Genomic DNA, 288,358 nt, shown 5'->3' with positions numbered 1-288,358 from the left:
AAAGGATTCAGTTCAGAAGGAAGCGTTGAGTTTACTTGTCATGCATCTTTAGTTGCCTTCAATCTGGAACACTCTCAGTCTTTCCTCGACTTTCGTATCCTTGACACTTTTGAAGATTCCTGGTCAATTATTTTGTAGAATGGCCTTCACTTTGCCTTTGTCTGATGTGTACTCATGATTAGATTCAGGGCAGGTATCTTTGACAGGACTCTCACAGAAGTGATGCTGTGTTCTTCTCATTGCACCCTATCAGGTGGCACATAATTTTAATTTGTCTCATTATTGATTTTTTTTTTATTAGGTAGTGTCTGCCAGTCTTCTCCACTGTAAAGTTGCTTTTTTTCCCTTTGTAATTAGTAAGTATTTTGTGGGGGAGATTCTTTGAAACTATGTAAATATCTTGTTTCTCATCAAACTTTCAATTAATTTATTTACATCAGTATGAATTCAGAGTTTCCTATTTTATTTAACGGGTTATATGGACAACATGGATGGACCTTGAGAGTATTATGCTACCTGAAATAAGTCAGAGAAAGTCAAATACCATATGATCTCACTCATAAATAGAAGATAAAAACAACAACAACAAACACACACACAGATACAGAGATTAGATTGGTGGTTATCAGAGGGGAAGGAGGAAGAGAGGAGGGGGAAAGGGATGATTGGGCACATGTGTATGGTGACGGATGGTAATTAGTCTTTGGGTGGTGGACATGACGTACTCCACACAGAAATTGAAATATAATGATGTACACCTGAAATTTATATAATGTTACAAACCAATGTTACCTCAATAAAAAAATAATAATGGGTTATAATCTGTTTCTATCATTATTTACTTTGACGTTCAAAGTGTCCCAAGTTTGGTCAGTGAGAGCCCCATTCATGCTGGCTTCTGTGTCTTTGTGCATTTTAAATTCTTTTGCAATATTTTATCATAAAACACTTTAAACGTACAGAAAATTTGAGAGTTTTATATACTACATACCCACCATCCATATTTTACATTAACATTTTACTATTCTGTGGCCTCTTGACACACCTCCATCATTCTTTGAGCATTCCCCTACTTTCTGGCACAATAAGATGTTCCAAGCTCATCTTGCCCCAGCCCTGGATACAGCCATTTATCCAAGAGCCCTGGTTCCTTTCAGTGGAGAATGGTATTTAGAAGCACTAGACATGCTCACTGCTATTGGGCTATCACTGCCCAGGCTGTCTCAGTGGATGCAGCTAGGGAATATTTATACGTTCATACATATATACCGTGCATTTATATATGTATACTCACATGTATACATTTACAGCTATATTTCTTTAACAATATATATTGAAAAACCATATGTTCACAGTAATACCTCCAATCCAGCATCACACTGTTCATTGTAGTTTTCTCCCTTCCACATGTGTAACTCCTTTCTCCTACAGAGAGAAACCTGGGTCCTATTATCCTTGAGACATTTACTTATTTGAACACTCTCCCATATTTAAGCAATCACCCACAGCTGCCATCTCTTTCATTGGAGGATGCTGTCCCTACCCAGTAAGGTTCTGAAACCCCGAAATTAGCCGCCACAAGCCCCCCTTCTCTTTCTTTACCCCTGTTCCTAAACCCTGTGCCCATGCCCAGTCTATAAGCCTTCACCACCCTGCTCAGGCTCCAGAATCTCTTGCCAAGCGTCCCTCTAGGCGTCCTCCTTACCCCACTTGATATATATAGACACACACGCTATATATATATTTATATATTTACAAACACAAACATACATATGTGTATATGTATAGGGTACTGTAAAGTACACTGAGAAAGGTACGTAGTATTACAGGTCCTGAAGGAGAGAGCAATGACTATGTTGAGAGGCTCATGAAGGGTTTAAAGAAAGAGATGACATTTAAAATGGGCTTTGAAGGGTACCTAAGAATGGATGAGTAGGGTATACTCTATTAGGTATTGAAAAAATTCTGGAAAATAATTTGGGCTGGTCCAAAGCAGAGAAAGTAATTCATTTTGACTGAGTATGTGGTACAAGGATAACAACATGAGAATTTCAGAGCTGGAAGGGATATTATGTATCAATGAGTCCAACTGCTAGTTTTACAGAAGATTCAAAGACTGCTCCAAACTTTGAGCCTAAGTGACTACAAGAATTAAATTAGAAGGAGTCAGTTTGGAGGCGGAATGATGAGCTTAACTGTAAACATGTCACATTTGAGGTGATCGTAGAGCATTTAAGGAGAAATGTGGGACTACAGCTTAGAAGAGAGGTCAGAACTGGAGATCTAGATTAAGAACTTTTCCACATGGAGCTGACAGCTGACACCGTGAAAGAGAAAAAATAAAAAGAGAAAACAACAAGGACAGAACTCTGAAAAACAGCCAGTTTAGTTTTAATCAAGCGGAAATGTGTCCCACCTTTCAACTACTGTTCTACTTTGTTCAATCTCAAATTGAAATTTTGAGTTGAAATAAAGAGGAAGCTGTATTATAATTAGTGGAAAAAACACAGCTTTGGAATCAGGTGACTTTTGTTCAAATCCCACTTCCACCACTTATAGGCATGACTTAGGGAGAACCACTTCATATCTCTGAGGCTCGGTTTCCTCACTTGTCAAATGAGAATAACATCTTCCTTGCTGAGGTGTGCTGAAGATTCAAAATACAATAGAAATAACTAGCATGTTGTCCATTGTCAAATGATAGCTAGCATTATTAGACACTTATCGTAACTCCCCCCCGTCAACGTACTCCAGCTGGTTAACTCAGTTGGTGTCACTGCTTGGCACAGAAGGCACTCATTAGACATTTGTTGAAGGAATGGAGAATTTTATCTAGTTACTATTTATTTTACACTTATCACTAAAACGCATTACACTGCATCTTCTTGGCTTTCTATAAAGGAAAAATTTCAGCCACCATTACATGAAGTACTGTCAGAAGTAGACCTGTTGGCGCTTAATGATGTATGCAAAAATTATGAAGTAAACCAGTAGTTACCCATTTGACTGGATATGTGATATCCTGCTTTAATTTATTGTTCAAACACATCTGATATGATGATTCCAGGTTCCAACCAGCATACATGTGGGAAACTGAAAATGATAGATTACCTTTAAGATGGCTTCTACCCGTGAGGTTACAAAATTCAATGATGGTAGAACAGTATTACCCAAACAATGGGACTCTAGTATACCCATGGAATTCTAGGGTTCTCCTCTTGATTATACTCCTCAAGATGTTAATAGATGTTCCTTTAAAAAGGAATTCTTAAATAAATTTGAGAATCAGTATTAGTTAATATATTACAGCTATCTTTTAGGGAGTCATTACGTATATTAGTAGGCTGCATTTCGTGCAATGTTCCCCACGCTTATTTGACAATGGTGTATATCTTCTTTTAAAGGAATGCATACTAATAGCTTTTAGCACTGGTGTTCCTGGAGGCAGACAGTGGCAAATGCAGCTCTGGATGTTTGTTATTAGTCATCCACTCCAGTCACATCGGGTTGCTCAGTGTTGATGAAACCATTGAGCAGACCGGCATGTACATGTGGCAAGGTCATGTCACAAAACTCATGGATGGGACACAGCTTCCATTCTGTCGATCTCAATGTGATCTGAAGCCTGAAACGATACTGATACCCACCTCCAACAAAAGATCCGCTGGCCCTCGTGATACAGTTTTCTACAGTTTTGGTCTAGCAAGCATTGTTTGTCAATGTGCTGCTGAACTTGCTGTAATCTGTGACAGCTTTTAGCACTAAATTTCCCACAAGAACTTTTGGGCACAGGTAGAATTTTCCTCAGAAGGCAAACAACCACTATAAATATTCAGCCAAGAAGTGCTTAAAACAGCATAGATCTTGATCCACACAACGAGTAAGTAAGTAAGTAGGTAGGCCGTCTAACCTGGAAGGAAGCAGTTAAACTCAAGGTTGGTGCTTCTCGGCAGGAATACTGAGCCAAGGTAGATCTGCAACTATGTATCTGATAAACACACACACACATGTCTGTATGTACATACATACATTTATTACAAGTATGTACATACATACATTTCCTGTGTACTTTACATAGGAAAGGACTGCAAGTATGTTCACACCCTTCTGATTCTTCATTCTCTGATCAGGTTAAGAAATACAGTGTTTAACGTGCATAAACTTTATGGTTTTGTTCTAAAGTTGCTGTCATATATTTTATGAGCAAGCCACTTAATCTATTTGGGCCTCAATTTCCTCCTCTGGAAATGGGCATGTCATACTAGAGGGTCTCTAAGATCTCCTCCAGTTTTAAAATTCAAATATTCTATGGTTACTCTTAGAACAATGCCTTCAAAGTAAATAGAGTAGCTATTATTTGGAAGAAATAGAAGCCAAAGTCCAGAATAGACAAGTGATTTGTCCTTGTTTAGAACAAGATTCCGGAAGTAACATTTAAAACCAGACCTTCTGAATCCTTGTCTGATATCTTTTTCATGTTATCATAGTACCATGTACATTCAAAACAGTACAAAATATGTTAAACTAACAACACTTTTGAAAGTCTTTCTTTCATAGGCGTGTTGTCATATATTTATTTTAAAATATTATTAATTTAAAAATAAATATGAAAAATTTTTTTCATCAACTTGAAAATACAATTTTTGTTGTTGTTGTTGTTGTAAAGAAGATCAGCCCTGAGCTAACATCCATGCCAATCCTCCTTTTTTTTGCTGAGGAAGACCAGCTCTGAGCTAACATCTATTGCCAATCCTGCTTGTTTTTTTTTTTTTTCTTTTTCCCCTTTTTCTCCCCAAAGCCCCAGTAGATAGTTGTATGTCATAGTTGCACATCCTTCTAGTTGCTGTATGTGGGACACTGCCTCAGCATGGCCAGACAAGTGGTGCGTCGGTGCGCGCCTGGGATCTGAACCCCGGGCCACCAGTAGTGGAGAGCTCACACTTAACCGCTAAGCCACGGGGCTGGCACCCTGAAAATATAATTTTTTAAAGCTCAGGGAAACAAAAACGTAATCCTACTCCTCCACGTGGCAATTATTTTCATTTATTTGGTTTTCTTTCAACTGTTACTCACATGTCTAAGCCAAGTTATACACATGTGGCACATCAAATTTGTATTCATAGTAATTTCATTACCACTAGCGGCATAATATCAGTTCCTGGGTTAACATGGCTAGCACTGCATCACATGGACCTGAGAGGAGGGGGAAAAACTGCTATCTCCTACCTGTAGGTAGGTCTAATTGGCAAAGGGTGAAGAGGACCTAAAATGATTCTGTAGTCTGCGATGATCCCCCTTTTCTCATATATCTGGCTTTAAAATCTCACGGCTAGAATCATTCCTTTGGTTTTCATAGGAAAGAGAAAGAGACTTTAGGAAGTCAATGTTAAGATGCTATAATCTGGAGTGGCAGAGAAAATCCTGGAGATCTCTTCTGGCTTATTCCTTTCATATAGTTTTCACCTTGAAAGACGGGGAGGATGTGACCCTGAAGGAGTAAGCAGGATGGTTTCCGTGGCAAGGGGGAGGATCTGGCAGCAACAAACCAACAGTGACCAGGCAGAGAAGGCTCTGGATGATGGGATCCAGAGCAGACTCCAGGAAGTGGGAAGGAGGTGTCTGTGGAGAATCAATAAAAGTGGGGCTGGGAGGAATTAGAAGAGAGTCCTTGGTCAGCTTGTCAATTTTTCCCTGCCAGAAAGTTCCTGATGGGAACCACACGAAACATCATCATAAGCCAAATTAACCATGAAGTTAATCTATCAAGGTGAAGGAGCAAAATTTAATGACATTAGCAGCTCAGTTCTAAACATGAGCCAAAACCCAAGGAATAGGATAGGTCAAGCCAGAGCTAGGACTGAGGGGGAGGGCTATGTTATTAGATATTACACAAACCCTCAACTTTGGCTGCAAGCTCTTTAGGCAAGTCAACTGTTTACCTATAGACAGGTAACTTAAGAGCATAATTTAGTGCTTTCATTTAGGGATGTTTCATCCTTTACCAGCAGCATGTAGGGCATCCCACCAAAACCTTATTCAACAATTGGAGACATCTAAACGTGAAAATTGATGATGGTTAATCAACCACTTAAAAATCAAATATGTTGGAATAATAATCACTCAAGATAATAAAATAGTAAGATTCAAGCAATTTGTTGTAAAACTCGCAATCTAAGCTTATTTGTCTAGCTCAAGAAATTTGAATTTACCCAGTAAAAGGGCAACTCTACATAGTTGATAAATAGTATTTTTGCTGAATTATCATACATGAGGAAAAACTATATACAATATTATAAAAAATACTTAAGGAAATTCTTAGCAGTTACTGTGTTTATGAATACAGATCTTTTATGACCTCCTTTCGGACACATTTTTCTTGAAGCACATTCTAATAAAAATTAGTTTATATGTCAAACTTCTTGTTTAGCCACATACTTAGAGGAGAGAACCTTATATAGATGTAAATATTTAACTGACCAGTATGAACAATAGCTAGAAATTAAATTAACCATATAATGTGGTTAAGATAATCAGTGGAGGGCCGGCCCCGTGGCTTAGCGGTTAAGTGCGCGTGCTCTGCTACTGGCAGCCCAGTTTGGATCCCGGGCGCGCACCGACGCGCCGCTCCTCCAGCCATGCTGAGGCCGCGTCCCACATACAGCAACTAGAAGGATGTGCAACTATGACATCCAACTATCTACTAGGGCTTTGAGGGGAAAAAAAAAAGGAGGAGAATTGGTAATAGATGTTAGCTCAGAGCTGGTCTTCCTCAGCAAAAAGAGGAGGATTGGCATGGATGTTAGCTCAGGGCTGATCTTCCTCACAAAAAATAAATAAATAAATAAAAAAGATAATCAGTGGAGCTGGAATCATAGATCAAGAAGAAAAAGTAAAATGTTAATAATATGGAATAGAATTATGTACTCTTGAACTCAATTTGCCAACCTACCGGCAGTCACAGACCAGAGCACAAATCTATTTATAGACCACACTTACTCATCTTAATAATATTTTATTGACTTACACATTTTCTCCTTTTGTCTGCTTCTTCTCCCTTACACTCCCTGAGCTGAAAATTAAAAACAAAAATTCTTTTTCCTAAACATTTATGATAAAATATTGTTTTAGAAAAAGCAAAATATAAAATCCGTTATACTAACTGAACTATGTTAAAATATGTGTGTGGTTATGAGCAAAGATTATAAGAGATTAAATAAAAGTGAAATAATTGTATTTAATAACGAGATTATAGGTTTTTAAAAATCTTTTCGTTATTTGTAATTGTTTATATTGCTTTCACACAAAGAAAAAAGAAAAGCATTTTTCAAAGTTTTCTCTTTGCAATTTCCTGGTGCAATTTTTTCCCCCTTTGGAAAGGTAACTGACACATAGTAGGTGCCAACATAAATTTGTTGAATAAATATACAAAGTGGCAACTACAACGGCTGGCATATTTCCTTTAGGGAGAAGCTAAATGATGGCACTGGCTATAGTGAGATAAGGCTGAAAAAAGTCAGTATTTACTTATCCACTTGCCCAGGGACTTCTAATTACCTATCCCTGAGATTGCTATTAGTAGGGTATCCATATAGTTTGTTATCTACCAAGACACTTTTCAGAGTGAAAAGGGGAGCTATTTGTAAATATGCTAGGTTCTTAGGTATGACATCTAAAGCACAAGCAACCAAAGAAAAAAAATAAACTAGACTTCATCAAAGTTAAAACTTTTGTTATTTGAAGGACATTATCAAGAAAATGAAAAGACAACCCATAAAATGGGAGAAAATATCGCAAATCATTTACTGATAAGGGTCTAGTATTCAGAATATATGAAGAACTCTTGTAATCAACAATAAAAAACAAATAACCCAACTAAAAAATGGGCAAAGAACTTGAAGGGACATCTCTCCAAAGAAGATATACAAAAGGGGAATGAGCACATAGAAATATTCTCAACAATGGTCATTAGGGAAATGCAAATCAAAATGACATACCACTTCACAAACACTAGGATGGCTATAATCAAAAAAATGAGGGCCGGCCCCGTGGCTTGGTGGTTAAGTGCACGCGCTCCGATGCTGGTGGCCTGGGTTCGGATCCCGGGCGCGCACTGAGGCACCACTTCTCCGTCCATTCTGAGGCCGAGTCCCACATACAGCAACTAGAAGGATGTGCAGCTATGACATACAACTATCTACTGGGGCTTTGGGGGGAAAAATACATAAATAAAATCTTTAAAAAAAAAATGAAAAATAAAAAGGAAAACAACAAGTGTTGGTGAAGAGGTGGAGAAACTGGAACCCTCATACACTGCTAGTGGGAATGTAAAACGGTGCGCCTGCTTTGGAAAACAATTTGGCAGTTTCTCCAAAAGTTAAACATAGAGTTACCATGAGACCCAGCAATTCCACTCCTAGGTATACGCACAAGAGAACTGAAAACATACTTCCACACATAAACTTTTACTTGAACGTTTATAGCGGCATTATTTATAATAGCCACAAAGTGAAAACAGTGCAAATGTCCATTGACTGAATAAATGGATAAACAAAATGTGGTGTATCCATACAATGAAATATTCTTTAGTCATAAAAAGAAATGAAGTTCTGATACATGCTGCAACATGGATGAACCTTGAAAATATTATGCTAATTGAAGGAAGTCAGACACAAAAGGCCAAATATTGTACGATTCCGTTTATATGAAATGTCCAGAATTGGCAAATCCATAGAGACCAAAAGTAAATTAGTGGTTGCTAGAGGCTGGGTGTAGAGTGGAAACGGAGAGTGACTTTAATGAGTATAAAGCTTCTTTTTAGAATGATGAAAATGTTCTGGAGTAGCTAGTGGTGATATACAACCTTATTACAATATTGCACAAACAACAATTTTGTATAACCCTGTGAATATACTAAAAACTATTGAATTAGACATTTTAAAGTGGTGAATTTTTTGGCACGTGAATTACATATCAATAATAAATAAATACATACATATATAAATAAATAAATAAGCTGAGATAATGGGGTGAACTGGAACTGAATTAGGTCATGTAGATCAGGCACTCAATGTACTTACAATCCTGAAAGGTAAATAGTTGGAGACAGTTGGATTTGTAGAACATGCCTAGATGTTTTTCCCCAGAACAAAATGTTTAAACCTGACATCTAAAACTTTAAAGGAGAGGCTAAACTAAAATTACGTATCACTTCCAGATATCTCCATTTTCCTTCATCTCTTCTAAACAATATTCAGCCATAATAAGTGTTTTGGTTGTATTAACATCCCTTCTACCTCTCAATGTCTTTTGCTTCATCTCTGACAAACAATATTCTGCCAAAAATTGGTATTATAACTCCATTCACATTTCTTCTCTCACCTCCCTGCAATTCTTGTGTACTTCTTTTTTTTTCTCCCTACCCCAAAGCCCCAGTGCATGGTTGTATATCCTAGGCGTAAGTCCTTCTAGTTCTTCTATGTGAGCCGCCGCCACAGCATGGCAACTGACAGATGAGTGGCGTGGTTCCACAACCGGGAAACGAACCCTGGCCTCCGGGAAATGAACCCAGGCTACCGAAGCAGTGAGAGCATTGAACTTTAACCACTAGACCATCAGGGCTGGCTGCTCGTGTACTTCTTAATGCCCTGTCTTTCTCGTTATATGTTTCTCTAGCCACTTCTTCTTTTCTCTGCTGTCTCTTTCCCATACAACTAGCTTGCTGATTCTCCTACTAATCCCATTTTATCTTCTAAAATACCATCCCATTGTTAATAAACTTCCTATACTGTTAACAATGTTTTGATTTCTTTGTCATAATGGAAACCCAACTTCCTCCTGATCACGCAGGTCCTTTTAAGAAAGTGATTCCTATTTCAGGACCAGGAAACGAAGATGACTCCCCTAGCTTTATACTAGGGTTTTCAGACTATGGTTCCCCTTGCTCCTGCTCTGAAGTTCACATCCTCTTGAAACATCACTCTCTCCATCCTCATCTCTGCTTTTTGCTGACCTTCATATCGCACTGTCACAGTGATTAAAGATTTGGGCACAGGGCTATGGGTATTTGTCTCTGTTCTGGTCTTATCATTCTGGGTTATTTTTATTGTCCAGATGGGGTAGTCATCCAACATACGAGCTTTTAAATTCCTTGACACCTTCCATTGTAGCTACACGTTCCCATGGCCTCATCCTAGACCTTGTTATCACTCAAAACGGCTCTACCTCAGAGACCTCACACTGTGACCAGTCTTTAATTTTGCCACATCTCCGACTTTTACTCTCTTTATACTTTCCCCTTCTAGCTTCTTAAAAGCACTAGTTGTCTTCTTCTTTTTTTTTTTGTGAGGAAGATCTGCCCTGAGCTAACATCTGATGCCAATCCTCCTCTTTTTTTTTTTTTTTTTTTGCTGAGGAAGATTGGCCCTGAGCTAACATCCATGCTCATCTTCCTCTACTTTATATGGGATGCTACCACAGCATGGCTTGACAAGCAGTGCATCAGTGCACGCCCAGGATCTGAACCTGTGAACCCTGGGCCGCTGCCGCAGCAGAGTGCATGCACTTAACTACTTGTGCCACTGGGCCAGCCCCAGCACTAGTCTTCTTGATCTCTTCCCTCATCTAGTCTGTTAGGTCCTTACTGATTTTATTCTTTTTTATCCTTTCCTTGTCCAGTTTGGTTTATGAGGTCAGTTGTTTCAATCACTTTCTCACTAGCACTCCCAATTCCTTCCACTCCTTGACCTTAATACACTCCATCTCCTCTGCCAATCCCTGAATGTGGATCAACACAACCATCTGCTTGTTCTGATGTGCTCTTGGACTGCCAAGAAAACTGCGTAACTGTGCTTTCTAATTGTTGCATTATTTATGATTCTTAGCCTCAGCTAGTTGGCTCACTCACCCGTTTCCTAAAGTGGCTCTGTCAAACACTCACTACTGTCCTCCAGCTGCTATTCCACGCCATCTTCCTCTCTCCCAGATGATCAAGTCCTATGTTTTACAGCAAAAGTAGAGGGCACGATGTCTGAACTCCATTAGAAGTCTCCTCTTCATCCTACACTCAGCAATCTTTTCCTCATCTCAGAGGATACCCAAAGTTTTCCAAAAGCATCCCTCTACCTATTCTTTTGATGTGAGATTTTGCTCCATAAGCCTCTCTTCTTCTTTCTTCAATTTCTCTACTTCCTCTAAACACATGCTCAGATTTTTGGCATCTTAAAACAAATTTCCCTTGAGCCAACCCTGACGGCCTAGTGGTTCAAGTTCAGCTCTCTCACGGCTTCCACGTCCTGGCTTTGTTTCCCAGTCGCAGAACCACACCACCCATCTGTCAGTTGCCATGATGTGGTGGTGGTTCACATAGAAGAACTAGGATTACAACCATTCACTGGGGCTTTTGGGAGGGGGACAAAAAAAAAGAGGAAGATTGGCAACAGATGTTAGTTCACGGCGAATCTTTCCCTACAAAAAAAATTCCGTTAATACTGCCCTCCTACAAAGCTACAGCTCTTCCATTTCCTTCACTCCCAATTTCCTGAAAGAGTTGTCTACGCTTACTTTATTTTCTTACGTCCCATTCAATCCTCAAAATATTTGGCTTACGTAAGTCTAAGGAACCTGCATTCAATAATGTTCATAGTGACCTTCTAATTGTCAATGCCAATGGCTTTTTAAAAGTTCTTTCCTATTTGACCTCTCTACTGGATTGGCTGTTGTTCACTACAACATACTTGAATAGAAATTCTCCCTTCTCTTGGATTCCATGACATCATTCTCTTCTAATTCTTCTGCTACCTCTCTTCCCCTCATTTGTCAGCCTCTTGATGGTGTCTCTTAATCTGTCTGTTTCTTAAATATTCAGCTTTCTACTGTTTCTTATTTGACATCTTTTCTACACACTCTTTTAGACAACATCATCCACTTTGGTGACTTTTTCTTAAGTGTATAGTTTAGTAGTTAAGTATACTCACATTGTTGTGAAACAGATCTCCAGAACTTTTTCATCCTGCATGACTGAAACTCTATACCCATTAAACAATAATTCCCCTTTTACCCTTCCCCGCAGCCCCTGACAACCACCATCTTACTTTCTGTTTCTATGACTCTGACTGCTTTAGATACCTCATATAAGTGGAATCATACAGTATTTTTCTTTTGATGACTGGCTTATTTCACTCAGCATAATGTCTTCAAGGTTTTTCCATGTTATAGCATGTAACAGGATTTCCTTTCTTTTTAAGGCTGAATACCATTCCACTATATATATCTGTCATGTTTGTTTATCCATTCATCCCTCGATGGACATTCGGGTTGCTTCCACTTCTTGGCTCTTGTGAATAGTGCTGCTATGAACATGGGTGTGCAAATATCTCTTTGAGACCCTGCTTTCAATTCTTTGGGATATATACCCAGAAGTGGGGCTGCTAGATCACATGGTAGTTCTATTATCAATTTTTGAGGAACCATCATACTGTTAACCTCGGTGACTTTAACTATCACATATGTGCAGCTAACTCCCAAATCTATATTCTCTGGCCCAATCTCTTTGTCTCCTGAAATATATAAAGATATGAACCCACAAAGGAAGGGAACATGTTTTATCTTTGTATCCTCTGTGTTTCCCAGTACTGGGCATACAGTAGATTCTAAATAAACTCTTAATTAAAAGACTATGCCTTTTGAATTCTGAGTGTGTCTAACAAAGAACTCCTAGGAGAGCTAAAGTCCAATATTTTTTCTATTGATTATTGTGTAATTCAGGATGAATCACTGTTGTAAGCTTAACAGTAGGCACCTTGCAATATACTTATCTGTTTGCTTATAATGCCTACCACTGCTTCGCACATACTAGGTAGTAAGTATCTGGTTAATTAAATAATTTCAAATATTAATCAAACAGAGAGTAGCAGTGGCCTGGTGCCGAAATGCTTACATAATTTCTCTTTCTTATTTCTAAATGAAAATATCATGGAAAAAAAGAGGAGAAAATATGGGAATTAATATGTCACTACTATACTGCTACACATGTCTTAGGATAAACACAAACCTGTGGGTTATATACTGAATGAACTTTATTCCGATCATATGACCTCAGTAAATAAGAATGTGCCAATAAAATTTTTGGAAAAGTTTAGCAAGTAGCAAATTTATAACACTACTGAAAAAAAGAAGGTTAAAAAGAAATCTTGTTGTAGGATATGGGCACTCATCATTATTATTTATGAGATCATAGCAAGAAAACTTAATAATATTCTGAAATCATCATGAAACTAAAATTAGGCCCAGATTTATAATGGAAAAAAACACTATCCAATACCAAGGTGACTGAGGGCACAAAATTTAATCATTGCTTAAGACAATCAGACACTTTTCCCTTTCACTAGTAAATATAGCTTTAAAACTTGCAGTAACTTCTGCCAACTCAGAACCCTGAGAAAATAAGTTGCTTTCCCTATAGGAAGGAGAAGAAGAGAAAAAGGATATTGTCAACAATGTAAAAGGAATGCAGAGTGGCAACGGCTCAAAGTGGACCTGGCAGACTGTGAACACTGGAATCACCGGGGAAACACAGAGCTATGAGTCGGCAGAAGTCTGAGCGAAATGCCTGAAGCTCATTCTCTGGTTCAGCATTTAAAAACCAAATGAAAACTCATGAGATGCAAGAAGGATTTAGTTATTTTGATGAGTAATTCACATGCTAGTCGAATGAAAAGAAACAACTGTAGTTCAAATGAATACAAACCTAAACAGTTTTTTTTAGTTCCTCTGATGAAAGCTTAACCAATTTCTTCTAATTTACAAAATTCAGTTTTCAGAGTTCCACAAAATGGTAGAGCTGGACAGGATCTTAGAATTTGTCAAGTACAATTCCTTCCCTTTTATGATGAGTCCCGGAGGGACTGAGTTACCCTAAGGTAGCCCATGGGAAAGCTGAGACTCCAAAAGAAGCCTCTTGACTCTTGGTTCAGATATTAATTACCACTATATGATCAGTTCTCAGATGCTAGTCTGTAGAAGTCACAGGTGGGGAAAAGTGACTGTTAAAATGCAGATTCCCAGGCCTCTTCTCAGAAATTCCGATTCAGTAGATCCAGGGTGAGATACAGGAGTTTGCATTTTTAACAAGTTTTCCTAGTAAATCAGATTAAGTTGGCCCTCAGACCGTACATACTTTGATAAATTTCTGGAAAGCTAGACAAATCATGGGGCCATTTGGAAATAAGTTCTTCTCTTTTCTCAGGTGCAGACTTCCAGGGATAGTTAACTAACCTAACTGGAAGTGTGGAAAAATTATTTCTCCCATCAACCATAATTTGGGACCTTTCTTTAAAGACAGAATGGCACACGGAGTAGAGAGGCTTTCCTATGAAGTAAGTATAGTGAATCCAGGCATATGGGTGAAATGAAGCACACACAACCTGGGCCTCGGAGAGAAGCAGCTACCCAATAGAGGCAAAGTGGGAGGAAAGAAGAGAGAGAAATTAAAAACCCTTGACAAACAAAATAACCTCATTCTTGGAATGGACAGATGGAGAGATAGACATTAAAGCAAATCTAGCAAGATGCTTCGTGTAGAATCTAGGTGGTGGGGATATAGGTGTTAACTACCTTATAATGCTTTCAACTTTTCTGTATGTTTGCACCCACTTCCCCAGTTCTTGAAACCTTAAACTCCAGGACACTGGTGTTTCCATTTACTTCTCTCAGTTTCTCCACCTACTTATCTGTCTGATCTTTCTTTCCTTTGTCAATTTTCCCTCTTCCTTCTGTTTCTCTAAATTTGGTTGGAACTTAAATCCTTCGTTGTTCTCTACATCATCTCTCTCACAGATCTTAATTTTCAAAATTATACCAAAATGTCAATGCTCCCACAACTAGATGAGGTCTCTTCCATCTCCAAATCTCCACAGCACTGTTTTTACTCTTTGGCACCTCTAGTTTCTCCATGTTCCAGTGAACTGTCTTAACACCCCAGTTATGTTGTAATCTTCATGAGGCTAGGAACTGCTTTTTCTTCTTTAGTGAGTCTCTTATACTTACCAGAGTAGGCACTCACTGAATATTGGATGATTAAATCTTGTCTATTTCTAGGGCTTCAACTATCACTTTTATGATTCCTAAATCTATACTCTCTCTGCCCTGAGTAACAAATGTGCTGGACATTTCTACCTGGAGAAACCTTCAGGTGCCTCAAACTCACATACTAAAGTCTGAATTCATCTTCTCCAGTCACCCATACATAAAACTTTAGAGTGATTTTTGATTCCTGCCTTTAGCCCCACAACCAATCAGCTGTCCTCAAGTGTATTTTTCTTTAAAACACCTTCCAATACCTCCAATTGTTTATTTCCACACTCACAGTCACTACCAAGTTATAAGTGAGCCCTAATCCCCTACATCTGCACTACTCAAAAAAAATGTCTTCCTGTCACCAAATTGTCTTCTTTCTATAATCCTTATATGCCAGCTGCCAGGTCTATTCTCCTAAAAATTGTTTTATGTCACTCTTCTCTTTAAAGGCTTTAATGGCACTTTATTACCTATTAGTCCAGACAAACTTTGAAATGCCTCCCCCTACCTCTTGTGCCTGTAGAAATTCTATTCATTCTTCAAGGGATGGCTCAAGTTGCCAAGCCTTTTTTAACACAGGGATTCACCACTCCAGCCACAAGTATTTTCTCCCTCTGTGGCTATTCAATAGCTCATAGATAGCATCGTCCAGATATCACTGATCAAGTATTACTAGTGCATTTCTGTGTCCACCATGTCCCCTACTAGATGGTAATACAAAGCTAACTAAACAATATCTCAAAGTTGGAGCCAATTACTTTCCCAACTTCAATTGTTTTTAACAGTATTAGCTAATGGTTTTCAGATACTGTTACATAGGGTGTGGTGCATTACACACAAATTCTTTCTCATGCAGAAAAAAAGCTGATGCAATAGGTCAAATTTTATTAAGCTTCTTAAGAGAAAAATGCTGGCTAACCCAGTGCAAAGAATTCATTCATATGGAAAAGTCTAATAAAAAGTAGAGTCATATTTATCATGAAGTTGCCTATTTGTGATGCCTCCCACAGAACTGCTTTATTTTGTAATTAAATACAGAAGAGTCTTAACAAGGCTTGTTGCATCAAAATTCATATTTATAAACAAAATAAAGACATTTTTATTTGGTTCACAAAAAGTTTGTTTTACAAAGGACTCAAATACAGGTTTTTTTAAAATGAAATAGCTTTTCTCTTCTGTATTTTAAGAACGCCTTGCTTTTTTTTGGGCATGGAGCTATTACAGTTACACCATATTAGAAAGGTACTATAGCATGAACTTTAAGAAAATATAGTGACCACTCTGAAGTAATAAGGCAATAAAATAGAAACAGCAATGCCCACATTTGTGTTGAGACTCAAAAATCCTTCATTTTGGTTTGTCTCTAACTTTTCTGGTGTTATCTATTGTATTAAAGCAAAAGGTAGCTGATTTAAACTTGCTTCCTGCACATTCCAACCTCTCTTTATTCCTTAATGGCAAAGAAAACTATGTGTGAAGTACTAGTATAACTGAACCAAAATCCAGGGTATTCTGGCCACTGACATATCTCCATATCAATTCAGGTAATATGTGCTGAGAATTATTGAGCATGGACAACATACACAGAGCTATGGAAGCGCTGTGTGAGAGAAAACAATTATACTATATTATGTATGCTCACTACTATATTGTCTCTGCCCAATATTATTTATACTTTTGCAGTCAAGACGGACCAACATAAAAAACTAAAGCCAAAGTACTCAGTCTCATAAGACACATCACAGTGTCAAGAGTGCGACAATCACAGTGCCGAGGAAAGTAGAGGCAGGAGAAATACCGTGAGGTCAGAAGAGATTGACTTGAGCTAGATATTGAATGATGACAGATTTAGAGGAGAGCAGAGGGCAATTTAGGTGTGGGCATGATCTAAGAAAAATATAAACAGAGGTATGCTGGAGAACTTCTATAGGGAAGTAATGGGAGAAAAGGTTAGAAAGTAGACTGGACCCAGATTATAAAACCTTGATACCAGCCTTAGAAGTCTGGGCTTCATTCTGATTAACACTGGTCCTAGAATTCCAGTGTACACAAGAATCACCTGAGGGAGATTGCTGACTAAGAGTTTAACTCCTGAGATTTTAATTCAGTAAGTTTGGGATGGTCCCAGAGAACTGCATTTTGTTAAAACGTTAGGCTCCCCAGGTGAGCCTGGTACAGGTCCACTGGCACACTTGGAGACACTCTGCTCTAGGACAAAAGATTAAGAATCGTTTTCTACTTCTACTAACTCTTGCAAATTTTACCTCAGTTTCCCAAAAGCTCAGAAACATCTAACTGCTAGGCCCAGGGGTCTCTCCTCGGTCTTTGTATTATCCAATTTTTCTTCAGGATTTGGCGCTGACTTTGTCACTGTTTACATGTTGAAAACTATCTTCTGTTACCGGGGCATTTTTCTGGTTCTCTCTGTCTCTCTGATCTGGACAGTGTCCTCTGGCATCTTATATGTTGCCCTTTCTTTATGTTTTCTCAGAATTCTGACTGGTCCTCTACAGTTCTCCCTGCATGATTTCATTTACTCCTGAGGAGTATGGAGAACCTTCACGTCAACCTCAGAAGTTTAGACTTCGTCCTGTAGATAAAAAGAGTTACAGAAATTTCTAAATAGAGGAATATTATAGAGAAAGGAATATTCTAGGAACATTACCTTGGAGATGGTCTGCAAAACAGTATTTGAGATAGAGAAATAAAAGGAAAGGGGAATAATTAGAAGACTATCAAAATAAACAGACATTTAAAGTCATCACCAAGGTGTGGCTTCGGAATGAAAATGTTACTTTTATAGTAGTTCTTCCTTTTCAGCAACTAGTCTTATTTCAATAAATTAATAGGCAAGGCACTTCTAGATATATTAGTTTCATTATCCTGTGGGGTTTTTTTAAAATATAAATTTTACTATAACATAAATCAGGTCCTCTGCAATGTTAATTATAGATAGTAAAAATTTGACCTGTCATTGTTCTTTTATAACACCAATCTAAGTTCTTATTCTCCAAAAAAGTGGCATAGGATTCTGTACTATTTATCCTCATATTTGATAAGCTTAGTTCTTTCATTATGGAGTCAATAAATCATGATTAATACAGATATTATTCATAAATGGCATGCCTTCTTTTGCCTTGAACTAATGAAAGAATGGTAAAAGTGTTTTACTTTATATGAGTATATTCAAGTTGTTAACACCACACTCATTGGTAGTTCGTGTCTTATACACAGTATTTTTCTATAATGGAATCCATGAAGTTTCCAAATGGACAGATAAAATAGTATTTAGAAATGATATTCTAATTGAAACATTCTAGAATCCTAGATAAACAGATGTAGAAGGTACCTAAATTAGGTGCAACCCTACTGCCATGTAATTTAGTAAATAAACCAGTTTATTGGCTGTTCTTTCTCAAATGCTCCACACCAGGAGATGTTAAGCCTTTATCAAGATCAATTTCAACTTTAACAACTCACACTTCAAGAAAAGTTGGGAAGATGGAAATTATTCCTCCCTACCGTGTGATCTTGGGAAAAGTATTTAAGCATTATCTTACTTTCCACAGCACTATCCTCATTATATACTGTGAAGATAAAACACCTATTGATGGTTCTTTGAGCACCTTAGGCCACAAGAGCTACAGAAAGCCAAAGTGTAGTCATTTTCATATCCACCAGTTCTCTTGCAAAACTCTTGTTCTAGTTTCCTTGGAAATGAAACAAAGTTGGCAATCATCTGCTGCTTAATAACCCTTTATGTAGTTGAAATTGCTATTCTCCACAAGTACTCAAACAAATTTTTTTTTAAGGACAAATGCCTGAGCTATAAAACAGTAATCTAGGGCTGTGAGACAGCATTTCACCTAGACACAAAATCAAAACGATTTAAAATAGGTAACACACGGTCTTTCCGAAAGACATATACACCTCCTTGGAGAAGCTTTGAGAGAAGTGGAGTTTGCAAGTTTATGAATAGTTTATTACATTTCAATAAGTGTATTGTGAATCAATAAAGCAAAAGTTAAGGACAATGAGCTCATTACCAAGCCAGTTATTGATTTTCAAGTTCCAAAATAGAATAGCACAGGAAGGATATAGAGAAAACAGGATTTTTTGTGACGATAAAAATTTTAAGTATCTTAGGAACACAGACCTAAAGAAATTATAAGACACAAAGGAATTTTCAGCAGATGTTTATTCAAGTTAATTTCATCTTTTTGGTAATCAGAAATATTTGGTTTTTACCGTTTAAAATATCTTTTAAAATCAAGTCAGAGGAGTTTGCAAAAACTGAATATTACCTCTTATTGATTCATTTACTCTTTCAATTTCTTATATATCTTCCTCTCTTGCCTTTGAAAAGTCTGCCTTATTAGCTTAGTCAGCTTCTGCGTAATAACCATCTTAGTCAGCTACTTAGGTTGGGCTGTCATAAAAAATACCATAGACTGGGTGGCTTAAACAGAAATTTATTTTCTCACAGTTCTGGAGGCTAGAAGTTCAAGATCAAGGTGCCACCATGGTCAGTTTCTGGTGAGAGTTCTCTTCCTGACTTGCAGATGTCCCCTTCTTGCTGTGTCCTCATGTGGTGGGGCAGAGAGAGAGAGAAACCTCTTTTATAAGGCCACTAACTCCCACCCTGAGGGCCCCACTCATGACCTCACCTAACCCTAATTACTTCCCAAAGGCCCCGTCTCCAAATATCATCACATTGGGGGCTAGGACTTCAACATATGAATTTTGGTGCGTGGGTGGTGGTGGGGAGACAATGACACAAACATCCAGTCCACAACACTCACTAGTAGAAAAAGTGACACTGACTCTGAATCATTAAGTAGATAATATGGAAATGAACAAGTCAACTTGTTTTCAAATAATTCCAGTAGAAAGCTTCCCTTTTTCTTCCTTTTATAGCAGTCTAATTCAACAAGGAACTTCCTAAAAAATTTATGTACAGTAACTTCATGAAGCAGTAACTTTTAAAAACCAAAGACAGAAAGTGAGACATACATTGTTTTGGTAAAAAACTAAGAAACAGAATATTAACCCATTGGTATATTAAATAAAAACAACTTTTAATCTCCTATACTTTGTTCTTGTATCAACTAAAGGTTCCTAAAACAATTTAAAACACTTGGATGTCCTTGGAAAGTAATAGTATAATGCACAATAACATTTCTATATTACATTTTCATAGATATTAAAAGAAATAGTAAATTGCATATTCTTTCATTCAAAATATGGAAAACTGAAATAGTAAAACAAAATCGACAAAACTATAATCAGTTTGTGCTCGATTTTACCTAATTTTAATACAAATAGTTATTTTTACTACATACTACATACATCTGAGGGCATAAGAAATATATTTTTCTTGATTGCACACAATTCTCCATTGCAATGTAAATACAGCTCCCTAAGAACATTTCCACAATGACTAAAATGAATAGAAAGCATTTTTCAAATTTTTGAGTGAAATGTAGGGGAATGCAGGATAAATGGTGACTGAGATCCAGAGTTTAGGTGACTTGGCAAGGTCATCCAATTAGCAGGTTGCAGAGTTATGGATGGGACTGAGGATTTTCTTGCCTAAAAATACTGCAGATTAGTGTATTCAAGACAAAGCAGGGTGTGGGGGGGCCGGCCCCGTGTTGTAGCGGTTAAGTGCTCGTGCTCTGCTGCTGGCGGCCCAGGTTCGGATCCTGGGCGTGCACCAACGGACTGCTTGTCAGACCATGCTGTGGCGGTGTCCCATATAAAGTAGAGGAAGATGGGCATGGATGTTAGCCCAGGGCCAACCTTCCTCAGCAAAAAGAGGAGGATTGGCATAGATGTTAGCTCAGGGCTGATCTTCCTCACCAAAAAAAAAAAAAAAAAAAAACATAAAGGGAGAAAAAATCTAATTATAGTCCAGATCATTTTATACCTGAAAACAACTGTAGAAACTAACTTTTAATTTTTCAAAACTCAATTAGGTGTGTGTATGGTCCATTGGTATCCAGCTTTAACACCTGCCTGTTCCCGTAAGTGCCATGTTCCACCACAACCCCGGCTTCAGCACACTTGCTGTTAGCAGCTAATTCTTTTTCACACAAAGTCACAAACTGGGAATACAGTTCCAACCCTTCTTCTTTTCCGGAGTTAGAGTGATACTGCATGTTTTTTCCTTTTACTCTCCCGCCAAGGGTGGCTTGAGGGATGATAAGAATGTTGCCAGGTAGATCCAATACAGAGACGTGCTTGCCATTCTCTGTCTCACTTAATTTCACATTTAACAGTGTATTCACTGGGTGGAGAAGAAAAGGAAAACATCTTAAAAACAAACATGAAGAAAACCAATAATCTTCTAGTCAGCAAATCTCATATTTAAAGATCAGTTTGTCAGCTCATGCTTTTTACTCAACGTCTCTATTTAGTTTTTAAAAACTGCTTCACTAAGCTAAATGATCTAAGCATGAGAAATGGGCAAATTTCACACAGAAAATGGCATGATGTTTTAAATTTGACTTGGCAGTTAAGATCACCTAACAATAAGCTCATCCAGAAAGGACTAAAGAATTAACGATATACTGGAACTTCAAAATTTTCTTGCCTCAGGGGGATACGTGAGAAGATTTTGCCTTCTTGCTTCCTTTTATATTTCATAAGCAAATCCCATTGGAAAAAGACCATGTCAAATCCTCCTCATACCAAATTCTGCTTTATAACAAAGAATATTAAATACAAATCTTAGTGCATTTGTTATTTTAAACTTAGCTGCCTAGAGTTCTAAGCTGAGACAAAGGTTCCACGTTCAACCCCATTATAAACCAGCTGATTTTGCAGTTTCATAATCTCAAAGGCACTATTAACATGGACTAATCATTTTACAAATATAACCCATAAGAGAAGGGTAAAAGTGAAAGCAAGAATCATCAGAAATTCATTATTACTATTGAAAAAGTAAATCAAAAGGTATAGAGTTACTGGCATTATCTTCATACACATACAAGAAAACATGGTATTATTATTTTTATAGCACTTATGAAATTATACTTTTAGCTAATAAGAAGTGTTAAAATCACCATAAATATCTATGTGTAGCTAAAAATCTAAACTTAGAAAACATTTACATCTCAAAATTAGCTATTTTCAAAACAATAAACAAACGAGATGCCTAATATAAATAGCCTTAGGGTCTTCCTACCTCTATAAAGGGTATAAGTAACTCCTGCTTGTAAATAATAGTCCTGAGGACAAATGGTAAAAGAAACTATATAAACCTCACACTCCTGCCCAATAATTAGACTTGAAAAGGTCCGCCTTCTGGTGGGGTAGTCAATGGCTCCAATTAATAGAGGGTTTGCAGTAAAGATTAGTAAGGATTCAGCATGGTTGCCCCACTCTAAAGGGAATTAAACTGGTAAAAATCTGTGAACACCCAAATAAATTCCTTCCTAAGCTCTGCATTAAGCACTATCAGTTTTCACTTAACTAACATCTATTTTAAAATACCTCTAATTTTCTCTTTTACAAATAGGACTTTGCTCTATAACCAGCAGTTCTTAATGACTGCTTCTAAGGAAACTGTAACTCTCCAGAGCACTTCATTCCTATGGAAATCACTATCTAGCTATCCAGGCCTCAGGCTAGGGACAGACTAAGGAGGCAATTTTGGAATAACAGGCCAGAGAGGTAAGTACAATTTATTATACTTTCCCACACCTCCCTCTACTGGCTATCACTGAGAATTCAATTAATGCTGTTGGCATACAAATATCAGTATGTAGAAGTAAATATAATATAAATACAAATGTCAGGAGGTAGAATTAAAATGAGACAATGAATTAGTGGCACGTTGGAAACGGAAAGATCCTAAGATAGGTTGTCAAACAAGTATCTCTAATGATGCATATGGGAAGTTACCCTTAGACAGGTCCCTGGATCTCAGCCCAATTATACTGAAGACGAATTAAGGAAGATTCTGCACATCTCTGTGTTAGCCTTCCTATTTCAGACTTTATGGCTATAACTGGTTGTCATTTTCCCAAGGGGTATCTGATGTGATTGGAAAGATCTGAATCCACGTAGTAAGTATGAGGTGGGCTTTAAGAGAAGCCCATCACACTGGCTTACTTTGCCTCCTGGAGTAAAGTATAAGCTAATGCTATCAATGACAGATGGACTTATTTTGCTTATAATTCATGCCAGCAGAACGTGATTCTTAGAGTCACAGTTCTTTACTAAGAATCATGATGTACAAAGCTTTGTGTTAGACCACCCACCGAAAGAGTTAAGGCGGACCTCCTCAGTGTTTTTAATTCACCACAATCTTAACCACACATTCAAAGTGTACTCAGACAGCCAGATACAGAATTTAATTACGATAAAACAAACTGCAGCTTGGATTTGGTTGGTTCATTTCATCTTATTATGATTAAGATCCATTTAAGAATATATGAAACAACTTTAGGAAGTCAATCTTAAGTCACAATGACAACAATTCTCTTCCTGATTTTGAAGATGTCTACTACAGTCAATAAAGATTTAATTCAAGGCAAAATATTAACTCAGGAAAATGGACAGAATGTCCAACACAAAAGCATTAGGACTTGGCAAATCATCCTCTGTAACAGGAGCCTTTATTTCATTTTCTCCTTAAACCCTTCAGAGATCTCTATTATCCTCCGGATTCAAATTTCAAACTATTACAGTTGCTGGTTTTCTATCCTCACCTATTGTAGTCCCTTCTTAAGTCTAGTTTTCATCTTCTGACAAAGCTTTCAACACGTTTACTGTCTCAGTATAAATTCCCTCTAAGGGCTTTAGCCTTTTGTCTAAGCTGTTCTGTATCGGGCTATTTACCCTTGAGTCCCACTACTTGAAGCTCTTCTAGGTTAACTTCTGCAGGCTTCAAATACCCATTTGTACAGTTTATATTTCTTATTAATCTAACTAATGGGTGCTGTCCTTCACTAATGAAGAGAATACAACCTGTTCCCAACCTTAGGGATAGCTCCATGATTTCAGGTTTTTTCTTTTTTGGACATAATTATTATATCAAATACTCTCTTGAGACAGTATATGATTTGGTATATCAGAACCTATGTAATCATCACAAGGAATGTGCAGTGCTATGGACTATCCAGGATACTGCAAAGCTGCAGGCAGGTAAATCATTGTTCAGAGATGCCTGAACATTTGACTCTGCTTTCTCTGCCCCTGGAGGAGGTGTGCCTGTGATGGCAGTGAACTTGGTTCAAGAATCAGGAGAACCACATACTTATACACATTTCCTGCAAAGAAGTGCATAAATGGTTAATGTAAATTCTTCCATAATGATGTAAGCCTGAGCTGTCCAGATTTGATGGGACCCGCATCTTGCATATACAGTGTCACGTACATGCCCCTGTCGGGGACTCTGGCAGATAACGACACTATATTAAGAAATGCAGCATCTGTTTCTCCCTATGTGACCACCCTGCTTCCAACAAGTCTCTGTATCCTTGGCTGAATCTCAGTGTGTTGTCTGTGTGTGTGTGTACACTCTTCTAAACCAATCTGTAAGCGATGTGAAATGCTGCAGATGTTTTAAAAGAATTCCACCATACTTGCTTCCTTTAAACTTCGGAACAGGCAAATAGCTGAAGCCAACAAGAGTACAGAGTTAAGTCATTTATAATTTACACACCAGTACAACTTAAGATTGTGCTTTTTGCCCTTCTGGTTCATCTATGTATTGCTATTCATTCCCACTCTTAAAAAAGAAACAACATCAAATACATACCCATTTTGGGAAGAAGTTCTTTATCAGCTCCCTTGAAAAAGCACACGTAGATCACTAATCCTCTCTGAACCTATGAGAAATCACCATGGTAAACTCAGATTAGAAAGCAACTTTTATATAGAGAAACAGAGGTAAACGAATAAAATTTCACAACTGCTGTACCTATAGAGGTTAAATGCAAAGGAAGAAAAATAAGTTTTTACAGATTTGATTTCTTAAATCTGTGAGAAAACAAAATCTTTCTCAACATTCAATCACCTCAGTTATCACGTCTCTCAAAAATTAAATTTAAAATACAGCCAAGAGCAGTGAAGTTATACCTTCAAACATTCACTTCTAATCAAATTCTTTAGGACTATGAACTAGCCTCCTCCTCCCTAAGTCAGTCTGACACACTTAGAAATGTTTAGTGTACAGGGCCCCATTTATTCAAAATCAAAAGAATTCACATTATATCAGATTTGGCTGATGTATAAGCAATAGTGTGACTGATATCTTTTGACATCATCACTCTTTATTCCTACTAATCCATTTACCTACAGAGAGTGAAAATAAGGATCTGATTCTATTTCAATAAATTCCAAGAAACTGTCCAATTATCTTTTGTTATCGCTGTTAATGCTTTAAATAAACATAGTGATTAGGCCTTGGAAATTGCATTTAAGATATTAAATTTTACATCACAAGGTTGTCTATCAGGAATGTAAGCTTATTTATTTTATATAATGACTTGGATATTTCTGTATTAGCTCTTGCAGGATAGAGACTATATGGAACAGAGACACTTGATAAATGATTTTGATTTGGCTGCTGAGTGAATCATTTTTTTTTTTTGAGGAAGATTAGCCCTAAGCTAACATCTGTTGCCAATCCTCCTTTTTTTGCTGAGGAAGATTGGCCCTGGGCTAACATCCACACCCATGTTCCTCTACTTTATATGGGATGCCACCACAAGGCTTGACAAGCAGTGCGTCAGTCCGCGCCTGGGATCTGAACCTGCAAACCTCCGGCCACAGAAGCGGAGCGTGCAAACTCAACCGCTATGCCACTGGGCCGGCCCAAATCATTCAATTTTCTATTTTGTCAATTAACCTTTTTGAGTCAAAGAGCTATTATGAAGATTAAATGAGTTAATATTTGTAAAGTGCTTAAAACAGTGCCTGGTTCATAGTAAGAGCTGTATAAGTGTTTATTAAATGAGTATGTAAAAATAAATTTAAGGGCTGAAATACAATTTATTTTGCATTTTAACCCCCAAAGCACTTTACAGACTGTTTTGTACACGATAGGGACTCTGTTTATCTGTTGAGTGCATTTAAGTTCAACTGTATCTTACAGGCTGTATGTGTTATTTAAATAGTCTTCCATGTAAATATAAACGCAGCTCTGCACTCACATCTGATTTACCTGGAAAAGAAGTAATTTTTAAAAAGCGCACTTGTGCTTCCGGAACAAGCAAGGACCTCTAATGCACACCCATAAAGAGGAGCTGGCAGGTTGAAGGATACAGTTATTTGTACCACTATCACAGGACTCTCCACTGGCATCGTTTCAGCAGGACCCAAAATCTCAAGCACACTCATAGTTGGACACTTGCAACGTCAGAATTAAGTATCTAATCATTTGCAGAAATAGTCACCTGTTCTTTCCCCTCACCACACTACCTCATTAAGGTATTCTCCTTTAGTGTATTCCAATAATCTTTAAGTTGTGACCTACAAATTCCCCTCTTCAAGTCAGAATCACTTTCCTTGTAGCTTCTTTTGATATAAAACATTTCAAATATACAGGAAAGTACAGATCATTCTCACTCTAGCTTAAAAACGTTCACCTCCCAGGAAGAAAAATGTTAGCCTATGTCAGCAAAGGTCTAAACGAATGAAACTAAGAACACACAAAGTAACCCTCAAATCTTTCAACAATTAAAAGTTTTTAAAAAATCAGAACTTTTAATAATAGAATAGGTAAGAGGATGCTTGAGAAATTACTATCTAATTACTTGTCAGTTTTTTACACTAATTTAGCCATGTGTGGGAGTGGAAGGGAAAGGCTTTTAAGTTTATAAACACAAACTGATAGTTTTGAAGGCTGCAATAAAATATCTGTGATTTTGCATAAGGAGATGTGGCATGAAGAATATAAAAAGATAAAGCAGCATGGAAGAAATCTAAAGGATTAATATCTTAGGATTTATAGTCCCATGAGGCATCTACGAAAATAGGCAATTCTTTGGATAGGATGGCAAATATAAAAAAAAAAAATTTCAAAATACGGAAGAGAAATCAAGACCTCAAAAAAAGGCCATAACAAATTAAGAAATAAGAAACATGAATTTTTGAGAAAGAAAAGGGGAAGGGAAAATATAGAAATGTTTACGCTTACAAATATTTCCAATTAGCAGAGTAACAGATTTTGATTTAATAACCACCCACATATCACAGTTTATAGGTAGTAGTTAAAATAATGACTAGGATTGTTTTAAAGATTGCTAGATCTGGGACAGAATTCGGCAGATGAGTGAATAAGATGCTCCTAGGTTAAAGTTTCTGGGTACTTCGAAAAGTCTTAATTATGAACTAAGTTTTTCCTTCACTTCAACTTACTCCAAAAATAAGTCAGGAGCCTTAAGGAACATTTTAATCTTTTTGCATGGAGTGTGGGCAGGCCGTCTTAAAAAAGCAAATATGCAAATAGAAGGAAATCATATTGGCGTAAATGTTTTTAATTCTTTGGAGGAAATGTGTTACATACAATGCAACTTCGATATACCATTATAAAAGTAGGGTTTCTAGTCGGAAATAAATCAAATTTTTGAAAGTTTCTTGAAAAAAAGAATTGTTTCATGGGAAATCTCATTTCTGTGCTAAGAACTAGGTGCAGTCAACATAAGAGGATATTCGATGGGATCTGGAGCACAAGTCAAAACAGACCTTGAACGTTTGCAACAAATCTAATCTACAAGCTCGAACCAGACGAGCACTGGCCACTCGCAGCCCGAGCAATGCGAAGGGCGCGGCAAGGCCTTTGCTCTCTTGCAGCAAGAAGCCTGAGACAATCAAGCCTACGGTCCACCGAGCTCAGGTAGCAGACGGGGAGAGGAGGTTCAATTCCCGCGGTCCCAAGCAGGGGACCCGCTCTTCCTCGGGGGCAATGAGTCCGAGGGAGAAGGCGCCGGGGCCGCAGGTGCAGGACTAAGGAGACAGGCGAAGCCAGGCCGGCCCCCGTGGGCAGTGCCGGGAGGACCGACAGGAAGTCCCGCGCCGCCCACAGCACGTGCCGGGCGCCACGCGGCAGGTTCGCAGGGAGCGGCGCGGGGACAAGTCACCGAGACAACGCGGAAGGAACCGCCCCTACGCGCCGGAGGATGACGGGAGCTGCGGGGCCGACGTTACCTCCACCCACTGGGCCGCGGCGTCCCCTTCGGCGGGGCGTACTTGCAGCCGGGCGTGCAGGCACTGCTGCAGAAGCGCCCGAGCCTGAGGCGTCCGGCCGCTCTCGGCCATGGCTGGAGCCCGGGCGCCGCTCCGGCGAGCTCAGGCCGCGCGCCGCGCAGGCTCCGCCCCCGCGCGCAAGGAGGACAGGGCGGGGCGCGGCGGAGGGACGTCCTGACCTCTGGGGGCGGGGCCTCTGCCTAGCTCTCGGATGTCCCGGATGTGTGGTCTTCAAAGGCGGGACCCTAACCCCTCTGCAGAATACAACCAATTCTGTAGAAGGCGTTCAGGGTATGCTTTCGAACGAGTGAAAAAGTCACATTGGATCTCTGCCCTACACGCGTTTTAAAGAAACATTTTTTCAGCTCAGAAGGCTTAGGTTTCCAGACGTTGAAAATTTTTAAATCTGCTTAAGTCCATATTATGCCTATTACGAAGATAGGTAAATAGAATGAATCTAATTGAATCACAAAGCAAGCTGAGACGGAACTAAAAGCTGTAAATCTTTCAAAAATTTCCTTACCCCGGTCAATAAAACAAGCCTGCCTACTCTATCAGGAATGCTATAAATCGTTCTGATCTCGCAGTTGCTTGAAAGGTATTGGTATATACTACGTGATCACACATTTAGAGATCAATCCTTTAGAGAATATCCTCACTAGAAATATCCTTATCCAAGAAAGTGTGTGTTAATAATTTTTTTAACCTGCTACTAATACAAAAATAAAACGACATGTTCTGATGCATGTAATGATATCAAATTCTGTTGTGTGTTTCCTATAAGTACATATTAGAATGTAAATAAAATTAGACAAGGGCTTGATTTTCTTTCCCACATAACGTATTCCTTGAACATGCATCAGATTAGCATTATTTTTCTATAGGCTTGCAGGATTTAGACGAGGAACAATAGTGTTACCCTGATTGCATTACCCAGGTCATTGATTTGGGCTCAGTTGGCACAATATGCCTATACATTCGAGTCTGTTGTTTTAGAAGATGACATCACTGACTGTTGCTATCCATGCAAAGTAGTGTGACTGAAGAACATAATCCATGCATAATCGACGGTCCTTTCTACACAAAATTGAAGCCGGCTGTTTCCTGGTTATCATGTAGGCTGCCTTACGCTCTGCAAAAATGAAAAGCAAAATCTCACATTATCTCTGATAGCTGCATTGCAGGGGTTCCTACATTTGTTGACATTTGCAAAGCACAGACAAGTTGCATGGCTTAATGTCTGCACCTTTATGCCATTATAAATATTGAGTCTCTTTTCCTGTTCACTCTCAGACTTAAGTTTTACAAGACTGGAAGGAACTTGGGCACAGAGGCTCTATGCCTTGGCTGAGAATGAGATAGGACTTTCAAGTCCATTTGTACATCGGTGCAGCAGATAGGGAGGTCTCTTGAAAATAGAATATATGGTTCCCAAAGATCTTTCTAAGGTGAAGGGACTTTAGCAAATTGGGAAACTCCTCCTGTGAGTAGATGGAGTCTAGTTGGTAATGGTTAGCCTCTCAAAAATCACCAATTACTTTAAACCTTCTTATTGAGTGAGGATCTCCTGGACGTTGCTGTTCGTAGTAATAGGTTGTGGCTCGCTTTTTCTTTCCTTCTACCTGCAGAGGGCAGTAGAGAGTAGGCACCAAGGAGAAAATTGCCCTTCTGTACTGTATTTATTTTTTTGAATATCTAGTCTCATTCCACAAAGAATTTAAGAAGGCAACACATACATGCAATACAATAGTAAAATGTGAATAAAAATAAAGCATTAGGAGTAAAGAAAATAGAATTATGTCAGTAAGTCTCAGTGGGGGAAACTGAAAACAGTTAAGACAGTGGTTCTTACTGGAGTGCTAAGATGATGCAGTATGCAGCAAAGTTTTCACAGATATATAATGTTAAGTTTTGTTATAAAACAATTATTTCCATCATATGTAATGCCGAGGTGGAGCATGTTGTACAGATTGCTTCAAGTTAGAGGGAAAAGGCAAAACACAGCATTAAGTTGGCTCCAGGGGAAGATGGTGGTTCACTGGGTAATAAGAGAGCTTTGTCTGGTGAGTATATAAGAAATCACTGTCTAGGCAGGAATAGTTCTCAAACAGCTACACTGTTGAAAAAGGACCATATGGATGGAGGGTTAATTGTGAATGCATTCTAGGCCCTCTGAGAGGGTACAATAATTGATTTAGAGTTGTATTAAATTGTTTAATTCATTCAAGTTGGCTGCCCCAAATTTTAACATTTAAAAGTATTTCACAAACATGAAAAATTTGAAAACTACTTCTAAAAGATCCTTTCCAGTTGACGCTAAGCTTCCTGACTGTAAAGAGGAAAGGAAAGAGAAAGGAACTATAATCTGTTTCACAGTTCTCAAAATAAGCAGAGCTTTTCCCAAAATGTAGCTCTACAATGAGCCTCTTACCTGAGGCTGTGTTAATCAGTAGAAGGGCAATTGGAAGCGGTAGATGGTTCATCCTGGGGAAGGCTGGAAGAAATCTAGCCACCCACTTCACAGCTCAGAGATTTATATTTTTTCAGTGCTTAGGGAGGTGATCAGGTTCTGAGAAACTGGTTCACACTAACTAAAATGCACGTGAGATGGGGGTAGAACCGGAATACTAGTTTATTCATTTATAAGAAGAAATATTGCTGTGACGTGGAGTGGAAATTCTCACATCAGGTATGATCAGCATATTTTCCCCTGGGAAGCGTGGGATACCAGATCATATTCAGAAGTCTCTCTGTTAATTTACTGTGAGCGAGAGTCACTCTCCTACCAGGGCATCTGAAACTGAAGTGTGAAAGACCCGTATGAGTTCTGGCTTCAAGACACTTGCCACATGCGTTGAGACTGTGAGGAAAGAGAAAACAAACAGATGTAAAAAGGAGCCTGAGATAAAAAGTTCAAGGGCAAATGCTCCAAATCACAACCATATATTTTGCTGTGGAGCCTCTTCTTACGTAGGCAGAAACTGAGGCTGCGAGTATTAATCCACTTGAAACCCTTCCATATGGAAGTATAAGGCCTGGGAAAATAATAGTTCCCACCTAAGAGCTGAGTCCATCTTTAACATGAGTAGTACAACCAGGCAGGGGTTGGAATTTAGTTTGGAACCTAATATTGATTGTTCTCTTTGTTCAATTTGCTTTTTTCAATTCTTATTTTATTACTGCACCATTTGCTTGTGTGTTGCCTAGGTAACATAACATAGCAAGTGCTTTTTAACTCTAAGGCAATGATGTATGTCTTTGGCAGTCTGTAGAGTTTCCCCAGGGTAGGCTGATAAATTATCTTGATCTTTGGGTTATTTTTTAGTTCATAATGTTGTGATAACTTAGCAAAGCACTGCATAACATTTTGAATATTTGTATCCTTCTCTTAGCCATTTTGTCAAGTTAGGCCAACCTGTTGTAAGGGCTTTTTATAATTTTTTTAATATTTATTTATTTATTTATTTATTTATTTATTTTTCCCCCAAAGCCCCAGTAGATAGTTGTATGTCATAGCTGCACATCCTTCTAGTTGTTGTATGTGGGACGCGGCCTCAGCATGACCGGAGAAGCCGTGCGTCGGTACTTGCCCGGGATCCGAACCCGGGCTGCCAGTAGCGGAGCGTGTACACTTAACCGCTAAGCCATGGGGCCAGCCCTGGGCTTTTTATAATTTTGACACCTGCATCTTTTGTTTTAAAAAATTGTGAAAGATTTTGAAATGGGCAAAAGAGATTTCTAGATATCCTTTTAATGGAGTGCTGGAGCCTATGGGGATTACCTATTCCTATAGGGCTATATAGAGGTTGTCTTTGACTAGGCTGTTTTACACCTCTGCAGAGATAGAAGTTAGCTTTTTGAACACTGATAGTAAACAAATCACTCCTGTCGGTAAAAATGTAAAATTTAATTATTATTCTGTGGATATTGACCAGTTTGCCAGTTTTGCATCCATTTGTAAATTCATTTCAGCACTCCTTACCTGACTATAAATGTATAGCACCTTGGGCTCTCTCTTTTTTTAAAATAAACTTTAAATTTTGGAATGAAGTGTACAGAAAAGTTGCAAAGAAAGTACAGAAGTTCCCATAATACTCTTACCCAATTTCCCCTATTCCTAACTTCTCAAATTACTATGGTATGTTTGTCACAACTAAGGAACCAGCACAGGTACATTAAATTAAACTCCATACTTGATTCAGATTTCATTAGTTTTTCTCTAAATCCTTTTCCTGGTCCCATCCAGGATGCCACATTACATTTCGTTGTCATGTTTCCTTAGGCTGTGACAGTTTCTCAGACCATCCTTGTTTTCGATGACCTTGACAGTTTTGAGGAGTCCTGGTCAGGTATATTGTAGGAGGCCCCTCTACTGGAATTTGCTGTTTTTTTCATGATTAGACACATGTTGATTGAATATTTGTATGAGAGTTGTGATTTTATTCTCTTTTTAAAATTATCCTCTCATATCTTTCTACCAAGAATGTTGTGGAAATTATTTTTTATATAGTTCTTTGAAATTCGTGGGTAAATGTTATAAACAAATACATTATTATTACTATTATCATTATTTGTGAGGAAGATTGGCCCCGAGCTAACATCTCTTGCCAATCTTCTTCTTTTTGCTGAGGAAGATTGGCCCTGAGCTAATATTTGTGCGTATCTTCCTCTGTTTTGTATGTGGGATGCCACCACAGCATGCCTTGATGAGCAGTGCATAGGTCTGCGCGGGGGATCCGAACCCCCGAACCGTGGGCCTCTGAAGTGGAGTGCGTGAACTTAACCACTATGCCACTGGGCAAGCCCCAACAGATACATTATTTTGAAAAGAAGATATTGAATATTATTTATAGTAAAATAAAAATATATTATCACACTAACTGTATCAGTCAGGGTCCCATCAGCAATCAAATAACACACTCTAAATAGGATAACCTGAGAAAGTTTTGTTTACAAACGGACTATTTACAAAGGTGTGGGTGTAGGGGAACCATAGGGGGTGTAGTAACCAAGGGTATAAAAGCAGCTGAGATGTTATCACCCCCTTGGCCTGAAGGGAGAAAGGGAGGGAGTCTGGAATCCAGAGGAGGAGACTTGTATGGACTTTTTTTTTTTTTTTTTTTTTTGATTTTTATTGATATTTTAATGGTTTCTAACATTGTGAAATTTTGGGTTGTACATTTTTGTTTGTCCATCACCCCATATATGACTCCCTTCACCCCTTGTGCCCACCCCCCACCCCCACTTCCCGGGTAACCACAGTCCAGTTTTCTCTGTCCATGTGTTGGTTTATATTCCACATATGAGTGAGATCATACAGTGTTTGTCTTTCTCTTTCTGGCTTATTTCACTTAACATAATACGCTCCAGGCCCATCCATGTTGTTGCAAATGGGACGATTTTGTCTTTTTTTATGGCTGAGTAGTATTCCATTGTATATATATACCACATTTTCTTAATCCAATCGTTAGTCGAGGGACACTTAGGTTGCTTCCACTTCTTGGCTATGGTGAATAATGCTGCAATGAACATAGGGGTGCATAAGCCTCTTTGGATTGTTGATTTCAGGTGCGTTGGATAGATTCCCAGTAGTGGGATGGCTGGATCATAGGGCATCTCTATTTTTAATTCTTTGAGGAATCTCCATACCGTTTTCCATAGAGGCTGCACCAATTTGCATTCCCACCAGCTGTGTATGAGTGTTCCTGTTTCTCCACATCCTCTCCAATATTTGTTGTTTTTTGTCTTGGTGATTATAGCCATTCTAACGGGCGTGAGGTGGTATCTTAGTGTTGTTTTGATTTGCATTTCCCTGATGATTAGTGATGTTGAGCATCTTTTCATGTGCCTATTGGCCATCTGTATATCTTCCTTGGAGAAGTGTCTGTTCATTTCCTCTGCCCATTTTTTGATCGGGTTGTTTGTTTTTTTGTTGTTCAATTGTGTGAGTTCTTTATATATTATGGAGATCAACCCCTTGTCAGATGTATGTTTTGCAAATATTCTCTCCCAGCTGGTTGGTTGTTTGTTCATCTTGATTCTGATTTCATTTGTCTTGTAAAAGCTCTTTAGTCTGATAAAGTCCCACTTGTTTATTTTTTCTTTAGTTTCCCTAGTCTGGGTAGGCATGTCATCCGAAAAGATTCCTTTAAACCCAATGTCAAATAGTGTGTTGCCTATATTTTCTTCTATGAGTTTTATAGTTTCAGGTCTCACCTTCAGGTCTTTGATCCATTTTGAGTTAATTTTTGTGAATGGCGATAGCACATGGTCCACTTTCATTCTTTTGCATGTGGATGTCCAGTTTTCCCAACACCATTTATTGAAGAGACTTTCCTTTCTCCATTGCATGTCCTTAGCACCTTTGTCGAAAATTAGCTGTCCGTATATGTGTGGTTTTATTTCTGGGCTTTCAATTCTGTTCCATTGATCTGTGTGTCTGTTTTTGTACCAGTACCATGCTGTTTTGATTACTATTGCTTTGTAGTATGTTTTGAAGTCAGGAATTGTGATGCCTCCTGCTTTGTTCTTTTTCTTTAGGATTTCTTTAGCTATTCGGGGTCTTTTGTTGCCCCATATAAATTTTAGTATTCTTTTTTCTATTTCTGTGAAGAATGTCATTGGGATTCTGATTGGGATTGCATTGAATCTGTAGATTGCTTTAGGTAATATAGACATTTTAACTATGTTTATTCTTCCAATCCACGTGCATGGGATATCTTTCCATTTCTTTATGTCATCGTAGATTTCCCTCAATAATGTCTTGTAGTTCTCATTGTATAGGTCCTTCACCTCCTTGGTAAGATTTATTCCTAGGTATTTTATTCTTTTTGATGCAATTGTAAATGGTATTATCTTTTTGAGCTCTCTTTCTGTTAGTTCATTATTAGCATATAGAAATGCAACTGATTTTTGTAGATTGATTTTGTACCCTGCAACTTTGCTGTAGTTGTTGATTGTTCTAACAGTTTTCCAACAGATTCTTTAGGGTTTTCTATATATACAATCATGTCATCTGCAAATAGTGAGAGTTTCACTTCTTCGTTACCTATTTGGATTCCTTTTATTCCTTTTTCTTGCCTAATTGCTCTGGCCAAAACCTCCAGTACTATGTTGAACAGGAGTGGTGAGAGTGGGCAGCCCTGCCTCGTTCCTGTTCTCAGAGGAATGGCTTTCAGTCTTTCCCCGTTGAGTATGATGTTAGCTGTGGGTTTGTCATATATGGCCTTTATTATGTTGAGGTACTTTCCTTCTATTCCCATTTTATTGAGAGTTTTTATCATAAATGGATGTTGTATCTTGTCAAATGCCTTCTCTGCGTCTATTGAGACGATCATGTGGTTTTTATTCTTTGTTTTGTTGATGTGATGTATCACGTTGATTGATTTGCGGATGTTGAACCATCCCTGCGTCTCTGGTATAAATCCCACTTGATCATGGTGTATGATCTTTTTAATATATTGTTGTATTCGGTTTGCCAATATTTTGTTGAGGATTTTTGCATCAATGTTCATCAGCGATATTGGCCTGTAATTTTCTTTCTTTGTATTGTCTTTGTCTGGTTTCGGTATCAGGGTGATGTTGGCCTCATAGAATGATTCAGGAAGTGTTCCATCTTCCTCTATTTTTTGGAATAGTTTGAGGAGGATGGGTATTAAATCTTCTTTGAATGTTTGGTAAAATTCACTGGAGAAGCCATCTGGTCCTGGACTTTTATTTTTTGGGAGGTTTTTGATTACTATTTCAATCTCTTTACTTGTGATTGGTCTATTCAGATTCTCCATTTCTTCTTGGTTCAATTTTGGGAGGTTGTATAAGTCTAAGAATTTATCCATTTCTTCTAGATTGTCCAATTTGTTGGCATATAATTTCTCATAGTATTCTCTTATAATCCTCTGTATTTCCATGGTATCCGTTGTAATTTCTCCTCTTTCATTTCTAATTTTATTTACTTGAACCTTTTCTCTTTTTTTCTTAGTTAGCCTGGCTAAGGGTTTGTCTATTTTGTTTATCTTCTCGAAGAACCAACTCTTTGTTTCATTAATCCTTTCTACTGTTTTTTTGGTCTCAATATCATTTATTTCTGCTCTGATTTTTATTATTTCTCTCCTTCTGCTGGCTTTGGGCTTTGTTTGTTCTTCTTTTTCTAGTTCTGTTAGGTGTAATTTAAGGTTGCCTATTAGGGCTTTTTCTTGTTTGTTAAGGTGGGCTTGTATCGCTATGAGTTTCCCTCTCAGGACCGCTTTTGCTGCGTCCCATATGGTTTGATATGGCATGTTATCATTTTCGTTTGTTTCCAGATAGTTTTTGATTTCTCCTTTAATTTCATCAATGATCCATTGGTTGTTCAGTAGCATGTTGTTTAATCTCCACATTTTTGTCACTTTCCCAGTTTTTTTTTCCTGGTTCATTTCCAGTTTCATAGCCTTATGGTCTGAAAAGGTGCTTGTTATGATTTCAATCTTCTTAAATTTATTGAGGCTTGCTTTGTTTCCCAACATATGGTCTATCCTAGAGAATGTTCCATGCGCGCTTGAGAAGAATGTGTAGTCAGCTGTTTTTGGGTGGAGTGCTCTGTATATGTCTACTAGGTCCATCTCGTCCAGTTTTTCATTTAAGTCTAATATTTCTTTATTAACTTTTTGTCTGGATGATCTATCCATTGCTGTAAGTGGGGTGTTAAGATCCCCTACTATTATTGTGTTGTTGTTGATTTCTCCTTTTAGGTTTGTTAATAGTTGTTTTATGTACATTGGTGCTCCTATGTTGGGTGCATATATATTTATAAGTGATATGTCTTCTTGATGGAGTGTCCCTTTTATCATTATATATTTCCCTTCTTTGTCTTTCTTAACCTGTTTTATCTTGAAGTCTACTTTGTCTGATATGAGTATGGCAACACCTGCTTTCTTTTGTTTGCCATTAGCTTGGAGTATTGTCTTCCATCCTTTCACTCTGAGCCTGTGCTTGTCTTTAGTGCTAAGATGTGTTTCCTGAAGGCAGCATATTGTTGGGTCTTGCTTTTTAATCCATCCTGCCACTCTGTATCTTTTGATTGGAGAGTTCAATCCATTTACATTTAGGGTAATTATTGAAATATGAGGGTTGAATGTTGCTGTTTTGTCACTTATTTTCTGGTTCTTTTGCATTTCCTTTGTTTCTTGTCCCATTTGTTTTGGACTGCCAATTCAGTTTGGTTGTTCTGTCTTATGATTCTTCTAGTTTTCTCTTTGTTTATCATATGTGGTTTTAATTTGATTATTTGTTTAGTGGTTACCTTGAGGTTTGGGCGAAAAATCTTCTGTATGAGATAGTCCATTATCTGATAGCCTCCTATTTCCTTATACTAAGTCAATTCAGTCACTTTCCTCTTCCCCTTCTAAGTTGCTCTTGTTATACCTTATTCTATCTTGTGTTGTGGCTGTGTGTTTACAGTGATGAGGTTAAATTTATTTTTGGTGAATTTCTTCCTTTGATCTTTGAGTTTAGTATTTAAGTGGTTGCTAACCTATTCCGGTAAAGATCTACTATTTCTCTGATTTTGTCTACCTACTTTTCTCCTTACTCCAAGCTTTGTGTTCCCTTTCTCTTCTTGTTTTCAGGCCTGAGGGCCTTCTTGAGTATTTCTTGTAGTGGCGGTCTCGTGGCCATGAACTCCCTTAGCTTTTGTTTATCTGGGAGAGTTACTATTTCTCCATCATATTTGAAGGATATTTTTGCTGGATAGAGTATTCTTGGCTGAAAGTTTTTGTCTTTTAGTATTTTGAATATATCATTCCAGTCTCTTCTAGCCTGAAAAGTTTCTGTTGAGAAATCCGCTGAGAGCCTGATGGGAGTTCCTTTGTACGTTATTTTTTGTTTTTGTCTAGCTGCCCTTAATATTGTTTCTTTGTCGTTGACCCTGGCTAGCCTTACCACTAGGTGTCGTGGTGAAGGCCTTTGTCTGTTAATATATATAGGAGTCCTGTTGGCTTCGCTTACTGGTATTTCCTGCTCCTTCCCCAGATTTGGGAAATTTTCAGCTATTATTTCCTTGAATAGGCTCTCTGTTCCTCTTTCCCTCTCCTCTCCCTCAGGAATACCTATAATTCTTATGTTACATTTTCTAATAGAGTCCGATATTTCTCGGAGTCTTTCTTCATTTCTTTTTAGTCTTAGTTCTCTCTCTTCTTCCATCTGGAGTATATCTGTATTCCTATCCTCTAAAGTACTAATTCTTTCCTCCATATTGTCAGCTCTGTTCTTTAAAGATTCCAGATTCTCCTTTATCTCCTCCATTGTGTTCTTCATCTCCATCAGCCCTGATAGGTTTTTCTTTATGATTTCAATCTCTTTTGTGAAGAAACTCCTAATCTCATTTAATTGTTTGTCTGTGTTGTCTCGTATTTCGTTGAGTGTTTTTATGATAGCTATTTTGAAATCTCTGTCATTTAGTTTATGGATTTCTGTGTCTTCGGGGTTGATTTCTGGGTGCTTGTCATTTTGTTTCTGGTCTGGTGATTTCATATATTTTTGCATTGTGGTTCCTGTGTTGGTTTTGATTTTCCTCATCCTGGAAGTCTCTGGTTGCAATTTCCACCTGCCGCCACTGTCTGGTGGTAAAGGGCTGTGTAGTCTAAGCCCCCTGCGCTCTGCCCCAGTTTTTCTGCTGCGATCCGCAGTTTTGTTTTGTTTTGTTTTGTTTCTTTTCCCCACTGCGATCCACGGGTCCAGTCCAGTTTATTCAGGTCTGCCTCGGACCGCTAGATCTGGTCGAGCTGCAGACTCCGGGTTGCGGGGAGGGGGGAGCTCTCTCTTTTGCCCTCTGGGTCCCTGACGTGGGAGGCTTCTCGTTTGCCCCTCTTTATCCGCTCTCTGGGTTGCTCAGATGTTGATGGTAGCCCTGTGGCTCCTCTGAGCCCTCTGTGCGGGAGTTTCCCACTGGCTGAGAGAGCCCGAAGAGCTACAGTTTCCCGCCGAGGGCCGCCCCTCCCCCCTCTCTGGGAGCCGCGCGGACCGGATCGCTGATCTGATGGGGAGGGAGCGGAGTTCTCCTTACCTCTCCCCACTTCCTCCGGGGGCCCAGCACGTTCCGCTCTCAGATGTGCGGCAGTGTGGATCCCTCCGCTCCAGCTTTTGACTGTCTGGGATTCCGTTGTTGGTCTGTGGCTGTTACTTTTGTTGTATTTTGTGGGGGAAGAATTCACGGGAAAGCTCACTCCGCCATGATGCTGACGTCACTCTCTTGTATGGACTTTTAAGAGAAGGAATCAACCTTCTGCCAAGAAGCACAGCCAACTCCAGGTGACCTGATAGGGAGGGAGCTAGGGAAATAATTACCTGACCTCATTCTCCATCTTCCTTCCATTTCCTGCCAGAGCTCCCCATTGGCAAAAACCAACCAGAAGCCAGGAAGCGCGGGGACTCGTTGATGTCGCAGACTCCAGGGTGGAGAAAGCAGGGTGGAGAATGCTTGAGTGTGGAACTGGAAGGCAAGCGAAATATATCTGGCACACTACTGAAGAGGTTTTGAAGGCCACAATGGGGAATCTTTGTCATCTTATTTTTGGAAGATGACAGCTGAGAAGCAAAGAGATAGCTGCAGTTAACCTTTCTAATGGAAATCCTTAATTTCTTCAAGAACTTAGAAAGGTGAAGTTTGACTTGGTGAGTTATCAGTATAAGATAAATCATGGTCCTTGATACCCACCCCCACTCCGCCCTTTTTTTTCCCAGCCATTGGGGATATGGCAAGACATCAGAGAAGCATGGTTACTGGGATCCTAGCCTTGGTGAAAATGCCCCCTATGCAGCCCAACTTCCATGGCAGGAAGGGATGGAGCCAGTGGGACCTAAGTCCTTAGAGCTCTCCTGAAATCCTTTGGACTGTGGGGGAAGGGACTTGGAATCAGATTCAATTGGATACAGAAAAAATAATGAACCATTTTTATTGTCTTTGAGAGTTGTTACTAAGTAAATTTCATACTGACTCCAGCAGGAAGTTGATAAATAATAGAGATTTCAATAATGAATTGTTCATATACGCCTAAGTCTTCAATTGCATCTGTTTGAGACGGAAAAGAGAGAGGAGTATTGTCAGATGGCAGCCCCCTGATTGCTTGCCTCTTCTGGAAAGTGAAGGGAAAGAAATACTGTAGATCCTCAGCGTGTTTGAGAAGGGACGTTCTCAAGACCTCAAAAATAGAGAAAATTCCAACTCCTGAATTAATTAGTGACTGCATTCATGTATTTATCCAATTGTTTATAAACATTTATTTATCATGCCAGGCACCGAGCTACCTATTGGAAATGTATAAGGAATAGGATGCTGTTCTTATTCTCAGAGAGCTCAGAATTCGGTGAAGAAACAAGGAAAACAACAGAGAGCGTTAGAAAAACTGTTTCTCTTTCCATCACTGTGTTGTTCCCTCCCAGTAGGGGAAGGACAGGACTTGGAAGGGGAGCCACTTCCTGGAAAGACTGAACTAAACTTAATTGGGGTAACTGGCCTTAACTGTTGAGAAGGTAAGCTCTGAGGCCCAAATAATTTGGCATACCAGATTTTCAGAGCCACGCCACATCTAGGCAAATTTTTTCTCAGTTACCAACTGACTCTTCAGAATACCTCTCTGTCTTCTCTCTCTTTTACAGCACTTCCCTATATATGTATCGTGCCGCCTTCAGGGTCTCCAAAATTTGTTCCAGGCTTGACCTCCAACTCTCATGGTTTCCTTCCTCTAGGCCACAATCAAAAGTCTAATATTCTAAGTACTGTGTTGAGCTGCACTCTGCTGGGCGTGAAGCTGATTAAAGTAATTCCCATTAACTTGTGAATGAAATTTAACCTTCTTAAAAGGTAAATTTGCATTTTAATAGCAGTCCCTTAACGCAAATTAATCTCTAATTGGTAGAATGTGTGAGAGTTACTCTTTGTGGGAAGAAGAAGGAGGGGGAATTACTCCTTAATTCTCTAAATTTAAAAGAGTTGGTGCTCTCAGAGCCTCCGGATTCTCACCTCTCAGTCCCTCTTGAGCACAATGCAATTTTGCTTCTCTTCCTGAAGCTAGTCGCTCAGAAAAGCTTTTTAGGTTAAACTGAATGGACATCATCATCTTTTGAATAGCTTTTATATTTGGGGAAATTCTTACATTAGGAGTACCCCTTTCCTTCCCATGTAGAAATCAGAACTCAGCTCCCCAGCCTCCTTTGCAGCTAGGCTGCAGGCTTGCCAATTAGATGCCCTCCTGCAAGGTTAACTTTGAAAGAGAGCAATGTGAAAACAGGCTCTGCGGAGGGCTGCCATTTTCCTGAGTCGGTGTTGGCAGAGCTTCCAGGCACAGGAGGGTTTAAGACCTGAGGCAGAAGTGCCGTGCTGGCGGTAGCAGTTGCAGCAAAAGCAAGTGGCTGGTATTTTGGGCTCAGCGGCAGCAGCAGCAGCAACTGGAACCATTTAGAGAAGACCAGTGACAGATTCCTGATCTGGACGGTTTTGTGGCATGTTTTGGGCACTGTTCCTGGGCGTAGCCTTGAATGTTTCTCCAGCCATCCCAATAGTTCTGTGAGTTACTTGCTATCCTTTAGGAAATCAGTTTTTGGTAAAACCAGCCAGAATGAAATCTGCTGTTTGCGACCAAGAACTCTAATTGATGCAGGAGTCATCCTCAACTTTCCCCTCTCCCTTGACCCCTCAACCAGCAGAATTTGGGACAAAACTCTCTACCATTCTCTATCCTCACTTCCACTTTCCTAGTTCAGACCACATCATCTGTTACCTGAATTACTGCAACACTGTCCAGTATGAGCACTCACCTCCAGTTCTGGCCTCTCCATGGTAGCAGCCAGAGTGATCTTTCTAAAATGCAAACCTAATTCCATCACTCTTGAGCTTAGGACCCTCGGTGGCTCCCTAATGCCCTCAGGGTAAAGTCTGGGATCAAGTCCAAACTCCTGAGCACTGTTCTCTTTCCCTCTGAGACTTTTACACATTCTCTTCCTCTGTAGTGTCCTTCCCCTTCTTTATATGTCAACGCTGTTCTGCAGGACTCATCTGGGAGAACTTGTCTGAGTGGTGAAAGCTGGGTTGGGGGCTTTCGCTTGTTACTTCAAACATGGTACTTATTATTCCCTTGTACTGTAATGACCTTTTTACTTGTTTTTCTTTCCTACCAAACAGAAGAAGTGTTCTATTCTGGTTGTACTTTAGAGTCACCATTGAGAACTTTAAAAAAAATACAGATTCCTTGGCTCTGCCTCTAGAGATTTGGTTTTAACTAGTTTGGGTAAATCCTAGACACTGGTATTTTCGAAAAAAGTGTCCCAGATGATTGTAATGTGGAACCCAATTCAGCTCCACCTACACTAAAGCTCCTTGAGGACAGGGGTCGTGTCTTATTTACTGTCGTATTCTCAGAGCCTACCACAGTGCCAGGTACACAGACGACACTAGGAAACAATTGTTGCCTCTGTTTTCTCAGGAATATGGAATTAGCTTCACGTTGAACACCATCCTATCTTACACCCCAACGCCTCTCACGTCTGTTAGCAGCTGGGTAGCCCATTCTTCTCATTAAAACAAGGAGCCATTTCTTGAGGAAAGAACGTGGGCTGTGTTTGAAACGTATCTAATCGCTCCTGTATTCTGTTCCAGAGCCAGTTTGATACTGATATAATGAAGCAGGTTTATATGGTTGGATGCTAATAGGCACACTGCTAATAGTTCCGCAAAGCAAAGCCACTAATTCTTTGTTTATAAACCTCTTGGCTCCTGAGAATAATGAGGAGGTTGATGAGATCAACACAACTATAAGGAGTAGGTTTCCTAAAATAATTTTATGGGAAGTTAAAAAAAAAATTTGGGGAGAATTTTCTTAAGTTTATACTTTATTTTCTTAAAATTTAAAGTGACTTCTTTTAAAAAAAACCCTCATAATAATATCTTATATTTATATAGTGTTTTCTATTTTAAAAGTAATTTCATACCCTTAATCTCATTTGGAGATGTTCCTATTTTATAAATGAGGAAACTGAGGCCTAGAAAATTTGGATAACCCGCCCCAAATTAAACACGAAGCTAGAGGCAAATCCAGACCACCACCCGGATCTCCTGATTACAAGTTCAATGTCATTTTTTTTCACTTTGTACTGGATCCTGACGTTTTCTATGCACTTCTGTTTGATTTTTGCAGCGAAGAAGGTGACTTCTGATGAAATAGACTAGGGAGATCTGAGCTGGAAGCCCAGTCTCCCTGCCTCCTCGCAGTGACCTCAGGCAGCGAGCGTAGTGGGTTAGAGCATGGGTTCTCGCACCAGACTGCTTGGGCGTATAACATGTGCTCTGCCAACTGCTTACTGTGCGGCCTTGGGCTAGTGTTTCTGTTTCATAGTCTGTAAAGCAGGGATAATAATGTGATCTACTTCATAGAATTGCTGTAGGATTAAGTAAGTTACTATTTGTAAAGCACTTAGAATCACGCCTGGACACAAGGTAAATGTGATGTAAATCTTTATTAAATAAAAATCTGGTTCAATCCTATTATTTTACGTCGAAAGTCATTTTTAAAAATCACGTATTTTGAGTGCCCATATTCAGTTTTCATTAAATATCTTTTATTGGATATCAATTGAGGATAATATTATAGAAAAGAGATAGTGTGATTGACAGGTGTCTTTCTGTCCTTGAGGAGTGAAGAGTCTATAGGGAGATGGAATGAAGTACATAAAGATCCCGGAAAGAGCACTTTGTTATTGTAGCAGGTCTGAGGAGGGAGACACAAGGCTCCCTCTGTAGCTACTAGGTTTCCAAAGCACGATTCTTGTTTCAAAGAATCATATGTTCCATCCAATAACTTTCTTTCTTAGGTTTTGCATCATAACCTTCTGCGGGCTTGTCAGGAGCTGGGAGAGTGTGGGGAGGGGAGAAGCACTAGCCCCTTCTTGTTGCAGCAACACTCAGACGCACAGCCCGGTCCCCAATCCTATTCCTCTATCTCTGGGAAAACTGTTCAGGCTCCAAAAGCTTGAAATAAGGGCTAACAATAAAAGTTTTCATCTACCCAAAGCTTTTGTCCCTCATATTCAAAGGGAGAGAGACCAAGCCCCCCGTTGCCCAGGGAGGCACTGATGCCAAGTCAATTAGCAGGATTTCTAGGGCATCGAACCACTATTACTTTCCCTCTATCAAAAGTTAGTAATGAAGGTTAATTTCCCTTCCTTTCTTTAACCGCTTGTAATTAATATCATCCATTTTGGAGATTTCTGAGTAGGATATATGCCTGTGGCTTGGCATGTTTGTGCAAAGCTAGCTGGAATATTTAAGGATTGAGTCTGTGTTGTGACCTAAACACCTCCATTCTGTATCAATTGAACTAGATAGATAGAACTATCTACTGATTGATATCCATTGACGATAGAACGAAATAACTAACTAAACAAAAGATAATAGGTCAGTGATAACTATGTGGTCCTACATAACTTAGGTGCTGTAATGTATTGCAAAATCTTGATGCAAAACTTGAAAACCGGGGAAGACAAATTAACATTGTTATTGCTATTCTAAAATTAAATATACTATGACATTACCCGGGCAAATTCTTAAACATTTATGATAGTCTTAGTCTCATATTTCTGGGACAGCTTAATCTATAGATATTGAAAAGAGACATTTAAGATATCTTTATATGTAAAACACTAAAATATAAATTTTTTATACTTTACCATGGAGATGACAAGATGAGTGCCTTGTCATCTCCATGTTAAATTTTGTCCATACCAATTAAATAATTTAGGTGCTATCTAAATAAAGAGGGATCTCTGTCCAAATGTCTATTTGCTAGAAGATTTCGTGACAGAAAATTCAGATCAATGGATTCTATTGGTATTTAGAAATTGATATATCTATAGCCTCAAAGATCAAAGGTTAAGAATCACATTTGTACCACTTCACACTGTCTAGGATGGCTAATTGAAAAAAAAAAAGGAAAATAATAAGTGTTTGTTGGTGAGGGTGTGGAGAAATTGGAACTTTTGTACATTGCTGGTGGGAATATAACATGATGCAGCCACTGTGGGAAAGTTTGGCAGTTTCTCAAAAAGTTAAACATAGAATTACCATACGACTTAGCAATTCAAAATAATTGAAAACAAGGTCTCAAACACATACTTGTACACATGTTCATAGTAGCATTATTCACAATAGCCAAAAGGTGGCAACCACCCAACTGACCATCAGCAGAAGAATGGATAAACAAAATGTGATACGTACATACAATGGAATGTTATTTAGCCGTAAAAAGAATGAAGATACACGTTACAACATGGATGAACTTTGAAAACATTATGCTAAGTAAAACTAGCCAGACATGAAAGGAGAAATATTATATGATTCCACTTACATAGAATAGCCAGAATAGCAAATTAATATAGACAGAAAGTAGATTGTAAGTTTTGAGGGGTTATGGGGAGGGGGAAATGAGGAGTTATTGCTTAATGGGTACAGACTTTCTCTTTGAGATGCTAAAAATATTTTTGAAGTAAATAGCGGTGATGGTTGCAAAGCACTGTGAATGTAGCTAATGTCACTAAAATGTACACTTAAAAGTGCTGAAAATAGCAAATTTTGTTATATTTTACTACAACAAAAAAAGAGTAAAAATAATCACAATTGCAACATCACCCACTGCTTGCTTTCTTACAGCCCTTTTAATATTCCTAGCTCTAACTATAGTACAGCCTAGATGTCTCTCTAGTATAGGGTTATTATTACACAAAAGCAGAGGGTATGTATCTGGTAATTGACCACAAGTCCATTGTTTGCTCTTGGATCCAGAATTTAAACGTAGGCTTCTGAATTAAGATTTTGTGTCCTTTCTGTTGAAGAATCCTCTCTGAATGTTGACTCAAACAGGGCAAGAATGGACTTCTTGAAAACCTTTTTGAAGTTCTCTCCAATAAATAGGTAGAGTGTGGGAGAGAAGACAGTATTGAAGAAAGTGGTTATGACTGTAAGTATCAGAGCAAACTGTAAAAGCAGTGATTGGGTCTGGGCGAGAATTAAGCCCTGGTACACATGATAGGGCATCCAACACACAAAGAAAGAGATAATGGCGGTCATCATGACTTTGAAGGGCTTGTTGGATTTAAACAGGCTCCTCTCTTTCATCTTGTTGGCTACTCTTTGGTAACAGAAGGTGATGATGAAGAAAGGCAAAAAGAAGCTCAGCAAGAAGTGGCTGATGAAACAGGCTACGTGAATCCATTTCCCTAATGTTTGCGTCTTCTTGCTTTCCCAGTTAGTAGACACAGCATAGTTATTTTGGCAGATCACTGTTCCTTTATGGTCATCGTATGTCTCTTTGAAAACCACATAGGGCATGCTGAGGGCAGAGGCAGAGATCCAGACTCCCAGGATGATGCTGGAAGCCCAGCGTGGGGTTCGGTGCAACTGTGACCACACTGGGTGAAGAGTGAGAAGGTACCGATCAACACTGATGGCCGAGAGGAAGAAAACAGAGGCGTACATTCCTGTATACAAAATGCCAGCGAAGGCCTTGCACATGGCACTTCCAAAGCTCCAGCGATTGTCTTGAAGGTAGGAGATGGCTAAGAATGGCATAATCAATATTGAAATAAAATATGAGAGAATAAGATGAAAAAATAAGAGAGTATTGACAGTCTTTTTCATCTTGAATTTTAGCACCCATAGGTAGAGACCATTGGTGATGGTACCAACTACAAATGACATGAACAAAGGAAGGGCAACAATCATTTTTGAGGCAGGAGCTGGAAAATGAGTGCTATTTCTTACTGAAATAGAGACACTGAGCAGGTAATCAGTAGAGTTGATCAGATCCATGATTACCTGTGGAGTGAGAAATGGAAAATAACAACAAAAAAGAAGCAAAAGAAAAGGTTACAAGAAATTTTTGCATAATAACAGTCAAAATGACAATATTTAAAAAATGGAAAACATAGCATTTCTACAATAATACCAATCAGATATTCTTTCTAAGGTCCATACTTTTATTTTGTATGAGGAATTAAGATCAGATTAATTCGAGCATCAAAAATGGAAATACTACAGATGAAATGAAATTAATGTGAAAGAGAAATAAAGTTTGGGATATTTTGACTTTGTTAAGTAATTAATCTAGGTAGCTAAAAATCTTCTCTTGAGACATTACCCATAAGTCTTACCCTTCTTGATTAGCACAACTTCTTGAATAAGGCAATATAGGATCAGTTTTACTTGTCTAAGACTTGGTCAGGGCAAATGTTGCTGATGAAATTGAATAACAAAAATAACAACGGCTACAAATTAGTAATCATGGGGAACTATAGTTAAATTTCTCTCATGAGCTATTTATATATAGTAAATGCTATTATCCAGTATTCTAGCACTCAGCACCCAACAGTAAGAACAGATATACATATGGGAGCACTAGGGCACTGTAAGATTGTGAATTGCCTTCAGAATCATCAATGAAAGAGGAAAGTGTATTGTAGAACATAGTAGTAGTTCTTTCTTACTTGGGGGGGAAAAGGGAGAGAAGTCAAGAAGTTGATATTTATCCAATGCTTCTTATCTGTCAGGAGCTTTATATAAAAATCATTTCTTTTTTCCCCTCACAAAGGCAAATGTTTAAACAGAGGAGAAAGTGAGGCTTACAAGGGTTACATTTCTTATCCATCAACATCTCCCACCATGCCTCCGTTGTGGCAGGTGGTGAACCCTACTAGTGTTTTACTTCTTTGAAAATTGGTAATTCACGTGCAGTGTTTTGATAATGCTACATGAATCAGAGATTTGATTATCTAAATTATCACATTTCTTGGATAATGGTTCCTACAGTATTGAAAATACAAACCTGAGAATGTTTTGGAAAATAGCTATTATAATAGAGTCATATCAACAGATTGGTTTTTGATAGATTGGATAAAGCAATGGGAATTACTAATGATATTTTTTCTTCACTAAGCAAAAACATTATAATAATATAGAGAGGAGAAATAAAATAATTGCTATTAAAACCACAACTGCCTTAAGTTAATTCTGCCTTCTAAGGGAGTTGCAAAATTTTTCTCCAAAGTAGAAAAGTGATTCTCTTCTGGGAAATACCTTAGTAATCTGCTTTGGGAATAAAAAGTGAAGTCTAATGACATGGAATGGAGAGGCAATGGCGAATGAGAGTGGGAACCTGAGAAACAGGCTCTGTGAAGGTCCTGGGACGTTGAGAAGAGGGAGGAGAAGTGAGGATGGTCTTCAGAGAGGGGGGCACAGGAAAAACATGGCAGGAGGCTAGGAGGCTTGAAGAGGAGAAAGGTCAATGAGATATTCCAAGAAGCAGAAATGATACAGGATTTAAAATGATAAATGTCTAAATATTGAATTTTAATCCATTTGGTATGCTTTGACATGGTGTAGTGTCCCTTCTCTTCATTAATCACAACTGTCGTGTGTTGGTGGTTGCTCTGGGAAACTGAAGGAAAAGGGCTTGTGTTCCCTGTTTGGGATGGACTGGGATGGACTCCAGTCGAGAACAGTAGCAGGAGGTTAGATGTGAATGAGATGAATATGGTCAAAACTGGCTAGATTTTGGGGCATGAATAGACAAGGAGAAACAAAATCCTATAAAAAATTTCTGATACTGTTTGTTTACAGTCTATGTGTCTATCTGTGTGTGTGTGTATCTGTAAGTGTGTCTGTATATCTGTGGTGTATTTGTGTGTATGTATGTGAGTATATGGTATCTGCGTGTGTCTCTGTGGTGTGTGTTTGTATCCATGGGGTGTGTGTGGAGCTGTGTGTGTGTGTGTGTCTGTGATCTGTGTATCTGTGGTATATTTGTGCGTGGTCTCTGTGTGTATGGTGTGTGGTATCTGCGGTCTGTGTGTATTTATATGTGTAGTGTGTGTTTGTGTGGTATTTGTATGTCTGGAGTGTGTGTGGTGTATGTGTATGTGTATGTGTATGTGTGTGTGCTCTCTTTGTGGCCTCACGTGCATATGAGAAACAGGGTCTGTGAGTTATAGGGAAGACTTTTAAAAAATTGTGTGGCTGAGCTCTAGAAGGGCATCTGAAAATAAAGTGAGACGAGCAAAATCAACAATGGCAGTTGTTCTGAATAGCATATAAAGTTTTTGAGGAACTTTGATTTATTGCACATTACCAGATTTCTTCATCCTTAGACATCTTTGAAAATGGTTTTAAAGTCCTTGAGTATAAATTAGTGTGACAGAGCTTGGGCATCCCACAGAACTGGGTTTCAATCCTGCCTTTAACACTTATCAGCTCTGTGATCTCGGACTCTGAGTCTCTTTCACCTTCTACACCCCAGTGAGTTTTTATGAGGACTAAATGAGATATAATATATGTAAATCACTTTGCTCCCTTCATGGCACATATTAAATGCTCAATAACTTTTTACCTATGATTTTGGTCAACTTTTTATAGCAAGTGCCTCATTTTGCCCTTTTAATACTTCAGGCCACATTTCTTTCTTCCTCAAAGCCTCCCCACTGAATTCTAGAGTACCACCAGGGATTTCTGAAAAAATCTAAATGTTCATCTATTGGGGCAGAAGCTCTCAGATTAAGAGTTATTTTGAGGCCTTGCTATGGTGGTACCTTTGGCACAAGTGGCTTTCAGAAAGCCGCCACCTCTGTTTGGGGATGTGGAGCTACTGTGGGGGAGGGGACCACAAGAACCTTGGGAAGCTGATCTGGAGTAAGCCTAGAGGGTCTATTCAGATGACAGCACTGGAGGCCGGCCCCGTGGCTTAGCGGTTAAGTGCTCGCGCTCCGCTGCTCGCGGCCCGGGTTCGGATCCTGGGCGCGCACCGATGCACCACTTCTCCGGCCATGCTGAGGCCGCGTTCTACATACAGCAACTAGAAGGATGTGCAGCTATGACATACAACTATCTACTGGGGCTTTGGGGGGGAAAAAAAGTAATAAAATAAAAATAAAAAAATAAAATAAAAACAGATGACAGCACTGGATAAGCCTGCTGGCCCAGGGAATCTTACCTTGGAGTTATATCTTCACGCCAGATGATCTTGGGCAGACCAGAGGGACTCTGCATCAACAATCTTCCCCTTAGGGACAGAGGCAAACATCAGTGACCCTTTGCCTTCATTTCATCTGCCTTTCTTCTCGCTGATGTTACTTCTCAACCTTGAGCCTGCTATTTAAATATTCAGTGAGGTCTTCTCGCTCTTTCTCGGTTCCTTTTTCTGTGAAATATATGTTATAGAGGTGGAGGTGGAGAGATTACTTCTTCAAATCATTTCTCCATTTCCAAGGGGAGATTTTTGAAATTCCATAAACGAAGTTATTCTATTTAAGGTTAATAAACTTGTTTCAGGTGTTAAAACACTGATTGAAAATTACCTCCTCAGATTCAGTCATCCCACCAGGCACTCACCCTGCCTCAATTCTAGCATGTTCTTAGCATATGGATGCATGGTGTTGGGTACATAGGGAGGTGGTAAATATCAAGCATGGAAAAAATAGACTCTGGAAATGGGCTACCTAACCTTGCTGGAGGGAAAATGGTTAGAAAGGAAAACTTAAACACTGAGTTTCACAGTAGAACGGAATGTATGATGACAGGCCAAAGATTAATATTATTTAGTTTGGAAAAATGAATACTGACAGGCAGAATGATCTGCATTTGAATGTTGAACAATTGTTGAGAGTGGTCAGAGAGAACACAGAGTTGGTTACCGTGTCCTAGAAGACGATCTCATTATAAGAAAACCCTACAACACAGGTAATACTTTTATAAACTGACTGAGTCTTACATTTTCTGTTTTCCTCTCTCTAATCCGTCTCTGAAATTTTTTAGGATCAGCCTCCGTGCTGACCTCAGTGTCCTGATTTCTTTTCTGCTTGCTTTCCTCTTCATCTTTGCATTGCTGGTGGAGAAAATACATTAAAACCGCTGTGTGGCTTCAGTGGTGGAGCTCAGGAATCAGTCACTCAGTCTGTGTTAGACTTCGCATTTTAAACCTTTCATTGCTACTGTAGCCTTAGTAAAAAATAGGCTTACATTTTAGCTCTTAAATCATTTGGGGCTGTGACCTTCAACCTAAGAACTGATCTTCTCTGCTTCAGGATAAAGATAAGTTTCAAACTTGCTACTGCATTGTATAAGCGATTTCTTGCTGGGTTTTCATACCTTTTGGGTTAATTCACAGATCTGGAAGCAATTTGAGATATTATTTGATTCAAATCCACTAATTTTGAAGATTAGCACACTGAGATGAAGAGAGGTTAAGTGATTCATAATAGATTTTCACCAAGAAAAGAACCAAGGGCTCCTTCCGCTACCCTGTGCTATTTCATTAATACAAAAAGGAACTTGAACCAGATTCTTTCTCCTCTCCCCTCTACTTTATATTTCCAAATTCCATAATTAGTAAAATTCATAAATAACAAATATATTAGGGACTAGTGTTTAATTTTCTCCCCAAACATGCACAGGGGCTAGTACCACCGTTAGAGAGCTTAAAATTTAATTCTTCCATAATTGTCCTCAGAAATATTCTCATGGGTATCTTCTTTTAATAGGTAATTAAACCAATGATATTAACTCTGTTGGGAAATATGCAGACAGTCTTTGAGGAAGTAACTTCTGTGGCTTTGGTGATGTGACTCGGTTTCATTTTTCATATTTCAAATTTAGTCAAGTGGTTTCAAGAAAAGAATTCATGGAAATGGAAAGTGTTTTATGTTGTTTTGATGTAATCGTAGTATGAAATATATAGAAACACAGAAGCAGATGGTGTTGCAGAATCAAAGGCTTGAAAGTCTAGGAACTCAGAGATGCATATAATTTTTAGAGCTGGAGGGGACCAAGGAGTTAATTTCATCTAATTCCTGATTCTATAGGTGAAGAGACTAAGACTCACAGAGATATTTGAGAACTTGTCCTAGATTCCATTATTAGTTAATAAAAGAGTTGGGGCAGAAATAATGTACGCTAAAAATACTGATGCACTACTTGTAGGCACTATATTGATTGTACAAGACAGTATAGGATAGAAAACAAAACTCTGAACGCAAATCCCAACTCTGTTATGTACCACATATGTAACTTCTCTGAGTCTCAGTTTCCTCATTTGTAAATGTAAAAAAAGAAGAAAACACTTCTCACGAGTTATTCTTTTGAGGATTAAATGAGACACTGTAGGTAACCTGGCACATGGTAAGTATTAAATAAGTGATAGCTAATATTAATGTGTAAGTTGTAGCAGAGCACACCAGCAAGCCCAGTGGGCTGGAGCAAATCTCTGAGCAGTGCAACTCAAGAAACATTTATCGAGTATCTAATGCATGGCAGAGGGTGTTCGAGACTGGGGAAAGTAAAGTAAATAATTCCAAATAATTGTCTTTAGTGTTTATAGTTATTAAAGAAGAATGTATCTGAACTGAATAGCTTAGAAATGTTGAGGAGAGCATATCCTAGCATATTTTGCTGGGAGAGCCTAGCAAAAGAGAGCAGTGCTTCGTTTGTCTGGCCTGCTTCTGTACCTCTCAAGATCACTTCTCACCACCCTCCACAGCCCAGCATACATACACGTATTAGCCCAGGGGTTTCCATTCTGACTGAAGTCAGAATCACTTGGAGGTCTTTTTTTTTTTTTTAAATTGATGTTTTAATAGTTTATAACATTGTGAAATTTTGGGTTGTACGTTTTTGTTTGTCCATCACCATATATATGTCTCCCTTCACCCCTTGTGCCCACCCCCTACCCCCGTTGTCCCTGGTAACCACAATACAGTTTTCTCTGTCCATGTGTTGGTTTATATTCCACATATGAGTGAGATCATACAGTGTTTGTCTTTCTCTTTCTGGCTTATTTCACTTAACATAATACGCTCCAGGCCCATCCATGTTGTTGCAAATGGGACGATTTTGTCTTTTTTTATGGCTGAGTAGTATTCCATTGTATATATATACCACATCTTCTTGATCCAATCATCAGTTGAGGGACACTTAGGTTGCTTCCACTTCTTGGCTAGTGAATAATGCTGCAATGAACATAGGGGTGCATAAGCCTCTTTGGATTGTTGATTTCAGGTTCATTGGATAGATTCCCAGTAGTGGGATAGCTGAATCATAGGGTATTTCTATTTTTAATTCTTTGAGGAATCACTTGGAGGTCTTTTTTAAAAAATGCAGACTATTCCTGAGATTTAATTCATTTATCTAATATTCACCAAGTATTTACTGTATTTGAAGCACTGTTCTTGTCACTGGGGATATAGAGTAAATGAGAAGAGCTTTGTTCTCATGGAGCTTATATTCTAGTGGGGAGATATGGGCAATAAACCAGTAAATAAAGAAATAGCAGCTATCACTATAGTGCTATGCAGAGTATTAAAACAAGGAAATGTGATGAGTAGCTAAGTGACTATTCTAGACGGAGTGGTTGGGAACGGCCTTTCAATAGGTGACATTTAATGGGACTGGAATGACATGAAGGAGCCAACTGTGTGGTGATTAAGAGGAAGAACATTACCCTGGACCTAACTCACGTCTTGCTCCATGTCAGTTCCCTCCATATTGGCCCCTTTCCACCTCCTATCTGCTCTTGCTCTCCTAATTGGGTCTCCCCATCTATTGGAAACTTTGTCTCATGACTTTTCAACTTCATTCCACGGTTCATGGATTGCATTCTCCTCCTTGGCAGAGTCCTTGATATGATAGCATTCCTGGAAACAGGAATCCAGCTTTATTTAGGAGTCTCTCTCCTGGGTTTTGCTCCCAGCCTTATTGGTTACTATCCACCACATCAGGCTCCTCTCCATGTCTGGACAACATTCCCAGAACTGCAGGTAGGATGTACTGGAGGAGAGGCAGAAGGTGAGGCTGGGAAGTTTGCCTAGATCTTGGTTATGAAAGGACTTGGATTCAGGTTCAGACTTGGGAGAGAAATGTTTGTGCCTTGGAGCACAGGTGGAGAGACAGTCTTTCTACAGGAGTGAAAGAGTTAAGGTCTTGGATAGATTTGTTTCTCTGCAAATTCAGACCCAAGGTAATCTGCTGAAAGTGAACAGAGGAAGGATATTGGAAAGTGATGAAGATTTAGAACTTCCTATGAAAGTAATAAGAGACAAAAAAATTATTGAGTGTTGCTAAGGTCTGGTTTGAGATTAGGGGCCACTTATTTGTGGGTCTACCCTCCTGGGAAGGGGGAAAATACCTCATTGTGCAAATTTTAAATTCTGAGCAGCTCACTCTGTCACATTTATTTCCAACCTGGCTGTAGAAGCAGAAGCAGATTGTCAAAATGTTCATGGTTGACGGTTTCCAAGCTAATACTACTGGGAGACGAGGCCAGCAGAGTTGAGAGTGCTGATAAGAGAGTAGTAGAAGAGATGTTGCTGGGGGTTTGTGTAGAGTAGCGACCATGCGAAGCCATGATGAGTCTGACAGATGGAGAGAAAGGGAGGGATTGAGGGCCTGGAGATCTGGTGCAGGCAGAGCGTTAGTGTTTGTATGAGTATAGAAGACTGTGGTCAGAGTGTGAGATATTGGAATTTTCAGTTTTCGGGTGTAGCAGTTCTGTGTGGTGGTAAGGTCTTGAGTGTGGCAAAGGAATTCAGATAATAAAGCAGTTGTTGGAATTGGCATCCAGAAACTTGAAACTAAGGTATTGGATGGTCTTTATCCTAAGAGCAGTGGAAATCACTGAAGGGTTTTAGGTAAGAAGGGATTTGGTCACAGTGGTGGTTTAAAAAGACAGCCTTGTTTCCAAGGTGGAGAGCAGATTGGTGAAAGGTGAGAGTGAATTGGGAAGACTAAGTGTCTTAGTTTGGTTCCCCCAGAAACGGACCCTGAGACAAGGATTCTAGGGCAAGTAGTTTATTTGCGAAACGATCCCAGGAAGGGTAAGATGTGGGAAAGAGAGATAGAGAGGGGCAGGAGCAAATAAAGGGTGAAATATTAAACAAGATATAGCTGTGGGTTATTAACGCTTAATCCCACTGAGGAACTCTGGGAGATGGTGTAGAACACATACTGCTGGTTTACCCCACCCAAGGGACAAGGAGCTTGGGTATTTAGACCCCAACTCCTGTCAATTACTGGCTGAGGGATGCTCCCAGGGGGTGTTAATTTCTTGGTACTTCCTTTGCCACACGTATGAGCAGAGTGGGATCCTGTGGCCAGAGAAAGCTTTTGGGGGGAAAAAAGCAGATTCCAGTGGAAGGAAGTTTGGCTGGCAAGGAGTGACATGGTAAAGACAACGAGTTATGGGTGGGCATCAAAGAGGATGTGCTACATTTGTTTAAAAGGCTATTTTATTAGTCCAGGCAACAGACAAATGTATCTTGGACTAGAGTAATGGTGATGAAGATGGAAAGAAGTGAAAGGATTTAAGAGGTGCATATATACTACTTTTGTGCACATTAGTTTCATGCTCGTTTTTTTAACCATATTTGTAAAAATTTTACATTTTTGATCCTCTTTTAAAGTACATTATAAGCCCAAGAGATCCCAAGAAGACAGGAATAAAGTCTGATACTCTTAGTCCTGACTCAGGATAGTAGTTATTTAAAAGTGAAAAGGCAGTGCTGTACAATAGAAATATTATGCAAGCCACATTAAAATTTTTCTAGAAGCCACATTTAAAAAGTAAAAAGAAATAGGTAGAATTCATTTTAATGTATTTCATTTAACCCAATATATTCAAATATTGTCATTTCAATGTGTAACCAATACAAAATTATTGATGAAGTAATTTACATTCCTTTTTGGTGCTAAGTCTTTAAAATTTGATGTGTATTTTACACTTAAAGTACATCTCAGTTTGAACTAGCCACACTTTAAGTGCTCAGTAGTTGCCATATTGGACAGTACAAGTCTAGGGTATGGTTTGTTTAAGAAACGCATTCTTTTACAAGTGTTATAAATAGCTACTACCTAGCAGAAGGAAAATATTTTGCATTTAAGTACTGAATGTTAAAACCAAAATGGAACAGGCAATATTAATATGGTTTCTGACTTTCCTCCACATATATTATTTTGGTATTTCCAGATCAAGTGGGAGACATAATTTTTAAGCTTAGTATAGTTTTCTACAAATGAGAACTAGGCAACTTTCTTAACAAACTTTTTTGACCTTGAAATAACTAGTAAGAGTGGCTTCCTGAAGATAAATATTTCTTATTGTTTGCCAGTTGGACAGGAAGTCCTTTTTAAGATTTTGATATCAAAATCCCCCTTTTTGTGGCTCACTTTATTTTCATGTCTCTTAGGCAGTATCCCAGTGCATTCTCTTCCTTTTTTTATTTCAAAAACACAATTATCAGAAGGTAATATAATACTGGCATTCAGAGTTCCTTGTCTTATGAATCATGTTCCTTTTCTTTCTCCATCTTCATGATGGAAATGAGAAATTTCTATTGCCAGGTAAGTGAAATAACTTAGGATAATATAAAATGGTCCCTGACTGAGACGATGATCTATCAAAGGTCCAGAGATACTCAGAGGAATGGAATTAAATATCTCAGTATACTTAGAAAGCAGCATCCTTTAAAATATTCTTATGAAAGCCATAGTCAAGTGTGGCTCATTTATGTTTTTCTCCCTATTTGTGTACAGAGACAGTAGAAAAACTATGGAATCTCAGGCCTACCGTGGCTTCATCAATGTGAGAAAGGAGTCATCATGGCCCTACCCAATTCAGAGATGAGGAGTTTACTGCTGGCTACCAGAACCTCATTTCCATGAGGCCTTTAAGGCGTGTGGGATAGGTTTCCTTATTTTGTAAATAAAGCATTCCTCTGAGGAGCCTGGGCTGCTGCTTAAAGAGTAACCAAGGAAATAACCTAACGAAGTATAAAAAGGCTTTGGAGCGTCGTCTTCAGTTACACTGAGATTCAAACTCTGGCTTTACTACTTTTTATAAAATATGGCCTCAGTCCTCTTACTTAGATCTCTAAGTTTCAGGTGTCCCCTATTTATCTTAAAGAACTTTTAAAGAAGTGTATAACTCACTAGATTTTTTGCTGTGGTATAGACATCTAAATATGTATGTATATTTCTATAAAAATGGGACCACGCTATGCGTCCTGTTTGGTAACTTTTCCCGCTTAATAATATGTTATAAATGTTTTCCATCTCAATAAAGTAATATGTTAATAAATATACATTTATATCATTATTTTAATAGCTACTTAATTATCCCTTGCAGGTTATTTTGAGGGTTATGTGAGATAAAATATGTGAACATAACTGGCATACAGTAATTTAAAAACAACTGTAGAATATAAATGGTACAGAAATTCAGATGTCATATAATCAGCCTGCTGGTTGACCTTTTCACATCTATCTTTGCCAGCCAGCCACCACCAGGCGGGCAGTCTCCAGCTGCTTACAGCAAGACCTCCACACACAATTGCCTCATACATCAGGACCAGGGAATCCTGTGTCTCAGACATCACTGTAGGCACCGGAACAAAGGTGGTTCAGGAAGCTGCATAGAAGATATAGGTCACAATGACTTTCTTGGATGGTAGATAATAGAATATTGAGGCTCTTTAAAGAAAGAAAATGTATACTATACTGGCTCAGGACCTGGAAGGCCAGGAGATCCCCAGAGGAAAGACAAACTTTTAAAGGATGACTTCTCAAAGCAGAAAGTTAATTTCCATCTCTGTGTAGTTCTTCATTCTAGCGCCCTGGAAGTGTTTGTTCTCTTCCTTATGGAACAAAACTCAGCTAATGACCTCCCACTTCAGTGAGATTATCAGAACATGAGGAACACTCCAGATTCCTATTTGAAAATATGTGTTCCTCCTACTACATTTCTAGTTTTAAAATACCTCCTTTAACATTCCAAGAATTATTTTTGTAAATGATATTGGCTGCAATTCAAAACACTGTGTGTAGCATTTGCTAAGCTAGTTGGTAGTCCCCCTCTGAAGACCGTTTTACAGAAGCACTCTCAGATAGTCTAGGATACAGACAGAGGCTAGGGGCTGAGCTTGCACATTGTGTCCTAAGTCCATGGGGCAGAGTGTAAGAGAGGAACTTGGAGGTCTGTTGTTAGCCTCCTTCCTTTGTACTACACCTCTTGGCAAGGATACTCTGGGCTGCGGGTGCCTGTGAAATCAGATCCTGCTGGGAAGGAGGCTGCATATTTGGCATCTTATGGTGTTGTTCCAATGGTGTCTCTAACTAAGCCAATTTATGTCTCAATTCCTCAACAGAGGTAACTGTAAATATTGAAAGAGAGCATCCGTCATATGGTCAACCAATATTTATTGAAGGCCTGCTATGTGTCAAGTACTGTGCTGGCACTGTAGATAGAAAAGTCAACAAGACAGGAGTGGTGCAGCTATTGTGAAGCTTCTGAATTACTGGAAAAAACAGAAGATATGAGGCAAATAATGACAACAATGTTTAGTGATATAACGGGGAAATTGACCTAGACCAGGAATCAGGGAGATTTCCTTGAGGAAGTGACATTTGAGCTGAGACTTGAAGTTAGGTGGGTAATGAGAGTGGGGGATTGGCCCTTCCAGCAAAAGAGACACCTTGTGAGAAGACCTCAGGGATGACTGAGAACCGAGAGAAGTTCAGTAAGGCTGGAGGGCAGAGAGCCGGGGAAAGGGATGAAGCAGGAACTGTGCCTAGGGCCACATCACCTAGGACTTCTTAGGCCATGTTAATTACACTGCATTTTATTTTATGGTGATGGGAAGCAGGAAGATAACCATATGTATTAGCTTGCTAGGGCGGCCATAACAAAACACCACAGACTTGGTGGCTTAAACAACAGAAATTTATTTTCTCCTAGTTCTAGAGGCTGGAAGTTCAAGATCAAGGTGCCAGCAGGGTTGGTTTCCTCTGAGGCCTCTCTCCTTAGTTTGCAGATGGCTCCTCTCTTGCTGCCTCTTCCTATGGTCTTTTCTGTGTGCAGTATGACCCCAGGGTCTCTTTGTGTATCCAAATTTCCTTTTCTTATAAGGACATCAGTCAGATTGGGTTAGAGCCCACCATAATGGTCTCATTTTAACTTAATTACCTCTTTTTGGCATTTAGGAATTTTTTAAATTGAGGTATAGTTAACATACAACATAATATTAATTTTAGATGTACAACGTAATGATTCAATATTTGTATATATTGATCACCACACAAGTCTAGTTAACATCCTTTAATTACCTCTTTAAAGGTCCTTTCTCAAATGCAGTCACATCCTAAGGTACTGGAGGTTAGGGTTTCGACACATGAATTTTGGGGGCCACAATTCAGCCCATAATACCGTTTGTGTGGCTGTAGTGTGGAGAATGGATTGGAGAGGGACAATAGTGGAGACCCACAGGAGACTATTGTGAAAAATGATAGTGACCTGACCAGGATGTGTGATGTGAAGACAGAGCAAAGGCAATGGGTTTGAGAAGCATTTCGATGGAGGATTGATGGAAACTGAGGGTGAGGGCGAGGGAGGAGTCAAAGGTCACTCCTAAATTTCTGGCTTCTGCATCTGGCTAGTGATGCAGTTTATTTAAATAAAGAACAATGGAGAAAGAGAACAATGGCTTGCGGGGAAGATGATGGGCTCAGTTCTGCTCATGCTGAATTTGAGGTGCCTGTCAGACATTTAGTGGAGATGATGAGTAGATTGTTTGCTGGAGGAGAACTCAGCCTCCATAACAGACTGATTATCATATAGATCCACCTCTCTAATAGACAGGGTTGCTGTCACCTGGCCCGTGTATGTTACTTTCTATGGAAAAAATTGGTAGCCCTTTTCAAAAATGTGGTCTTGACTTCCTTAGAAATTCATTCTCAAAATTTGCTAGACGAGAGAGAGTTCAATAGCTTCTTATAGTTAGCATTGCAAAATATTTCTTTAACAATTTTCCATCGTCAGCTTGACTTGTGACTTAATGTGCCTAAGAAATTGCCTAATATTATTACACTCTTCCTGAGGATAAAACAATTCTTTTCATTTCCTTCCTGCATGCCACGGCATAGTAAAGGATGAAGTCTTCCACTAAAAATGAAGCCTGTAAAACTCCAACGTAGATGGTAGAACAGAGAGCCTTTTCGTAGCAGCGCGGAGTCCCAGGCGGTACAGCGGTGTGCGCACTTGGCGGCCCCTCAGTGGGAGCAAGGATGTTAATGGTGGGTAGGGAGCAGAAAGGCTGTGTAAGGAGGCAGAATGCGCTGTGGCACCAGGGTCACAGTCAATGGTGTCCTTGGAATGAAGGCTGAGTCCCGGGGCAGTTGAGGGCAGGCCGGAGCTAGGTCGGAGGTGGGGAAAGAGCTGAGTCAATCCTGGTAAAAGACGGAGGTTTTCATTGAGTGCCCTGCCCCCACATTACCGCAAGGGCCGAGGAGGAGATGCCACCTTGCTAATAAGTAGCTCTAAGGAATCAGGGTGACTAACCTGCCTGATTTACCTGGGCCTGAAGGGTTCCTGGGATGAGGGACTTCGGTTTTAAAACTAGGAAAGTCCTAGGGAAACTGGGATGAACTGGCTACCCTATAGAGAGATTCTAGTAGACCCAGGGTCTTTGGTCCCTGAGTGGTCTTAGAAGAAAGAACTTTAGCCTAAAGCAAATAAAACTGCATGACTCACCTACCATAACCTTCTTAGTAAAAGGACTGCTACAATTTGCTTTATGTTTTTAATAAATCAAGTAATTTATGTTTTTAATAAGTCAGAGATCATTAAAGTGACCAAATGTTCTAGATTGCCTGGGACAATCCCAGTTTATGTCTGTTGTCCGCATTATTAATAGTGTCTTCTTCCTTCTCAAAAGTGTCCTGATTTGGATGACAAATTATACAGTCACTCTATCTTTAATAAAATGGTCTTTCTAATTCTTAAACAAGAGTACTATTTTGTGAATCGCGGCAAAGCAGGCCAATCTTTATATCATAGTGTTTGACAGTGTTCCTTTTCCGATGATTCACTTTTTACTACTTTTTTTTTTTTATAGATTTTATTTATTTATTTTTTTCCCCCCAAAGCCCCAGTAGATAGTTGTATGTCATAGCTGCACATCTTTCTAGTTGCTGTATGTGGGACACGGCCTCAGCATGGCCGGAGAAGTGGTGCGCGCCTGGGATCCGAACCCAGGCCGCCAGCAGCGGAGCGCGCGCACTTAACCGCTAAGCCACAGGGTCGGCCCACTTTTTACTACTTTTAATAAATAAAATTAAAAAAATTAAAAGTGTTTCTATTCAGAAGTACTTGACCAAAGTTCCATCTCTAAAATCAGAATTTATTACACACACATATATTCCCTCTTTATCTCACTCACATTTGACCATCTCATTATTTTACAAAAGTATCACGGAATTTAAAATTTTATTTCTAATTAAGCAAGTTTTTCATAACATTTTATAAGCAAGAAATTAGAAGTTGAAAGGGAAACATTACATAATAGCAAAGCGCCAATGCAAATTAAGTGGGGGTATAGGGAGAAGGATTATGCTGTTAAGGAAACATTTAAAAAATTAAAATTATCTAGCGATGTACTTATTACTCAAATATATCAGATAATTTGGTATGAAAACCGCATTTTTCTGAATAGGAAATTAATTATACAGAATGTCTAAAAAATTATTAGTATAAAATAGAAATATATATTATTCAGAGGATAAATATAGAGCTTATTTGTGTGTGGTATCTAAAGAAATTGTATCCCAAATTAAACTCTTCTCAGATTATGAGACATAGATTTGAATACATTTCACGTTTATTTACACCAAAATTGAATGTGCAACCCACCTTTCACTCACATTTCAGATCACCCTTGTCTGGGTTTCCATTTCAACGAATATTATTGACCACTAGAGGGAGAAACAAGAAAAGCTTTGAAAATTTTGACAAATCTTAGAGATTAGTTAAATGGCAGTAGTAAAATGTACTAATTGTAGCGAAATTTGGTTTCAAGGAAGGCACTAACAGATACTGTTGGTTATTGGAGATCTGTTGATTCTGTGGGATCCTGTAGAAATAACGTAACAGAAAGATGATGTGACTTCTCCAAAGCATGAGGAACAGCAGGTTCTATGGTTGAGAAACTGAATTATAGTTTTGTTTAACTTGTGCCTTTGCCCAAAGAGTAAGTGCAATAAATGAACGTATCCAATAAGGGTGAATGATGAAAGGATTAACTGCTTCAGACTTCAAAGGTGGGAAAAATGCAGTAAAGAAAAAAATACTATAATAAAACAATTTCCCTATGCTTTGCATTAAGTGAATTTGACAATTAACACTGAAAATTATAGTGAAATATATAGAACATACTTGTTATAATGTAACTGAAAATTCTAACCAGCTGAAGGTGTGTTTATTTTACACTACCTAAAACTTGGATTTATCAAGAGACAATTTCTTGAACTCTATTTCATTAGAAAATGTCTTTGAGTTGTTATCCAAGAAATTATTGACTCCTTTAGTTGTAAGGAAGATGTATAAAATATATTAATTTGACAAATAAATGTTGAACATCTACTCAATGTAAGATACTCAGAAGATTTGTGACTCAATTGGACACGAATTCTTTTCTCAAGAAATTTATAATCTAAAACATATATTCATAAAAATCTGTAAAACAGAGTAGATGTGGGACATGCCGTTAGAGAAGCAGAGTCAGGGCACTAGGGGTGTTGAGAAGGAAAATTTACCTCTAGTTTGATGTGTCTGTGGAGGGTGGTCAGGAGTAGGGATGTGAAGACGGGAGGAATCAGGGAAGGCTTCATGAAAGATGTGGCGTTTGAGCAGGGCCAAAAGATAGCTAGGACTTAGAGATGTGACAATTACAGGAAAAGCATTCTAGGTGCAGGGAAAAGAATGAGCAAAGGCGTGGAGTTAAAGTCCTGTAGGCAAATGCAAAATGTATAAATACACAAACATAAAGCAAAGAAAATGATAGATGATTTAAAAAGACATAAATCTAGTCCAACATGTGAAATATATTTGGTTTACCCTATAACTGTTTGTGATGGTTAGTTTTTTGTGTCAACTTGACTGGGCCATGGGGGTGCCCAGATACTTGGTAAAACATCCTTCTGGGTGTTTCTTTGAGGTTTTGGATGAGATTTTAACCGATTTAACAGTTAAATCAGTAAGCTGAGTAAAGCAGATTGCTCTCTGCAATGTGGGTGGGCCTCCTCCAATCAGTTGAAGGCCTGACTAAAACAACAGGCTGACCTTCCCCTGAGTAAGAGAGAATTCTCCTGCCTGATGGCCTTTGGACTCCAACAGGGACATCAGCTCTGCAGATTTTGGATTTGCCAGCCTCCATAATTGCAATAATTGCATGAGTCAATTCCTTATAATAAAGGTCTTTCTCTCTGTATAAATATATCTTATTGGCTCTGTTTGTCTGGAGAACTCTGACTAATATTCTGTTAATACTGCTTAAAAATAAGCATCTAGGGGCTGGCCCAGTGGTGTAGTGGTTAAGTTAGCATGCTCCACTTTGGCGGCCTGGGGTTCGCTGGTTTGGATCCTGGGCGTGGACCTATACACCGCTCATCAAGTCATGCTGTGGCAGGTGTCCCACATATAAAATAGAGGAAGATGGGCATGGATGTTAGCCCAGGGCCAATCTTCCTCGGCAAAAAGAGGAGGATTGGCTAACGGATGTTAGCTCAGGGCTAATCTTCCTCACCACACACACATGAAAAAAGCATCTAATAATCTAACACATAATATCTATTTGGCACCATTTTGTTATGTTGAACAATGGAAGAAATACTAAATACTAAAATAGCATCAACTTACAGAGAATTCTGATATATCTGAGCGCTACTTCAAAGAATAATAGACATATATACTCATTAAACTGATTTAAAAATATATGTTCTGGGCCCGCCCCATGGCGTAGTGGTTAAGTGTGCATGCTCCGCTGCTGGAGGCCCGGGTTCGGATCCCAGGTGCGCACTGATGCACCGCTTGTCGAGCTGTGCTGTGGCGGTGTCCCACATAAAGTGGAGGAAGATCAGCATGGATGTAAGCTCAGGGCCAGTCTCTCTCAGCAAAAACAGGAGGATTGGCATGGGTGTTAGCTCAGGGCCGATCTTTCTCACACACACACACACACACACTATATATATATATATATATATATATATATATATATATACACATATATATATATGTTCTACTTTATTAATTTATTATTAAAGTAAAGGAAACAATTAAAATTGTAACCTGGAGGAAATAAAAAAAATAAATTATAACTCCAATAGTCTAATACAACCACTGTTGGCATTTTGGTGTATTTTCTTTCAGTAATTTTCTCCTTTGCAATTTTTAATGTACATATAAAATAATATAGTCTTTTTTTTACTTAAAATTGTCATAAACATTTCCCCATAGTGTTTCATAGTCTTAAAAACTACAATTTTTAATGCCTGTACAATACACAGTCTGCAAACACTGTAATTTTCATAATAATTTCCTTACTTTTTGATATTGAGGTTTTTATACAGGTTTTTTTCTCTATTTTTAAGATCATCAATATAAATATATTTGTAATTATAGCTTTTTCATATTTTGAATTATTTCAGAATAAATTCCCAGAAGTGGTAGTATTTATTAGATCAACAGGTATGAATATTTTTATGGTTAGTCTAAATTGCTTTCCACAAATGGAACTTTCCTAACTTATAAGCCCACTGAAATAAAACCCTTCATTTGCCTACTCAATATTCATTCTCATCTTCGTTAAAGACTTTCTTTGGTAGGAACGTGACGTTATAAAAACCTCACTTCCTCAGACTCCCTTACAGCTAGGTATGTCCATATGATTGTGTTCTGATCTATGAAGATTGCTGGGCTGAGCTTCTAGAAACATTTTTGTTTGCTAATTAAAAGGAACCAGCTGGCACACACCTTTCCCCCGTTTCCGTGCCTTTCTTCTTCCTGACTGAAAGTAGAGCAGCCTTCTTGCAACTTTGAGGATGAAAGCTATGAGTTAAAATAGTAGAACAGGAAGCTAGAAGGAGCTTGTGACTTTCTTGAACATCTGCACCAGCTCTAGACTCCCTCCTCTGGAATTCCTGTTACGTGGGTAAATTAACCCATATTTAGTTAAGAAATTGTAGTCATATTCCGTTATGTGAAACTAAAAGGAAATCTAATAGTAATATATGTGCATAATTATTTCTCCACAATAATGGGTATTGTCACTAAAATTGGGGGGGACACTATATTGGTACTCTTGATTGCAAATAACAAAATCTATCTTAAACTAGTTTAAACAACAAAAGGGTATTTACTGGTTCACGTAGTAGGGGGAATACAGAGGTTGAACTAGCTTTGGGCTTTACTAAGTGGCATCAATGATACTATTAGGTCAGATCTCTTTCTCCCTTCCCCTTTTCTCTCTCTCTCTTACACTATCTCCCTATATCTATCTCCTTTCTGTTTTCCTCTACTGATTGTCCTCTTCTCTCCTACTGAAAACGGACTTCTTCCGTGCAACTGGAGAAGCTGCCCAACAAGCAACTCCAGGCTTATGTTGGTCCAATGTCAGTGAGAACTGTGGAAAGAGAGAACGTCCCACTTTTGTTCAAAAATCAGACCTGGGGAAGGACTCCGATTGATCAGGTCTGTGTTGTGTGTTCATCCAAGAGGGGGACAGGACAACTGTGACTGTCAACCCCACCAAGATCACTGGACTAGGGAAGGGGCAATTCTCAAGGAAAAAGTTGGGTGTTGACACCATAACGTGGTAGAAAGGCTAAAACAACCCACCATCAAAAACCGTCTTTTATTAATAAAACATTCTTATTATTATTCTAATTTACCTTTCTTTCAGGCTGAAGATTTTGTCTGTTTGTGAGTTTTATTTCCTTTTTTGAAAATTCCCTCTTTTAAGACGTTGGTCATTCATTGACAAACAACCAGAATAAGTTTATACTTGACAAATCAGACAGTTGAATATTTTGAACATGATGTCAATTTTGTGCTTGTGATCTAATATTCTGTATCTGGAAATGCCATCCTCAAAGGATAGAAAATATATATTCTTTACGATGTCTATGTAGACATATTCTAAGGTCCGAAATATAGTGAGAACAGTGGCAATGGGGCTAGAGATAAATTTCATCTATAGGTGTACTTGCATCATGTAATATATTTAGTAGGGAGAGGTTAAAAAGATAGTTGATTCCTCTTCTGGAAGCTAACTGAATTGATTTTAATATATTACTTTGTGAGAATACTTCTTTATCTATTACACTATCATATTGGTATTATGGATTATTCCCAAAAACTTTGAATTATTCAAAATGAGAGTTAAAAGCACATTGAGGATTTAAGCTTTAGATTAAGGCCTAAAATTAAAGCAAAAAAATTTTGGTTAAATAGCCTAGAGGATCTTTTTGTAAACTATAAATGTTTTATTACTTTTTTATTTACTAAATATTCATTCAGTTGATGTTTACGACAATCGTTTCATATATTGTTATAGTCCACATGGGATCTTATGATTTTGGAGAGCAGAGGCAGTGGCTGCAGGGTCTCTAATTCTTTGCGTCCAGGCTTCAGTGTAAGGCTGGGGCCAAGGGATTGCACGAGACCCAGGGGTGAGAAACTCAGCCATCACTGTGCACAGCTTTGCCAACATCATCTCACCAAACTGAATTTAAATGCCCTTCAAAAGAGGGAAAATTGAAACATCAAGACAAGTGATGTACTGATCGTACCATGTACCCAATATATTCAATCAGCTTGATTCCCCTCTTCCTTCCAGAAAAAGGGCTGGCGATAGAAATGAGTCTTTTCTCTGCCCTCCAGATCTGCTGCTGTATCTGGCTGCTCCAGACCAGCTGCCACCTGCAGTCATGCACCCTGATGGAGTGCTATTCGTGCTGAGACAGAGTTTTTTTTTCTTTTCATCTCTTAGAGTATAAAAGAAATAACAGGTGAAAATACCTGAGACATACTGGTCTGGCCATAAATATTAATTTCATCTGGATTGACACAATAAAGGCTTGTTCAGGGAAGTTTGCAAACTTGCCATTTAGGCAACTGCATTTTATACAGAGCCCAGAGCAAATGACATTTAGCTTCCAATGGATACCTGGGGTCCTAGTTCGGGCTACATGCAGCTTAAAGCATCCCCATAGCCACGCGATTTCATGCTGCTGTACCTCACTGGTGTTTTGTCTCATACGCCTGGACTTCTGTACTTTGTCCTTTGGGAGTTAGCATGAGTATTTTCTCTTGGAAGTGTTGTCTGACCGCTCCCATCCTGACATGAATTAGGTGCCCCTTGTCTGTACGCCCAGAACGTCTTATGTGCCATCATATAACTGAGCTTGAATGTCATTGATTTTCTTACCTGCCTGCCCCACTGTAATTTCAGGGAGGGCTGCAACTATGTTTTATTCATCTTTGAAACACTGTGGCATAGCAAAATACCTGTCTCAGTGGGCACATAGAAACTATTTGTTGAAAGGATGAATGCAGTTGAAGTTTATCTTTGGGGTCCCCTCATCTCCCTACTTGTTTCCCTTCTTCTCTTTTGTGGTGCGCTACCCTGCCTCACCCCATCTCACCATTTTATGTCTTCATCCATCCTCCTCCTGACTTACTGTTGGCTCCTATTGCCAGCTCCCATCTGGGTTGGAAATAAGTTTCCTTATATCATAAATTAGAAACCGCTGGAGAGTGGGAGAAGTGTTGTTCATCCATTCGAAAGTGTTGAATCCTTCAGTAATTAGCAGAGTGCTTTTCACACATTAGTGTTTATTTAGATTTTAAAATGTATTGCTTTTATCTATACATAAAAGTAATACCTATTCATTATAGAGAATTTTTTTAAATACAGAATATAATTAATAATAAAAATCATTTATTCATCACTTATAGCATCTATAAGCACCATCAATATTTTGGTATATTGATACATATAACAATTCTTTTCCATGCATATATACTCTTTTCTTTTTAGCAAAATTGGGATCCTACTGTGTAAACTCTTTTATTCTGCTTTTTCCATTTAACATTATATCATGAGTATTTTATCATGGCATTAAGTGTTCTTTTAAAATGTCACTGATTTAATATTTTTCTTATTTCTGGACATTCAGCTCCAGTTTTCCCTTTTATAAACAAGTCTGTGATGAAAATTCTGCATATAAATCTGTACATTTCCAATTATTTCCTTAAGACAAATTCCTAGAAGAATTATTTGATCACTGTGTCAACATTTTAAGGTCTTTTGATACGTACAGCCAAACCAACTTCCAGAAATGTTATATTACTTTATCATTTATTCACTCACTTCAATATGTATTGAGCCTTTGCTATGTGCTCGATACTGTGTAGGGGCTATGATCGTAATGGGAATAATGAACTCGAGATCTTTGCCCTCAATCTCCTAGGATGAGACAGATAATAAACAAGTAAACAAAAAAAGATAAAAGAATAACATATTGTTAGTGGTGCTCTGAAGGAAGCTGTGATAGAGTAGGATCCACTTTGGTTAGAGTGGTGAGGGAAAGCTTTTCTGAGACGTCTTGTTTAATTTGAAACCTGAAGCATTGAGAAGGCGCCAGCCATGGATGTGGAGGGCAGAGTCTGCTGGGAAGAGGCGAATGGCAGGAAATGAGGCTGAGAGGGTAGATAGGGCCAAAGACTATGGTTCTCTGTTAGGTGATAGGGAGCTGTTAAAACAAACCAGTCGTGCCAATGTGTTTATAGGTATCAGCAGGTCAATGCTTTGTCACTTTTTACTGAATACATGCATTTTAATAGAAGTCTCCTAGAGATCATTTCCTTAACTCAAGAGAATGCCCCCACTGGTGGAATTTTGGGCACCATGGTAGGTGGGCATTTCACTGCCTCTCGGATCACATGCTATATAGGGTTGCATACATTTCCCACGTTAGAGTGTTCTTTCTCAGGTTGTATCCTCTTCCATCAATGCCCAGGAGTCTGCACAGGTATATTGGCCTCATGCAGCAGCTATGCATGGGCCACGGCTCATCTCTCCTCTTCAGTTGAGGTTAATAAAAGTCACCCAGTCATGACTTTCTTGTGTTGATTGTGTATCTCCATGGCAGTGGAATTAGTTAAGATGAGTTTTTATTTATTTATTTATTTTTTGAGGAAGATTGGCCCTGAGCCAATGTCTGTTGCCAATCTTCCTCTTTTTTTGTGCTTGAAGAAGATCGTCCCTGAGCTAACATCTGTGCCAGTCTTCCTCTATTTTGTATGTGGAATGCTGCTATAGCATGGCTTCATGAGCGGTGTGAGTCTGTGCCCGGGATCTGAACCTGCGAACCCTGGGCCGCCGAAGCGGAGCATGTGAACTTAACCACTAGGCCACTGGGCCAACCCCTTTTGAATATTTAACTTAAATATGTTTGCTACGGGCTGGCCCGTGGCTTAGCGGTTAAGTGCACGTGCTCCGCTACTGGCGGCCCGGGTTCGGATCCCGGGCGCGCACCGATGCACTGCTTCTCCGGCCATGCTGAGGCTGCATCCCCCATACAGCAACTAGAAGGATGTGCAGCTATGACATACAACTATCTACCGGGGCTTTGGGGAGAAAAAAGGAGGAGGATTGGCAATAGATGTTAGCTCAGAGCCGGTCTTCCTCAGCAAAAAGAGGAGGATTGGCATGGATGTTAGCTCAGGGCTGATCTTCCTCACACACACAAAAAATATATGTTTGCTACGTTTGTGAGCTCTCTATAGATAATATATATTATATAACATATTATTATATAATATTTATATATTACATATAATTAATATGTTAGATATATACAGACAATAACATATAGAGAGATAATATATGTTGGATAATAAGAATAATCTTTTGCATAGAGAACTAAGAAGAAATGAATTCCCAAAAAGCTTCATAGTTACAGCTGAGATAGATATTGAGATTCAACAACAGGAGCTGCTTCAAGTTCTAAATCCTTGGCTTTGATTAGTTTGTGTTTATATTAGGAGTCAGGCTCAGTGTTCAGCTTTCAGGTTTATTTTTAAGTATTGTGCATTGATGTTTACTGAGCACTTTCAGATTTATACATATTTATAAGTGAAAAGCTTATTTATTTTTTCTTTTTGTGTTTGGACTTTACTTATTTCTTACCCATGAAAAAGAAAATGATCCTTTATTAGAATTCAGACTTTTGCAAGACCATTCCAAAATCAAACAAGATTATAGTGAGGAAAGCATTCTTTCAATTCTTTGCCTCAAAAAGCAGATCTATACAATTCTATTCTGAATATTCACTTAGACAAGATACATTATTATAAGCAATCAAAGCAAAACTGTTTTGCATAAAATCAAATGAAATCAACAAATATTTACTAGGTGTCTACAGTGTACCAGGACCTGAATAGTCACTGTGAGGGCAACGGAGAAGTATAATGTGTACTCCCTACCCTATAGGAGCTTACAGCCTAACGGGAGACAAAACATAAGGTGGGGAGACCTAGGACACTGACACATAGGGAGCACTTATCGTGGCCTAGGAATTGTACTGGGAGCTTTTACATAAGTTATCTCCTGCACAGCTGAGCTCGTTATCATCTGCCAAATTCTTTAGTATTCTCTTTCCCACTCTGCACCCAATCATCCAGCCTTCAGGTCATCCTCAGTCCCCACCACCCTTGCTTACTTCACACATTGAATCGTCACTTAATCCTGTTTCTAGACTCTTCCAATGGCCTCCTGACTGGTTCTGTTCTCTTCCCTTATTACCCATCCTTCTTCTACATAGCAGACAGAGTGAACTCTCAAAAATGCAAATGTGATTAGACTAATGACAACTCTTTTGAGCTGCAAGTAACAGAATCCGTTTAAGAAAACCTAAGCAAAGGGGGTAATTTATTATTATGACTGCAGCAGTGACTCTTGGGCCCCAAAGGCAGGACACAGCTGGGTCAGATGAACAGAATGGACCAAGACTATAATCCTTTCTTCCTATCTCTTGTCTTTGCTCCTCTCTACATATTTGCTTCATTTCTTACTGCATATCAGCTTTTTCTTCTTTCTGGTATACATGCCAGAAAATCACAGCCAGACTGAGCCTGGACTATCTCGGTTTCCATTCTAAATTATGCAGGGAAAGGACTCATTGGACCAGCTTGGGTCAGGCATCACCCTTGGATCATTCACCAATGGCAATCAGAGTTACCTTGTAAGGACAAGGTAACTGTAACCGTGTTGGTGGAAGAGAGGAGGAGCAGTTCTCAGAAAAAGAGTTGCTAGGCAGATAAATTTGCAGGTGTTTTTTGGAGACGCTGAGCATTTGAGTTGACTGGAGCATATAGTTGAGTTAGGGGTAAAAAGAAATAACGTTGCAAAGATGATAGTTTGGGGCCAGATTTTCAAGAATCTTTATGTGAAGCTAAAGAGTTTTTACTTTATCCTATAGACATTGGGGAGCTATTGCAGTTTTTTAAAGGGGGTGGCATGATGAAACAGTATTTAGGATAATTAATCTAGAAGTAGATTAGATGGTTTACAATTGGGAGAAACTGGAGCAGAGCCCACTACGACGATGTTGCTGGAGTCAGATATGATGATAAGGGCACTGGAAGAGTGTGAGTAAAAATATTCAGGAAGACACAGATTACTTGGACATAGTGATGGGTTTTTGTTTTTCAATCTTTGTGAAATTTTTGTGATTATCTTATTGCTATGGAACACAACAAAAAAACAGACCATATGTTTCATAGTTCAAAGGCTGAATCCATGTAGTTCTGACAACTCTATCATGTTTCTGACTGTTTCTTTTTTGTAGGAGATAAAGGCCAGGTTTTTGTTTACCGCTCTCTCTCACCATCTCCACCCCTGCCTACCACATATTGGGAGGATATTATTAGAAGTAGAAATGAGGCTGCAAAACTCTGGAGGCTAGTGAGGCAGACAGGCAAGGAGAGTGACAAAACAATGATGAATTATTTTCAATTCAAGATCGGAGTTCCTGTAACCAGGAAAAAGCTAATATCATTAACTAAGAGTACTGGACAGTGAGTCTTTTTAAAGAAGCTCTGTCGGGGGCCGGCCCCGTGGCTTGGCGGTTGAGTGCGCGCGCTCCCCTGCCGGCGGTCCAGGTTCGGATCCCAGGCGCGCACCGAACATCGCTTCTCCGGCCATGCTGAGGCCGCATCCCACATACAGCAACTAGAAGGATGTGCAACTATGACATACAACTATCTACTGGGGCTTTGGGGGGGGGGAAATGAAGAAGCTCTGTCAAGTTTCCATAGCACTTTCTGTGCAAAGTTTATTTTAGCACTTATCACATTGCATTCTAGTTATCTGTCCATGGGGCCACCTCCACACTGGGCCATCAACTTCTTCAGGGCAGAGACTCTTGCCTGTTAATGTTTATATCCATGGTGTTGGTCTAGTGCTTGACTTAGCTAGATGCCCAACAAATGTTTAGTGTCCCCCATTTGATTACAGGCTTTTGTAGGTAGGGTCTGTGCTTCTTCATATACCCTGTAAAGCACTTGAAAGGAGTAAGTGAACAAAAATTATTAATATATGAACTACCAGCCTTTCCTCTGTCCTAGTTGTTTTGGATTTTTGTGATAGGAATTGGAACCAAAAGGGATGTGGAAGAACGAGAGGGCTAGCATTGGGCGAAAAGTTTTCTGGGGGTTTGTACAAGAATAAGGGATGTGGGAGGACAGTGGATGGGAGAGAGAACAGGGTCTTTTGAGAAGTGTTGATGTGAATTGTGTGTTCTCTTGGTATTTGAACAACACGAGTAAAGGACTTGGCTTGTTTTTGCTCCTTTGTGTTCTTAGATTGTGTTCTCTTGATGGCAACCTTCTGGGAGAGAAGTACATGAGTCACAGCTATATAAGATTTATGTTTATTTAGTAAGGATCTGTGAAAGGAAGAAAAAGAAAAAAGAGAGCTAGAGGGAGAAGACAATGAGGGCTAGAGGAAGGAAGGAATGAAAGGGCACATTAATGTCAGATTTCATAGTGGAGATCCATGATTGTAAACCATATACCTTGGGTTCCATTTTGAAACCAGTACAGTTCATCTGAATTATATATTAGTTTTCTCTGAAATTAGTGAGATTTCTACTCAGACATAAGGGCCTGATTGAGTTTCAGTGAGGATCAAAAGCATTAGAAGAAGCTCATTTGGCATTAAGAAATTCAGCTGATCCTCTATTATAAATGAAATGAACACTGAATAGTAATTCTTGTTAAAGAAAGGAAGCATTTAACATCTTAAAAGTACCACAATTGTTAGTTTTCAAAATGAGTTATTTTATAGTAGAGACCAAAATTCTTTTTTTCCAAGGAAGTTTCGCTCTTAAAATTCAGTATTTTTATATAGGAGCATCATTCATGGAATCAATAAAAATAAAATTTTTTCTCAACGACATATTTAGATATTGAGATTTCTGTAGTATATTATATCAGACTATACCCTGAGGAACTTTAAAATGGAACATCAAAAATATTCAAAGGTCAATAGAAACAAAATGAATTTCAAGAATGAATTAGTTTTTAGGGTCATGTACAACTACTACTGTTATGTAATATAATCCTGAGTGAATAAATTGTAAGTGTTCCTGAGCAAGCTAGAAGCTTATCTTAAAGGTTTCTTGAGGCTTTTTCACATTTTAAAAAGTCAGGCTATTGATGACAGAATCATAGAATTTTAAAATAGAAAGGGACCTTTGGGATGATCTTGTTCAATCTTTTCATTTTATAGATGACTAACATGTGCTATTTAGGTAGCAGCAAACTAAAAAGTCTTCAACAATGGTTCTCTATTGGGATGACAACCACTCTGGCCCAAACCTTCCTTCACCGAATCACTGCAACACACAACTGTAGAAACACGGAAAGAACAAAAGCAACAACATCAAGCCTGAAGGTTCTCTGGTGTCATAACATCCCTTCTGACTGAGCTAACAAAACCTTAAACCAGCAGGGCAGTTGTCTTTTTCAACTGAGCTTGCCTCTATGTTGTAATGGTGGATTTTGGGACACTAGGTGACACCACTTGAGCAGTTGTGGTGGCCAGAAAAGAATTATCCTTATCCTCATGCAGTATGGCCCAAACACTTGTTACTAGGTTGTTTTAGAGGGCTTGCTTTTAGTGGGACCATTGTTGTCAAGTCAACCTGGAATGGCAGGTTCTACAGCAGAACGGGCTGGTGTGCTCCCACTGTTCCATCTATACTCTTCGAGACAGTAAGACACATACTTCTCTTGTGAAACAAAAGTGTGAAGGCAGTTTTATGAGCAAAGTAGCCTTCAAATATCTACTGAGGAGTGATTTTCCCACTCCCCAACCCAATCACTGGAATTAATCAAGCAGTACTACAATTATTGGTTTACATGTCTTTCTAGCTTACTAGAAATAAATTTCTTGAGGGTAGGGATGGCCTTATTCCTCTTTGTATATCAAACACCTAGCACATAGCAGAATATTACATACTTTTTTTTTTAAATTGAATATGTTGCTGTTGTTTTTTTGGTCTTGTAGGGCCTCATCATCTACATCTGGATAAAGATATTTGAAGCAAATCTTGGAACAAGAATAATAACAAGATAACCATTTAAAAAGTACCTTTAAGGTTCAAGGCTTTGTGAAGGACACAAAGTAGAATATGACGTGGACTCTCCTTTGGAGAGGTTCGTAAGCTAGGGAAATATATTAGTGTGCTAGGGCTGCCATAACAAAATACCACTGACTGGGTGGCTTAAACGGCAGAAATTTTATTTTCTCACCTTCTGTATGCTTGAAGTCTAAGATCCAAGTGTTGGCCGGTTTGGTTTCTTCTGAGACCTCTGTTCTTGCCTTGCAGATGGCGGCCTTCTCTCTATTTTCTCACATGCTCTGTCTTCTGTGTGCACATCCCTTGTGTCTCTGCATATCCAAATTTCCTCCTCTTATAAGGACACCAGTTAGATTGGATTAGGGCCCACCCTGACGGCTTCATTTTAATTTAATCACCTCTTTCAAGGCCCTGACTCCAAATAGTCACATTCTGAGGTACTGGAGGTTAGGGCTTCAACATATGAATTTCGGGGAGACAAAATTCAGCCCACAATAGGGAGAAAATAGTAACAAATAGCTTTAATATCCATCAACTCTGGTGAGAGGGATCTGGGAAGGCGTCCTGGAGGAAGGAGGCTCTGACAGGATGTCAGCAGGTGGAATGGAAGTCAGAGTACCTCTGATAATTAGACAGGACAATCTCCTGTTACTGAGTATGGAGTGACTTGGTGAGGGATGAGAAATCTAGGTAGTTAAATTGGTCAATGTTTTCTGACGCGTGGTGTTCTAGCAATCTGATTCTGATTCTCCTTAATAGACTCCATCATCCTTTTAACTTGACTACTTGCTTGAGAGAGTAGAGTACAATGGTGACAGAACAGGTAGAGTTTTCATCTTTAAAATAAACCTAGGGCGGGCCCCGTGGCTTAGCGGTTAAGTGCGCGTGCTCCGCTGCTTGCGGCCCAGGTTCGGATCCAGGGCGCGCACCGACGCACAGCTTCTCTGGCCATGCTGAGGCGGCGTCCCACATGCAGCAACTAGAAGGATGTGCAACTATGACATACAACTATCTACTGGGGCTTTGGGGGAAAAAAATAAATAAATAAAAATTAAAAAAAAATAAATAAAATAAACCTAACTGGCTCACAGATGTGTACCCATTGTTAGCAACAAATCTGGTAAACTGTGTGTTACATATAAATGGCTCAGAATAGCAAACTTTGCAGCAGAGATCTGAGGTGGAAGTTTGAGACTTAAGTGGAGTCTGGAGTAATCAAGACATTCTCTTGAAGTCACTTTACAAAAATCAGTATGAATTTTTGAATATCTTATTTGGAAGCCATTGTCTAACTGGGCAAGATGGGCTTGCATGAACTACACTCACTTACAGTTTTTTAAGACAAAATATCCTCCATGAATATACAGTGCAGTAGTTTATTAGCACCAAGTTTGGAGTTCGACTGTCCTGGTATGAGTCCTGGTTCTGCCAGTTCCTATCCTCTGTTGCTTATTCTTGGGCAAATAGCTTATTGTAAGTGTCAGTTTCCTTTGTTGAAAATAGAGGTTGATGCCTTGCTTATTTTTGTGTTCTCTGGCAAGATACGTAACCATTTGATAACTCACTCATCTGTGGAATAGAAATTGTAGTAGTATCTACTTTATAAAAGTTCCTATGAGGATTAAATAAACGAGTATATGTAAAGCACTTAAAATAACCCCTGGCATGTAGTAGGCATTCAGTAGGTGTTCACCATCATTAGCACAGCACCAGGTTAGCTGTGCTTAATGAACATTTGTTAAGTGAATGAAGGACATTGATCCTGAGTGGTAAGAAATTGATGGTATTCTATAACTAAGCATACATCCAAAATTGTATGGTGAAGGACCACTGGTAGGGAACAGTGGCTTATGCTAATAAAGTGGTCTCAAAGACCTGGAAGTAAGTTTCTGATGACTTCCTAGAATGTCTGTGTGGTGCACCTTTTCCAGTAAGTAACGGTTGCTTTTTGAGGGGGAAAAAAAGTCCCTGGAGAAATCAAATAGCTCCAGAAGGCTGTAAAATTCTTACTTTATTTTTAACTTGGCACAGAATTAGGGGCCCATGCCTTGTTCTGAGCTGAAGAAGGTACAGTGAAGCTTTTATTTCATGTTTCTCTTTTGTCTTTGGTATATAGCAGGGTTTGCTGGTGCCCACCCCACATCTTTTCTCCCTTCTTCCTTGCCAGCAGAGTACTGATTTTGTTCTGGTACCTACTCATCCCCTCTTGACACAGGTAAATCCTGATTAGTTTGTCAATTATGGTAAACCCCTCCACGCTCCCCCCAACTCCCCAAACTCTCATTTAGGTACGAGCATAAGACACAATTCTGGCCAATGAGAAATGAGAGGAAATCTACAATGGGGGCTTCTGGAAAAGATTTCCTTACTCTTAAAAAGAGACACAGGATGAAGCACCCTCTTTTTATGCTGCACATTGCTATGTCAGGATGGAATGTTTGGAATTGTGGCGGCTGTCTTATAAGCTAGCTATCAAAATGCAAACAAATTTTCTCCTTAGAATCAATGAGATTCAATCTATGGCAGAAACTTAAGTCTAGGTGTGAAATGACTTTCTCTATGTCTCATGTGAAGTTCGTGGTTATCTGGTTATTACATTCCAGATTTTTAGTCTTTTGGTCCAGTGCATTCAAATATGTTGAAAATTTTTAGTATTAAAAAAATTATAGTATGGCTCACTTTAAATCTATCACATTTGATTCTAACTTCCAGAAATATCCTCAAGCAGTCCTTTATTTTTTAATAATAGCTTTGTTGAGACATAATTGACATACTATGCAATTCACCAATTTAAACTGTAGAATTCAATGGTTTTTAGTATATTCACAGAGTAATGCATCCATTACCACCATCAATTTTAGAACTTTTCATCACCCCAAAAAGAAACCTCATAACCATTAGCAGTCATTCTCCCTTTCTACCCAACCCCCCAAACTTAGGCAACCACGAATTTACTTTCTGTTTCCATGGATTTACCTATTCTGGGTATTTCATATGAATGAAATCATGTGTGGTCTTTCATGACTAGCTTCTTTCACTTGGCATAATGTTTTCATCCATGTCATAGCATGTATCAGTAAATCATTTCTTTTTATTGCTGAATAACATTACATTGTATGGATAGACCACATTTTATTTTATCCATTTCATCAGTTGATGGACATTTGCATTGTTTCCACTTTTTGGCTATTACGAATAATGCTGCTGTGAACAGTTGTGTACAAGTTTTTGTGTGGACATACATTTTCACTTCTCTTGTATATATACCTAGGAGTGGAATTGCTGGGTCATACAGTAACTCTACATTTAACCTCTTGAGTAACTGCCAGACTGTTTCCCAAAGTGACTGCACCATTTCACATTCCTACCAGCAGTGTATGTGGGTACCGATTTTCCACATCATCGCCAACACTTATTATCTGTCTTTTTGATTATAGTCATCCTAGTGAATGTGAAGTGGTATCTCAAACTGGTTTTAATTTGCATTTTCCTGATGGCTAACTATATTGAACACCTTTCATGTGCTTATTGGCCACTCGTAGATCTTCTTTGGAGAACTGTCTATTCAGATACTTTGCCCACGTTTTTTAAACAATAAACTTTCAGAGTAGTTTATTTAGATTTATAGAAAAAATTAGCAGAAAGTACAGAGTTCCCATATATCCCCTTGCACCTTCACACACAGTTCCCCCCATTATTAACATCTTGCATTAGTGTGGTACATTTGTTACAATTGATGAGCCAATATTGATACATTATTATTATTATTATTATTATTATTATTATTTTTTAAGATTTTATTTATTTATTTTTTCCCCCCAAAGCCCCAGTAGATAGTTGTATGTCATAGCTGCACATCCTTCTAGTTGCTGTATGTGGGACTCGGCCTCAGGATGGACGGAGAAGTGGTGCCTCGGTGAGCGCCCGGGATCCGAACCCGGGCCACCAGCATCGGAGTGCGCGCACTTAACCACCAAGCCACGGGGCCGGCCCTGATACATTATTATTAACTAAAGTCCACAGTTTACATTAGGGTTCATTCTTTGTGTTGTACATTCTATGAGTTTTGAAAAATTTATAATGACATGTATTCACCATATAGTATCATACAGAATAGTTTCACTACCGTAGAAATCCCCTGTGCTCCACCATTCCTCCCTTCTGTCTCCTCTCCCCCAGACCTGTGGCAACCCTTGATTTTTTTACTGTCTCCATAGTTTTGCCTTTTCCAAAATTTCATATGGTTGGAATCATACTGTATATAGCCTTTACAAATAGGCTTCTTTCATTTAGTAATATGCATTTAAGGTTCTTCAGTGTCTTTTCATGGCTTAATAACTCATTTCTTTTTATCGCTGAATATTATTCCATTGGGATACATCCATTGGAATACACTCATTGTATGAATGTACCACAGTTTATTTATCCATTCATCTATTGAAGAACATCTTGGCTCTTCTAAGTTTTGGCAATTATGAATAAAGTGGCTTTAAACATTCATGTGCAGGTTTTTGTGAAGACATATATTTCAGTTCATTAGGATAAATACCAAGGAGTGCAAATGATGGTTTATGGTAAGAGTATGTTTAGTTTTGCAAGAAACTGCCAAGCTGTTTTCCAAAGTGACTGTACCATTTTGCATTCCCATCAGCAATGAATGAGAGTTCCTGTTTCTCCCTTTGCCCAGTTTTACGTTGGGTTATTTGTTTTTTTACTATTGGGTCGTAAGAGTTTTTTATATATTCTAGATATAGCACCTCATCAGGTATATGATTTACAAAATTTCTTCTCATTCTGTGGTTTGTCTTTTTTATTTTCTCGTTGGCGTCCTTTGAGGCATAAAAGTTTGTAACTTTGATGAAGTCCAATTTATCTGTTTTTTCTTTTGTTGCTTGTTCTTTTAGTGTTGTGATTGAAAAGGGTTTGCCTAACCCAAGGTCATGATTTACTCCTGTATTGTCTTTTAAGAGTTTTATAGTTTTAGCTCTTACATTTAGGTCTTTGATCCATTTTAGATTAATTTTTATATATGGTGTGAGTTAGGGGTCCAACTTTATTCTTTTCCATCGGGATATCATGTTGCCCAGCACCATTTGTTGGAAATGCTATTCTTTCTGCCATTGAATTACCTTGGCACTCTTGTTGAAATCAATTTACCATAAATGTGAGGGCTTATTTTTGGACTCTCAATTCTGTTTCATTTATCTGCATTTGTATCCTCATGCCAGTACTACACTGTCTTGATTACTGTAGCTGTGTGGGAAATTTTGAAATTGAGAAGTGTGAGTCTTCCAATTTTGTTCTTCTTTTTCAAGATTGTTTTGGCTATTCTGAGTCCCTTGTATTTCCATATGAATTTTAGAATCAGTTTGTAATTTCTGCAAAGAATCAGCTAGGATTTTGGCAAGAATTGCATTGAATCTGTAGATCAATTTGGGGCGTATTGCCATCTTAATAATAAGTCTTCTGATGTGTGGACATGAAATGTCTTTCCATTTCTTTAATTTCTTTCAACAATGTTTTGTAGTTTTCACAGTATAAGTCTTATACTTCTTTAATTACATTTATTCCTAAATATTTTATTCTTTTTGATGCTATTGAAAATGAAATGGTTTTCTTAATTTCATCTTTGGGTTGTTTATTGCTAGTGTGGAGAAATACAATTGATTTTTGTATCCTGCAATCTTACGAATTGTTTTATTAGCTCTAATAGTTTTCAGTAGACCCATTAGGATTTTCTATATATGAGATCATATCATCTGTAAATAGAGATAGTTTTACTTTTTCCTTTCCAATCTAGATGATTTTTATTTCATTTTCTTGGCTGCTTGTCCTGGCTAGAACCTTCAGGACAGTGTTGAATAGAAGTGGGGAGAGCAGACATCTTTGTCTTGCTTTTGAAAAAGCATTCTGTCTTTCACTATTAAGTATGATATTAGCTGTGGGTTTTTCATAGATACCCTTTATCACGGGTGCCTTGGAAGAAGAGAGACAGCAAGGAAGCAATGGAAAATAGATGTTGGTGGGTCTTGCATTGAAGATCTTGTGCCCTGTCTCTTGGATAAAGCCCCAAGAAGAGGGTAAAACCCATGACTGTTTGAGGCACCCAACAACAGAGCCTGATGATTCCACGCTGTGTACAGGCAGAATTAGGGTTCAAAATAGAAACTGAGTTAAGTTGTAGGAAAATAAACTAAGTTATATTTCTTGCTCACTGAAATTGTGAACTGACTCAGAATCACTATACTATTATTAACCATGAAATAGCTTTTATATAGGGCCTTTTCTCACACATAGCTAGTAATGGGCATACATAGTAATTCCAAGTAAGGAACTCTTTGGATGCCAGTTCTGTTCAATATAAATCAATCCAGTGTTTTAGTGAATAAAATTTTAAAATGCTAAAATATTTTTGGAATTAGCATTGATTTGTTAGGGAGTCTGCTATGGATATAGCAGGGTATTTTTAATTGATTTGGAGTCAGAGAACAATACGCTTATAGAAAAGACAATCTCATTTTACACAGAAATCAATGACATTTTAGCATGCAAAGGCTGTTGGAATGCTGACTAAAGATTTGAATCTTGAAACATTCCCTTTTACACATTCAAAGGAAACATTTATTCATCTGTATAAAATTAAAAATTATGCTTTCTTATTTTGTAGGACTGTTGTGTAATCAGAAGCAGGATTTCATGCAAAATGTGGACATATATTATGATTTTCCTAGCAAGATAATTACTACACTGCATTTTAATTAAAGGAAAAATCCATCTAAGTTCTTGAATTTGGCACTAGAATTCAAAACAAAAAAATACTTGAAATGCTCATTTTTTTCTCCTTTTTCAAATATTTGCTCATTTTAAGAAGCCTCCATTACCATATCCATTTGAACGCTTACTTCATTTTTCCTTCTTGAAAACTTAAAAAAGCATTGATATTGTGTGTTTTTCTTTACTTTAAACCTGTGGATCTTAATCCTAGATGCACATTAGAATCAACTAGGTTGCCTTTAAAAAATAACACCGCCTGAGCCCCAGGCACCCCTGGAAGTGCGGTCTGTGGCTGGTATTCTTTAAAAGCTCTCTAGTGATTTTAATGTATAGCTTGAGTTGAGACTTGCTTTAAATAATCACCAAGACTGGTGAATTTTGTGGTACATAAATTATATCACAATAAAATTGTTTAAAACAATCATTACCAGCAGATTTCTAAAACTTCACCAAAATAAAGTGTCATACCCACGTGAATGTCAGGTGCCAACAGTACCATTTTATCCAGGACTGAGAGACTTCCCCACCTGTGGGACTTTTGGTGCTAACCATGAGAAAATCCTGAGCACACTGAGAGAGTTGGTCACCCTATAATGTGGAAGAGGTGGCCTCCCTGGATGGAGGAGGGCCTTTTCTCCTCCTTAGTCAAGGTTATTTGAGGAGAGACAGAGATAGCGCTAGTTTCTTGCCCTTCTAGGAGACACTTATTGTTGCTACTTTTCTGCCACACACTCACTCATTATCATCTTGTCCTCTGGCTTCAAACCCCACCACCTCATTGAAATTATCCTCTTAGGGATGACCAATGATTTCTTTTTTTTTTTTTTTGTGAGAAAGATCAGCCCTGAGCTAACATCCATGCCAATCCTCCTCTTTTTGCTGAGGAAGACCGGCCCTGAGCTAACATCTATTGCCAATCCTCCTCCTTTTTTTTCCCCTTTTTCTCCCCAAAGCCCCAGTAGATAGTTGTATGTCGTAGTTGCACAGCTTTCTTAGTTGCTGTATGTGGGACGCCACCTCAGCATGGCCGGACAAGCGGTGCGTCGGTGCGAGCCTGGGATCCGAACCCGGGCTGCCAGTAGCGGAGCGCGTGCACTTAACTGCTAAGCCACGGGGCCGGCCCCGACCAATGACTTCTTTGTCTCTAAATGCAATGGCTCAGCAGTGTCTACTGCTGATCCTTTCCTCCATTCTTCCTTGCTTTCTGTGGCATAGTATCAGACTGCTTTCCCTACTTCTCCTCAAACTATTCCCATTTCCTTTGCTGGCTCCATTTCTTCTTGTTTGTCCCCTAGGCATAGATGTTTTTCATGGTTTTGCTTTTGGCTCTCTTGTCTTGCCTATACATGTTCATGATTTCACCTGATTCCTTTCTGCATATATGCCCTGTTGTCAGTAGCTGTTATCATGACCAGGACAGCCATCCCCCCTCAGTATCCGTGGCCTCGTTGGGGTAAGAAGAGAGATGGACCTGGCTTGCAGAGTCTTAGAAAACTTCATTGTCTTCATGATGAGTCCTGGCACTGTAGGGACCAGGGGTGTGATGTGACGTCTAAGACAAATTCACAGGAATTAACTTGGACAAAGGTTCATATTTCCTGCCTTAATCAACTGAAAACCCCAGGAGGAACTCTCAATTGCATCCCTAGCATTTTGCAAAGCGCCTGGCACATAGTAGGTGCTAAAAAATAAAGAGTAACACATCTTCAACATCAACACATTTTCAGTTGCTTCTCAGCCTCTCTTACACTATGTGCCAAAATGAGTAGGGGGGAATGGGAAGAACATGATTATAGATGAAGATGTTTGTCCTGAGTGTTTTCTTGAACTCTGTCAGGGTATTATGACATACAGCATCCACCCATGAGCCCCGGAAAAGATCTTGGATAGTTCTAGATACTTTAGAGATGAAGCTATTGCCATTCTAATTTCCATCAAACCTCAAGATTCCATAAATCATAACAATACTATCTACCTATATCCAAGTTCCAAAAGAACTATATATTATTCTAAGTAAAAAAGAATGCAGGGAAGAGTCTGTAAGGAGCCTGGAAGAAAGGAGGTCAAAGGGGGAAGACTTTGACATCATGTGTCTACCTCTGTCTGGGAAAATCGTGGCCAGATCACCAGGCAGAAGCGTTGCTGTTCCTTGGCAAACGTCTCTCTGTGGGGTTAATGGGGGCGTGAGGCTATCACAGCCATCGACGTGGTTCAGTGAATCCTCCTAGCTCTGATTCTGTGATAAGCAAGGAGTCAGATATTCTAGCTACCTGCATACACTTTCATAGAGGTATTAACTAAACAATGTGAGCCCTACAGTTGAATTGAGAGTCATGTTTCTCACTTTAAAATTAAAATTCTGACTTTACATCGGTCTATTTTTTCAGCATGTTAGTTAAATCCAGTCATCTCTGAATATGCTGACAAAATAGAATTTTTTTTGACCTGCAAAACTAGAGATCATACTGGGGAATGTAGTGGCTACATCAAAGAGCTATCACCCTGTGAACAGTGAGCTGCTCCCTTAGACAACATGTCTGGTTCTTCTGTTTCTAACTCCAAAGTCTCTATTTCATATCTCTAGCTCTAACTTCTCCTGAGTGCCAGTCATCTAGGCATCCCCCTCTGGATATCCCGGGTCCATCTCAAACTCATTTCTAAATGCAAATTAATCATCTCAAACTCCCAGTTCCACATTTCTGCTTTGGATTTCTTGGTAGGCCCTCTAGCCTTCATAGCACTTACTTGTTTTATTCACTGTCTGTCTTCTGCCTCCAGAATATATGCTCCATGAGGATAGGAGCTTTTGTATGTTTTGTTCACTGCCGTATCCCCATTGCCTACAAGAGTGCCTGGCGTGTGGTGAGTATGCAGTGGATATTTGTTGAATGAATCTTTACCCCCAACTTGCTCCTGTTCTGGACTAATGCCCTTACCGGTGTTTATAGCACTATGATTTTCCAGTTTATCCAGACTCAAATCCTTGTAGTCATTTTTTTTTTTTAAAGATTTTATTTATTTATTTTTCCCCCCAAAGCCCCAGTAGATAGTTGTGTGTCATAGCTGCACATCCTTCTAGTTGCTGTATGTGGGATACGGCCTCAGCATGGCCGGAGAAGCAGTGCGTCGGTGCGAGCCCGGGATCCGAACCCGGGTCGCCAGCAGTGGAGCGCGCTCACTTAACCACTAAGCCACGGGGCCGGCCCCTTGTAGTCATTTTTGACTCTTCCCTATCCTCTTCCTGTATCCATTTAGTAAGCAATTCCTTTCAATGTTGCTTCCAAATATCTTTTAGCTTAATGTTATCCTTTCCATTCTCATTGCCGCCGTTACAAGTTAGACACTTGAAAACTCTAACTGGGACTATGAAATAGAATCTCCTAAGTGCCCCGTTCTCTAGATTTTTGTTACTTTAATTAATCCTACATGTCACTGCCAGCTCAATCTTACTTGGAGCTCAGCTGTCATTATGTTGCTCCCTTACTTGAGGTTCAGCACTGTTTAAATACAGACTCCTCCGCCCGGCATTTGGAACTGCCACAATGTGACCCCAATCTGTCGCTTCAGTTGTATCTCCCACGTTTCCTTTACAGATTCCTTATGGTGCAAACAACCTGTGCGACTTGTTCTTTGAAAACTCCTTGAACTTCTCTACCTCTGTACTTTTCTCGCGCAGTTACCTTCTTCAGCAACGTTCGTTACCAGCTGTTTCTCGTGGTATTTGCTTTTGTACAGCTGAATAATTTCCATATACTACAATCTTTTGATTCATCAGTTTTACAAACTGACTTATTGTGGGAGATGAGGATTTAGCTTGTTTACACTATCACACCTCACCTCTGTGCCAGATTACCCTGTTTGCCCCTCCAGTTCCACCACCCACCTGCTCTCTGTCCCAGGAGTCTCATCTGCATGGGCCACGTCCGTGGCGCCCACGCTCTCTGGCTTCTTGCCGGCCTTGGTCAGTGGGAAGCAGACAGGAGGTCTGCGGGAGGGAAGTGGGAGAGGTTAGGTTATTACCCCACTCCCTCCCAGTGTCCCTCAAACAAAGATCATTGTTCTTTCAAAGTGGCCTCCTCACAACCTTCTTCTTTGGGTTTTGGTAACTGTTCCCTCTCTTCATCGCTCGGGCCTAGGGGGTCAAATCCTGTGATTCTCTTACCTGCTGTCTACATCTTTGTAAATAATCCCTTTGTAAAGATACCCTTCTGGTTTATCCTAATTTGAGTGTATCATCTGCTTTCTGTTGGGATCTGACTGACGGATATACTCTCCTTCTATCCTCCCAGTTTAGTTATATCAAAATTTTTGGTGAATTCAAAATTTATTGCTTATAAAAATATGACATTACAAACATCATAGTGCTCCCTGAGTATATTTTGTTTCTGGCACAGCCTTTTATTTTTCTACATGTTGGTTATTATCTTGTTTCCTCATTTCTTAGTGTATGTAATTTTGGCTAATTCTTCCCAGGAATACAGTTGAATGCATCAGAAGCATCATCAATTTTATTTCTTCCTGGAAACCTCACTCCTGGGCCCTACCCTCTTTCATTCAGTGATGTTTAGGAATTGTCTAGGCCTGCTTTCAATGCCTTTGGAATCCTATGACTTTCTCTTTTTTTGGGGCAGGGAAATATTCACCCTGAGCTAACATCTGCTGCCAATCTTCCTCTTTTTTAATCCTCCCCGAAGCCCCAGTGCATGGTTGTATATCCTAGTTGTAAGTCCTTCTAGTTTTTCGATGTGAGCCGCCACCACGGCATGGCAACTGACGGACGGTGGTGTGGTTCCACTGCCGGGAAATGAATTCTGGGCTGCTGAAGCAGTGAGAGTGTCGGACTTTACCCACTAGGCCGTCAGGGCTGGCTCTGACTTTCTCTTTCTTGGTTTACTTCTTTGCTTTGCTGAAGCACATACTCTAGTGGCTTCCTAAGAACTGATACATGGGAAGTGAACTTTTTGAGGCCTTGAATATCTAAAAAAGTCTTTGATAATTTGGTCGGGTACAGAACACTAGGTTGAAAGTGGCTTTTCTCTCAGAATTTTGAAGGCATTCCTTCATTATCTTCTAATTTCTTATATTTCTTTTGAGAAGTGTAGTGTTGTTCTAATTTCCTAACTTTTGAATGTACCTTTAAGAGGTGTTTAGAAGATGTGTCTTTGTGTTGGTCTTTTGATGTTTGCACTGCGGTTGGCCTTCTGGAGGTCAGCGTCTTTCAGTTCTTGTCATTTTCCTTGCGTTATTATTGAAGACACTCTTAGCTGCCTTGTCAACAGACAATCTCCCCATGTTCCTTGCTAACAGAATTCTGATTTTATTCAGGCAGCAATGTGCCCAGTCCCAGAGGACAGATACATCATGATTGTTAAAGCTAGTCATGGTAATCCCATTCCCATTTGTCAGATACAGTACTTGTTTTTCCAGTTTGGTCTGTAACTAATGGAGGCCATGTAATGTTTTTCTGGTCAATGAAGTAAAAGAAGTCTGCTGGGGGGAGGGGAAGAAGCTTTAGGAGATGGTTTTATTTTCCAATAAGAGTCAGATGCATGGGAAGAGCTCTTTGTATTGTCCCTTTTTTCCTTCTTTGGACCTGATTGTGAAAGGGCATGTTGTCACTTAAAAATTGTGATGCCATCTTGCTATTGAGAGAGGACAAACCTAAGGATAAAATGCCAAAATCCTGAGAAATGGCAGTTGATTGAGTCAAAGCACCAAACCTGGAAGAGTCTACCTCCAGACTTCATGTTATATGAGATAATTAAACACTTTTTATTACTTTAGACACTTTTTGCTTGGGTATCTTGTCAGCTGCAGCCAAGTGACTTCTAACTAATGCATAGTTCATTGATAAGTTTTCCCCCTTCATTTTCTCTATTTCCTTTTTGGAACTCCCATTTGTTGGAGCTCCTGAATTAATTTTCATACCTCTTTTCCCCCTCTTTTTTCCTCATCCTTTTCTCCCTGTTCTAATTTTCTGGGAAATTTCCTCAATTTTAGCTTTCAACCATTCTACTGAATTGTTCATTTCAGCTGTCAGATTTTTAATTTCCAAGACCTCTTCTTCTCTGATAGTCCTTAAGAAATACATCTTGTCTTGTTTTCATAGATGTAATATTCTCTTTTAAACCTGAGGCTGTTAATTATCGTTTTGAAAAGTTTTCTTCTGCTACCTGCATTGTCTCTATTTCTTCTGAGTTACTGTTTTCTATTTGTTGTCTTTTAGGTTGGAGCCTGTCCTCAATTATTGGGTGATACAAGTTGTCATTTTTTTTGCAACGGTCCTAAAAAGATGATTGGAAGCTTTATATACGTGGATGGACTTCCTTGTAGGGTGATTAGGCAGCAAGCAAGCGTTTTTGTTGAGACCCCAAAATAGCAGTATCTATAGATATTTTCTTTTAGACTTTTAACTTCTCCAAAGAAGAATCCTTAAAGGGATATACAGATTACTATATTGCTATATACAGATAGCAAGCATTCTAGGAGCAGGGGAGAGGGGTGGTAAAAGTGTTTATGGGCCCCACAATTCACTACCTAGACTTTTGCTTAATCCTTCTCAGTGAGGTGCTGGTAAATATTAGCAACTAGCTCTCTGAAAGAAAAAAAAAGCCCTGATTTGCAGCGCTTGCCAATATCTGTGGTGTAAATATTCCCACCATGTCCAATTTTAAACCACTAACATGATGTCACTGAATGCAGAGTTGGGAAGATACGTACTGTAGTTCGCCATTGTATAGTATTTCTACCATACAGATAGAATAGATTTAAATAACTTCAAGAGCATAGCTAATAGTAAAATGTAGTAAAAAAATAATTAGGAAGTTATGAGCTTTGAGTATATATGTCTGTTTTTGATGCAATTTATTTAGTTGTGAGCTTATCTAATTTAATTTTTTTTTTTAATGGCTGTGTTTAACAATTGAATTGCAAAAACTGCTGAGAATTTAACCATCGGTTCCTGTGAGCTGGTACAAACTAGCTCTGGAACATCGCTGCTGTTTCCGGTGCTAGGCCCGACCCTCACCCTTCACAGTGTCTGGTCTTTCTGACTCTGGAGTCTCTATTGCTGATTTTCTCCTGATAAAATAGTTTTGGTATCCTGCAAGGGGGTGGTAGAGGATAAAGAGGGATGGCCAAATTGCAGGGGTTGCGAGTGAGTAAACCTGGGGATCTTCAGCTTGTTGTACAGGTTTTCAAAAAATCCCTATCTTTTCAGCCCCACACCTAACTCCTGCCCTCCATGGTACCTGATGCCACAGAGTCCTAAGCTCTCTTCAGCTCTGCCAGTAAAATGAGCCTCTCGGCAGGTACTTAAGAGCGGCGGCCTCCTGGTCAGTTGCTGCTGTTCCATCTGCTTCCTGTCTTCCAAGAAGATGTTGATATCACCTGTTGGTTATTGTCTTCTCTCCCATTTTCTTTGTCCTTAAGGGTTCATAACTTTTATATTTCCTTTCCCCATTTCAGTGGGAGCAGATAAATAAGTGTGTTCAGTTGGATTTTTTTTAAGTGGAAAGATAGCTCAATAAGTATTGCATTCACAATTTGCTGAATTGACTTAAGATTCCTGGATGCTTGTAGTAGCAACTAAATTCTGCCAATTAACAGGACCTCACTAACTCCTGATTTATTTAGTGTATTATTGTATTCCAGGCCATTAGATATCCACTTTGATTTTTCCTCTACATTTTTTAAAATAAACTTTTTATTTTAGAATAATTTTAGATTTACAGAAAAGTTGTGAAGATCATACACAGTGTTTTCATATACCCCACATTCAATTTTCCTCATTATAAATATTTTACTTTAGTATGTTACATTTGTCACAATTAATGAATCTATATTGATAGATCATTGTTAATTAAAGTCCGTGCTTTATTCATGTCTCCTAAGTTTTTACCTAATGTCTTTTTTCTGTTCCAGGATCCTATGTAGGATACATTACATTTAATCGTCATGTCTTCTTAGGCTCCTCTTGGCTGTGACAGTTTCTCACTCTGTCCTTGCTTTTGATGACCTTGACAATTTTAAGGATTATTCATTAGATATTTTATAGACTGTCCCTCAGTTAGGATTTCTCTGATGTTGTTCTTGTGATTAGACTGGGGTTGTAGGTTTTGGGGAGGAAGACCCAGAAGTAAAGTGCCATTCTCATCACATCATACCAAGGGTACTGCCATATGGCAACACAATTCTGATGCTAACCATCTGGAGTTAGCACAGGCTCCAGATTAAGGGCATAGTCCCCAAAAAGATTGACTGCACATCAGAGCCAGTGGCAAGTTTGGGGTTTCACTGGCCACCTGCGCTTCTGACCAACTGGCAACAAATTCAAGGGTTCCCACAAGCCCTCAGGTTTGATAATTCACTAGACCAACTCACATAACTCAGGAAAGAGCTATATTACAATTACATCTTTATCATAAAGGATTCAAATTAGGACCAGCGAAGTGAAGAGAAACATAAGGTGTGGTTGGGGCGGGTCTCAAACACAGAGCTTCCATGCCCTCTCCCCATGGAGTCAGGGTGCGTCAACCTCCTAGCACATCAGTGTGTTCACTGAACAGGAACCACCTCTGAACTTTGGTGTCCGAGTATATACTGGGGTTTCATTACATAGGCATGATTGGTTAAATCACTGACTATGTGACTGAACTCCATCTTTAGTGCACCTCCCTTCCGTGGAGGAGGTTGGGCTGGGCTACTATCACCTGGCTCAAAGTCCCAACCCTCTAATCACATGGTTGGTCTCTCTGGGATGGCCAGCCTCCACCCTAAGTTATCTTATTAGCATAAACTTAGGTATGGTCCAAGGCGCTCAGGAATAAAAAAGACACTCTTATTACTTTGGAAATTCGAAGGATTAGAGTCTCCCTCCCAGTAACCAGGGATGAAGGCCAGTCAAATTCTTTATTATACGACAAGTACATACTATCAATATGGCTTATTACGGTTGATGTTGACCTCAATCACCTGGCTGACGTGGGGTGTGTCAGGTTTGTCTACTGTAAAATTTTTCCCACTCCACCCTTTTCATACTATACTTTTTGGAAGAAAGTCACTATGTGCATTTAAGATGTGGGAAGTAATGCTCAACCTCCTTGAGGGGGAAGTATCTACGTTAAATTATCTGGAATTCTTTGAAAAGGGAGATTTATCTCTTTCCCCCCATTTATTTATTTATTCATCATTTTTTTATATTAGTATGGGCTCAGGCATATTTTATATTTTGAGTTATAATCTAATAGTACTTTATTTTATTGCTCAAGTTTTTTTAGTTTTGGCCATTGGGAGCTGTTTCAGTCGGATCCTGTGTCCCTTTGACATACCCCCATCACTGTGTTAGTTTTTTGTTTGTTTGTTTCTTTAAAGTACTTCCTTACTTTCTGGAATTCCAAGCTCATCTTGTATATTTCCTGCCCCAGTCCTAGAGACAGCCATTTCTCCAAGGAGTAGTAGTTCCTTTTATTGAAGAGTGGTGTTACCTACATTCTTTTAAATCATTTTCTTTTCTTCCTGACTCTTTGTTTTAACTTTATTTTTGGAAATAATATTAGTAGTCAGTGCTCATTCCCATTTTGATTTTGGGTGGGATTACCAAGATCTAGGAACTCTAAATCAGAGCCGGCCTATTCTCTTGCACAGGAAATAAAAACAGAACTACAGGTAAAATTGCCATTGCAAGGACCCTGATTGTTTCCTTTTTGATAACACTCAGAATCCCTGAAGGGATGGAATTATCTAATATGAGATAGAGAAGTGCAGCTTAGAGACCTGCAGGATGAAGCTATGGAAAAGAGCGAGGGAAAACATGGTTTAGACTTCATGACTTTTGTCACAACTTTTATTTTGGAAGTTTAAACTGGAATTCTGTCTCTGGAAGGCCTGGGATATCTTTTTTTTTTTTTTCTCATCAACATTTTATTATGAAAAATTCAAACATATAGCAAAGCTGAAAGAATTTTAGAATAAAATAATTTTATATTGAAAACTATACATACCACCTAGATTTTATGATTAACTGTTTACTCTACTTGCTCTATTACATATCTACCCAACTATTCATCCCGCTATCCATCGGTTAATCTGTCTTATTTTTTGGTGCATTTTAAAGTGGTGAGGTTGAGGGCAGGCAGCCCCAAAATGTGCCACTCTGGTGTGCGGATTATTTCAAGCTGAAAACATCGAAGCTCAGAAGGCTCAGGAAGAACATTCGACCTTCCCTCAAAATGTCTAAGAGAATTTAAGAGAGAAGGGCTTGTCCCAGGAAGGAACCATCACCATAGACAACTCTAGTATAATATGAACTAGGTGGGGTAGACAGAGAGGAACCTAGCATGGCCGTTTGATCAAAGTCCTCTCTGGGTCCCATGATCTTGAAATGGCCCAGTAAACATTTGTCTACCAAACATTAACTCTTCTCATTGTCTGTATTTGCCTTCTTTCCCTTTGAAGTCCCGGATCTCTATCTCCTTCTCCTTAATCCGGAAAGACATATATACCTCATTTTGCCTGTCTTTGGAATTTTTCATCCTCATGTGAATTCCTCGTGTGCACGTATTAAACTTCGTTTGATTTTCTCCTATTAACCTGTCTTATGTCATTTTAATTATTCGACCAGCCATAAGAACCAGGGGGGAAGTGGGGGAATTTTCCTCTCCCCCTACAAAAGTAAATTGCAGACATCAGTATACTTCTCCCTAAATACTTCAATGTGTGTATCAATAGCTAGAGTTCAATACAGGTTTTAAAATGTAAAATTTACATGTGATGAAATGTACAAGTCTTAAGTGTATATTTGCTGATTTCTGACATATGGGTGACCCAAACCACTATGACAATATGGAACATTACCATCATTCCAGAAAGTTCCCTCAAGTTCCCTCCTTTCCAAATAATCCCTGCTTTCATCTCCTCTACAGGAATCACTGTTCTAATTTTTTCTCCACCATGGATTAGTCGTGCCTGTCCTAGAATTTCATACAAATGGAATCATACAGTATGTACTATTACGTGTTAGGTTTCTTTCTGTAGCATAATGTGCTTTTTTTGTTGTTATTTATGTTGTTGCACGCTTGTTCCTTTTCATTGCCTTTTATTTAGAAATACACGATTTTAAAATCTATTTTATTGATGTACATCTGGGCTCTTTCCAATTTAGGACTATTGTGAATAAAGCTATTATGTACACTTGCCTTCAAGTCTTTATGGGACATATATTTTCATTTCTCTTGGTTAAATGCCTAGAAGTGGAATTGCTGGGTCTTAGGCTAGGTGTGTATGTAAGTCTTATAATGCCAGACTATTTCCCAAAATGCTTATACCATTTTAAATTTCCACCAATAATGTAAGACAGTTCCAGTCTCCCTACAACTTTGTCAATGTTTGGTTTTGTCATTTCTTTAAACTTTAGCCATTCTAGTGGGTATGTAGTGACTGATAATATCATTGTAATTTTAATTTGCATTTCCCTGTTGACTAATGATGTTGAACACTTTTTTCATGCACTTATTGGCCATTCATGTATCTTCACTTTTATGAAACATCTTTTCAAACCTTTTGTCTATTTTTCACTGGATTGTCTTTTTATCGTGAGTTGTGGTATTTCTTTACATTCCAGATCAGTACTGTCCAATGGAATTTTCTGCATAATCCCATATGTTAATTGTGAGATGTGACTAGTGCAAATGAGGAAGTGTATTTTTAATTGTATTTAATTTTAGTTAATTTAAATTGAAATAGCTACATTGACTAATGGCTACTGTATTGGACAGTGCAGCTCCAGATACCAGTCCTTATCAGATATATATTTTGTGAACACTTTCTCCCAGTCTGTGGTTTGCTATTCATTTTCTTAATGGTATCTTTTGATGAGCAGAAGTTTTAAATTTTGATGGTCTAATTTTTCAATTTTTTTCTTTAATGGTTGTTGTGTTCTTTGACCCATCTAAGAAACTTTTGATTACTCCTAAGTCATGATTTTTAAGTATGGGTTTAAGATCAATCTTGAGGGCCGGTCCCGTGGCTTAGCGGTTAAGTGTGCGCACTCCGCTACTGGCAGGCTGGGTTGGGATCCCGGGCGCGCACTGACGCACCGCTTCTCCGGCCATGCTGGGGCCGCGTCCCACATACAGCAGCTAGAAGGATGTGCAACTATGACATACAACTATCCACTGGGGCTTTGGGGGAAAAATAAATAAGTAAAATTAGAAAAAAAAAAAGATCAATCTTGATGGTGTGGGGTGGGAGTCAGGGTTATTTGAGTACCATTGTTGAAAAGACTTTCCTGATTGGATGCTTTGGCACCTTTCTGAAAAACACAAAACTGTATAAGTGTGGATGTACTTCTGTTTTCTCTGTTCTCTTTCATTGATCTATTTGTTGGGCCTCATGCCATTACTACACTGTTTTGATTACTGTAGTTTTATTGTAAGTCTTAAAGTCAGGAATGTGAATCCTCCTATTTTGTTATTTTTCAAGATTGTTTTGGGTATTTTGGGTCCTTTGAATTTCCATATAAATTTTAGAGTCAACTTGTTAATTGTTGGGATTACGGCTGGGATTTTGTTAAATCTATAGATCTTGGATATGACGAAACGTTTGATATTTTTAATCTGAGATTTTTAGGAATGGTTGTCTATATAGGTTGATATATTTTGATAATTTGTCAAGAAGCAAAGCAGGCTCTGATCAGCCTTCTATGGTCCAGGCCAGAAGAGAGCCTACATTTCTCTCATTTGTATTGTTTGCTCAGAAGGGATTTTGGACAAAAATTTGTTTGGCAGAACCTGAGGTTAGAGTTGCAGACTCTCTGGAGCACGAAAAGTCGAGAATCTAGGTTCCAAAAGACAGAATAGAAACCACTTCCAAGATGAACAGATGAGGTTAAATGTGAAAAATTCCTATATAATTCTTTGATTTATGTCCTATTTAAGAAAGGCAATAAGCCATGTGCTTTTTCTGCTCTGCAGCATCTCTAAACTATTTTACCTCGATTTTTTTCAAAATTATTTTAGGAAAAGTGAAGCTACCCAACTTTGTTCTCTTCAGTTCTTAATTTAATTCAATATGAGCTTGGAAGATAAATCTGCAGATTATTTAGTTTAATTTCTTCACGTTGTATATGAAGAAATAGAATTTAATTACTTGTCCAAGCTCATATAGCTAGTTAATAGCAGAGTTCTGACAATCTTCCAGGCTTTCCACCTTTTCTACTCCACCGGCAAGTCCACTATGCATTGCTGTCATTGGTAGCTAACCAGTTAGTAACTCCCAAGCCCCTACCATGTGCCTGGCACTATGCTGGGCTATGTAGAGATGATATAAATTATAATTATGATATAGTTCTGGTCCTCAAATACCACAGAGTCTTGTGTGAGGGAAGACACAACTAGGAAACAGTAAAAGGCAATATATAATAATGTTCCAGATTGAAGAGAATTTAGGATTAAGTGCTATGGATGCATACAGAAGTAATATTGTGCCTCATTTTAAATAAACTTGGCTGTGTTATGGCAATATTGAACTGACACTGAAACCAGGTTATAGAAGAGAGACCTGAAACAGCCTAGCTTTGCTAACTTAAATGTATAAAATGAAACCAATCAAATTCCCCCTCAAATTCATGCTCTGTTAAATAAAATGTTAGGGAAGGTGAAGATTAATACCTGAAATTATCAGAGAAGGCTTTATGGAAGAAGTAGGGTTTGAGATACAATTTCAAGGAATGATGGGATTACAAAGAGCAAAGGGATTATAAACTATTATAATTGGGACACAAACAATATTTTAATGAAAATTTGAATACCCTTATAAATTAAAATGTGATTTCAATGCAGTTCAAGAGAAGGCCATTAAATATGTTTATAGGTCTCTGAAATAAATTACTTTTAACTAAATCTAATGAAGCCTAAACTTATGTGAGAATCTTAGAGATGGAAATGCCTACTGAATTAAGTAGTTGAGTAGGAATCTAGATTTCTTCCTGCACAGGTGGTGCTATTTTGCCCAGGTGCTTCTCCTATGATAGCTGGTCCAAATGGAATATTGTTTTTTCAACAATATTTCTGTAAATGTAATGAGAGACCTGTATTTCCATTTTGCTTTCAACAATTCCCCCTAAAACAAACAAACATCTGTGACTCCTCATTTCCTTATCTAGAAATGGGACTAATAATAACTTCCCCATCAACATTCTGGTAATTGTGAAACATGAACAGGATAATGTCTGTGCAAATGCTTTAAAAATCTTTCAAATATAAGATTCAGTAAATAATAAGAACTGCAGGGGCCGGCCCCGTGGCTTAGCGATTAAGTGCGCACACTCCACTGCTGGCGGCCCCGGGGTTCGATCCCGGGTGCACACCGACGCACCGCTTCTCCCGCCATGCTGAGGCCGTGTCCCACACACAGCAACTAGAAGGATGTGCAACTATGACATACAACTATCTACTGGGGATTTGGGGGGAAAAAAAAAAGAATTGTACAGATTACAGTTCAATGGAGATTCTATGAAGGTATTTTTAGGGATAAATTCTGCAGAATTCTCTGCAGCATTGACTTGGGTTGTCTCCAAAGATTCTAATAGGCATTATTATATTTTTCCTGGGGTGTAGTTAACTATATGATATGCATGCATTATGATTAACTGAATGCTTCACATGTACTGAATCAACTGGGCTGATTTACAACTATGCAGTTAGCTGTTATTTACAGTCCTTGGAAAATCCTTGTTTGCATTACTTTTTTGTGTGTGTGAGGAAGATCAGCCCTGAGATAACATCCGATGCCAATCCTCCTCTTTTTGCTGAGGAAGACTGGCCCTGGGCTAACATCTCTGCCCATCTTCCTCCACTTTACATGGGACGCCGCCACAGCATGGCTTGACAAGCGGTGCCTTGGTGCGTGCCCGGGATCGGAACCCGGGCTGCCAGCAGCGGAGCGCAAGCACTTAACCGCTGTGCCACGGGGGCGACCCCTCATTACTTTTTATTTATACATTAAGTACAAAAAATTGCATTCTCATTTTTGCATCCAGATTAATTACATTATTGAAGAATGATGATGAACTGCTAATGCAGATAGAGAACGGAGCTGCAACTCTAGTTTCTTACATAACTGAAGAGAAGACTATTTGATCATTGAGAGAAGAGCAGAATAGTAGATCTGTAATACTGTCTAATTTTTCTTCCACTAAGAAGTGAGTTCAATTACTAAGGGTGGGTTCAATTGTTACCAAGACAAACAGAACTTTGTGAAGCAAAGAGAACTTTCAATTCACTGCTTCCACATTCCTATTCTCTAGTATTTAATATTATAATATTACTTTATGGGGTTTGATTAATTAATATTATGCAAATTAATGAATTATTAGTACTCAAATAATAACATTTAATAGCTCTCAACAAAGGTTCAAAATATACAAAGGATTTAATTTCTTAACAAAATATGCATACTTTTTCATATGGCAAAAAAGAATTGCTGTTATATATCAGTTATATCTCAATTAAAAAAAAAGAATTTCCTACAAGAAACAACACCTTGACTATATTCTTATTAAAATCTGGGTTACTATTAGTTATCTATTGCTGCATAACCAATTACCACAAACTTGACAGCTTAAAATGACACACATTTATTATTTCACAGTTTGTGTGGGTCAGGAATCTGGGTACAACTTAGCTAAGTCCTTTACTTCACAGTCTCTCACAATGCTGCAATCAAGGGGTCAGCCAGGGCTGGAGTCTCATCTGAAAGCTCAACTGGGAAAGATCTATTTCCAATCTCACGTGGTTGTTGGTCGAATTTAGTTCCTTGCAGGCTGTTGGACTGAGGGCCTTGGTTCCTCATTGGCTGTCAGCTATTCTTTGCCACATGGCCTTTTCCACAGGCAGTTCATAACACGGCAGCTTGCTTCATCAAAGCCAGTCAAGAGGTCTCCTACAAGGCCAGAAGTTACAATCTTACGTAATGTAACCACAGAAGTGACATCCTATCACTTTTGTTGTATTCTATTGGTTAGAAGCAAGTTACAGGTCCTGCTCACACTCAAGGGGAGGAGATTACCCAAAGGTGTGAATATCAAGAGACAAGGATCATTTTGGGCCATCTTAGAGTCTGTTGGAAAAGAACTGATTAATTTGACATATGACATAAGCTACAAAGAGAGAGAGGCCCACTAAGAAATCATGTTCAATTAATTCTATAATCCAGAAGGAATTGGTGGGAATGGCTTAATAAAATTTCCAGTTGGCTATATAGTATCACAAACTAATAAGTGTAAACTACTAAGCACATTATTTTCTTCTTCCACTATTCTGTTATTTCTCCAGTACTGTCAGCTACGGAAGGAAGTAGGCTTACATCAGACCCTGGAAAAGTGGTAAAGAGTTACACTTCAGAACAGTGTTAGAGAAAAATACAATCTCACATATATATATACATTTCATCAGCAAATGGTGTTGATTTTGTTGTACTGGTAACTGATATCTACTAAAAATGGCATTCTCAACAGCACATTGCCAGCATGTTCCCCCCCAAAAATAGCCTCAGTTAAATAAAATAGTAATTCTTGCACATGATTAGAAATTTGCAAAAGAGATTAAGTGTGGCACTAATGTAACAAGGTTGTTGACTCTGAGTAATTGACGAAACTTCGTCAGGTAATTAAAGGAGCTCTTTGTATTCCTAACCAAGTCAAAACAGCAGCTATTAAATTACTCAGAACAATTATGCCCAAAATGAACATTTTCTATGCAAAAACATTTTTTTTATCTCTTTTGAAGACTAACAAAGACTGCGAAAGCCTAAAATGCAAGAGATTAGTAATTATCACTTCAATAGCTTTTGGATTATTGAGTTATGGTTAGTGGATGGCCTCTAATAGGATTGAGAGTAAGTTCATTAGCCTGAATCATGAGTGGTCAGGAAAATCTTATTTTATTTTTATTTTTAAGCTACAGAAGAAGATGCCCTGGAAAATGGATCCAAATACTGCCTATAAATTTGGTTGGTATGGACTGGAATTCTTCAAGCAGCTTAAGAGCTGTGTGGAAGGCCAAGACAAACTTCCTACTTTTAAGTTTGCTGTTCTACCCTAGAGCAAATTCATATTATAATAACTCTTAATGTTGGCATTTCCACTGTGTTGCTATAAATCAGAATATAGAAGTATTTTGAGAGATTATAGGGATCTGGTAGGAGTTCTTCACTTATATAAATGGACTGAACAAATTTTGTGCCTGCAATATTTATCACATATCATGTATAATATCTATTTATATGGTTAATAAATCCTAAATAGAAAAGGTTAATAAACGAATCTACAAGATTTGGTACCAGAACACAAAGTAGACTAAGATATTATGTAAATAATGTGATTATAGAGGACATCCTCATATTTTGGTAGAAGCAGCATCCTCACATTTTGGTAAAACAGAGAAAAATCTACATTGGGGAAGGCCCGGTGGCGTAGCGGTTAAGTTGGCGTGCTCTGCTTCAGCAGCCCAGGGTTCGCGGGTTCAGATCCCGGGCGCGGACTGATGCACCACTCATTAAGCCATGCTGTGGTGGCATCCCATATAAAGTAGAGGAAGATGGGTAGAGATGTTAGCCCAGGGCCAATCTTCCTCAGCAAAAAGAGGAGGATTGGCATCGGATGTTAGCTCAAGGCTAGTCTTCCTCACACACAAAATACTACATTTTCTCCTTTTCCCTGAAGAAAATAGAACTTCACGTTAGCTGAAGTGAAGTTTTTGTATCTTAATGGGGCTCTGCTTCATCATCGGCCTTGGTATGTTCTCTAAAGTGCAGAGGAAAATTGTCTTCTGAATACAGAATGAGGTAAGGTTTTAGCAAAGTCTTGTAGAAACTTATGTCTTCTAATCTCTAGGATAGAATTGCAGGGCAGGAAGGACTTGGCTGAAAGTACACAGGTTTGGTATATTTAATTAATTTATTTAAATGAAATAAAAAAGCAAAAGCATGGGAATGCTAAGGTCCCATGTGTAGCAAGTATTTGCCTTGGGTGACAAATACTTTTTCTAAATTCTGATTGTGTGGCTTCTATTTCAGGATAGGATCTTCTTTGAAGCTTTAAACATTAGGGACTATATTCAATTATAACATGAGCCCTGTGACCTTTGTCCAAGGATTCAGTTCAGTCTTACAAATCAGAAATTCAAATGTCAAAGAACCCATGATTTATCCAGCTTTCGATATTGGCATTTAGAAACCCATCCTGTCTCATGCTAGAGGTAGGTTTTTAGTCATTTGGAAGCATACTCTCAGAAGCTTATCTAGTCTAAGAACATACACACAATTGCTTTATGTAATTTTTTTTTATAGGAATGGGGAGCTTCTTCGACTGCACTAGTTTTTGTGAGCTAAGGTACTGAAAGGCCAGCAAAGTCTCTGATATGGGAAAATTCCACAAACTTCCTAGACCAGGTTTCCTACAGAGAGCCTGGCTCATTGGGGAGCTATTCACCTAGGCAGAACTACTCTATATTTTAATGTGAAAATTTGTATTAGATGAAGGTAAGAGAGAGTTTCATGCTTAGTCATGAGCAGAGAGATTTGGAAACAAATCACACTGTGGGGCAAAGTAGGGTGAATTAATGAGTTTGTCATTTAGACAAGGCCTTGGATGGGGTGAGATTTTCATATCAATGAGCCCTTTGGAGAGGATGAGAGGTTCAGCTGGGGACAATAACCTTAAATTGAAGGAAATGGCACTAGTTTCTGAGCTTTATTTAGTATATTCAACAGAGACAGGAAACTGTCCCCAACACCCTGTTCTTCCTTAGTGAGTTGAGCAAAGGAGTATGCGCGTGTGTGTGTGAGTGTGTGTGTGTGGCAGTGGTTGATGGAGAAGAAACAATGGACATCTCTACTACTCTCCTGATATCCTAGTCTGCTGAAAGGTAAATCAAATTAATGATTCATTTATTTACAAACATTGGTCTCACTTGTTCCTCCCTTTATGCTCTCTCTCAGAGAATGTCAGTACCATTCATCTAGTTGCCCATGTGAGAGATCTCTACACAACCCATAATCACCAGAATTACCACAGTGAATATGTGTACTATGTGATAGGCATTCTACATGCATTATTTTCAATTCTACCTCACAACAACCCTACAGGTAGGTATTATCTATTTTATAGATAAACAAAGTGAAATTTAGAGATGTTAAGTCAAGCTTTCAACATCTCTCTTGGATTACTGCAAACTCCTGTCTCCCTGCCTCTGATCTTGCCGCTCCCACCCATTTTTTACTGGGTAATCATAGTGGTATTTTTTTTTTTTAATTTTTTAAATATTTATTTAGGGGTGTGTGTGTGTGTGTGTGTGTGTGTGTGAGAGAGAGGAAGATCAGCCCTGAGCTACCATCCATGCCAATCCTCCTCTTTTTGCTGAGGAAGACTGGCCCTGAGCCAACATCTGTGCCCATCTTCCTCCACTTTATATGGGATGCCGCCACAGCATGGCCTGACAAGTGGTGTGTTGGTGCATGCCCGGGATCCGAACTCAGGCCGCCAGCAGTGGAGCTCACGCACTTAACCACTACGCCACGGGGCCAGCCCCATAGTGGTATTTCTAAAATGCAAATCTGATCATGTTGCTTTCCTGCTTAATATTCTTCTATGGTTTCCTCAGGATAAAGTCCAAATTCCTTTACATGACGTATAAAGCCTTTCATGATCCGGGCAACCTTCATCTTTACCAATCTCCATTTCCATCTCCTTCTGTCCTGCACCTCACACTCTATCCTCAAGCCACACAGATTATTTGCACTTCTTAACAATTAATTTCTTACCTCTGCACAACAACCCCATAGCTGTTCTCCTAGCTGACTCCTACATATTACCCACACTCAGGATTCAGTAGATGTTACCCCATCCAGAAGCTGTCCCTGATTGAATCGGGTGTCCCTTCTTTGTCCTTCTGTATCACTCAGTGCTTTTCTCCTACACTTATCACACTGTACTGTAATTGTTTGTTTACTTATTCTGTCTCTCACACTGGATTGGAAAGTCCTTGAGTGGAGGGATTAGGTCTGGTTCAATGTTGAAAACTCTAAGATTAGTGTAGTGCTTGGTGTATAATAGTTACTCAATAAATATGTTAAGTGAATGACTCTTTGATAGTAGTCTGGAAGAACTCACAAAGCTACCTGGAGAAAAACAGATATTCAGCATTTCTTGTTTAGTAAATGGATTATTCTGACAGCTATTCCCCTTATCCCTATTCTTTTGGCTTACAATTTATAAAAATTGAGCAGATAAATATTTAAAAATTGATATGATTAACTGAGAAAACATATCACAAAATAATAAAATAAGAAAGTGATATAAAAGTCAGCTAAAAGTGTCAAACCTAGTTTAAGATAAAGAAAGCTGAATGAAACAATGAGGTTGTGAGATGAGGGAGAAAAAGTGAGGAACTGATTTTTTTAGGGCTTTCTAACTAAATGTACTTTGCTGGTAATATCTCATTTAATCCTTACAATAATTCTTTGAGGTTGATATGTTATGCCTGTATTAAAGATAAGGAAATTAAAGATCAGATTGGAGCAATATAAACTGAATGATTATACAACAAACTCTCTACAGATAAGAAGCAAATAAAAGAAATTAAAATTAACCTTAGAAAATATGGAGAATATTTGAGGGTGAACCATCCTATATCCTAAATGCTCCTTTTGCTGGGTCTGGGTTACTGTATCAGCTTTTCAGCCTTCTCTCCTAAAGCGAGTTCCTTCACTCTCTCAGCTGTTTTGGATTTGGGGTTATTTTCTTCCATCAGGATAAATTCCATCTCCTTCCTCAAGCTTTGTTTCACTTAAGTTCCTTCTTGAGTGAAACTTGCTTCATTAGACCTGCTTTCTGGTTTAGCTAAACTTTTTCCAGTCTGTCAAAGCACTCTGACTTCTCTTTCAGGGAATTGCCAGCAACACAGTAGTAAATACCAACACAAAGCAGACTATTACTGTAGATCATTCGGGGGAAAAGAAGGTAAAATCATCAACAGTGGCAGTGTTTAAGTGACTATATTCTGTGCAGTGAGAAAACCTGGAGTCATTTTCAAGTTCCACTATTTTCCACTTCATTTCAGTCAGGTCAAGTCTCTAAACTTGCCAAGTCTCAGTTTTCTTACTAATAAGAAGAGGATTCTAGTCAGGGTCTCCTACCTACCCACTCCAGGACTTCTGCGAGGACCAAATGAGATAAGGTGTGTGAAAACGCTTCACAAATGTTTGGTAAGACGCTGTAAAATTTTTGCATCTGGCTGGAAACGAGACCACGACCACTTGGGTCCCTGGGCTGAAGAAACTCAAAGGCGGCTAGTTACTAGGGCGAGGAAGCCGAGCGTTGCCATGTGACGTCATCATCCTGCGCCAGCCGCGACGGTTTCCGGGCTGGGCTCAGCGCAGCATTTTGCGCGATGGGGTCTTGGCAGCGTTTGCTGCTTTTTGGTGGCGGGTCGCTTCGGGGTGGTGGCGGAGTCTGTGCCCCGCCTCGGGGAAGCCGCGTGTTGGTTTGTCGGCGCCAGGTCCGTGGTGCTGCGGGGCAGGAGGCGGCGGGCGGGACGGATACTGGGGCAGCAGGGCCGCAGGTGCCCTGGCGTTGCCTCTTGCCAAGGACTCGCCTCAGTCCCTCGTGGACCCCCGCCCACTTGGCGGCTCAGTGGGATCCCAGTTGTCTGCACGTCCCCACTTTCCAGGCAGGCCCCCAGTAGGACCAGGCCGAGGCGTGGCGGAACATAAAATAGATGCTTAGAACATGGATGTGTGACTTGCACATTGCTTTCTCAGTGTTGGTTTATTTAGATAATAGGTTAAAGAGAAGGAAAACACGTGGAGGATTTAACTCCGTAAAGAGGCAGCTTATTTACTTTGCATTTTTAACATCAGTGTATTTTCAGATACATTTCAACTTAATGTCTCTACCATTGTGATCAGTAGCAGTAGGTAAATAGCACTAAAGGCTAATGGAGGTGAGCAGAATTAGACTAGAAAAGAAAGCCCTCTTGATCACAAACTCCGAGTTGTGTTTACTTTTACAGGATGATAATGGAGATGGCTTATTTTAAAACTTTTTTTTTTTTTTAAGTTGTCTGGTGCTGAGAGTGAGACCCTAAAACAAAGAAGAGCACAACTCATGTCCCGAGGACTTCCAAAGCAGAAACCAATAGAAGGTGTTAAACAAGTTATAGTTGTGGCTTCTGGAAAGGGTGGCGTTGGAAAGTCTACTACAGCAGGTATTAAAGGATATTAATTCTGATCTTGATTAGGAACTTATGCCAACTTATGCAAGTGCACAGTATTAAAATTATAATTTTGTTTTTAAAAAAGCTAGTATTTGTGGAGTTTCTAATAGCTGGTTCCTTAGTATCAGGAGTTGCTGGTGATTAGGGGCTTAGTTGGGAGTTATACATACATAGCCGAGTCTTTGACTCTTTAACTGAGGAGAAGGTGTTCAGGTTGCCCATCAGATCTTCAGTTTACTTAACTGTGAAATGGCAATGATGATAACTTTTTTCATAGGATGGTTATGCAAATTAAACAAGCTAACTCAGCCCAGTGTCGCCTATAGCAAGGGCTCAATATTTGGTTGCTGTTATTGTTATTTTTAAAACATCTGGTAACTTTAATAGTAAATTATTTCTGTTCTTTGTTCTTTTCCAGTCTTTATCAGTGTACATATAGCTTTGTAGTTGCAATGAGATTGTTTACTTTATTGTGACCTTTTTTCATTTAACCATAATATAATTTTCAACATTTGTAAAGTCAACATAGATCTAATATTTGAAAATGCTTGAAAGGTTTAGCATTGTTTTAATTATTTAAAATATCATCTGATCTTTATTCCTTTTGTATTCCTATACCGGAGCAGAGAATTTTTTTTGGTGGCTCTTTTTAAATTGATCGTAGATTTCATTGTGACTGAAATGCTGCTTTCAGGAAAGAAAGCATAAAAGACGTGCCACCAGGAATAGAAGAGTTACCATCCAAGACCAATAAGCAGACATTGCCCAAAATTTTCAAAAGAAACCTTTTATTTCTAAAAAAATTATTCCAGTATAACAATGTATAAGGGTAACTTCCCTCCTCCCAATCCTCCTCAACAGAGATCACTTGTATTATTAATTTGGGATCATAAAGCACTCATGTCTTATTGTTGCCTCATATTTAATCTTCAGTCATTTCAATAGGGATGGCTGCTAATTCAGGTCTTATCAACCTGTCTTTTTTTGCAGTTGATTTTTAAAAAATGACTATTCTTATTATATTTCATTTCGTTAATTTTGGCATAGTTCTAGACTGACAAAATCTTTCAAATTTTGATTTTTTTTTATTAACTTAAAGTTGGGGCATATATTCACCTTAAAATTCTTTAGTTCATTGAAATCAATGACATTTTGAAATAAGAAGGGCCTGGTGCAGAGTGCTGTGACTATCACTAAAGGTCTTGTATCTTGACTTAAAGCCATATTCAGTACTTTTTGGGACTAGCAGTTTAATAGTTGTACAACCAGCTATAAATCCAACTATAGAGTGTTATTAGCTCAGTTTTTTTCCCATTTTGACCTGGAGGTAATTGTGGAAGAGTTTTTCAGATGTTTTGAAGAAATGAAGTTTTACCAGGTGTTGTAGTTATGATAGTTATATATAATACTATATTATTATTAAAAAATGATGAGTTAGTGGTTGCTCTTAAGGAATTCATGCTATATCCTATACATTTTTGCTTTATTCCTAAGGGCTTACAATCTATTTGATGTTTTGTTTTTAAAATTTCGAAGCTCTTAGTCTTTACTTCTAGAATCCACCTCCTCTTGCTTTTTTAAAATCCAGAGTACATTTACCTATTTTCAGTGGTGTGAATCCTTTCGCATGCTCCGTGATTACTTGGACTAATTAAAGATGGAAGGTATTCTCATGATGGTTGCCATAAGTTCTTTGAGTTTTGTGCAGTATAATTTGTTGAGTCTGTAGGCTAGCACTCACTTAAAACTTGGATCTGTAGGCTAGTACCTGTTTATTGTTTTTGGTTAGAAGATCACCTATTGCCATGGAATGTGACAGCATTTAAATAGGAAAATATATGAGAAGATATATAGTGTGTGACACATAGTAGGTGCTTCAGTAAATGTCCCTTCCTTTTTTTTTCTTTTTCTTTTTTCTGAGGAAGATTGGCCCTGAGCTAACATCTGTTGCCAATCCTCCTCCTTTTTTTTTTTCTTTTTTCTCCCCAAACCCTGAGTTATATAGTTGTATATCCTAGTTGTAGGTCCTTCTAGTTGCTCTATGTGGGATGCCGCCTCAGCATGGCTTGATGAGTGGTGAGTAGGTCTGCGCCCAGGATCCAAACCAGTGAACCCTGGGCTGCCAAAGTGGAATGCGCGAACTTAACCACTCTGCCACGGGGCCGGCCCCTCCTCGCTTTTTTTCTTTGTTAACATTATACCATCTGTCCCAAACAGTTGGCCTATACTTTTTCATAGCGCCTCTATCTGCATACATAAGCCTTAGAAATAGGTTATTTTCCTTATATTATTTATTCCTGTCCCAAACTATCTCAAAATACTTCCTGTTTGAATATGTATACTAGAGATATTTTGTATTAGAATGATGACATTTGATTAATACAAACATGCTCTCTGTGATTCTATTGTATAAATGCAGGAAGACCCTACCATTAAAATGAATTACTCTCTAAGTTTCTGCCTAAAAGTTGGATTATGTTTAACCTGATGTACCTGAAATTCAGAATTATTTTATAATTTATAAAAATTAATTTATCAAGTGCCATGCCTTAAGCTAAGTACTTTACAGACAGTATTTCATTTAAGTCTCACAACAGTTATGAAATAGGAATTATCCTCATTTTATAGAGGAGGAAGCAGATTTAGGGGAGTAGAATATCCTACTCAAGGTTCCACAGTAGAAGGTGGTGGAACTGGGATTTGAACCAGGTCTGTCTCGAAAGCTTATGCTCTTAACTACTTTAAAGGAAACAACCTTGACATCATTTATAACATTGTTCTGCAAGAAAATGTGGTATGAGGATCTATTTATTTATCAATCTTGGAAATGTGTTACTTTCAGAGCTCTTTTCTCAGGTGTAGTTTGTCCCTATTGCTGGGCTAAAGGTGGTTTTGGGATTACTACTTCCTCCTTTATGTCTTTGTGACTCTCTGGCAGAGGCAGTTTTGGTAAGGAACGTTTTACCACCTTACCCCTTGCCTTGTTCCCTTCCGTCTGCATAGTGGTCCAGTCTTTCATATACGTGGGAATTTGTGACTTAGATATTTGGAATTCCTGCTTTATCAGCATTTATTTTAAAACCACAATAGGATGATATCCATTTTTATTTATTAAAAGGTAGATAATTTTTCTGCAAAATATGTTTTTGAAAATAATTGAACTACAAATACCATTAACATTGTTTTTTATAAACTAGGTGGATTATTTAAACAAAGTTGCAACAGATGATAAATGGATCATTTACAATGTTAATTTTGGGGCAAGCCTCTGTTGCTTACGCTGGAATATTACTTTTTTTTTTGTCATTTTTGCTTTCTGTATTCTCTCCTTGTACTTATTTTTTACAAGTAAGGGAGATACATTAAAAATTTCTGTGCTTTGGTTATTACATTGAAAATATTAAAAGGCCGGGCCGGCCCCGTGGCTTAGCGGTTAAGTGCGCGGCGCTCTGCTGCTGGTGGCCTGGGTTCGGAACCCCGGGCGCGCACCAACACACTGCTTCTCCAGCCATGCTGAGGCGGCGTCCCACATACAGCAACTAGAAGGCTGTGCAACTATGACATACAACTATCTACTGGGGCTTTGCGGGGGGAAAAAAAAAAGAAAATATTAAAAGGCAAAATGAATTTTAGTAGAAGGAAAGTTACTAAATTTAATTTCTTTTTTGTTTCTTACAGTGAACCTGGCCCTTGCACTAGCAGCAAATGATTCGGTAGGTGTTTATTAATAGAAATATTAATTTATTAAAATGTTTTTTAAGGTAATGACAAAGAAAATGCAGATTTTCTGTTTTTCATTTACTGTCAGAAGCTATAAAGTATAGCTCTAGTTATTTGCATGTCTTTAAGGAACTCAAAAATCTGCCATAAGTGCTTATTACATTTAATAATGGTGAAAATGGAGGGGAACCATTGGTCAGGAAATTCAGGCAGCCCCTAGAAGCTAGAAAAGGTAAGGAAGTGGATTTTTTCCAAGAGCCTCCATAAGGTATGTAATCCTGCCAACACCTTGATTTTAGCTCTTTGAAACCCATTTTGGACTTTTTTGGTAATTTTTTATAGTAGAAGTAGGAAAGTAATACATATAGGAAGTCAATTTTCTTTGTTCTTGAATTTCCAAAGATGTCTTTATTTTGCCTTTATATTTGATAGTTTGACTAGATGTAGAATTCCAAGTTCAAAATAATTCCCTCTCTCAATCTTGAAAACAGTAGTCCCTTTTCTTCTAGCATGCTAATGAGATATCTGATGCTAGTCTGATTCATATTGCTTTGTAATAACCTGTGTTTTTTTCCCCTCAAAGCTTTTAGAGTTTTCTTTATGTCTTTTAAGTTTAGAAATGTCACAAATATGCGACTAGTAGTTGCCTTTAAAATTTTTTACCTCTTTGGAAATTGGCCAGGCAGTATCAAGGCTTGAGTCTTTTTCAGCTTAGGGAAAATTTCTTCTTTGATTACTTTTTGTGACGTGTTTGTTCTCTATTCAGAAACCTGTTAGGTAGATTTTGACCTTTTACGCTTGTTAATTTTTCTCTTATATTCTCCATCTCTTTGTCCTTTGCTCTGTGTTTTGGAAGATGTCTTAAACTATTTTCCACGCTGCTATATTGAGTTTTAGTTGCTGTTTAGCCCTTCTGATTTTTTTTAAATCCAGAAATTATATTCTTTCCAGTTTTCCAGAAGTGTTTCTTATTTTCCTATTGCTGTTCTTATCCACTGGAAAAAAAAAAGTTTGTGCCATTTGTTTGCATCTCTCTGAGGGTGCTAATTAGAATTAATCAAAAATATTCCTTTTAATAATCTATTTACTTAGTGTGGTCTGATTCTCAGACTAGCAGAATTAGCATCACCCTGGAACTTGTTAGACATACAAAATCTTGAGCCCCACCCCAGACCTACTGACTCAGAAACCCCGAGGGTGGAGTCCTGCACTCTGTGTTTTTCCCAGCCCTCTAGGTGATTTTGATGCAAGCTACAGTTTGAGAACCATGGATCTAGAGTTTTCTTAAACTCTAATCTGCTAATGGCACTCTTTTTTGTTTTCTAGTGTGATTATGTTTTTTAATTTAGATGTAAACTATTTTTTCTCTTGTTTCAATGGGAATTTGGAAGAAAAGAGAGATAATCATTTATGTTTAGACAGCCTTACTGAAGTAAGAGCCAGTAATATATTTTTTTAAATAATTTTTATTAGGGCACTTAGTTACCCTGGAGAAGGGACACCATCTTCCTTAAAGAAGGGAAGAAACAGGGAAGATTCAACAGATGGGAAGGTAGATAAATTGGTAGGTGTGGGGATCTTTTAATTTGGTTATCATTTCAGCCAAAGCTTTAAGTCTTAAGACCACGTGAAGCAACTATGTAATAAGGAATCAAAGGATGAAAAGAATAGTTAAAAAGGGGTTGATGCCTTCATGTTAAATGTTGCTAGTCTTGATGAGAGGGTGGCTTAGAAATTTCTTTTTTTCTGTTTCTGTTTTTTTTTTCTGTCAGGGAGCAGGGATGAAGGCAGCTTCATCTTTAATGCTTTATATGGATGACAGGGAAATTGGCAACAAGAAAGGAAAAGCAATACAACTTTCCCTGGGCCACTTCTTCAGAAGGCATGTAGTTTCCTTAAGTGTTTTTGAACGTGTTTGTAAAATCTTCCTTAGGACGGGCTTCAGTGTTCTGTGAACCCGATGAAGGTGTTTTTTGTTTTTCTTTTTTGATATTTTTTTAGCCAAGTTAGTATAGAAATTAAGAAGAAGAAAGCCAGGAAACTCGAGCAGCACATTGTGATTCTCAAAGATAGTGTGACATAATACAGTATTTTTATGATTGGCTACTGTCTTGTCCTCTTTAGTTAATTTATGTGTACTTAAGAAAAATCAGTTTTATATAGCTTGTATCCTTGAGTAATAGTGTTTTTTTTTTTTTTTTAAATTTTTTGTTTATTGCAGTAACATTGGTTTATAACATTGTAAAAATTTCAGGTGTACATCATTGTACTTCTATTTCTGCATGGACTACATCATGTTCACCACCAAAATACTAATTACAACCCATCACCACACACATGTGCCGAATTATCCCTTTCACCCTCCTCCCTCCCCCCTTCCCCTCTGGTAACCACCAGTCCACTCTCTGTCCCTATGTGTTTGTTTATTGTTGTTATTATCTACTACTTAATGAAGGAAATCATACGGTATTTGACTTTCTCCCTCTGACTTATTTCACTTTGCATTATACCCTCAGTGTCCATCCATGTTGTCACAAATGGCTGGATTTCATCGTTTCTTATGGCTGAGTAGTATTCCATTGTGTATATATACCACAGCTTCTTTATCCATTCGTCCCTTGATGGGCACTTAGGTTGCTTCCAAGTCTTGGCTATTGTGAATAACGCTGCAATGAACACAGGGTTCATGTATCTTTGCAAATTGGTGTTTTCAAGTTCTTTGGATAAATACCCAGCAGTGGAATAGCTGGATCATATGGTAGTTCTATCCTTGATTTTTTGAGGAATCTCCATACTGTTTTCCATAGTGGCTGCACCAGTTTGCACTCCCACCAGCAGTGTATGAGAGTTCCCTTTTCTCCACATCCTCTCCAACACATATTGTTTCCTGTCTTGTTAATTATAGAGTAATAGTGTTTTTGATTAGAGAGCAGCATGTTTATCTTAAACTGTGATCTGCCAGGGGACTGCCTGCATATAGAAAAGAAGAGCTGTATCTGTTCTGTATGATGTCTATGTATCTGGCATAGTCTTGTACTCTATATTTCCCAACTTAAGATTTTATTAATATTACACTTATTTAGAGTATGTATTTGGTCTTTAGGGGAAACTCAAGGTTCCTCCCAGCCCTTGTGTTTGCCTGAACTGATGCAGATGGCTTAGGTCCAGGGACATTATTGGGACATGGTAGGTACTAGGGTATGTTGCTTTATGGAGTGGAAAACTCTGGGTAGGATGATGTCTTTGGAGCCTCTCTCGTGATTCATTCCCATGGAGTCTTAATTCCGTGGAGCTTGTATTCTAAGAGGAGTCTCTAACCTGCTTCTCCTTAGGCCAACTTTGCTCAAGACCTCGCTAACTCTTTTCTCCTGTCTTTTCTGTGGGTTGGTGCTTGCCCTTTTTCAGCATTGGAGTGGGAAGATCTAATAAGATTAAGTTGTAGGCCTAGGGGAAACAGGTCCAGGAAGTTATTCATTTTACTTTTAATGTTGGCTTTAGTAATCTCTAAACTGGATTGTGTAAACCCCCAGGGGGTATGGAAGATGGTCCATTGGGATGTGGGAGGGAAATTTTTATTTTTCATTTGTATTAATTTTTATCTTACTTTTAAAATTTGTTTTTTGTGTATGCCTTATAATTTATACTATATTAGTATAGTAGCTCTAATATAATTTATAAATAAATATATTAACATATATTGATGATGTATGCTTAAACATTTTTTGCTGATTAGGGTACACCATCAGAAATGTTTGGATGTCACTGGCCTAGGCAAAAGGATTTCTGGGCTGGATCATATGCCCAGTTGAAAAGAAGACTACTTTGTAGATTGAGGTAAAGGCTTTACAGGAATAGGGTGTGGATTTTCCCTGCCTTTTCCTTCTTTTGGCAGCATAGAAGGTAGTATTGCAGAACAGAATTTGGGATCATGTCATGTGTGCTGTGCATCTAAATATTGCATGCAGTGGTGTATTGGAGCTGGCTCATGCTTGTTTGTAAGAACCAATTATTAAATTTTTCAGGAATTTTGCAAACCAGTTGATATCATGTTGTTAGCTTGAGAGATAGGCCATGGTGGGAGTATTTAAACCATGGAAATTGGCAAATACTGAAAATCGGGCTTCCCACCCCACCCTGAGCTGGTTGTTAAACATTTACTGGCCTACCACTGATCGTACATATTGACAGTCATATTTCTTGATTTTTCTTTTTTCTGTATTAACCACCCTCATTATGGATCTCGTTCTTCTACAGTGTAAATTTAATGAACAGTGAGAAGAGCACTGAGACTGGGAGAGGAAAACCTAAAGGCTACCAGGAACCATTGATAAGCCCTGTGAGATTCCTGAGTCAATTCATTTCAGTTCAATGAACATTTATTGAGCACCTCTAATACTCGTTACCAGACACCCTGGGAATATGAAGAAAAATAAACATGCGTTGTGGGAGTTCACAGCCTGCTAAGACTACATTCACAAAACAGTGTTTTGTGTGTATATATATCTGTGTAAGTGTGTATGTATCTCTGTGTGTGTGTGTGTATTTTGATGGTGTATAGCTGAATTAGGTTCAATAATAGTTTCTTTTATGAGTGAGAAAGTGTTAATTAAAGCAACACTTACTAAGGTTTTATTGTGCTTCATAACAGAGTAGACACATTGTGTACTCTTAAAGGTTTTATAATCTAGTGAAGACAAAAAGAAGATAAATGTCTTAAAATGATGAGATATATTCAAGATCAAATATAGTAGTGTACCTGTCCAAGATGACTAGCTTTTATTCCAGAGAAAAGCAGTCTTTTTTTCATGGAGCATTTTCATGAACAAAATTATGTTTGCTTTTCACAGAAACCTGTAATGCAGTAAAGTATTTATCAGTTTTACAGTCTATTGATTCTGCCCTATCCTTGCCACATTTCATCAGCCAGCAAATATCCTTGTTTCTGTCTCTGCAGTATTTTTCTAGTATGTATCTTTCTATTTCCACTATTCCCACTCTAATTAAGGCTCACTTTACTTCTTTTTCGCTCATTGATTCATTTATACCTCAGACAGTTATTGAGTACCTACTTGGTCGCAAGTACTTTGTCAGTTTGGAGGATTCAGAAATGAATGAGATCCACAGTCCCTGCCTTTGAGGAACTCACAGACTAGCAGACCACTGCAGTGACCTCTTACCTGTACAAGCTCAAGTCCATTCAGTACATAATGACAGATTACTCTTACTGAAGCACTATTGGAATCACGTTACTCTCCTGCTCATAGAGTCACTGCTGAGTGCCTTTGCTGGTATTCAAGACCCTCTGTGATCTGGCTCCCATCTATCTTGCTGGATTTATCTTCAGCTCTTCTAAATGGTCCCTGTGCTTTAGCCAATCTGGGTTACTACTGTTGCCAGTTTGGGCTTGGATATACTATATTCTTGATAGCTTACAGCCTTTCTTCTACATTTTTACCAGAATATTCTCTTCACCTTTCTTCAGCTTATATGGCCTGTCTTCCAGGCTGCCATGTATGGCTGTGTTGGTTATATCCTGCAGAAAGGTGCTTGTCGAGGGGTTTGAGTGATGATAGAAATCCAGGCTATCCTCCTCATCATGTGTACCTGCAGGCTGCATTCTAATTCACACAGAGGCACTGTGTGAGCTAGCCTTGCCCTGAGGGACAGCTTATTGAAGTGCTCCCTGAATTCCCCCCAAGTGAGTCCTTTTTCCATCTTGTGAAATCTGATAGCACTGTTTATTTGTATTATTATTGCACTCATGCAGCCATTCTGGTAATTTTTATAACAGCAAACAATATAACTAACATTTATTGAGCGTTTATTCTATATCAAGCACTGGTCCTCATGACATAGTTCTTAACTCATTTACTCTTCATAGCGGCCACATAGGAATAGATACTATTATGATCCTTGTTGTAGATAAGGAAGTGGAAGCACCAGGAGGCTAAGTATTTTGCCCAAGGAAACCCAGGAAGTAAATGGCAGAGCCGAGATTTGAATGGCAACCTAGATCCTGTGCTCTTAACCTATTTGCTGTACTGTTCCTCTCTTAGCTAGATTTTTGTGATTAAGAACTATGCTGTCAGGGCCGGCCCGGTGGCGTAGTGGTTAAGTTCACATGCTCTGCTTCAGTGGCCCAGAGTTTGCAGGTTCAGATCCCAGGTGTGGACCTACGCACTGCTCATCAAGCCATGCTGTGGCGGTGTCCTATATACAAAATAGTGGAAGATGGGCACAGATGTTAGCTCAGGGCCCATCTTCCTCAGCAAAAAGAGGAAGATTGGCAACGGATGTCCAATCTTCCTCAAAACAGAAAAAAAAAAAGAACTGTGTTGTTTTTAGCAGCTAGCAAAATGCTTTATGACTTAGGAAATGCACGGTAAATGTTTGTTGCGTGGATGAATTAAGTGCATAGATAGGTTTCACAGTATGTAAACGCAAAATTTTGTTTTGTTTTGCTTTGTCTTTTGAAGAGTGGTGTGGGATGAGAAGGCTTGTGGCTTAGTGGCCTATACACTGTTCTTTTCCTGCTTCTTAAACGATGGTGTACTCCAGCCTCTACTTGGCCCTCTTCTCATTTTATACTCTTTATCCAATAATCTCATCTTTTCCCACTGCCCCAGTTACTACCTATGTGCTCTTGATTTCAAATGCATCACCAGCCTGGATAACTTGTCTCTCTAGTTGTCTACTGTAGAGGCCCACTTAAGTGCTTTACAAGCATTCAAACTCGCCGTGTGTAAAACCAAACTCTTCTTTCCTATAACTGTCTTTGTCCTATGGGAGTGATGTGGTTCCTTCCCACCTCCAAATCAGTCACCTGTTCCTGCTGCTTCTACTACTTAAAGTTTTCTAGAATATGTTCTCTTGTTTCATTCCTTAATGCCGCTGCCTTATTAAGATCTGTGAGGTGATCCCTTATGTCTGTTTCCTCTGCTATGATGCTTTGAGGAAAGGACTAACACAGTTTCTATATTCTTTTAAAAGGGTTTGTTTTCTTGTTTATCTCTTGTGCTCATCTGTGAACCATTTAAGGGCAATGATTTTGGTCTTGTTCCTGTTTTTTTTTTTTATCCTCAGTGCCTAGTCCAGTGATGGTACATAGTAGGCCCTTGGTAAATGTTGGTAATGGCGGTGGAACATGTTAAGTGAAGAGTGGTTGTGAATATATATATATTTCATATATATGGCAAATTCTAAGTGTTGGATAAGTTGTCTATAGTTTGCTCAATGATAAATTATGCTTTTTTTTCCTGAGCAAATGAAATAATTAAAATCTAAATGGGATAATGTATGGGAAGTGCTTAGCACAATGGCTGATACATAGTAAGTTCTAAATCACTTTTTAGTATTGGTAGCTAAATAAAAGCTCTTTGTAAGTAATATTTCAAAATAAAAGTTGATATGCATTTTACTTACTTGACTATTTTAGCAAAACTTATTTTAAGTTTTTACTTATTTTCTGTTGCTAGAATGAATCATTACTAGAATTTTAATTAGACTCAAAGATGGAAAAGGAAGCAGTATTATCTTCAAAGAGTTTGTATTTCTTTTTTTTTTTCCATTGTTGTTTATCTCAAAATATTTATTTTTTCCCATGATCACATAATGTCTTTACGCTTATTCTTTCCAGACGTGCAGCTCTTTTTCACAAATTATTATGAGTGGTTCTGTAAACATAATTAAGATTATCTTAAGCCTTTGAAGTCTTGTGATCATGTTAGGAAAATTAGGGAGTTTTAGTTCAAGATTTAAGGTTTGGTTTCTGAAAAGTTCAACGATCTTGGAACAGGACATATTGTATCCTACCACTTAAAATACCGTGGTTTTCTTCATTAATAGTTATGTGTATAGCAGTTAACAGTCTAGCTTTTTGGTGTCAGACAGACCTGGGCTTGATTCTGCCTCTTGCAAACTGTCTAACTTTTGCCTGTATCTCCCTTTTAAGGTTGTGAGTATTAAAGGAGATAATGCATATAAAGCACTTAGCAGAGTGTCTGGCACAGAGTAAATGCTAATAAGAGCTATTCTTATTAGCTGTTGTAGTACTCCAAATGCCAGCCTGGACATAGTATTATAATCTGGAATATTAGTTATGATGTGAATTTGGATTAAATGTGGATGAAACTGTGTTTCTCACAATTACGTATGGGAAATCCTGATGCATACTACGTAGTTTAAATTCATGACGTTTGAAGCTCATCTTTTCTTTAATGCTAGTGTTGAAAAGGGATTACACTGTATTAAATTAACCTGTTCTTGATGTTTTTATCATAGCTTGGTAGTATACACAACAGATACATTTCTTATGAAAAAAATATTTTGTTTCAATATTGTGGTTAGCCATTTTGGAGGAAGCATACACTATTAGTGTTTAAAGTATAGTTATTTTAAAGCTAGAGGGGGAACTGGGGCAAGAGATCCAGAAGGAACAATTGCAAATTATTTTTTACTTCTTTTTGTTCTTCCATTCAAAGGTAATTCTTGGTAGGAAGTGTGTTTTATAAGCATATTTGAATTCACAAATTTTGACGTTTACTGAGGACAGACTCAGAAAATATATTTTTAATTAGAGCAAAAATCTTTACTAAAACTAGGAATTTCTTTTAGGATAAGAAATGGAAATATTCATAATAGTTGATGAATTTTCTTTGCAAATATTTGATAATTGTGCTATCTACGCATATACATACATAGGGGATTGTTAGTTTATAATCAATGAAAAGAATGAATAGATTTCTGATGAATTACTTTTTTCTTATTCCTTCATATATAGGTTTGTTCGTTCATTCATTCATCAAACATTTATTAAGGGCCAGTTATCTCCTAGGTGCTCTGCCTGGCCTGGGGATACAGAGTTGAAAAAGCCCTGCCCCTGTTCTCGTCTTAGTTAATTTATAGCCTGAGTGACTGGGAGATTGTCATTTCCAGTTGGATCCAGGATCTCTGTGTGACTTGATGATTGTTGACTTGTCTCCAGTCTCCTCCTCTTCTTCTTTACCACAGACGCTCTTCCAAATCTTTCCCACTCTCAACCCTTCTGTCCTATTCTGGTTTCTTCACTCCTAGTACATGGTCTTGCCTCTTATTCCACATGAAAAATAAACTTTTCATTGGTGACTTATTTACTATTCTCTCCCCCTAACAAGTGTATCTTTCTGTATAGTCATCATGCCCTCCTTCTCCTCCCACCTCAGGGAGAGAGATATCAGACCTGAGACCTCTACTTGGACTCTTTTTTTTTTTATTTTTTTGGTGAGGAAGATTGGCCCTGAGCTAACATCTGTTGCCAGTCCTCTTTTTGCTTGAGGAAGATTGTCCCCAAGCTCATATCTGTGCCAGTCTTCCTCTATTTTGTATGTGGGATGCCTCCGCAGCATGGCTTGAGGAGCAATGTGTAGATCTGCACCTGGGATCCGAACCCATGAACCCTGGGTTGCTGCCGAAGCGGAGGGCGTGCACTTAACCACTATGCCACAGGGCTGGCCCGCTCTATCTGGACTCTTGATCCTTCATTTCCTGCATTTTTGAGGACTTTGATAAATTCCTTTTGGTTATCTTTAGTTTCTCTTTACTAATTCCTTCCCCTTGGTCTATAGATCTACTCATCTTACTCATACACATTGAAAAATATAAATGTGTATTTGTTGGGTGAGTGAATGAAGCAGCAGATCTTTAAGCCCTGGCTCCCCTCAAGCGTCTGCCCTCCCTTGCTTTCCCATCACAGACATACTTGAGAGGGTAGTCTCTACTGGCTGTGTCAGTTATGCAATTCTCATTTATTTCTCAACTTGTGTAATTTGACCTCTTATCACTATGCTATTGAATTTCTTCTCATAGTTACTGACTGTCTGCCAAATATATTTGTTTCCTTTCTCTCCTGATTCTGCTTGACTTCCTGCTGCGTTTGATACTGCTGACCACAGGTGCTGACACCTGAGAGAATCTCCGTTTGTCTGGCTTTCACAGCGTCAGTCTGTCTTGATTCTTCTCTCTTTCTCTGACCATTTCAGTTTCCTCTCTAACTTTTCATATTTTCCATTCCTATACCTTCTTATTCTTCTCTCTCAGACTTATATGTCCTCCCTTTGTCTTCATATGCTGCTTCTTCAGTGTCTCTTTTTAAAATCCAGATGCTTATTTTCAGTAGTTTACTCAACATCTTCCTTGGTGTTCTACAGATATTTCAGATTTAAATGATTGAAATGGAACCACCATAATTTCCTTCCTCTCCAAAACCTCCTGTTTCTGTATTCCTTAGTAATTCACTTATATATTACCATTACCCATTTCAGTTATCTATCAGTGTGTAGCCAGCTACTTAAACTTAGTGATGTAAAGCGACAACCATTTTATTACGCTCACAGATTCTATGGGACAGGAATTTGGACAGAGCACAGCAGGGATTGCTTATCTTTGTTCTGTGGTGTTTGGGGCTTTACCAGGGAAGACTCAAATGGCTAAGGACTGGAATTATCTGGAGGCTCTTCACTCACATGCTTAGTCTGAACTGGGATCATTTGAAGGCTGAGCCCAGCTGGGATTGTTGATGGGAGTCCCTTTACATGGCCTCTCTATGGCACATGGGCTTCCTCACAGCATGGCATCCTCAGTGTAGTTAGACTTCTTACATGGTGGCTCAGGGCTTCAAGGGTTAGTGTCCCAGTGAATAAGGAGGAAGCTGTGTGGCCTTTTGTGACCTAGCTTTGGTAGTCAGACTAAATTCTGGATTGAAGTACTCATGTGCCTTTTCAGATTCAAGGGGAGGAGACATTGACCTCACTTCACGTTGGAAGGGGTATCAAAAAATATGTGGCCATGTTTTAAAACGACCACAGCAGATCTACTGTGTCTGGCTTAGAAAGCTTGATATCGTTCTTGTCTTTCATTTCTCCAATCCCACTCCACTTTTATGTAGCAGTCACTAAGTGCTGGCCTTTTCTTTCTTTTTATTTTTTTGTGAGGAAGATCATCCCTGAGTGGACATCTGTTGCTAATCCTCCTCTTTTTGCCGAGGAAGACTGGCCCTGGGCTAACATCGTGCCCACCTTCCTCTACTTTATATGGGAGGCCGCTGCAGCATGGCTCAATAAGCGCTGCGTATATCTGCACCCGAGATTTGAGCCTGTGAACCCCAGGCCGCCGAAGCGGAGCACGCGAACCCAATCACTACGCCACCGGGCTGGCCCCAGTACTGGCCTTTTTAATTCGAGAAATATCTCCATTTCTCCATTATCATGAACCTAGGTAAGAATTTTATCACCTTTCACTTGAGAGTTTTCTGTAACCTCTTAATTGGTCTCTATAATCTCTCCCACCTTGAATTAAATAGTGATTCCTCATATTGATTGTAAGATAGTTCTTACTGCATACAGGTCTCTGCCCAAATTGCTTAGCTTATTTCTTAAAGTTTGGTTCTACCTGAATTTCCACTGTGCCCTTGACTTTGCTTCAACTGCTCCTTTCCCTTGACTGTCTTCCTTGCCTTCTTCACCCAGTTCCTTTCATCTTTCCGGTCTCATGTTGGCTGTCACTTCCTCTGAAGCCTTCTTAGTGACTTCAAATAATGTCACTTCTTCCTCTGTTGGTTCATATGTTTATCTCCTGCCGTTAGAGTGACCATAGCTTCCACGAGGTCAGGGACTGCGTTTTAAATCATCTGCCACAATTGCCTTGCCCATAGTGACGGACTCAGTAAATGCTTGCTAGTAAATGGTTTGGTGGAATTCTCCGAAGGTTTGAATGAGTTACTGGGCTTTCTAAAATGTCTATAAAATTACCGAGGAGTCATTTTTGCCTTGAGAGTATTGTGCTTAGAGAAGCTTTCAAATAAGAGAGTTTACATTTTGTGCGTCAATGTTTTTATTTCAGTTAAAACATATACAACAAAACCCAAACGTTTATTTGAAATATTATTCTTGTGTTCCAGAAAATTTAGGGAAGTGGGCAAGTATCAGATTTAAAACAAGCTTTGATAAGATTAAAGGCTATGAGAATAAAGTTGAAATCAGAACAGTATTGTTTTCAGTTGTGGCATTTAAAGCTTTAATTTTGGCCTTGAAATATTTCACATTACAGATTTCCTTCCAGCCTGTTTCATTTTGGTCAGGAGCGCATGCTGGTTCGCTTTTGGCAGTTGCACTGTGTGAAAGGGCTGGGGTCAGTGCTGCTGCGCAGAAATGGGTCAATGAGCGTTCAGATGAAAGGGAAAAACTTTTAAAGACTCTTTATTGTCGGTGTAATAAGACAATCATTATGAGCTTGAACTGCTCACCATGTTCTTGCTTCCTCCTTCATCTCTCAAATGCTTTGCCAAATTAACCACATCAACCAATTTTAGAGAAAATGGATTGCTGTTTTAAATAGTTCTTTAGCTGTTATTCTTCAGAAGCTTCTTTGGAAGGTCTCTCTCTTCTCTTGTCTTCCAAAGGGATGTAAGTCTCCTTTGTGCTTCTGTAACAATCTTAAATGGCCACTTAAAGAGAGCAGGCAGCGTGTTCTACTTCAGTGAATGATAAAGTACAACCACCTATTTTCCAGCTGAGCTGGAAGGAAGAATCTATCCTACTGTTGCTTTAAAAGATGATTTTATTACTGTCAGGACAGATAACCAGCTAGGATTTTCTAAGAGCAATAAATGACAAGTTGGTTTACTGCCTGTGGCTCTTAAACAATGTAACATTCTTAAATTAAGGTAGGAAGGTACTCAGGTAGTCTTTGAAGGCAATCTAGATCCCCTGCATGGAGATAGCGTTGCTCTCTGTTTAGATTTTTCCTCAACAGAACAAGACGGTTAAGCTTTCTCCAAACCCTGGAACAGCCTTTGCTCTCAAATTTGTGCTGGAATGTTATCTGGAGTGTGATGGGGCTCTTTGCCAGTCACCATGGAAACTGACCAAGGATCTATCTAGTCCTATCCTTTGGGCTGTTTGGAGCGGCTTAAATAAAAGATGACCAACATATCTAATCTTATTCTCCACATATGTATTTTGTTTAAAAATGATTAAAAATACAGCTTGTTTAAGGGAGAGGAGGGTGTCTGTATCATATTTCTGTTAGGCTGTTTAAAACATTCTATGCAGCTGAAGAGTATTTTGGCCAAGAAACATTAATGAAAATTCTCATTTTGGATGGGCATAATTCCATTGGTTTGTGATTCTGTCTCTTGGCCTCTGTGCTTATATATGCAACGGAATAACAAATACTAAATTTCCATTTACCTGCTTAGTGATTGATGGAGAGGGACTTGTCACAGAAATTAAGGCGTGGGTATTATTTTATGATAGCATTGCCAAGTGAAATGTGATTTAAGTTATGGTGTCAGAGACATAAAAGTTAAAAGCATCTGTGAGCAATTAAGGTAATTAAGTATTCAGATATTATAGACATCTAATAGTACATCTTCTGAATGACCAGTCTGTAGCTAAAGTTAAGGAAGGCTGTATATTTACAGTAATCTTCAGAAGCCTGAACATTGACAGTCTCTCCTGTTTCCTTACTCGGGGCGGGGCTGGTGAACAGAGGAGGAAGATCCGACAGAAACTATCTTGGGACTTACCTGGTGCTGATAGAAGAGTCTTTTTTCTTAATTAGTTAATTTTAAAAATTGAGGTGAAGTTCACATTGATAGAAGAGTTTGTGTTGTGAGCCACACTGATTGCATTGTTCCATTTTCAAGGTCTGACTCTGATTGAAAAGACGAAATGGCAACTTGGATGATTGAGGCTTCCTCTTGGTTCTTTCACAGAACATGATTTCCTTTAATGTCCAGTAAAGTCTATTAGTATAAAATGAAAGTGGAGGGTGTGATACTCAGTGCTTCTACAAATAGAGATATTTTCATTCATTTGTTCAAGTATTTACTGAGTACTTACTGTGTGCTAGGTGGGGCACTTTTTTGGGTCCTGGAGATACAGTGGTAAAAAAGTCCAAGTTTCTGTTTTTAAGGAGTTTACGGTCTAGTGGAAGAGATATAATAAGTAAACATATACTTTTAGGTAGTAATAAGAGTTATGAAAGATAATAAAGCAGTGTAAGGAAATAGTGATGGGAGGTGCTGTTTTGGGTAGGGTTGTCAGGAAGGGGCTCTCTGAAGACATCTGAGCAGATATTAAATGGATTGAGAAACTGGGCCACAGGAAGAGCAAAAGCCCTGAGGTTGACTACCTTGGATTGTATAAGAACAGCAGAAAGGTCATTGTGACTAGAGTGGACCAGGGGAGAGTTAGGCAATAGCATGTTGTACAGAGCCTTATAAGCCATGGTGGAAATTTGGACTTTTTTCTGGGTATGATGTGGTGGATTTTTGATCAGGCCAGTGACATGATCTAATTTACTCCTTAAAAGAATGCGGCTGCATTGTAGAGCATAGACTGTAGGGGAATAAGAATGGAAGCAGGGAGACTTGCTAGTAGCTAATGCAGGAGTTTAGGCGAAAGATGATAGCTTGGACTGTCACCTACCTTAGCAGTGGAGGTAGTGATAAGTACTTAGGTTCCAAAAGTACTTTGAAGATAGAGTCAGGAGGACTTGCTCATGAGTTAGATATAGATGGTGAAGGAAAGAGATAGTTCCTTTGTTTTTTTTTTTTTTTTTTAGTATAGTAAAATAATTTACATAACATGAAATTTAACCATTTTTAAGTGTATAATTCAGTGGCATTAAGTACATTCACACTGTTGTACAACCATCACCACTATCCATCCCAAACTGAAACTCTATATCCGTTAAACAGTAACTCCCCATTTCCCTCTATCCCCAGCCCATGGCAACCACCATTCTACTTTCATTCTCTATGCATTTGGCTATTCTAGGTACCTTGTGTAAGTGGAATCATACAATATTTGTGCTTTTGTGCCTGGCTTATTTCACTTAGTATAACGTTTTCAAGATTCAGCCATGTTGTAGCATGTATCAGAATTTTATTTCTTTTTAGGTTCCTTGGTTTTGGTTTGAGCAACTGTATGAATGGTAATGGTATTTCCTGAGATGGAGAAGACTTCTGAAGGAGAGGTTGGGGGAGTTTAAGATCACATGTTAAGTTTAAAATGCTTAATAGACGCCTGAGTGGATATATTGGTAAGTCCAGAGCTCAGAGGAGAAATTGGGGTTGGAGATTTAAATTTGAGTGTCATCAGTGTATAGGTGGTATTTAAGGCTGTAGAACTAAATAAGATCACCTGGGAAGTAAGGGTAGCTTTGACTAACAGTAGTCTTTTAACCAGCAGTACCTTGTAAGTTTGTGATAAAGGAATACGTATATTCCAAGACTTATCTAAGTTGCTAAACCTATAGAGAGTTTAAAAAATTGACATTGGTTTTAAATATTCTAATTGGTATAGCACATTGGTTTTAAGCAGTTGTCTGCTTGTTATTTTATTAGCCAATTCCCTTACTTTCTTTGGCTTAAAATAGTGGTAAACTTTTTTTAGGAGTTCTCTGAGGAATTAAAAAAAAATTTGTGTCAGGATGAATTGGGTACTGAATAGAATGGTTATTTCCAAAAGCTACATAGCATAGAAATTTTATCTTGGTAGAGACAATTTGAAAATTAATAGATGCCAGTGATAATAGGATAGAGGGGGCTTGTTTATGAACAGAGTATTTTAGTGAGCAAACACCAGCTGTGCATGACTGAGGGTGGCATTCATCCAGGGGAAGGATGTTTTGGGGAAAATTTGTGTACTTTTTTTTTGTCTTTTTTACCGGAGAGGCTTTTTAGTTATACTACTGGTCTCGTTTCTTTTCCAAAGGATTAAGTTTTAAAAGAAGGATCAGACCACTCTGGTGGTGTGAGGTGGGGTGGAGGACATATTTGGAGTAAGAGGGGTGTTTGCAACAATACTGGGGTAGAACTTTCCTTAGACACTGTGGTTCATAGGCATTTGACCAGGTACTTAAAAGACGAATCTTAATATTACTTGTTTTTCTCCATTTAATGAGAATTGCTCAGTTTAATTAGCTCCCAGTTTTGTCTTTACAATGGTTACATTTGTAATATGAATTGTGAATATCAATTCTTTTAAAAGAATTTTCCCCATTGTAAGTAATACGTGTTTTGAGCATCAAATCTTTGCAAGAGTAGTCTGGTAGTAGAAATTGTTTTTATAATGGAGAAAAAAGGGATTTGATTTCATGTTACTTAAGGATATTATAAGTAATCAAAAGAAAAAGGGAAATTTGCAAATCTAGAGTATCTACCAAATGTGATTTTTAAAGGAGGAAATTGAAGTCGGGAAAGAATAGACTTGCTTGGAAACAAGTCCTATAAATGGAACTTGAGTAGCTAACATCTGCCTTTGACAAAATGCCCTGCAAAGCTGCTACTTCTCCTTGTAGCCCTTGAGTTAGGGCTCTGACATTTTCATATTTGCCATGGAAATGATTGTGATAATATAAATGATGTTTTATTTTTATACAGGATTAGATAGAGAAGATGGAACCCAGCTGTTGTTTAAATGCGTGTCTTCTGAAACATTGCAGGAAATATGACATAGGCAGTAGTAAATCAAAGGTGGCAGAGCGGGAATTGCTGAGGCTCCTGGAGCAGGGGTGGGACAGACAACCTCTCCTGTTTCTCTTGGTTTTGACTCTGGCAGAGTTGCACAGGTTAGCTGATTACATCGCATAGCCTGTGGTTTTGTGATTCAGTTTGTGAAACTGGGGAACCCAAGGCATTCGTCTAAAGTGTGTTTGTTAACTATCTGCTATATGTCAGACACTGTGGTAGGAATTTTGGATAGAGTGGTGAATAAGACAATCCAAGTTGTTTATTTACATCTGTGATAAGTGCCACAAAGGAGAAATCTTGTTGTCAGGAGAGCGTATAACAGGATACTGATCCTAATCTGAGGGTTGAGGGAAGACTTCCGCAAGCGAGTAGTCACATCTGCCTTCCTACAACCAGTGTTATTTCTGTCACATTACGTTACTCTGTTTGATTTTTTTTCATGGCAATAATTATTATCACCCCAAATTCTTATTTACTTATCCTCTTCCTCCATGTCTTACCCCACGCCGATTAGAATGAAAACTCCTGGAAAGCAAGGACCTTTGTGCCAGAAAATGCTGAGTGGAAGGGAGCGTGGGGAGGTGGAGGAACCGAAAGAAGGCCAATGAGGTGACAGTGTGAAAGGGAGAGTAGCAGCCCTGGAGACCGTGTCAAGGATTTTAGAATTTATCCTAAGGGCAATGGGAAGCAATTTTAAGCAGGGGATAGACATGATCACATCTGCTTAAAAATTACTTCACTGTTGCATGGAGAATGGAGGGCCTGTTAGAAGTGGGCACAGGAGACCAGTGTAGGCTGTTACAGTGACCTAAGCAGGAGAGCATGGTGATGTCTTGGACTAGGTGATGGCGGTGGAAGTGGAGGAGGAGGTAAAGTTGGTAGGTCTTGATGCTGGGTTGGATATGAGAGAGGAGAGGAAGGAGTTAGGGATGACCTCCATTCCAGGCTTCTTGATTGTACAACTGAGTTGATGTCAGATACATTTTCCCAATGCATTTGAAAAATAATATGCATATTTTCAAGTTTGGTATACAGTAGACTTGCCCCTGATTGTGAAAATTCAGCAAATGTGTTGAATTTTTCCAGTCAACTTTTGGTCAAGATAGAAAAGCACAATACTTTTTAGTCTATACTGTTTTACCTACTAATAAGTAATCTACGTCTTTGCTTAAGGCTTGCTAATTGTTATAATTGACTGGATTCCTAGCAGTTTTCTTTTCTTTTTCTTTTTTTTTGCTGAGGAAGATTCACCCTGAGCTAACGTCTGTGCCAGTCTTCTTCTATTTTGTGTGTGGGTCACTGCCACAGCATGACTGCCTACGAGTAGTATAGGTCCACGCCCCAGAACCGAACCTGGGCTGCTGAAGCAGAGTGTGCCAACCATTAGGTCACAGGGCTAGCCCCATCCTAGCAGTTTTTTTTCATGGTTTTATTGAGATATAATTCTCATACTATACAGTTCATGTATTTGAAGTGTACAATTCGATGTCTCTTAATATATTCACAGAATTGGGCATCCATGACCATCAATTTTAGAGCGTTTTCATTACCCTAGAGAGAAACCTTGCATCCCTTAGCCATCATCCCTCAATCTCCCCATGTACCCCAGCCCTAGGCAACCACAAATTTACTTTTTGTCCCTATCCATCTGCCTATTTTGGACATTTCATATAAACAGAATCATATAATATATGGTCTTTTGTGACTGGCTTCTGTAACTTAGCATAATATTTTCAAGGTTCATCTATGTCATAGCATGTTTCAGTTCTTCATTTCTTTTTATTGCTGAGTAATAGTCTATTGTATGGATAGACCACATTTTATTTATCCGTTTCGTCAGTTGATGGACATTTTGGATTTCGGTTGTTTCTGCTTTTTGGCTATTATGAATAATGCTGCTATGAATATTTGTGTGTGTTTTTATGTGGACATATATTTTCAGTTCTTTTTTTTTTTTAATTTCATTTTCTTATTTTTATTTTTTTGTGAGGAAGATCAGCCCTGAGCTAACATCTGCCAATCCTCCTCTTTTGCTGGGGAAGACTGGCCCTGGGCTAACATCTGGCAGATCTTCCTCCACTTTATATGGGACGCCGCCATAGCATGGCTTGACAACGCGGTGCATCAGTGCGCACCTGGGATCGAAACCCGGGCCGCCAGCAGCGGAGCGTGCGCACTGAACTGCTACACCATGGGGCTGGCCCTTCAGTTCTTTTGAGGATATATCTAGCAGTAGAATTGCTGGGTCATGTGACAACTCTGTTTAACCTGAGGAACTACCAAACTATTTTCCAAAGTGTTGTACTATTTTACATTCCTACCAGCAGTATATGAAGATTCCAATTTTTCCACATCCTTTCCAATATTTAATTTTCTGTCTTGTTGATTGTAGTCACCCTTATGGGTGTGAAGTGGTTTCTCATTGTGGTTTTGAATTGCATTTCCCAGCAGTGTTTCTGTTGGACTAGAATGATAATGAGATGAAAGCTGGGCAGTTTACTGGCTGGCATAGATTTTGTTTTTTTTCGGTGAGGAAGATTGCCCCTGCACTAATATCCATTGAGGAAGATTAGCCCTGAGCTAACCTTTGTGCCCATCTTCCTCATTTCATATGTGGGATGCCACCACAGCATGGCTTGATGAGTCGTGTGTGGGTCTGCGCCCAGGATTCCAACCTGCGAACCCTGGGCTGCCAAGCGGAGTGCACGAACTTAACCACTACACCAGCAGGCTGGCCGTGGCATAGAATTTAAGAAGTTATTTTAATTATAATAAAGTAGAGATGAATTGGCATATATAAGTAAGTATTTTAAGCATTTTCTAAGGCTTTACATTGTCTTTCTGGTTCTCATTTAGCAAATAACAGTTAAAACATTTTATTTTCTCCCTTAAGTTCAAAAAGGTTTTGAGATTCCACAAAAATAATTTTCGCAAATACCCCAAATATTTTTGTCATAGTTTTTCTTTACCTTTAAAATACAATCTTTGGGGCCGGCCCCGTGGCTTAGCGGTTAAGTGCGTGCACTCCGCTACTGGCGGCCGGGGTTCAGATCCCGGGCACGCACCAATGCACTGCTTCTCCAGCCATGCTGAGGCCGTGTCCCACATACAGCAACTAGAAGGATGTGCAACTATGATGTACCACTATCTACTGGGGCTTTGGGGGAAAAAAAAAAGGAGCAGGATTGGCAATAGATGTTAGCTCAGAGCCCGTCTTCCTCAGCAAAAAGAGGAGGATTAGCATGGATGTTAGCTCAGGGCTGATCTTCCTCTCTCTCTCTCACACACACACACACACACACACACACACACACACACACACACACAAAATAAAATAAAATACAATCTTTGTCCCTTTTGGCTCCTAAACAACATAGTTGAGAATGTCTAAGTGATTATGGACAAATTCAATTGAACAATCCAAGGACCCTCTTGTACCAGCCACTGTGTTTACTCACCGGCGCTACCTTCACAAAGCCTCCAGCCTTGTCGGGGAGAGATGCGCATATTCATTTACATGTAAGGAAGAATGTGGCAAGTGCAGCAGTTGGTGGATGTAAACAGAGTATGTTAATACCATTAATTAATTCCAATTTTAAGCAGAGGCAGTAATTTGAAGGCTAGGTAGAATTTTGGCAGGTAGAAAAAGAGCAGAAATGAAGAGAATTCTAAGTTGAAGAAACTGTGTGAGCAAAGTTATGGTAGTGGGAAATTATAAGGTGTTTGGAATGAGAAGGAGTCTGTATGGCTATAGTGGATGGTATATTGGGACAAGGGGACCTGTGGGGAATCCAGCTAAAGATAGACTGGATGCATATGACATATAAAGGAGTTTGGATTTTGTCCTGTCATCAGTGGGATACATTACTAAGTTTTCTACTGATGTACAGTTCATGATAAAATTTGTACTGTTCATAGGTAAGATTTATAGAGGTGTTGAAGAACAAATTAGAGACAGATTGGAGATGAGGGAGGCCATTGCAATAGCCAGAGGAAGAGTTGACTTATCAACTAAAATTGGCTTAAAAATAGGGGTTTATTATTTCACATAACAAGAAATCCAGAAGTTAAAGAGTTGGTTAACAAGCAGCCCAACTATATCAGGGCTCTGGGGAGGCATTTCTGCATTTCTCTTGGCTTAATCCTTGTGGGCACAATCATGAAGAGGAAGAAAAAGGGTGTGCTCTCTTTTGTTTTTTGTTAGGGAAGAAAACTTTCGTCAGGCACTCCCTACCTTCACTGACCAGGACTGGATCTCATGACTGTGACTTGGCTGCAAAGGAGGCTGGGAAAGTGGGGCATCTGACATTTTCCACCTTTATAGTGGGAGCTGAGCTCTGCCTGTGAAAAGAAGGGGTGGAGGTAGGAGTTCTCGGTTGGTAGCAACCAGTAATGTCTGCAGATGCTCACATCCTCTAGCTAGTAGTAAAAAGGCAAAGGAAGAGACAGATTTAACAGAAAGATTAGAAGGGGAGGAGAAATTAAAGATGACTCCAGGTTTTGGTGGTGAATGAAAAGATGACGATGTCATTTACCAAAATGTATTTTGCAATGTAGAATTGAATTGGGTTCTTAATCTGTTAATAACACTTATTTAATCTAAAGCTCCATGTCCAGGACTCTATGATCTCACCTTCTAATCCCTAAACCTAATGGAACATGGAGGAGGCAGTTGGAGGAAGTACGGTGGTGGTTTTTAAGTGCTGCTCCTAGGACCAGTGCCAGCTTGCTGCATAAGAATCACCTGGGGAGCTTGTTAAATAAATCAGAATCTCTGGGAATTTATTATTTTTAGGTCTGGGATTTGACCATCAATTTTGTGAGCAAGCTCCCAGGTGATTCAGATTCAGGTAATTCTGATACACAGCTAGCTCTGAGTATATTTGTTAGGAAAAGCGTGGATGTCGGTTTCAGGCAAACCTGAATTTGAATCCCAACTCTTCACTTATTAGCTGTGTGAACATGGGCAAGGCACTTGACCTCTCAGAGCTCAAGAAATGTATAATAATAATAATAATAATAATAATAGTATTTTACAGAGCTATCTATAGAGATAGATATGTAACAGATGTCTGGCATAATGACTGACACGTAGTAAGGATTCAGTAACTGGCTCTTTTAATGTATGTTTGCCTGTAGTAAGGACTGTGCGTTTGATTTAGCAAAGAAACACAGATTTCTATACAGCTACAAAATGATCCTTAATGTGCACTTATTACTTCTATCTGAATTGATATTGTCTGTTTTCTGTTTTATAAGAGCAAGAATCATGTCTAGTTTAAGCTTTTATATGAGATTAACGTGAAAAATAGCCTCTACTAAATATTAAGTAACGTATTTCACAGAAATTGGTGTTAGGGTTTTTGGTATATTAGCCTATTTTTAAGTTATACACTTATATAGATTACACAAAATAGACACAGCCAAAACTGCAGTTAAGATAATAAACAAAGGCTCAAATGTTCAAACCTAGAAGGTTTTTTCTGGGCCAAAAGGAAATCACCTATTGATTACAATGGACTAGGCAGCAAGACAAAAAATTCATTATGTTCTGCTGCTATTTTTCCTGTTTCAGTGTATAAAGAGGTCTTGTTGGAAGGGAGAAAAGACACTAACACTGAGTATTTATGTTGTGCTAGGAATTTGTAGTTTGTCTCATGGCAGAGAGGCCACGTGTTGTAGTGGTTACCTGTGGACTCTGAAGGCATGTTGCCTGGCTTCCTGTCCTAGTTCCTGCTCTTACAGCTGCCTGACTTTAGGAAAATTACTAACCTTCTGTGCCTTGGTTTCTTCAGTGACTGTTAGTTTACACCTACCTCATAAGGTTGTTGTGAGGAGTAAATAAGCTATCATACTTAAAGTGTTTAGGAAGTGCCTGGCATATAGTATAGTATAACTGTTAGCTATTCTTTAAGTTTGCTCTATAATCTCACAAAAGTCCTGTAAGGTAGGTGTCTTCTAAATGATTATTTTATGGGTAAGAAAACAGGTTTGGTGAGGTTAGTAACTTATCCACAATCATCCTTCTCTTTAGTGATGCAAATCCTAGATTGCTTCCCCATGCATTCTACTATGCCTTTAATATGTTAGTTATCTAAAAAAATCCTAAAAATGGTGATAACTTATGTGATTCGTATGGTATTAAGTAACATTGATTTTCATTTATCAAAACCTTTTTGCCACTTGGCAGTAGAATTAATAGAAATTCTATTGAATTTTGAGAAAGGTATTAATATTTTGAAAAAAGCCTATTATTGATCCTTGCTTTAAAATATTGCATCGAGGGGTAACTGAGATATTTAAAAGTATACCATATGTTGCAGTAGCTATTTAACTGAAATTAATTACATAAATATAACTTACCTGGGTTTAGGTAATGATATTTTTATAATCATTGTGTAAGTAATGATCATAATGGTACCTTGAGGGTTTTTCATAGTGTCGGGGGAAGAGGGAGAATCTCCCTCTGCCCTTTTCCTTAAGGTTCTTATGGCTGGCCAAATAATCAACGAGACAGGTTAGCAGGAGAAAATAATACCAAGTTTAATAACATGTATACATGGGAGAAACTCAGAAATGAGCAACTCATCCCTCTGTCTAAGCTGCTTGCTTAAGTATTGCAGCTAAAGGCGAGGAGCGTGTTGGGGGTGGGTAGTGGCCTGGGACTTCAGAGGGCAGGAGGACAATTCTTTTCGGGGTCATCTATAGATAATGTGGTCAGGGAGAGACAGAGTTTTTGATAAAAGGGGCTTGGTGCCCCTCCCATTGTAACATCTATTTTACATTATCTTTATAGCCATCATGATAGAAGATCTGTTCCAGGAAGGAGCCACCATGTCAAATTTTTTAGGCAGTTAGTGGGGGAGGTCAAATGTCCTTCAGAGAAAACAATCAAGGTAAAGAGATATATTTCAGGGTGGCCAAATTTTGATCTCCCACAATAGTTTTTGAACTTTATTTTTAATTTGTTGTATAGTTATGTATATATTTGAATACGATGCAATTGTTTCTTTCACTCATGGTCTGGGTGCCACCTGTGATTAAGTAGATTATCTAAATCCTGAAGGTTTAGACATTTTATAGAAAATATCAAGTTATGCTTGCTAATGGATAACCACTGATGTGTATTAATAATTGACTTGGAACATGTGTGTCTACCTCTGTGGTATCTTTTATAAGAATAATTCAGTGTACTGAATAAGGAACCTAACGTTAAATATTGAAATGAAAGATAAGGCAGTATTTTTTTTTTTTTTGATTAATTGTGTATCAGAGGGGTGGAAGTGTATTAAACTAGATCCTCAAACCAGTCTTCTATTAGGAATTTTTTTCTTACTTGCTCTTTGTCCTCCTCCATAAGCACATGGACATACGCCCCCAATCACCCAACACAATAAGATAAAAATACTCTTTTATAAGATAATCTTCAGGTAGGGAAAAGCCCCAACCTGCTTTTCCCCTCCATTTTCTGTATGGTTTTAGGTAGAAAGCATTATGCACAACATGCGTTGAGATTTCCAATTAGCAGCAGTAGCAATTTTGTCTGAAACAGCTCTAAAGAAGATATGGGCTAGTTGTTTCCTCCTCAGTACCCTTTGGCCTACCTTTTAAATTTCTTTTGGTAAAGTGCAGCTTGCTGCCAGTAATTCATTCTCTCACTTTGTTTGTGGAAATTACTGGAGTTGATTATGAGTTAGAGAACAGTTACCCTAAATTTACATTTAGTATATTCTTCCTTAGTTTCATTTCTTTTATAACATATTGGTGGCAAAACTATTGCACATCCTTTGAATTTCATGATCTGATTCTGTCCAATAAGAAGTTATCCAGATTTTTCTCACAGAACAATCTATCTTTTTTCCTTAATTATTCTCACTCCTCTTCCCTAACTTGGCTCTTACCAATTCATCTTTCCTCTCTCATTTTTTTCTTTTTTCTTTTTTTTTTAAAAGTGATTTATTCTCCGTTCTTTTTTTTTTTTTTTAAAGATTTTATTTATTTATTTTTTCCCCCCCAAAGCCATAGTAGATAGTTGTATGTCACAGCTGCACATCCTTCTAGTTGCTGTATGTGGGACTTGGCCTCAGCATGGCCGGAGAAGCGGTGCCTCGGTGCGCGCCCGGGATCCGAACCCCCGGCCACCAGCAGCGGAGCGCGCGCACTTAACTGCCAAGCCACGGGGCCGGCCCTCATTTTTTTTCTCAGTAAATTATTTCCCCCCTCACATCTCCTTGAGGAGTAAGGAGGGCCCGTATCCTCAGCAGGGCAGTGTTGGAAGGGTCACTGAGAGGCATAGAGCGGAGGGCATATGAAGGCATGGGTTTTAAAACCAGCTGTTTGGCTCCTGTGATTTTGAGTCTGAGGGTGGGTCGGGTGCTCTGTTCTCATCCGATTCCTGTGATTGCTGCGTGGCTTTTCTTGGGAAGAGCTGCTGTCAGAACTGTAAATGCTCTTCCCTGCACTGCATTTTAGTTAACGGACATTCTGAAGGAATCGAGGCTGGCTTTCAGTGCTTTTGCTGCAGTACTTTATCTGGTTTGGGAAAGATTCTTGTTTGGTTGGGTTTCTAGGTCCATAGACTTAGATTCTGGCAAAACAGTGGCTGGTTGATGTCACAAATAAGATGATGATTATTTCCAGAAGTTAGTGTCTAGAAGTATCTTTTTCTGCATTTTGTGCATTACCATGGTGATAGAAGGCTTTCTAATTTTTCTCTGATTTGGAAGACTTTACTTACTAAGGGCGTTAATACTTTTTTTTCCTTTAATTATATAGGCTAAGGATTAAGGTTTTTCATTTCTTAATCTTAGTTATTTTACCCCTAATTTATTTTCCCTGTTACTTACTAAATGAAAATGTGGGACTTAAAGGAATTGCTTCTTGTTAAAGAAGATGTTGCTTATCCTGCTCTGGAAAGGAAAAAAAAAATGCAACAAAGCCTTTTTATATTTAAAATCCTATTGAACCTAATCTTGCTAGTGAGCAAGTCTAAAAATTGCCCCCTTTTTAATGAGTCCTTTAATACCATGTTGTAGCTTTAGTTTTCAAAGATTTAGGTCATGTACTCTTATCATACTTTTTTATAGGAGCCCACCATAGCCATTCTTTGCACTAGATTTTCCTCCATGAAGTCCCATTTTTCTGGAGTTAAGATCAATAGAAAAATGAAGATGACATTGGATTTTCTTGGGGAAAAGTGGTAGTTAGGAATAGACTGCAAGGAAATTTATGACTCTTTCTTTAATACCAGCATATTTTTAACCTTGCATACATTATGTAATTTTGAATCCTATAACTTAAAATGTTAGTATAGAAGTATTAGGAAAGGGAATTTCATGAAATCATAGAATGTTAAAGCTTAAGAGAGACCTTAGGGATAATATAGTAACTAACCTGATACTCTACAGAGGAGCCAACGGAGGTTTGTTCATTCATTCATTAGTTCATTCATTCATCCATTCATTTAACAAATATTTATTTAATGCTTACTGTTTTAGGTACTTGGGGATATCCCTACCCTTATGGAGTTTACAATAAATAGATAATAAATATCATAATTAAATAAGTCAAATAGTATATTAGAAAGTGATAAAAGTAGTCTGGGATAAGGGGTAGGGGAAGTGCTTGAAGGTGAGGGTGGGTTTGCAATTTAAAATAGGGTAGGCCCCATTGAAAAGATGACATTTGAGCGGAGACTTGAAGGAGATGAGAGAGTAGTCTGTGTGGCTATCTGAGGGAAGACTGTGTCAGGCAAAAGGAGTAGTTGCTTCAAAGGTTAATAGGTGGGAGCATGTTTAGCTTACTATTCAAGGAATAGTAAAAGGCCACTGTGGCTTCTGGAATAAGAAGTGGACTGGAGTAATAGGTGATGAAAATTAATAGGGTTGGGAGGCAGAGATGTGGGGAATTGGATAGATTATGTGGCGTCTGATTTGGTGTTGGCTTTTACATGAGTGAAATGGAGGAGGGGATGGCAATGAAGGGTTTTGAGCAGACGTGATCTGACTTATGTTTCAACTGAATCATTCCCACTTCACTGTTGAGAAGAGATGCTGAGGTAGGGTTGCTAGATTTAGCAAATAAAAATATAGGACACCCACTCAGTTAAACTTGAATTTCAGATAAACAACGAATAATTTTTTGTATACATCTGTCCTATGCAATATGTGACTGACTATTCACCCCATATGGCAGAATGTTAACTACATTTTTATAATTAAAAAAAAACAACTCTTCAATGTTACTGTTGATTACTGTAGATTTCTGTTGCCATGGTCCCAAGGCTTGGGCCCTTATAGCAAATTTTTGTTTCTCTCTTTCCTGTATTATATATATTACTGTTTTTCACATTGTGGTCGTCTTATACCCTAGAGTGTTACAAATGCAGTTTGTTGGACCCCAGTTTAAACGTATTGAATCAGAATATCTTGGAACGAAGCAGGGTTTCTCCATGACTGCCTGCTGTTCTAGCTTCTGGGTACAGTATTGAACAAAACGTACAAAAATCCTTACTCTAATAGGATTAATATTCTAGTGGGAGATTCACAATAACAAGGTAAATAAGTAAATATATAATATGTTAAATATTGATATAGGTCCTAAGAAGAAAGAAAAAGCAGGAAGGGGAATAGGAAATGTCCAGTGTAACGATGAAGGAGTTGCAATTTTAGGTAGAGTGGCCAGTGAAGGCCTCACTACGTGGTGCTGTTTGAATCAGGACTTGAAGGAAGTGGCGCAGAGAACCAGGTGCCTGGGGGAACAGGATTCTTGGGTAAAGGAACAGCAACTACAGAAATCCTAAGGCAGGTGCATGCCTGGTGTGTTAAAAACCCTGCAGGGGCCAGTGTGTCTGGAGTGGAGTGACAAGGAGGAGAATGGTAGGGGATGAGATGAGAGAGAGAAAGGGGAGTGGCTAGTGATTGTTAACAGTTAGGCATTATGGTACATTGCAGGGAGATTTGAATCCTAGCTAGCTGTGGCATTATCTCTGGGCCTGTTTCTTCATGACTAAAAAGTGGACAGGAGACTAAGATGATCTCTTTGGTTTCTTTTTGCTCTAAAGTAGTCATTAATTTGAAATCTATCATTTCACTTCCATTTCTACTTTTTTAGCTCTTTTGCAAGCACTTAGTTTATCATTTGGGATTTCTCTTTGCTTTTCATGAGCTCATCTCTGTGCTCCCTCCAGCCAGGTGAGCTTTTCCCTTTCTGTTCCCCTTGTTCCTCTTTCTTTCTTGACTGAACTTGAAGATTTAGACAGTCCTTTGATAAATGGTAGGAAATTGTTCTCTTATCACCTTGTCCATCTGATTCTGACAATTAGATTCTTATTTAGTCTTGGCTAATAGAATTAAGAAACATATATTTTTTCTCTACTAAGAGATTGAAATTCATATGAACGGCAGCTTGACTTAAAGCTAGGCAGAAAGAGAAGAGGAGGCTTGATTTGACTTTAAATTGAATAAATCTCAATTACCAGTTCAAGATTAAATGGAATATAATGTGCAGGGAATCATGGGATTCTTAACTGGATACTACTTTGGAAAGGACAACCTTTAGGTATGTCTTAGTCTTACACGAATGTTTACTTACAAATAGTGGAGTGGGACCCCTCTAAGATGTTGTTTTGATGGGTTCTATTAGCAGATGACATGGATAAAAGGAACATGTCATGAAGCTTTACAATCTTTAGTATAAATTCTGTTGGAAGAACAAAGCAGGATCAAAACTGTTGTTGGTGCCTTTGAAATCCAACACAAAAAACTAGAACTTGTAGGCTCTCAAATTGTAGCTTTCGTGTAGTAGTAATGAAACAGTATAATCACTCTGAATAATTCTGCCACCTTTTACAGCTTTCACAGGGTATTATGAATTGTAAAGAAACAAATCCAAAAATCTGAATAGTGTCTTGGGATTTGATCAGTCTTGTTTTATGTCATCTGCTAGACTTTCAGTACTGTAGGAGAGTCAGAAAAAGGAGTATAATATTAGGTACCAACATATTAGGTTGAGTTTATGCTGACGTTAAAGATGATAATCACACTTTACAGTAGTAAGTTTATAGTTATTTTTGTTAATAATCATCTTCTTTATCTGTTGTATATTTGGTGAGGCTTTTGTAGTGATTATTCTTTTGAGCCTGGCTGAAATTAAAGATAGAGAAATCCTAATTGGAGCTTTGTGACTAAATATGATTATTTTAGGAGGAGTGAGGTAGAAAGGATTCATAAAAATTAGACACCTAGCTGCATATATTTATTTATAGCCTCTACCTTGCTAATTTATTTTCTTACAGTGTAAAACTGTTTGAAAATTTAGATTGAAAGACTATTTATACACTTAAAATAGGAGCCTATTTAAAAATAATGGAGTAAATTATGAAAAACAAATGAAGTTTATTTGGCATCTTTTGAACATTATTGGATTCTAGACTTGAAAATATGTCTAAGCTAATTTTTGTAGCTATGGTAATTTTACCTGTTCAGTAGCTATGCCAATTCTAAGTACAGTATGCTTTAATTAATATAGCCTTTGGTGTTTCTCTTTAATGGACACTGACTTGATTCATGATATGTAAAATCTAAGCAAGACATACTAAGTGAATTCCAATGAAACAGCCTGAAAAGTGTGCTCTTTGTATTTAATAAAACTAGCCAATTAAGATGGCTCCTCTGACACTAAAAGAGATGACTATGTCCTGCTTGCTCTTGGCTCTACCAAAATTACGTTGTTGGGTGATTGAATAACTTGGTCATGAAAAAGTTTATTCTCTAAATCAGTGTTGGCAAGCGATGACCTGTGGACCAAATCCTGCCCGCTTTTGTAAATAAAGTTTTATTAGAACACACCCATGCTCATTCATTTGCATATTGTCCATGGCTGCTTTGGTGCCACAATGGTAGTGTTGAGTAGTTGTGGATCAAATGATACATAGGCTTAAAATGTTTACTATTAATTGGCCCTTTAGGGAAAAGTGTGCTGACTTCTGCTCGCTACCTAAGTCTTTTGTAGTCAGATCATGTTCAAGTTCTGGTGGAGGTTTATGAGGTTAGTATTTTTGGGTTTAATTTCCCATTCTACTTCATTCTAAGAGGGAATACTAAAAAAAAAAAGTGACTTGAGTGTTAGTTTCCAGCTTTCTCATCCATAAGTATGTATAATACCACCTTGCAGGGTTGCTATGAGGAGTCCATGAGAAAGATAAGTAAAATGCTTAGCAGAGTGCCTGGCACCCAGAAGGAATTTAAGCAATGGGGAGATATAATCAGGGAAAATCCAGGTGTTTATTTGGGTGATTTAGGATGGCATGTTTTTAGAGATTCTGATTTGTCCACAGAGCTGGCTGCAGAGGCCTAGTTTCCAAGTTTCCAAATATCCAAGTTCTTAATATAACATTGCTGATTAACTTCCCTATGTCCTTTTCTTCCTCCCTCCTTCCCTGCCTTTGTCCCCCTCTCCCTTCTTCTTTTCTCTCTTCTTATCCATCTTATACCTTCCCCTCCTCTGTTTCCTTTTTGATATATGTAAGCATTGGTATTAAATTTAGGACAATTGCTAACTACTCGTAGAGAGAGTATGCAGAGAACCTAACACATAGAAGAGTCTCCATTATTCTTAGTTCCATTCTCTAGGAAGCAGAGGGACTCTAAAAATCTTGTAATCTCCCTCTCCACCCCCTTTATTCTTATGTGATAATGTGTATTAGCAGCCATCTAGATATATGTAAAATCCATTCCTACCACAGCAAATTTTAGGCCAGATCTTCTGTTTTGTCATAAACCATGATGCCAAAGGTTTACTTTTAGACAGGCATGGTTTTCTTCTAGAAGACAGGACAGACAGATGGTAGATTCTCTGTAACATTTTGAAGGAAACCTGAAGATCTAGTGATAATTAAACTGACCCTAGCAGTCTTACATTGGTCCCTTGGTATCTGAGGGGGATTAGTTCCAGAACACTGCCACCCCCACCCCTGCAGATACCAAAATCTGAAGATGCTCAAGTCCGTTGTATAAAATGGCGTAGTATTTGCATATAACCTATGCACTTCCTCCGGTATACTTTAAATCATCTCTAGATTACTTATAATACCTAATACAATGTAAATGCTATGTAAATAGTTGTTATACTGTATTGTTTAGGGAATAATGACAAGAATAAAAAAATCTGTACTACACGTTCAGTACAGATGCAACCATTGTAGGTCTTTCCATCTGTGGTTGGTTGAATCCGCAGATGCAGAACCCATGGATTTGGAGGGCTTACTGTATATTTCAAGTACCCACTTAGTTGTTTTCTTGTTTCATAAAAACATAAAATTGAAAAACTAAGTTATTTTACTTGACACGTATTTTTAGAAGATCAATATGAAACCTGGGACCTAATCCTTGTAAGTTATTATAAAACCAACATTAATATATATAAGAGAGCAAGGAAAAAGAATCTTAGACTATTTTTTGTTTTTATGGGCATTTGTTATTATTTTGTGGTAGTTTGTAGTTTTGTAGCTGTCATGAGAAAAATATGGAAAAGGTGAAATTCTAGGATGATAGTTACAGCATGAGCAGACCCTTGGATAATAGTATTGACATTTACCCATATTTCTTATGGCTTTAGGCCCTCTCATTTGAAAATCTTTTTATTCCATAGTAAATTTAATTCTATTTTAATTCAACTAAATTCTTTTGTTTGTGGTTTAAAAAGGAGTTAAAGTGGGTCAGAATTTCTCATTGAACGTTCCTGCCTTTTTAAAGCTAATACTTAAGTGCATTAAACCTAAGTTTTATATAGTAACTCTTCTATTAAAGGTAAAGTGTCCTTCTTGTTTTCTCATTTATTTCACAGTAGACTGAGATTTTGGTAGAGGCAGATATTAATCCCTAGTCCTTAGTCTCTGTAAGTCATACAAGGACATTAAATGGTTTTCTTGGAACTGCAATTTGAGTCAGTATAAAGTTAGGGCCATAAATGTTGAATGTACCTTATTTTGAGTATTTCTAGGAACCAGACAGTGAGGTTTAAAATGTAATTTTGTGTCTGGAAGTAGGTAGATAACATGGAAGATGAGGGATTGTTTAGTTTTTAAAAAATTTTTTTGGGAGGTTTAGAGTTTTTCTTGCCAGGATACAGGGAGAGAAGGAGGAGAGTTGGAAGTGTTGGTGAAACATAACTCAAAGGCATATAGTTAGTGTTAGCATTCTGTTTGCTTATATATGAGAAAAACCAGTAACAGATTGATTTAATCTGTCAAAGGAGAAAGAAGAGGGAGGAGAAGGAAAAAAAAGACATATTTGGGAATAATGAATTTTGTTTTCCTTTCTGTGGCTAAGCTGCTGATTAACTGGCAGCTAGTTGGAGAGACCAGTTAGGATATTCTGCCCTTGGGCAGCTGGATGGGTCATCAAACAAAACAGTTTTAGTTAGTTATGAATTCTTTAGAAGACCTTAGGTGTTTAACTGTCACTTGCATATAAGAGATTGTCTCTGTATTATGTCTGCCACTGTCCTCATTAGCATTTGCATGCCAGATCTGCATAGGAATTTCTCACTTGCTTTAATTATGGTCTCGTTTCCGAATTTTTTTTTTTTTTCATTTTGTATTCTTTGGTATGTTAGATGTCTTTTCCAAAAGTTAATGCTCCATCTTCCTGGGGTTTTGTTTGCCATTGTAAATCATTATTTTAACATGGTGTGTGTATAATTTGTTAGTTCTTAGATCACAAAGTGTTAGTTTGTTTGATCACCACATATGGGTGATGTGAACCACAGTGTGTAAAGTGGATTCTCTAGTCAGTTATCTACAAGAAATCAGTAAACCAACCCTAATTACTTACCCTAAGCAGCTTATGCTCTTTTACCTTACTCTTGCTTTGAAAGGTAGGTTATGATTTTGGAATATTTTGCAAATTGTCTTTTCTATAGTCAGATTTACTGTTGCTATGTGCTTTATTTTTGATGAAGAGTGAGAATAATCTTATGGTAAATTCTGTTTTCTTACAGTCAAAGGCCATTGGTTTGTTAGATGTGGATGTGTATGGCCCTTCAATTCCAAAGATGATGAATCTGAAAGGAAATCCAGAATTATCAGAGAGTAAGTAAAGAACAGATAAATAGTGTGATAATAGTCACACTTTTATTTAGTACCTGCTGGATGTCAGGTCTTGTGCCATGTACCAAGTGTACTTTCTACACAGTGTTATGTAGTAATTTAAAAATCAGATACGGAGCCAGACTGTCTGGGTTTGAATTCCAGCTCTGTCACTGACTAACCGTGTGGCTTTGGGTGAATTGTTTAACCCCTTTGTACCTCAACAAGCCCCCCCCTCCGTATGTATAATACGGTTAACAATTGTCCTTACCAGACAGAATTGCTGTGAGTAATCAATCGCTCAATCACAAAATTGCCGTAAGTGTAATGCATTTAACACAGGGCGTGGCACTTGGTAAGTGATCAATGTTAGCTCATCACCCTTGTCTCTATGTTAAATGTGTTGGATGTATGGGAGTATTTGAATAGAAAGTATGTAACATATTTGTGTTAGAAGAGATGAAAATTATTTTCTCTAATAAGGTTTTTGTCATATTTGTCTTAAAGTGTTTTTATAAAAACCCCAAGCATTAAGTTCTTTCACCTGCTTTCACTGCCATCAATACGACAGAGTAATGTTTTGAGTAAATCTTCAATGTTTACTATTCTTATAACATTTTCTTATAAAGCTATCAAATATAAAGCTTGAAGAACAAGAAAATGCTATGATCAAAAAATGAAAAATTGGAACAACTGGTAACTTTTCTTGAAAAAATGGTTTAAGTGAAATTAGTTTATTAAAATTTATTTCTAATTATAATAAAAGTATAAAATTGAATAATTTCTTTTTGTTTCTTATTGGGCTTTTTATTTTCCATGGATCTATGACAAAATGACTGTATTTACTGAAGGGTATCTATTGGATTATCTATATACATAGTAGAAGTATTTTTTTGTTATTGTTGTTAAAAGTTAGTTAATTAGACATTGTTTGCTATTTAAAGTGTTTTTGTTTGTAGTGTAGTTGTTGGAGTCAATTACAATGTTAAGTTCTGAATAATTGTTTATAGGACAATAAGGATTCTCCCTAACATTTTGAAGGAAACTTGAAGATCTAGTGATGATAAAATTGACCTTAGCAGGGCCGCCCCCGTGGCTTAGCAGTTGAGTGCGCGCGCTCCACTGTTGGCGGCCCGGGTTCGGATCCCGGGCGCGCACCGACGCACCGCTTCTTCGGCCATGCTGGGGCCGCGTCCCACATACAGCAACTGGAGGGATGTGCAGCTGTGACATACAACTATCTACTGGGGCTTTGGGGGAAAAAAAAGGAGGAGGATTGGCTATAGATGTTAGCTCAGAGCCGGTCTTCCTCAGCAAACAGAGGAGGATTAGCATGGATGTTAGCTCAGGGCTTATTTTCCTCACACACACACACACACACACACACACAAAATTGACCTTAGCAGTCTTATATTGCAGGCACCCACTTAGTTGTTTCTTGTTTCATGAAAATATAAACTTAAAAAGCTAAGTTATTCTAGTTTCTTTGTTCTTTGTCCTTTTAGTGGAATGCATACTTAGTTTGCAAATATGTGACATGAGCCAAAATGTCAAACTGTCACAAAGGAGTAATGAATTTACATACTTTAAATGATGTACTCATTATGTCTGTCTCTTGATTCAAGTAATGTGAAACCGGTGCATGCAGCACATGAGTGATGGCAAAATGGAGCCCTTGTTGTCACTCCTTTCTTAAGTAATATGTTCAGTCTGTGCCAACATAAACACTTGAAGTGAACTTTAATTTCTTTCTTCTTGTTTTACTGAAGCTGTAATCTTAAATTTGATGTTTGCAAATTGGCTGCCATTAAATAGGCTTTCTGGTAAAGATGAGCTACTGGAAATCTTGGAAAGCCTGAAAAGAATACTTTTTTTGTGTTGACAAGCTGATCTTAAGTCCCCCAAGAAATAAACTGAATGATGAAGGCATTCACTTTAAAAGAATGTGGATTCTTAAAAGCCCAACTTATAAATTATTTTTTGAATCTTAGATAAACCTGCCACCATTATACTAATTGGCATCATTTTGACATTTCTATATTTTATCATGTTAATTTATCCTGTTGTACTCTCTATTATGGAAAACACAGAGCAATGTGAAATTATCTAATTAACAGTAAAGAAAAACTGAAAGATTTGTTTTCGGTAGTTCAGGTTTTGAGGAGATAGACCAGGGAGCAGCATCTCAGCTTTATAAATGTTCCTCTGGTCTTGGACTTAGCTAGACACCTTAGGAGCAGTGGGATTTCAGGATTGTCCCTTTCTCTTCATTATTTAAACAGACATACGGTAATACAGTTTTAGTCAATTTGTTCATTTTAAAACTCTGTTAGAGTTGGCAGGTCATACATTTATTCACATTCTCTTATCTCTTTTTTCTTTTTGGGGAGATTGTAGAAAAACCACACTTTTTGCAGTTACATGACATTTTAGCCTTGATTACCAAGAGAAATTTTATATTTAATTCTAGGGAACTGAATGCAGTAGTTGAAGAAAAATTTAAGTTTATAATAGTTTTGGGTTTCTTAGGCTGAGAATCTTTCTATCAGCTTAAAATGGCAATAGTGATTTGTCTATGTTATTATGGAAAATTATGGTAATGGGAAGTCTAGCCAGTTTGTAGAAAGGGTATTATACAAAAACTTCAACAGGTTGACATTGTAATGACTGCAAATGACCAGCTGCTTTGGGAACCTAATGGAATTTAGAATAAAATCCATGTGTAGTTGGCGAAACTATCATCTAAGCATGAATATACCTTTTTTTTTTTGAGCAAATACCAGTTATTTTTCTCTTTTTTAACTTTCTAAATAACATAATATGCAAATTTCATATTACAGTATAGCTAAATTATAGTCCTAGAAAGTATTGAGTAGAAAGGTTTTCAACTAAAATTGCAAGTGTATATTAAGTGGTAGTTGCACACAGAAATGTGTTGCTGCATTTCACTAATGTAACTTTCTTTTTTGTGACTATGTTGAGGATTTTCACTAAGCTTTCTGAAATGACTCATTGTAGAAATATCTGCTTTCTTTCACAGTTTTGTGATGATAAATCACCTTCAGAATGCTTGTGAATTTAATACTACTTAGCTTTACTAGAGAATGTCTTTTAATGTACTTAGCTAATAAAGTAGGAAAATTTTAAGGCCTGTAGAGAGAGGTTACTAAAATTGAAATGTCAACTAATTTTATTAAGGATGACGTAGTGCTTATTAATGATTAAATCTGAAACTTTTTTGAGTGGGATCCACTTGTCTTTTCTATTGTTATGGGAGAGAAATTTTGCACTTATATTGCAATATTCTGCTATGTCTTAAGGTAGTAAGCATTTTTTAAGTTTCAGAATGAAATGTGTGTAGGCTTATGAGACAGAATTGTAGAAAATCAGCTTGGGCGAATGACCTTTTATATTAGCATTCATCTCTAGTAAGAACTACAAGGAAGCAACTAAGATTTCTTAAAGATAATTTAAGTGCTTAAAGAATGAGAGTGAGCTCTACCTATTCCTGAAGTCACCTCGTTGTTTCCTATCAGGCAAGCGAGTTAGGGGTGTTACTGAAGTTGTTAGCGTGGATGATTAAATTCTGATCCAGTGGATGGAGCTCTTAGAGCTTCTCATTTAAAATTTGCTTCTTCTGGTGATTGTCTTGTGGATGCTTGGGTTTCATCTGATGCTAGAATTCCTCTGATTGTCTTTGGGAAATGTTCTGGGATGTATTCCATGATCACAGTATTATAGGACTGACTTTTTCTTTGCTGCTTTCCTGGATTATGTTTATAATCTCTTTTATACCTAGAGTATTAAGACAAGGTGATATTCCTAACATGATCAGGGGTTGAAGGAATCTTAAAAAGTTGTTTTAGTTTGCTCTGGCTTTAGGTGCTTTTATCTCTGAAATATCTCAGAGGTGAAATCTATGTTCTTTGAAGAATCCCATCATCCTAGTCTATCAAAACAGAAGTCTATCCGTCTCTCTACTTGGCTCATTGTTTCTTGCCTAGGTCATTGGATAGGCCTGAACTAAATAGCTGTTTAGTGTGGTAGAACCCTTTTGCTTTTTCCTTTGACAATCCTGAGCTGAAAAATAGCCAGCCTCTTTTTGGATTTTACTTGCTCTGCTGCAAACCGTCTTAGCCAGGGGCTGCAGCAGGTGAAATCGTGGAAGAATGCCTTATTTAACCACAGAACAACTAAATGTATTTTAATAGCTACTGCCTGTTCATTTTGGTTTTCTTTCACAGGATGGCAGCCAATAGTGTTGACCAGATGTGTCTGTATATATGTCAAGCAGGCTGTACATCTTTGTGTGTATGATGAGCTCCTGCCACAAGACAAGATGGGTGTTCTCCCATGCCTCTTTCATTTTTTGAATTATACAAGATGGCTATTCTTAAGATTTTTTTCTTTTCTTTCTTCAGATTTTTTTCTTCTTATTTCCTAACCTTTTGATCATTTTCAGTATTTCTCAAAATTATCAGCACATTTTCAGTATCTTCTCTCAGATGAGAAAAATTATAAGAACTTACTATTGTTAGGTAGTGGGAAGATTAGCTTGCAGTTTTATTTGTAATACTCTATTTCTATTTATGTGCCCTGTGAAACTTTTGCTTTTTAAAGTAGACTCCGTTATTGCTGATTCATAGTTACTTTAATAATTCACTGGGTACTTTAGGAACCTTTTAGGGGTACTGTAACAAAACACCGTTTTTTTTTTGTTTTGTTTTGTTTAGGTTAACGGAAAGTAAAACATTTAAAAAGGAAAGTAGTTTGGTGAAAGCAGGATGTGAAATGAGTTTTAAAGTCAAGCTACCAAGAGAAAAAAAAAGCAGTGAAATAAGGATCTTTTTCACTCTCCTTCTAGACTTGTGCTCTAGATTTTGTGTATGTGGTATGCATTCATACAGGGTAATGGACTGAAATGATATCTTGTTCATCAAGATTGGATAGATTTTGTACAGCCATGTTCATAGCAGCATTATTCACAGTAGCTAAAAAGTGAAAGCTACCCAAGTGTCCATCAGCAGATGAATGAGAAGCAAAATATGGTCTATACATACAATGTAATATCATTCTACCTTAAAAAGGAAATTCTAACATATCTTGCAATGTGGAAGAACCATGAGGACATTATGCTAAGTGAAATTAAACCAGTTACAAAACGACAATTACTGTATGATTCCCCTTATATGAAGTACTTAGGGTAATTAGCCTCATAGAGACAGAAGGTAGAATGGCGGTTACCAAGAGCTGGGGTGGGGGGAATGCAGAGTTATTGTTTAACAGGTATGTAGAGTTTCAGTTTTATTAGATGAAAAGAGTTATGGAGAAGGGTGGTGGTGATGGTTGGACAACATTATGAATGTATTTGATACCACTGAACTGTGCACTTAAAAATGATTAAATGGTAAATTTTATGTATATTTTACCACGATGAAAAAAAATTGGAAAAATAGGATTGGCTAGATTTGCTCTGGCAATATTACTTGTACTGGACATAACAAATAGGCTTCTTTCAATAGCATCTATGGTATCGACCCAGCGAATCAATCTGTTCTTTAAAAGAGCAGTTATTACAGAATGGAGAGAACATAGAATAGTGATGTTTCATTGGGAGACTTAGCTATAAGCCTTATCTAATTTCCATTTTGGAAGCTTTACTAGCATACAAATTGTTATGAATATATATAAAGTATATATAAAATATAAAATTATATTTTCACATCATGAAAAGTGATAGAACTTATTATATTTAAAATCTTTAATGTTATCGTTATCAATATTACCATTTGTAACATTACCAATGTTATAAAGCCTTATACGATCTCGCCCCCACCTTCTATCTACATCTACAGCCTCAATTCCAACAAGCTTGCCTTGTTACTCAGTGAACACCAGTTGCCGTGGCCTCTCTTTTGCAAAAATGGTAAGCTCTGTGCTGTCTCAGGATGCTCACACATTTGATTCTCTCTGCCTGAAATGCCTTCCACCTCTACTGTCTTCCACCTCTCTCCCACAACTAGTTTCTACTCATCAGGTCTCACTTTTAATGTTTCTTCTTCCATAATGCCTTCTCTGACTCCTCAGTCTCCTTATTGCAATACCAAGGATAGAGTTTTTGAGTAATCTGCTTAAATTTTTTTATCTCCCCTACAAGGTAATATAACATCCACAGACCAGAGGCTTTCTTGCTTGGTTTGTTTCTCTAATGCTTGGTATATGATAGATGCACAGTAAGTCTTAGTTGAATAAATGAATAAGTTTCTTGCTAAATTTCTTGTGCATTAGCTGTATACTTTATTTTTCGCTTTGGGTATATGAGTAACTTAATTTGCAAATGTATTACATATTTATTTTTATAAATAAATAAAATATTTATTTTATTTTAAATAAATAATAAAGACAGTTTTAAGATATTATCTTAGCAGTTAATCTTTGTGCTATATCTGAGTGGCTGTTTTATACTGCTTTTTTCCATTTTTTACTTTTTTCCATTTTTAGGAGGAAAAAAAGAACCTATGTGGTTAGTAATTTGACTTTTGAGAATTATGTTATATGGATTGCTCACATTGTTTCAGTATGGTAGGACAGTTTCAGTCTTGCCTCATCTCTTAGCTTTGAAATGTTGAGCATTGCTCTGCTTACTTATAAGGGGTAGAGTCTTGTGAGGTCTGCATTTGAGCCGTGATGGAAAGGATGTTGTTCAGAATCCCAGCTCTGGGACTATGAACAACCTGGAAAAAGAGAAGGAGCTGGTAGCTCAGTGTACATCATCATTCTTTCCTTAGACCATCCACATTGCCAAGCTAAAATAGTACATGAGGGACACTAATACAAAGATCTTGTTTGAGTCTGTTTATTCTGGAGATTGGTATTTATAAGAGGTTAGGAGAAGTGGTGAGTCAGGAAGCAGTGACAATAAGGTTTTGATTTTATTCTGCTATCTCTGAGGTCTTTCCCTTAAGGAAAAGAAAGCAGAAATAGTAGCTTCCAGTTTAATGGGCTTTGGGATCTCCCTTGAAGTATACAAACCGCAGACTTTTCTTGAAGTGGTAGAATGTCTTAAACTGGGTTTCCCAGAAAGCAGACCCCTATGCATTACTAATTTATTAGGGAGTGCAAAACCAGACTGAGGAAGGAGAAAAGGAGGGAGAGCTGATAGGAAAATGTGCTGTCAAGCTGGCTGTTGCTAAATGTGACAGCTTGCTTGACTGCATGGGACTGAATAAACTCCATCTCTGGACAGTCTATCTGGGGGAAAAGGGGAAGACTATCCAATGGTGTCCGTCTTCCATTGACCAAAGGCTCACCACAGGAGGCATTAATTCACCTGCATTTCTGAGTTCTGTATGAGTGAGTCCTGGCAGAGTCCTGTGGTGTCTGGCAGTGTCCCATACTTTGGCGTCAACATGGAAGTTTTGGGGTGGGAGGTGAGAGGCACACAATGTATAGGCCTGAAGTGAGGTACTGTCCGTTAGTTCCCCTGTGGCATCTGTCAGAGCGCAGGCAGAGCTGGTTGTCACAGTGGTGGCTGGAATGAGAGACAAGTGAGGCTGGGGTGATGTATGTGGGGCTCTGATACATGGGGATGGAGGCAGGAAGCCGAGTATCAGTCTAGATCTGATAATGTGGCTTCTTTATGATTGGGGTTCATGGGAGACCTGTAACGCTGGTCAGTTTTAAGTACAGTAGTATTGTGGGGATTGGGATTCAAATATAAGGGCTAAGTTTTAACTGATGGTTATATGAGATAGAGATAGATATAAGAAAATAAGCCACTTTCTTATTTCAAACAAATGATGCACAATCTGATACTGCATGTTCTGCACTTGACCCAGAAGCCTCCCAATAAACAAGAATGTTCTTACTGTCAGATTTGGGCAAGAATAGTAACTAAAAATTGTGATACCGGTCTTAGTAATCAGGAGGACCTGAGTTCAGATGGCTTTGTTTGAATATATTAGTAGGCACTATAGTCATTGGAGGAACATTTGGGGCTTTTTTCTTATAAATGTTTAAACTAGATTCTGTGGCTGACAAAGGACACACACACACACGTACACACACATGCACACACATATACACACATGTACACACATACATATATACACATATATATCTAAATAAAGCACCTTTATTAAAATATTTAAAATTTTGTTACTTGCAACTTAACTAGCACTGCCTTAAAATAAAAATTGTTGCTCTTAAAATAAACTATGCTTATTTTAAACCTAGTTTTAAAATTTGCAATTGTAGCAAAAGTGAAATGCTGAAGGAGATATTATTTCTGTTTGTTGAGCAAACACTTATTGAGAATCTTCCATGTAGTTAGTAGACATGAGAAATACTTGATTCTTTGGCTATCAGATCAAATAAGATTTGATACTGGCTCTCAGGAGCTTATAGTAAGACACACTAGCCAGTGGTCATAAACATCATAAGCATAAGTAAATGCTGTAATAGAAGTGTCAGCATGGTTCCTTGTGAACCCAGAGATGGTGACTCTAAATCAAACTGGGAGCTTAGAGAAGGCTTCTTGGAGGATTTTTGAGCTAAGTTTTGAAAAATGGATGAGGGATTTTTGTAAGAGGAGATCGGGGATTGAAATTGAGGAGGATAGTCCAGGCAGAGGAAATATCATGTGTTAAAAGCCTGCAGAATGCAAGTTGTTTGGCATGGCAGAAGTGAAGAGTCTCTGTGGGTGAGTTGCAGGAGTAAGACTAGGGCAGGAAGGTAGGTGAGGGTCCTTTCATAAGTGCTATCTTGTGCTTGTTTGAGGAGCTGTAGTGTAACTCTCTGAGGCTATATGAAGCTATCAGAGATTTTAGGGAGTGGAGTGACACTATCAGTTTTGCATTCTAGGAGGATCACTTTGGCAGCATTGTGGAGGAAAGGTAATAGGACCAGATGGGGGTTAGGGCCAGTTACAATGCTATTACAGTGATCCAGGTGAGATGTGATAAGGCCTGATTTAAGTCTGTGGCAGTAGAAATGGAGAGGAAGGGACCTAATTGAGAGATATTAAAGAGATTAAATGAATAGGGTTTGATAATTCACTGAATATGAATGAGAAATAGGTCTCTAGGATGGCTTCTGGAGTTCTGAGTTGAGTGACTACGGATAGTTGTGTCACTTATCAGGATGGAGCAGGTAGGAAAAAAAAATAAATCTAAGGAAATGATGATGAGTTAAGGTTTATGTTGAATTTGATGTCCAAAGAGAGTTAGTCAATAGGTGATTGGCATGTGTTGAGAGTTCAGGAGAGAGGTTTGGGCTAAAGATCAGATCTGGGAGTTAGCTCTGTGTGTGTGTGTGTGTGTGTGTATGCGCGCACGTGCACATATGTATATATATATAGGGGATAGTTGAAGTTGTTAGTTTAGATCAGTGATTCTCAACCAGGAATGATGGTTGAGAATGTCTCCCCTGGGAGACATTGATTGTCACAACTGGGGGATCTGGTGGGTAGACACCAAGGATGCTGCTAAACATCCTGTAATGCACAAGACATCCCCCCACAACAAGTTGTTGTCTGGTCCACAATGTCAATTCTACTGGGGTTGAGAAATCCTGATTTAGGTAAGGTAACCCAAAAGAGTTTTAGTGGGGGTCAAGTATAGGACTGAGGATAGAATTTGGAGAAATAACCTAAGATGATCAGAGAAAAACTGAGAAGTGGAAAGAAGACAAGGAAATAACTACACCCTCAATGCCAAGAGGGAATTTTAGGAGGATGTGGTCAACATTGTCAGTGGCTAAATAAGATAAGAACTGAAAATTATACTTTAGATTTGCCAAGTTTTCAATTTATGAAACTACTATTTTGAAGACATCTGTGTACAACTGTGTTGTGCTTCTTGAAGAAACATATTTTATCAAGTATATTATATCTGGCCTTTGGGAAATCAGTCATTTGGGAATCATTTGTTGAGAATGGCTCTAACGGTACTGTGCTATGCTCCAGGGAGAAAAGATGAGTAGGATGTAAATTCTGTTCTTGAGGAGCTCACAGTCCAGTGGGAGAGATGGAAAACGTCAGCACACTAAGTACTATAGGAAGGTATGAACAGAGGACCATGGAAACAGAGAGAAAGTTCTCATCTTTCTGTGATGTAGTTCAGCCAATCCTGGACCCTGATAAGTCTTCCAACCATAGGGCACAAAAAAGAGCAAGAGACTTGGGCATGTTAAAAAAAATTTAATGCAAAGGTTTTTTTTTTTTATTTTGATGTTAAAAAATGGACCTTAAAACTATGGGTGATACATTCTATCTGTCATGAGCAAAATATGTATGTGGGATGTTTTGTTTATTTATAAATCACAGTATAATTTACCACTTTCTCCTACCTCCACCCCAAAATAGCCCTTAACCTTTAGAATGTGCCTGAGACTTGTGTCATCTTTGTAACCTTCCTCCTTTCTCTCTACCCGCTTTGGTTTCTTTGTAATCCCAGGCAGAGACTGGAAATGGTAGGGCTGTGGAGAGTTGGGGGTTAAGTATTGGGGAGCTGTCAAACTCTTGGTGGCCAAAGAGAGGTTTTCCAAAATTCTAATTTTACATGAAAGCTTTAATTTTGTCATTGACAATGAATATTGTCACTTTGTGTTATTTTTATTGACAGGCTGATTTCATTTTGTATGCCAGATACCCAAATCTGAACAGCCATTGTTTGTCTGTCAGTTTGTCTTTCAAGTAAAAACAGTCTTCCACGAAAAATACATCTAGGTTAGCTTACAGCTCAAGTGATTGCACGAGTGCTGTCCCTTGAGGCGGCCAGTGTGATTCAGTGGGCGGCAGAGGTGCTCTTTGTGGACTTCCCATTTTGTCACATGGAATGTTAAAAAGATGTGTACTCCAGGTCAAGATTTAATAAATGAAATAATTTGTACATCATGCAGGACATTCTTCAGTGAAACTGGCATTTATTTTTACTGTCATGCATGGTGGGGAAGAATATGATGACTGCTAGCATAGCTTGGTGCCACTGCCTTGATTTGTGCTCTGGTGCCTGCACTTTTAGTTACCATTGCTTTTGGACCATCAGTGTAAAAGTTAACCTAGTGAAAAGCCAAATAATATCTTAGTATTTTTATGAAAATGGTTTTACCCTTTTGGATCATTGGAAAGGTCCTCAGGGATCTCCAGAGGACCAGAGACTGTGCTTGGAAAACTGCTGGTTTAGTGGAAGGTTTTTCAACCAGCAGTCAGAAGTCTTGGTTTCTAGTTTAGTAATGGTTGTTATGGATTTCAGGAAATTGTTGACCTCGTTTTTTTCTTCCTTTTTTAAAGTGATGTGGAAGTGAGTGCTTTACAGATGAAGTAGTTTGTGTCTAAAGTCTGGAAATATTATTTTAGATGTGGCACATTGTAAACAAGTCCTGTAGAGATTTGAACCAGGTCTTTTCTCCATTTATTTTGTTTACTGGCATTAAGGTGCTTGGAGTTGATAACCTATTTTTGAAAAACTTCTAAATAATTTTTCAAAAATATAATACTTGAATATGATTATCATCAACACAGACATTGCAGTCATCTTGGAATATGGATTATAAGATACAAAAGTTTCCTTCCAACTGCTTGTAATATGATTAATAAACACTCAGAAATAGCAGTATAATATATTTTATACTATCACATAATTACTTTAAATGATGCATAATATAGGAGACCAGAGCAGGCAAGATTGAGGGCTGGGGAGGTGGAGAATGGCTCCGTGAAGATGATAGAATTAAATTGGACGTTAATGGAAATGGGTAAATGATGTGTGCCAAGGTGCAAAGAGAACACGCCATACTTCTCAGTTAAGCTTTTCCCTTCCCAAACAAATAGTCGTTCCCGGCTTCCTTCTTACATTCCTTCTTCCCTTTTTGTGGTTCGGGACATAGTGTTTCTTGTACTTCTTTTCGTTGGACCACTCTGAGGCCTGTGATTTGTGCTACTGTTAAGACAGCGTGGTGTGGGGGGAAGATCTTGGGTTTTGGGATCAGACTGTCCCAAACCCCAGTTCTGATGGCACCATTTACTCCTGTGTACTCGTAGGCAAGTTCCACAGCTTTGAAGGCAGTATGAAAAATAAGCTAAATAATAAATTTAAAGGTTCTCAATAAGTGTTAACTGCCTTTCCCCATTATTACAAGTAGTCAATAGTAACAGAGAATGAATTAAGATGATAGCATGCTGTGATGAAATTTCTCTCTTAGACTGGGAGAGCAAAAGACTTATTAAAAGGAAGGCAATAAAGTACAGTGGTTACCATAGGTTTTATAGTCTGAGAGACTTGTAGTCAAATCCTGACTGTAACCTATATTGCTACCTTTGTTTACTTTGGGCAAATTGACTTAAACTCTCCCAAGCCTTAGTTTATTTATATAATAAATGAGAATTGCGTTAGGAAGATAGTTAGCAAGGTCCCGCCAGGTATTTGTTTCTTCTTTAATTGAATATGATTTTGTTCAGCCCCAATTGTCTTGAATATCTTGACACACTGCCCAGTTTAAGAGGTCCATCCATATAAAAAGCCTAAAATATTTACTGTCTGGTCCTTTACAGAAAGTTTTACCAATTCCTGTTGTATGCAGTTAAGTTGCTTGGAATCAGTTTGATTCTTTTGAGGCTTATTTTTAAACTTTGGGAAGGTCCAGAGCAGCCTTTAGTCCAGGGCTAATTTACCCCAGTACTATGGTGATACGTTTCTGAGGACTCTGCCAGGTATTGTGAGATCTTTCCTCTCTGGCTGGTGGGAACATAAAAACTGTTCCCAGGCGTGTGCCATCTTCGAGAACTGTGCAGCTTACAAGTCTCCGTTGATTCTCTCCCCAGTCCCGGGGCATTTCCTCTCACTCCTGTGCAGATGAGTACCCAGCCCAAGACTCCACAGTCCCCTCTGCAGTGCTCTGCGGTTCTCTCTCTCTGTTGCTCCTTGCTCTCTAAGATTCTGTCACATAAGTTCTCGCTGTCTTGGCTTCCCCTGACTCTGATTCTGTTTTCTCCACTCTGCGAGGTTCCTGGGCTTTGTTTGGGTTCCCCCTCCCTGTGCTGCAGCCTGGAAACTGCCTCTAGGGCAGTAGACGGGCAGTCATAGGACTCATCTCCTTGTTTCTTTTTCAGGGATCACGGTCCTCCTGCCTGTTGTACCATGTCTGAAGATGTAGTTTTATATGTTTTGTCCAGTTTTCTAGATTATTTAAAAGTGTGTGTGTGTTGGGAGGTGGCAGTTAGGGGGTAAATCCTGTTCCTGTTAACTCTTTTATGGCCACTCTTTTATGGCCACAAGCAAAGTTATGTTCATATCTTTCACTTAAACTTTTTTTCCTATATACTCTCTAGGGCACTGAGAAGTCAGGTGAGTCCACCACCCTTACAGTCACCTTTGTTTTCGTAGCAATTTAGTGCCCTAGACACTTGTATTAGTCTGAGTTCTTCAGGGAAACAGAATCAATAGGAGATATAGATAGATAGATTATGTGGAATTGGTTTACCTGGTTAAGGAGGCTGAGAAATCCCAAGATCTGTAGTCAACACGGTGGAGACCCAGGAGAGCTGATAGTATAGTTCTGGTCCAAGTCCAAAGGCCTGAGAACCAGGAGAACCGATGGTATAAATTCTGGTCTGAGTCTGAAGGCAGGAGAAGCCTGATGTCCCAGCTTGAAGACTGACAGAGAGAGCAAATTCTCTCTCATTCTGCCTTTTTGTTCTATTCAGACCCAAAGCAATGGATTGGATGAGGCCCAGTGACATTGGTAGGACAATCTGTTCTACTTAGTCTGTTGATTCAAATGTTAATCTCATCAAGAAACATCCTCATGGGCATACCCAGAATAGTATTAAAGCAGATCTCTGGGTACCTTACGGCACAGTCAAATTGACATAAAGTTAACCATCACACCACTAGATCTTCCAGACTTGCCCTTTGTCTAATTTGTGTAATCATGAATCTTGATATGGCTAAATGCATTACCTGTGGTCCTGTTTCCTCCCATTGTGGAGATTATCCCTGAGTTTCTAGAGTAATCTCAGTCTCATTTTGAGGATCTGCTTCCTGGGGTCACTTTCCGACAAAAACACCCAGCTCGTTCAGAATTATGTGAGAGGCACCATTTACAAAGACGTGAAGAAGTGTAGGGAAACCACAAGTGCAGGGAAACTACTGCTGAGTAACAGTGGAGCAGTTACTACCTCTAGGCCCTAAGAGGTGAGAGGAGTGAGCAGAAACCTGGGAGGAGACGGTCCCGTGGAGGTGTCTGCCTCGGGAGTAGCCATGGAGGGATCCAGCCAACCCAAGACCACAGAGAGAAAGCCAGGAAATTAAATACCCCAACCCTCTCTCCTTCCTTTTTCTCATCTTCTGCTTTTGATGCAGTGCATACAGGATCCTGGGTCAGAGGACAGGGTGAAGTGGAGGGGCGAATGACAGATAATCAGCAAAGACAGGGAGCTGGGTTGTGGTAGCTTCCTGGCCCGTTGCCTTCAGAAACAGGTGTTTCCAGACACAAACCTAGGATTTGAAATGAGGGAAAATCCAGCTTATAGACTGTTATCTTCTTGCCTTTCTGTATGTATACAGTCATTCCTAAGCAGTCTTCTTTGTATGCACTGAAATATTGATGAAAGCACGGAGGGAGAAATAATGTTAGATTATCTAGATTTGATAAAATTCCTCAGCAGGTCTCTGTTATGTTATAGATAAGGAGGGTAATATAAAAAATTAATAAAGTTTGCCCAAGGTAATAGGCCACAGTCTAGATCCTCCATAACCCACAATGTATTTGTGCATAAGAAAATTATCCACAGGAAAAGAGAAGAAAATATTGGCATATATCAAAGTGGTTTATTCAACTCTGAAGCATAATACTGGCAATTATTTATATGTACGATGTACTTATATGTAAGCTGCATATTACTTTTAACTTATTAATACACGGGTGGGTAATTTTAGGTTTGATTCAGTCTTTCTGTAAGTCATTAAGAAGAACCTTGGTGGGCGTGAGGCATTCCTTGTTATAGCAGAGACTGAGAACATTTAACGGATATCTGGTAGTTATCAGTGAATTTGGAACATTGGGGGAAGTTGCGGCTGCTCTGCATCTTTGTGTATGAAACTCTCAGTTTGTGGAATTAGAAAGTTATGGAATCCACAAATGTGTGATAAGCGATGATCTGACTTCTGCCTAAACAACTCCAGTGAGGGAGATTTTGCTGTTTCATGACAGCTCTATTTATTGTTATTATTTTGAATAAAGTTCTGCCTCCTTGTTACTTTCACATGCATTTTACTAGTTCTGCCCTCATGGGAACCACCTAATGTCATTCTTTTTCCTTCAATAACCTGTGAAATATTTGTACATCATAATCACAGCCTTAAGTTTTTTTCTCAGCTAAATAACTTCCGGCCTTCAGCTTTTTCTCAGATAATGCAGTTTTGAGTATGTGTACCATTCTGCTTGTCTTCCTGGCCATGGGTCACTTTGTCAGTATCCTACTTAAGTGAGGTTGTCCAGATTTGAACATTATTTTTAGGCATATTCTGAAGCGATGTAGTGAATGCACTTTTAGTCACCCGATACAAAATGGTGAGCAACACAGTGAAAGAGGAAAATCGATAGGATCAGTTCTTTTTACTTCTTTCTGCTTACGCTTCCCTAACTCCCATGGTCATGGAAGTTGGTTAGGAAACAACATCTGGGTTCAGCAGATTCCCTTAATCTCTTATTTCCCTATTGCTTGTCTGTGATTTTTCCCCCTAAAATCTAAGTTCCTCAGTTGCAAGGAATTGACAAATGTCAATCACTGTGAGATCCTTGAATTTACACATTGCAACTTCATTTAGACATTCTCATTTTCAAAAACCCTTACAGTTTTGGCAGTTTGACTGTTGTGACATTTATGTTCCCTTTTTGCTATCTAGATTATTGCTACCCATTGAAAATGTGGACTGTTTCTTGGCCTTTCTAAGATATCTGGTCACCCTTTGAAAAGATTACCTTTAACCTTTGACGGTTAATAAGCCTGTATAAGTAGCCAGCCATGAAAGTCAAGTAATAAATAATGGTGGACATGTAAGGTTCTGTTTTATAGCCATGATTTATATCAGACCTAATTGTTGGTTATCATTTTGTAAAAGCAATAGTAATAAACTACAAACTAGTTTCTCTGTTGCGTCTTCACTGTTAATAAAATGAATGTAGCATTGTGGCATTGAGCCAGATGAGAAAGATAAGAAAAGAAAGCAGAATCCAAGAGATTAGTTGAATCTGAATCTGGTGTACAGAATATCACCAATTCAAAGCAGGCAGTTAAATGTTGTGTTAGGAGATTGCTTAAAAAACTGAAGGAATGTATGATATATTGGGATGCAAGAAAAGTCATGGGCTTTAAAAGTCCTAATGCTATAAGAAGAAATTTAACGTGTTAGCCAGGTAGAACTCTCCTGGAATAAGCCCTTAGGTCCTGTGACCCTGCCTTGACTCTGTCTGATAATCTGTATCCCTAACCATGTCTTGCTAGACATGCTACCTTTAGTTATGAAACAAATCAAATTAATATTAACGTTTTTTATTAAGTTTAAGAAAAAGTTTTATAATCATTGCGATAATATATATGTGTATATTTGTTTTTAAAGGTGTTTGAAACATTTAAGGGAGTCAAACATTAGAGAATCTAGCATAGCTTTGTGATTTTAATTTGAAATGCTTAATTGATATTAAACATATATTATGTGTTAGCTAGATACATAACTATGTATTATGTTTGGTTTTGAGTGAAAGAAAATCCAACACACTGGTAGCTTAAACAAGATACTTTATTTCTCTTTCACATAGGAATTTGGCAGCAATCTGTTCAGGACTGATATGACAGTTCTATTCCACAAAGTCCTTAGGAACCACCGTTTTTCCCAGTTTGCTGTTACACCATACCTAGGAGGATTTTAATTTGAAAGATATAAAATAATTTGGTTAAGTTTCTAACAGTGTTAGAGCATTTAAGATAATTGGACTTATTCCATTTATTAGTTTGTTTTATTAAATTTGCAAGAGTTGCTTAGATATTTATAATGATTTTGGTAGTTTCTGAGACTACTCTGTCAGGCATAAATGGAAGGTCTGAGAGAATCAGATTTATTTGATTTATAAATGTAGTTGAAAATGGTTTAGGCAACTTAATTTAACTAGCTTTATAATTGTTTAGAGGAATTTAATCTGTAATTAGTTAATTGAGCATGAATAAAAGGAAGTAATTGTTTTTATTTTTATACTAAACTTATAAATTATATACAAAATAAGATTTGTAAGATGAACTTTAAGGCTTATAAAAAAGTTTGAAAACATACAACTTTCATTAATTACATACAAATAACTGCAGAGTAATCATTTTTGCATAATAAAGTTCCCCCATAAGTTGACATTCCAGAAAGTAGGCATAGGAGGAGATAAGATACTATGCACATGGAGTCGAGACTGCTGAAGTTACTTTTTTTAACTAAGTGTACATTTTATGTTGTCAAGGAGGAGCAAATAATCTCTGTAATTTTGCATAATATCTTTCAATAGACTTGGACAAATTTAGCTCTTTGCTATTAAGAGATTCGAATTAAAGATTCACTTTTTCAGTAGTGATAGTGTCAAAAGTTAGCCACGTATACAGACAAAGTCTTTAAGACGTGAACTAGTTGACATTGGTGTAAGTTCAAGTAATTGCAAATGTGTGTAAAGATAAAACCTAACTAAATTTTTTATGGGAATGGCTTTCATTGCAAAATGCAGTTTTCATACTTAATGTCCATTGGCTACTTCTTTGAAGGCTAGATATTATAAAAATTATAATTTAAAACTGTTTTGAAATTTGATACTATTCTAGATTTTTGGATAATTGTTTAAAAAGCTAAATTATGTCTCAAATTTTAACTTAGCTTTTTTAGCGTGAGTGACATTTTTGAGGGAGAGGCTATCAGATATTGAGTAATACACATTTAAAGTTCTCTTTTTCTTTAGATAAATATGGCATTTTTTTCCTCTTCAGTAATAATATTTTCAGTATCTGTGCCATGATTTTAGAGACACCAGTGTGTGAAAACCAAACTTTGTAAAACTATCAAGTTTGTGGAAGTGCTTCTTTGAGTAAAGAAGAAGTTTTCCTTTGTACCCAAGACCCCTGTGCTCTCCTTTGTAGGGCTTATTTTGGTTGCTAGTTGATATTTGTCTAGTGATTGTGTGGTTAGTGTCTGTCTCTCCTATAGACTTTATGTCTCTATCACAAGGGAAGATACTGTGTCTTTTCTTCTTCGCTGTTGTATCCCTAGTTCCAAACTTCATGCTTGGTAGATAGTAGATGCTCAGGGAATATGTTGACTGAGTGAACGGAAATAATTCTCTTAAGTGGTGAGGGTTCATTGATCCTTTAAAATAAAATTTGTTTTTACAGAAATGTAATTTGTATTTAGTCTTAGGGTTATAACTATTATATGAGTTAATTGCCTATAATCTTAAATGGCACAGAATGGAATTTTTAAAGCAGTTACTATTCTAGAAATGCTTTAATGGTAGCTTTGTAACTCAAATCACAAAACTGTCCAACATTGTGAAGTTTCATTACCCTTCTGGACAGTTTCCAATTTGCTGTGGGATCACAGACGTCAGTACTCTGCCTCCTATTACTTTTTTCCTCTGATTTCTTAGCTATATACTCTGATATACGGGCCATTCATATAAGCCCCTAAAGCTTTGGCATAACTAAATGGGCAATATAGTAACGCTTTTATTGTATATGCAAAATGTTTATGGAAAGAAGTTGGCCCTTGAGTATTTGTAAATGTATTATCTTCTATTTTATAGTTTTTGTTGTAATTTATGTTTATTTACATTCCATAGCTATATCTTTTTATTATAGCATTTTTTGTTATGTTTGATCAGTTTTTTCAGTAGCCTTCTTAAAATAGTTTTTCATTTTTATGCTTTGTATCTTTCCTTTTCTCTTAAAACAAATTGAATTTATGTAATTCTTTTAACCACACTGGTATAAAGGCCACGCTGAAGCCAGTATTTTGTCTTTGGCTGTACATCTCTTTAACAGAATATTATTTATTCTATTATATTCTGTTTATGGGCTTAGTTGGGTCTTTTTATGCTGGCAGTCATAATTTTGTCATTAATAGTTTTTTATGTTTCGACTTTTTTGTTTCTTCACAACATACATATTAACAGGCATTTTAGTTACTATAGGAAGGGCAGTTTTATGATAAACCTTTGTCATATGGCTAAGATATCTTTTTCTTGTCCTGGTATGTCACTCCTATTTTTCTAACTTGCCACTAAACGCTCTTCTTTTGTCACTGTCTTGTGGGCGTGTATTGCTAATGTTTCAAATCCCAGCTCGTGAATCCCTTGTACTTGCAGCTCACTATTGCTGCTTAAAAATGAATTTGAGATGTTAGAAGCCAGGTGGACTAATAGAAGAAAACCAGTCTTATATGTCAGAAAATTTGATAAGAAGGCTGGAAATTTCACCATATAGACAAAGATTGGGGATTATAGAAATTTGGTTAAAAGATATATCAAAATAACCCAAAATAGTCAACTGCAATTTTACAGCTAGTAACCCTAGCTAAGACTTTTTCATTGACTTAAAAGATGATTCACATTAATTTCAGAATAACTTGGTGTGTCAGAGCACTGTTAAATCATTTCAGGGAAATTCTCTGGGCATCATCAAGCAATAGAAGGAAAATCTCCTCCTGTGTTAGCTAACCTTCTACCTATGTGTTATCTTCTGATCTCATGTATGTTGGCATGACCTTAAATCTCCTGCTTCTTTGGATCTGTGTGTGGAAAGAATATGGGACTTGGGGTGAAACAGTCCTAGACTCAAATCCTTACTGCTTTTGTTGCTAGCTGTCTAACTTTGGGCAGATTAGTTTAGTTTTCTGATCTTCAACTATTTCGTATGAAGTATGATGTCTTCATACTTTATATGAAGTCTTCATATGTTATATGAAGACAACTTGTCCAAGGCCACAGCTAGTAAGTGGCTAATTTCTTATAATAAAAAATATTTTACTGCACTAAAAATGCCTGGAGGACCAAATATAGAGTGTGCAAGCTTTTTTTTTAATATGTATTTACTTTTGACTGTTTAGCTATTTACAAAATTGTTTTGGTCATTATATAAACATATGTTTTTAAACACCAGCTATACTACAAGGGGATATGATATTCAGTTGGGGAGGCAGGATACAGGTATAAAAAAGATAAATAATCATACAGGATAACATTTGTTAAGTGTCAGATGCTGAAGGAGATTAGAAGAGGGAATGATTATGGAAAGCTGGGGTGGAGGCTGCCATGAAAGAATGTGATTTAGAGAGGCGGAGAGGAGGCCGGGGATAGCCTTCCACTTTCCTCAGCTGTAAAACGGAAACAGTACTTGCCTCCTAGGATTGTTGTAAAGATTCAGTGAAATACAATATCTGTAAAGTATCTTTGCAGTGCTGCATGACACATAATGTAACTGCTATTTTTGTTACTCTTCTAGACTGAATGTAAGTGGTTCCTTCTGTCATCTTTAAAATTTTTCCTTCCCACATGCCCGACTACTCCTTTAACTCAAATATAACACATAGTTTTCATCTTAAATACTAACTAGTTACCTGGAACATAATGTTTAAAAAATTCTGAGTTCGTACGGAAAGAATGTGATCAGTTAGTAATCAGTTAGTGATCAGTTAGTGATGTCAGGCAGGTATAAAGTGGGCTGAGGGCCAGGAATGGTGGAGTATGGGTTGTTGGAGTAATAGTATGTAAAGCAAGTATTTATCATCCTTACCTAAAGTCGTATTATTGCCTGTTTTTTTCTAGCCTTCCTTTTACTTCTTCCTGTTAAACTCTGCAGTATAAATTGGCAAGGTTTCAGAAGTGGGATGCCAAGTTTATCGCTATACTTCTCGTTACTCAGTATGTATTTGCTGAATAGTTAAATGCAGAAGATCTTAGCCCCAGAGAAGACAAGAATCTGAGATATCCCCCCTGCTCCAAAATATCCCTTATACAATCTCTCATTTATACTCTAGTGGACAGTTTCCAGTAGAAAACTGTTTCCATTTAAGAAATAGTTACATCCTCTACAAAGCTTAAGTTCTCAATGTGGTTTACTTGTATCAGGTTCTTTTCCTAATGGAAACCACCCACATGAGAAAATGAGAGTTTTGATTGGGGAAGAGATGGGTTGGAAAAAAAAGGGACAATTTTTTTATTGGGAAAGAGGTTGGAGTTTAAGCCTGAATGGCGTTCAGTTTTGACATGGACAGGTGCCTGGGATGGGATAGTAGGGTTCTAAGGTGATACAAAAAAGGGAAAGTATGCTGAAGATAAATGAAATTTCAATATTAAGAGTAATGGGGTAAAACTGTAAAAACACTGAAGAATTGTCTTTGTACAGTCTTACCTTCTGCTCCCTTCTCTAATATTCTAGATCCCCCTCCTTTCCAGTTCTAGATACAATATTATTATATTGCCTTTTGGCTGTCCAGGTTGGCACTTGAGTTTTGACCCGTTCCGTTCTCCCATCGTTTCTTACTTTCTCTCTAAATCCTTCTCTTCTACGTAAGTAGGACATTCTCAACCTTTCCTGGGTACTGTTAATTGGTAGAACTACATTGTCTCACCCAGTCACTTGAAGTTCCCCTGAAAGCAGCTTCTTTCTTGTATCTGATTTCTCATAAGAAAGGGTGTTGATTTCAGCAAGAAAAGAAGGAATAGGAAAGTGGATGATGAGAAAGTAAAACTTGCTGGATATCCTTTCCTACTTTCTGAAGGTTCTTGTACCTTTGAGTGTCTTCTCATTAATATGTGGATAAAGGCTTTTTTAAATAAAACTGTTTTGTTTATTTACTTTATGTTTAAATATTCCCTAAAATTCATGAAATGAGGTATGTATATTCTTGGCTGCACTCTGTCTTCAATTTAAAAAATGGATTTAATGTCTCTATTTATGTGATTTCAAGTTATAATTTTTTAAGACATAGATTCCTGAGCCTTGGTGTTCAATTATATTTAAAACTCTTTATTTTTGGAGCCAGGGAATAAAGTAGAAGGTACAGAGATATTTCAGGTTTATTGCTAATAACAAGTAAATGGGAACGTCCACTGCTTAGCTGATTCATGAACAATGGGATCGCTACAGAAAGAAGATCTGATTCTAGGTCAGAGTCATCCTTGGAACATTTAATGATGTCAACTTTAATAGAAAGATTCAAAGCAGCCTTTCTTATGCCTATTTCCTTTTTACCTAGCTCTTCAGTTTGACATGGTCACAGTGTCTATTCTAGCTTGACAATTAACTTATGATGTAAAAGTACTACCTAGATCTGTTTGAAATCCACTGGTGACGTACAATCCATTAATTAAATTCACAACTGTTAGAAATGATAGAACTTTGTTGTAATAGGGTGAGGAGGAAGCGGCAGAGTGTCATTCATTCTGTGAGTGGCATTGTGGCAATTGAAATGGTTTGACTTACAGTAAGAATCTTTTGTGCTTCAATACATGAACTATCATGAAGATACAAGGAGATAGGAAATAATGATCTGTGTCATGATAACCTCAGCTGATGATAGTCTCTTCAAAAAACATTACAGGGCAGTGGATTCCGAAGTTTCTTTGTAAACTTTCAATCACTAGTTCTTCGTTAGTTTTTCTATTAAGTTTATGTGGAGGGATTGCTGTACACATTTTCTTTAAATAAAATGCTAGGGCAAAGAAACAAATTTGTGCCTGTAATCCTGAGTTGTTATTCAGAGTCTTTCCCTGTTAATTTAAAAATATGGCTTCAGCCTATGCCAACATTGAATTTGGGTAATTTTATGAATTAAAGTAAAATGCTTCTTAGGCAGTATTAATTTTGTTTACTGATACATAGAAGATAATGAAGAATGTGCCTTCACCATTCTTGTTAATGTGTATGCTGTACATGTTTAGGAGTTTCAGTGTGCATGTTTCCCTGTTAAATTCTGAAGAAACGCATTTAACATGGTGGTGAATCTGCTCACATTGCCAAGCTTTCAGTTTACAGTTTATTATTCACTAAACCTACAAGAAATATTTAGAGTACACATTTTCTCTGGATTGGGATTTAACATACTGATAAAGTAGATTAAAGATTGTTCCTTTACAGTGTTAGAGATTTTGGTTTTGAATTTTGTGAGAAGATTTTTGACTGTGCCAGTGTCTTAGTCCGTTCAGGCTGCTGTAACAAAAATACCGTAGACTGGGTGGCCTACACCACAAACATTTATTTCTCACAGCTCTGGAGGTTGGGAAGTCCAAGATCAAGGTGTCAGCAGATTCGATGTCTGGTGAGGACCTGCTTCTTGGTTCATAGGAGGCCATCTTCTCACTGTGTCCTCTTAAGGCAGAAAGGGCAAGAAAGCTCTCTGGGGATCTCTTTTATAAGGGCACCAATCCTATTCATGAGCGCTCCGCCCTCATGACCTAATCACCTCCCATTAGGTTCCACCTCCTAATACTATCACATTGGGGGCTAGGATTTCTACATATGAATTTTGGGGGGACACAGCATTCAGTCCATAAAACCTAGTTTCAATTTCCAATTCCACTTTGCACCTCAAACCATGAGTTGAACAGAATCAAACTACTTAGATCATCTATTTTAAATGGAGAAGTAAGGGAACAGATGATACCCATATTCTCCTATTTTATTTTGGTGGAATCTTTTCCATGTTACATTAAAAACAAGATGAGGCTGCCATTGCTCCTGCAAATTTTAGCCAATACACTAAAACAAGAAAAAGAAGTAAGGGTTATTAACAGTGGAAAGGAAAAGACAAAATTGTCATTAATTCCAAGTAATGTGTTCATATACCTAGAAAATTCAAAAGAAATAATAAAAAAACAATTTGAAAAATAGTGAGAATTCTGGAAGATATCTTGGGGGATACAAGATCACTGTCGAAAAATCAGCAGCTTTCTACTTCTAATTCTGGCAATGTGGCAGACTAGATGTTCAGAAAAACTCTTCCTCTAACAGTATATCCTAAAATATTACATGGAATAGTAACAAAAATTACTTTTCAATACATGACTGAGGTTGTAGGAAAGCAAGGGAATTTCTCAGAACTTAGAAATGTGAGCTAATTGGTGTAGGTGTGCACTGGAATTGATGTTTACCCAGGTATTACCTGCTGATCCTTGGTGGCTTAGGGTCTATATTTTATAGGTCTGTGTATGAAGGAATGGAGACAAAGTCTGGCACCTAAGGAGAGTGGAAGGTTCAATGGAGAATCACTATATAAAAGCTAGGACACCTGAAGAATGACATCCTTAATAAGTAACCAGTGAAATAAATCTTCACTACATTGGTAGTTATTGGGGATATGTGCTAGACTTGTCTTTGCTCTAGGTAGAGTAGAAAACAGTGGACGGATAAAACAAAAAATTAGATACAACTAAAGGGGAAATTAATTAACTGGAATGTAGATAAAAAGAAAATACCCAGAATGTGGTACATAAAGAAGACTTGGGAAAAAATGAAAGTTTGGGGGAGATGGAGGATCGCATGAAAAGGTCCAACATAGGTCTAATTAGAGTTCTAAAAGGAGATAATGGAGAAAATGTGACAGAGGCAATATTTAAAGAGATAATGGCTGAGAATTTTGCAAAATAGAGCTAAAATTCAGGACAAAAATAGCATTTATATTGCCCTGGGAGGGGAGTGATTGGATTTGAAGCATTCAAAGGGGAAGAAGGTGAGGGTATTAATTAACTTTACACTAAGAATATGTTTTTTAAATTATTTGGTAATCATTATAAGAATAGAAATGGACTGAATGATTTCTATTCTAAAAGAGGGAAAAATGTAGTGAGGGGAAGAATACTACAAAAAAAAGTGAGGCAAAGAGAAAGTACAAAATAGAATAGTAGGTATGAATCCAAATATATGATCAATGTAAATATAATGTATATATAAAGATGTATGTAATTATACATCTTAGCAGTTAAAAGAATGATATTGTAAGACAGGAGAATACTAAAACAAAATAAAGCAAAAACAAAATCCAGACAGGTTAAAGCTATTTACAGGAGATATACCTAAAACATAAAAACGTACATATGTTAAAAGTTAAAGGATTGGAAAAGATAAGTTAGGCAAAATGAAAGTGAGTGTAGTTATGTTAATATCAGACAAAATAGACTTTAAATACTTTAGAGCAAAATTACTATCTATAAACAAAATTGACCAATGACGATACATAGAATATTCTTTTCAAGCACACCTGGAACATTTACAAAAATTGACCATGTACTAGGACATGAAGCAAGTTTCAATGAATTTCAAAGATTAGTATCATTCAGACCACATTCTCTAACTACCACACAGTTAATTTAGAAGTTTATACCAAATGATAACTAAAAACATTTACACATTTGGAAATTAAAACAATTTCTAAATAGCTGATAGTTGAAAGAAGAAATAATAATCAAAATAAAAACTTGTGGGATAAAGCTAAAATAATAGAGATAAATGAATAGTCTTAAGTGTTTATATTTAAAAAAGAAGACAGATTGAAAATAAATGAGCTAACTATTTAACTTAAGAAGTTAGAACACTGCAATAAACCCAAAGAAAGTTGAAGTGATTAAGAGCAGAAATTAATGAACTTGAAAACAAAGATACAGTAGAGAGGACGAACAGAACCAAAACTTGCTTTTTTGAAAAGACTAACAAATTAGACAAATGCCTGGCAAGGTAGAATTAAGAAAAAAAAGATGACCTGTAAATATGTTGGAAATAAAAAATGGACTTGACAGATACAACCGTGGATTTCAAATATAAGAAAATATTGGGGCAACTTGATGCGAATACATTTGAAAATTTTTTTGAAATAGGCGATTCCTAGAAAAATATACATCACCAAAACAGATTCAGGAAGAAATAGAAAATGTAGATTATTCCATACCTATTAAAGAAATGAAATCAGTAGTTAACGTCATGCCACAAAAATAGCAAGCCAATGCTCAAGAAACTAATAATTCCAATCTTAAGCAAATTCATTCATAGTAGAGAAAAATATATAATACTTCCCAACTTAGTTTATGAGGCTAGTAAAACCTTAGAAGGATATAATGAAAAGGGAAAATTACAGGTTAGTCTCCCTAATTAACATATGTAAAAAATCTTAAGGAAATGTTAGCAAACTAAATTCAGCATTGTATAAAACAACTATATTATGATTAAATTGGGTTTAATCCAAGGAGGCAAGTTTGGTTCAACATTGGAAAAAATTTGTTAATGTAACTCACCATTTTAGCAGATTAAAGGAGAAAAAGTATATGATAATTCAGAAAGATGCTGAAGAGCATTCTATAAAACCCAACAACTGTTTATGATCAAAACTCTTCTCAAACTAGGACTAAAAAGGGAATTTTATTTAACCTGATATAACATATCTCTAAAAAATATATAGCAAGAATCATACTCACTGGCGAACTGTTAAAAGGTTTCCATTTAAAATTAGGAATAAGACAAAGACGCCGGTATCACATCCTGCTTTATTTACATCATACAGGCACTCCTAGCCTGCAAAATAAATCCACATACTAACACTTATGAATATGGAATTGAATAAAAGAAGCAAACTGTCATTATTTGCAGAAAATATCATTATTCACATAGAAAATTGTTAAAAAATCTTGAGATAAATTATTAAAATGAATGAGGGAATTTAGCAGGGTTGCTAGAAGTAAGACTAATATATAAGAAAATTAAATTTCTATATACCAGTATTAAAGAGTTAGAAAATGCAATTTCAAAAAAGATGCAAATAGCTTCAAAAATACAGGGCACCTGGGCGGCTGGCCCGCTGGCGCAAGCAGTTAAGTGCACGTGCTCCGCTGCGGCGGCCCGGGGTTCACCGGTTCGGATCCCGGGCGCGCACCAACACACTGCTTGGCAAGCCATGCTGTGGCGGCGTCCCATATAACGTAGAGGAAGATGTGGATGGATGTTAGCCCAGGGCCAGTATTCCTCAGCAAAAAGAGGAGGATTGGCAGATGTTAGCTCAGGGCCGATCTTCCTCACACACACAAAAAAAATACAGGGCACCTGGAAACAAATCTAACAAAAAAATACAAATCTTATGTGAAAACAATTCTAAAACTTTATTGAAAGATTTTAAAGATGTCAATAAATGGATAAACAAAGGAGGTTCATGGATAGGAAGACTAAATTTTATAAAGATGTCTTTATAAATCCTGATTCTTCCTAACAGTCCTGCAAATTCAATCAAAATCCTATGTGTGGAAAGTGACGAAGTTGAATTTACAATTTATGAAGATGAGCAAAGGGCCGTGAATAAGTAAGACACACCTGAAGAGAGAGGACCAGGTAGGAGACTTGCTCTGTCAGATAGAAGGACTTATTATAAAGCTACGTATATACCCTGTTTGGTATTGGCTCAAGGATAGACAAATAAACTAGTGGAACTGAATAGAGAGCCCAGAAGCACCCTTACACATATATGGAAATCTGATTTTTGGTAGAGCTGGCATTGCAGATTACTGATGGTGGGACAATTTATTATCCACATGGAAATTAAAAGAAAGTGGATCCTCACACCATACAGAGAAATTAATTCCAGATGGTTTAAGACTTAAATGTGAAATGCAAAACTATAAAGGGTTTAGAAGACAATATAAGAGAATATCTCATGAATATATATTAGGGAAGGCTTTTTTTTTTTTTGGTGAGGAAGATCAGCCCTGAGCTAACATCCATGCCAATCCTCCTCTTTTTGCTGAGGAAGACTGGCCCTGGGTTAACATCTGTGCCTATATTCCTCCACTTTATATGGAATGCCGCCACAGCATGGCTTGACAAGCGGTGCATTGGTGCACACTGGGGATCCGAACCTGGGCCGCCAGCAGCGGGGTGCACGCACTTAACCGCTACGCCACAAGGCTGGCCTAGGAAGGCTTTCTTAAACAAGACCCAAAAAGGATAAACCATAAAAGAAAAAATTGATTAATTTGGTTACATAGAAAGTAACGACTTCTGTTATTGAAAAGATACGTAAAGGGTCCAGCAGAGGCTTGTTCAAGATGATGAACGTAAATGCCTAGTGCATTTGGTTAATGTATTTGATATTTACATAACTGGAAGATAGTTTAGGAAGAAACTGCTAATAAATACATAGAAAACGAAGGAAACACATACACACGTGCTCTACAAAGATCCTTCTACCACCAATTCAGGGAGACAAAGGAAAAATAATCATATCGTATGCTATATTGCTTACCTGTTAATAACATTTACATGTTATCTAATAAAAATTGATATACTTACATTGGGAGGATAAGTGCATGAAAATTGTGCCTGTGTTTGTGAAAAAGCTAAATCCTATAATATTTTATGAGATAACCAAAAACTGTCAAACTTTGAATAAGGTTCATAGATTAGTTAATCATATTGTATCAATGTTAATTTCCTGCTTGTGATAATTGTACTACGGTTATGTAAGATGTTAACATTATAGAAAGCTAGGCGAAGGACATATGAGGACTTGGTACTATTTTTGCAACTTTCTGTAAGCTTAAGATTAATTTGAAATAAGTTAAAAAAATCAGTTGTTGAGAGTTGTTGGCTTTGGGGAGTAAGAAATAGGAGAGAGTTGGGGGATTATTTAGTAACAGTTTTATACTACAACTTGACTCTAATCTGTATGCATTTGTAATTGAAGAAAATAGAAAGTAGAAAATAGTGCAGAGCACGATAGAGAAAAGTTATTACTCTGAAAATTTAAGTTGGATGCTTTGGAAAGAATTGGCAAAATTACGCGGGAAAAAATATTGCTGTTGAATTAGGTATGGGGAGATTGAGCTTGTTGAAGTTAAAGAGGGAAACCATAAAAACTATCTGCATACTCTTAAACATTTTATTTTAGCTTAAAACATAAAAATGTATACTTATTCACTAATCTTTTAATGAAGGACCATGGCTTTTTCTTTGAATAGGGATCCAGTGAATAGAGCTCAGCAGTGGATTTCTTATATAAACCATGCCTATATGTTTTATTTATAATTTTCAATTTCAGTCTCTTTAAAGAGGAAGAAGCACCTAAAGAACATGCGATGAAATCTGAACACATAATCTGCTAGATTTTTGTGATTTTGTCTTAAACCTTTATCTCAATACAAGTCCATATTGCATAAGGTAAGAGGGCTTCTACTGTAGTTTGTTATGGTGGAGAAGTAGGATATGGCAGCAGGAATGAGGAGGAATGTGACTGCACAGATAGTTTGAGAAAAGAAACTATATTTTATAGTAACCTTTTGTTGACTGTGTAAAGTGTATTTTCTTTTTCTTTTGTACTTGAGCAAAGGCAGTAGAAGGTTTTTCTCTTGAGATTAACGCAATTTCTTGTCTCAGATGACACAGTAGAGTTTTTTTTCTTTTTTTTATTGTGGTAAAATACACATAATGTAAAATTTACCACCTTAACCATTTTTAAGTGTACATACCGTGGTATTAAATACATTCGTAATGTTGTGCAGCCATCACCACCATCCATCCCCGTAGCTCTTTTCATCTTGTAAAATTGAAACTTTATACTCATTAAACAGTAACACCCAATTGCCACTTCACCCTGCCCCTGGCAACCACCATTCGACTCTCTGTATGATTTTGACTACTCTAAGTATCTCATTTAGGGGTATTTCCTTTCTTTTTAAGACTGAATAATATTCCATTGTGTATATATACTACATTTGCCTTACCCATTCATCTGTCACTGGACACTTGGGTTGCTTTCATGTTTTAGCTATTGTGAATAATGCTGTTATGAAATGAGTGTACCAATATCTCTTCAAGACCCTGAGACCTTGTTTTCAGTCTTTTTGGGGTATGTACCAAGAAGTGGAATTGCTGGATCACATGGTAATTCTATTTTTAATTTTTTAAGGAACTATCATATTATTTTCCATAGCAGCTGTACCATTTTACATTCCCACTAAAAGTGCACAAGGCTTCCAATTTCTCCATATTCTCATTAATACTTTTTCTTTGCTTTTCTTTTTTTTTGGTGGTAGCTATCCTAATAGGTGTGAGGTAGTATCTCATTGTAATTTTGATTTGCATTTCCCTAATGATCAGTGATGTTGAATGTTTTTTCATGTGCTTCTTGGCCATTTGTATATCTTCCCTGGAAAAATGTCCATTCACTTCCTTTGCCCATTTTTGAATTGGATTTCCTTTTCTTTGTTGTTGAGTTTTAGGAGTTCTCTGTATATTCTGGATATTAATCCCTTACAAGGTATGATTTGCAAATAGTTTCTCCCGTTCTGTGGCTTTCCTTTTTACTCTGTTGATGTTGTCTTTTGATGCTACAAAAGGGTTCCTGAACCCAATTCCAATGTATTTGTGTGGAGGCTTCCCCATACTAGCAAGCAGTTCTGGGACGCCAGCAGGGTGTCCGAGAATTCAATTCAATTCTGACACTGTCTACCCAGAGATAGAATCAGATTCCACAGGTAAAGGGCTCAGTCCTGCAAGACCGCCCCCTACTTCAGACATCAAGTCCCAGGTTGTGACTTGTAATTCTGACCAACTGGCTATAAATCAGAGGTTCCCATAACCCTCTCCTTGGGTTTGATTAATTAGCTAGAATGGCTCACAGAACTCAGGGAAGCACTTACTTAACGTTTACCAGTTTATTAAAGGACATGATAAAGGATACAGATGAACAGCCAGATAGAAAGATGCGTAGGGCAAGGTGTGAGGGAAGGTGTACAGAGCTTTCATGCCCTCTCCAGGCACACCACTCTTCCAGCACCGCCATGTGTTCACCAACCCAGAAGCTCTACAAAAAAGAGCTGACAAGCTGTCCTTTTGGGTTTTTATGGAGGCTTCATTATGTAGTCTTGATTGACTAAGTCATTGGCCATTGGCAGTTGGCTCAGCCTCAAGCACCCCTCCCTTCCCTGGAAATCAGGGGATGGAACTGAAAGTTCCAATCCTCTGATCACATGGCTGGTTCTCCTGACAGCCAGTCCCCACCCCAGGGTGGAGTCTCCTATTGTTTTCATCGCTCAGGAAATTCCAAGGCTTTTTGGGAGCTGTGAGCCAGGAACTGTGGATGAAGATTAAATGTATCTGAGAAACATGTATTTTGGTCATCTGAATAACCAAATATATATATTTCTTATAAATCACAATGTCACAGATGCACTACATTTTAAAAATTTTCGTGACATCCAGTTTATCTAATGTTTCTTTTGTTGCCTGTGCTTTTGGTGTCATATCCAAGAAAACATTACCAAGTCTGGTGACATGAAGCTTTTGCCCTATGTTTTCTTCTGAGTTTTAGCTGTTACATTTAGGTCTTTGATCCATTTTGAGTTTATTTTTGTATTTGGTGTTAGGTAAGGGTCCAACTTTATTCTTTTGCATGTGGATTTCCAGTTCTCCCAGCATCGTTTGTTGGAAAAGACTGTCCTTTCCCCATTGATGATCTGGGCCCCTGCCTGTCAAAAATCATTTGACTGTATATGTGAGTGTTTATTTCTGGGCTCTGTTCTATTCTGGTGGTCTATATCTGCCTTTATGCCAGCACCACAGTTTTGATTACTGTAGCTTTGTAGTAAGTTTTGAAATCAGGGAGTATGAGTCCTCCAGCTTTGTTCCTTCTTTTCAAGATTGATTTGCCTATTTGGGATCCCTTGAGACTCCATATGAATTTTAGGATGGATTTTTCTATTTCTGCAGAAAATGTCATTGGGATTTTGATAGAGATTGTGTTGAATTTGTAGATTGCTTTGGGTAGTATTGACATCTGAACAATATTGAGTCTTCCAGTCAATGAACATGAGATGTGTTTCCTTTTATTGATGTGTTCTCTAATTTCTTTCAGTGATGTTTTGTAGTTTTTATTGTACAAGTCTTTCAATCTCCTTGGTTAAATTAATTCCTAAGTATTTGATTCTTTTTGATGCTGTTATAACTGGAATTATTTTCATAAATTCCTTTTCATGTTGTTCATTGTTAGTGTATAGAAATGCAACTGACTTTTGTGTGTTGATTTTGTATCCTCCTACTTTGCTGAATTCATTTATTAGCTCTAACAGTTTTTTGTGGAATCTTCAGGATTATCTGTAGATAAGATTATAACATGTGCTAATAGAGAAAATTTTGCTTTTTTCTTTCCAGTTTGGATGCCATTTATTTCTTTTTCTTGCCTAATTGCTCTAGCTATGACTTTCAGTACTATGTTGCATAGAAGTGGCAAAAATGGGCATCCTTGTCTTGTTCCTGATCTTAGAGGAAAAACTTTCAGTCTTTTACCATTGAGTATGATGCTTGTTGTGGGTTTTTCATATATGGCTTTTATTATGTTGAGGTACAAAATAGAGTTTTTCTACTTTTTTGGATTTTTATACTTTTCAAATTCTTTAAGTAAAGGAAAAAAATAAAAAGAAATAGAACTGATTAGATGCATGTGTTTGTGTGTGTGTGTGTGTGCATGCATGCAAATATACATGTATATACATGCTAGATAAGCATATATATGTAATTTATATATTTATATAAATGAATAAAATTGATGGACAAAATTACTTATTGAGGCTATTTTTAGAAACATGTTTTAAAATTAAGATGAATTGTTTCGTAACAAAACTATTCCAACTGTTTTGAGATGTTGCATCTATTGGCAGTATTAGCTGTATGCTTGGTATAATGTTTAAACTGTTGCAAATTGAGGTGAATTAGTTGGAAGTTAAAGAGCAGCAGGAGCCTATTTGTATTTGTAGTTTGATGCTCTTTGGTAAGAAAATAAGTCAATATGTTTATGTATAATGAGTTACTCTCCTAAAAGAAAGATTTCTTTTCTTGTTTCAGGCAACCTAATGAGGCCTCTTTTGAATTATGGTATTGCTTGGTGAGCATATCTTTTTTACTTATGTTACTTTTCAGAATAATATTGACTGACTTATATAAATTAGTTGTATTTTTGGTTTACTGTTGCAGTATGTCTATGGGCTTCCTGGTTGAAGAGACTGCACCAGTTGTTTGGAGAGGCCTTATGGTAATGTCAGCCATTGAGAAACTATTGAGACAGGTAAGAAAATTGCATTAAGTATCATTTTATTATTGGCACACTGTGGTTAATGCATTTGCATTCATGTTTGAGATGTTTTGCAAAAGAATCCAGTTGATAGACTGAACGTATAATGAGTTATGTGGTGCCAAGACCGGATTTCACTCCTACATGATTTAATCTTTCCCATTGCTTATGAGTACTAAAAGCCCTAATGTCTCATTTTATATTGTTCTGTTGCACTGTTGAGTCTGCAGTAAGACAAGGAAATCTATTTTATAAGTAATCTACCTTCTTTAGATTTATGGTTAATCTCGTTGTGGCCAATATTGAGTTATAAGGGCAGTATAGCAATTCCTCGGATGTAGAAAAAAATTATATAAACTATGATGCTTGTAATTTAAAATCACTTCAGAACAAAATGAAATTTTGTTTTACTCTGAGTACATATGGCTATATGGTTATGTATATAATATCTGTTCAATCAACTTTAATTTATCCTTAAGGAAGAGAACAGTTGATTGGATAATCTAAAAATATCAGATGGGCTATATGTTATTTATAGGAATAAATTTTATTTTTTTCTTAGTAGCTATAAATTTATACTTAATTGTGTTCTAGGTAAATATTATAAGTAATTTGGTTTTTCTCCACCAGCTTACAGCAATTACTCCTTATTTATTTAGATTTTACTTTTGGCCAGGCACCATGCTATAGGTTGACAGTTTTACTCATCGATATTTCTATATTCATTTCCAGAGAACTTGCATAGATTAAATATCTTGAACTTGGAAACTCTTCTTTTTTCGTTGTAACATCTTATTTTTCTTCTGCTGCTTCAGTTGTGATAAATGTACTCTTTGATCTCTGGTCGCAGAATCCTCTTGTTTTCCTAGTGCATTTAAGTCTCTTGGCTTCGTTTTCTTGTCTTTTGCACTTAGATCTCATAGTTGGTTATTTCAGTTATACTCCCAACAACACCCCTTCCCTACCAATTCCTTTGTGATCTTGACCTTTATTTGTGTGGATTCACCCAGCTTTTTTTGTTTGTTTGTTTTTCTAGGAAATTCTAAAACAATCTTTATTCAGTTTATAATTAAAGTTTAGAGTCAATAGAAATTTGGAAACACCAAAAGAAAATTCTGATGTTGTTGTGAGAATATTTTAAATATTAATTTTCCCTCTTCTATGTTAGTGTTATAATTCTCGATAGGAAATGATTCAGATTCCTCCTAAGCCTTTATGGATGGCCACAAGAAGGTGGAAATATCCACTTTCCACATGATCAGAGACTTAGAGATGCAAGTCAGTGATGAGAGATCCAGAGATCCAGGCCAAGCGTCGATGCTCCCAGCTCAGGGATGCAGGATCCCCATAGCCCGCCCCAGCAAGTTGTGTGCAAGTTTTCTCTCCTGCCCCTAATTGTCCTTTTTGAATCTCAGGGACCCTTTTAAACCTCAAATTCCAGCAGATGACAAAAGCATCTCTGCAAGTGAGCCCCTGAGAGCGGAAGAGAGAGAGTGAGTGTGCACCTGCCCTCAGGAGAGGGGCAGAGGGAGTCTCACACGGAATGAGTGAGATCAAACCCAGCAGTGCAAATTAATTAGGCTGCAAAAAGGTTGTGCCTGAAGCTCACACTTAGATTTAGTACTTGCTTTTATAAACGAAGAAAACTTTTTGAAACCAGAGGTGACAGGATCAAAAGTCTGAAGGAACAAGATTATATTATTTTTTTATTTTGTGGGATGTTGGGAAGAGAGGAGGGGCAGGATCTCGATTCCACATTCTCAGGTGTCCCTCCATAATCCAGCCTCTTTTAGCTACTACCGAATACTGTCGGAGAATGTAGAATAATTGTGTTAATTGCCAGCATTATACATTTTTGATTTCCGAATTCAGCCACACTCTGAACACTTCAGTCATCTGATTTATTCATTTTTCTTCTCAACATTTATCAAATTCTCAGCTTAAGAAATATTTGGAGAATTTGGTAGTCTGGCAGAGGACCTAGTGAGGATTTGGAGATTTGGCTCTCTGACATATAAATTGTATGAAAGTCACAGTTTACTCTGATAAGTGCTGAAGATACATTTTCAGCAAACATACTACAAAATAGCAGGATGAAAGATGGGGTGAGAAAATAGATCCATAATTTATTTTATTGGGATACTTACAGGATACCTGGACTATCCTCTAGGATATTAGGATATTAGACTACATATTTACCTTACAGTCTTTTGTGAAATCACTTCTATCATCTGTGCATTTTAATGGGAGCCAAAAAGCTGATATTTTCAGACTACACAGTGACTAATGCTGATCATCTGAGCTGCTAATTAAGGAGTGTTTTGTTTGTGTTTTTGTTTTGCTTTAGCAAGCAGACCAGCATTTGGTAAGTTTAACATCCTTCATGAAAATTTAGTAGCTGGATAGATGCTCTCTACAGCAGTGGATTGTGGAGGGTACCTGATGCATTGGCTGATTAAAAAAAATGGAATATAGCATATATACAGAAGAGTGTACAGATTGTAAGTGTACAGGTAGATGGATTATCCCAAAGTGAAAACACCTATATAATCATCATTTAGGACAAGATAAATAGAATACCAGTGTTCCAGAAGTTCTCCTCATGTCCCTTCTCAGTTACTGTTTTGTGGGGAGAGGATAAATACCTGTGGTCAGTCTGCCATCTTGAACTGGAAGTCTGGTTTAAAGTTTTTTTCTCTCCCTTACAATATTTTATTGAGTTAAACTTATACATACAATGGAATGCACAGATCTTATATGTATAGTTCAATGATTTTTGATAAATGTGTATACCTATGTAACCATAACCCAATCAAGATAGAGAACTTTTCCATCCTCTTAGCAAGTTTCCTTGGCTGCCTTCTATTCAATCCCCCACCCATAGGCCATCACTGTTGTGATTTTTATCACTGTAAATGAGTTTTGCATGTTCTTATGCTTCATATAAATGGCACCCTACAGGATGTAGCCTTTTATACCTGGTTTCCTTCTCTTAGCCGAATGCTTTTGAAAGTCATCCTTGTTGTTGCAAATGTCAATAGTTGAGACCTTGATACTGCTGAATAGTATTCCATTGCATGAAAATAACCAAATATTGTTTGTCTATCCTGTTGATGGACATTTGGGTAGTCTCTAGTTTTTGGTTATTAAGAGTAATGCTGCTGTAAATACCTATACAAGTGTTTGTAAAAGTTTCAGTTGCTTCACATCTTTGTCAACATTTGGTGTTGTCAGTCTCTTAACTAAGGGGTGTAAAGTGGTATCTTGTTATGGTTTTAATTTGTGCTTCCCTGATGATCAGTGATGATGAGCCCCTTTTCATGTGCATATTAGATATTGCTGTATCTTCTTTTCTGAAGTATCTGTTTAAGTCTTTTACTCATTTTTTTATGGCTCATTTTTCTTCTTATAACTGAGTTGTACGAGTTTTAATATATTCTGGCTATAAGTCCATTGTCAGATATACGTATTGGGAATATTTCTCCCAGTCTGTGACTTGCCTTTTGATGAACTGTAGTTTTAAATTGTCATAAAATCCAACTTATCAAAAAAAAATTTTTTTTAATGCTAGTGCTTTTTGTGCCCTTTCTAGGAAATCAGTGCCTGTCTACCCCAAGGTTGTAAAGATATTCTCATGTATTTTTATTTCAGAGCATTATAGTTCTGACTTACACATCTTGAATTAATTTTTGTGTATGAAGTGAGATAAGGGTCAAAGTTTTTATTTTTTCATGGTTGTGGTATAATAGGAAATATATTTGTTCTTTGTCCCCAGGTCCTGGTACAAAGCTCCTAAAACTCTTGGAATTTCCTGAGCGATAGGAGTGTCTTTTATCATTCATAAGGAGCCCCTTTTTGAGCACACCTGAGTTTATGCTAGTGAGGTAACTTAAGGTGGTGCCCCTAGATAGTCTCAGGATGGGGCTGGTCACCAGAAAGACCAAGTGTTTAGAGGGTTGGAACTTTCAGCCCCACACACTGACCTCTGGGAAAGGGATGGGGGGTGGGCTGCAGATTAAGCTCGATAAAAACTCTTGAACAAGATTTGGTGAGCTTCTGGGTTGGTGAACACATCCACATGCTGGGTGGGTTGTACACCCTAATTCCGTGGGTACAGAAGCTCCTGTGCTCGGGGTGCTTCTGGACCTTGCCTATGTGCCTCTTCATCTGGCTGTTCATCTGTATCCTTTATAATACCCTTTATAATAAGCTGGTAAACGTAAGTACGTTTCTGAGTTCTGGGAGCCACTCTAGCAAATTAATTGAACCTGAGGAGGGGGTCATGAGAACCTCGGATTTATAGCCAGTCAGTCCAGAAGCACAGGTAACAACCTAGACTTGTGATTGGTGTCTGAAGTGGGAGCAGTCTTGTGGGACTAAGCTTTTAACATGTGAGATCTGATGCTAGATCCAGGTAGATAGTGTCAGAATTGAGTTACTTGCTTGGTGGTTGGAAAACACGCATCATAACGGTTTATCTAGTTGTTCCAGCACCATTTGTTTAAAAGACTTCCCTTTCTCCATTGAATTGACTAGATACATTAGACGAAAATCAGTTGAGCATATGTATGTGGGGCTATCTCTAGATGCCCTATTGTGTTCCATGATTTAGTTTAATCTTTACAGTAAAACCATACTGTCTTGATGATTGTAGCTGTATAGGGTGCTTAAAATCAGAAAGTGTATCCTCCAACTTTGTTCTTTTTCAGTATTGTTTTGGCTACTCTAGGTTCTTTTATATTGTTATATAAATTTTAGATTCAGCTTATAAATTTGTGCAGAAAAGCATGTTGGTATTTTCCTTAGGATGGTATTGAACATATAGATCAGTTTTGGGTAAATGGAGCTCTTGACAACATTGAGTCTTCTAATCCATGAGCTGGTATGTTTCTACATGTATTTAGGTTTTCTTTAATTTCTTGGAGTAATATGTAGTTTTCAGTATATAATCTTGTACTTCTTTTTGTTCGATTTATCCTAAGTATTTTATGTTCTTTGATGATATTGTAAATGGAATTGTATTTTGTATTTAATTTAAAATTGTTTGCTGTTAACACATAGAATATATACTATTGATTTTTGTATGTTAACCTTGATTTCTGTAACTTTGCTAAATTTCTGTTTTTAAGTAGTGATTTAGTAGCGTCTCGGTACCTTGTATGCACATGATGTTGTTCTCTGCAAGTAAAACAGCTTCATTGCCTCCTTTCCATTGTATTCCTTTTGTTTCATTTTCTTGTCTTATATTGCACTGGCTAGTACTGCCAGTATGATGTTGAACAAAAAAGCTGAAAGCAGACATCCTTGTCTTCATCTGGGTTTAGGGGGTGGGAAACATTAAATATTTCATCATTAAGACTGATGATAGCAATAGGTTTTCACTGATGCCCACTGTCAGGTTGAGGAAGTTCCTTCCTGTTTCTTTGTTTGCTGAGAGGTTTTATTGTGAATGGGCATTGAATTTTTCTCCTGTATTCTATTAATGCTGTGATTTACACTGATTGATAGTTTGATGTTAGACCAACCTTGCATTCCTGAGATAAATTCTTCTTGGTCATGATATTTTAATTACAATAAGTAATATTGTAATTACTTTTAATATATTGCTGGGTTCATTTTGCTAATATTTTAAGGAGTTTTGGATCAATATTTATGAGGAATATTGGTTTCGAATTTGTTTTTCCTTTAATGTCTTTTTCAGGTGTTGTAAATGAGAGCTATCTTGGCCTAATAAAATGAGTTTGGAAGTACTTCCCTCTTTTGTGAGAGAGTTTGTGTAGAATTATTAGCTTTGCTTTAAAGTTGGTATTTGATGGAATATACCAAAGAAATCTGGGGCTGGAGTGGTTTTTTGTTTTTTCTCTCCTGGGTGGGGACAACACTTCTCAGGACTAATTCTATTCAGATCTTTAATTTTTTTTTTTTTGGTGAGGAAGATTGTCCCTGAGCTAACATCTGTGCCAGTCTTCCTCTATTTTGTGGGTGGGATGCTGCCACACCATGGCCTGATGAGCAGTGTGTAGGTTCATGCACAGGATCCGAACCCACGTACCCCGGGCCCCTGAAGCGGAGCATGTGATCTTAACCACTACGCCACCAGACCAGCCCCTTCAGATCTTTGATTTCATCTTGTTTCAGTTTTGTTATGTTTTACAAGAATTTGTTCATTTCACCTGAGTTTCAGAATATATACATGAAGTTTTTTTCATAATATTGCCTTATTACTTTGTTAAATAGGATATAAAATGTAGCAATATTTCTTCTTTATTCCTAATATTGGTAATATGTTTTTTCTCTCTTTTATTCTTAGCTGTTCGTGCTAAGGGTTTATCAATTTTATTAATTTTTTCAAAGGATCAACTTTTGGCCTTTTAAATTTTCTCTATTTTATGTTTATTTCCTATTTCATTATTTTCTACTCTTATTATTATTTTCTGCCTTTTATTTATTTCAGGCTTAATTTGCTCTTCTTTTTCTAGCTTCTTAAGGTAGAAACTTAGATAATTGATTTTAAACATTTCTTGGTTTTTAATATAGGTAGTTAAGGCTATAAATTTATCTCTAGTCATTGCATAGAATCCTCCAATTCTGATATGGTGTGTTTTCATTGTCATTCAATTAAAAATAATTTCTAGTTTATTTTTCTTTTAACTATAGATATTTATAGTGTGTTTTTAAATTTCCAAACATTAAGGAATCTTTTTAATAACCTAATGGTTAGAGAATCTACTCCATAAAATGTTAGTCTTTTAAAATTTTTTGAGACTTACTTTATGGACCAGCATATGGTCCATCTTGGTGATTGTTCCATGTGCTTTTAGAAAGAATGTCTGTTTTGCAGTTGTTGTGGTTAATGTTCTATAAATATCATTTAGGTCAGGTTGACAGTCTTGTTCAAATCTTTTGTATCTTTATTGATTTTTTTTATCTAGTTATTCTATCAATTACTGAGAGAGGAGTGTTAAAATCTTCAACAATGATTGTGGATTTGTTCATTTCTCCCTTTATTTTGTTTTTTGCTTCATTTATTTTGAAGCTTTCAACACACAATTAGAATTAAGTCTTCCTGGTAAATTGACTTTTTTATTGTGATATGTTCCTCTTCATTTCTGGCAAACTCGCTTGTTCAAAAAAACTTGAAGTTTACTTTATCTGATAATAATATAGCCACATTAGTTTTCTTATACATACTGTTTCCATGGAATATCTTGTTTATCCTTTTACTTTTAACCTTCTATTTTGTTATATTTAAAGTGGATCTCTTATAGACAATATTTAGTTGTGTCTTGCTATTTTACCCAGTCTGATAATCTTTGCCTATTAATTGGAGTGCTGAGTTCGTTTACACTTACTGTAATTATTGACATGGTTGGGTTTAAGTCTACCATTTTGACTTTTTCTCATTTGTTCCATCTATTTTTTCTTCCTCTATTTTTCTTTTCCTGTATTCTTTTGGATAAATGAAATATTTCTTGCATTCTATTTAAATTCTTCTATTGGCTTTTTAGCCATAACTCTTCATATTATTATTCTGTGGCTACTTTAGGGATTGTAATATTGCTTTCTTAACTTTTCACAGTCTTCTTAAGGTTTATATCTTGCTACTTGATGTAAAATTAATTACCTTATAACAGGATAGTTCCATTTCCTACCTCCCATCCTTTGTGTGTTGATATATTTTTTTATGTGTGTGTGTATGAGGAGGACCAGCCCTGAGCTAACATCCAATGCCAATCCTCCTCTTTTTTGGTGAGGAAGACTGGCCCTGGGCTAACATCTGTGCCCATCTTCCTTTACTTTATATGGGACGCCGCTACAGCGTGGCTTCCCAAGCGGTATGCTGGTGTGCGCCTGGGATCCGAACCAGCGAACCCCAGGCTGCCGCAGCAGAGCGCGCGCACTTAACCGCTTGCGCCACCGGGTTGGCCCCCTGTATTGATATATTTTAAATATATGTGCATTATAAATCTCATAATATAGTGTTAAAAATTTATTCAAATAGTTATCTTTTAAAGAAATTAAGAAAAACAGTCTTGTATTTACCCACAAATTTGCTATTTCTGTGCTTTTGATTTCTTTAGATTTGAGTCTCATCTGTTATTTTTCTTTATCCTGAAGAACTTTGTTTAGTTTTCTTTGTGGTGTGGGTCTACTGATGGACAATTTGCTCAACTTTCATTTATTGGAGATGTCTTTATTTTCCCTTCATACTTTAACTGCATATCATTTTTTTCTTCAGCTCTTTACAGATGCTGTTTCATTGTCTTCTGCCTTTCATTATTTCCAGTGAGAAATCTGCTTTTATTTCTATAATTGTTCCTCTGTGAGTAATATGTCTTCTTTTTGTGTGTGTGTGAGGAGGATTAGCCCTGAGCTAACATCCATTGCCAATCCTCCTCTTTTGCTGAGGAAGATCAGCCCTGGGCTAACATCCATGCCCATCTTCCTCTACTGTATATGTGAGATGCCTGCCACAGCATGGCTTGATAAGCAGGGCCTAGGTCCGCGCCCGGGATCCAAACCTGCGAACCCTGGGCCACTGAAGTGGAGCGTGTGAACTTAACCACTATGCCACCGGGCTGGCCCCTAATATGTCTTTTTTCTCTGGCAGCTTGCATAATTTCCTTTAGATCTTTGGGTTCTTTTTCTCTGCCTACCCCTTAAATATTGATGTCTCCAGAATTATGTCCATAACTCAGTAGCTAAGGCCATGGACTCTGGAGACTCAGGTCAGTCTCTACTACACATCTAATAGCTGTACGTCCTTGAGCAAAAACCTCTCTGGACTTTTGTTTCCTCACCTATAAAATGGGGATAATGGTAGCTACCTCATTGTGAAGATTAAATAAGTTAATACATGTAATATGCTTAGAAAGCATAGTGTCATATAAGTGCGCCCTGTTATTATTGGATTTTATCAATCCTAATACGTTAGATTTTTTTTCGTATCTTAACATTTCTCTAATCAGGATATATCTTACAAGTGATGGCTTCTTAGAATTGCTTTATCCTTGGCTTGAAGTCAAGTTCTTTCAGAGAGATTTTATGTTGTTTCTCCAGGCACTTTCAACCTAAGGCAGCTTTAAATTGAATTCTCTGTTAGAGTTTGGGACCACTCTTGTGGTATGTATTCAGATTGGAAAGCTGCATGGGTACCAACTTGTGATTCATCTTCCTAAGGAGGTGTTTTTCTGTCTTCTGCCAGGGCCCAAGTTGAGAGATGCACATTTCCTTGAAATTTATTTCCAAATTGTGGATTTATATTTCATTTACCTTTAGGGTTAAAAAGTGTAGTCCTTTGGGGTCCCAGCTTCATGTAGGGTTCTTCTGTTGGATTCTTCCTCATCTTAGATGCTTTTTCTGTTTTAGTGCTTCATAAAATAATGATACATCTTATAATCAGTGGGATATTAGCTTTGTTGATATTAGATATCATCATTATTATCATCACCACCACCATCCTCCCCAAGACATCTCTTCTACTTGAATTATATTAATTATAATAAGAGAAGAGTAATGGGTTGAGGACTTTTCTTTGGTTAACATTCTCAGTTCAGGATGGGTGATTTTGTGGGAGGAAAAGGAGTTAGTAAAGAGGAAAAGAAGTAGTTTAAGAAGTAGGAAAAGCACTAAAGATACTAATGTCATGAAGATCAAGTGTTTGGAGCAAGGGGTTATCCAGCATATCTGCATATTAGAATCATTTGGGGATCTTAAAAATTTCAAATTTCAGGTCACACTCCAGACTGATTAAATCATGAACTCTTGGTGTGTGACCCAGGCATCAGCATTTTTGGAGCTCTCTGGCTGATTCTAGGGTGTAGACAAGTTTTGGAACCACTGATTTGCAGAGTTTTAAGAATGAGAGGTCAGTGAGAATGAGGATTGAAAAAAGGCGAGGAGATAATAGATGTTAGGTGGCCATTTGTGATCCTTTAGTGGAACAGTGAATGAAAAAAGTCAGATTATAGGTGTTTAAGGATGGATTTACAGCAAGTCCACGGAGGTAGAGGTGTATTGTGCTTATTAGATAAAATAGGCCATGTAGTGGAGTGGGGAAAAAGGAAAATAGGATGGAAGCTTAAAGAGGAATGGTATCAAATGAAAGGCCTTTTCATTTGTTTTTTAAAAAGGACAGCCATACCTTTTCCAAGGTATAGGATAGAGTGAAAAGAGACTGAAGATTCTAGAAAAATGAGAAGATTATTTAAAGAGGAATGTTATGAAAGAGGCAAAGGGAATGAGATTAAAAGATTATATAGATGAGTTATTTTTGGAAAATAAATCTTTAGTTCCAAATTTTGTGAGTAGAAGAAAGAAGAGCAGATGAGGGAACCCCATCATACCTGGCACTAAAAAGGGGTTAACAAAAGTTATTATTTCCTCGTCTTCTCAGTGGAAGGAAAAAGATAGTGAGTTTACTCGATAGAGCAAATTTGGCTCACAAATTTTGGTATTTATAAAAATTATCAGGGGAGCTAGTTGAAAATTCAGATTTATAGCATACGTGTTCCACTCCTCTCTTGAAGATTTTGCTTCAGTACGTCTGAGGGAAAGCCAAGGAGTTTGCATTTTTAACAGATTGTCCCAGGCGAGTGACTCACACTAATTCTAGTGGTTCTAAATCAAGCTCAGGCATGCAAGGATCCAGAGGCAGTGCTTTTTAACTGCTATCAGAGGAGTTAAAAAAAGAGATGAAGATTTGAATGGAGGAATGCTGTGTAGTAGCAGAGGCCCACTGGGTGCTAAATATCATAATTTTTTAGTTTTGCCAAGTTTTTGTGACTGGCTTTTGCAACTCTCTGAAGCATGAAAGCCAACATGGGCAAACCTGTTGTTAGATCCAGGATTGGAATGGCAGAACGTCCAAAAGGGAAAAATATCCGTTAATGAGGGAAATCTTGAAGTCAAGGCCTAATTTCCAGGAAGACAGTGAGGAGGGACCAGGAGGCTGGGTAAAATTGGAGGGATCAAATAAATGAAAATCATGTGATGGGGAAGAAGCAAGTCAGTAGCTGTAGGAGGAACAGGTGTAAAAAGTGACGATAAATTGATTTTGTTCGGAGGAGGGACATTAGAAAAGTTAGGCTTTTCTTTTTTTTTTTTTTTTTTTTTAATAGATGGAATTTGGAAATAAGGTATTATTGAGGAAAGGCAGGTTTCTATTAAAGTGAGAAAAATATCAAGGATCAAGATTTGTCACAGTGGGGTGGTAATAGAATTGCCAGATAAAATGCAGGATATTCTTTAGTTAAGTTTGAATATTGGATACACAGTGAATAATTTTTCAGTACAGGTATGTCCCAAATATTGCTTGGGACATACACTCAAAAATTATTTGTTGTGTATCTGATATTCAGACTTAACTGAGTGAGGGTCCTCTTCTTTTATTTGCTAAATCTGGCAACCCTAAGTGTAAAGATGTTTAGTAAGACACAGAGGAAATTGGGTAAGAGTCAGGTCGGGAGAAGGTAGGCATGGTGGTGGAGTAGAGCTGAGTCATTTGAGAATAAAAGTATGGAGTAATATCAAGGAAACATTATTTAGCAGAGAGTGGTAGGTGTGAGTAATTGAAATGAGATGTATGTTAGAGTGGGAGTTGGGGCAAAGAATTATATTAGGATAGGGGAACCCTACCAGGATCATTCTTTGTAATTTGGTGAAGGAAGATGGTTTGCCAACCTTTTCTACTAACATCTGTAGCTTCTTCTGAAGGATAACTTATTTTTCTGTATATGGAAGCAGCAGGGAGTCGCATGGTTTCAACTTGCCAATGTCTAGTAGTTTATGTGCATAATTTCACCCACCTCCTTCTAACCTCCTCTGCTAAAAGAAAGGGAGAGATTGATGAATAAATATGGTATACGTTCATGAATGCGTTTTGTGATGCATTGCAAAAAAGCATGCCAGGCCCTAAAAAGAGAAGTTAAACTTTATGATCAATTAGGAAAACTAGGCAGATAAATGCTAGAATGTCATTTTGAGTACTGGGTTTATCAGTATGTCTTCTTTTTTATTCTCCTGATTTTTGAAACAATTTCCTTTTATTTTCCATTTTGACTTTAAATACTTAAAGGCATAAACATCTAGTACTCAATTCACTCAACTCATTCAATGAATAACTAAGTTTAAAATTTTTCTATTTGTTACGATTCCTGAGAAGTATTTTTTTTCTTCCAAGTTGTGCTCAACATAGATATAATTGGTTTAAGTCAAATGAGGATGCCTTGTCTTAGAAGCTTTGAGTTTGAAAATGTGGGATATTGGGAGAAAATAATTTTAGTTATTAGAAAAAGAGCTATAGCAAGGAAAACTTGAAAGGCTTGTCTGCTGTCAGCGCCTGCTGTGGCCCCGTGTAACCCTGGAGACCAGGGGTTTTGGCAGCAGTTGCAGTGCTTTCACTTCAATCTCCAGTGTCCCCAAATGTGAAGCAGATGCCAGTTCTCTTCTCTAGGGTTCTGATAATGGCACATAATGAGTTGGTTGTTTCCTAGCAACTAAAGAAGCAGTTTCACTTTAGCTGATCCTGCAGTAGGAATGAGACATTTTCCCTTGATAGTTGGTATTAGTGATTTTCCCTGACAATGGAATTTCACTTCTGAATAAGGAGTGTTCTCAGCCTTTGGTTTCCTAAAGAATTTTGCTTTTCATTGTGGGCTAAGCTCTCTTTAATCTTGTAATGAAAATGAAAAAAATTTTTTGAGCCCCCTAAGCACCTCTCGTGGGAAGAGCCAAAGGAGTTTGATACATCGTTTCTCAAACGGCAAGTGCTTATACAAGAAGCTATAATAGGTGTATTTTTCCCAGTATTTAACAGGATAATTAACAACCAGATACTTTTCTGTATTTAATGTTTGAGGCAACAGAGGTTTATTAAGTATTGGCCAACGTGTTGTAGAAAAAATATCTATGAAATTTTATTACCAGTACCATTTTGGTATAAAGACAATATAAAAAAACATATTTTAAAATCTATAACCTACTTGATTTCAAAGAGTATTCTATACAAAAAAGTTGTTATACCAATTATCATTATAGTTCACTTTAAAGTGAACTGTTGAACAATTTAATGTTTAACTATAAATATTAGTAGTTGTAAGGCATCTGTATTTAACTGAATCATATCTAAATCCTTCTTATTTGGCATTGGTACTAGATCTGCAGATCTTCTGACTCTTAAGATATATGGAGGCATGAGAAAATTACTTCAAACGACCTTCTTTTAGTCATTCATAGTTTAAACAGTTTCTAAGGAAATTATCTTTCTCCCTTTGACATTATATAACTAATATAAATTACCTTCCTCGTCCAGATTTGTAATATGATATATTAAGTTTCAGAGGTTCCCAGACACTTAGCCAAAGAGATAAAATATTAGATGATGTTCTTAAGATAATTAAGTTAGCCATATCTAAATATACCAAAGAAATTTATTGCCTTTCATGGAAGAAGTTCACAGACTATGCATTAACCATAGATGAAGTTGTTGAATGGCTTCGTTGACAGTTTTGGGCATCTGACCTTATTCATTCCTCTCCATGATTTTTGCATCATCAGGTACATAGCAGTTCTCATATTTAAAAATACTTTATTAGGTCTCCATGAAAGCGTTAAGGAATGAAGAACACTAATTAATTCAGTTGGACAGGACAGTAGTCTTTCCGGCACCTAAAACTTATAATTTTTTTCTTAAAAACCCTTTAAACATGAAGCAGAGTTTCTATATAACATAATTCAGTTACTGCTCTTACATTTCTTTGGGACATTAATCTGAGGCTAAGGAGTCAAGTGTGTTAAGCCTAGTTTTGAATTCTCCTTTCTCTTTTAAAACTATAGATTAGTGAACAGGGAATAAAGATATAACTAAAGCCCAGTTCTTTGAAATATTTTTCTGAGGCAGTATTATCTAGTGAATAGTTCAGTTTGATTAATCTAGCAGGGGTTTCTTTTGCTTGCTATGAATTTATTCGTTCATTTAACAATTATTTGTTGAGTTGGCATCAGATAATTATTGCTGTACTTTTTAAAATGTCATTGGACTTTTTGTCATCTTCAGCAGCAGACATTTAGTGACTACTTACTAGGTTTGGGGCATTGGTTAGATGCTGAGGACACAAGGATGTGTAAGATGTAGTTCAAAATTGTAAAATAAAGCTTTTAGTTACAGACCTACTGTTAACTTGCGGTCATAAACAAAAAGTATAGCTATGTTAGAAATTTTGATGATTTTCAGATACTGTTTTACAATGTTTTATTTAAGGCAGTCAAAGTTGGAACTTAGAAAACAAGGCTCAGTATTATGTAGTGTTGACCATTCAAGTTGGTGGTATTGTTAGAGGATATCAGATTTCACAGACTCATTTAGGTTCCATGTCATAGAAGGAACCCTGCAGTCAGCATTGAAAGAGAACAAGTTCTCAGAAGAAGTTAGAAACAGCTTATTAATATTAATTGCTGGTTATTTCCTCCTACTAAAATGCCCTTCTTTTTCTGCCAGTTATCAGAGATGACTTACATGAGTACCTTCAACTCACTGTGATGACTGAGTACTTATATATGCAGCTTTGAATATTGCAGTCTTCTTTTTTTTTACACGTTGCTATTTTAGGTACCTAGGACAGAAAGCTATTACAGTTTTTTACTGGCACCAACTGTCCCGGTCCCCCACCCCAAGTCATTTATGCCAAATTGAGAAGTGTTAGAGTAGATTTTGTCAGCGTCATTACTTTACCAATTTACTCTTGTATTCTGGTCCCCATTAACATAAGTGTAGAGACGCTTTTCACCTGATAAAACTACTTAGTGACCAGAAGGTTTAAATGGGTAACTTTATCAAGAAAACAATAGAAATAAAACAAAGCAACAAAGGTGTAAAAAAAGGAGAGTTATTGTTCTCCAGTGTCAACCATTGAAATTCCCACTTCTTGTTCTGTGTGGTTTTGGGACGGAACAATTTGTAAGGCCAGGAGGGCCCTGACTCTTGGAGCTTTTTTTCTGACACCCAGGGAAGGCCTCCTGCTACAGCCCTCTGTATATAGCTGGGCCAGATTATCTTCTGCTCTATGTCAGTGATTGGCCTTGGATCAGCCCTAGTTCTGGTACCTTTGTAAGATGAAAGTACTTGACTATTCTTGGCCATGAATTCCTTGAATTTCTTCCTTAGGTTTTAGGCCTTTCAGTCACATCCTACTGTGTACTGGATGCAGGAACTAGCATGTCATCTTCCCTTCTCCTGTTTGGAATGTCATTAACTATTTCTTCACACTGGATCTCCCCTTTGGCAAGGTTGAGTTTCTTCACCTATCTAGTTGTATGTCCTTCCTCCCTAGAACTTTTCAGTACAGTGTTAAGTTTCTCACCTCTGATCTTCCTCTTTCTTCCCAGTTTAAAACCTTTGTTTACTTTGGATGGATCTTTTTGCCTGAGTGAAAAACATGTTTCAGCCCATTTGTAGGCTAACCCACGCTCTAGGAATGATTGAAGCTGTTGGCTCAGCTGTCATTGGCTGAAGTGCTTCCTAAGGAGAGGGGGTGGGACCTTGTCCTGATTTTGTCCCTTCGTATTAATTTTCATTCTCAGCAGTGAACATAGAGAATCAGGATTCTTACTTTCAGAACACAGAATGGGGGGAGGGGCAACAATTTGACTGTTTGATCCAAATGGAGTAAAACAACAGATTTTGTTTATGATTTTTCTGGTATCTAGATAAAGCAGTAAGGACAATTAGAGAAAAACAGAGCATCTGGTTTAACTCTAGGCCTGAATCTGAAAAGAGAGCAAGAAAGGAAGTAACAAGAAAGAGAAAGGACAGACAGGTACTAGGAAATAGAAGTCATCATTGTAGTTTAACTTGGCCGGTGTTTATTGATAAAGCAAAGATGCTTGAGTATTCTTTTGTGTCTGACAACGCAGAGGAACTTTTCCCATTTCCTTCTTTGTGTATCTACCAGGGGAAAGTATCTACCAGGGGGAGGTAATAGAGGTCCTGGGATAAACAGTTCATATAAAGATGGGCTCTAACTGTAGCTCTGACAGAAGTGGGAAGCATGCAGAATGCTGCCTTGTTTATAAAAGAATTGATAAAATGGACTGTCTCATTCAGTTGAAGTCAACAGTCAAAATTAGTGCAAAAGGAAGCACTAGTAGAAAAATGTGCCAAGCCAGAGAAATATATTGATCAAAGGGGGTAGAATGATGTCAGACACAATTCATTAGCAGCGAAAACTAGTGAGGCTGACATAATTTGCTTTAGTAAATGAATAAATTAAAAGAAGGGTAATTACCAAACCCTTGTAATATTCCATTTCTACGTTGAACACTTCAGAAGAATTCCTAACTTTTCACTCTTTTGTGTTATTGACTTTATGGACTTTAAAGGATAACCTACAATGATTTGAACAGAGTCTAGGATGAGGGTAATCATAAAAGGTAGGACCTTGTCTTCTGCAGTCATAATTAAGGAGTCTTAATAAAGGTCACATAAGATTACTTACTGGGCCCTTAGGAGAACTTCTTAGAGCTGGCCCTGTTGGATGGGCAAGGGCTTACCCTGTCTCCTCAGGTGCAGACATGGAATCATGGGTCAGAGTCAGATGTTAGTTCCAAGATTTGAACAGATCCCAAGCAGGCTGTGAGGGAGAGTTATGGATATTATTGGGGATTTCATAGGATTGTGATCTCTTTTTATTATTTAGGCAGATACTATATTTAATTGATTTTAAGATACATGTATTTCAAATTTTAATATCTGAAATTGGAGTATATTTTATAATCAGTAACATCTTGGCATCATGTCAGTTTAATTGTTAATATATTTTTCTCTTTGGTGGTATATAAAATAATGGTGTATCTTATAACCTATGGTATTTTCTATTTGATGAGATATAGTAATTATTTTTGTTGTGATTACTTTAATGCTGATTGAATTGTGTTCTCGCCTTTTCCCATTCACTGCAGAGTGATTCCATGTTATTCATTTTGGTCAGGTTTTTTATTGTCGCAAGACTGTTAAACTGCTGGTGGCAGTTTTGGCAACTTACATCTTTCATACCTCCATCGCTAACTTAATTTTCCCCCTTATTACTCACCCAGAGACTGCTAGATTATTCTTCCCAGTGTGTTAACTCCCATGATATCAGTCATTTTGGAGACTATCAGTGTCTCCCTTTTGCTTTTTAAAGCATCCTACCCTCTGACTTTATTCATTCTTTCAATGGTTAGATTTTAGAGAAATTATAAATAAGAAAGACATGACACCTGCTGCCATAGATTCTTTTGTTTCCTGTGAACCTTTACTTATTGACTTTTAAAAAAATTTTTAATGGTATGTAATCATTTATAGTTTGAAATAATGCGATACTAATTTGCATTCATAGATGTTTGTGTTTAATACTTGTTTTACATAATATTAGTTAATTTTATGTTGATAAAATGTCCACCAAAAGAAACAAATGATGTTTTTTTTCTTGTATTTCTTTTTTGTGTTGATGCCGAGCCTATACATATGTCCACAGAAACAAATATGTTAGACCTTTATAATTAGTTTATTTTGGTAGAGTCTTAAGTCTGATGTATTAGTTACCTGAATGTAGAAAACCTCAGATTAAATAGGTTGAATTAATGTATTATCCTTAGATAATTCTATACTACTAAAACAGCTACCTATTATTGAGTATTAGTAAGCCTTATACTGTTTACCTGTATTATCTCATTTAATCCACACAATTCTGTATAATAGGTACTCTTGTTATTTTTATTTTGTAAATGAGGAAAACTGAGGCATAAAGAGATTAAATAACTTGGGCAGGGTCCCACAAGTAATCTCTCTCATTCCCTAGGCTGAGCTTTTAACTGAACTGTGCAACTGAAGTTTTAAAAGGTTTAAGTTTCCATTTAAAAAGTGAAAGCACACTCTTTAATATCATCTCTGAAATGCTAATTGATATTAATATATTAAGACTTTCCCTTTGTCATTTGGCTGCAGATTTTGTATTTTATACTTGGTACATTATAAGGCGTTTCTTAGAGAATGTCTTTGTAAATCTCTTTACTCTGACACTCATTATTTAAATGCCCCTTTTTCATTTCACCTCAATTGCATTTTTGTTAATTTAGATAATATGTTATTTTGGTGCACTTTTTGTATGGGGGTGAGTTATAAAGTCTTTTTAGCAGTGTTTGGTAATGAGAAGTTTGACAAATCCTTCTGTGTTATGGTGTCAGTAACTGCAGTAATATAATTCATTTATACACTGTAGTAGCTATAAAATGCTTTTTTTTTAAATTAAAAAATTGAATTTAAATTGTTTTACAGGTATTCATTATTTGGACTTGATCACACTTCACTGAGGTATGATGGCATTTCCCAGTTACCTAGAACAAGCTATAATTCAGTAAAGGGAAATGACTTTCTGTCTCAGTAATATAGTGAGGGTCTATTATGTCCAGATTAAAACTCAGCAGTACTTTTCGTAGTGGTTAGTTGTTGAGACATCTTCACTGCTCAGAGGAATTTATGGGAGCAGATGGCCATTAGTAGTTCAGTAGACTAGTTACTCTTCAGTGACAATTTCAGCTAACCTCGGGTATTGAGTTCTTTTCAAATAATTTTTTTTTCCTTGTGAACAAATTGATTTAGGGAGAATAGATATTGCAAAGAGTTTAGATCAGATATGAAGTAGAGGGCAGAGTTTCTACAAGATGCCCTCACTTCTGACACCAGTTGCAAATTCAGGGGTTCCAAAGACCACCTTAGATTCAATAATTTGCTAGAAGGACTCAGAAAACTCACTGAAAGCTATTATACTCATGGGTATGGTTTATTACAGGGAAAAGAAATAGATTAAAATCAGCCAAGGGAAGAAGCGCATAGCACAGTGTCCAGGGAATTAACAAATGTGGAGCTTCCGTTGCTTCTCCCTGTGGAATAAGGACATATTACTTTCCTGGCATTGATGTGTGACACTATGCATGGAGTATTGCCAAACAAGGAAGCTCACCTGCACCTTGGTGTTCAGAGTTTTTATTGGGCTTCTGTGACATGGTCATGATTGATTGTCCGTGTGACTGATCTCAGTCTCTAGTCTCCAGCCCCTCCAAGCATGACCCAAAGCCCCCACCCTAAATCACATGTTACAGGCTGGCTAGCCCAAGGCCCCAGGAAAAGACCTTAGAGATTACTTCCCAGAAACGGAAGTCAAGGGCCAGTTTTGGGGAGCCTTTTTTGAGTAAGGTTAAATTCTTTACTATACTGATATAATGTGAATAATACTGGTTTCCAAAATGAATGTATGTCTAAAGCTAAATTTGGATATTAACCTCATATGTTGGAAACACTGTTACTGAGAATTTTTAGGCATTGTAACTCAGAATGGGAATTCCTTGCAAGTATAATTGGTGTGGGCTACAGAGTTTTCCAGCCAGAGAGGCTGCTGGGACTGGTTCTTTTGGATACCTTAAGGCTTACTGATTTTGTTACACCCCATATTCCTGTCACAGCCCAAATATAAGCCTCTCTGGTCATTAAAAAAAAAAAAATCTCATCTTTATACTGTTTAGGACTTCCTCTCTCCTAAACCTAAATTTTCCTTCCTCTTCTTCCCGAATTTTTGTTTTGTGCTTCTGGGGCTCCAATTTATATTAAATGAATTCTTCTTACTATCCTTAACTGAAAACTCTTCCTTTAACTGAAAACTGCGATTCCTTGCAGACACTGCTTTTTGTGAAGTCTTTTTAAGTGGATGCAGCTCATTCTTTCACCTACTGTCTACCCGTGGGTTTAGGGTAAGGTTTGACATGTTACTGGTCTCCTAGGGCAGCTTCTGCTTCAGTACTCCTTCATTCCTTCATGCTTATACTCTTTCTGATAGTCATGGTTATTAAAAGTATAATCACCTTCTCCCTGTCTTCTTTGGTCACCTTTTTTTCCTTTTTTAAAGACATTGACTCTTCCTTTTCACTTCACTTCTAGCCACCATCTTGAATGGCTTTAGAGTCCATGTAGACAGTCCAGTTAACATCTTAGCCTTTTAATTTCTTCACTTTCTTAACGGGAGTGCCCTCGACCTTCATTCTGCTTCAGCCATCCATTCTCATGGTACACCCTCAATCTTGTCCCCTGGAAGTGCTCATTTTACTTATCTTACTATAGCTTTTCATCCTTTCAGCCCTCTCACTGTGGCCACTACACCTCAGGTTCCTTGACTGTCTCACTCTTTCTGCCTTTTCATGCCTTTCATTTCTTTCCTAACATAGATATATATGGCCCATTATTTCACTGGCTTGCTGATAACTTCAGCTCCTTTGTACCCTTGTCTTTCCACTCTACCACCCAACCTAGCTCCAGTCTAGTATGGATTCAACATTCTACTTTCTCTGTTCTTACTCTCAGGCTGCTGGGTGCTGCTAGAGAAGTCCTTGTCAGTGGCGCTATGAATTAATGATTTCTAACAATGGTTGAATCCTCTGTTACCCAGTAATCCCTAGGAAGTTTTTTCTTCTATTCTTTTTTCTCTCTCTTGCCTAGAAATCTGTTATCGTAGGCAGCCTTCCAGCTGCCATCTAGCCCTCTTATAAACTTACCTGTATCTGAACTCATTCTTGCCCTCTTCCCTTTTGTGTCTTTGGCTTCTTTCTGTTTGCTAGCTCTTTCACATCTGCATTTAAACATGCATGTGACAGACAGTATTGGCTGGCTATGTAAAAGTTATTCCCGACCCCTGTCTCCCTTACTGTCTCAAAATAGAGTCTAGAAAGTCAGATAATTTCTCACCTTCTCTTATAGCTAAGAGAACTGGCCATGTGACCCAGTTGTAACCAATGAAGTATAATGGAAAGTCTGATGGGGGGAGGGGCCTCTAGGTAAGGTGTTCTACTTCCTAACAGAGGGGCAAGGTTTGTTCTTCCCCTTTCTTTCTGTTGGGAATATGTTGTAAGGACATGATGCTTGGCAGTGGTAGCCGTATTGTGGCAGAGCAGGAAGATAGAGCCAGCCTTGATCTTTGATGACATCACTGAGATTCTGGAAAAACCCTAGAGTTGTCTACTTTCAGACTTTTTGTTAAGTAAACAATAAATGTCCTAATGGTTTAAGCATTGTTAGTTAGGTTTTCTGTTACTTGTAGCTGAGAGCATCTTAACTTATGCTGTATAAGTTTCTACCAATGAAAAAACAAAAACAGGCAACTCTATTTTGACTCCACTAGATAGAGTCTAATTTTACTTCTCCCTTGCAGCCAAGCTTCTTGAAGGAATTTTCTACATTTGTCTCTCACTCCTTCATCTACCATCTACTTCTGTTTGTATTCACCTCCACCGGGCTTTAGCCGGGGTCACCAGAGGTGTCTTTTTTTTTTTTAATATTTTGTATACTTTTCTATTCTTATTTTAATTGATCTCTTTGCAGTATTTGATCTATTAACCTTAATTTTGAAATTCTCTTTTCCATTAGTTTCCATAACACTACATTCTCCTGTAGTATCTGTTTTTTATCCTCTCTTTCTCATTCTACCTTATAGTTTCCTCTTCCTCCACTCATTTTTTAAATATTAGTCCTCAGCACAGGTATAATCATCCCAATTTTACAGGCTTAGAGACTGACTAAGTAACCCTAGGTCATAGGTCATATAATTAGTAAATGGTGCAGCCAACATTTGAACGGAGTCTAAAGCCTTTACAATTCATCTCTTGGAATCTCGTCTGATCTTGTGCTTTCCCTTGGCAATGTCTCCCAGTCCTGAAGCCTTGATACATATGTTCATCCCAGATGTCTCTCTGGTTGTAGATATACTCATCACATGTGCGACTGCCTACTGGATAGCTCTGCTTGCCTATCCCATGGATGCCTGGAAGGCATGAAGTCCAGATTAGAACTCATCACTGTCCCACATACACCTAAAACTTCTCCTTCTTTGCTTTGACAGAGACTCATTGATTGGCACTATCTTCTACATAGCTGTTCAGGCCAAAATCCTGGGTGTCATCTTTGACTTATCTGTCTTCTTCTCCCATTGCTCATATTCATTGTGTCCTCTTCTCCTATCTCTGCTGCTACCCCTCTCCCAGTGCAGTCCACCCTTATCTCTCCCCTGGCAAAGTTGTAACAGACTCCACATCTGTATCCCTGTGTAATCCAAGATAGTTTTAACTAATCTTTCTTAAATCCAAATCTCATCATGTTACTTTCCTGATTTAGACTTTTCAGTGACAACTTCTAGTTTTCTGGACAAAAGTTCAAAATCTAACCTGGGAAATAAGGCCCTTCTTGGTCTGGTCAGAGCTTACTCCCCACTCTCACTCTCTGCTCCAGCTGTCCCAAACTGTTTGCTGTTCCTGGATTCATTTTGCTCTCTCTTGCCTCTAGGACTTCCCTCATGCTCTTTCTTCTTGCTGGAATACTTTCTTCTATAACTCCATCTCATCCTTCAGGTCTTAGCTTAGATGTCACCTCCTTTGGGAGAGCCTTCTGTGATAACCCCTTGCCCCACACACACCCTCTCTTATCTCAGGGCCTTGGTGCATGCTGCTTCTTCTGCCTTCTGTCTCTTCCCCACCTCTACCCTATTGCTGTTCATTCCAAATAATGCTCTGTGGTGGTCCTACATTTTCCCTCATCACAGCTAAGAAATCCTTCTGTTCACTTTGTGAAATTTGAGACAATTCTGTTGTATTTCTATGTTTTAGAAATTTAGAATTTTGAACAATTTGCTTTAAATTTTTATCTCCTTCCCCCTTAGTCCAAGCCTTCAAAAACGAAACAAAAACCTAAGCCATTTCTTTAGCTTTATGCTTCTCCCAGCAAGCTGACATTGCCTAACTTGAGAATCGATTATGTGCCAGAAGTCAGCTGACGCTGTTTGAAAAAAAAAAGGCATTTGCAGCTTTCAGCTCCAGCCATTGAACCTGACAAGTTCTGACATGTCTTCTCTTGGCTGCCTCTCACTTCTTTTTCTGTTTCCATGGAAATGGACATTAGATCACAGAAACATAGGAAGATACTGGTGGCTAATTGCTGTTGCAGATTTCTGAATTCTCTTTGTTTGTGGAGTGACTATTTTAGTGACTCTTGCCCACTATGTAGTATGTGGTAGTTAGGTAAAACATCTAAGGCAGTTTCTGGGTTTGAGAGCTAGCTGATGTTTCCCAAGTGTCACGAACTAGTATCCTAAAATGTATTGCCTGTTTCAAGTCTCAGGGAAAATATATTTTAATTTAAGAGCTGTAATCTTGTCAGAGGAGCACTAGATTTCAAGCCAGGAGGCCTGGCCCTAGTCCCAGATCTGCCACTGTCTCACTGTTTGACCTCGGTCAATTTTGTTATGTTTATTGAATGGGTCCATTGCTACTACTCAGCCCTGGGGCTTATTTACAAATGTCCCAGAGAAAAGACTGCCTCTCTATCAGTGTGTTTTAACAGAAAACATAGAAGTAAGATATACAACTAATTTTGGTTAAGGAAATCAAGCCAGGTTTCTAAACATCTAAAATGGAAAAATGCTTTTAATTCCAGCGTTTTATTTTCTCGTTCTGTAAAATGATCAGCATAAGGTTTGTCATTTGGCTAGGAACGTTATGTTAACATTCTCTTTTTAATGTACATGTGGTTTCCTAAGACAAATACAACCTATCTTATGGCAAAATAAAGTGATTACAATTATAGTTGAAAAATTCTATTCATTTTCTATTTAATGAAGGAAGTTATTACATTGCTTATCTAATTTGTATTTTAGTCACATCCGGGATGTAGGGGGATTTGCCATAGCCATATGCCTCTATAGTAGGCTTATCTGTACCAGGTCAGGATTTCTTTGTGAATCTAAATGTGGAACTTGGAAAGCCAGGTTTTGTTAAGTGCAAAAAAGAGCTGGCATGTACGTATAAAAAAGATTAGTGTTTCCCGACCTGCTTCTTCAGCATGTAGTGTCTGCTCTACATCAGATGAACCTGAGTAATTGAAATTGAGTATGACAGAATAAAATGTCTTTCTGCATGACTACACAGAGTAAAATAGGTTTATACCAAACTCCCGCTTGTAGTTGCGTGTATACAGACATAAATCATACATGAGAAGACATTATAAATAAATTAAATGGGAAATAATCCATTTTATACTTCGTAATTGTGGTAAATTTTTCAAAAGGAAGAAAACTGCCTTCTTAACTTGCTGTGAATTTATTCTCCCATAACGAACCTGCAGTAGACTTGGGGTCTGGCCCTGTCGAATTCCCTCTGTTTGTGACACAGCCGCAGGCTTCAGTAGATTTACCACAGGCCCCAGTGCTTTGAGGTACAGTGCTGCAGAGCAAAAGCTTATTTTTAAATAAAAAATATTCTATAGATATTGTAGTATAATTAGACAATCAGAAAAAAATGTTCAAGAAAGAAATTAGAATGGCCAATTACCCTACTATCTAAGTAAGCCACTGTTGACTTTTTGGCATATTCCTTCAATTAAAAAAATTTCTACTAATATATAGAACAAAATTGGGGTAATGCTACATGTGCTTCTTTGTAGCCTCCTTATTCATTTACTGTATCATGAACATTTTACCTTGGTATTATAAATTCTTTAAAAATTATTTTAATAAATATATAATATACTGTCTTAAATGATTTCATAATTTATTTAACTTTTAAGCTATTAATGGGTATTTAGATTGTTTTCTTACAAACAACTTTGAGCAGGAGCCTATATACACTTTCTTCATCCCTTTAGGCAATGTAGAAAGTGCCTTAATTATCTGGTTTTCCAGGCTGGTACCTCACTAGTTTTTATTTTGATTTATTCTTGTCTACCACATCTCATAGTTCTCTAAATCCCACTAATTTTATCTCCAAAAGATCTCTTGAATTCGTTCCTTTGTCTCCGTTCTCACTGTGATGGCAGTGGTCGGAGTCTTCATCTACTTGGAGTACTGCAGTGGTCTCATACATGGCTGATCTTCCTACCTCTGGTCTCTTCTTTCCGTAGATTATTCATCTTATGGCCGAAATTGTCTTTCTAGAGCGTGGATGTGGTCAGATATTCCCTGTCTTTAAGTCTTTGATTTTTTCCCATTGTCTGCTGCATAAAGTTTAATTCCTTAGCCTGGTATTCAAGGGCATTCATATTTTGGCCCTGTCTAACCCTTTTAACCTCATTTCTCCCTTCTCCTTTCCATATTCCTCGTATCCCAGGCAGCCTTCCCTGAACTCGTTCAGGTGTTCTCATAGCCCTTCATGTAGTTTGTGCTCTTTCCATTGCCTAGAATGTACTATCCCTGACCCTGGTAATTCCCTGCTCCCTTCTTTCAAGACTTCAGCTCAAATATTACCTGTCTTGCAAAGCTCTGCTGTATAATACAGTAACCACTAGCTACACGTGGCTGTTAAAATTAAAATTAATTAAAATTTAAAATTCAGTTCCTCAGTCACACTAGCCACATTTTAAGTGCTCAGTAGCCACATGTGGTTAGTGTCTATTGTATTGGACAGCACATATTAAAGAACATTTTCATCATTGCAGAAATTTCTATTGGACAGAACTGCTATAAAGCTTTTCCTAAAATAATTGATTTCCTCCTCAGAGCTTCCATAACCCTTAAGATTGACTGTTTAAGAAAGCTCTTGAATTCCTTTATGGGTAGGCGAGGGACAAAGCCTTGTTCTTTTTATCTCTAGCACCTAGAATAGTGCGTGGTGTGTAGTTGAGTTTCAACACGTGTTGACTGAACAAATGAGTAAAAAATGACATGAGTTTTTGGAAGTCATATGAATAATGACAATGTTGGGGTCTTTCAAGTCTAGAGAAATGCTCATTCCCTTTTGTAAAGTGCATGGTTATCAGTTTCACTTCATCAGTGACTTACAAAGCCTTAGACAAATCGCTCAGTTTCTCTGATTCTTTTACCATCTAAACGTTAGGGAATTTGGTATATTTCCCTCGTATAATTTAACGTGAGGCCAATATTTACGGAATCTGTGCCAGATATTGTGGACATTACCCAAAAGTATCAAGCATTTCCAGTAGGTACTGCACTGTTGCCTGAGTTTATAGTCCATGAGTGGAGAGAGCATACATTTAGGGTGGCTTAGTTTGTGCCTGGAATTCTCACCTCCTTTATTTTATTTCTTTTTCATAATATTTTTATGAGGTAGAGCAATTTTCTTTTTCTGCTTTGCAGATAAGGAAACAGAAGCATAGAGAAACTAAGTAGCTTGCATAAGGTCACATGTAGCTGGGAAGGGACTCTTTCTATTACACCCCAGCTGCCTCTCATGTAACCTCATTTGAACTGAATGAATACATTCAGTAGCTCTGGGTAGCTTTGGTGATTCATATATTTTGTAATTGTGCATGGCCAGAGTATGTCTTGGTTTTTGGTTTTAAGAAAAACCAACAGCCTGAAAAAAATATTAAAGAACGGAATTATAATGCCCCACCATTAACGTTTTGTGATTGACTGCTGTGGCCTGGTACTCTGCCTGGGCTAATGGGATCTAAACAGATCAGGTTAAAAGAAAAATCATAAATTCTGTAAGGAGTAGAATTCCAGAAGCCTTTTGAAGGCGCTTAATTACTTTATGAATTGCAATTACCATCTTACGCCACTGGCTCTCTAGCTAGTTTTCAGAAACTTCCCAAAGCCCAACATCAACATTTAAAAAAAAATCACACAATACAGTGTATGGCACAAAGTTAGTGTTCAGTGATGGTTTGTTTAATGAACATGAAAAATAACAGGAAGACAGGTGTTGGTAGTAATAATAGCTAACATTGTTTGAATGTTTTCTGTCTGCCAAGCATTATGCTAAGCTCTTTACTTATGTTACTTCACTTTATTCATTGATTGATATGGAGCACCTACAATGTGCTAGGCACCACGCTTGGTGCTGGAGATGCAGTGGTGAAACAGAGACCCTGCTCTCATGGATCGTACTTTTTGGTGGGAGAGACGGAAATAAAAAAATAAATAAAAACATAATATTGGTTAGTGATCAGTGCTATGGAAAAAAATAGAGAATGACGAGGGAAAGCTTATCTGAGAAGGTGACATTTAAAGCAGACTTGAATGGAAGGTGAGAGAGTGAGCTATCCAGGTATTCAGGGGAAGAACCTTCAAAGTGGAGGAACAAGTGCAAAAAGTGAGCAAGGAAGCCAGGGACTAGATCATCTAGGATCTTATAGGCTATGGTAAGGGTTTTGGATTTTATTTCAAATATGATGAAGGCCGTTGGAGGTTTCTGAGCAGTAGAGTGAGATGATCTGATTTTTGTTTTGTTTTTTGTGAGGAAGATCAGCGCTGAGCCAACATCTGATGCCAATCCTCTTCTTTTTTTTGCTGAGGAAGACTGGCCCCGGGCTAACATCCGTGCCCATCTTCCTCTACTTTATATGGGACGCCGCCACAGCATGGCTTGACAAGCAGTGCGACGGTGCGTGCCCAGGATCCGAACCTGTGAACCCCGGGCCTCCAAAGCAGAGCTTGCGCACTTAACTGCTGTGCCACCAGGCTGGCCCCATGATTTTTGTTTTAAAAGGATCAATTCAGCGGCTTGTGTAGAGAACAGAAGTAGGTGGAGCGGGAAGGAAGGGGTGAGAAGAATGGAAGAAGGGAGACCAATTAAGAGCCTGTTCCAGTTTTCCAACAGCCCTGTGAGATAGGTTCTGTTATTTTCTCCATTTTTAGGTTAGGACACAGAGGCCCAGAGAGGTTAAGAGGCTGTTCAGTGCTGCAAATCTAGTCTGTTTTATTAATCCCTGTCACTATATTATACTGCCTGACTCCTATGAATGAGTTTTAAGAAGTTTTGGCATTGTGTATTATTCCAGTGTGGCTAATATGTATATAAATTTCGAATGGATGTTGTCTTTCTTAATTAGATTGTTTTCTTAATAGATTGCAACTTGTGAGAGCATATATTACATAGAATTTGTTTTTTTTTTTAATTTTTTGTTTATTGCAGTAACATTGGTTTATAACATTGTATAAATTTCAGGTGTACATCATTATACTTCTATTTCTGCATAGATTACATCATGTTCACCACCCAAATACTAATTACAACCCATGACCACACACATGTGCCGAATTATCCCTTTCGCCCTCCTCCCTCCCCCCCTTCCCCTCTGGTAACCACCAATCCAATCTCTGTCTCTATGTGTTTGTTTATTGTTATTATCTACTACTTAATGAAGGAAATCATACGGTATTTGACCTTCTCCCTCTGACTTATTTCACTTTGCGTAATACCCTCAGTGTCCATCCATGTTGTCACAAATGGCTGGGTTTCATCGTTTCTTATGGCTGAGTAGTATTCCACTGTGTATATATACCACAGCTTCTTTATCCATTCGTCCCTTGATGGGCACTTAGGTTGCTTCCAAGTCTTGGCTATTGTGAATAACGCTGCAATGAACACAGTAGAATTTGTTAATCAAACAGAATTCAGTGTATCTATACGGAGAGTTGTGTAGGTAGGACAAGAATATGTATATTCTTACTAAAAGGCACTTGATGTTAGAATTCTTTTTTAGTAGAACAAGTTTCTTCTTTATGGAAGCATTAACAACTTTGAGATTTAGCTTCATTGTAAAACTGGTTCATGGAAATAATGAAAGCTCAATGATTGAATTAAATGTGAAAATCAACACCATTTTTAGGTAATATGGTATAGCGAAAAGAGCATGGGTTTAGGACAAGAGTATGATCTTGGAAAAATTCCTTTAATCTTTCTGAGCCTGATTTCTTCATGTCTAGTGAAGATAGTATTATCTACTTCATTGGACTGTTGTGATAATTAAGTGTGATAATGCATCTAAAGTCTCAACTATAGTGCTTTCTACATAGGAGTTAGTAGATGTTTTATTGTTATTAAAATGAATATTGTGGGTTTGAAGAGAATTGTTCAAGAAAATTTAGCAATTACTAATTAAGAGCCTAAATTCTTACAACACCTTAGTACTTTTACTCATTTCCTTCCAATCTGAAGGATTGTATCTCATGAAGAGCTGTCAGAAGCACTGGTGGAACCATTCTAGTCTTTAGGAGACCAAATTCACAGATGCAGGACAGCTGTCTTTAAATGTGTGAAGAGCTGTCATGTGGAACAGGGATTTGTTCTTTGTGACTCAAGAGAGCAGAACTATGATCAGAGGGTGAAAACTACAGGGAAAGTTATTTTGGCTCATTAAAGTAGACATTTCCAAAAATAGAATCATTGCTCTATCAGTAGGAACTGTTTGTGCATAGCTACATCAGTTTTCCAGAATGTGTCAGGCATTGAAGGTTTTTAAATTTAGTTTGAAGCTTTCTTCAACCAGAGAATCACTAGAATGCAAGCCCCATGAAAGCAGAGATCTTATACTCTGCCTGATAACATTTGTTGAGTGAATGTCAGTTGTTCTTGGAGGTCATCTGCATACTTCACTCCTCCTCTTTGCCTTAAGTTCATTTCTGATTTTTGTTGATGGTTTGAGTGTTTATTTGGGTTAAAGATAAGGGAAACTATGGGGAATTGCTGCATGGTAAGAAAACAAAGGAGTTAGTGGACGATCTCTCAACAGCTGCGCTATTGATATTTTGGGTTGGGTGATTGTTTTGGGAGGGGCTATCTTATACATTGGAGGATTTTTAACAGCATCTGTGGCTGCTAAATACTCATTGTATGCCAATAGCATCTCTCCCCTCATTCATGACGATGAAAAATGTCTCCACATATTGCCAGATATCCCTTGGGGAGCAAAACGTCTCTTGTTGAGAACCACTGAGTTAGTGAATAACCCACTAGAACGCACACATGCAAATGCACAAACCCAATATTTTCATTAGATGAAATTAGAGAGAATGGTGTCATTTAAGAAAGCTCATTGTAAATTGTTTTAAGATGAACTATGCACTGGTATGAGATGTACGTTGATGCCTGCGTGTAGTTTTATAATGAAGAAGTTGTCTATGTAACGTTCCTGAGTTTCTCCTTTGCTATGAAACATGAAGTTGATTCTTTAGTTTTAGCTTTTTGGTAAATGAAGTCTTATATTTCTTTGATGGTGGTAGAATTGTTTATGCTGGGTTTTTAGCCCCAAATTGCTTTGACAACCATTATATGTTGCAATACAAGTGTGGAGAGTTCAAAGGCAAGGGTTGATGGAAATGGTGTCTTGTAACTATCAAAGACAAAGATAGCATGGGGTGTAATAACAGAAAAGGTAGCAGCAGCAGAAAGCTGAGCAGCTGATCAAAGATTCTAGAAGTAGGAATGCTAAGGTGTTTTTTGTTTTTTGTTAAGTTATATATATATTTTTAAAAATTTATATTTTGGTCTTAGTCTGGGGTAAAATCATCTCATGATGGATGTAGTTTCATAAGTAATTATGGTATACACCAGTCATATTGAAAGTCAGTTATTTTTAGGCTTCACTGAGTTTTTACTTCTTGACTTCTCTTCCTAGTATTTATGTTTATATTTCCTCTTGTTTAAATCTTCTAAATGGCAAGTTCTAATAAATCCTTGCTTGCATTATATTTTAACTCAGTATATTTTCTTGTCACATCTCACTTTCCTTATAACATGTTTTACTGAACTATTCATGGTCCTGATTTAATTATAAGCTAGGCATTGTTGCATTTTAATATACAACACTTGCATACATATTGTGATGTAGTCATCTCTAAAATATAGTAGTCTCACCAGGCGTTATTATAAAGAAGGATCTGTCAGCGTTTCCATTATAAACCCTAATTTATTTTTAAAGAGTTTCTGACTTGTCTATTTCTAAATTGCTTTGGGCTGAAACCTTGTATAGAAGTTGTCAGCTGAAATCCAAGTTTTCTGATATTATAGAGGGAAAAATTAAAGGTAGTATTTTTGACTACTTTGTGTCACAGAATTTAAAACACTCATATTTCTAGTGTATTCAGGTGCCTTTTACTTGCTATTTATTTCCCATAAACTCAAGTGAGGAAATGGAAACTGACAGCCACCTAAATGGGCTTGTTTCTTTTCCTGTGTTGTGCTGTAAAATTTTTGATAGTTTTATTTGAAAAGTATTTGCTGAGTAGATGCATTAAATATTTTGTTAGAACCACCTTGGAATATGAAAGTGTCTTTATAAAGCCTGTAGGAAATCAGATCCAGGTTTACTGTGAACAGAGAAACTTGCAGAAGAATCAGCTATAATAAGATTCTGGAGATAGCTATACAGTTGAGGAAGTGAATAACTGTTTAGTAATCAAGAGTTGGGTTCTTATTCTCCTTGTCCCTCCTTGAGTGGAATTACTTTACAATCACTAACCTGGTTGATTTCTGCCCCTTCCTCTTTTTTGTGAGATGTCATTGTTGCTTTCATTAGATGCTTCTATGATATCATTCTTTCAAATTGCCCTTAAAACTACTAGAGAGCCAAAGTTATTATTTATTATCTGATTTTGAACCTGAGATTTTGATGTTCTCTTATGAAATTGATTACCTATATAAAAGGTGAACTTTCATGTAGAACTTTATACAAAATTAAAAGCATTAAGGAGTTTAAGGATCAGAAATTGAATGAACTCATTCACTTATAATTATTCAACAAATTTGTATATCTTGCCTCTTATGTACCAGGCACTATATGCAGAATATATAATGATGAATGAAACAGGCACAGTTCCTAACATCTTGTATAATCTAGTAAGGCATTTAGATAATATGCAAGTAAAAAAATAAAAGTAAAGTAGCACTTATTTATTTTGGTCAAGTTTAATAGTATTTCAAAGGCTTACCCTTATATGAATGATCCATAAAACCTATATTTAAATGTGCAAATGTTTTATGTTTATTGGAACATAAAGATTAAAACATCATATTACTTAAGTTACATCTAAACTCTTACTATTTCCACATTAATGGAATCTTTTTGCTTATATGTATATTTTAATTAGTAATTGCTATTGTTTAGGAACTTGATTTTTGTGTATTTTTCTTGTACTTGGCCATCTTAACAATGTTATTTAATAGAATTTCTAGGTAGGTGGTCCTTTCTTTTGTAGTGTTTATGTCTTAATTGTTTTCCTTTTCTTATTGCATTGTCTAGCATCACCAGTTGAATTTTAAATAGTAACAGTGATAGTAGGCATCCTTGTCTCTTTTATGATATTGATGGCAATGTTTCTCCTCTTTCACTATTAATTATGATGTTTGCTGTACATTTCTAGTAGATCCTTTTGCAAGTTAAGGATATTTACTTTGATTCCCAGTTTACAGAGATGTAATGATTTAGAACACACAAGATTCCTTTATATAATGGCAGTTTAGGTAATTTGGACCAACACTTCTGCTAAAGACAACTAAAGAAGCTGGATAAAATATGAAAAACAAATCCTTAGAAGTATTGGGGAGAAGATGAGAACTCATAGAAATAAACCCATCCTCTCAAAACTACTTTTGTTCTAAGGATGTTTGTTGATCATAGCCTACCAACTTTGAAGCTGAGTTCTGCTTTCAGATGCCTCACACAACTGAGGGGTATAAGTCAAAAACCTTGAGTCTGCCAAGAGTAGTCTGCCCTTACTTTGAAATGGAACCATGAAATACTGAGCCCTCAGAGTAGCAGTGAACTGATGCTGATTTAGCCCTCCTAACACTTGCAGCGCTTCTTGCCAACATCTGCTAGATCAAGGAATTTTAAGTCTAAAACTTGGATTAAGATAGTCTTAGATTGATAGCTCTAACAGAAGCAAAGTTAAGTTCTGTATGGAGGAGGTTGCTATCATCCAATGCATCAATTTATTTTATCAAATAATTTTTTTCAAACACGTTGTCCAGCATACAGGCAAAGATAATCAGGCATAGAAGGACAAAAGACACCATGAGTAACAGCTAGCAGATACAATAGATAATAGAAATAGACTTAGTGAAGATAAGATACTGGTATTATTAGACATAGACTATAAATAACTAAGCTTGCTATGTTCAAAGAAATGAAGCCAAGAATGAAAATTCAACTGGAAACTAGAAAAAATTACCTAGCAGATTTGAAAAAGACCAAATAATTCTAAAACTGAAAAATATACTCTTTAAAACTTATTCATTAGGTTTAACATCAGATTAGATATAACTGAAAAGAGAATTAGTGAACTAGAAAATAGATTAGAAGAAAAATTCCACAATGCAATATGGAACGTTAAATAGTGGAAAATCCAAAGAAGAGGATGAGGGACATAGACGTTCAATGCAAAGAACTAGAAATTGAGACAGCCAGCTTGAATTCCAAATTCCATACTTAGCTTATATAATAAATTTGACTTAGACACATTACTGTTTTTGTGCCTCTGGGTTTTATCATCACTTCTAAAATGTATACTGTATGTTAACACAATTTTTACTTATTTAACTTAGTCCATAGATTGCTCATTTTTTTGGCTGTAACTTCTCTCTTCTTACCATTCAATCATTTAATGAAAACATTTACTTCCATACTGTTTTCCATAGTGGCTGCGCCAGTTTACATTCCCACCAACAATGTACCAGGTTTCCCTTTTCTCTAGATCCTTGCCAGCTTTTATCTTTTGTATTTTTTTTTTTTTTTTTTTGTGAGGAGATCAGCCCTGAGCTAACATCCGCCAATCCTCCTCTTTTTTTGCTGAGGAAGACGGCCCTGGGCTAACATCTGTGCCCATCTTCCTCCACTTTATATGGGACGCCGCCACAGCATGGCTTACCAAGCAGTGCGTCGGTGCGCGCCTGGGATCCGAACCAGCGAACCCCGGGCTGCCGCAGCGGAGCGCGCGCACTTAACCGCTTGCGCCACCGGGCCGGCCCCTATCTTTTGTATTTTTGATAATAGACATCCTAACAGGTGTGAGCTGATATCTCATTGTAGTTTTAATTTGCATTTCCCTGATGATTAGTGATGTTGAGTGCCTTTTTATGTACCTGTTAGCCATTAGTATGTCTTCTTCAAAAAAGTGTCTATTCAAGTTCTTTGCCCGTTTTTTAATTGGGTTATTTGTGTTTTTTTGCTATTAAGTTATAGGAGTTCCTTGTATATTTTTGATATTAATCCGTTATTGAATATGTGGTTTGCAAATGTTTTCTCCCATTCCATAGGTTGCCTTTTCATTTTGTTGATGGTTTCCTTTGCTGAGCAGAAGCTTTTTAGTTTGATACAGTCCCACTTGTTTATTTTTGCTTTTGTTTTCTTTAGTTTTGGTGTTAAAGCCAAAAAGATCATTGCCAAGACTGATGTTGAGGAGCTTGCCTCCTGTTTTCTTCTACGAGTTTTACAATGTCAGGCCTACTTTCAATTCTTTAATCCAGTTTGAGTTGATTTTTGTGTATTGTGTAAGATAGAGGTCCCGTTTCATTCTTTTGTATGTGGCTATCCAGTTTTCCCAGCACCATCTATTGAGGGGGGTATCCTTTCCCTGTTGTATATTCTTGGTTCCTTTGTCGAAAATTAGCTGACGTATGTGCTTGGATATATTTCTGGTTCTCTATTCTGTTCCATTGATCTATGTGTCTATTTTTATGTCAATACCATAATGTTTTGATTACTATAGCTTTGTAATATAGTTTGAAGTCAGGAAGTCTGATGCCTTCAGCTTTGTTCTGTTTTCTCAAGATTGCTTTGGTTCTTCAGGTTTTTTTGGTTCCATACACATTTTAGAATTGTTTGTTCTATTTCTGTAAAAAATGCCTTTGGAATTTTGATAGGGATTGCATTGAATCTGTAGGTTGCTTTGGGTAGTGTGGATATTTTAACGATATTAATTCTTCCAATCCATGAACATGGAATATCTTTCTATTTATTCATGTTTTCTTTGATTTTGTTCATCAAAATTTTATAGTTTTGAGTGTGCAGATCTTTGACTTCTTTGGTTAAATTTATTCCTAAGTATTTTATTGTTTTTGATGCTCTTGTAAGTGGAATTGTTTTCTTAATTTTTCTTTCCAATAGTTTGTTGTTCATATAGAGATACACAACTGATTTTTGTATATTTATTTTGTATCCTGCAACTTTACTGAATTCATTTTTTAGTTCTAACAATTTTTTTGTTGGAGTCTTTAGGGTTTTCTATATATAACATTATGTCATCTGCAAGCTGAGACAGTTTTACTTCTTCCTTCCTCAGTGGGATGCCTTTTATTTCTTTTTCTCACCTAATTTCTCTGGCTAGGACTTCCAGTACTATGTTGAATAAAAGTCATGAGAGTGGGCATCCTTGTCCTGTGCCTGATCTTACAGAGAAAGCTTTTCACCATTGAGTATGACGTTAGCTGTCGGCTTGTAATATATGCCCTATATTATATTGAGGTATGTTCCTTATATACCTAGTTTGTTGAGGGTTTTTATCATGAATGGATGTTGAATTTTGTCAAGGGCTTTTTCTGCATCTATTGAGGTGATCATATGATTTTTATCCATCATTTTGTTAGTGTGGTATATCACGTTGATTGATCTGCATATGTTGAACTAGCCTTGCATCCAGGGATAAATTTCACTTGATCATGGTGTGTGGTCCTTTTAATGTACTGTTGAATTTGATTTGCTAATATTTTACTGAAAACCTTGCATCTACGTACATCAGGGATATTGGCCTTGTAATTTTGTGTGTGTGTGTGGTGTCCTTGTCTGGTTTTGGTATCGGGGTAATGCTGACCTTGTAAAATGAGTTTGGAAGTTCCCGCTTCTTCTGTTTTTTAAGAGTTTGAGAAGCATTGGTAATAATTTGTCTTTAAATGTTTGGTAAAATTTACCAGTGAAGCCATCTGGTCCTGAACTTTTCCTTGGGAGGAGATTTTGATTGCTGTTTCAATCTCCTTACTAGTAACTGGTCTGATCAGATTTTTTTTTTCTTCAGAATTCAGTCTTGGTAGGTTGTATGTTTCTAGGAATTTATCCATTTCTTCTGGCTTATCTAATGTTGACATATAATTGTTCATAGTAGTTTCCTATGATCCTTGTTATTTCTGTTATCAGTTGTAATGTGTCCCCTTTCATTTTCTGATTTTACTTATTTGAATCTTCTCTCTTTTTTTCTTCAGCAGTTCTGTTTATCTTTCAAAAAAACTAGCTGTTAGTTTCATTGATCTTTTCTGTTGTCTTCCTAGTCCCTATTTCATTTAGTTTCACTCTGATCTTTGTTGTTTCCTTCCTTCTACTGTCTTTGTATTTAGTTTGTTCTTTTTTCCCCCAGTTTCTTGAGGTATAAATCAGATTGTTTATTTGAGATCTTTCTTTTTTCTTAATGTAGTTATTTATTACTGTAAACTTCCCTCTTAGAACTGCTTTTTCTGATCCGGTACATTTTGGTATGTTTGTTTCCATTTTCATTGGTTTCTAAATATTTTTTCCTTTCCCTTTTGATTTCCTCTTTGACCCATTGGTTGTTCCAGAGCATACTGTTTAATCTCCAAGTATTTGTGAATTTTCCAGTTTTCCTCTTATAATTGATTTGTAGTTTCATACCATGGTGGTTGGAAAAGATACTTAATATGATTTCAGTCTTCTTAAATTTATTAAGACTTGTTTGGTGGCCTAACATATGATCTATCCTGGAGAATGTTCCATGTATGCTAGAGAAGAATCTGTATTCTGCTCTTGTTAGATGGAATGTTTTGTATATGTAAGGTCTATCTGGTCTAATGTGTAGTTTAAGTCCAATGTTTCCTTATTGATTTTCTGTCTAGATCATCTATCCATTGTTGAAAGTGAGATATTGAAGTCCTCTACTATTATTGTATTCCTCTCTATTTATCCCTTCAGATCTGTTAATATTTGCTTTATGTATTTAGGTGCTTCAGTGTTGGGTGCATGAATATTTATAGATGTTATAGCCTTTTGATGAATTGACCTGTTTATCGTTGTATAATGATCTTCTTTTTCTCTTGTTACAGTTTTTGGCTTCAGGTCTATTTTGCCTGATATGAGTATAGCTACCTTTGCTTTCTTTTGGTTTCCATTTGTATTGAGTGTCTCTTGCCATCTGTTCACTCTCAGTCTTTGTGTGTCCTTAACGCTACAGTGAGTCTCTTGTAAGCAGCATATAGCTGGGTCTTGTTTTTTTAATCCACTCAGCCACTCTACATCTTTTAATTGGAGAATTTAGTCCATTTGTATGTGTAGTAATTATTGATAGATATGCAATTATTTCCATTTTGTTAGTTGTTTTCTGGCTGTTTTGTAATTCCTTTGTTTCTTTGTTTTTCTCTTCCTTTGTGATTTGGTGATTTTCTGTAGTGGTATACTTAGATTCCTTTCTTTTTATCTTTTGTGTATTTACTTTAGGTTTTTGCTTTGTGATTACCATGAGACTTACATAAAACGTATTTGTAAGTCTGTTGTAAGCTGATAACAACTTGGAATGTGTAGGAAAGCTCTATATTTTTACAATACCCCCACATTTTATGTTTTTGATGTCATAATTTACATCTCTTTATATTGTGTATCCATTAACAAATTATTTATAGTTATAGTTAATTTTAATACTTTTGTCCTTTAACATTTATACTAGAGCTATAAGTGATTTACCCACCATTATTACAATATTAAAGTATTCTGAATTTAACTATATATTTACCTTTACCAGTGAGATTTATACTTTTATGTATTTTCATGTTACTAATTATCATCCTTTCATTTCAGCTTAAAGAACTCCCTTAAGCATTTCTTGTAAGGCTGGTCTAGTAGTGATGAACTCCTTCAGCTTTTTGTATGCCTAGAAAACTCTTTATCTCTATTTCAATTCTGAAGGATAACTTTTCTGGGTAGAGTATTCTTGGTCAGCAGTTTTTTTTTCACACTTTGAATATATCATCCCACTCACTTCTGGCCCTTAAAGTTTCTTCTGAAAAATCCACTCTTAGTCTCATGGGGGTTCCCTGTACCTAACAAGTTGCTTTTCTCTCGATGCCTTTAAGATTCTGTCTTTGTCTTTAACTTTCAACAATGTAATTATAACGTGTCTTTGTGTGGGTCTCTTTGAGTTCCTGTTTGGTACTCTTTGGGATTGCTGGATCTGGATGTCTGTTTCTTTCCCCAGGTTAGGGAAGTTTTCAGTCATTATTTCTTTGAATAAACTTTCTGTTCCTTTCTCTTTTTCTTCTCCTTCTGGGATCCCTATAATGCATATATTGGTTATTTTATGGTGTCCTGTAAGTCACTTAAGCTATCTTCACTTTTTCATTCTTTTTTCTTTTTGCTACTCTGATTGGATGAATTCTACTTCCCTGTCTTCGAGTTCGCTGATCCTTTGTTTCACTTGATCTAGTCTGTTGTTGAACCCCTGTATTGAATTTTTCGGTTAGTTATTGTATTCTTCAGGTCTGTGATCTGTTTGGTACTTTTTAATATTTTCTATCTCTTTTTAAAATTCTTACTTTGATTATGCATTGCTCTCTTGACCTTAGTGAGCATCTTTAAGACCATTATTTTGAACTCTGTATTGGATGCGTCACTTTTTTTTTAGTTTTTTTTAAGATCATTTTCTGGAGATTTATCTTGTTCTTTTGTTTGGAACATATTTCCTTGTTTTTCATTTTCCTTAACTTTCTGTGTTGGTTTCTGCACATTAGATAAAATAGCTACATCTTCCAGTCTTGACAGACTGGTCTTGTGTAGGGGATGAGCCTCATTAATCAGCCAGCCAAAAATCCTGCTTTTCTCTGAAACTTTTATGATTTTCCAAACCACCATCTTTGTTTTAGTGGCTCCCAGTAGTTGCTGATTTGCCAAGATCCATCAGTGTCCCAAAGGGGAGGATCACAGTCAGTACCTAGATGGAGGCTGATTAGAATCTGGCCCCTCAGGCAGCAGCTGGGAAAGTATGTACTTAAACCTCTTCCAGGAAGAAACTGGGAGATGAGTACTTTTGCCTGCTTTCTCTTTGCTGAACCTGGGTGTATAGCTGTGTGTGTGTGGTGGTGGGGGGAGGTGGAGGGTGGGGGAGTGGGGGTGGATATGTGTTTCTGACCCTGTTTAAAAACGACTTATTTGTTCTCTATAAAGAGCCCCCCTGTGGGGCTTGTGAATGCAAGCCCTGTTGGCTCTCAGAGCTAGATGTTTTGAGGGCTTGTCCTCCAGGTGGCAGCCGTAAAAGCTGGGACACTAGACATGTGTACAGGCTCCTTCCAGAGAGATGCTGGTGACCTGGTTTTACTGTTGGATTGAGAAGTTGGGGGAAGTGCCCACTGGTTTTCCCAGGTTCCGGGGAGGAACTCAGCCAGCCCCTAGATCTGTGCTAATTAGAAGCTGAACCTTAGGCAGCAACTTGTAAAGTATGCAGTCAAACCCCTTCCAGTGAAGGACTGGGAGTTTTTGCCTGTTCCCTCTATACTGTGTCCTGGTGGATAGCTGCTGCAAGTGCTCACATGCATACCCATAAGAACTACTTCTTTGTTTGTTATGTGTGTGATGGATGAGGATGAGGATGAGGATCACACATCCTGTGTGATGTGTGAATGCAAGCCCATTGGTTATCAGAATCAGGTGATCTGGGGGTCCATCCTTTGTGCGGCAGTCGCAAAAGCTGGGGTGCTAGATGTGCGGTTTACTTTGCTCCTCAGAGAGAAGCTGGGAGTTGCGAGTTCTCTCCCAATTGTATGGCACTGTGCTGGGGGTAGAGTTTGTGGTGAGTGTGTCTCTGCCTTTCCTACCTGTTTCAATATGGGTATTTTCTCATTTACCTGATATGTAGGAGTCACCCAGCTAGTTTCTAGATTTCACTTAGAAGGAATTGCTTTGTATGTGCTGTACATTCAGTCTGTCCATGGGAGGAGGGAAGTTCAGGAGCCTCCTATGTTACCACTTGGTCCCTCCATGGTTTGTTCTTTTTTGTTGCCATATAGTATTCTGTTGCATTATATACTACAATATATCCTTTCTCCTGTTGATATTTGAGTTGTTTCTAGTTTTAGGCTATTATGAATAACTGTGCTATAAACATTTTTGTACATGCTTTATGGTATACAGATGCATTCATTTCTTTTTGGTATATACCTAGAAGTGGGATTGCTGGATTTTGGAGTAAGTGTATGTTTAGTTTTAGTTTTTTATACGAAGAAGTTTTATAGAATGGTTGTTCCAATTTAATCTTCAACCATTAATATAGAGGAGCTCTAGTTGTTCCACATCCTTGTCAACACTTCTTATAGTCTCTTTCTTTGTGATTCTGTTGGGTATGTTGTGGTATCTCATTGTGGTTTTAGTATGCATTTCCTCATTGAGTAATGCTTATTGGCTGTTTGGATATCCTTCCTTGTGAAGTGCGTATTCATGTTTTTTGTCCATTTTTAAGTTGCACTGTCTTTTTCTTATTGATTTACAGGAATTCATTATATGTTTTGTGTAGGAGCCCTTTGTCAGAGTGTTGTGAATATCTTCTCTTCATCTGTGGCTTGTATTTTTACTACCGTAATGGTGTCTTTTTATATAAAATGTTCTTTGTTTTAATTAAGTCCAGTTTATCAAATTTTTTCTTTCAGATGTATATGTATTATTTAAGAAATCTTTCCCTACCCTAGTCACAAAAATATTCCCATATATTTTATTCTAGAAGCTTGATTATTTCACCTTTCACATTTAGGTCTATGATCCCTCTCAAATAAATTTTTTAAATAGTGTGAAATAAGGATGAGGGTTAATTATAATTTCCATGTGGATATCCAGTTGTTCTAATATTTAATTATAATGGCATCTTGGTTGTAAATCAAGTGACCATATATATGTATGATCACTACCCTAATCTTTGACAGTGATCTCTATAAGCATCCTACTTATACATCTTTTCATTAGGATATACTCAGCACTCACTATAATAATGATTAAATTGTTCTCTTCATGCTGGTTGAACTTAATAGTTGAATCACTTCTTCTCTTATACAAAAGAGTATAGGTAATTTGAACCCATAACCCTTTCATCTCTGACTTTTTTTGTTTGATTTATTTATCCTTTCTTTGAAAATGCTCTTCATTTTTCATTTGCAAGCTCACTTTTTGCTTAAGAAACAAAAGTATTGGTTCAGTGCTGGCTTTCTACAAATTTTGCATGACTACCTTTATATTTAAATATAACACTTGAAAATTGGGGTGCTTTTAAGTTTTCAATAACCAGCTTTAAAAATAGCTGTCACTAGTTGATGTCATAACTCACATGTTCTGAAGAAGGTGTTTAATATGTTTAGTTTCACCTAAATTGCTTTGACTTGTTTTACCTTCAGGCTATATCACAAATGCAGTGGGAGCTCTGTCAATTTCTCAGGAAAGAAAATAATTTGAAAGTCAAATTATTTGGAGGGCTGAGATAAGAGGTGGCCAGTTACATGGGTTCTTAAGTCGTTGGGAATTTCTTCAGCAGAGGCTACAGAGCTGTGACCAGTGCTTTTGTCATGTGAGCCTTTTGTCATGTGAGCCTTGCTGTTTTACAGACTAAACTTTGTGAGCCTGAATTTTAGATTCAGATGATTGTGGGCACTGGGGCCTCAGCAGTTCCTCTTCCCACTCCTGTCTTTATTTTATTTTATTTAATTTATTTATTTATTTATCTGTTTATCTATCTATCTATCTATTTATTTATTTATTTATTTATTTATTTTTTGTGAGGAAGATCAGCCCTGAGCTAACATCCGTGCTAATCCTCCCGTTTTTTTTTTTTGCTGAGGAAGACCGGCTCTGAGCTAACATCTATTGCCAATCCTCCTCCTTTTTTTTTTTTTTCCAAAGCCCCGGAATCCAAACGCCGGGCCGCCAGTAGCGGAGTGTGCGCACTTAACTACTAAGACACTGGGCCGGCCCCAGCCTGTCTTTATTTTATACTCCATTATTTCATATGCTCTCAGGTGCTTTGAGGAATAGATTATCTCTCCATACGTTTTCTTACTCCCGAGAAGACAGTGATAATCCAGGGAGTCCAAGGCAAGAATGTGTCACCTAATGTCTAAGGAGAGGAATTATCTTCAAATTCCAACATCTCTGGTAGCAATGAAAACATTTCTTAGTTGACTACCAATGAGGTATTTTTTATTTCTCACGTGAAGAAATGTCTCTAAAACTATTTAAGCTTTCTGATTTTTCTGTTTCATTGGAGTCTTTCTAGTAGTGATTTATGAACAGATATTCTTCAAAATTATGTTCTGTTGAATAGATATATTGATTCCCTGTCTTATAAAGTAGGGTTTCAGGGAGAAAATGGAACAAAAGTCTGTTAAATAATATGTTATCATTTATGTTCAGTTTCAAAATTTTGGAGGTTAGGTAAAGAGTATTTCTATTGTACATGGGGCTGATATATGTTAACAAAATTGGGTAGACGTACATAGAATTTTTGAAAATAATAAGTTGGTCAGTAAATTAGGTTAGAGAATGGGACGTACGTGAGTGTGGGTATATGTGTGTAGGTATATATATGAATACTTTTTTGAATTGATTTTTAAGATATTCCGTATCTTTATAAAAGAAATGAGAGGCAACCTAAAATAAAAACATAACCCCCCCCCAAAAAAAACACACACACAAAACAAAAAAACAAGCAAACAAACAAAAACAAAGCCTAGGACAGAAGATAAGCCTTAGGAAATGTAGAGAAAGGGGATAGGAAAACCAGAGCAAAATATTAAAAGAATAGTTGTGGTCCTTATTTACTTAGACTTCTCAAGCTCCAGAGGCACTGTTAGAATTTGCCTGATTCTCCACTGGCACTGTGAAACCAATGTTCTTTAACTGTTGAACAAAAAAATCTCACTTCTCTTTCAAAGCTCATGCCATGGGACCATCCACTTCCTACCTTTGTCTTTTCTATTATCTATTACCTATATACCTATATCTGTTAAGCTCTCAATTGACTCACGTGGAGTTTTTGTTAGAATGCAGATTCTGATTCCATAGGCCTGGGGTGGGGCCTTCGATTCTGCATTCTTCACAAGCTCCTAGGTGATGCCATTGAACCACAGAGTAAATACCACCAAGGATTTAGACCAGTCCTCAATACTTGTCTATAGCTTTGGCCGCTAGCTTGCAGTCTTTCCAAACTGACTTGTGCTGTCATCCTGGATCATCCCTTTTAATTCTTCCATCTCAGCTTCTGTAAGTTTTATTTTGATTCCATTCACTTCCAGCAGTCCATTCCCATAGTCTCACCTACATTTTGTAATCATTAGAACTTTCCTACCTCTAAATCTTATATTTCAGGGCCCTACTTTGACCTTAACCATCTAGCTTTCTCCCTCTCTCACTTACTTAATGGACCTTGCTCTCTGTTTAACCTCATTGAGACCTCTAGATCCTGACTTCTTTTTTGCGTGGGGGGGGGGGGGTAGGGAAATATTCACCCTGAGCCTCTTCCTCTTTTTTTTTTCCCTCTCCAAAGCCCCAGTGCATGGTTGTATATCTTAGTTGTAAGTCCTTCTAGTTCTTCTATGTGAGCCGCTGCCACAGCATGGCAACTGAGAGATGGGTGATATGGTTCCGCGACTGGTAAATGAACCTGGGCCACCAAAGCGGTGAGATTGCCAAACTTTAACCACTACGCCATCAGGGCTGGCTCTAGATCCTGACATTTTCACTTTCCCTGAGTCCATCAGTCCCCTGCTTATAGTATATCCTTCTTTGCTGAACCTAAAGTTCATTATCACCCTTTAAACAACCTTCTCACCATTGTCCTCCTTGTCTTCCAGGTGCCCATCCCTGTATCAGAATTGCAGTTCACCTTCTCCGTTTCCACGGTCGGGTTGCTGAATGTTTGTTGTTAGTGCCATCAAGTCAATTCTGCCTTCAAGTCAATTCTGACTCCTAGTGGCCCTGAGTACAGCTGGGTGGAACCCTGAGTGGTCTTTTTGTGCCATCCTCTCACCTTCCGCTGCTCTATCAGACAACACTCTGCTGCTATTCATAGGGTTTTCATGGCCACTTATTTGGCAGTGGATGGCCAGGTCCTTCTTCTTAGTCTGCTTAGTCTGGAAGCTCCGCTGAAACCTGTCCCCCATGGGTGACCTTGCTGACATTTGAAATACTGATGGTGTAGCTTTCAGCATCACAGCAACATGCAGCCACTTCAGTATGACAACCAGCAGATGGGTATTGTGTTTCCTTGGTAGGGGAGCAAGCGGGGCTATGGCAGTGAGAGCGCTGAATCTTAACCACTAGACCACTAGGTCTGGCTTTGCTGAATATACCTGGAGGAAATTACATCTTGTCCAGACTGGTGCCATTTTGAGTTTATGGTAACCCTTCTCATCTGGGCTCTTAATGCTGCTGTTTTCAGACCCAAAGATTTCCTAGATGAGGAAGGCATTCTTTTGCCTAGGTCTGTAAAGTTTAGGGAGAAAACACCTTTGAGGGACTGGGATAGAATTTTTGTGAGAATCCATATAGAAATGAGGATGAAGTTTTCCTGAGAATAGAAACTGTTGTCTAGTGTGTCAAAGTAGTTAACAAATGAAAGAACCCAAACTCCTCAAGTGTGTCTGTGATACTGTTCCTTACGGTGCCCAGAGCATCACGAGTTAGAATAGCAGGAAATTCTTAGTTTGCCCCACCCACTTGAACACTTGCCTACATATCTGCACCAGTTCTCAATTCCTTGTTCTTTTTCCTATTCAAAGCTCTATTTTTGTTTATTTTCATAATTCCATTTCTTTCTGATTTCTCCAGGATCTTCCAGTGGTTGATAAATCTCCCTTCATTGTTTTGACATTAAGAAGGGGAAGAAGGTGGGGCCAGCCCTGTGGCGTAGTCATTAAGTTTGCACCTCCGCTTCAGCAGCCCAGGGTTTGCAGGTTTGGATCCCGGGTGCAGACCGACACACTGCTTGTCAAGCCATGCTGTTGTGGCGTCCCATATAAAGTAGAGGAAGATTGGCACGGATGTTAGCCCAGGGCCAATCTTCCTCAGGAAAAAGAGGAGGATTGGCAACGGATGTTAGCTCAGGGCTAATCTTCCTCACAAAAAAAAAAAGGGAAGGGGAAGGTGCAAGAAAGAAAAGTCATTGTCTTAAGTTTAATAAGACTGAATTCTTTAAGTGAGAATTGCTGTATGCCTTGTCATCCTAAAATCTAATTTGCAAATATTTTACTGATTACGATAATATCTCCAGGAAATTGTTACTTTAAAGTATAATTGATAGAATTTAATGTCTGTGTTTGGAAATTGTAAGCTGTTGTGAAAATATATTGAATAAAGTAAAAACAGAAGGTATTAAAGCCTTGCTAGAAGGAGATTTGAAGAGTGAAATTTTTAGTGATTCTCTGGAGTGGCTGTGGCCTAAGTAATTAGTTGGTGGATGTTTTACGTGGCTCTTGGAAGCAGGTAACTCTACATACTCCTTGTTATAGTTATGGTGATATTGTCTATCAGTTAGCTCCTTTGTTTCAATTTTGAATTCACTATACGATTTAAGATTCTTTAACACTTCTGGAAAGTGAGTGTCCTGATTTGTTGATGAAATGTCTGGTTTGCTTGGGAAGCATATATCTCATGGTGATATATTGTTGTCCTGGTACTAATCAACCTAAAACAGTGAGAACAGTTTTCCCCAGGATCAGAGAATCCTTTGAAACTCTGGGTCTGTTATCTCTCTACTCATTGAAAGTAGTTATGGTGACATTATAATGAACTCCTTAGAAATTATATTACATTAATTCTTATGGTTGAGTATAGGATAAGCAGAGTATTTTTGAGAGGAGGTCAAAGAAATAGCAATCAGAAAGGTTAAGGGAATGAAAATATGTGCTTGCTCTCGTCAGGCTAGGTCACAACCCTGTGTTTCTCACCTTAGCCAGGTTAAGGATAATGTATTAGAAGGTTGATGAAGAAACAAATTGTCAGTTACTTATTTTGGGGAAGGCTGAGCATCTAGATAGGGAGAATGAAAAGGAAGAAACATAGGGAGACTTTTACCAAGAGGGAGGCAGTGGGAATGAAGTGGAAATGAGGAAAAAAATGTGATCTTTTAGATGGAGGGGGTAGATTAGCAAAGGGATTTAAGGCTAAGTAACAGGCAGTGTTATGTCATATACGTGAATATAAAGGACCTATTTTACATTACAGACAATATTAATAGATAAATTGTCTGAGAGTTATACATTCTGTGTTTAAACATGCAGTTTGGAAATCTTCTGACTGCATTTTTGAATAATTGATGTTCAGAATACATTTTGTTATCGATGAAGATGTTTGATGGAACTGATTTGCATTAAAGCATTCATGATGATTCTGAGTAAGAAAAATACGCAGAAGCATTTAATTATGTTTCTTTAAAAATGGATGTCAAGAAAAGCATTTAAGAGTAAAGATAAAATGTAGTACTTAAAGAACAATTGTATCTCAGAATTCAAAATATTTTATAACTATACATGGGATAATAAAATTATTTTATATATTTTAATGTACATATTATGTTGAAGATCTTATGGAATCTTTTTTTTTTAATTCTTCAGACATAATAGCTTTAAAGCTTTTGTAAATGAACTCAGAATCCTTTCTTTCAACAGTTCCCTGTAGGTCTAGGATATCTCTCTACTTACTGAGATATTTGATCTGCATTTGTAATTTTTGGACTTATCATATTTTTTCACTTTGTAGTTTATTTTTTAGCTGGCATAACTGTTTCTTTTGCTTCTTCTGAGTAGTTCAATAAAGTCTAATTAACAGGGGCAGTGTTGATGTTGGGAAATGCAACCCAGAGCCATTATTTACATAATGAAAAAAGGACATTCTATCCTGGAACCCAGTTACTATTAAATAAGCTATATTTACACATAAACATAGTTATAAGACTAATGTAGATCAATAGCATTTGTTCAACTGTTATCTATAAGTACAATACATATATGAATGATTCATTACACAGGAGTGATTCATTTGTTGTTTTTATCTCACCAGCTAATCAGATATTCTGTAAATGTATATTATTAAAGTGGGGTAACATTCTAAAATTTTTATATGTGGAAATGATTTGTGACAAATCTGATATTCCTTTCCTGTATGAAAATTTAGCTAATATACCTTTAGAAATCTTGTCATTTAGAAAGTAATATTAATTATTTTTGTTGCTGTTGATAATATGTTGTGGTTAGGCTCTTTTCTTTCCCTTCTCTCTTAAATCTTCCGTATTCTCCTTCTTACTTTGTAGGGAGAGGCAAGGGAAACTCAACAGGACAATTTGAATTATTAGTACTCATTTAGAAATGGGAGAATGGTAAATTAGCTTCTAAAAAGTGAATCGGAGTTCCTATCTTCCCCCAAGATTAATTGGTTAATACTTATTAGCTGGTTAAAGTTTTTGAGCTTTGTTTCTCCTTTTTTCTGTATCCTAGCTGGGGTTTGTATATCCCTTGTATTTGTGGTGATCTATTAGCTGATATGAGAGATTGATAATCAGTCTGGGTTAAAATTATAGAAGAACGTCATAAAACAGTATTTTATTTGTATTTCCTGAAATTTTAAATTATTTTTGGTCAGGATAAAGAAACAGAAAACCAGTAATAAAGATTTGGCGAATATTGATTTAATTCACCATATTATTACCTAGATGATTTTGTTTTCTAAATCTGCTTCTCTCTTAGTGTTTTCCATAAACCAAATTGTTCAGGCCAAAAACCTAGGACTCGTTCTTGATTTCTTTCTTTCTCTTACCCTATATATATAGTCTATCAGCAAGTCCTCTAGGCTTTACGTTGCAGATATATCTTAAATCTGTCTACTTCTCTTCATCTTCTCTACCATCCTAGTACAACCCATTATCATTTATTTAGAACACTGCAAGAGGCTCCTAAGTGGTATCTCTGCGTGATTTCACTTGTGCTTCCTTAGATATCATTCTGTTCTTCAAACAATAGTCAGCATGTTCTTTAAAAAATTCCCTGCTTAAAATCATCCAGTGTGCTAGGCAACCAACCTATTATTTGGAAAACTTGAAAATAAAGAGAATCAAGTATTTATTCTATTTTTCTATACTTTTAACCACATAGTTGTTGAAGGAAATTTTTTCTTTACGGAAGTATTTCAGCTGATAAATAAAGAGAAACAATAGAATTATACATTTAAATAGAATTATACAATTAAACAATAGCATTTTACAACCCCTAATGAAGTATTATAATAGATTGAAGGCAGTAATTATTACTGATTGCTAATATATATATATTTAGAGAGAGAGAGAGAGAAGAATTCTATACATTATCTACCTCCTGATTAGAGTACCTAAGATAAACTATGGAGTAGTCTTGCTAGAAATTTAGATGTTCTAATTAAACCTCCAGACTTAATTACCAATTTATACAAAATACAGGAGACAGAGGAAAGTGTTAAGTGACACTATGAAGATGTGGTTGGAAACCCATAACGTGGAAAATCCTGTAGGACAAATAACCAGGTTTTGCAACAAATAAATTGCAAGGAAAAAAACGTGAAGAAATAATAATCTATAGATTATAAAGACCAAGAATCTTATTAATTGCAATATCTGGACCTTATTTGGATTCTGATTTGAACCAATAAGCTTTTAAAAAATTGATACACAGGGAAATTTGAACACAGGCTAGACAGTTGGTGATTTTAATAAATTATTACTGAAAATAATGGTATGATGGTAATATTGATAGTGGTTATATTTACCTGAAGAGTTCTTATTTTTTAGAGATACATACTAAAATGTGTGTACATGAAATGATATGATGTCTTAGGGGATAGATGGGGGATGAGTAAAGGTACAGATTAAGCAAGACCAGCCATGAATTGATAATTGTTGAAACTGGATGGTAAATATATAGGAATCTATTTTGCTTTTTCTTTTTTCCCATGTATCTTTAAACTTCTTATAATTAAATTTAAAACAAAATGCTTAGACTATAATCCAAACTCTTTATTTTAGCAGGTTCTATGTAATCTCTACTTACCTCATCTCTGCCGTGCTCAGCCTTGCTCAGAGTACATGTATTTCTTCCTTTTCCTCAGATACGCCAAGTTTATTCCCACCCTAGGGCCCTTGAACTTGCTGTTCTCTCTTATCCGGAACCCTCTTTCCCCAGATGTTTAGTGTCTGTCCCCTCTTGACATTCAGGTCTCATTTTAATGTCACCCCAGAGCTGGCTGTGACAATCATCTCATCTTGTTTTATTTTCATCAGAACACTTACCATGATTTGACATTTTCTTTTATATTTGTTTGTTTTTTGACAATTTCCACCCATTAAAGTGTAAGTTCCATGTGGGTGGTAGTAAGATCTTGACTATCATGTTCACTTTTAAGTTCTCGGAACTTCGGACAAATACCTGGCAAATATGATTAGTACTCAACAAATGTTTGTTGAGTGAATCAATTAAATGTTTGTGAAGCTGTTGAGTTCTAAGAACATTATTCATCTTTTACATTTGGAATACCAACAGAATATACTATTGTCACCTAGTGAAAGTATTTAAAATTCAGCTGGCATTTACCTTATTAATGTTTTCAAAGGCTCGTGTGGGAGAATTAACTCTATAGCAAAGCTTCAGAAAGATTTAAAAAAATTCACAAAATGTCAAATTTTCTCTTAGCATTTTTTAAAAATATTTGTATTTTGGGTAATTAATGTCACATCTTGTCTAAAAGCTTTTTTTCATATCTGGGTAAGTAGAGGTTAAGTTTTGTGATATTTGTGTGTGATACGAAAATTTGGCAAATGTTTCTTGGCGCATGTGAATAATAATGAAACACTTATAATTATATCTTTCATTAAGAAGGAACTGGGAAATACTTTATAGATAAATGCATAGAAGAGATGAGACTGTAAAATTATGAGACTTTCTCTTTTTAAAAAAACCATAGAAAACAATGTGTTTGTTATAAACAAACAAAAAGTATATATCTCTAACTAAGCGTTGTCATTCAAAATAACTGCTTAGGGAAGTTGTTCATAGTAGTTATTGAATAAAATGATGTGTTTCAGGGATGAAATAATTTTCATCCTAATATTTATTATTAGAGATACATATATGATGCAAAGACTGGTGGATTCCCTCCTCCTGTGTCCTCAGGAAGCTTTCCCTTCACAGCACAATATGAACTGCAGGGTTGGGCTCATTTTGCCGTGGCCAAGGTGGTTCCTCTCACCATCCTCCATGTCTGGCATATGGGAGTCTTAGATCATGGCCTTTCTGCCAGAAACATGCCACTATCTGCTTCTCTTCTTCCCTGTCTCCTATTAAGTGCTACAGATCTAGAAACTTCTTCAGATTTGGCTCTTTGCCAAGACATTTTATTCTAAGTGAATTTGCTTGTTTGTTGTTTTGCTCATTTCTTCATTTATTTCTCTATTCAGTAGAGATATTTTGTGGCTTGTCATGTGGAAAACACTAGCTTTGAGATTGTAGTGAATAATATAGAGATGAACATAGTATAGTATACTTCCTTATTCCAGGGATGTGAACTTTGATGGTTTCACTTTTGGAACTTCTCTTTTGGAATTGCCTTTAGAATGAGTTGTTAAGTTACATATAACACATTTGTAGTCTATCTTAGTTTACAGAGAGTCAGAGAAAACAAGCCTTTCCTCAGTCTCCCAGGGAAAGAAGGGGTGAGAGGACACAGAAAAGCACTAGGCCCCGGGTGAACTCAGTGCTGCGGCCACACGGGGGCTAGTTCTCTACCAAGGGAAAGTGCTGGTTTTCTTTGTCATGGTCTTAGCCTTGCTCCCATGCTCATCTTCTGGTTTTTAGAAGTTGTCCAGTTCCCAGAGTGCCCCCTTCCTTTTGTTCCCTATCATTTTCACTCTGGGGAGAAGGCTGCTTACCCTGTTGTGATGTCAGGGTCCCGGGGGAGCTGTCATTTCCTGTAGGATGGTGAGGGGAGATCTCCCTAGTACCTTGCCATTTGGTTTTCATCTATTTTGCTTAGAACCCAAAGGTCAGGGAGTCTTGGGGTCTCTCAAGGGCTTGTCTGAGCCCTGGCTGGTCATAGGGGTTTCTGTGAACTGCTCTGTTTCCTCCTTGGAAAACACCTGCTTGGAGGGTAGCTCAGTCTGGCTCCAAGGTGGCTTCTGGTCCTCAAAGGATAACTGGGTGCCCAGAGGCAAGTCCAAATCAGATACAGGTATCTCTGGGGGCAGAACAGGCTCTGGGGGAAGATTTTATTTGGGGGCTCCTGTTTCAAATACGTCACTCAGCTGTTTCACAAGGGGGTTTGAAGGGTCTCTGCTGCTGGTGTTCATAGGTATCCATGCAGTGCCAAGGCTGGAAGAGTGGAGATCTGAGTCCTGGCCCTGATTAGGACCTTCCAGCTGCTGCCCTGAAGGTTGGGCTGTGGGGTTTACACCTGGGTGGGAGTGCGCAGAGTGCCTACACTAAGTGAATGGAGATCTGCCACTCAAGCCGGGTGCTTGTTGTGCAGTGGAGGTCACACTGGAGTGACTGGGATGCTCTTGGCTGAGCCCATCTCAACCAAGAGGAGTAGGGTGGGGCAGGGCCTGGCCTGGGTGAGGCTGGGGCTGGGCCCCAATTCCACCTTTGGGTTCACAGCAATTCCTCCAGTTTGTTGATTGATGATAATTTATTTAATCATTCTCCCATTAAAGGACATTGAAGTTTGAGTCACTTTTTCTTTATTTAAAAAAATATTGTGCTGAACATCTTTGTATATGAGATAGCACTGTTTTGGGATATATAATTTCTGTGTTTATTAAAGAGTTTAATAAAGCATGGATTATGAGTATACATATATATGTGTGTGTGGGCTAAGCGAACCGAATTTTTGACTTTGTGAATTTGATGTTTTCCTAGGTGTCTTTATATTATACTAAGTTTCTTGAGACCCAGTTTCTTCCTTCCTCCCTTTCTTCCTTCCTCCCTCCCTTCCTCCCTCCCTCCCTCCCTCCCTCCCTTCCTCCCTCCCTCCCTCCCTCCCTTCCTTCCTTCCTCTTTCTTTCAACGTTTAGGTTCTACTCTCTTAGCAAATTTTGATTATACAATACAGTGTTATCAATTATGATCACCACGTTTTACAGTAGATCCTTAGACCTTATTCATCATATAACTGAAAGTTTGTACCCTTTTAACAACCTTTCCTATTTCTCCCATTTCCCAGCCCCTGGCAACCACTTTTCTACTCTCTGTTTCTATGAGTTTGACTTTTTAAAAAATTCCACGTAAAAATGATACCATGCAGTATTTGTCTTTCTCTGTATGGCTTATTTCACTTAGCCTAATGCCCTCAAGGTCCATCCTTGTTGTTGCAAATGACAGGATTTCCTTCTTTCTCATGGCTGAATAATATTCAACTCTCTCTCTATATATACCACATCTTTATCCATTCATCTGCTAACAGACACTTAGGTTGTTTTCAGATTTTGGCTATTGTGAATAATGCTACAATAAACATGGAAGTGCAGATATCTCTGTGATATCCTGTTTTCATTTTATTTGGATATATACCCAGAAGTGGGATTGCTGGATCATATGGTATTTCTATTTTTAATTTCTTGAGGAACCTCCATACTGTTTTCCATAGTGGCTGCACAAATGTACATCCCCACCAACAGTGCACAAGGGTTCCCTTTTCTCCACATCCTCGCCAACACTTGTTATCTCTTGTCTTTTTGATGGTAGCCTTCTGACAGGTGTGAGGTGATATCTCATTGTGGTTTTGATTTGCATTTCCCTCATGATTAATGAGTGATACTGAGAACCTTTTCTTGTACCTGTTGGCCATTTATGTCTTCTTTGGAAAAATGTCTTTTTGGTTCCTCTGCCCTTTTTTTTTTTTTTTTTTGGGGGGAAGATCAGCCCTGAGCTAACATCCATGCCAATCCTTCTCTTTTTGCTGAGGAAGACTGGCCCTGAGCTAACATCGGTGCCCATCTTCCTCCACTTTATGTGGGACGCCGCCACAACATGACCTGACAAGTGGTGCGTCGGTGCGCGCCCACGATCCGAACCCAGGCCGCCAGCAGCGGAGCGCATGCACTTAACCGCTACGCCATGGCGCCGGCCCCTCTTTGCCCTTTTTTTAATCAGGTTGGGTTTTTTTGCTATTGAGTTGTATGAGTTCTTTATATATTTTGGATATTAACCCTTTATCAGACATATGATTTGTGGATATTTTTTCACGCTCAGTAGGTTGTCTTTTCATTTTCTTGATGGTTTCCTTTGCTGAGCAGAAGCTTAGTTTGATGTAGTCCAGCTTGTTTATTTTTGCTTTTGTTTCCTTTGCTTTTAGTGTTAAATCCAGAAAAGCATTGCCAAGACCAATGTTAAGGAGCTTACCCCCTGTTTTCTTCTAGAAGTTTTACATTGTCAGGTCTATTTTCAATTCTTTAGTCCATTTTGGGTTTATTTTTGTGTATGGTATAAGATAGGGGTGCAAGTTCATTTTTTTTTTGCATGTGGCTGTCTAGTTTTCCCAATACCTTTTATTGAAGAGAATATCATTTCCTCATTGTGTGTTCTTGGGGAACTGGTTTTCTAAATTTCTTTTTAACAGATACGTATTGGAAAGTTTAGTCATGCTATAATTACCTATAATGAAACTGAATTGTTGCAACATAGTTTTTTGGGAAGAGGACAGAGGCCCTGTGTTTTCAAAATACAGGGTGAAAGTTTCTTGTAAAAATCTTTTCTAACTGTTTTGGAGCACAGGTATTATACATAGGCCTTTAGGCAGGGATAATACTGCTGAATCATTTATTTCTCAGGAAATTTCTTCTTAACTGAACTCTGAATGGTTTTTAAGATGTGGCAGGACCTATGAAATTGAGTATTAAAAAAACCTAGAATGTGTAGTTCTTGAAAGAGCCAGGCACTTTACTTGTAGCTTCATGGGTAGTGGGTTTTTCCTCCGATTTGAAGGCCATCAGTAGACAAGTCTGCTTCTCCTGTGGTGATCATTCCTATAGCACCTCCTAGTGTAGAACCCGGGCCTGCAAACCACCCAGTAACTGTCATTATTGATTTGAGATGCTTTCTATTTCTGTGAATGACAATGTCAGATGACAAATTTCAGTGATTTCAGTTGTGATGAAAAGCAGAGGACAAACGTAGGAGTATTGATGAAAGTTTCATGTGCAGAACTTTGCCGTCACAACTATTTGGCAATTTAAATGCATCCAGATCCAGTTTTGGGGAGACGCATTGATCTTGCGTATAGGGACTTCTGTGGCTCACACTGCTAATGGGTGTGGAGTAGCCCTCCGTGAAGGCAAGAATACCAATTAGGCTTTTATTTTTACAACAAACCATTTTGCATTTGAACATCTGATTTTGGAGGACATGGCTTTTTGATTCATAGATATTTGCTGCTGAGCTTAGGTCATAATGTTAGGCCAAATATCTATAACAAAACTAAGGTAGTTGCTGACTGAAAGAGCCTCGCTGAGGAACGTTAACCAGACATCCCTGAGTTTTCTTCATAGATCGCTTCTGTAGCTTATCTTCACAAAACCGTGAAATTGTTGTACTCTGAGCTTTCATCAAGAGTCTGTGTAGGAAATGTCTATGCCTCTACTTCTTTTGGAAGATAATGGAAGAGGAATGAGACAGTGGGGATGGAGGCAACTGTTATTGAAAGGCAGTCCATTATATGGAAAGAATGTGGGCAGTGGTGCCAGAAGGTTAGTAGCTTTGGTGGTGGGAGGATATGGAAGGTCTCTTTTGATTATCTCTGTTTTTCAACAAAAAAAGACATTTATTGGGTCCATGTGTACCTGGCACTGCTTGGCCTGAAGATACAAAAGTGATTAAGACTTGACCTCTCTCCTTAAAAGAGAGATTCATTCTTTAATAGGAAGACAGCAGTATGGTTCTACTGTTAGTACACATTTCTTCCAATTTTTTGGTTTGTGCCTAAGTTTTAGCCTTAGTTTTCTCAATGTAGGTCTTTTTTCCCCCCATTTCTGTTTTTTCACATGTCATTGATTGGGGAATTGGGAGGGGGAGATATTGATTGATTGTTTCAGGCCGTTAGCTAACTTACATTTTATGTTGGGAATGTGCATATATTTCTTTACTCTGATTTATTGTCCTGTACATTAATATTTCAGAATTGCTGAGAGTATACTTGGGTCAAGGAGTTAATTCCTTGCATCCAGATAGTCTTGCTTTCTGATGCCAAAGTAGCTTGGTCAAAACTTCACCCTTTAATTTTATTTGTTCGTTCATAACTAGTTTGCTATTTTAAATACAAGAATGAAGGCTACAGACTATATGCCTGTTCTGATGCAATTTTGCAAAAGTATACATTCATCATATCAAATAAAATTATTTCTTCAACTGGAAGAGAAAAAAATTCTCACGTTAAAGTGTGACTTGGAATTCATAATCTGATTAACATTAGACTAGTTGATAACAAAGATTTTTAAACTGACAGCCATGATATTTGATATAAAAATGACTTATCTGGACACTGAAACAAAAACAGAGAAAATATGTTCCAAATAGCATATATTTATCCTTATCATCTTATTTGAGAAACCATAGCTTATTAACTAGTTAGTTTCTATACAGAACACAAATTTGTATTGAGTCTCACCATGATCTAGTTATTTTTCTTCTATTTCATAGCATGGCTTACACCTCCGACTCTGGCCTGTGTTCTGTTATGTATGTGTCACTGGAGGCAGCGATAGATTAGGGAAAATTGGAGTATAAGTCCTATTGATTTATGGCTTTTGACATAATTTTTGTTTGAGAAGGATATGATGACACTTACCTAAGTAATGTTAGTTTTCCAGTTTTATAGGTAGCAAACTGAGGTCTAGAAGGATGGCTTTCTTCAAGATTGCAAGTGATGTACTGATTGGTCTGTTGATGGTCTTCCTATCCCCACTTCATGAGGGCCGGAACTTCAGGTATCTTGTTCATTGCTATATCCCTAGTGTCTAGAACAGTGCTTGACACATGTAAATGTTGGTATTAATTTCTGAGTTAGGGTTAAACTCCATAATGATTATCGTCTGTACCCACTTATTTATACTGTGGCTTTAAGCATGCATATTAGTGTGTGATCTGTAATATTAAGATAAATGTGAAGACACCAGAAACCTATTTTGGCAAGAACAACTTCTAGGTACGTTGCCACATTCTCTTGCTCATCAGGGTACACGATTATTGTGAACAAGCCTAGATATAATGACCAATGTGCTTAAGTGAGAATGAAGGAACAGCTGCTCATTTAATGGTCTTTTAATGAGATGCGTAAAATTCAGTCCGTTTTCCTATTTCTTTGCAATTTAGTGATCTCAGGTTTCTTAGATGTCTTTTGGGTACTTCTGAAGTAATTATGTAGTTTAGGAAGTTGGAAAATGCTGAAGTTGATGAGAGGGGAATTAGGTTGTTTTGTGTGTTTATTTTTTCCCCAATCCTCAAACCTATTTCCCACCTATATCTGTATCATCTCCATCTCTGTGTTCATATGTGTATTCCTTACTCTTTCTCAAAATCCTTTGTGTTAAAAGTAGTTCTAGCTAAAAGCTATAGCTAAAAGCTGCGTTATTTAGTTCTTACTAGGAAGTCACTTATGGCAGTAAATTTGTTGTTTTCTTTTCAGCTTTATAGATGGCAGGTCTTAACAGGAGCAAGGTGTGGGTCACTAAAATGTAGCAATTTAATTAATATATTCTAACAACAGATATGACTTTTTTTCTTCTTATTTCTTAGCCCTTATTTTTAGTCATTTACATATTTTTAACTTGTATTTTGACTGAATGTTTTCATGCTTAGTTTTATTCATGAGAAATTTCCTTTTAATTTGCAAAACACCATTTAACTCTGCTTATGTCATCTAGGCATATGGAAAAGATATTTTAAAATTACTTGTTCAGATCATTTTGGAATGTGGTGACCTCAGACATGGGCAAATATTTTCTTAGCATTTGGTTGGAAGAATAAACATGGTATGCTTGTTAAGAGAAATTTTAATTTTGACTGGCATGATATGACAAGCTTCTCTTTAAAGTAGCTTTTTTCAATGTAGTACTAGTACTTATCTAGTGCTTTTTCTTTTTTTTTTTAAATCCGTGATCTCATTTCCTCTTGAGAGAAAAACCTCTATAAAGCAAACAAAAGTTGTTTTTATTGTTCCTATTTTGCAGAGTAAGTTTTGGGCAAATCATTTGATTTCTGAGTTTTGGTTTCTTTATCTGTAAAATAAGGACATTGAGCTAATCTCTAGGGTCTTTTCTAGCTCTAAAATTCTCTGTTTATACCATTGTAAGATGAGGAAACAGAGGCACAGGAAAGTTAAGCAGCTTGGCTGAGTTCAAACAATGAATTCATGATAAAACCTCAATATCTGACTTTCTGATTAACCTGTCCGTTGGCACTTTCACACAACCCTTATGCCTATTACTGAAACTTTGCAGATTTCTTTCCTTGTTGAAAATATAGCAGTTTACAAAACTTATGCTACAGATATAATCCTTTTTATTTTATTTTTTTGTGAGGAAGATTAGTCCTGAGCTAACATCTGTTGCCATTCCTCCTCTTTTTGCTGAGGAAGATTGGCTCTGGGCTAACATTCGTGCCCATCTTCCTCTACTTTATATGGGATGCCACCACAGCATGGCCTGGCAAGCGGTGTGTCGGTCCGTGCCCGGGATCCAAACCTGTGAACCCAGGGTCGCCGCAGCGGAGTGCACACACTTAACCGCTATGCCACTGGGCTGGCCCCTCCTTTTTATTTTTTAAAAACTCAAATATGTTTCTACAGTCTCAAGTTAAAGTCTTGTAATTTAGTAGAGGCTTATTCATATTAAGAAAAGGGGGAGGTCTTATAAATAGCAGTTCTCCTAGCAACTAAAGACAAATCAGAAAACAAAGCATATCTAAAGTTATGTAGTCTGAGTAATAAAGTCAGAAGTAAACCAATCTCATGTGTAGCAAAAGAAAAAAATAGGAAAGATTAAGTGACGATTTTCTTCCATCCTTTTATTGATGCAAAATTTGTATTTGTGTGGTAAGCATCGGAACGATGTGAGCTTTCTTTTGCTGGCTGAGTATGTTTCTGTCATGAATGTTTATAGAAAGAAGTTTTGTGTTAGTTGGAAAGTTGGATGAGACCTCTCAACCTTTAAGGGTTTGTGATTGAATCCCCTCCCCGCTCCTCACCTCAGTGGCAATGCCCTCAACAACTTTTCAGGAATGCATCTATTTTTCCAATTATGACATTTTATGTAGATATAACACATTACTTCCTTTATGAGCTAGAATGAGGTATTTTAGGATGGCAGTCAGAGTAGACTGTAGTTCAATACAAATTTAAATCTGAGTTCTTTGCAAAATTCAGCTAAATTTTCCAAAGGAAATATGATCATTCTGTAAAATAAATTTGTTAAATGTACCAAGTAACTTTTAGCTTTCTTGTTCTTATGTAATGTGCTACCTTTAAAAAAGAACAAAAAAAATCCAACTTCTTTTGTCATTTTGATGCTTTTGGATAAAAATATGTTTTATTCACCTTTTCCTGTAAGCAAATCCCTCACAAATATTTTTCAATTTACACAAACTGATCATAGTCACACTTTCTTTTTTTTAGGTAGTTGGAAGGAAGCTTAGTGATCGTCTAATCTAAGACATTTTATTTTACAGATGAGAGAACTGAGGTCCAGAGAGGTTTATTGGCTAACCCATGGTAATATAGCTAATTAGTGACAAAAATAATTGGAATTTAGATATGCCAATTTCCCAGACTAAAACTCTTCTATTTGATGAATAGATATCTGGATTCTTGTCTATACCCAGCTAGATTTATAGTCTGGAGTTTTACCAAACTCTCCTTTTCCAGTGCTTTTTTTTTTTAAACTATGGTAATTAATGTCTGAATCAGAATTTAAAATCCAAAAGCTGCATTATAGTAGCTCATACTTAAAATATAACTGCATATGGAGCTGCTGTTTCTCACAGTTGGTTTCCTGTTTGAATATGATTTAGATCTTTAAATTTTTAGAATAAAATCTACTGAGCTAGTTTCAAAAATATCATGGTCAAAAGCTGTAGGTATTTAAAAAATCTTTAAAGTATTTATTTTCTGTTCTTAGTCTTTATGGGTTATTTACTTTGATTTAAACAATTACTCCATATAATTTTCTTGTGTAGACAGTTGGTAGAATGATGCTTATTGATTTAAAACAAAACCAGAATTTAATGGTTGACTATTGAAAACTAAAATATTCTTTAACAACACAAAGTCAGAAAATTTACATTCAACATTTCCATGGTTACTCTTGCTTTATAATGTAAAAGACTCTTAAAGGATCATGTGAGGAAAGAATACTATGACATACCATAAAAATAAATACTTAGAAATAAAAGAAACATCATTATAATTAACCAGAAAAGAAAACAAAATAAAGGAAACTAATGATTCTTCTTTTTCTTATTTATATTATCTAAGTAAATAATTTTCTGTGGGCTACAGACTCTATTTTATATATCTATTTCCTCATACACTGAAAAAGTAATATAGTAAAGCTCTATGTTCTTGGGGTAATAAGGTTGTGCGAGCAGAATTCTTCAGGGGCTTGGAGAACAGTGATGCCGCACCCCATTCTGTGGGAGACTGGGAGCAGGACCTGAGTCACACAGCCCAGGGTTTGTATCCCAGCTCCATCATTCACCAACAGCCTGGCTTCGGGCAACTTTCTTAACTTCTCTAATCCTCCATATTCTTATCTGTAAAATAGAGATGATAATGTTTGTTTTACAGTGTTACATAATCATGTATGTAAAAAGTATTTAGTGTCTACCTTATAATAGGCTTTCAGTAACTGTTCATTTTCTTCTGCTCTCCTTTACCTGTTACCCACAGACCTACCACCTACCTCTTCCCTATTCACTAGCCCAGTTCTACCTGATGGACCCTAAGGCTCAAAAGTAGGACCCCAGATGGTAGGGAACTACCACTAAAGAAATAAGCTCCCCTGGGGCAGTTCCTCAGATCATTCCTAGCATGTAATACAGTGGGTAGACTGGTCTCCTGGAGCGATAGTGTCCCTCAAGTTCTATAACGTCCTTAAGAACCATCCTAACCACCGGACAATGGCTATGAATTCTCTCAGTGGGGCTCCATGCAGCTTGTGTGGCAGCCATGATCCTGCCCCTTCAGGACCTTGAATCCTCCCAAATGCAATATTTTTTCTAAGGATTTTTAAAAAAGAGTATTATAGTTTTTCTTATTAAAGAGAGTACTACACATCTAAATATATTTTATAACCTGTTCCAAATTAGGTTAATAAAGTGATTTCTTACTCCTACTGAAAAAAAGAATTCTGAAGCTTCACCCTTTAGGTATATAGGCAGAGGTTTTATTTTTTAATTTCTTTCAGTATTTTTTAAAAATAAAAATATCTTGAGTCTCAGGCAGGTTTGTAGTATTTTAGACCTTTTTGGAAGCAATCCTGTCCTTCACTAACATCTGCTTCTTAGGTTATAAACATCTGTATGTGTAAATAGTTGGCCTAACAGAGGACTCTAAAGAACTTAGATGTTCCCATAATTAACTGAAATGCTATTACTTTTGTGGTAGCCTCATTATTTTTATATTATGAGGTTTTAGTTTCAGCTGTACTGTGGATTTACGTGGTCATCTGTGGGCTGGCCTGGGAATTGAATAATCGTTTTTTTTGGTGAGGAAGATCAGCCCTGAGCTAACATCTGTTGCCAATTTTCATCTTTTTGCTGAGGAAGATTAGCCTGAGCTAACATCTGTGCCCATCTTCCTCTATTTTGTATATGGGATGCCGCCACAGCATGGCTTGATGAGCGGTGCGTAAGTCTGCACCCTGGATCAGAGCCTGCTAACCCCAGGCCAGTGAAGCAGAGCACGTAAACTTAACCACTATGCCACTGGGCCGGCCCCTGGATAATCTTTTAAATATTATTTCAGAAACTAGGTACAGAGTTACCAAAGATTGACCTATGTGTCAACTTTTGGATAAGAAGACCTCCGTGAATTGATGCTGTCTCCAGGTTGTCAGGACCAGTCTGCTCTATATGCCTTTGCTAGAACAACAAGGAAATGGGAGATGATGATAAAGGGAAAGATAAAGAGTAAAGTTTCTCTTCTTTTCTCTCTCAAAACATTACTGCTATCACTTGGGTTGGTAGTGCTTTTGGAGGGATTTATTCAAGTAGTCCCCTCACACAAACACACTTTTCTGTAGAAAGAAAGACATTTGAAAATGGATTAGAGAACTCTATCATCTAAAAAAAACGAAAATAGTAGGGAAGAACGTTTATATCATTATTGTAACTTGAATAATGTGTTCTCATTTTATAACTGAGTCTGTTCTTATCAAAACAATCTCAAGGATAAGTTTATTATATTCTGTTGTATCATTTATTTTCACAAGTCAGTAGCCTATCAACTGAAGTAGAAATCTTTTTGTTATTCAGATTTTTGTTATGGTCTTTATATTTAAATAATTTCACCTTTGTAGCAATTTTCTTCTTGCAAGCCAAATAAAATGTTGCATGATTTTATGAATAGGGCACTGGACAGAGCAAAAACTATGGTTCAGACTTAAAGAAAAACACTTTGTTTTTTTTAGATTTATGTTGTATATAAAAGGTCCCTCACATGGCAAACTTTCTAATTTTAGTAGTATAATAAAATTCTAAGGGGCAGCTTGACTCATAGAATCACTCAGTGGGTGTTGATTGAACACTGATTAGGCATTATGGAGAGGATTGGATGTGGAGATGGAGTCCAGAGATGCATAAAGAGTGGTCTCTTCTGCATTTGAAGACCCATTCAAATCCTGGGAGTTAGTTGAATCAAAAATCCTAGGAGTAATTTGCCTGACAAATTTGTCTATGAGTCTGAGACGAGGTTAGCGGCATCTCCTATGCCAGTAGTGGCATAGTTTCATGTCTGGGATTCCGAGCAAAGCGCAAGTACTGTTCTGTTTGCTGTTAGGGTAGGACTATGCCTAACTGGGGTTGGAGAACCAGAAAATCAGGGACAGATGGCAGAAGTTAGGTATAGGATAGAAGTAGCAACAGATATATGGCCAGAGTCAGACACAAAGACACTACCTTGAGATCTACTAGTTATGAGTCAAGTAGGCATAAGAGTCAAAACCAACTGTTAAGTAATTAAGAGCAGATAGGAAGGAAAGAGGCAATGTCTTGCCCAGCCCAACTTCCTTTAAGAATTTGCCCTATCACTTATGGAATATTCCGAGCACCATCTAAATGGGCTGCCTGGACACAGCCCACTTTTAAATTACTCAATCTAGATTTTGTCCCATTTCTCCTGCTTCATGATTTCTCTATTTGTTCTTTAGTTACCCCTTTCCTTGCGCTTAGGAATTTAATTCTTCTTGGCCACAACTTTGGCTCCAGCAGGCTCCAGCTCTGCCTCTCTTTCTTGGTGGTGATTTTCCTCCCTGATTTCACAGGGCCCAGGATCCACCCCTGCTGATGTTATTTTCAGCTGGCTCACATTGGCCTTGCTAGCAGACTTGGGATGGCTGGGACACTATCTTTGCTTGGAGAAGCGTATGTTGACCCTGTGGTACTTAAACGTGGCCCATGTAGTGCTGATGATGGAAACTGCTATCTTTGGAGGCTGGCTGTGATAAACTGCTTGAGCCAGCCGAGAAGCCAAAAATGGAATGCATCCATGAGCCCCTTCTTTTCAACACTTACAACTCAGCCTATTTTCACTTGTGCTCCCAGCACCGTTTGGGGTGAAGCCTGATTGCTGCTTTGGTCAGCTCCTTTTTTTTTCCCTCAATCCCAGTATACATATGTAGTGATATCAGAATTGTTAACCTGTACTCCCATGGGAAACAACTTTATTAACTACAGTACGTTGCTTATGTATAGTTCCTTTAGTCCTTTAGTCTTATAGTCTCTACTCGTTTCCTAAGTTACTTAGGAAATTTTTCCGCATTCCCTTCAATGAAGTTATGTCATCCATCTGTAACACAGATTTCTTTTCAAATTTCTTACTTTTTAATAAATTTATACCCCCTTAACCCATTTCTCCCACCCCCAACCCCCTGCCTCTGGCAACCACTAATCTGTTCTCTGTATTTATGAGCTTGTTTTTTGTTTTATTTTGAGATTCCACATATAGGAGAGATCATACAATATTTGTCTTTCTCTGTCTGACTTATTTCACTTAGCATAATGCCCTCGAGGTTCATCCATAATGTCCCAAATGGCAAGATTTCATTCTTTTTTATGGCTGGATAATATTCCATTGTGTGTATATACCACAACTTCTTTATCCATTCTTCTCTCGGTGGACACTTAGGTGGTTTCCATATCTTGGCTGTTGTAAATATGCTGCAATGAAAATGAGGGTGCGTATATCTTTTTGAGTTTTCATTTTCTTTGGATAAATACCCGAAAGTGGAATTGCTGGATCATATGGTAGTTGTATTTTTAGTTTTTTGAGGAAACTCTATACTGTTTTTCATAGTGGCTGCACCAGTTGACATTCCCACCAACGGCGTGCATGGGTTCTCTTTTCTCCACAACACTTGTTATTTGTTGTCTTTTTGATCATAGCCATTCTGACAGGTGTGAGATGGTATCTCATTGTGGTTTTGATTTGCGTTTCCCTGATGATTAACAATGTTGAGTGTCTTTTCATGTACCTGTTGGCCTGTGTCTTCTTTGAAAAAATGTCTCTTCATATCTTCTGCCCATTTTTTAATTGGATTATTTGGTTTTTTGCTGTTGAGTTGTATGAGTTCTTTATATATTTTGGATATTAGCCCCTTATCAGATACATGATTTGCAAATATTTTCTCCCACTCAGTAGGTTGCCTTTTTATTTTGTTAATGGTTTCCTTTACTGTGCAGAAGCTTTTTAGTATGATGTAGTCCCACTTATTAATTTTTGCTTTTGTTGCTTTTGTTTTTGGTATCAGATTCAGAAAATCGTTGCTAAGATCTATGCCACAGAGCTTACTGCCTATGTTTTCTTCTAGGACTTTTATGGATTCAGGTCTTATGTTCAAGTCTTTAATCCGTTTTGAGTTAATTTTTGTGTATGGCATAAGATAGTACTCGAGTTTCATTTTTTTGCATGTGGCTGTCCAGTTTTCCCAACACCATTTATTGAAGAGACTGTCCTTTCCCCATTGTATATTCTTGGCTCCTTTGTCGTAAATAAATTGACCGTATATGCCTGGGTTTATTTCTGAGCTCGCTCTTCTGTTCCATTGATTTATGTTTCTGTTTTTAGGCCAATACCATACTGTCTTAGTTACTGTAGCTTTGTAATAGAGTTTGAAATCAGGGACATGATGCCTACAGCTTGGTTCTTCTTTCTCAAGAATGCTTTGGCTGTTTGGGGTTTTCTGTGGTTTCATACAAATTGTATGATTATTTGTCCTATTTATTTGAAAAATACCATTGGAATTTTGATAGGGATTATATTGAATCTGTAGATTGCTTTGGGTAGTGTGGACATATTGAAAATATTGATTTTTCTAATCCGTGGAAGGGATTTCTTCTAATCCAGTGGAATATCTTTCCATTTCTTTGTGTTTTCAGTTTCTTTCATTAATATTTGTAGGTTTCAATATACAGGTCTTTCACCTCCTTGGTTAAATTTATTCCTAGGTATTTTATTCTTTTTGATGCAATTATAAATGGGATTATTTTCTTTATTTCTCTTTCTGATAGTTTGTTATTAGTGTATAGAAATGGAACAGATTTTTGTGTATTGATTTTGTATCCTGCAACTTTACTGAATTTATTTATTCTAACAGTTTTTTTGATGGAGTCGTTAGGGTTTTCTATATACAATATCATGTCATCTGCAAATAGTGACAGTTTTACTTCTTCCTTTACAACTTGAATGCCTTTTTTTTCTTGTTAATTGCTCTGACTAGGACTTCCGGTACTATGTTGAATAGAAGTGGTGAGAGTGGGCATCCTTATCTTGTTTCTGATCTTAGCGGAACGGCTTTCAGCTTTTCACCATTGAGTACAGTGTTAGCTGTGGGCTTGTCACGTATAGCCTTGATTATGCTGAGGTACAGTCCCTCTATAGTCACCTTGTTGAGAGTTTTTGTCAGATGCTTTTTCTGCATCTATTGAGATGATCATATGATTTTTATCCTTCATTTTGTTAATGTGGTATATCACATTGAGTGATTTGCCGATGTTGAACCATCCTTAATAGAAGGGTCCATGGAAGAAAGTGATCCATCTTATTTTCCCATTCATAGCACCGCACTCTTCATAACTCATGTTCTGAAAAAGATAAATTGCCTTATCTGCCCAAATATAAGGTATACTCTTATCTCCCAGTCATTACTTGGAAAAGAGGGAATTGCCTTTATTTGAGTCTTCAAGTTACTCTCAGATTATTGGGCATTATTTTGAATATAAAATATAAAGTTTTGCAGGGCTAGCCCTGGTGGCCTAGTGATTAAGTTTGTCATGCTCCACTTTGGTGACCTGGCTTCAGTTCCTGGGCACAGACCTACACCGCTCATCTGTCAGTGGCCATGCTGTGGCAGCAGCTCACATACAAAAAGAGGAAGATTGGCAACAGATAGCTCAGGGCAAATCTTCTTCTGTAAAAAAAAAACCCCAAAACATATATATATATATATGTTTTGTATATGTACATATATATGTATATATATGTGTGTGTGTATATATATATGTATATATATAAACAAAGTTTTGTTTTGAGAAGACGTATTAACCTAAAATTATCCTAGTCAGTGCTAGTTGAGAATATTTTCCCTTCATGAGGTTGACAAAAAAGAAACAAAAATTATTTAACAGAGATTTAGTAATTATTCCTAGTGGCATAACCTTCAAGTGTTGGATGTCTTAATAAAGAACAATTTTAAAAAAGAGCAATATTGTTAGTTGTGATGTTATAGCGATTACAAATGCATATATATTTATTGGACAAATGAAACAACTACTGTTCTATTGTTATTTGAATGTCTTTGGCAAAAGCTCGGTGACTGCATTATGTTTGGGTCCAAAAGGCCTGTATCAAACACTTTAGAGGGAAATAAAGGTTATACGTTACTGTGTAGAAGAGGCGTCTTGCACAAAGTCTCTTTTGGCTGACTGAGGTCTGAACTGTTGCCCCTAATCTGTACCTCCTCCCGTCCTTCTCAGTTGCCCTTGCCACTGGCTTTGTTTTTGATTCTCCCATTCTGCTGTTTTTGTTTCCTTTCAGATTTGATGCCCATGTTTGACTTCCTAACTATATTGCTGAATTCTCTCCCTCAGTGCTGCCGCTATCCACAGGGCATCTCTGAACTATCTTGGTAACTTCACTTCTAGGCTGATTCAGTCTGTTTTACTGGCATCCTTTAAGTCTGGAGCCTAAGAGGGAGCTGAGAAATTTTTTACCAGAGGTGGGATTCTCATGATGCTAATGAAGCTTCAGTTCAGGATTCCACACTTGCATGGGCTTCTGTGAGATGCTGGGAGTTGTAGAATGTTCTAGGTGGAGAGAGGAAGCAGATTGCAGTCAGGAAGCATTTCTATGTAGGCATTTCTGTTGTTCAAGAGATCTCAGAGAAAAGAACTTGAATCTCTAAGGCACCAGCATTTCATGGTGATTTTTTTCACATTATAAATAAATATGTACTTTTGTACCTAATTTGGAATTCCTAATTTTTTATTCTTATTCTTAGGACCATCCAAATTGAATCTGCTTCAGGCCACATGAAATCTGGATCTGCCACTGGGTTTTACTAATTGAGATACCTGGGTGTTTTGATAGTACTTATTTCCCTACATTTAGTAACACATAATTTATACGAGTAAACAAACACTAAGTATAATCTAGAGAATCCCCAAATCATTATAAAATCAATGCTTTAGTGCCTCTTTTATAAGAGAACTAGAACTTCCTGGCAGCCAATATATTTCAGTGTTAGTATTAGTGAATGCTATAAAGCTGAAACTCGGATACTGACTTCAGTTCAGTTCCGTTCAAGTCAACAAGCCTCCATGGGATGCCTGCTGTGTGTGATGGAGGTGCTGGGCCAGGTTCTTTTTTTCAGATAGTTTAAATTCAATTTTAAGAGTCATTTGAAATTAATCGCCTTAACAGTGAAGTATTTTTAGTTTCTTGGAACCTTAATAGCAGTTCTCTTTAAAGAAATAAGAAATTGGAGCCAACATGATAAATATGATTAAATGCGGAGGAACAACAATGATAAATTGTTGGCACCAGTCATTTGATGTTCTGTGAAACAAAGAGGCTTGTCAGTCTGCCAGTGCTGAGTTTCAGTGCAGAGAATATAAAATGAAAAGTATCCTTTATCTTTTCTGAGGATAGTTTCATAGATGGTGGCCGTGGGTAACTTTGGGGTAACTATTTTTCAAACCAAAGAACTCTATATTGAAATTGAGCTACTTTATGTTCATCATTTCATCATCCTCTTAAAATGTCATTAAATCAGTATCAAGTACTTGTTTTTTAGGAATTCTATGATATTTCTCAAACACTATATAATATCAGATACTGGTAAATGTTTTGAAGAAAAACAAAGTCAGAGAAGGAGAGATCGATGGTTGGGAAGTGTTATTCTAGAAAGACTGTACTGCTTTCCTAGCTAGTCCTTGAGTGTACCAAGCATGTCCGATTTTGTAGAGCCTTAGCACTTGCTGTCTCTTCCGCCTGGAATGCTTTCCTTAGAAAACTACTCACTTCTCTTCTCACTTGCCTCAGGGTTCTGATCACCCTGTCTGAGGGAGCACGTTCCATCAGTCTATTTGTTTTCCCTACCCTTCAAGTATTCTTCACCCTGACCAAGAGATTCAAAGAAATTCTTTTATAAATCCTTTGCTATCTGGACTCTTACTACTTGCTCTCTGAAATTCAGGAATTGAAGAGATTTTAAAAATATCTCTTGCTCTTTGATCTGAATATCCAAATCAAGAACCAAATAATTTTGTATAGTAGGGGATACTTGTTTTCTTCGTAGCACTTTTTGTGCTCTGATTTGTTTTTCTTTCTGTCTGTCTCCGTCACTAAAATGTTAGCTCCATGGGGTCTGGGACTTTGTTTTGTTCGCTGCTCCATCCCCATCACTTGGAACAGTGCCTGGCACCTAATCGATTCTCAATAAGTATGTGTTGAATAAATGTGTTAGTACATGAATGAATCTTTTTGACCCAGTATCATCTAAACTTTAATTTTTAAAAATATATGATTATATGGAAAAGGCCTATTTCACATTATTAAGTTTTAAGAAGCAGGATATGGGATTATATACACAGCATGATTTCCACTTAGGTTAAAAAAAATCTTGAACGTTTGCATGTGTTAATTTATTCATTCATTCCTTGAAAGAAAACTTGTTAAGCATGTCCTGTGTGTCCATTCTGTGGGAGCTATTCTAACTCAAATACAGTTTCATGAGAAGACAGATCACGAAACAGCAGTAAATGAATGCCGCCCTTCCCCTCACTCACTGCTCTCTGGATATGTTGATCTTCTTTCAGTTTCTCACACTTAATAACTTCTTTCCTTTACGCAGGTTATTTCATTATGTGCTTAATATCTATCTCCCTCCATATTGTAAATTCTGTGAGGCTGGGGGACCATGATACCATTTAATTATCAATACCTAGCTCAATGCCTACATATAGTAGGTCTCAATAAACATTTGTTGGGTGAATGAACCAATGAATGATTAGAAGTACATAGTAGGAACACAATATCTAATCTAATGGAAGTTAGGGGAAGTAAATTTCAAGCTGAGATCTGAAGAATGAGGAGAAATTAGCAAGTGAAGAAGACCACACAGAATGGTCTGGAGCTTAAGCTCAGACTTTATCCTAAAAGCAATAAAAGACTTTTAAACAGAAAAGTGGCATTATCAGACTTGCATTTTAGATGGACCGTTTTTCAGTGGTGTTGGGATCTGACTGGACGGGCAATGCTGGGGCAGAGAGATTGGTTGGGAGGCTTTAGTGATAGATAGTTGTGGCCTTTGTTGGGTTCTTGGCAGTGGAGAAAGAGAGAAGTGGATACTTCTGAGAGATTTTTAGAAGGCAGAATAAGTGACTGGGGATAGTGAGGGAAAGAGAGGAGTTAGGTATGATTTTGGGCTTCTGCCTTAGGCAACTGAGTGGATTCTAGGGCCCTTCACTGAGACTGGGGACTCAGAGGGAGGAACTATATGAGGAGAAGAGTCTGAGGAACCCTTGAGACCCATCTAAATTGAGGCTGAGCATTAGGGAGTTGGTTATATAGCTGAATTTTCTAGGTATAGATACTTAGAAAAATGCCTGGAAATAAATATAAAGATGTTAATAGTATTGAAACTCTAGTTAAATTTTAAAATTTTCTTATTATTAAGTTTTGGTTTTCATTATTCGTGTGTTTTATGAAGGAAAAATGATAAACTGAAAAATTATATTAGGCTCTGCCGTAGGAAATGCTGTACCAAAAAACCCAAAAGACAAAAAGCTAAGGCCTTCTTAGGTAAAATATAGGCTATTCCCAGTGAAAATGAATGATGAGTCCTGAATAGAAGCCCATTGTGAAATGGGTTCACTGTTTGTGAGAGTGTGTGTGTGTGTGGGGGGGGGGGTAGCGGGACAGAGGAGAGGGGGCGTTTGAAATTTAACCTCATCATTCAGAGAAGGTCCGCTAGAGGCAGGGACTGTCTCTTATCCCTCTGTTTATCATTAGCCCTCAGCATAGCCCCTGGCACTTAGTGATAGCTCAAGTGAAAGTTATTATTTTAGATTTATTCTTCATACATTTATTTTTGTTTACGTCACTATTCACTGCAGTTGTTATACAATGATGTTTGTGTCATCTTGGTTTTTAGGTAGATTGGGGTCAGCTGGACTATTTGGTTGTTGACATGCCACCAGGAACCGGAGATGTACAGTTATCAGTCTCACAGAATATTCCCATTTCAGGTAAATCTTCAAGTTTAAAGTAATTTGGGCTATCTTTGATGTTTTGCTATTGCCATACAGAAAAACAAACTCCATGACAGGCAAACATTTCTGTGTCTGAGAGGGAATTTCCCTTTACAGATCAGATTCTTAAATTGAATTTTTCAAAATATTACCAGAATGAGTATGTTTACAAAAGCCTGAAGACACTTTGAAAAGGTGGTGATGTAAGTGTGGGTTCTAGAAAAGCAGTAGCACTTCAGTATTATATAGATAGAACATGGCTGTTTGATTCACAGCTGTCCAGCACCTACGGCATAGCGCCTGCTACATGGCAGGCACTTGGTAAATATTTATTGAATAAATACTGAATAAGAATAAATGTGAGGAAAATTTGGCTTTTTGGTAAATACAACTATGGAAATTTTATGTTCTGCTAATTATTTAATGTTAAAGTCAAGATCAATAAACATATTAGCTTACATCAAATACACAATACTTCAATATGGTAGTGGATATCTTTTTTACAATTTGGAATTAAAATATTATTAGTTAGCTTTTATGTTGAATCTATTTCTAAGGATTTTCCTAGATTCCACTGGAGAAATAGTTGTAAATCTCTCTTAAATTGGGAAATTGCCTTGGGAAACGTCCTTTCCCAAGGACTTTTGGGAAAATAATGGAATTTTTAAATGTCTTGCAAATCAATTATTTGTTGTAATAAATAACGGAGAGATATCACTGATATCTAATCATCAAAAGGTTTAGAATCTAGGTTTTTGATGAGATATATACATTGTTTTGAAATATCGATATAGCATCATTAATATGAATATTTTTGATGTTAAATATATTTGTAACCTTGATAGAGTCTGAAGCTTTTTCTTTGGTAAGGGAAGCTATAAAGTATGAGATGGGAGTCAAGTAAAGTTAACATAGGAAGATAATTCATCCTTTTTGTTATCAGCGTAGTATATAGCCTACTTTTTCTTTTAAGTAGTTTTGGGACTGTTATATTGCTAAATCTTAAGAATACTCACTAAATGTTTATTGAATAAAATGTGCTCCTTGCACTTTGAAATGTCTGTTGTAGGCTTCCAAGATGCTTACATTATTCATGTGGATAATACATTGTTAAAGGTGGGGCTAAATTATCATTTATTCCTTGAGTTGTGACTTGGTACCTTGAAAAATTTTAATTTACTTCACACAGATAAACTGATGTCCTCAGCAATTTACCTTTGTTTACTCAGATAACAGCCCCTCTGTTTGGACAGGATTTGTGATTTTATCACCCTCTTTTAATTTGTGCCTGTACTCTAAACCCAACAATGTGTAGATTGGGGTTAAGATTTGCTTCTCCTTGGGGGATTTCTTTCTTGTATCTTAAAATTTAACAAGTGTATTTCTCTATTCCTTTCCTGTGTTGAAGAGTCTGCCCTGTAATGGGTGATTAATATTATAGGGGAATAAAAAGCAATATTTTTTTTTTATTTTGGTAAAATATACATAATAGTTTAGTAGCATAGAGTACATTCACATTGTTGTGCAGCCATCCCCACTCTCCATCTCCAGAACTTTCTCACCTTCCCGAATTGAAACTGCTGTACTCATTAAATAATAACTCTCAATTCCCTCCTCCCCTAACCCCTAGTAACCACCATTCTCCTTTCAGAAATAGTATTTTTTTAATATTAAGATGAAGGAATGGAGAATGAGGAAAATATATTTTAAAAGATTCGTTGCACCAGAACCTAACATTGATTTTATGATTTATTAATAAAATTTTAAATCAACAAGTATTTATCCATATAAAGGTAGATGCTAAGCACTGTGGAGAATCCATCGATAGTTAAATCACAAGTCTTTTCCCTAGACTAGAGTTCTGTACCTTTTTTGAGTCTCAGACCTTTTTTGAGAATTTGATGAATATAAGGATTCTCTCCAAGAAAATGTATTTGTACCTACAGAAACACGATTTTTATGTATAATTTCAGGAGGTTCACAGTCCTCAGGTTAAAAGCCCAGCTCCAGGAGGTAGAGCAAGGGGAAGGGCAGGGAGTGGCTGGTAAGGAAAGAGCATGGGTAGGTAGAAGCCGAGTGTGAGAAGTGCTGTATGAGATCTAAACCATGATGTGGGGGATCAAAGGAGGGAGAGAACACGGGTTTGAGGGGGATTGTAAAACATGTCCTGGAGCCAAGCTTTGAAGAATAAATAAGACTCCTTGTAGAGCAGTCAAGATAGCACCACACCTTGTTTGCTTTTTCTTGGCCTAAGGGAAAGAAATCTGAAAATGAAACTTCTAGTGTTCTATAATTCTACTATAGAAACTTAACATGTATTTCACTTTTCAAGTCTGATCCATTAAAAAAATAAGGCCAGGTACCAAAGATGCTTTTAAAAATACACAAACTTATTTACTTCTGGACTATGGAAGTAAAATTGTTTATCAATATTTTCTATAGTAGCATGTATATTTTTATAATTTAAAAAAGTCAATAGAAAGCACTGATCCTTTAGGGACAGTCGATTTCTGTATAAATTGGTACCATGATGATTTGCTGTTATTAATAAACTGCCATTTAAGATAGTCTTCCATATATTAATTGTTATGTTAATTATCACAGGTGTTATATTATACCTATTTTCTTAAATCTTTGAAAGGTTAGGTAACTTTCCCAAGGTCACACAGTTACAGTGGTTCATAACTGAGGTTCATATGAGTTCTGATTGAGTTTAAAGCTCATGCTCTTCACCTCTGCCTCAAACTGCCTTAATACAGAACCCAACAATGTTTGACTCATTGACTTTCTAAGTTTAGTTTAAGTCCATTCAAACTCATTTAGGTTGAAATTATTCTAATCTAGGTGATCTCTGATAAAAAATAAATTTATCTGTAGCTATGCCTAAACCTGTTCACCCCTGTTTGATGAGTATCCATCCAATGGTCTATATTGGTGTTTACTATATTCAATTCCGTTTTTTTTTTGACTCCTGAGAGATTGCTTTGAGCCTCTTTAACTCATGCATTCCAGGGAAGGTCTGGAGGCAGTCTAGGAGCAGTCTCCTTTGGCCTTTAGGAGTAGAACCGTAAATGATTCTTGGAAAGACCAGTATTATCTTTGGGCTGATCATGCTCGTCTTGGCTGTTTGGCTAGTTTCCAGGCACACTGGCTCTCAGAATTGCAGCTATTAGGGTGTGAGGGGGACTTGGGGGAAGGGGTACATGTGATTTTATGTGTGTGTGTGTGTGTGTGTGTGTTTGTTAAAGGCTTAGTTCCTGAGGTTTGATTTTATTCAGGCCAGCATCGTTTCATAGCTGACATATCTAAGGAAATACCAAAATTGAGCCAGCTCGCAGGATTTAGGGGGAAGGGCTCCAACCAAAGAGTTGCTGGCCTGGCTAGAATCATGGCTGTCATCAGTTTGTATAATCTGGAACAGCCTATCAGAATCATCTACCTTTTTAGGCCTAACTGAATTATTTGTTCTCTAATTATGAACCTAATTTTCCTTTCCTCTTATCATTGACTTGAGAACTCGTTTAAGATACTCTATGTTCTACCTTTTGTTATATCTCACATCCCATAAACCACATAAACTCTTTTTTTTCTTTTTTTTTTTAAATTTTTTGTTTATTGCAGTAACATTGGTTTATAACATTGTATAAATTTCAGGTGTACATCATTATACTTCTATTTCTCCATAGATTACATTATGTTCACCACCCAAATACTAATTACAATCCATGACCACACACATGTGCCGAATTATCCCTTTCGCCCTCCTCCCTCCCCCCTCTGGTAACCACCAATCCAATCTCTGTCTCTATGTGTTTGTTTATTGTTGTTATTATCTACTACTTAATGAAGGAAATCATACCCACATAAGCTCTTTAGACTCCATTTGAGTCTCTCTGTGAGTTGATTTCCCTCTCCTTCCCATTAAACTCCTTCACATAACCTCGGTACCCTTTGAAAAAACCTTATGTGCTCACTGCCCCCTCTCTCCTCCCTTTACTTTCCAAAGTCTCTGCCTTTACATACATTTGACCTTCACTTAGAATGTCTGTCCTCTCCAATCAGTGGGTACCCAAATCCTGCATCCCATTTATTTCAAATGTCTACTTGCTGTTTTCCCCAAACGCCCAGTTAGGAATCATTTCTCCCCCTTTGGAGAAAATAGCGTTGTATTTGGACCACTTCTGTAACACTTCTCGTGTTCGCCATTCAAAACCTGCATAACGGTGTTATCTTTTCTACCAGACTGTTACTCCCTGGAGGGCTAAGGCTCTGTTTCATTCATCTTTGTATTTCTCACTGTGTCAAACTTAGTGCCTTCCTGTAACCACTCAGGGAATGTTGAATCAATGAATGTTTTATCGGTATGTCTGTATTATCTTCCCAACTAGGCTGTAAGCTGCTTGAATGCAAGAAGTTTTCCTATTCATAATAGTATTTCTTAGAGTACCTTGGGCAATGACTTATACAATTAATATTGATTGAATAAATGACAAAGCTAGTTGACTAGTTCTCACTGTTTATGTGAACAAATTTGCGCCTCCTTATCTTTCTTACCATTCTGCTAACTCATTCCTGTGACTTCTCCCACTCCAACTGCTTTTACCTAGGTGTATTTTCTATGTCTAATTTAAAGAAAGCATTTATTAAAAACATACATTTTAGGGGCCGGCCCGGTGGCGCAAGCGGTTGGGTGCGCGCGCTCCGCTTCGGCGGCCCGGGGTTCGCTGGTTCGGATCCCGGGCGCGCACCGACGCACTGCTTGGCAGGCCATGCTGTGGCGGCGTCCCATATAAAGTGGAGGAAGATGGGCACGGATGTTAGCCCAGGGCCGTCTTCCTCAGCAAAAAAAGAGGAGGCTTGGCGGATGTTAGCACAGGGCTGATCTCCTCACACACACACAAAAAAAACATACATTTTATTTTGCTCTCTTTTGGAGAGAAAAATACTTTCATTTCAGGGATTTATTTGTGCTCTCCTTTTTTCTGTATGATATAATATCCTTGTGGTCAGTGGATACCTTTTAGGATTAGCTTTGTTTTGGTGTCTGGGGTAATAGTGTGCATGTGGGCACTTGCTATTTGGTTACGTGCAGGCTCTGTATTAAATTACTAGCGAGAATCACTAGCATTGCTCCATTGTAAGATAATAATGAATTCTCTTATTTACTTGCAGGGCTATTTAGCAAAGTACTAACTACCTCTCTAACTCTTTTTCCTTACCTGTGGAATACCTGTCTAGCCCACAGAATTATGAGGATCAAATGAGATAATGAATGTAAAAGTTCCATCTAAATGTATGGTATTTTTAGAAACTACTTGAACACTTTAGAAGAGTTTTTTTGGGTGGTGGTGGTGGTGAAGTGTTGTGAATTAGAAAGAGCCTTTGTATCAACTTTTCATTTCTTCAAGCCATGTTGAGTATGAAATTAAATGTTTTATACTTAGAAAAAGACATCCTTTTGGAAAATTCATGGAGACAGACCTGTACAAGCAAAAAGATCCTCTTTATGAAGGCTAATTAGAAACTCTTCATATGTGTTCCATTTTGTTCCATGGGATGAATGACAAACTCATTATGAGAAGAAACTTTAAACAACAAAACAATCATCCTCTTATTTGTGTTAAAAGCGCTGTGTGGCAATAACAATGATAGATGTATTGACAGCAGTATTAGTGGCTAATGATTTAAATTTGAGCTTACATGGACTACTGAATCATTACATACTACAAATACCTATAGTTGTAGTAATTGCTAGAGGGAAAGGAGACAGGATAAGGATGGAAAATAACCAATTCTAATCTTTGGATTTGCTCTTGTCTTGTTGAACTTGCCAAGAGAAAAAGGCAGAGTTGTCAGTATTGGTTTTATTATTTTTCTTACTCCCTTTTTTATTTTTTTGTGATACAGTTTGTTGGGTTTTGGCTTGTGTTTTGTTTAGCTTGTAAATTAGTTGTTGCCGTATACTGAATTGGAAAACTTCCATGGTTGACTTTCGGGTTTTTTGTTAATGCATGGTGCTGAACTCTGGGGTATTATTGAGCACTTAACTGCTCTTCCATAATAGAAGAGGATTAATATTTCTTTAAGGAACATTATAAATTCCTTAAAAATTTTGAAAATGTATGCACCGTGCTGGTATTTGAATTCTAATAGATGTTACCTGAAATATTTTTCTTTCTTCCTTTGCTTCAGCTGAGGTTCTCTATATGATGATCTGAAGACTATCTTAATTTGATTTTAACTCTTGAAATTAAGTGAAGAGTTTATGTTTCACATAAAGTATGTGAAACATTTTCAAGAGATTAGAGAGTTTTAGTTAGTTATTTATATTAAGGTGCTATATTAGTCAGAGTCTTGGCAGGAAACAGATGACGTACCTTAAAAGGAATTAACAGAACAGAGTTTAATGAAGGGACTAGTTCAAAGGTATGGGCAGCATTAAGAAAACCAACAAGAGATGGTGAAGTATCCAGAGACTAGTGACAGTAGGAAGTTGTTACTGTCCCTCTGCCTGAAGGGACGAGGGAATGAACTGTGTCGGTGGAACCTGGCGACCACTGGAGCCATGGAAGAGGGGTTGCATGTTGGGAGCTGTGGCCACAGAGAAACACCGCTAAGGCCAGAACTCCTGCAAGGCAGGGAGGGGCGGTATGTGAGGTAGGTAATAATACTCCAGTCTCTTTCTTCTCCCACAATATCACCTCCTGTTGGTACCTCCTAGTGGCAGATCCCTATTAGAATCCCTATTGGTAAGGAAACTCAGGTCCTCAGAGGTCAGCTACTCCGGCACTGATTAGGACAGAGAGGGGTGGAGAATGAAGCAGAGGGGGGTGGGGAGTGGAGCGCAGCAAGTGGAAGGTAACCAGAACAGCTTCTCTTCTTCATGGTCATTATACTTGTGAATTAGTGGCTTGCAGTAGATGAAACACAATGCAGAGATTTCTGCCCTCTAAAAGTTTGCAAACTGATACAGATACCAGCAGTACAGTCAAATTAGTGAAAATCCATACTATCACAAGGCAAAATTGTCCTGTCATCAAATTTATGAACAAAATATTTATATTGTAGTTTATCAGTGATATAAATAGATTTTGTGTAGTGGGGAGTAATGGATGGAAGACTTTATTTTGATAGGATAGAGTTACAGAAAAAAGTTTCCCTTTATTAAGTAAAGATTAATGCAGAAATGAAACTTTGGGAAATTATTCTTATAATAGAAGGGACAAAGACTGAGCAGTTGAGAGCAGAGCCATCATGGTCACTTCCTTGTTCTCTCTCTTTTTCTTCCAGGGAAGGGCAGAAGTGGCACAGAAAACAGCCAGATAGTCCTAGTGTGGGCACTATTTTGATTTCTCTCTCCTACAGAGGGAGAAGCTACTGTATATGGCAAAGTAGTCAGCTAGATAATATGCTGAATATCCATGGGCTCAAGAGAAGCTGCACTAGGAGACTAGTATTATTACATTATGAAAATGAGGTGATGCCCTTTCTTCCTGTCTGGACCCTATAGGTAGAAGGAAACCAGAGGCCTTTCTCCTTTCATTCAAATGAGATGGGGTCGGAATTTTAAATTAAGTCATGTTAATGTTTCAGTCATTGTTTAAAGTGAACTGCATTTATTGCTTGTGAAAGGCACTGGGCCTGTAGTAACTGAACTCCTATTCACTCATCAAAGATTCTTGAGAAGAAGCTCTACAAGTCCGCACTAGTGTTTTCCCCTCCACCAGCAGTTTGCTTGATGTAATCAATGATCTCTTTTACAGTAACAGTCTTTGCCAATTTAGACAGTAGTTTTTATAATATGGAAACCTGTTGGGGTTTGGAGGGTCAGAAACTTATTGTTGCCATTGTTAAATAAGTGAATGACCATAGGCCATCACTTGAAATTATTTCCTTGATTAGCTGGTATTTACTCTTTCAAAGCAAAAGGAACATAGTGGTTTCACTTAGGTAAACTAAATAAAATCTTTTATTTTTTTTCAAATAACTATTTTTTCCCCTTCTTAATTGTTTTCAAATTTAAGAGTAATTCTATAAAGGCATCCAATACTGATCTTTTAGAAAACCATTGAAAACTCAAAGAAAAATACTTGGCTACTTTGGATTTTAGTGCCATGTTTCCCCTACAATTTTGTTATTTATAATGATCTCAAACTGTAAAGCTAGAAATATGCTTGTACGTTAAAGGTGGAAGACTTAGGTCATAGCTTTTCCTAGTATTCAGAGATATTAAGTCTTCATTTATGTTTTCAATTTGCAGAATGGAACTTCAAAGGAGACAGTCAATTTTGGACTTCTTCCAGGTGCACTGTGTTCCATGCAAATGTTGGGCAGAGTTATTATTAGTGGATATATGGCAAGAACCGCATGATATAGAAGAGAGTTCTTGTTTTATTCGTCAAATTATGAAAATTCTTTCCAAAATAAATTTGTTCTGTTCTTACACAAATTGTAGCCAAGGATTAAAGACTAGAAACTGTATTCCATGGTTTTATCTTTTAGGGCACACTTGATGTCTGAAACTTCAGTCCGTGTTAGATTGGGAATCAAATTATAAAACTAAATAGAATACTGTTGGTTAATGAACAACAGTGTTTTCAATCTAAATTTAGGAAGAAATAAACTTTTTAGGGTTCTTGTATTTGGGTCAACATATATTATAGGTAGAAGTTATAGTGTATCAGTTAACAGTTCAAAGAAATAGCCTGAGAATTAACAACTTCTGAACTATGACATGGGAAGACCTAGGATTTTGAAAGCTTTCCCAAATAATTCTTACACAGTAACATTCAGAATCATTTTGTCTAGACCAACTTATCTGATGTTTGAATTCCTTGATCATCTAGCCTGTGTTTGGAGGGGAAGCTTCTTAGGTAGTTCATTTCTGGGCACTTCCTTCAGGATATGCCTGACAGCTAAAATTGCTTAAGGTCTTAAAGTTCAATGAATAGTATAATGGTCAATGGGTAGTCAGATTCACATTAAAAATTACTTTTAAATCCATTAAACATTCATATGTAGAAAAAGTACAAGTCTCACAATCTATCATTTAAAAATTTTTGCACTTGGTCATAGATATTAGAAGTTTGATCAGAATCTGAAGTATAGCTCTGAGGAATGTCTTCATATCCTAAGTATGCCAGTATTTGGAAATGGAGCAAAGCTATTCCATTTAAAGTCTCAGTCTCTATTTCCTGAAATATACCTGGTTAAATAAAGTTAGGGTAATCAGGGAGTAGCAGTTCTCCTCTCGAGTTTATTAGAGAAAGACTGTGTATGAAAAGGAATATATTCCATTATTAAACAAATAGCCTTTACTGGTGGCTCCCTGCAGGCATGGGCAGGCTGAGCTATATGCGCATCTAACAGAATTTGAAATGCAAAATATCAAATCTGAGTCCAACATGAACAGACGGTCACAGAAGAGCAAAAGAGCTTTCTGAGTTGTAGGAACGTGTGTGTACAACAGGTAGGCTCCCCCAGGTGTTTGCTGATCAGCATAAAGATGGATTCAAGACTAAAAAAAAGCTAAAATTTTATCTTAACTTTACTGGAAACATCAGAATTGGGGGGAGGATGAGAATGAGAGAGAGAGAGCACAAAAGAGAGCCAGTGTGAGTGTGAGAGAGCTGTTTGGTTCCAGCCCAAGCTGTTTAAAATCTCTGAGACCTCACTTGTCCCTAGTGGTTCCTTAGTGAACACAGTCCAGATAGCCCTGGTGAATTTTTTGTTAACATTATTAAAGTGAGGTGATTGGAAGCCCATTACCTGTTGGCTCTGTTATTGAAGAGCCAGTCTTTGTCCCTAAACAGCAGACGTGCAACCAGATTCCTTTGACGAACTTGAATTCTTATTTAAAGTTTCAAAGTGCACACACTCTCTCTCTCACCAGTGACTTTGAAGTACTGTGATTTCCACTAATTATTGTGTTTTATAATTCTTTTTGGCAGCAATTGACTTAATTTCCTGTAACAAAATTCATTTCTAAAGTGAGCAAAATAATGATTGATCTTTAAATTAATAAAACATATCCCCTTTGTGACTATAGTCAATTCTCTATTCTGTTGGAATGGAGCACAGAGTCCAAAAAAGTGGTTCATGAAAGAATTATTTATATTTCCTATTGAAACACAGTCTTGGAGTACATTTGGGGTGAATTTACCTTTCTAATCATGTTTTACTTAGTCTGATACTAATATTAGTGGGCGTTCTTTGATCTTACAGCAAGTAATGTTTCTAATTCAGGAAGTTTGGGGGTTGACGAGGAGAAAGACAGGGGAGAACTAAAAAATAGCAAAGTCAGTCTACTTTGTGGTTAATAAACAGTTGTATATTTGGTATTATTTATGTTAAGCTAGCAGAAGTTGAATGATTATTTTCTTTTGCTGCAAGTACCTTTAAATAAATCAAGGAGAATCAGTAGCATTAAATATGAAAGCACTGTGAACATTAGGAATAGCAGTTAATTTGTTCTTTTAAGTCTTAGTTGACTTTACATTGATGTGCTCAAGAGTTGTAAGGTATAGAATTACTTGTCCTAGTATAATTACGAGCAGTTTTTGTTATACATATTTATTAGGTTCCAACACTGAAGTTCTCAGTCAAGCATAGAAACTAGATACAATTTATGTCCTGGAGACCTAGAATGGCATAGTTGAGTAGTTCCACATTGGTATAATTATGATCAGCCTAACATCTGGAACAGTCAGTTTTAAATGTTTAACTACTCTGAACTCTGATCCAAATCCGGATATGCAGTTATAAATAGATTTTCTTCTTAATACTCAAGAGAATTAGCAATTAAGACAATACTCTAAATGATTATTTTTTAGGATGTTTATATATTTTCCAGAATCTGCCAGACAATTAACCTTTTATAGTAATCTCAGCCAATAAAAAGCCTTTTAAAAAGATTGCAACTTGGGAAATAGCATTTGCACAATATTCTTTGTTTGGACTTAGACATTTACTCTAGAAAATGGATAGAAAATTCTCCAAGGGATTCTTGAGATAGGTGTTTTATGATACTATACCTCCAGAAGATGATTCCATTTATTGCCAACTAAACATTCGCTTTGTTGCTCCTGACATTCCTATGGTCAGTAGAGGGAGCACAAGTTTTCTAACAAACCCTCCATCACACAACTGCAGTGACATCATCAGTGATGGTATAAAGGGGAAAAATCTAGGCTAGTTCATATTGGTTCATGTTCCATGAATCCTGAGAAAAATTAAAGAGTGTTAAGTAGAAAGCCAAGAACCATAAAGATAAAATGTAATATCAGATTTGGAAACCATATTTTAAGTTGAGATATATTAACAAGAAAAAATGGACGTAATTCCTTTAAAATTAAAAAATCTGGGTTGTGATGCACAAATTGATTAATGGTTAAATTTAATTTTACTGGAGGTTTTGTTTGTTTGTTTTTTGTTTGCTTTATTTCCTTATCATAAACTAAAGATGACTGTAGGGCTGTCTGAAATGGTTACTTACATGTTGTGCTAAAATTGGGTACAACAAAAGAGGTAGTGATTTATGTGTGGGCCAGTTATGTTTTTGTATTCTTTACAAACAGCTAGAAATTTTTTGCTCAGAACAGTGTCCTAGAGACTTCCTGCATTGTGATTAAGGACTTAGTCATTAGTTAAGAACATATATTTTATTTTTTTATTTTTATTTTTTTTTATTGGTTTATAACATTGTAAAAATTTCAGGTGTACATCATTGTACTTCTATTTCTGCATAGAAGAACATATATTTAAAAAAAAATCTTACACCAAAAAATCTTTTATAAATGAAGCTGGTAGTTCCAATGGGATGTTTACATGTTTTGTGAGCATTTTATGGGACATGGAAGATGGTTGTTGTCCTTGTCAAAAAGTTATTTTTAATTGATGTGTGAATTGTGCTATTTAGATTACTGTACAAAGAAACTCAGATGGGATGGATGCTTATTTGTGATACTGTGTTAGGGTTAAATACAGACAAAACCAAGTCACTTAATCCGTCTCTTTAGGATCTTATGGCTATAAAAATAATGTCATTGAACATTTTTATAACACTTTTATGTTCGTTTTTTTTTTTTTTTAATGACACAGCTCTTTAAATTAAACAGGACCAATGGAAAGAGGTTTATTTTATAGAGAAGTTAATTGAGATGTGTTGAGATTTAGTGAGCTATTCAAGGTTAAATAGTACATTGTGATAGTCAACAAAACCAGAATCTAGAGCTCTTGACTCCTAGTTCAAGGAGTTGCCAACTAAGAGTTCATGCAGCAGTAGTCTAGGATAGATGATTTGAAAATATAGGAAAATTGTTTGAAACGCTGATCCTTTGTTAAGTGCCTATTTTGTGCAAGGCATTGTGTCATTAGTTTTGTTTGATTAAAAAAATGAGAAAAATCATAACTGTCCATGAAGCTATATTGTGTAGTAGTAATGCAAATTGTAGACAAAGGGTATTTAAAACAATAAAATGTTTATATCAGATGAAAGCTAAAGATACTTTTTAGGGCTAATGCAATAGAAAACCCGCTATATACTAGTATATAGTTTAGGAGAGAATTTGGAGGAAATAGCCAAGGGAGTTTTGTTGACATGTGAAGAGAATGGCTCTGAGATTGAGAGGCCATAATTGCAGAGGTAGCATTTCACATTCATTTAAATAGGGTTTACTTAGACAGTCAGGTTGAACAGGGGTGATTTTGGAACTATAGTTAAGAGGGAATGCAAAATCATATAATCAGAGAGCTAGCTGAGACCTTGGAGACTATCTAGTCCTTGCATTAATTTTATGGCTAAGGAAACTGAGACCCAGGGTGATTCTGAGTTATGTGCCCAAGGTTAGTCACATAGCTAGGTGGGGGCAAAATTGGAGTTAGATCCCTTCCAAATGCTAGGATATGAAAAAACAGTGAAATAGATTGATAATAGAATCTAGAAGGTGGCAAATTGTGGAAATATTTGGATGTGTAGAGTAGAGTTGAGTACAATTTTTGCAGAGATCTGATTTCCATCAATCTTTAAAAGAGGGGAAAGAGAACTGTTGACTAGTGTTTGGTTTCTTGGGCAGAGTACATCAAAATAGAGGGATATAGTAATCCATGGAACAGTTTGAAAAACGGGATGAACTGCCTGATGGCAAATATGAAAATCACCTTCCCAGCAACTTCTAAGACGTTTTATTAATAACAATAATAAGGATAATGATGATGATATTAACAATAACAGCTACCATTTATTGAATGTTTACCCTGGGTCCAGGCTTCATGTCAAGCATCTTGTGTACATTTAGTTCATTTAATTATTTCACCCTGTGACCTACGTATTATATACCGTTTTGTAGATGAAGAAACTGAATCTCAGATTACCCTAGTAGTAGGGCAGTCAGAGACTACCCTAGTCACACAGGTAGTTGGCTATGGAATAAAAATTTGAATTCTGATTCTGTTTGAATTCCAAAGGTAGTGTTTCTCAAACTTGAGTAATGAATAGACCCTCCTTCTAAAGGAAAAATAATCTACCCCATACCCCATGTAGACTTATTTTTACTATAAGACTACTTAACTAGGTGTAAACATAAATTCCTTAAGTTTATAGCTCTTAAATAATTTTTAAAAACGTTAAAAAGTTACAAATTAAATACAAGCAGAACTTACAAAATCAATAAAATCCAAATTAAAGACATTGATTTAATGTGAAGGATGAAGTTTTTTGCTGAAATGAAAATACGGATCACGAGATCAATTTGTGGCTAACTCTTGTGGCGCTGTTCTTTTCAGTTTGGCAGTCTGTGTTGCCTGTGCCGCCACATGCTTTGTGATAACTTGAGTATGCTGCTAATTTTCTGTATTCTGACTTCTTTAAAATATCCCTTGAGACAATACTCTGTAGTATCGTTTGACGTTTACTTGGTACAGTTGGTTGCTTATTGTTAATCCTACCTCTGTTTTCATTAGCTGTGATAAAGCACTGCCACTTGGTGCCAATTTGATAGTTTGGGGCTCTGCAAGCAATGTCATGGCAGTGTGTATTTAGTTATAAGATGATGGCCATCCAGGCGATCTAGAATATGTTTATGTTAATTATTTTTCAGGTTATCATCTAGAAGAAACCACAAAATTTAAGAAATTCACAGATTCTGCAAATCATAACCAGGCCTCTGGTGTTTCCACTTAAAGAAAAAATTGCACTGCACTTTCTCTCAAAACACTGTATCATAGAACCGTCTGGTTTCTGCAGGGTAATAGTGGAGACCAGGAAAGCTTTCACCTACTTTCAGTGCTGCCTTAGTTCAGGCCAACACTGTTTTGCATCTGAGTTTCTGTCACAGCCCCTAGTTTTACTGCCACCAAACTTTTCTCCACAGTGCCTTTCACACTAGTGAGTTTTCTATAATACCAACTTTCAGGACTCAGCTTAGGAATCACCTCTTTCTAAAAACTTTTCCCTATTGCTTTTCCTTATCTCCTGCTTTCTCCTCCCATCCATTCTCACCTTTGTCATCCTCTCCCCTAGATTGAATTAGTTCTCTTTCCTTTATTCCTCCTTTATAACTCCATAACACCCTAGGCACACCTCTGTTATAATGCTAGCACTTTATGTTGTAATCCTTAATTTTTTGGCCTCCCCAAGTAGACTGGTAGCTTCTTGAAAGTAAGGCCTGCCTTGTGCATCTCTAACTAGCACGTTGTCTGAATGGGAAGCAGGTTCTGATGGTAGGGCTGTGATCTTGAATCACTGGTCAGTAAGCTGTAATTTTAGAAGTGAGGAGCCAAAAATAGGCAAGAGCAAAGTAGGCATTTCCTCATCTTTCTCATTCATGTATGTAAAATTTATACAAATTACCTAAATAGTTAATGTAGTAGACCCTTTTAGCATGTAAGCAACGTTGTTTTGAAAGTAATTTTTCCATAAAGAATGAAATGATGGCTTCATTTTGCTGTTCTTTTTTCCTGTGTTCTTGTATTAGGTGCTGTGATTGTCTCCACACCCCAGGACATTGCACTGATGGATGCACACAAGGGTGCTGAGATGTTTCGAAAAGTCCACGTGCCTGTAAGCATTTACAGCTCCACTGTTGCAAAAATACGAGACACTTGTAACTGAGGAAGCAAGTCATTGAGAAATACAATCCAAATTTTAGTTTAGCTCTGGGCAGAAATCTTTAGAAGATGGTAAACTGTAAATGAGTTAAATAGGAGGCAGAAGGAAAAAAATCATCTTTTTCACCTGTTTTCCCACCGGTGATCTATTCAAGTGTATCTACCTAAATAACTTCCTAAACACTCTTGTTTTTTTTTTTTTTTTTTTGTCAGTGATAGCTGCAAGTATTTGAGAGAGGTAGTATTTGTTCAGAAAACTCATACCTGAAAGATGTTTTAGATTCTTCTTGATTAATACAACGTGTATACATGTTTGCACCTATATGCGTTTTTAAAGTAACCATAAAGATGAAGTAGGGTTTTCATATAAAGTGTCTAAGGATTTGCTATATAATATGGCAAAATAAAACAAATGAAAAATATAATAAAAATAAGACAAAGGACAGTTAAAATCGGATGGAGTCAGAAGTGAAGTCTGTAAACAAATTTCATGCCATTAAGAGACTTAAATACAAGCTAGAAGTATGCCATGAATTTTCTAGCAGCCACTGGGAAAGAAACATAGGACCGTTATAAAACTGTCCATTCCCACGAGGTTAAAAAAAGAGCTTGATGCTCAAGAGAAGCAGAACCGAGTCCAGGGAGGCATAAGTCTCCCCTAGGTTCTGAGAAGAAAGAAACCCTGTATATAATACACACACTCTCATCACCTTCTTTACCATAAATAGAGCATCCTTCCTCCTAGCGTGCCACAGCAGAAGCAAGGGGGCTTGTGGCAGAGGATGGTTTAGAACAAGAGTTTCAGTACGAAGCCACCACGATGCTTCCATCTATATGGCTCTCCAGTGGCCTTGCTTAATTCGGGGCTAGATTTTAGAGCCCAGAGCAGAGCTTTTTAGACTTTAGCCCATGGATTAGCTTCAGGGATCTCATGACTTTCTCTCCCTCATTCCACCCCGCCCCCAGTCCCCCATTCATATGTTCACTTTGCATTTGTTTTGATATGGAGAGAATTCAGAGCTTTCCTTAAATTCTTCAGTGAGACTGTGGCGTAGTATAAGATCCAATGATGTATTAGAATGAATGGACTCTCAGGGAAGCTTTCGTCAGTGTTTTTCTCTCAGGAGCTTCTGAAAAGTATAAAATATTGGAGTAGTGGAGTTGAGACACTCCTCTTAGATAGGTACCTCTTCTCCTTTGCCCATTAGTGCAGAGTGGTGTGCATTAACAAGCTGAGGAGCTCTGGATCAGAGCAACATTCTCTTAGGAAAACTGAGGAGCCTGATAAGGATGCGGCCTGTGTGCTTACCTTCCTGAGGCATTCTTATTAGCAGGGGTTAAATTGTGATCAGAAGGTGTTCGAGGGCCAGCTTTTATATGCGGATGATGAAATATCATGGTGTTCTATGTTGTGAATTTTAGCTTGGAAAACTTGTAAAGCAATGGTAACCAAATGGCCGCCTTAGACAGGTAACTGTCTCCATAAAGCACTTAGTTTGAGCAATGTGACTTCCTATTGTGCCCTCCAAGATAAGCTAGATACAAGTAGATATGCCTACCCAGATAACTAAATAAGGTTGCTTATATGGGATTTTAAAATATAAATCAGCAAGAAGTTAGAGACAGGGCTATCTACCAAAAATTATGAGAACAAGTAACCCATAATCCTTCTTTCTGGCAGAAATTAGATAACAGGGCTAATGATCTGTTACTGCCACTTCAAGGTCAGGATAATAGCCATTCTATCAGCATGTAAGTGAGTGCTTAACTTCTCATTCTGTAAGATGAGGGTGGAGGCATGTGTCCAGCTCATCAAAAGCATCATGAAATCCTTGAGGGAAAAGTTTTAAAAAGAGCAGAAGCCAGAACATTTTCTCATTTTTTCCCCCTGTAAATTATCATTTTGTACACCAAAGGACCATTTACACTGATGCTGTCATTTGGGGTGACTATGGCTGTGGGGCAGGTCCTACGTGCACTTTGTTAGTTAGGGGCCTAATGACTGTAGTTGCCAACTTCATCATCTGTAGCAACTTTCAGTCCTCATGTTATTGTCACTTACCTGCAGCACTTGACCCTTACTGCTCTGTAAGTAAAGCGGCGAACAATCTCATCACTGCTCTGACAGAGTTTTCTCTAACTCGAGGACAGAGAATCCTCATGGAACATAACAATGGGGAAGAGGGATGGTCACTAAGGCCAGGTTAGGCTGTTGTTAGATGGATGCCACTGAAGGATAAAAGTTGAGGATATCAGTGAGGAAGTATTGTGAGGAAGTAGTCCACGTGGAGGATCTTGGGCTGCATAAGGCTCATAGGACTAGTGCAGGATTAGTTGGGGAGTGAAAGAGCTGTTTGTGATGAGAAAGTTAATGTTGGAGTTTAAGTTTACAGAGTTGGAGCAGTTCTGGGTCATGACGAGGTCCAGGATGTGGTTGGTCCTGGGTGTGTGGGGCTGAAGTGGAGTGGAAATGAGTGTCATTGGAAATGCATAATCCCTCCACGTTTGCTTTTTTGGCATCATTCTGTATCTTTATTATAGCCTTCTTTTTTCACCCCTAACTTTTAATTATTTGCCCTCTAAACAGCAAAAACTTTAAAAGAAGGTAGCATATCTTAATCATCTCTTAAACATGCAGAACAAGATAGGTGCTTAGTAATCTTTGCAAGTGACTGAGTGAGAACTTTCCAGCAATGAGCTGTGTAAGCACTTGGATAACCACGGTGCAGCTGCATTGTAAAGGGAACCCTGGCTATGAGTGGGATGTGGATTTGATGACTTCTGAGATCCTCCTGGTGCTTAAGAGCCTTGAAATCTAAGTAATGGTAAAGCATTTGAAATCAGAAAGTGTTCCATAAATGCAAAGGAGAAGTGTTATGCTTTGTTTATACTACTTTATTTCATTTTTTTTCTGGTTTTTAGTCTTGCTGTCTGTTTTTTCCCCTTTTGAAATGCATTAGTTACCATGGAAACAATGACATCATTGGAATTCATTGGTATGGGCAGAGTTTAGTAATGTCTGCAAGAACATTTTGAAGTTAATTTAAATGATTGCTTAAACTCAGGGCTCAGATAGGGGAAGGAGAAGAAGAGGTGAACTATTAATTCTCTGTTCTCTGCCTGAAGTGATATCAGCTCTGCCAAATCCTTGATTATCTTAATATTGGTAGATAGACTATTTTTAAAAATAATAAAAAATTTTCAATCTTATGCATTTTTCACGGTGAGTACTTTATGTGTTGTGTCATCTCACCCGTTTCTGTTGCCTTCTTTTACGAGGGAGGCCCAGGCACTCCGTTTGGAGCCCTCCCCTCCTTGTGAACCTGGAGTCTCGGGGATCTCGCTGTCCAGCCCTTCCCTCTTATGCAGTCTCCTTCCCGGCTCCTGAGCAGTGTAGGAAAGCGTATTTCCTCTCTTGTTCCTTCTGTGCGTGAGAGATCGCTTAGTTAATTTTAATTCAATAAATAGTTGCCAGTTTATTCTACAAATACTTAGTTACTGATTTTGAGGGCCTTCTTGAAGCAAAGTACTGTGATAAGCTCCATTGGTGCTTTATAAAAAAAAGAGGATGAAGCCTTTTTGTTCAGGTCCCTTATCGTCCTGTAGACTAACTCCGTTATGGTGCAGGGGCCCTAAATTCTGAGGAACATGAGAACACTTTCTTCTCTGGGCTATCAAGAAGGACTTGCATGGAAAAGCCATGATGTTTTTTGTGTCCCTGTAATTTTGCGCTTGCCGGTCCCTTGCCTGATAAGCCATTGTCAGCTTGGGAACTCATATTTCTTTTTCAAATCCCTGCTCAGGCAATACTTCCTCTAGGAAGCTTTTCCCAAACTGCCAGAAAAGGTTAATAATTCTTTGAGCTATTTGAACATATATCTAGTTTGGCTCTTATCCCACTGCAGGTTTACCTATCAGTCTCCACAGAGGAACATGAGTTCCTGGAGGGCAAGAAGACATGCCTTAAATATCCTTAAAGGCTCAGTTACCTGGCCGATAGCGGGCAGATGATAAATACTTCTTATACTGACATTAGACCTGGGATACCATGCCATCCACAATCTGCTATCCCCTCATCCCCAGCTCGCTGGCTGCTCTGCCTTGCATTCTCCCTGCCATGGCCAAACTGGTCGTCTTCCACGGGTTCTCTCTTTGTGGTCCTCAGCATGCTGTTTCCCCACCTGAGAACGCTTTACCCTCATTTTTCACCTAGTAGCTCCTTTTTATCTTTCGGTACATAGATTAAATGACTCTTTCTCTGGGAGACTTGTCCTGACTCTGTTAACTAGGTGAGCTCTTTCTAGTGTGATCCAGTAACACTGTTTCCCCTTTGGTAACTGTTTCCACAGTGGTCAGTACTTTTACAATTATAGTACCATATTGTAAGCTCTAAGTGCAGGGACCACCTACCTCCCCCTGTGCCTAGAACATATAGCTGCTCACTAAATATATGCTGAATGAATGAGTGGAGTCAGAAATTCATAGGCATATCAGGGGACTGGGGGAGGGACAGAATTCAGTCTGAAAAGAGTCAGGAAATCACAAGTCGTGTTCAGGGTTGTTCAGTTTGTCTATAGTTGAAGTAATATGTTTGCGTATGTCTATGCTAGCCCCAGGTTTGGTAGAACTTTAGACACTGGGCTAAGGAATTTGGACTTTGTTCTTGAGATTTTTAAAGGAGTCCATAAAGAATACTGGGTAGGAATTAGACATAATTAGAATGGAGCTTTAAAAGTATTTAATCTGAGGGGCCGGCCCCATGGCTTAGTGGTTAAGTTTGGCGTGCTCCGCTTCAGCAGCCTGGGTTCACAGGTTTGGATCCCAGGTGCGGACCTACACCACTCGTCAGCTGGACTGTGGCGGCGACCTACATACAAAGTGGAGGAAGATTGGCACAGATGTTAGTTCAGGGTTAATCTTCCTCGGCAAAAAAAAAAAAAAGGTATTTAATCTGGTGGAAATGAATAGAAAGGGCAGGAGCCAGGAGAGTGGAAGCCATAAGGAAGGATTTGCAGTGGTCAGTTATTCACACTGCAGGTTGTGACCCACTAATGAGTTGTGACATCTCAGCGAGAGATGGTTACAGCGAGAGATATAACCAAAGGTTTTAAACAATATCAGGGTAAATTGCTTTTAGAAAGAGAAGGTGTTATTTCATAAAGATTTGGTCTCAGTTATAAACTCATATATGTGTGCATATTGTATTGATGTAATATATTTCTATTATAAAAAACAGTTTTAATAAGTTGGAAAAACACTGGTGTAGGTGATAGGGAGTAAGAGTCTGATCTAGAATTATGGCAATGACAATGGAAAGGGGAATAAATGGAACTGACACTTTGAAGGAAGAATTGACAAGCTTGGCAATTGATTACATAAGGTAGGGTGGTTAGGAAAAAAAGAGGCAGAAATCAAACAGATTTTGAGAGTTATGCTGCCATTAATAAATCTACCAGGAGTTAGTTTTTGCTCACATGACAGTGAACTAGAAATAAGAGGTTAGATTCTCAGTCACAAATCCCTGCCCTTATTCTCTATGAGGATTGTGATTTAAAGCTGTTTGGCAAGGAAGAGACTGGTGGAGAAAATGATTTGGTGTTGGCCTTTTTAGTACTATTCACGTCACATGATGTATACGACCGTCCCTTCTCACAGAACCAGATTTATTATTTATCTGTATATTTGTAGCCTCATATATACAGTTTTTTTAAGCACTTAGAGAGCTATATTCTTAACCTCTTTTATCATTGCAAATTAAATTACTTTAGAAGTTATGATTTTTTAAGCAATAAAGTACTGCTTACAGCACTTTAATTTTTTCATGTTAGTGAAGAGAGTGAGCTCAGGAGTCTGAATGCTAGAGTTCAAATCCCAGGGCTGTCACTTTGTAGCTGTGTGACTGAGCAAGTTACTTAATCTGTGCCTCCATTTTCTCATTCATGCTGTGGGAATTATAGTATTTCCCTCAGAGGGTCAAGGTGAGAAATAAATGAGATAATGCATGTGAAGCACTTAGTACAGTGTTTGGCATAATCTAAACATCCAATTAATGTCAATATAATGTCATATAATTAATGTTGCTTATTATAATTACTTTTATAATGTTATCATGAAACAGACAAATTTTTAATTCATAGGTATTTGGCCTAGGTATTTTGACTAGTCCCTTTATTTGCTAATAAGAATTATAACAAGAAATTTTTGAAAATTTAGATGAATAGTGTCTTTGAGATTTCCTTATTCCTTGAGTATTTTAGTTGAGCCTAAACTGTTCTCTTCGTATAGATTTATTAAGTTGCTAAAGTTATCTAGAGTCTAAAATTCTGCATTATTTAATGTAGGCTAATTACTGTCACAAACAGACCTCAAAATACATAATGATGGGCCGACCCGGTGATGTAGTGGTTAAGTTCATGGGCTCCGCTTTGGTGGCCCCGGGGTTCGCGGGTTCGGATCCTGGATGCAGACCTACACACTGCTCATCAAACCATGCTGTGGAGGCATCTTGCATACAAAATAGAGGAAGATTGGCACACATGTTAGCTCAGGGACAATCTTCCTCAAGCAAAAAGAGGAAGGTTGACAACAGATGTTATTAGCTCAGGGCCGATCTTCCTCACACACACGCACACACACACACACATTACATAATAATGCAAATACAATAGAAGTTTATTTTTTGCTCATGTAACAGTACTAGTAGATGAACAGATGAGCAAGGTGGCCTTCTTCCATGAAGTCATTTAGGCTGTTGGAGCCTCTGCCATTTTCAAATGTGACTTCTAAGGCCACCTTTGGGGCCATCCTCGTTTGAGCCAGCCAGAAGGGAAAGACAGCCGAGAGGCACGTCCATGGAGATTTTCATGGACCAGGCTCACATACTTCTGCTCACGTTCCACTAGAACTCAGTCACATGATCACACGTCATGTTTCTCAAGGAGTTGAGAAATGTAGGTTAGCTATCTGCCAAGGAAGATGGCACCATGGATTTTGGTGAATAGCTAGTTGTCTATGCTACAGTTGACCTGGCAACAAATACAGATTAAAGCTTAATGCTGGACTTAAATTTTTCTTTATAAATAATTATGAAAATTCTATAACTATTTCAGCCTTGCAAATAGTTATTTATTTTATGAAAGAGATAGAAATCTTTCTTTTCCTGTGGTTTGCTTTTCCTGCTGGTTAAAAACAAAAAACAAAGAAACAAAAAATCCTACTGTGGCCTGGAACTTTTTAATATTTATTTGTCAGGGTTAATGATTATATTGTCTTCTAAAAAAAATTAGATGGTCTTAGAAGCTAAAATAGATGATTCTTATCAGTGTTTTCTTTCCATTTTCCATTTTCATTACCAAAGACCCTACAGGTTGTTCTTAGTGATGAGGATCAGAATTGTGGTTTAGTATTTTTCTGGCAGAGTAACCATTTATGGCAGTATGTTATCCATTTGGACCAGGCGTGCCACACCTTCACCCTTGAATGCCTTCAAAACTCATATGTTTATGATATCCATCTTGGAGCTTTTTCAGCATCTAGTTTGTCTATTGGACCCCCAAACTCCTATTTTATTTAACACCTTGAGCCTACGTACCTCAAAAAACAGTTTAGAAATAGGTACTCTTCTGTGAAAATAGAGACAAGGGACACATTTATTCTCTCCTTTTCATCCTTGAGCATAGTTTTTCCTCTGTGATCATCAAGTAGTCTCACTTGATTCTCTGGGAAGTTTCACACCTTTGATGTATTTAAAGAGTCTTTCATTATTGGCTTTGGAGGCCTTGCAAGTACTGTTTGAGTTCTTTCTAGGAACACGTTTTAATTGGTTTGCACATGACATAGCACATGTCGTTTCCTTCTTCACAGTTGGGTAATTTTTCCATTTTTAGAAAAATGACTTTTCTTCAGTGAAGACTGGGTAACGTTCTGTGTCTTGGCCATGATTACATCTCAGAGGCCGAAGATACATGCTCATTTTTATCTTTTCCTAGGATCCCTCAGAAGTCCACATGACCTTTAAACTAGAATGCTGTTCTATATGACACATGTGAATTAAACTAATCTAACCCTCACCACAACCCTGTGAGGATCTAGATAACGTTATTTTCTCCATTTTGCAGATGAGGAAACTGTGGTACAGAAGATTAAATAACTCACATAAGGCTACCCATCTGTTTCGTAGGCATCTGGGCTCCTGTCCCAAGCAGTCTGCTTTCAGAGCCCACATTCTTAACTGCTGTTTGTGTGGATCATCCAGAGTTGAGGTTTAGTAATATGGACATCATGGAATATTACAGGGTGAGAGATTCCAGGGAACAAAATCTCCATTGAATTTTCTTACCTTGGAGTTCTGGTTGTCTAGGGGGCAAGTGAAGACAGGAAACTGGTGGATTGAAACATGGGAAGTTGAGGGGCCGTAGGGTCTGTTGACAGTCGAGAGAGCTATGACGAGGGTGTTGAGGGAAGGGGAGTTCCATGGGCAGGAGAAGGGAATCAAGTCTAAAGCCTGACTACAGCAGTGAGTGGTGAAGATAGTGTAAGTCAGCCTTCCCTTGTAACTGTGCTCTTAATTACTATGCTAAATCACCCACTAAACTGTTTTGACTCACCATTGTTTCAGGCCACCTAGTTCCATGAACAAAACCCTCTAGTCCAGTTACCTGTGATCTTGTTTGGTGACTTCCACATACAAACCAGTGACACAGCTGGTTTGAATTTTGGCTCTCTTATTTACTAACTGTGTGACCTTGAGCAAATAATTTAGCTTCAGTGTTTTGTGACCTATCTCATAGGTCATTGTGGCGGTTAAATGAGATTATATGTATAGTACTTTGCATAGACCTTAGCACGTAGTATGTAAAGGGTAGCTCTGAATGTTATTGTTATGCATTAACAATGGAGATTTTAGAGATCATTATAAACCCTCATTTTAGAATTCAAGGCATGAGAAGTTGAGTTGCACCTCATGGATCCACAGCTAGTTAGTTGGTCCCTGAGAGGAGCATGAATGCAGGTCTCCCCATTCGTTGTTCTTTCCATGCCAGACTACTTCTGAAAGAGAAAATAAGAACACCCATCTCACTTTTAAATATTATAATATATGTATACGTACGTCAGTAATTTACCAAAAACTGGTTCAAGGCTAATGGAGAGCTGAAAAGCGCTTATGAATCTAATCTATTTCAGTTATTATTATTCATTCTCCATTTAACAGTGAGTTTTTCCTCTTCATTTTTTCTTAAATCGTAGCTTTTAATCCTTGTGACAGGTTCCAGCCAGCAAGAATTTAACCTGATTGTAACCTTCAGAAATTGAATTATATAGTAGCCTGAAAATCTTGCTTGTTACTTACCTGAATCTGAGTTTAAAATGCCAAGAAGAAATTAAAATTGGGGCCTTTCGAGCCTGCTTAATTTAATACATTTAGACACAAAAATCCAATATTTCAGAGCAATGTTGATATTTTAGGAGAGTCAATTTTTAAAAAGTTAATAAAAGAAGTACCCTTCTGAGCCAATGATGGATTGGAATAATATGTAAAATAACATGTAAGAATAACATGTAGAAGGTTTGTGGTGGCTGATGTTAGGTCGGCATGTAGCATTTACTTTCTTCCTGTAAAACTAGCTGAGGTAAAAAGAAAAAAGGATCTTATACTTTGATGAGACATTAAAAAATGATTGAGCATGCTTACAGCTGCATCTCAGTGGTATTATGTAAATTAAGCTATGGCAAAGCGTCTGTTTTCTAATGTTTCTGCTAGCAAAGGATACACAAAATAGCTCTACAATAAACACGAACAGCTTAACAGCATATAAAGTATTTACACGATACAAGGCTTCTTCGGGGGGTGGAGGTGGGGAGTGGTCATGTGGACATGAATTCTTTTCTGTTTAAGAGAAGAATGTTTATGAACAAAATTGTAATAGGGATATTCTAATGTTCTTCCTTATTCTGTTAGCTGCCCCTGTTCAAAACTCACTGATTATAGAGGACTTCTCTTAAATGACCTAGGGCAGTGTTTTCTATTCTTTTTAATACTCAAGGCTCTCTTTTAAATTTTCTTCCAACTAGCCCCATGTTTTGAAAAAGTTATCTGCCACATCAGTTTGTTTCTCTCGTGCTACGTGTCCATTATGGTTTGGCTTCAACACTTGTCTGCGTTGCTCTTACTCTGGCACCCAGACTGATGGAGCAGCCACTTTCTGGAAGCTTGCTGGTCACAGGGACAGAGGAAAAGATAATGGGGAATTAGCCCTTAAAGCTTCTGCCTAGATGTGACACATGTCACTTCTCACATTTCGTTGTCCAAAAAAAGTTACATGTCCTCAATGTGCAGAGAAGAAAAATCCTAACCTTGTGCCCAGAAGGAGAACTGGAAATATTTCAGACAGCACTAAAAACCATTGCTGCTGAAATTACTGATTTCAGAGAACACAGCCCTGGATTTGTGTTTTTCTAAGAAAATAAACACACAGAGACAAGTCCTTTTAGTTTTTTCCATTCCATGTTGTTTTTAAAACCCTACAGTGCTAAAAAATGAGTCTACTACAAGTATAGGCATAGTGGTCTCTCTTGCTTAACACTGTTTGATGGCTTCTCTTTGCCCTCATCACATAACCTGGACACCTAACATGGCCACAAGCCTACCTTTCAAGCCTCGTCTCGTGCCACTCACGCCATACCTCCACCACACTGGCCTTTCAATTCCTTGAAGGAGACATGTGCTCCCTACTTCTGTCTTAAGTGTTTTTCTTCCTTTTCTCCTTGTTTTTACCTGCTTGTTGTTTAACTTTTAGGTCAAATATTTCTTCAAGGAAATCCTCTGTGACTCCCAGGCTAGAGAGAGTCTTGTCTGTTCTCCACTCTCATAATACTCTGTACTTTGTTTCCAGAGAAGCTGGTCCAGTTTTTAAGGATACTTTTGCACTCTTATTTGTTCAGTGTGCTTCTCCAGTTAGTGCACAAGCTCCGAGAGGGCAGCGTCAAGTCTGTTTTTCTCACCACTGTGAGCTGCTCCTTGTGTTTAGCTCAGTGACTGCGTATAATAGGAGCTCATTAAATACTGAGTTTGGTTGTGGTTTTACGTCTGTGACATTTCTTAGTCCATCTAGAGAATGTGTCTGAGACATCTATACAGTCTATAAAGAACAATTTGATAATAAGAAGTTAATCACGCAAACTGAACATACGCTCTTGCTTCATGCCTTTCTATGTCTTGGGGAGCCTTAAGAGATTCCAAGTAGGAATGCTTTTCCCATTCTCTCTGGATTGGGGTATACCCTCACCTCAATTTTCACATTATTTAAGCGTTTTTCCTTTTCCTGTTTCTTGAGTGATATTTTTTTGTTTAAGTTGAAAGCCCTATAGTCAGGGGATAGATCATGTTCAACGTAAATGGCAGTAAAACTACCCAAGCAATAAGTGTATTATACAGACATGGTAGATAAACAAATAAGCTGTGTGATATTCAGCTGGTTTTCTTCCAGCTTTCTGGGGATGGTACTGAATTACCAAAACACAGTGTGATTTATTTTTTGTGATATTTCACATCAGCAAAAGGGCATATATTAGACACTTGGAAAATGCTTAGCTGCAAATTTATGTCCCTCACTACTATTTGTCTTCATTTACGTGTGTTGTGGGAAACTTCAGTCTTTTCTGTTTCTCATTTCAGAAAGAATAACAAATTTGATCACCTTCTTGTCTATATGTTTCATTGTGGACTGTCAGAGCTATTCGTTTAAAATGCAAAATATTCCAATAGAGATATTTCCTATAGTGATCATCTTATTGGTGGAATTGATAGAGATAACTTAGGACGTTATCTCTAAGCCTCTGATAGTTGTGTTCCCCATTTTTATTCTAGAAGAGAACCACTGCTTCCCATCAATAAGAAGGTGGGATTAAAAGAAACATGAATAAGGATTACAGTTATGCGTCGCTTAATGGTGGGGATAACATTCTAAGAATGCATCATTAGGCTATTTCGTCTTTATGCAAATATCATAGAGTGTACTTACACAAACCTGGATGGTACACCTAGGCTATATGGTACTATCTCATGGAACTACCATCATTTATGCAATCCATCGTTGACTGAAATGTCGATATGTGGCATATGACTGTATATTTTCTGAGCCTGTCTATTTATTCAACAGATATTTACAAAGTATCTATTTTGTGTCAGAATTTGGGGAAACTGAGAAAGCGATGGACTCTTTTTATGAGACTTTAAATTTTTATTTCAAATGGTAACATTCTGATAAGAGCTGAGTTTCAGTCTTTTGCTAGCTGTGTCAGTTTTCTCGGCTGTAGAATGGGGTTGATAAAATACCCATCTCATCAAGGTCTTGTGAGGAGTAAATAAGATCGTGCACTTAAAGCACTTACCCCAGTGCCTGGCATATAACATGCCATCAGTATATGTTAGCTGTTATTTACTATGAGGCTTTTCCACAGTTAGCATGTTAACTATTTATTTTCCTATGTTTCTTCCAGCTTATTTTTTCCATATTGCCATCAGAGCTAAATTTCTAAAACATAAATATGATTGTGTAACACTACCTCTTTGATACCATCTTCTCAACTTTATAAACCTTTTATGGTTTTCTGTTGTCTCAAATCCATAGATGGCGTTTAGCACCTTACCGTCTGACCCTGATCTTCCGTACCAAACCGGCTTCTGCCTTGGCCCCCTCAAGGTTGCAGCCCAAATAGGCTGTGCACAGTTATATTTCGCTGTCTTGGCTTGTGCTCTTCCTTCTGCCTAGAATTCCTGCTGCAGGCCTCACCCGTCTTCTCACCCTCAGCCTGAAGAAACAGTTCTCTATAGGCAACTCAGAGATTCCTCTTATTCTTCCCAGACAGAATTTTTGATCCCTGTCATTTATATTTCTTTAGCATTGATCACATTATTAAAGTTAATTACGCGTCTTGCTCTCCCACTAGCTTGTGAGTTCTTTGAGAACAGAGACCATAGCTTGTTCATCATTGTATCACTAGGACCTAATAGATACTTGGTAAAAACTTGTTGAAATAATAGATGGATATTCAGTTTAATTTTGTTTTGATTTCAATGTGTTTTTATTATTCTAGGTTCTGGGCCTTGTCCAAAATATGAGTGTTTTCCAGTGTCCAAAATGTAAACACAAAACTCATATTTTTGGTGCTGATGGTGCAAGGAGACTAGCACGGACCCTTGATCTTGATGTTCTAGGTAAGATTGCAGGATATTCTTTTGCAGAGGAAATGCAGAAGAAGGGAAAGTGGGGGTAAGGCGTGGTGATGAAGAGTGTTTCAGAAAATGATGACTTGCTTCCCCGCTTTGTGTTTTAAATTAAGTTAGTATGGTGCAGTTCTGTGTGCTAACCTTTCTTTGGCTTTCTATAACACTTCATTAGTGGAGGACTTTTAAATAGGCGGTTTGTTCTGTCAATTTTGATAACCTGTGCTACAGATAAGAACTGCTTATAACTTGAATTTGAGGAGAGAGTTTTGTAGTCTGAGTACTGTGATTTGAAGCTCATATTTTAAATAATGGTCATCAGTTTGTTTGCTAAGCTGGGAACACCTCTTTCAGTATAAACAGATATATATGAAAATACCTGTTCACTATGTTGTAGCAACCTTTGGAAGTGTCAGTTCTTGTTACATATGAAAAAATGCCTTCCTGGGGCCAGCCGTGTGGCATAGCGGTTAAGTGCGTGCGCTCCGCTGCTGGCGGCCCGTGTTCGGATCTCCGGCGCACACCGACGCACCACTTGTCAGGCCATGCTGTGGCGGCGTCCCATATAAAGTGGAGGAAGATGAGCACAGATGTTAGCCCAGAGCCAATCTTCCTCAGCAAAAAGAGGAGGATTGGCATGGATGTTAGCTCAGGGCTGATCTTCCTCACACACACACAAAAAAAGCCTTCCAGATCAGTTCTGAATTTATCAGTCCTTCTGCTCTAGAAAGATAATATTTTCTGTTTTTTATAATCTTTTTATATGTGTTTACCATGCTTATAAAAAATGGCACCTGAAATTTACATTGTATATACTGTTCATGTTATTGAATTGAAGGATTAATTAGTGTTATGAGAAGAAGTAAAATCATGGTTAAGTGAGCAAAACACAGATTTTGGATAAAACATGGTTTTACAAAAAATCCACAAGCAACTTAATGGACTTTTTAGGAAATATATTTTGATATTCTACTTATGAATGAGTTTCTGTTCTGGGCAAAGGCAGATGTTAGTTGCTGAATAAGGGAGAGATAGAGTGAATTATTAGTTTTAGGTAGTTAACAATTAAGATCCCTTAGAGATCAAGGAATTTCAAAACATTCTTTATTATAATTAAGTTTCTAAAAGTTGATGTTAATGGTGTTATTGTTATTATGCATTTGTACTATAGCAGCCACCACAATACCAGGTGAATACTAATGATATATTTTGATACATTGCTATAATTATAGCCACTAATTATATTCTGCAACTGTTTTTCATTTAACTAACCTAGAAAGTTCAGTTTCCCAAATTTCCCAAGTCTGCGTAATAACATAACAGATTGACGTTCACTTATATAATAAAGTAAATGTGTAATTATAATGGCATTATTGAATTATGCTGACAATATTATAATTCCCTAATTTCCAAATGGGCGGTACAATTTTGTAAGTAAGTTATTTAGAATTTGAAACATATCTCCTAGAGAAACAATCTCACATATGGAAGTTAGATTTTAACCAACAGCTCACAAAATGTGTAGTTACCCTAAAAATGTATCAGAAACACTGATTACTGATCACAAAAACTGGATAGTGCTATAGACTACGGTATCTAACAGTGTTATGGGAACTCAGGGCACATCTCCTCCTTAAAAGAGAACTCCAGTTCCCCAGAGGGAACTCCCATGAACTGGAGCAGGGGCCCCAGTAACAAAGAGGTTGTTATTGGGAATGGAGAACTGACATCAGGGAAAGAGCTCTCCCAGCTGTGGCCTCCTGGCTGGTTGAACCTCCCAGGAACCCTTATTTGTCCTTTACTGACTCCCTGGCTGCCTCTTAAGTTACTTTCATCCATTGGGCTGTTTTAAATGATTTTTTGGTAAAATGGCTCTTCAGAACTTTATCCATATTTACCTACAGGGACAGTTTATGCATAGTAGTTAAAGTCTCAGATCATCTCACAGAAACTCCTTTAACTTTTGTTTCTGGAATGTGCCCTCACTTCCTTCAGACCTAACGCCTCAAAGATACTTTCCAAGGCCAGGCTGTGCCCTACCCGCTCTCCATACCTTTACTCTTTTTTATCCTTCTCTGTGTATAGCTGTTAGCCAGTTACCACTTTCACTAGGCCACTATTTTCTAACAAGGTTTTCCTCTTTCTTCGTCTGCTCTTCTGTGCCTATAGGTAGGATTGTGAGTCTCTGGAGAGCAGAAACGCTGTCAATAGGTGGCTATTTAAAAGAGAAGGTTTTACTTTTTTTTTTCCTTCCATTGCTGCAATAGAAATGAAAGCATTCAGGATTCCTTACTATAATGGCAGTTCATAAATCAAGAGAAAAAACTTTATGGGTTTCTAAGAATTTCTTATAACATCTTTCCCCCTGCCGGCCCCTATGACAGTTTCTACAGTCTTATGTTTATCTGTAGAATAGACATCAAATTTATGGAAAAGCTTATCTTTAAATGGCTACTGAAATATTCATGTGTTTTGTCACTTAGCTATTGAATATTTAGGAAAGACTTAAAGAGTTGGTTAAGATCTCAAAATTTGTTGACAAGAGAAGCATGAAATATATCTGTTCCTCTATGTGCTTCCTACTATAAATTGTAATAGGTTTGTAATTTTGTAGCATATACTTCTGCATTATTTACATTGCCACTCATGGTGCTGAATGACTTATTTATGTAACGCACACATGTTTCAATTCCCTTTGCATGGATTTGGAGTGGTTCTAAGAATGCTGAGTACCATGACAAGTCAACTCTTCTACTTAAGACTCTATTTTAAATCTCAGCTTTTTGAAAGGTTTCATTTGTGATGCTGTGGTGGAGTCAACTGGATGATGGATCAGAGCATTTTTCCCCTACATTCTACCACCTAATAGTAATATACCCTCAGGAAAGACACACAGCCTCTCCGACCTCAAGTCTGTATATTGGAGGTTCATATATATATCCTGAGATTTCATCAAGCTCACAAGTTATATATAATGCTATATCGATTAATATATAATAAAAGAAAAATAATTCTATCTGATAAAGAGGCAGGTAGTTGAGATAATAGGTCTGATCTACTTGTCAACAGTTCTCTTAGCTCACTCATCTGCCAACATCAGGAAGATTATTTTATTTTACTTTTTTTTGACTACTTTGCCTCCTCATCTTTTCCTCTTCAGTTTCCTCTTATTACGTGGTATGATGTGTCTATATCATATATTACAGGGAGAAATAATTTACAAATGCCTTCCAAGCCATTTCTTGCTGGAGGACCTCCAGCAAAGAATAAATCAGAGATCTTATCCCTTGATTGGCTGCCACATAGCTTTCATATATACATATGTAATCACTGTACTACCCTCAAATGGAAGATTTTGCCTCTAATTTTCATTTGAAATTCCTTTTTTAGAGATTTACCAATTTGAGGATAGTCATAACTCAAGTTGATTTGAATCAATTTAGTTTATTAGATTTTGTTTCTTTCTGAGGTTCAAATAGTGAAATTCCAAATGCCTATATAAACTTTTGTAGTACTAATGGATATCTGGTGGGCTCTTTTAGGAGATATTCCTTTGCATCTTAATATAAGGGAAGCTTCAGATACAGGCCAGCCAATTGTGTTTTCACAGCCTGAAAGTGATGAGGTAAGTTATATTTTTAAATATATATTTTAATTTCTTTTTAAAGAATATATACTTTTTGGTATATAGAAAGAAAATTGGGAAGATCAAGTTTATCTATTTGCAATGCATATATTAAACAAAGATTAGTTAACTTATCCAAAGCATCTTTAAGTGTCTATTTTATATGGTAGGCCTACCAGGACTGGCTCTGAATTATCAGCTACACGAGTTCACCTACAAAGAATCATCACCCAACCAGTTTCTCATGAAGAACACAAACAGTGAGAGTTTGTAAAGTTCTTATCTTGCTGGCTAGTAATATCTAACGGCCCAAGGTTATTACATTTCAGTATTAGAAGTTCAGCTGATTGTTGGGAGACGGGAACCTAAAGTAAGAAAGTATTGAGTTGGATGTAGGGAAATTGTATAATCCGTTAGAGATGGGATTTTCATTGCATTTATTTTAATAAATATGACTGGGGAGGTGAGGTGGAAAAACTAGTAGTGTTTGGTTAGCCAACATCATTGGAAAGACAGTTGATAGATTTTCAAGATTGCTAAAGCTTTACAACTTTATTTTACTCTTGTTTTTAAGAGAAATAAAATCAATCATATATATCTCTTCTTCCCTAAGTAGCACTTGCGATTTAAGTTAGAAACTGAGCCATCATCTGGTACATCAGTTATGATGTAGTTTTTGTGCTCCTTTGCTGAACAGCCCCAATCAGTCTTCTAATAGTTTTTCTTTTTTTTTTTTCCTTAGCTAATGGGTATAACTTAATAGTACTGTTATTTTGACCGTTCACAACTACTATCCCTGTCATTCTAGTTTGCTTCCTCTCATCTTGTGTGAACTGGAAAATAAAAGAGCCAAGCTTGGTTAGAGCTGTGAGTGAAGTCAAAGTAAATCGAGTCAGGAATGTTGGATGAGTAGAGCAAACTCATCTCGAGTTCTCTCTTTTGGGGGCCCAGAGGTCCGTTCCCTTTCTTAAGAGTCCGCAGTTACAGTGCAGATGATTGAGTTGCTGGGAATATGATCTCTGGGTAAATATAGTGCAGCACTTATTGTTTTGCTCTTCTCTACCTTTTAGGTATTAAATGTTAAATTTCCTTTTCAGTCTTGTCTTAGAAATCTTTCAGATAAGCAAAAACCATAACCCTTTATTACTGTTATAATTAAAGTCTGGCAATCCCAACCACCGTAGGTGTACTTTACTTCATGCAGTGAATGAAAAGTTGTATGAAAAGCAAGGTTTTTTTTTTTAATTACACATTTTTAAATGCCTCCCAAGAAAAGACTAAAGACATTCTATGGTGATTCCTTATGAATAAGAATAATTACTTACTAGTTTGTTTCCATTATAAATTTAGATTTTTTAATATTTTTTTCCACCTGTCCATTATTGCTTTTTCCTTTGAGATTCTCCAGAAGCAAAGAACATTTCAAGGAAGCTGAAGGAATTTCATATAACAGAGAACATATAGCAACCATCAAAAGATAATATAACTTAAAACTCTCAACAACTGCTTGTGGAGTTTTTTGCAGTGACTTTTTTTAATCTCATTTACATTTGCGTAAACATTAGACCTATTATTTTACTGTTAAGTACCTATTATTATACTGACATTTATGAGAATGTGAACAGCCTAACCTTTTGTGGTTTGTGCTAGATTTGGTTTCGTTAGGTCTCTGCAAAAATGGTGAGAATTTCACATACCACATTGTCAACCTTAAATGTGAAGACTTCTGAGCAATTTTAAGGTTTAGACATGGCCATGAAAAGGAAAAAAATGGTGCTTAGTATTTATTTTGTTTTCATAGATGTTATTGCAGACATTCATTATTATTAATCATCTTCCTAATAATAATAGCAATTAAAGTGTGCCAGCAATTAAAGTGTTAGGCATTTTATTTACATAATTTCTATGCTCACAACAACGTAATGCAACGTATAAATAGTCCCCATTTTGCAGATGAGGAGACTGAGGCTCAAGGAAGTTAAATAATTGTCCCAAGGTTACAGAGCTAATAAATGGTAAGATGTGATTAAAAGACAAGTCTGTTCCTTCTGGATATTGGCCTTTTTCCATTATATCACCTTCTGGGTTCTATACTTGTAGCTACGATTTCTTTAATTCCTTCTGAGAGGTGAGTACAGTACTTAGGTGCATTAAATACATTATCTTATTGATTCTCATAGCACATTTGTGAGATATGTATAATAATCTCCATTTTTCAGATGAAGAAGCAGAGGTTTATTCACAGTAAGGAACTTGTCCAAGATAATACTAGAGGCCATTTCCACACCTGCTCTGACGCCATAGTCCATACAATCTCTTCCCAGTGCAGTACCTTCTTTCCTTCAAAATTAACTGCAAGATTAGTTCAGTGTCTGTCTGTTGTGTATATTTAGGCTGGCTTTCACTTCACCTCCTTTTCCTGTCACAGACATCTAAAGAAGAGAGTGAGCAAGCGTGGGCACGCACAACTACAGGGCCTAGTACAGAGGATCTTAACCTGGGTCTGAGAATCCCCTGAAGTTACATCCAGAATGTATGAATGTGCATTTTTCTGGGGAACTGGACAAGAGCTTTATTAGGTTTTCAAAGGGGTCTCTGCATGGAAGGAAGAGCATAAATCTGTATCAGCTTGGGGTTTCATTACCAAGTCTGCCACTTTCTAAGTGTGACCTTGGGCAAATTCCCTAATGACTCTGAACTTTTCTCTCCATCTGTAAATTGATATCATAATGAGGAGGATTAAATGAGATGACAATGTGAAAATGCTTTGAAAAATGCCAAGTAGAATACAACTACTAGTATGTACTACCTTCTGAAATTTCCTGTATAGGATGTAATGACACCAAATGTCTTTCCTCTTCCCCTTATCAAAGGGTTGAGTCTCTTTATGCCCTTCCTCTTACACAGCGTCAAGTAAATGTCACTCTTTGATGGCATTTAAAAATCAGAGTAGCAGAATTTGAATCATGAGATCAGAGCAGAGTTCTCAGCTTCAACATTAAAGATGTTAAGTCCCAGATATTAGGAAGCTGTTATTGAGTCCCAGAATCAGGATCTTTCTGGTTATTCTTGTGATGAGTCTTACCTCCTGATAACCCTCTTCCCTTTTCCCCTATGAACTCAAATGGAACCAGTTCTCAGAAGCTAGTCACAGCCCTCTCAACAGATTCTCTTGTATTCATGGGAGCTTAATGCTCCCATGCATTCTACTTGCATGTCTTCATTTAAAGAATGAAGGAAGTGTTTCCTTGCCAACATGGTAAACTTCTGCAAAAGCTAATGGGACAGCACCTATAAAATTATTTGTTAATCATTAGCTTCTTAGATTGACACTTTTTATTGTTTTCTTTTAGGGGTTGACCTATAGGCAAAATTATTAATCAGTACAAGTTTCATCTTTAGCTTTCGTCTTCCTTCTGACTCCACCTTCTCTTCTCCATCTTCCATCACTCCCTCCTCCCAACAACCAGATTCCAGGGCTCTCATTCTCTGCCCATAAAATCTTTTACATTTGGGCATTAGGGGTTTAACTCTCTCAGTAACATTTAACTTTCCAAAGAGGCAAACACTAAAAAGACAGTGATTAATTTAAAGGTGTGAATTGTGCTGCGTTTGAGGCATCACTGGGAAAGTTGGGAGGGATTACAGTCCCCGTTAAAAAGCAGCAACAGGCTGCTGCCTACTCGGCCATTGGGCAAAGCCTTCTGCACGTGTGCCCCACTGAGCAAAGGGGAGGAATGGAAACTCCAAATCTAAGTAGTGTGAAAAAGCCAGAGAAAGCAATGGAGGAAGGGAGAGAAAGTGGACACTCAGGATTCAGAACTCTTAAGTTCAATAGCAGTGCCTTGTGTTTGTGTGATTTTAATTGTTAATTCAACTATAGCTACCTTTGGCCTTTGATCGAGTCTAGGATACAAGTAATGGACCCATGATTGATTTATAATTTTGTGGTTTCATCCTTTTTATCAAGCAAAAATCTTAATATTGGCATACAGAAAGGTGTGCTATAAGATATTCCTGGTAAAGACTTTCAAATATGAGTGGAAACTTTATTATCTTTTAATTTCTAAATTATAGTCTTAATATGAAATGACCCTGTATGATAAATTAGAACTTCAGATCTTAGAAACAAAGACAAAGGAAAAAAGCTCTCCATGAAACTTCTTAAACTTTGGTTGCTTGCCGTCCATTTCCTTTTCCTTGTTCATGATAGAGCAGGCAAATAGGATCCAGCTATATTATTTGTGCCTCTAGCTGGCCTGATAAAAGATCTTGAATGGGAGAGAAGGGTTAGTCTATTAGAGTTGAGTTGATGAAAGAAGAGAGTATTCATAGTTTGAGAAATCTGAATCATACTTTTTACATATGATGTGTGTGTGTTGCCTTTTTGCTGATTATGGATTAAACAAAAGGGTGGCATTTAATTTACTTATCCCTCAGGTGGGAGAAGTGCCCAAAAGTACATGTTTGTATGAGCTCTTCAATGAGATTGGAAATTACTTGAGAACATAATAGTAATAATAGCAGCCTCTAATATTTATTATTTGCTTCTGTGCCAGCACTTTACATACTTTATTCATCTTAATACTCCCCCAAACCGTTTGAGGTAGATACTTATTATAACCATTGTACAGATATGGAAACTGAGCCTAGAAGGGTTAAGGAACTTGCTCAAGGCCTCACAGCTAGTAAGTAATGGAGCTAAGATTTTAAACCATGTCTATCTGACTTCAAGGCCCCAACTCTTCACCAGTGAGTTATTCTGCCTCCTTTTATATCATTACATCCCACAGATTTCCCAAAACAATGCCTTGCACACAAGAAGACCAAAAAGTATTTGTTGAAATGATACTGTATTGGCTGAAAAAATTCAGTCTGAACAGTTTTGTAGAAATTGAAACTGTTAAACTAAGTACTTTTAGTGGTTTCTCAGCAAATGACAATCTAACCATTACTTTGAGTGTGATGTATTGAAAGTTTAAGCTTAGAAATAGTCCATTAAAAAGCAAAAGTTAAATGTAGCAAATTTGATTATTCTGGAATCATTTAGTATTTTGTGTAGTCTGATAGGTTTATGTCTCTAATTTGACTTAAGTAAGAACTAAAAGATTATAGAATGTTGGCCATGTCTCAGCTTTCCTTAGTGAACTTGAACATTTCACCCCAAAATATTAGGCTTAAATACCGAGAAAAGCTACTAGGAGGTAAAAGGTATTTACAAAGATGCATGGGTGAAAATCAGCACATTAGGTTTAAGGGAAATATTTCAAAAAGTACATGCTATTTCCATTTTTAAATAAAAACTATTGTTTCTGTTAACTACTATAGCAGAGATTGAAACCATTTTTAGACAAAGCATCATGCTTAGAATGAATTACTTGTATTTCGGGTTTGCTGTTGAATGTGTGACGCAGTGGGAGGAGCTGGGCTGTGGGGTCGGGGGGACGCAGGTTTGAGTGTTTTCCAGCCTTCTGACTTTGTGACCTTGAGCAGGCAACTCCCAGTTTGTTTATCCAAGTTGAGCTGCTGATGTTTATTTTACGTGAGATTACTTGTGCGAAGCACTTGGTATAGTAGGTGCTCAATAAAAAAAAGGTAAGGCCTTATTCATGTTTGGAGAGCTATTCTTTTAAAAAAATGGACTCCTAGATGAAATTTTAATGCTTTTCTGGTAAAATACAGCTGGTAATGATTCAGCTGTTATGGCTCAGACATAGTTTTTAAAAAAGAAGATGTGGAACACACACTTAAAGCACTTGGTCACGTCAGGGTAAGGAGACCTCAAACAGCTCTCTTCCCGTGCAGGGTCGGGGAGCGGGTCAGCCGAGCCTCAAAGCTCTGCTCATCTCCTACTAACTGTAGTGCTTCGGACAGGACTCTTCGCCTTTCCGGGGCTTGGTTTCCTCGTCTATAAAGTGGGGATAAGGACCGAACTTACCCCTTAGGGTAGCTGTGAGGATAAGTGAAATCACTGTTGCAAACATTAAGTACTGAAGTAAATTTTAGCTATTATCAGTAGTAGTAGTAGCAGTAGTAGTGGTATATATATCTAACTCTAAGTGTATAAAGGTATACAGTAATGGTTTTAGAAAATCTTACTATTGTCTCTTACAGTTACTTTTTATAGACGAGATAGGGGAAATAAATAATATTTGCATTGCAATTGTTTAAAACTCTTAAAATGCAAATGTTGTGACGATTGTTCTTACTGGACCCTGGGGACATTGGGTTAGTTTGTGGCCCACTAGGTGGCTTGGGAGCCGCTCTTAGTGTTCTGCGCCACTGGGGGTCCCAGAGATGAAGAGTGTGACACCTGATCCCAGAAATTCTTGCATGGTACCCAAAATTCACCAGGTGAAGGAACCTATAGGTGCTCAGTGATAGTGTTGGACGCCGTTCTCAGAGAGAATGAAGACAATGCTTTCCAAAGATAAACATAGGGTGGTGATAACTAGTCCCCTTTAAAATGACTAACAGCTCTTATGACTAAGAAGTTTTGGCAGTATCTAACCAGGATATCAATTTGTCAGAAGAAGGTGTAATTTTTCTACAACTAGACTGGCTGCTAGTTTGCTGACATGGGAATTAGAGTTTGAAAAACAGTAATTGCTGGTACTAAATATTTTTTCAGAAAGTCACCTTCCAAATACTCTAAAATCTTTTCTCCCCTGCCTCTCCTGCAATGTGCACAGCAGTATCTTCTCACTACTGAATTTCTTCGTCTCATTCAGCCTTTTTACTGTTAAATTCACTGGACAGCTATGACAGGCAGTTCGTGAGTCATTTGTTGTCTACTGGGGAGAAATATAGAATAAATGAGTCTATTCTTTTCCAGGCCAAAGCTTACCTGAAGATTGCGGCAGAAGTGGTAAAAAGATTGCCACCACCTCTAGAGTGATTCCCCAAGTGTCCCGGAAATTTGCCTGATGCTTGACAATAGAAGACCTTTGGAAATCAGCAGTGTGGTGGTGAAACCTATAGAAAGAATAGCAATCATAGTTGTTTTCTTGTATTTCTAAGGAAATAATGGCATTCTCAGATTTGATTTGCTAAGCAACAACTCACAAATAAAACTTTTATATATCAATGCTAACTGCTACATTTAGGAATGTTTTTGAAAGCTGATGTGTACCAACTGCACAGAACTACATGTTGTTTTATTGAACTACCCCTCGAGGAATCATGAGTGTATATTACAAGCCCAACCTTCAGTTCAGGAGAGAACTGTGCTCTTTTTGTAGGACTGCAGAGTTAGTCATTTAAAGGATTTACTAAATTTGTCTGTGGACATAAGTGTGACGTCTCTCCATCAGGCAACTTAGTCTAGCTTCAAATCCTGCCTCTACTACTACCTTGGACACCTTCTTTTTTTTTTTTTTTTTTAATCTATACAAATATGTATTTTTAGGGGTATATTGCATAGGCAAAAACTGAGGAAGGGCATTCAACAAAATGTTAATGATATTCTGAGAGCTGTTGTTTTTTTTCCCTGACAAAATGCTGAAAGGCGTGTGGAAGAAAGTGATAAAGAGAAATATGCAAGTTACAGTGGAATATACTGTCTCAAGTCCCATCACCACTGAATGGCTACTGAAGACCTGAAAGGCTAGGTGGAGTTGAAATGTGCCGTGAGTGTACAATACACGCTGGAATTGGAAGACGTGGTACAACAAAGAATGTAAAACATCTCAGTGACTTTTTTCATTAATAATTTTTTATAATGATTACATGGTGAAATCATATTATTAGGTTAAATAAATACATTATTAAAATTAATTTCACCTGCTTTTTACTTTTTAAATGTGGCTACTAGAAAATTTCCAATTACCTATGTGGCTTACATCATATCTATCGGACACTAGGTTTCTAGTGCAACATTTAAAGTAGACTTTGGCTCCTCATTTTCAGGGTAACAGATAAGCTAAAATTAACAACAAAACTAAAAAAGGATGGTATATGTGGTATAGACTAAGAGCCTCCTCTCTATGTCTACCTAAAGAATCACATTTGCTGCTAGGGGTGGTCATGCAACCAAATTTTGGTCTATGAGATATAATTGGGGGTGTTGTGTGTGTGACCTCCAGGAAGTCTCCTTAAATTGGAGGTGGCTTGCAAGTCTTTGTTCCCGCTCTCCTCCATCCTGTTGCCTGGAATGTGGATACAATGTCAGATGCTCTTGCAGCCATCTTGGACAATGAGTTTAAAGATCACAACTTAGATATGGCAGCGTGGTGAGCTAGAAAGATTCCTGACCTACCTCCAGATTTCTTCTGCTTGAGAGAGAAATAGCTTTCCACGGTGTTTAAGCTAGTGTTATTTTGGGATTTTTCAATATGTGTGCTGATTGGAAACTGACCTCCGAGTTATTCTGGATGGATTCTGTCAGCAAAGACAGCTTCTCCTGCAGCTCCTGCAAATCCTTTGAGATCCTTGGGGACTCCTCTTTTGCCATCCTGAAACCCACTTCAGTCACTTTAGGGATTAATTCTACTATCAGTAAGCTCTCCAGTGTGGGGCACAGCCAAATCTCTCATGTTGCCCTGTCTCTTGCTGTCACTGGTCCTGGCGGCTGCGCTGACCTGGACACATTCTTAATATAGATAAACCTCTACTTCTTCATCTGGACCAGACTCTCCCCTAGACTTAGTGAATCTGAATCTGAATCTCCAAGGGCTGGGACCTGGACATATGTATTTTTAACAAGATCATAATGATTTTGATGATTCTGATTCTGATGGCATAATTATAATAGCTAATATTTATCAAGTATTTTCTTGTGTCCTTATAGTTAATCTTCCATTCTTATGAGTGGGGTACTGATGTTATCTACATTTTATAGATGAGGAAACTGAGGTATGGGAAGGTTAAGTGTCATACTGAGGGTTACTGTTGTAGCAAGTGATGGAGCTGGAATTTGAACTTGGGCACTTGGACATTGGATCCCTCCTTTTGTATACCAAAACGCATTTGTTTATTTCAAAAGAGGAATATAGTATTCAGCATTTCCTCAAATTTGTTTGACCAAGAAACCTCCCCCCCATCTCCCTTTTAGCAGCATTTCATGGAGTTCATATTTCAAATAATATACTTTGAAAACATGTATCTTGTGTAGTTGAGGCTCAGAGAGTCAAGGGCTTCCCAAGGTCAGGTAGCAAGATAGTCATAAAGCTGTAAATACTGGTAAGAGTCATTAGTTAATCCTCAGTTGTAAGGAAGTGGTCTATGACCTTTGGAAAATGCCTTGATGTTCTTTGCTCTGCAGTTAAGCAGCCATAAAATTAGGCAAAGAGTTACATGTCATTATAAACATGTTTTCACACACTTATGTTCACATAAAAAACTGTATATAGATGTTTATAGCAGCTTTATTTGTAATAGCCAAAAACAACCCAGAGTTTTTCAGTGGGTGAATGGTTAACAAACTGTGGTGTATCCATACCATGGAATACTACTCAGCAATAAAAAAGAACAAACTATGGATACATGCAACAACCTGGATGAATTCTGCAGAATTATTCTGAATGAAAAGGCCATTCCCAAAAAGTTATGTACCATATGATTCCATTTATGTAACATTCTTAAAATGACAAAATTACAGAAATGGAGAATAGATTAGTGATTAATGGATTAGTGATTTCCAGGGGTTGTGGAGGAGGGGAATTGTGTATGGCTATAAAAGGGCAACATAAGGGATCCTTGTTATGATGGAAGTATTCTGTTTCATGACTGTATCAATGTCAACATCTTGGTTGTGATATTGTACTATAGTTTTACAAGATGTTACTGTTGGAGGCAATTAGATAAAGGGCACAATGGAATCTCTGTGTTATTTCTTACAACTGCATGTGAATCTACAATTACCTCAGAATAAAAATAAAAGTTTAATTAAATAAAACAAACAGGTGCTGCTGTGTCTGAACTGAAATTTCCTGGACCAAATTATCCATACTAATTAAAATCATGAATAAAAGTATTTGTGGACACATGGTAATCATTATTCATCACTGTGAGAAGAAAGTAATGACTTTCAGTGGTACCTATAGATTTGTGTTTTTATTGTCTTTTTGGGAGAAGGCCAATATAAATAATCATTGAGACCTTCTAAATACCAAAAAGCAAGTACTTGAACCAAGCTTAACTTTACCTACAAAAAGAATGATTTAAATAAGCCCCAGAGGCACTTAAAGTTGTATGCCATAATTTAGTACATCTCGTGGAGCAATGGGAAAGATAGTCTTTACTCATAAATACAGACTTAGAGAACACCCACATATAAAATCACCTGCTCCCTTCTCATTTTCCTCAACTACTAATCTGTGCAGATGCTTCCAGAAAAGCCACTGAGAAGGTGGTTGGAGTCTGTATGCACAATCAGAAGTGGAGGAAGGGAAGGTAGCTGTAAGAACAAGAATGAAGCTTATACTAAAATTTTGCCTGTGGCAGGCTTTGCTGAGCTTCAAAGAGCTGACTTCAAAGATAGATGATCAGGCACAGCTCATCTGCCTGTTGTTAGGGGTAATATTTATTCGTTATTCCTTACATTTCCATAGAGTGCAGAGAATTTCCATTCCACTGTCCAGGAAGGAAAGGCGAGCTCCCCAACTCACTCCGTTCCAGGGAAGGAGGAGTGACTCATCTTGTGAGTATTATTCCTGTCTGCATTTCTTTGATTTCAGCCAAATCCTGAGCTTTCTGAGGCATGTTAGAAAGCTGTCTGCCTGTCTAAGCTGTCCACCTCTGCCTCAAACTTGGGTGGGCAAGCCCACCTAATTTAGGGATAGGGTACTCGGTAGCCCATTGTGGTCGTGTGTCCTCTAATCCAGCTTTTTGTCAGTAATAAAGCTAGTTTTTCTACCTTTATCTGAATTCTGTGTCTCTCAGTTCTAAAGAGGGGAAGAATCCCCCCACCACACTCTGAGAAAACACAAAATACCTTTGTAGGATCCTAGAAAGTTAGAACTGAAGAGTATATTAGACCCTCCTTCCCTCTGGAACAAATACCATAAGTCAGATGGAGGGTAGCAAACCTTGATGTCCTCAGATGGAGGCTCCTTATGACTGCAGGAAAGGAAACAGAAAAACCCTCTCTTCCTGCCGGAGAACAGAAAGCCATCCTGGCCCTAGGCCATTAAAGATATCCTATCAATAGGAGATGGGTGAGATGGCTGAGAAAGCCCAATTGCCAAGACTCAGGGACACAGGGCTTGCCTAAAGCTAAGGCTGGACCAGGGCAACAGAGAACCCCCTGCCCCAAAGCAAGCTAGCAGGCACTAAGTATCAAACAACAGCAGTGTCTGCTGTTGGAGGAGGGGGCAAGAATGTGAATAGAGAGGTCAAAGCTAAGGGTGGAGCAACCCATCCTTCAACTTAAGCACAAGGTAATACTAGAGGGACTTGAAGCCAGTGGTACACTGGCACTACAACAAAACCTAAACAAGATCAACTCCTGACCAAACGGACTCAGGCCTGTACATTGAGGTTCTAGCAAAAAAAGAATCATACCCATTTTCAGCCATAAATGCTATTTACTTCAGTCTCTGCCGTCCTACACATGATGTCCAGTATTCAGTGTAAAAAATATATGACATAAAAAGCAAGAAAAATCAACGCCCTATCAAGAGACAAAGCATTCAATGGAACCAGACACAGAGATGACTCAGATATTGGTTCTATCAAATAAGAAATTTAAAATGGCTTTGATTAACATTAAAGGGTCTAATGGAAAAGGTGGACAACATGCTTGAGCAGGTGAAGAATTTTGCAGAGATAAAAACTATAGAAAAAGTAAAACAGAAATGCTAGAAATAAAAAAAGCAGTAACAGATGAAGAATGCTTTTGGGATCATCAGTAAACTTGACACAGATGGAGAAAGAATTGATGAACTTGAAGATAGGTAAATAGGAACTACCCAAATTGAAGGACGAAGAGAGTAAAGAGTGAAACACACACACACACACACACACACGCACACACACACACACACACAAGCAAGAGCTGGGGATAAATTGGCATTTAATAAGAAAAAGAGAGGGACACTGGGACAGGCAAAATATGTAAAGAGATAACTGCTAAGAATTCTCTAAATAAAATACAAGATATCAAAACGGAATCCACAAAGCCCAGAAAGCCCCACGTGGGATTTTAAAAACCTAGATATATCATATTGGAACTGTCGGAAAACATAAAGAGATAATCTTGAAGGCAGTAAGTGAAAAAAATTCACGTTATATACAGACAGCAAAAATAAGAATTATAGTAGACCTGCTGTATGTACGGCATAAGACAATGGAGGGACATCTTTAAAGTGCTGAAAGTAAAAAACAAAACTGTCAATCCAGAATTCCATACCAATGAAAATAACATTCAAAAAGGAAAGTCTTTTTTAGACAAAAGCTTAGAGAATTCATTAATAGCAGGCTGTACTACAATAAATGCTATAGGAAGTTCTTCACGCAGAAGGAATAGAACACCAGATGGAAACTGATCTATGTAAAGAAATGAAGGTCTCAGAAAAGGGTTAAAGATAAATATAAAAAATACTTACTGCCTTATTTTTATTAATTCTGAAAGATAATTGACTGTCTAAATACAAAATAATAGCAAACTATTGTGGATTTATAGCATATATAAAAGTAAAATATATGACAGTAACAAAAGATGAGGGGGATATATTGAGAGTATACTGTACTATGGTTCTTACACTATATGAGAAATGGTATTTTATTATTTGAAAGTAGATTGTGATTAAAGTCAAACGTTGTAAATTTAAAACAACTACTAACAATTTTTTTAATGAGGTAAAATAATAAGTCAGTAATGGAGATAAAATAAGAGTCATGAATACTTAATCCAAAAGCAGGCAGAAATAGAAGTATAAAAGTAACACAGAACAGATAGAACAAATTGAAAACAGCTTGCAGGATGGCAGATTTTAATCCAAACATTGATAATTACAATAAATGTAAATGTTCAAAAAGACAGAGATTGTCAGATTGGGTAATAATAAATCAAGACCCAACTATATACTGTCTAAAAGAAATTCATTTTAAATATGAAGACACAAATAAGCTAAAAGTAAAAGATGAAAAAGATATACAGTGTAAATGTTAATCAAAAGAAAAGTAGAGCAGCTATAGTATTATCACATGCAGGAGACTTCAGGACAAGGAACATTACCAAGAATGAAGAGGGACATTACATCATGATGGTGTTAAGTAGCCAAGAAGATGTAGCAATCCTAAATGTGTATCCATCTCACAAAATAGTTTTGAAATACAGGAAGTAAAAATTGATGGAACTAAAATTAAAAGC

General features: G+C 37.6%; 3 protein-coding genes and 1 pseudogene across 10 annotated transcripts; 1 reads left to right on the top strand and 3 right to left on the bottom strand.

Moving 5' to 3' along the window:
* Positions 1-20,129: 20,129 nt before the first annotated feature.
* Positions 20,130-28,355, bottom strand: DTD2 (D-aminoacyl-tRNA deacylase 2). The gene is made up of 3 exons (XM_058540769.1): positions 28,234-28,355; positions 24,842-24,911; positions 20,130-21,361 (listed from the first exon to the last, which is right to left on the bottom strand). Exons 1-3 carry the CDS (start codon positions 28,342-28,344, stop codon positions 21,036-21,038), a joined length of 507 nt encoding a protein of 168 aa, XP_058396752.1. The 5' UTR covers positions 28,345-28,355; the 3' UTR covers positions 20,130-21,035.
* A 17,723-nt stretch (positions 28,356-46,078) lies between these two features.
* Positions 46,079-47,101, bottom strand: GPR33 (G protein-coupled receptor 33). Its single transcript, XM_058540759.1, has one exon. It carries the CDS (start codon positions 47,099-47,101, stop codon positions 46,079-46,081), a length of 1,023 nt encoding a protein of 340 aa, XP_058396742.1.
* Positions 47,102-103,018: 55,917 nt separating this feature from the next.
* Positions 103,019-282,822, top strand: NUBPL (NUBP iron-sulfur cluster assembly factor, mitochondrial). 8 transcript variants are annotated; one of them, XM_058540763.1, is made up of 12 exons: positions 107,544-107,561; positions 107,698-107,800; positions 111,302-111,402; positions 111,823-112,075; positions 140,081-140,171; positions 173,065-173,104; positions 173,194-173,284; positions 242,995-243,088; positions 258,064-258,149; positions 271,292-271,412; positions 274,964-275,046; positions 281,882-282,822. In XM_058540763.1, the coding sequence occupies exons 4-12, from the start codon at positions 112,004-112,006 to the stop codon at positions 281,942-281,944; spliced, it is 741 nt and encodes a 246-aa protein (XP_058396746.1). In that variant the 5' UTR covers positions 107,544-107,561; positions 107,698-107,800; positions 111,302-111,402; positions 111,823-112,003; the 3' UTR covers positions 281,945-282,822. The 8 variants fall into 8 exon arrangements, with proteins under 8 accessions (XP_058396743.1, XP_058396744.1, XP_058396746.1 ...); XM_058540760.1 differs by lacking the exons at positions 107,698-107,800; positions 111,302-111,402; positions 111,823-112,075 and adding exons at positions 103,019-103,131; positions 103,692-103,839 and having other exon boundaries at positions 107,527-107,561; XM_058540761.1 differs by lacking the exons at positions 107,698-107,800; positions 111,302-111,402; positions 111,823-112,075; positions 274,964-275,046 and adding exons at positions 103,019-103,131; positions 103,692-103,839 and having other exon boundaries at positions 107,527-107,561.
* On the bottom strand, positions 224,125-224,651 carry LOC131405694 (cell division cycle-associated protein 3-like; annotated as a pseudogene).
* Positions 282,823-288,358: the final 5,536 nt, after the last annotated feature.

The sequence above is a fragment of the Diceros bicornis genome, chromosome 5, assembly GCF_020826845.1.
Source record: "Diceros bicornis minor isolate mBicDic1 chromosome 5, mDicBic1.mat.cur, whole genome shotgun sequence".
Taxonomy (NCBI): Eukaryota; Metazoa; Chordata; class Mammalia; order Perissodactyla; family Rhinocerotidae; genus Diceros; species Diceros bicornis.
Note: the sequence above shows the minus strand (reverse complement) of the source record. Positions and strands in the feature narration are given on the sequence as shown.

Excerpts from the sequence above, each read along its gene's own strand:
- DTD2 (XM_058540769.1), bottom strand. The coding sequence starts at position 28,344 with ATGGCCGAGAGCGGCCGGACGCCTCAGGCTCGGGCGCTTCTGCAGCAG. Across the intron at positions 24,912-28,233 it reads CCGCGGCCCAGTGGGTGGAG|GTTCAGAGAGGATTAGTGAT; the intron begins GTAACGTCGGCC and ends GATTTCTCATAG. Across the intron at positions 21,362-24,841 it reads AGAACTTCTTCCCAAAATGG|TGAATACACTGTTAAATGTG; the intron begins GTATGTATTTGA and ends TTCTCCACCCAG.
- GPR33 (XM_058540759.1), bottom strand. The coding sequence starts at position 47,101 with ATGGATCTGATCAACTCTACTGATTACCTGCTCAGTGTCTCTATTTCA.
- NUBPL (XM_058540760.1), top strand. The coding sequence starts at position 103,024 with ATGGGGTCTTGGCAGCGTTTGCTGCTTTTTGGTGGCGGGTCGCTTCGG. Across the intron at positions 173,105-173,193 it reads TTGAATTATGGTATTGCTTG|TATGTCTATGGGCTTCCTGG; the intron begins GTGAGCATATCT and ends TTACTGTTGCAG. Across the intron at positions 243,089-258,063 it reads ACAGAATATTCCCATTTCAG|GTGCTGTGATTGTCTCCACA; the intron begins GTAAATCTTCAA and ends TTCTTGTATTAG.